This window comes from Anas platyrhynchos, chromosome Z (genome assembly GCF_047663525.1).
Source record: "Anas platyrhynchos isolate ZD024472 breed Pekin duck chromosome Z, IASCAAS_PekinDuck_T2T, whole genome shotgun sequence".
Lineage (NCBI taxonomy): Eukaryota > Metazoa > Chordata > Aves > Anseriformes > Anatidae > Anas > Anas platyrhynchos.
In genome coordinates, this window is record NC_092621.1 from 743,464 (window position 1) to 982,455 (window position 238,992).

The window sequence follows — 238,992 nt, forward strand, 5'->3', positions numbered from 1 at the left end:
ACATTTATGACTATCTGCTGCTCTGTCAGGAATACCAAGAGGTGTTTTAGCTGATACATGCCTTGTGATGGGCCAGTGGATGTGGGCAGTCAGTGGGGTTGGAGATAGCTCTGAGGTGGTCGGGTCCTGCCCCTGCCCCAGCCAGGGCAGCCAGAGCCGCGGCCAGGACGCATCCAGCCGGGGTTTGAACATCTCCTAGGATGGAGGCTCCGCAGCCCAGCACAACCTGCTCCGTGCCTGACCTCCCTCACAACACACGTTTGGGTGCAATTTCTCATATTTTGATCTGTGCCCATTGCTCCTTGTCCTGTCGCTGGCAGGAAGAGCCTGGCTCCCTCTTCTTTTTCTGTGTTCGGACACAGGGAAGCGATGTAATTAACGCCCTGAAAGGCACGGTGACAGCTCATTTGCAGCTGCACTCCATGGCCAGGGAGGGATCTCTTCTTTACAGCGCTTGGTGGTAACGTGTTCATCTGCCACTGCTAATTCAGCTGTTAATGCCTCCCTCTCAAGCTACAGCAAGCACATGTTTTTATTTGGTGCAAAGATTGGCTGTAATTCCTATTAAATTCTGCCTCCCCGGAGCAGTGGGGCGGTCAGGACGCTGGCTCCAAGCGCTGCGGCTCTGCTCGTGCTTCTCCTTGTCCCCTCTTGCTGGGGAGCTGGTGATAAAGGAGCCCCACTTTCTGCAAAAACTGTGAGACTTCGTAAAAAATTCCCAGGAAACTTTGGCATTGGGTGATTTTCTTCTTGCGATGCTGGGTGACAGTGCCCATGGACCACAGATCTGAAAGAAGCATCTGATTTTGGAGATTTTCTGATAATGAAAAACCAAAATCTCTGCAGCAAAACGCTGTCAATAAGTGCTGTGTTGCCAGTAAGGAAACAATATCCAACAGAGGCACATGGCAGGGTTCTTCCTGATGCTAGGGAGGACTGTGGAAGAGGAGAAATGTGTGTGAAGCAGGGACAAGGATTCAAGCAGGCAGAGAAGACAAGAGCTGAGGTATCAGTGGAGCAGAAATGCAGATACGCTACATAAAAGAAAGCAGGAGCATCGATCTGCTTTCATGTCCAACAGGGGAAATACCCATCGGGGTGAGCGTGCACTTAGGAACGGTTCCCCCTTTTTGACTTATTCATACAAATGGGACGTGGTCTTTTTAACTCTACAGGAAAGTTGTGCTTTGAAGAATTGCATCCGCTGAAATGAACCTTTTCAGAGCTGTTTTTCTGTCTCCTTCCCTTCTTTGAAGCCCATGCGTAGGGTCTCCAAGCAGTGAGGGCATCCTGGTCTGACTGACTGCACCCAAAATAGTTTTAAAGTCTCTTTAAAAACAAGTGCTTGCTAGCCTGCTGGTGTGTGAAGCTCTATGAATTTATTATCAGAAGCATTCTCCTTCCTCGGCTGCGTTCAGCTTTCGCTGCTGGTTTGCAGCATCTCCACTTGCACTGAAAATCTGTTCCCCGGGGAAGGAGGTAAAGAGAGAGCCACCTGCGACTCCAATCACGGGGCTGTATTAATAAACGCCTCTCTCCCGGAGTCCCTCGCTCCTAAAACATTTGCAGCAGCCAACAAAGGCAGAAACTCGCTGCAAGCAGGGCTGCAAAGGGGACGGCACCAGGGGACGGCCTGGGGGACACCGAGGTGCCAGCACGTGGCTGGGACAGCAGCGGGACACGTGCCTGAGCCGTGGTGGGCACCTTGCAGGAGCCTGTGCCTGGTGGGGAATTGCACAAACCATGAGCCATGGGCAGTGGCAGCCACCAAGGACACGAGCAAGGAGTGCCATTGAGTGGCCACAAAAAGCACGCAGGCGCTGCGACGGGGAGGGCAAGGGCAGGGACGAGCACCCTGCCATCCAGCTGGCACCAGGCTGGTCCCAGTGGCACCAGTCCGGACCCGGTGGCACCAGGCTGGTCCCGGTGGCACCCGGCTGGGCCCAGCGGCACCCAGGCCATCCCAGCAGCAGGGCAGCTCCGCTTTCCCTGAGTCACTCTCTTGAACGAAGGCCCCGGTTTTTCTGCTGATGCAGCGCCTCGGGTATCTAAATGCTTTGTTGAACGTCTGCCCAAGTGTGCGTAAGTGCTTTCAGGTTAGGTGGCTGCTGAATTGGGTTTCCTTGGACAATTATTTTCAACCTAAGTACCCAAAGCTTGCTTGAGCCCTTTTCTAAGTGCTTAAGTTATTATTTTTTTTTTAAACCTGGCGCTGTATCCTTATACCTGTGGTCAGAACAGTCCCAGATAAACAATTATTTTAATTACATTTGCAAAAAGCACTTGCTGGGCACAAAGGGCACGCATCTCCTGACTTCACTACACACGGCATTTTCTTTTAGCCTCTGACCTCCCAATTCTCCCGGTCCCAAGCACCTGCTCGGTGCAGCAAAGCCCCCAGCCAGGGGCTGGACCATGGTACCATCAGTGAATTCAGCCCAAAGCCTCAGCAGGCAATGATGGCAGAAGGAAGAAATAATCTTGAAGGGCCAAAAGAGAGAAAGCTCCTGCCCCCAGCAAACCGTGCTGGTGGTGCCCGGGCAGGGCGAGGGGCAGCCCCCAGCGTCCCGCAGTGATGTGCTGAGCTGCTCGCTGCTGCCCCATGGACGCTGCCCTCAGCCTGCAGGGACAAACCCGGCATCCCGGCCCCTGGACGTGGCCCTCGGGGACGTGACCGACCGCTGGCGCTGCCCTGACCTCCCCGAGGACAAACATCTCTGCTACAGAAAATCCTAATGAAGGGGCTGGGGCTGGGAAGGGTAACGGGGCGATTAGTGGTGTGCATGCAGCTGAGCTTCCTGCAGATTACTTGTATTTAGGCTTAATCCCCCACATTGAAAAAAAAAAAAATCCCAAATCTCTTCAGTTTTTTATGGAGTGATTATCACAGCCTCCGGAATGATTGTGTAAAAATTAATCTTGGGGGATGAGATTGGTTTTGGAGCTGCGGCGCGGTGCCGGCCAGGCGGCTGAGCTGGTAAACAAGCCTGGGCCACGGAGGGGGCCCTGTGCCCACGTCGGCCCCCTCAGCATCGTGCGGGGCATTGCCAGCTCAGGATCAATGTGGGTGCCAGCAGGACGGGCTGTGGCAGTGTCCCGGTGCCCTCGGTGCCATCGGAGGCTGCCCGGTGCCCGTGTCCCCCGGCAGCCCCCAGCACGGCGGCGCGGCCACCCCAGGGCCCCGGTCCAAGGAGGTGCCTCAGCGCAGCGCCAGGGGTGCACGGCGTCCTGCTGACAGGCGTGATGGATCTGTAACTATTCCGAAGTGCTCCATGAATATTGCATGCGGATCCACTTATTGGAGCCTCCGCTGCAGGGGCACCTCGGCCTGCTCTAATCGTGGCCGTCAGGAAATGCAAGCAGGGGAAGAAGAGTTCGAGATCAGCCCTTCTGCTGCCAGCCCACGAGACCGGAGAGCGGTGCCGGAGGGCACGGGGCTCCCGGCCTGGTTTTCCCCCGTTTTGGATTCCCAGCCCTAAAGCAAGGTGCCTGCAGGTTCGGGAAGCGAACCAGAGGAGCCACCCAGACTGTTTTTTTTGCTTTAATTCACGCAGGGACATTTAGCCAGGAGTTGGAGCCTTTGCCTTGCTTTAATTTTGTGCATTAATCAGCAGGAGAGGGGCACATTTTAGTTTGATGTAGATGGTCACCATCCCTTTCCCATTTACACCCATGTGGCTCCATTGATTTCATTAGGATCCGCCAGGCAGAGATGAGAGCGGAACCCGGGCCCTTAATGAAGACGACTGTTAGCAAAGGCGGAATGATGGAAAATAATTAACCCTGCACGAAAACGCACGATGCTGAAAGGGAGGGATACATAATTTAGGAATCAGGAGGCCGTTGGGCAGTATTGATGGCAGACAGCATGTCTGAGCAGCACCACATGCCCAGAGTCGCCCCGCTCGCCGTGGCCCCGGGCCAGCTCCGCTGCGGGGGCTGCCGAGGCTGCTCCCCCTGCTCCTCCGCTGGGCAGGGCCAGATGTGCTGCCTCTGCTGGCGGAGCCTCGGCCAATTCTGTTAATTAAAGTTCTAATTGTGCTAAGGGAGCTCTGACCTCCGCGGCGGCCCCTTGCCCTCGTTCGCGAGGAGGATTGGATTATTCCTGCCTCTCCTGATTGTCCGTGCCTTCTTTGCTGCTAAAATATTCTCCCTGCTCCCTGATCAAATGACGTAAAAAGGCCAAACACGGGGCTTTCAACACCAATAACAAATACGCCGATTTATTTAAAGAGGCACCAGAAGCAGTCATTCAATGGGCAGTTTGTGGGGAGGGCTATAAGTGAACGCTCCCCCCTGGCAGTGCTTTAAGGCTCGGGTACTGGATTTAGGAGCTCCTTCGGTGCTTCCTTTCCCTCACACAGGCAGTGCTCAGGAACCAGCGACATGCCGTGGGCATTGGGGCTGTTCCCCACGCTGGGGATGGGGACAGCCCCGCTGGTAGCGGGATCATTTCAGGCACACCTCAGCTTCTGAGGCCGGCCCCAGCCCCGAGCAGCCCAGGTCCGTGCCCGGTGGGCGCACCAGGAGAAGATGCCCGTGCCAGAGCACCCCACGAGGTGCCCGCTCCCAGCCAGTGGGTGCCTGGTGCCGGGCCCCTGGAGGCAGGCACACGGGGAGCTGGGCGAGGTGTGAGCCAGCGGCCATCCGCGATAACGAGCAATAACGTCATTACGAAATTGCTTCTAAGAAAACAGTTTGTCTTAGGGCTTTCCTCTGCCAAGTCCTCCCCAGCCCTTCCACACCTTCCTGTTCCCAGCTGGGAGCAGCAGGCCAAACTTCACGCAGATAGAGATGTGCCCCTGCCATTAAAACGTTACCTATTATCAGCCTCGGCTGCTCACAAATTATTTATGGCGTGTGATAGCGCAGCCAAGAGCAAAGGTGACACGAAGGAGCCGGTCAGGGTTTGGTGGCACGGCAAGCCCCGCCAGCAGCAGGACTTTGAGCCGCGGCTGGTGCTGCCACCGGGCACCGTGTGGGGACAGCTCCGGAGCCCTGTCCCATGTCCCCAGACCCACCGCAGCCCCGCCGGTGCCCCCGCACCCCGTCCCCACTGCGGCTCCAGGCGGACGCCACACGCTGCTGTCACGCGGCCTCCCTTTCTTAAATACTAAATCAAGGAATTATTCCTTAAATGACCGTAATTTTATTTTCTGGCCCTAGCTAATGAGCTATTTGTGTAATGAATCATAAATTACTTAGAGCAAGATCTTTCTTTTACTTAGAATGGGTAAAAAATATGCGGCTTCTCCAGCCCGAGCGGCTGCCCGTGCCCACGAGGTAGTGCGTTTTTTCCAGCTGGACCCTCAGATATGCACAAGCCCTAATTTTGCAGATAAACAGCTTCTATTTCATTAAATGAGCTCTGCACAGAATGTTTGTCTTAGTTATTTCCAGAAAATTAATTCATAGAACTTAATCTGTTTAGCATCTGATTAATGGGATTTTTAATCACCCATAATAATGATAATAAAAGGCTTAAAGCAATAACCGAGGAAAAGGTGTGTATTTGTCTTTGCTTCCCCCATTGTCCTGACAGTCATCAGCGCCGTACAATAACTCATGATATTTGGCATTGTTTCTTTCAGACCTATTGATCAGATGAAAAAAACAGATCTCGTTTGAATCTGATTCATTTAACCGTTTTTGTAAAATTACCTATTATCAGGAGAGGCTGCTTGGCAGCAGGCTTTTCAGTCTCCTTGAGTCGAGACACATCTGTACCGCTCGCTCCTGTGACACAAATACCATTAAGTCCATGTCTCCAATAATTAAATGCCTGCTGCATGACACCTAAAATCATATTTGTTGTCAGCCATGGCACGGGGTACAATAGTGATGTATTACAGCATAAATCCAGCGCAGGAGTAACCGTGCTGTGGCAAAGACATTTACCTCCAGAATGTTACTCTGGTGTATATTTGACTTTTATTTTGTTAACCATCTGAAAAATGTATGTCATGCAATATGCCAAAGCAAACAATGCCCATGCTATCCAAGGCAAAAACTGCACAGAGAGGCCGAAACCGGGCGCGCTTTGCGGGGAGCAGGGAGCAGCGGCTCTGGCACACTCCCCCAGCCCTTGCTGCGTCCCGTGGCACGCTGCATGCTCACTGCTGGGGGCTGGACGACTTTGGTGGACGATGCATGCTCCGTGTCTCCCTGCTGACAGGTTTCTGGCTTTGTCCCCCCTCTTTCAGCCTGCTCGTCTGCTCCCTCCCCGGCACTGCCTTCTCCTTGCGCTCAGCCTGGCCTCTGTGCACGGCACCACGCATCGGGGCACCATCGGGGCACTGCAAAGCCCCGCTGCCCTACATGTTTTGCTCGGGCTCTGCTTCAGGCTGTGCCTTGTGCAGCTCCACATGCCCTTCGTGTGCCACAAGGAGAGGCAGGAGTGTCCCTGGGAGGCAGAAACCAGGGCAGGATGGAGAAGGACAGGTGGATCTGGCAGCCCCCTGTCACGGGCACACTGCCATGCATGTGTGGCACCTGCTGCAGTGAGGAACCTGCTCCTTTTGTCCCGCAGCAAGGTGAAACATGCAGGTTTTGCCATGGGGGGGTGAGCCGAAGGTCAGAGCGTGGGGGCAGCCTGCCCGCTGTCCGCGGGAGGATTGATAGCCCCGGCCCTCCGCACGCACACACCGCTGACGGGCAGCGCGGGAGGGCTGCGGGGCGCTGGGAGAGTGGCAGCAGCATCCTCTGCCTCTCGCCGGGCGCCTTCCCTCTCCCGGTCTGAAATTGGAAAGGAATGGATCGATTTTTTACTCTTTTCGGGGTGAGGGGAAATTGCAGAATGAAGATGACTTGAAAGAATTAGATGGATGGGAGTAACTGAAGCTCATCCTCCACGGGGGAGAAAAATGCAGCAAAGATGAGGGTGTTAGCTATCCATCCTTCAGTCAGTGTTTTTATAGGGAGCTCCATCACGGGAGCACCTGGGCGACGGGATGAGTGTGAGCTCTGCTAATGGAGGTGGCTGCACAACTTTAATAATTCAGCACCCGCAGATATTCACATAGGCAAAAACACCGCCACGACCCCGAGAGCGGCTCGGCTGCGCCTTGCGCTGGGGGCTCCCCCAGGACTTGTTGCTGCCAGGGCAGCCCCAGGGCAACGGGGTGGCCACGGGTGGCCTGAGGAGACGTCTCTGTGGCTGCCAGCCCTCCACCAGGGGAGGCAGAGGTCCGGCTGGCATCTCCGAGGCTCAGGAGCTGTGCAGCCACTTGCCAAGCGCATTTTTTCCTCTTGGAGCTCGGGGGGGCCGAGGGGCTGCTGCCCACGCAGGCTGCCGTGCACCCGCAGCCCCCCTCCCTGCAGAGCCCTTATAAATTCACAGCTTAGCAGGTTTCAGGCTGATTGCCTTTTCTCATGTTGTCTCTCTGTAAATGAGGCTTTTCACAGATGACAGATAGAGCTGCTCCTCCGGAGCATAAATCCTCAGCCCGGCCGAAGCACCGCCACCAACTCTTTAACAGCTTCGCCTCGCCGCCAGCCCAAAGTTCAGCCCTGCGGATGACACAGCCGCTGTGATGATAATTCCTCATCAATTAGTCCCCACGCCTTCCCCCTGCAATGTCTGCTGGTAAAGTCTGGCCTGGGCACGACCTTAGCCCCTGGATCAGCATCGCTGCAGAGCTCCCTGCCCTCTCCTCTGGCCAGTCCCTTGCTGAACAAGGCGAGGAGAAAGATGCCTGAAACCCCAGCCCTGAGATGCGTTTCCCTCACCCGTTGGGTTTCCAGGAGAGCTTCTCCTTCCCCCCCACCCTCGCAGGATGTGCCCTGTGCTGGCCTCGCCAACCTCTGCACCCGTGGGCTCCGGGTGCATCCCCAGCACCGCGGTGCTGCCAGCACCCAGACCCCTGCCGGCCCCCAGCAGCCCCAAATTGCCTCCTGCGGGCAGCCCTGACCCCCTGGCAGCTCCGTGCCCCACCACCAGCACCACAACGTGCCCCTCGCTCAGCACCCCATGGCAGGGTGAGCGCCTGGAGCCCTGCTCCCCGCAGCCCGCGCGGGGCACTGAGCTCTGTGTCTCGTCACGTTACCATTTACTGCCATAATTTATCCCTTTCATCTTTTATTTATTGTTTGAGCGTCTTTCCTCGGGAGGATTTCAGGGCAGTTTGAGTCCCAAGGCCTATTTTTGCAGGCTTTCTGAGAGCTTTTCCCATGTTATTGGCCTCATTTATTATCTCCATTTCTCCTCTTGGTGCACGCGGATCCTCCCGGGGTTTTCAAGCCAGCTGCAGGACGAGGAGCCGCCCGCGCAGCACCGAGCTTGTCCTGTGCAGGGCCGGGGCAGCCGGGGCAGGGTGCTATAGGTGTGTGTCCAGCTATAGGTGCGTGTCCAGCCCCACACACAGCGTGGGGAGGTGCTGGTGCTCCCGGGGGCTGCAGGCAGGACCCCACACCCCCCCAGCCCCCCATACACGCGCTGCCTCGGGCTCCGTGTCCCAGCCCGCTGCGTGCCGGCGGCTTTAAGAACCAAATTGCTGTTATTTTTTTCCTGCTGCACAAGACGTCCACAGGCTGATAAGAGCAGCGTATAAAAGCTCGGTAATTGTTTTATAGCGCAAAAGCGAAGCGATTTCACTTTGTCTGTGCAAATCAAGCCACTTGCCCTGGCCGGAGCTGACGAGGAGCAGAGCCAAACCCTGCGGGGTGGGGGGCTATGGGGGCTACGGGGTGCTATGGGGCACTAGGGGGTGCTGGGGGGGTTATGGGGGCAGCAGAGGTCTCGCAGGGGAGCCCCACACTGCTCGTTCATTGGGGCAGGGGCTGGAGCGGGGACAGTCAGACACTTGGCAGCACGAATGGGCAGGGCAGGGAAAGGAATGGGGAACAAATCCAGCGCCAAGGTAAATCGCCACAGTTTAACTAAAATCGATGCCGCTATGCTGATTTACACCCATGTTGGCACGGATGTGTAACCGCAGGGCACCCCGCGGCACCCCCTGCCCATACACACAGAGCCCTGCCCAGCCCTGAGACCCTTCCCGTGACCTTCCCGGGTCATTGTGCTCCCTGTGCTGCCAGGAGCCTGCCTCCTGCAGCATCCTGCCCCAGCGAGGGCCTGAGGAGGAAGACAAACATTTCGGAAATGCTCTCCGTTTTTAGAAGAGATCTGATTATCAGCCTGGTCGAGAGCGCGCTCACATTCCTGCCGAGGCAGGAGGCACGGCCCAATGTTCATTACTCTGCTCCCAGATGAACAGTAAGTCTCTGGAACAGTACTTACAGCCTGTAATAATATTACTGCTCGGTCTGCTACATGGTCCCTCAGTCATTTTTTCAATTAAAAAAGGACCAATGCTCTATTAACCTTTTGCCTGCTACTCCATTCTTCATACAACCGCCGGCCTGCGATTGCGAGCCATGTATTAAGAAAGGCATATATTACTGCAAACCATCGCCAAGTTTGCTGTCATTAGAAAGATGAAGCATCATTTTTTCATTGAAAAATATGAGGCGGTTTATCAAATTCGCAACCTCTGAACCGGCGGCGAAATCTCTCTGTTACCCGTGCGGCACCAGGGGATGCGCACACCCCGGAGCTGCGGCGGCCGGGCAGCGGTGTTTGTGTTCGGGGCTGTGGGCTGATATTGCCAAAAGCCTTGGGCTGGGAATTTGGGCACCTGGAGCAGGCAGCACAACCCAACACGTACCGCAATCTGGGCAGTGCTTGGGCCCCAGGATGGCTGTGGGTCGGAGCAGCTTCCCCAGGCATCCCCCACGGGACACCAGGACCTCGGCACCTCTCTGGGCATGGGGCCCACACTGGCCTCACCAGGGCCACGAAACAGATGGGTTTTCACTGTGCTCCCAGGCTGATTTGTAGCTTTTAGTCCCGTTCTCAAGGCATTGCCTACCGGCTGTAACTACAGCGAGCCGTCAGCCGCTCGTATATAACAGCCCCAGTGCCCGGGGACATCTCATCCCTGCAGCCCCACAACGCGCCCACGGGGCTGAGCCGTGCTGGGTGCCCCTCTCTGGGGACAGCTCTGCCACCCCACGGAGCTGGGCTGGCCGTGCTGATGGCCAGGCCCCATCGCTGCCCTTGCCCGGTTCACGGCCCTCAGACCGCCGGCTGCTGTTTGGCTTAGCGATTTATAAATGTTTTATACACTTACCACGAGTTTGTGCTTGGCTGCTTTATAATTCCCCTGGCATCGGAGGGAAAGTATACAAATTAACTGCAAAACTTTGGAGACTTCTTCCTCTATCGACACAGGGAATGTAAATTTGTGTGAACTCCTGATTTGTGCTTTCCCTTTCTGCTGACACGATGATACCTGGTTTTTCACCCCGTATTTTATCGCCTGCCCTTTTTGTTGCTGTAAATTTGTGCCGGCCTCCTCCACGCCGACTTGCAGCACGAAGCAATAAACATATTTTGCAGAGCGGAGCTTGGCCCTGGGATGCTTTCTCCTTTAATAATGCGCACTTAATTTTTGAATGCACGCCTGCATTAACCCTGTGCCACCGGCCCCACTACTTCACCTGCTGCAGGAACGAGGAGGAAGCTGCTCCTCCTCACCCCGCTGTGCTGCAAGCTGTGTTCGTGGTGCTGGGGCTGGGGTCTCCCTGCCTCCCACCCCCACGTGCCCCCCACAGCCATGCCCCAGCCCCAGCTCCTTTAGCATCTTCTTTCCCTTCCGATCTCTTCAAGCCTTTCCACTGATAAATCCACTGGGTGCCCTTTAGTGCCATCACATATGGCACTGGGATGCTCTGCCCCTCACTGGGCTCCCCACTGTGCGAGCACTGCCCGGAGCTGGCAGGTTTTCTGGGGCTGCAGGGCCCCGCGAGCCCCAGCAGCCCCGGGCAGAGAGCAGAGCACCGCGCCTCGGCACGGAGCCGGCTCTGAAGCGCGGGCACACGAGAGAGACCCGGGCGCCTTGGTTCGATTTTCCGGATCCAGAAATAATGGTGTACAATACATTGTTTGCTAGAAATTACCCGGAGCTCAGCTCTTCTGAGATCGTTGTGCTGCACAGAAAAGAGACCCTGCTGCAATCAATAGGTTCTCCATGGTCTCTGCCTGTCCACTGGCTGTTATTTTACCGGGTTTATTTTGCTTACGGTCCCGGCTGCATCAATATGAGCATTCAAACTGTTCCTGGCTTTAATCGCTCTAGCAGTGATCAGCGTGCTTTTTTTAATTTTCCTTTTTGGAAGACGCAGCGTGGGCTCTCTGGAGAGGAGGTGGGCCCACGTTTCCCCCTGACTCACGCCGGTCTCTGCCCCAGCCCTGCCCTGCCACGGGGCACGCACAGCAGCGGTGGGGACCTGCGGCTGGCACAGGCCGGGATTTGGGCAGTTCCCACGCACACACACCTCCCCAGGATGTGTGAAATGGCTCAGAGTAAACGAGAGTCAAAGCAGTCAATCTTGCGCCCCATACATTGGGAGATAACTCAATATGAATATTGCTATTGAACATTTGCACTGCGAAGCCGCGTCGAAGCCCATGGATTGTTCATTATGAAAGGGCTTTGAGTTTCACTCGTTAATCCCCCGCCCTGCCCAGTGCCGGGTCCGTCTGGAAGGTCTGGGGGGGGACATGGACCCACCACCCTGGGGGCTCGTCCCTAGGCTGTATTTTGGGGCCCCGCTCTCCTGGCGGGTTAAGGCTCTGCCTGGTGCCATCGTTTTTGCAGCAGCAGTTCTCATGTTCTCTAACCAGGGCACCTTTCCTCCTTTCCCTGAGCAGCTCAGCACATTAGGCTCTTTTAGCCTGTTCCCGCACAGTGTATTTTTGGCTTGCGAGTAATTTTTATGGCTATTTTCTGTTCCCTCCCCGTTCCCTCAACACCCTTTTGCGATGTGAGTACCACAACAGGCTGCCTACAAGCGCCACACACTGAGACAGGAGCCGCTCACCTCCTTCTCACCCACAGGTTTTACATTTAGCCAGGGCTTCCATTAGCCCATTTCTCCACGGCAGCTTTTTGGGTATCATGGTCCATTATGTATTCGAGGCTAAACACCTAAAAGCAAGGTGCTTTTCTGAGCTGCCGGGCCCTGGAGAGGCCCCTGCAGCGCCCTGTGCGAGGGCTGTGTGTGAGCGTGTGGGTCCCTGGTGCCTGCCCTCAGGGGGCTGGGTGCCTGGCAGCACCACAGCGAGCTGGGGACGAGCCAAGGGTGCTGGGATGGGGGGGTCACAGGTGCCCGCGGCCACCCCTCCTCGCCCCTTGTGCTCCTCCCTGAGCATCCGCAGGCTCAGGAGAGGATCAATGTGCCCGAAGGAAATGTTATTTACTTTTTCCCCTGCACAGGGAGACGCCGTAGCCAATATCCCCGGCCATAAATTTAATTCAGGTGCTCGTGAGGACTAACAGTGCTCCTGAGAGGAGCGGCTCGCCGGGAGAGCTCGAAGGCTTCTGGCAGCTTGCTCCGAGGGGCAGCGGGTTGCACTGCAGGGTTTGGCATCACAGCACGCTGGAAACCAGCAGCACATGGAGCAGCGCAGCCGACAAGCACAAGGGAGCAAAGCCACTAGTAAAAAGAGCTCACCGTGAGGAGCTGGTGTGGGCATAGGGCTCTCCGCAGCCCCCACTGCCCCCAAGCCCTGTCCCCTGTGCCCCCAAGCCCTGTCCCTGCTGGAGATGCTCGGCTCCCCCAGCCCGGGTGCCTCCCGGCTGGCTTGGGCCCTCTCTGCAGCCCTGTGCCCCATCTCCCCCATCACCTCCCCGCTCTCTGGGGGATTATTGGGATTAGCAGAGCCCTTCGCATTAGCCCTAAACCTCCCTGATCCCTCAACGACTCCCCTAATGAGATTGAGCCCACCTTTTGCAGGCTGGCACTGGACCCCTTGCCTAAATCAGCACGAAGCTGCCGCGGGGCTGGGGCTCGGCAGGGGATGGGGCCAGGGCCCCCCCGTCCCCGCTGCCGCCCCCGGCCGTGCCGCATCCCGCCGGTGTCCCTCCTGCTCCTTCGCCCCGAGATTTATTATTCTACAGTGATTGTGTTGAATTGCATTTGAAATCAATTAGCACAGGTACTCAAAGATGAATGTTCATGCTCTGAAAAAAGGTGATGAAAACATACCATTTAAATAGAAATCAATTTCCCTTTCATGTATTTCTTCCTAGCTGCTGCCCCAAAATTAATAGTTTTTAGATATTTGTGCACGAAGAGGAGCCTTCTCTCTCATAAAGCACTGCCCTCGCCTCCTCCTGCCCACTCTCGCTCCCCGTGTGTGCTCTGCCACGGCAGCTTTTGTACGGCGAGCCCACACGAGGGGCTCTGTGTGAATTGGCAGCAGCAGCCAGGTCAGGAGCGGGTGTGATTGCCTCCTCCCTCCTCGTATTTTAGTGACATCATTAGCCATTTCTCCATGGGAAACTATTTAATTCCAGCAATAATAAACACAGGAACTGCAGCAAACGAACCCCGGGCAGCTCCAGCACTTGCCGTTACCCCGTGGGCTGGATCTTTCCCCGGGCCCTCTCCGCACCACCGAGTCCAGCGGCGCAGAGGTGCCCACGGGGGCGCAGAGCGGGGCCGTGCTGTGCCCCCACCCGGGCTGTGGCAGGCTCCTGGGCACAGCACAGCACCTCTCGTCCTGCTGCCAAACCCTCCATCAGGCAGGGCAGCACCTCACAGCCTCTGGAGCACCGGGCTGAGCAAGCTGCAGGGCACCGGCACGGCGGAGCTGAATTACCCCAGGTGTTCCCCTGTCTGCCCCACGACCCCGTAGGTAGGTTATCCCAAAAAGCAACATTCACCAAAGGCCAAAGAGTGCAAGACAAAAAGAAGACAAAAGGTGTGCGGCACGAAATTTCGCTGCAGGATGTTGGCAGGAGGACTCTCTCCGTGTTCCCTGGGGAGCCCTTCAGGAGGGGTCTGGGTTTTGTGCCACCGGTGCCGCTGCCAGTGCCCAAACGCTCAGCCCTGCCCTTCCCAGGGCCTGCCCTCTGTTCCCACCTCGGCAGGACAAGCATCCTGCTCCACTGCTTGTCCGCGGGAGGACTAGCATTTTAATGCTGTAATCATGTCATTTATTATCTTCTTTGGGCCGCCAAATCTAATCCCCAAATTTAAGCAAGCATCTGTCCTCCTCATTTACCGCAGAGACATCAAATTATTGTTCAGCCCCTGTTACGTCCTGATCCCTTCGCTCCAGTTTTGTACCAGTATTATTATTATTAATCTCCCACCATTTCCCCACCATCTGTTTTACAGCAGGAGCCCGTGCTCGGAGCGGGGCCGGGGCAGGACTGGGAGCACTGGGTCCTGGCTCTGCTCCTGCCGGTGCGGTGCCACCACAGCCCAGTCACAGGGGGCTGCTGCGGGAAGCGGCTGGGAAATCATGAACGTGACCCCCTGGAAAGACATCGCCGTCACTGCCCTCATTTACATCCGCCTCGTGGTTTGGCTACTGCTGCACTGTTTGTAAGAGAAAGCAGGGCTCCAGTTCAGGCCCCTTGTAGCAGCGGTCAGAATCAGAACTGCTGGCCGTGCTCCCTTTGTTTCTTGCCTTCAGGTATTGATCAGCTCCTCCGTTTTTCCCATTCTCTGCTTTCTTCCTGCCGCGGTGTATTTCTGGTCCTGCTCCACGCCAGCAGCTCCCCGAGGAGCCGCTCCTGCTCTGCCTCCTGCCCGCAGCACCCGGAGCGGGGCCGGGCTGCGTGGGGCTGCCCCTGTGTCCCGGGGGCGGCTCGTGCCTTTATCCAGCTACCTGATCAGCCTTGCAGCTCCTTGGCATCTCTCTAACTACGGTTATTCAGATTTGTTAATTACTAGGTGATATATTCTTTTTTTATTATTATTATTTTTAGATATAGATTTTGCGAGAAGTATGGATGTTTGCCCGGGCTGTTCACAAGAACTGTTACTCACTGTTGGTTTTGGATAGGACGGCAAAACCCGAGATATTAAACCTTTCTGTGACACGGCACAGCATAGAAGGGTAATTTGGGGAAATTACCCGGATTATGTTTGTTTACGGGGTTTTCCTTACGCCAGGCTACGGCCACATCCCCAGCCCGCGAGCGGTGGTGATGTTATGAGGCATTAATAACATCCTCACAGGCACTGCGTCCTGCCTGGCAAGCGCTCTCTGTCTTGGTTAGGAGTAAATGGCAAACCCGCGCCCAGGTATCTATTTGTCCTCCACCGGGTGTGCTGTGCGCACTTGATGCATTTGTTTTCCCGTGCCTGTAATCTCCTTTTTGATTTCCTAATTTTTCCTTCTCTCCTCTGTGTTATTTGTTACCATCTCCAGCCGAGCGCAGACGAGTGTACTCAGAAATCAATTCGGTGCTGGAGTTTCAGTCTCAGAAGAGCTATATGGGAAAGGCCTGCCACCTTCCTGGGATGGCCTCTGACAGAGTATAAATCACAGCAGATTTTTTGCCAACATACCATATTTCAAACTCATAATCAGTCCACCATCACCCTCAGGTTTCCTTCGGCAGCGTGCTATCTCCTTCCAGCTGCGCGTGATTTATGTTCCCAGGTACTGACACCGATTGTACATTTCTAATCCTCCCTTGTATAATTTCTCTCTCCCCCATTTCCTTAATTACCCTCTTTCTGACCTTCCTTTTCCTTTCTTGCTCCTCCTCCGAGCTCTCTCTCGGGCTTCCTTGCCCTCCCTTGACTCCTCTCAATTTATGGCACTGCCGTGGGTTGTCCACCAGCCCGCACCCAGCGCCGTGCCCATGAGCCCCAAGCCCAGGAGGTGCCCACAAGGTCCCAGCCCGTGGCACGGGGACCCCGATGCCTGTGGATGGAGCTTGCTAGGCCAGAGCTGGCGACAAAGATCCGCAGCGAAGGACACGGGGAATTACTCATTCAGGGCGTTTAAACCGCCGTGGCATCCCTTCCCCGTGTGTAAATGACTCGCTGACCCCGCTGCGGGATTTGTCATCTCCGCTGTCAATAACTCCCCCCAACACAAGTGATGGAGACATCCCATTTGTTCGGCACGCACAGAACTGGGGCCGCAGAGACCGGCGGTCCCCGGCACAGCGGGGATGTGGCGGAGCAGCGAGAGCTTTCTGTACATCAGCTCGGGGATGGCGGGCCCAGGGCTGAGCGTTTGGTGCATGCTGACGAGTCCTGGAGCGATAACGGGGGCAGGCAGCGCGTGGCTGGCTGACAGCATCCTGCTGTCACGGAGATGTGCAGCCCGCGGAGGGAAATGGGGGTTGTTCAGAAGGAGCAGGCGGGTGTTGAAACAGCAAGCTCTATCTCGGATTTTTTTTTTTTTTTCCTTTTCTGATAAAAGCTTGTCACTGGGTAGTGAGCAGCCTGTGTTATTCCTGATGCCCTGTGCTTGCGCTCTGCTCCCCAGCTGGGCCGAGAGGTCAGGCCACGGCTGGATGCCCCTGCAGAAGCCACCTCCTGGGCCACAGCACCACGAGGGCTGGGACAAGCGAAGAAGCCCAAACCTATTTATTGCAAGAGAAGCACGTAAAAGCCACTTCTGCTGCCTTCTGGAGCTTTGCTGCCATGCCAGCTGGTGTTTGGAGGACTGATGAGAGAGGGAAAATCACAATAGTTAACTTTAAGGAAGTGCTGGAACATCTTCTTCATAATTAATAAATGAAAAATGTTACTGCAGCTAATCAATAAAGTTGTTAGAGGGAATTGATCGGATGGGGAACTCTTTTTTGTGGGTACAATTTTTCACCTATTCAGAACAAAAGACTCCCCGGGGGGCTATCGGGCAGATCGACGCCGAGGAGCCTGACCCAAGTGGGGAAGGAACCGGAGAGGAGATCGGTGGGGTCTGGGACAGGGACAGGGACACCCCGGGGAGCAGCACTGGGGCCCGATGGCACTGGGAGCCACCACCCAGCGGGGGAATGTCCCCAGAAACAACGTGCTGGGACGGTTTTCCCACCAGGAGCCTGTCTGTCCTGCTCCCCGAGGCTGGGTCAGCTTTTCCACAACCAACCAGCCCACCTTGGCAGGAAATGGTCCCTGTTTTGGGGTTTGTAAAGCGATAACGAGCATCAAAATGGATGTGGGACTGACAGCTGACATCCGAGCATTTGCCTTGGAGAAGTAGTTTAAAGACATCTTTATTTATTTATTTATTACATGGTTTGGTTGTTTCTCCTCTTAGCAAAATTGCATTTGGGTCAGGACAAAATTTGGGGCATTTTGGGGTCAGCACAGGCCTCGCTGTGCTCCTGCTGCAGGCGGCACAGGAGCAGCCCAGCCCCAAACCAGGCGGCCGCTTCCCTGCCAGCAGCTGCGGGTCCTGAGCCTGGCGAGCAGGCAAAGACGTGCTGGGGCTCTCCACGGGTACACGGCAGGGTGTGGGTGTGAATGTCTGTGGGGTTTGCCCGGCGCAGGATGAGCCCCGCGAGCATCCCCAGGGCGGCTCCAAGGGGCCGCGCTCGCCTGGAGCCGCCGCGGAGCGCACGGCAGTAACTGAGCTCCAACCTGTGGGGATCAATGAACAATTAATTACTGTCATCAAGTGGTACTCTGCTCGGGGAAGACAGCACACTTATATTTATCAATTACTAATTAGTAGCTCTTGCCTGGCTGACAGTTGTCTGTCAGCCAAGAGGAGAGCTGCCGCGTGCGGCTCGCGCAGGGGTCAGTTTCTTAGCGGTAATTAAGGATGGATAAACTTGTTTGGAAAGGGCTTGAAGCCTGAACTACAGCTGTGATTTAGAAAAAAAAAATCCTAACAATTAAGCCTGGGATCTTTAAAAGAGCCTTTAGATGTCAAAGCTGCTGGCGTTTCACATGGGTTAAGTGCCCAACTCCCACAAGATCACAAAAATCCCAGCCCCAAATTAATTTTTCAGGTGCGCATCGGCTCAGAAGCAAGGTGGCTTTGTTCCTCCCTTCCCCAGGTGAGTTGTTATGCCGAAGGGTCTGGGCAAGGGCAGGAGGGTGGCACCAAAGTTTTGTCAAGCTGTTGTGTTGTTTTTGGGAAGAGGCATAAACGGGGAGAGGTGCTCGAGGAAGGCCGGGTGTGCGGTGCTGGTCGCTGGTCCCCTGGCTCAGACAAGGTTTCTCATCCAAATAATGCCAAGTGCTGCTGTGTGCTGGTTGTTCTGGTAGGGTACTGCAACCTGACAGAGATTTTCTTCCCCTTTTGTGCCTTCATGAATGAGTTACCATTTAACCATCTCTTTCTGTTGGAAAATGAATGCCTTGACCCAGCCCATCCCAAGGAAACGACTCTCTTTAAACCTGCCTTTGCTAAATCCTCCGGCTCCACGTCAAATCGGTTATTGATGGTGGCAACTATTTTATCTGCTGCAGGTATGTTAGCCAAAAGCAGGCAGCGAGCAGGCTCACAGCAGCACCTTATCACCGGCAGCGTTATCACCCCGGACACCAGCGGCGGGGCCCGGGCTCCCCGTGCAGCCACACAGCCGCTTATTGTTTGTGATTCCCTCGATCAAGCAAAACTCCTATAAATCAATCACGGCTCGGCTAATAAATAAATCTTTGATCAATTACTATCTGCGGAATGCGCAGACAAGGGTCAGTATCTCTGATTTACCACTTTCCTTGTGCTGAACTGTAAGATCAAAGATTAATGCCACGAGGGACGCCGGTGATCTGAATGCGATGCATTATTTAAAACTTCAGAGATAATAAAATTTTTTAGGAGATCGGCCCATTAGTTCAGTGTTTGTATTGACATTTCCTCCACTGTATTAGGAGTTTGGGTAATGATTTTATATCCCCCCTGGCTTCCTACTCGTTTTTCTCTGTCCTTTTCTGGTTTTCCATGGGGTGCAGACCCCGCCTGCCCTCGGGGGAGAAAGCTGGGGCTGATCTCTGCCCCATCACTGGGCCGCACGGAGGTGTCCCGGCAGCCTCCGGGGACAGGGCCCGTGGTAAGGATGCTGCTGGAGGCGTGGAAGAGCTCCTGCACCAGGGCTGTGCGCTGCGAAAAGCTGACCACGTGCCTGCCCTGCGCGCCTGTGACCTTCCACCAAAGCGGGTGCAAGAGGGCATCCCCAGCAGGGCCAGCCGTGGGGACCGGACCCGAACTGGGGCTCATCCCTGCCCCACAGCAGCCAGGGGGATGCCACGGGGCTTGGGGCGGCCTCGGCATCGCCAGGCAGAGGGGCAGGAGGGAGCTGGAGGCGCACATCGGCAGCAGTTCTCTCGCCTCCGAACAATGCAGCCCCGGCTCATATATTTTTCATTCCAGTTGAGGGTACAGTGTCAGCTGATGACCTTTGTCACACCCCAGCGCTTTCGGGGATGTAAATTAGGGGCTTTTTTTCCCCATCTGGACAGATAAGATGGACTCTCACTTGTACGTCTTGAAAGTAGATATTTATTGTGAGCCCACTGCTCTTCTCAGCAGGTGGACAAAGATAATACTGTCATTATGTGCTCAGAAAATGCTTTGTAAAATTTGGTAAAGTATGCAGCGGACTCCGAAGCAGATAACATCTGCCTTAAAGGACTGTACTGCTGTAAACAGGGCTTAGAAAAATAGCACCCACTGCTTCTCCACGGGAGTATTGATTTTTGGTGTTGGAAAGGGTCAAATTCAAATTGCTGGCACAAAGAGCGGCTGCATCTCCTCCGCTGCGTGTCTTTTAACAAAGAACAAAGTCGTGCGACGGGAGCCAGGAGAAAGGAGGGCGGCAGCCCAGGGCGGCCGCTCGCCAGCGCGCCTTTCCCACGGGAGCCGCCAGCTGCTGCCCGCCGGGACCGCGGCGGCTGCGGGGACGGCTCCTGGAGGCCAGCGCTGCCGGGGGGCCCTGGAGCCCCCCACCCACAGCCCCGGCCCTGCCGCAGCCCTCGGTGCGAGAGCATCGTGCCGGGAAGCCGAGGGGCAGGGGGTGCTGGCAGGGGGAGCTCCCAAGCACACCGGGGAGATGGAGCCGGTGCCAGAGGAGCAGGGAGATCTTCCTGGGGCGGCCGCTGCCGCATTGCTCCTTGCAGGCAGCTCCAGCGATGACATTTTATTGCCTGACCCCGAGGAGCAAAGGCTTCTTCTTTTCTTTACAGGTCAGGAGCAGGCAGGAAGCGTCTGCCTCCCCGCCGGAGATGCCGGCTGAGCTGCTCGCGGGCTGGGAGGGGGAGGACAGCAGAGCTGTGTGTCGGCCCCTTGTGCCGCAGCTATGGCCCCCGTCCAGAACCAGCCCGGGGTGCCAAGGCGGTGAAGAAATTAATCCTTCATCCCAAATTGCACAGGAGATTCAGTGCTGAGCTCTCCCGTGTCTGCCAAGTGCCTGATATCACGGTACGGCCAGGAGCACCAGCCGGGAGGCACTGTGTGCTGTGGGAGCCTGGTGTGCCAAGGGACGGGGCACAAAGACCCAGCCCCAGCCCCTGCCCCAGCCCAGCCAGCCCAGAGCCCACGCAGGCACCCAGGATAAAATTGCCTTGTCTGCACTCACCGTGCCCTGCCCTAATTAGCCTCCTAATCCCGATGTGTGAACAGCACGACGCGGGTACGTTGGGTGGGTGGCGAGGCGAGAAATGCAAACCACGATGGATGTTCTGTACCAACCAAGCAGAGCTGCTGGCGGCGTTGTTCTCTGCCCGGGGTGTAACCCAGCCTGCGGGCAGCGCATTTTGGGGGCTGTGCCTGTCCCCCTCGGCACGGCGCGGTGACCCCACAGCTGGGGCAGGGCTGGTGGCAGCCTGCAGCGGGCGCTGGGGACGCCGAGCAGCCACCTCCAGCCGAGGAACCCAAACCCATCTCCCCGCTTTGTCAAGCAAAAGGCAGCGAGATGGCCTCAAATCCCCCACGCTGCCGCGGCAGCTGGGCAGAGTGGTGTTAAGCCGTTTAAAAATCTATCTCCGGGCTCATTATTATGCAGAGCAATTTTTCATTCATCGGGAATCTACAGCAGCATTTTAATGTGAGAAGCTCCCTACTCTGTTTCTCTTCCCTGAAGAAAAATAGCTTAATTTCTGCAGTTTGATAGATTTTCCTGATCCTTCAAACAGTAGAAAAAGACTCTTGAAAATCGGTCGTTGAACTATCCACAGGCATTTTATAATGGCCGTAAATAGGTCTATACTGAATAGCTCTCCAGGCATCAACTTGAATGGTGTCCTTGACACTGTTATTATTATCCTCGCTGAAAAAAAGGAAAGAAAAAAGAAAAAGAAAGTCTGGGAGCCTCTCCACACCGCGGTTTGCATGTCTCTGAGTTGCGAGAAGGCTGCAAGAGCGAGGCTCCCCTCGCCGCCCGCGTGCCCCCAGAGATGGGCGAGCTGTGCGGCTTTTCGCTTTGCAGAATTGCCATAAATTTCAGGGAACTTCATGCACACAGAAAATCGATGCACACGAGAAATTTTGCAAACTCTGGAGCAGATGAAGTGCAAGGAGGAGAAGTTTGGGGTGATTTGTTCTCTGGGTTCTCCCCTTTGTCCATTTCCAGTTGTCCCCCTGACTCCCCGTTCAGTTGCCATTGGAGAAAGCATTTTTAAAGCTACTTGTGTTTTTGCACCGCATTGCTTTTCGCGGATAAACAGCTGCTGAACGTCAGCGTTGGGATGGTTGTTCTGCAGGAATAACTATTTTCTAGCATTGCAACACGTCTCCGCATTTGGCAGCTGCAAGACAGCTTCAGTGGTAAAACAAACGTCGGCCCTCGTCCACACCATCTTCAAACTTTTCCCTAAACCCATCCCCTTAACCTTAGCTCTCGGGGGATTAAGTCTCATGTCACGAGAGGCGCTGAGGAAAAGCTGGAGGTTAATCAGCAAGAGCGATTTTCTCAGAATAAATAAGGTGCTTTCATTTCTTTGAAAGCCACTCTGATTTTTCCAGCCCACTCATAAGGCAAAAATAGCGTGCCCTAAAAATGTCACCGTGCTCCTGCAGATTTATCTCCATCGGGACCCAGCACAGCACCGAGCTGCCTGCCTCCCGCAGCCGGGTGCGCTCCCCGGGCCCTGGGGCTCGGCAGGGAACGGGCTGGGGGCACGGGGTTTGGGGTGAGGCTGGGGGTGTCCATGGGGTTCGGTGCTTTTATAAAGCGTGGTTAAGGAAACGCTGAGGCTGCAAAGACATAGCAGCACCTCCTGATGTTTATTGAACAAAAAAGTAGTTCTTGTGATGCTCGGAAGCCAGGGAGCTCGAAGGGCAGCCGGGATGCTGCCTTTTCTCTATAGGAAGGGCGGCGAGGACGGGCCTGGGGTGAATCCCCCTGGTCCAAAACACTGGGCAGCTCGGTGTCAGGCCGGCCACGCATCACATTTATCCCCCAGAGAACAAAGAGCGAGGCAAGTCTCCGGATTAACGTTGTGCATCCAGTTCTGTCCTCTCTCCTGCCGTATTTTAGCCCTGCTGAATGCCAGCTCTGACCACAAGGAAGGGGCTGGACACCCCTGCCCCAGTTCCAGCGGGAGCGGTGGGGCTGCAGGGGATGGGTGCTGTGAGACCAGCGTGTCTCTGGGTCCTCGCATTGCTCCATGCAAACCATTTAGAAACAAAACAAGATAGCAAACACAAATCAATTCAATTGTCCTAGAATATGACAGGTTGACTTGCGACCTGTCTCATCTGGTACATGACAATGTTGTTTGCATCCTATTAGAGCGGATGACTTGTGCACTATTTATACAGAGCAGAGGTTCCTTTTGATGACAGCTTTTGAATCATGGCTCTTTCTTCATCATACAATTCACTCTGAAACCCCTCCACCAATTGACATTGTAACACGAGTGTCACTATACAAAGCAGTTTATCCTTCAACACCAACAATGCCACTGTAATTTTTGTCAGACCCTTTTACACTCCCTCGCCTGCTCTGTGCACGAGCAGCGTTTCACAGCTCCAGACAATTCATTCCCCTCGGGCACCAGCTGCGTGCCGTGGGTGCCTTTTGCTAGCAGGGTCCTGGCTCTCGCAGGCACCTCTGGAGCTCCTCTGGAGTTTCTGGGAGCTCCTCAGAGGACACAAGATTTAACCCAACACAAAGGTGCCCGGAAACGCGTGGCACGGGACTTTGAGGTGAAAGCTGGCATTTCACAAAATGTGACACGCTGAACCCGGGCTGTAGCTGCACCAAATCTGCGGGTGCTGGTGGCAGGGACCAAGTCCTGCCCTTTTTTTTTTTTTTTTTTTTGCTAAATTGCTGACAGAGGAACCAGCCGTTGCCAGCTCTCTACCAAAACTGCTTTGAGACCACCTTGCTGCAAAGCTGAGATAGCAGGCTCATAAATAATTAAGGCTGGCAGGGATTTCTGGATGTCTCTGGCCCAACTGCTCCCAGAGCAGGGCCAGCTGAGACCGGGCACTGCCCCTGGCCATGCAGGGCGACCCTCCTGCCCGCCTGCTGAAGCTCAGACACCAGGCAAGGAGCTGGGGCCTTCCCAAGGAGCCTCCCCATGTGTACACGGGGACTCCAGCCTCCTAGGCTTGGCTGGGGGGGTCCGAGGCTGTGGCACTGATACGCACGGCCTCACCCAGTGCCCGGAGGGGCCAGGTCCTCCCAGGCTGTGCTCTTGCACCTGGCAAATTCCTGCAAAGCTTTGTGTTCCTCCTGCCAGCAAGTGCACGAGCATGGCTGTACAGTTAGCTGCCCTAAATTGAACCGAAACACAGCTGTAGGGCAGATGTACCCAAAGCCATGCACGCTCTACTTCACTAATTTACAGTTCAAGATCAATAGTTTTTAATTTGCCTTGTTTATTTTTTAATTTCAATCTGTGTTTGAAACTTCTGAATTCCCCTTCATCAGACACGGCCAGGTTTGGAAAGGGCAGCTCGCTCCCTCGCCCTTCTGGCTCTCTCTGTGCTGTGTCGCCCCAGACTTCATCGTGAGGCCAGCACACCTGAACGAGGAATTCACAGTCTCTGGTGAGCCACCCCAGGTGATGCCGACCACCAAGCACAGCCCCTGCTGCTTGTGGGTGTACAACTGGCAGCTTGAGGGGTGTAGAAAATAAGCAGGTACTCCATAGTACCACACTTCTTTTTCTTTTTTTTTTTTTTCTTTTTTTTTCCCCTCTAGAAAGTGCAATTTGGGCTTTACTTTTCAGGAATGGATCTGGGGTGGGTGAGATCCAGCCCAGGCCATCTGGGGGCAAAGCGGGCAAATCCCCCCACCCCGGCACCCTCCCTCTGCCAGTCTTGGGGGTTTGCTCCGTCACCCCCAGCACATCCCCCAGCCCCTGCGCAGGGCTGCTCTGATGCTCCCAGCAAATTAAAGCCTGCCTGATAACGCGCCGGCTTGGCACAGCGGCTGCCCTTCCCGTAAGTGGCAGGCGGCTAATCACTCCCCGGCTCGTTAGGGAGTGAAGCTCTCCCTCCTCTCACGTCCCCTCCCCGCGGGCCCTGGCGGCATCTTTTACTGGAAGTTTTTCCCCCCCGACCCCAATGTTTGTGCGTCAACGGATCGTGCTGTAACCGATACCAGCGTGGGATGTTGTGCCCTGAGTGCTCTGCCATGTGCAAACTGCACTGAGCCCGTGCTGGGGGTGCCATGGAGCAGGCAGGGCACTCTGAGCTCTCCTCTCTGTTGATTTGTGTTCTCCCATGCCTGTTGCTGCAGGAGGGCACTTTGTGGAGCTCTGCCTGGTGCTTCCACAAGCACACGGCAGGCTGTGATGGAGCAGCTCCGCTGTGCTCCGCCGGTTCGGGCACCCTCATTATCACCATTTAGCTTCGTTTTGCCTCGCATGCAAGATGTTACTTCCAGTGCAACCTCTCTCTTAAACAGATGTTGAAATGTTGCTGCGGAGTCCTTCTGAAGCCGTGACGGTAATTGTGGTGTGCTCCATTAGTGCTGCGAGCAGATGAGCCAACTCTCCGGTGGCTGTCGTCCCTGCCCCGCGCCCAGCCGTGCCTCCCCCTCTGCACGGTGCTTGCAGGATGGTGCCAAGGCAGGGTGGTGCTGCGGGAGCCCTGGGAGGTCCGGAAAGCAGAGAAAGTGCCCAAGGGACACCCAGTCTGGGCAGAAAAACTGTGCTGAGCCCAAGCCCAGTCTCCTCTGAGCCCAAGGCCGCAGCCCAGAGAGGGGCTGGGGGCTCCTCGGGGAGGTCTCCAGCAGCTGCCAGGCTGTGGGGCTGGGCACCCTGCTCGGGGGGCTGCCCACCCCAACCGCCCCATGGCTCTGTGAAAGCCGGCCTGGCTCGCAGCGACTCCACTGTCCCCCTAGAAGGTGGCTCTGGGGGTCAGGTCCCCTTCTCCGTCACACTGCTGCCGTGCCCCCCGAGGCCCTGCGGAGCAGAGCAGACGGCATTTGGTGTGGGGAGTTTAAACCATGCGGGATTTAGATTAACCCAGAAAGCAAGGTGGACAAATCGAGAGCACTAAATTGGGGCGTTTAGCTGCCAATGCCAGCCTTCAGCCTAGAAACTGCCTAATTCAGACACCTGCCAGGAGCCGGGGGCCCCCTGCTCATGGACCAGCCCGTCCCCAGTGCCCGCTGCCGCTCATCGACCACGGGCGCTGTGGGCAGTGCGCCCGGCGGCCCCTGGCTTGGAAACTCACGCGGGGGGGACCCACGGGTGGGGGGAGCCCAACCCTGCCGGCATGAACACGGCCAGAGCACAGAGAGGTGGCCGGGTTTATGCTGCCCGCCGTGGGCTCGCATTTTGGCAGCCAGTTTTCCTCTGTGGAGGTCCCGGTGCGCTGAGTGAAGCAGGGCTGGTGTGTCTGGGAAAAAGCAAACACGAATTTCCAGTGCCAGATGAGCCAAAGTTAATCTGTTTTTAAAATTTTTTATTTTTCCCTTTTCCCAAATTTGGGCCCAGATTTCACAGCTACCCATTCTTCACACAGCTGGGAACTGGAATTTCAGATGTGTCAGTCACTCGCCTTGCTGGGAAACCTAATATCCCAAAATAAAAATCTATATTTAATACCCTAAGCACATCCAGCAGTTACATAATTCACATCTATTAGCTCAGTACGGTAATGAGTGCTCTGCATTTTTAAACCATCAGTTAATTGTCTGCCTCCTCCCTGGCAGCGCAGATCAGACAGAAAAGGCACAAAATGAATCCCGCAAAACCGCATCTGACAGGTTTAAAAATCTATTTTCCTACAAGGAAATATGGGAAGGGCGGGTGATTAATGAAAGACCACGAAGAAAAGGTTTTATCCAGCAGATTAATTTCAGCGTGTGTTTAAAGCCGTGGCTGCGCTGGTGCCGGCGGGACACAGCCCGCGAGCAGCCACCGCCGCAGAGCTCATGGGCACAGGGGAGGCTGAGCGTTGGCTTTATGTGCGGTGTTTGCCTACCTGGAAAATCGAGGAAGCTTAATTAGCAGATGGTTAACTTTGCTAGAGCCAGCCCCTGCTCTGAATAATGCTGACAGCTCCTTACAAAAAGACAAGCATTTTTACCGTTCGCTTGTGCTTTCCCATGCCGAGACAAATAACAAGAAAGGGAGAATGAATCTGGCATCTACGGAGGGCAATCATTTAAAGCCTCCATGTTCAGGGAGCAATTAATTATCCAAACGTGCAGTTTTGGAGAAGAAGATATTTAATCTCTTTTAATCCCCCGTGACTCAGACCTCTGACCTCGAAATCACGACCTTCGGCACGGCGCGCTGCCTCCCTCAGGACGGAGCCAAACGTGGGACCATTGTTTTGTGAACAATGCTTTCATAAATCTCGGGAGGTGTTGCCCAGGAAAGCTTTCCTGCCGGCTGCCTCACAAGATGGGCTCTTAAAAACATAAAATGGAAGAAAGGCACTCGCAGCACCGTGGATCGGGGCAGGTCCCGGAGACCTGGTGCACGCCGCCGGGGGCCAGGCACAGCGCACGGCCCGGCCGGGGGGGTTTTGCTCAGCCCACACCAAAACCCGACAGCAACACCAGAGTTTGGAAGCTGATCATCTGGTGCCGGATACACCTCGCTTGCGGCGTGCTATCAGCTGCCTTATTGACATCAGGTCTAATTACTTGCATTGTCCCTCACTCCATAATTCAAAGATGACATTACCTTGTGCAAAATAAACCTGGACACACTTGGGGGCGGGGGGGAAGGGGGTTACTGCACATTTCCTAGCATAGCCCTGTGCTTGAATTCTGCTTATTTAGCTAAAAAGCCAGGGCTGGGGTTTGTTTTTTGTTGTGCCAAAACAGTCTGTGAAGAATGACTGCACAAATTCTGGAAAAGAAACCAGCACAAATCTGGAAAGAATAACTCAAATTTTAGGCTAATGTCTTTCAAAACAATGAAGGACTGCATGGTGCTGTTATTTTCCTGCATATTGTTTTTCATGCATCCTCTTGCTGCCAGAGCATCCATCTGAAGTCACAGGAAAAGTGATTTCTTCCCAAATTGCCGAGGGAACCTCGACTGCAAGCCATGCACCGCGGGTTCATGAGGGATTGTGGTATTGAGCGTCTGCAAGAGGTGTGAAAGGCAGGTGACAAAACCTGACTGATTATCCCCTCCCAAACAGAATAATTACTCGTCATTGCAGAGCGAATAAATAAGGTGTCCCTGATAGGTGGTTTGTGGCTCCAAGTTCACACGTCCCATTTATGCTCCTTCCAAATATCCTATATCATTTGTAGGACAGCAGACCATGAGGGAGTTGGTGTTAGCCTCACCTGCAGGCTTATATGTGAAGATGAATTACTGTACATAGTCAAAGTATCTCTTCTGCAGGAAAAACAATGCTGAGATATAAGCGAGGGAAATGAGAACACCGAGCGGTGGTTTCCTTTAATTCATCCATGGCTGGCACAAGGTGCTCTCATTAGCCACGGGGCGGAGTGCTCACGTTAACCACCGCGAGGGCTGTGCAGGCTTTGGTAATTAATATTGGGCTCCAGGAAGGGAAAAATCCCTCTCCCCCAGCCAGCGCCCTACGATACTTTATGAGCAGGTGGATATCTTCAGTAAACTGAAAAGTACAGAAAATTGACACTGAAACAAGTAATCATGGTGGCGTTGTCTGAAGCCCTCTCTGCTTCCAATTTTCCATGGTAAGCGTTCCCCCGAGAATACGTACGCCTGACCCTAAACTTTCCCCATTTTCCAAGTCAATGCACTTGATGGGAACTCATCTTGCTGCTCTCCCTTTGATTACAAACCCTGTAGATCCCCGTAGTGGAACTGTTGCCAATTTAGAGTTGCTTGAATTCATTTCACTTATGGAGCTTTTAAAAGATTGGGTTTGGTTTTCAGCTCCTGGTTTTCTTTGCTTGGTTTTGTCCCTTGCAGCTCTGCAGATGCCCTGCGGTGCCGCTCCTTGGTCTCACGAGCAACACAGATGCACAAATCCCCGGCGTTGCCTTTAAAACAAACTGCTGGGGCGGGGGGGGGGGGGAATTACCGTGTAGGGAACAATACTTAAACATCAGCTTTTTAAGGGTTTTTCTGCTCCCCCCCTTTTCAATTTTTAGCAAGCTAGTAAAAATCAATAGGCTTGAGTTCCCATCTGTAAGCCACCTGACATCCTATGAATGATCAATGGAGCTCACGGAGGGGCTCTCACGGCCACGACAGCTGAAACCAGCACGGCCCGGCCCTCCTCGGGCCTCCTTCACCGCGGCTCCCTTCAGGCCCTGTGCACCTTGGGCACGAGCCCACATGTAGGATAGGAGCCCATATATAGGACAGGACAGGAGCCCACATATAGGACAGGGCCCACATATAGGACAGGGCCCACATATAGGACCGGAGCCCACACTGCTGCCGGGGACAGCACCTCTGACAAAAGCAGCGCCCACCAGCTTGACGCGCTAGCGGCGCGGCTTTATTTCTGGAAGCAATTTAATGGTTTGCTGATAACTTTGATTGCTTTCGTGGCAGGTTAGCTTCTAATCTGGGTTCTGGTCCGCTTCCCTCCCTAAACCAGCTGGTGGCCCGCGGTCGTGACCGCGGCACCTCCCCTGCTCTCCTCCTCCTGAGGAAGGGTGGGGAGAAAATGGGCAAAAGAGGAAGGGAAGCTGGAGAGGAGAGGCAGCAGGGATGCACGTGGAGGGCCCAGCATTTAGAGCAGGTTTCTCTGGCGCTTGCACGATGCTTGGTACGATACCTATTGTAATAGGATCCTACCCCAGCAGAAGGACAGAGATGGCAGACTTCATTAAACCAAGCTACAGGAAGCAGCCCTCACGTCTCATCTCTCCTCTCCGGAGACACAAAGCAGACTGCTTAGGTGGGCACGCTGGGCAGCTCACCTGGAACGTGAGGGAAAGCTGCCTCTTGTCATCACGGCACCCGGCGGCATGTGCCAGGGAAGGGGAATCCCTAACCAAGAGCTCCTCGTGCTGCCAAACGGCCTTCTGAGGAGCTGGCATTTTAAGGACAGATCTTACAGCACTCTGCAAACAGCACAACAGTTTCCATGGCATTAACGACAGCCCTGGTACAGCAGCGGTCCTGTGGTGGCCCCGGCTGCGTGCTGTCCCTGTGCCAGCTGTGCTGCTCCCCCCTTCGCACGCAGCCTTCCCAAACGTCCCCCGCTTTGCCAGAAGCCTGGGAATTAACACCAGGAGTGAAATTGCCCGATTTTTCTGGATTAGCGAGTCAGTAACTATTCCATTAAGGGAGAAGCAATTTAGATATTTATAATTTATCTCTTACCCGCGATATTTCAATGAATACTTCTCTTCTAAATAGGTTTACTTTAATCCAACGGTTCTCCCCTTCTGGCTGCAAAAAGGGATTATGGAAAAAGAAATATTCACAGATAACAAATAGACTGACAAAAGACAAATATTTGCCCCTATCCCCAGGAGATATTTGCAGGCACTGGTGCGGTTCCACCTGCCCGCGGCCGCCTCGCACAGGCTCTGCGTTCATTCACCGGTGCCGGTGGCAGCAAGGTGCAGGAGCGAGCCCCTGCCCTGGGCTGGGGGCAGCGAGTGGGCTCGGTACCGGGCCTGGCAGAGCTAGCAGGAGGGTTAGGAGCTCACTCTCACAAAAAAAACATGATCTGGGTTTAATACCCCAGCTGGGCGAGCGCAGGGGTGCAGCTCTGCACATCGCGGTGCGTGGTGCTGGGCTCGGTTCTGGCCGTGGCGTGCCCGGTGCTGGTGGTGAATATACCACTTAAAGAAATTTCGGCTTTGATCTTTAAATCAGCGGCACGGCCCTCGGGCAGCCACCACGGCGAGGTCGCAGTGGCTCTGAGCGCTGCTGCCCTCTCACATCGCCTGTGCCGTGCAGGGCCCTCCATGTGTCCTGCTCCCCATCCTCCCCGTTCTCCTTCTCTCTGCGCCGTCCAATCCATCAGCTGAACAATAGCTGCGTTTGTTTCTGCAATAAACCTGTAATTGCCTTAAAATGAATTTTAATCCACTGCTGGCTGAGCTGCAAATGAAGTGATCATACGCAGCCCAACATCTTAACCACGGCTCTGTTGAGGGATTTTTGGTGATTCTGCGGAGGTGCTGCGTGCTGCAGAGCGCTGCCTGTTTGCCTCCCCGCTTCTTTGCATTTCATTGCAATTCATTACCGGAGAACCTCTGTCTTGAAATATTACAAAATCAACCTTTAAGATCCTCCTGGAGCAGCAAGATAATTACGGTGGGTCGACATTATCCTTCAAGGCAGAAAGCACCTTCTCCTGAAGCCATCCCCGCCGTCTGGGACTGCCAGGAACGGGCCCTAATGGTGTGCTGCTGCTCTCAGCCCTGGTGGGCTGCTGGAGGAGACTTCACCTTCTGGTGAAACCTAAATGGAGAAAATCTCATCCATCCTGCACTGGGACCTCCCTGGCCTGAAGGGAAGCGAGCAGAAACGCTCCCGTTAACCTCACCCCGATTTCCCCTGCCGTGAAATTGGGCACAGGTCGGTGCGAGGTGCCCACGTGGGGTCTGACGGCAAAGGGGGGGACGCGCTCCCTGCTGTCACTTTAACAAAAAACCAACAGATTTAAACTTGCAAGGTGTGCAGATGTTTAGGATAAAAGCAGCAGTCCTCTTCTGCTGGATCATAAACCAGGAGCAGCCCTACAGGGGTGAATAAATGCCTGTTTAAAATCCGTTACTTCAGTAAATAAAGGTCTGCCCTCCCCACCCACCCCCATTTTAAGCTACCCTTGCAAATTGGTTTCCAATTTACAGAAATCAATTAAAATCACATATTCTAAATGCAACAACCAACAGTGATCTTCCCGTAGATGTCATTCAGCCTTCATTTTAAAAACAAAATCAAGATTCAAAAAGCTGTGCTGCTGCAGCAGAAAGTTTCACCTTTTAATTTTTCATACAAGATTAATTTTTAATTTTCAGACATCAGAGATAGAGGGAAGTTCCCCAGGAGCCCTCCTGTTCAAAGAGCACTCCAGGCAACTATTGCCATCAAGTGTCAATTTATCACACTGAAGGCTCGGACTGCCTGATGCATATTTTTCCCGATATTTTTTAAGACAAAAGTAAGATTCTTGTTAAAGTTGTGGTGTTTGCTGAAGGCCAGGCACAGACGGGACAGACTCACAGGCCTGTGAGCTGAGCCTTGCTGCATTTTGGAGCGCAGTGAGCGGTGATCAGCACCCAGCCCCCCTGCTGCCACCGTGAATTCAGGTATTCAAGCTGCAAGAGATGAAGTTTGTACGAGAGAACTACAACACGTGCAGGCGTGGAAACTCAGCACGCCAGGACTAAGGGAAATGCCTGGATACGAAGGCAACTGTGGGGTTGGTAGCTCCATCTGGACAGGTTTTTGAGACCAAATTCAGCCCGCTCCAAAGCACTGGTGGCCTCCTGGCCGTTTCCATCTCCACACAGAGAGATGCCTTGCTCCCCACGCGGCGCTGAGACCACCAGGCAGATAGATGCCTGCCTGGTGAGCACAGGCACATCCAGAGGTGAGCCTGGAGTGAGCTTCTGCCAACCCTTTCGCACAGTTAACCTGCTTCATGCGAAGAGCACCGCGTCCTTGCCATCCATGGCACATCGTGTTGGGAACGGGGCTCTCCAGCGCCTCAATCTGCTCCACCCCAGCCCCGCTGAGCCCGGCTGTGCCCCACGGCACGGCGCTGTCCTGGCGCCCAGGGCAGCAGAGCCCACGCGCAGCCCTGCCCGTGTGTCTGGGAGGCCGGGATGCGTTTGGGTGAATTTCTGAGTCAGCTGCGAGGAATGCTGATGGGCCGCAAGACGCAGACGCAATGTAAAACAGGAACATTACGCTGTTTGGAAAAAATCCGGGATCGATACATTTGATGTAGTTTGCACTGACCTCAGTGGTCTGCATCTTCAAATAGCTTTGTTTTTACGCATGACTGACACGCTTTGAAGAGGACAGAAGCCAAACGCACACCCTTGCAGTCAATCTGTGCCCTGCAGCTGGCAGGCTGGGCACCCCACACCCTGCTCCCCGCGGGCACCAGCAGGCTCCGGAGAGCGGCCGTGGGGCTGGCAGCAGGGGGAGGCCTCCCCCGTGCCTCGTGTGCCTGAAGGGAGCAAACTTGAAGTGTCCGGTGCAGTTCCGCTGCTTCCTTTTTCTCCTATAAATCTCAAGTGGCTTCTCATTTCCAGTATCTTCCTCCCAATCCCACTAATTAGCGCGCAATCGCTCCCGCCCCAGTTCAAGCAGAATATTGTGTGACAGTTCGGAGGCAATCATGCATACGCAATTAATAATGTAAAAGTACATCGCTCCTTATCTCCATCACCTTCCCCCGTATTGGCTCCTCTCCCCCAGCCTTAATGCATGCTCTTTTAAGCTGGAAAAGAGAGCACCTCCGCATTTGATCTCTTCTGACTCTCCCTCCGCCTCTGCGCCTGTGTGTCCAGAGCTGTCCGTCAGCCCGTCCCCGCTGCCCGCCGGTCCCAGCCCCCTGGAAATGCCACTGACCGTGCCCTCCCACCCTGATCAGCACCCCTTAACCCTCAACACTTCCCCAGGTTGTGTTCATCAGGCCATATTACCCTTGATGGACTTTATCCCTCCAAATCAAAGCTGTGGTTTTACTCCTAGCGCCAGGATAGGGACTTGCGCTCCTGGCCAGTGCGGCCACGGCACCAGGGGGCACCGCTCCTGCCCCGGATCGTCCCTCACTGGGGACAAACCCGCCACCCCGCTCGCTTGCCATGGGGACACCCAAAGCACCATCGGGTGCGCGGTCATGGCCACCTGCACCCGGTCAGAGCCGGAGCAGAGCCTGGGAGCAGCGGCGCAGGAAGGGCCGCAGAGCTGCTGAGCGTTTGGTGTAGCACTCGAGAGCGCAGCCAGATATTAAATTATCAAAAAAATGATGCTGCATAAATGAAAAAAATATTGATCCTTTTGCATCAAAATGCAATCATGCCAAATCAAAAACAATTAATGTCCCCGAATGCAGATATATAGCAGGAAATAGGCACGCACTTTTTATAGGCAAATTGCTTAAGGTACAGTACAGGCTCTGGTATATTTTCATTTCTATTAAATGAGGAGACTGCAGCTCCGAGCTCCCTGGGTTCACTACATTTGAACAGATCTACGCACAAATCAAACAGTTTATATTTTGCGAAGTAAACAGCAAAAACCAGCACATCTAATTTTTGAAATTCTTCTGGCTTTTCTTTTTGACCTTTGGTATTTGTGCGTATCGATGCTCTCTAAAGCGTTGCACAAAAACACCTTGAAGTGTCAAGCTTTAAAAATGAGTCTTCTTTTCTCTTTCTCCTGTGCAGCTTGGATTATCTTGGCCTTGTCAAAATACATTCTCTAGTTAGAGGTTGGAAATATTTCCCTCCTGGCTCCTAGGTATTGATTTTTCACCACTCAGCTCTGCTGTCAGCCAGCGAGGGGAAAGGTGAAAGTTCGCCCAGCGCTGCCTGGCTTTGCCCCCCGCCAGCGCCGTGCCCCTCCGTGCCGGATCCGCGCCGGCATCCCCGACAGAGCTGCTACCGCCTGCATTTCACCTGCAAGAAAACCCCGGGGCCACGGGTATTTTAACACATTCGTGCACTGTGAAAATGGAAGATTCACCCAATTCTTGTTTCTTTTTTTTTCTTTTTTTTTTTTTTTTTTACTTGCTTTGTTCTGAAGGGCTGTTCGGTGATGTCTGACCTCAGACCCGCCCCTGGTGCGCCAGCACACCGTGGCACGCACCCCCGCCAGCCCCAAGCTGCTCAGGCTTCTCGCACAAGTAAAACCAATTGCAATCAAAAAAAAAAAAAAAAAGAAAAAAAAAAAAAGAAGAAGAAAGTGTGTATTGTAAATTCCAACCCAAATGCATATTAAATGCACTTGGCAACCCTGCACTCCTCGCTAGGAAATCTCAGTGTTTAATTTGTGTTAATCAGTTTCTCTGGAGGAATCTGAACCGAATACAAGGAAGTATCACCTTGTGAACACCGATGTTGATGAATTTCTGGAAGACTCCAATTCCTTTGTTTGCTTTAGCTCCGTTGTGTCGGGAATTGAGAACTTTATTCCCGGCACCTTCCTACCTCCACCTTTTGCACTGAGGGCTCTCAGTGCCTCCTGCGTGACTGACGGAATGCCACTTCTGGTCCTCAAATGAAAAATGTATTTCTTGAATGGTGAAAAAACTCCAGATTACTGGCTCATAAAACAGGTGCAGGAAATTATCTGCGTGCCATGAGGCTGATGCCACGACAACAACACTCTTCAATACAACTCAGTTTTATTTCCCAAGCATATTTACACCAGGTTGTTCAATACATACAGCAGATGGGGAGTGGATTCAGAAGTTGCTCGGGAGGCAGCCACTTCCATCATTTCCCATGGATGGTGACTTCCATCATTACAACATTTTCATACAGGTGTCTCATCATGTCATCTTTTGCTTGTAAACTGCCAGCGAAGCCACATACGTCTCCACGTTTACAAGGACAAGTCCAAATACAGCACTAACAAATCAATAGAGCACTAAGAGCTTACACCGCAATGACAATACCGATTCTGCAGCGGTGCTGAGAGATGGGGGCTGCGAAGTTGGGGACTAGGGCTAACGAAGTCACCGAAGCAGGGGGTGTGTTTAGGCAGGTAGTTGTGTTCAGGCTGCAGAGGACCCTCAGGTGCTGTGGGCTGGGTGAGGACCAGAGCGAGCCCGGTGCCCTAAGACGGGTGCTGCGGGCTGAGGATGCTCCTCCACCAGCGGACCGCTCACCGTCAGTGCCCCTGCGGCTTGGTGTGCAGGGCTGGCAGGCACACGGCTGCCTCTGCCTCGCACTTCAGAAAGCCCATTACACCTCTACCCCAAAACAAACACTTTAATGCATAGATCATTCAAGGTGTTTGCTCGCTACACCACAAAGGGAATCACTGCAGGGCTACGGCCCGCTGTTCCCCCCGTGGCCGCAGTTTGTTTCTGAAAGCAAACACACACACAGGTCGTGAGATCTGCCCGAAAATAACGGTGGCGTTGGATCCTGGAACCCCTCTGGGTGTGCTTACAGAGCACCCTAACGCCTCCCTCACACCCCCACACCGAGCGGGACAGCGCTGCAGCCCACAGATGGGAGCCTGGCAGCTCTTTTTCGCTTTAATCACTGAGGTTACAGCTACAGCTTTATAAACACAATGTACATGCACCTTGCATCAGTTCACTTCGAAAAGACCCTGATATTCTACGACAGAGTTCTCTACCAAATTCTACATTCCCGCCAGATACAAAGAGTAAATTATGCGGCAGTTTGTGTTAAACATTCCTAATGGTCTTAATTTTTAAATTTTTAAACAGCAAACAGATATGTAGCTTCTGGACTGTAAACCTCACTTCCATATACAGTGTACTACACAGACCACCTAAAATAAAATTAATAATAAAAAAAAAATCAATGCTTTTTAAATTTAGAAGCCGTTTTAAAAATTAATTTATTCCTTTTGGGGAAGGGAGGATTCTATGAGTACCATTTTTACTTTACCATGTAAAGACAGCCTTCTTAGTTCTGTGAGCTTTTCAGACAAAAATGGCAAAGAAAAAGCTATACAAACATATACATCAATATGTTTAAATAAAATAGTATTTCATAGATTTTTTTCTTTACTGTGAGCATAAACCAGCATACTTTCACACGATTAAATATTTCATAAAATTAGATATGTACGAAGGAAACACAGTCACAGCGAACGTTACATAGGAATATTCCTACCGAGGGAACTGTTCCCATACATCCACTCAAATAACTTACCCATTTTTCACAATTTTTGTGCCGGACTCGCTACCCACCAGTGCCATTTGTGCTGTTTGCCCCGGTGTCTCGGCGAGGCCAGCCCATGCAGCACACAGCCTGCCTTCCCACAGGGCCCAGCACAAACGGGAGCGGCTTTTGGAAGAAAAAGCTTTTTCTCTCTCTCCTTTTTTTTTTAAATAAATACCTTCACTGGTAGCAAAAAAACACCTTTATATATAAATACTCCTCTGTTCAAGTTTGCTATTCTATCTTAAAGAGATTTTGTAATATTTACACGTGGGTTGTTACTCTTTCTTCCAGCTACAGCAAGCGATGATGAGCACAGCAGCACTGCTGGGGCACCCAAACCTCCGTCCCTTCATGGTCCCGACCCCGAGCCCATCAGGCCCTCACCAACAGGCCCTAAGGGGCGTCACCCAGCGATCATTCAGTGGTCACGAGCAGAAAGTCCATGTAAACACAGCCTTTTTGGGAAACACTGAGGGTCCGCCGGCGGGTTTCGGGATGCTGCCGCCTGGGCTCGGCCCCCAGTGAAGGAGCCCGGGGTGGTGCCTGCGGCCGCTGCCCAGGCCTCGGCGTGACCGCGTGTCCTGCTGCTGCTGCTCCGGGAGCTGGGACCTCCCCAAAAGCCATCCATCCTCTCGCTGCTGTGGGGAGAAACCACCCCGTGTCCCTGTCCATGTCCGCCGCGGCCTGGCCGGTCCGTGAGGCGCTGAGGGGCGCTGGGTGTGTGGAGCACAGAGACAAAGGAAGAGGGAGAAGGACAGGGAGGTCGGGGACAGCGCTGTACTTGTGGCTTCCCCTAGACCATGAAGCGGTGCTCCTTGCCGTCGTGAGCCATGAGGATGACGTTGCGGTTGGAGGTCCAGATGAGGCGGGCCAGCCGCAGCGCGTTGTGCGAGCCGGGGGAGGCCGGCTGCACGGGCGGCACCTGGTACGTCTTGATGCAGCGCAGCTGAGGCGCCGAGTTGAGCATGCCGATGCTGCCCAGCAGGGACGTGTTCATCTGCAGAGACAGCCCCGTGGCACCCCCGTGGCACCCCAGCACCAGCGGGGAACCCACCTGGTGCCCACCGCCCTGCCCTGCCCGCCCACACCAGCTGTAATTAGCGCTCGTTAGGCAGGGCCAAGCAACACCGTTGGATGGGAGAGCAGCCGAGAGGCTACCAGCTGGTATAGCCAGCACCATCTTTACAGCTACCCACCCAGCACCCCCCCAAAACAAGAGAAAGGTGACTGTATATGACTAGAAGGAATACCAGTGACAGTCACGAACCTGTTAAAACTTCCCTCCTGTGCACGGGACTCAGTGAAGTTTAGCCATCAGTGACCACTTCATCTCCCTGCTTTGCCCATGTAATTTTTTTTCTTAGCATTCTCCTCGACTGTCTCTTTTTCAAATAGAATGGTGAGATCGGAATCAATAAGCTAGCTAGGAAAATTGCATAGCTTATTCGGTATGGTGAAAAGTATCACTTCTACTTTATTTGTATGGCTGTGTTATTGAAGGATTTTTTTTCAAAATTTAAGGAGAAACATGAAATGTTAATAAGCAAATGTTAAATATGAAGAGTTTTATTCTTTTCTGGAAGAAAAACAAACCATTCAGGAGAGGTTCCCTGCATTGTGCTCTCAGGAAAGCAGGCCAGTTACTGATGCACGCTGCCTAGCTCCGTGTTTTAAAAACGAGATTTGCTGCTCTAGCCCACCAAGACACAGAAACCACTACTCCTTCCAAAGCCCTCCTCTGCAAAGCCTTCCCATCCCTACGCACGGCAATCCGAGGATTTCCACAGAGCGCCTCGCTGTGTCCCCAGGCTGTGCCATGCACAGCCCTGGGACAGGGCAGGCGCGGTGCTGCTGCTGCCACGCTCTGAATTCTGATCAGGACAAAGTACAAGCCATTACTTTTTCCTGGCTCTTCTCAGCAGCAGAATGGTGTCAGAGAGTGTAAATCATGGCATCTCTAGCAGGGAGCATGCAAGCACCACTGACATTTTCACAATTTAAATCATCTTGAGTAATAACCCTTTTAAGATGACTAATGTTACTGATTTTCCTGCATTAATAATAGTGCCAAATAGAACACAGAAGGGAAAAAAATCACTAGTGCACGAGGTCACATTTTAAAACTAAATGTGTAGGTATATTTAACTCTTTATGTAAAAGCCACTTGAACGCGAGCATTTATACACCTGGAAGAATGTGGCAGCTCACAATTTAAAACACGTGCGTGCCTGATTTTTTTTTTTCCTGCCAATTTTACAAGATCTGGTCTGATTGCTTTCCAGATTTTCCCTGAGCACTTCAATTGAATAAATGTAACTGATGGGTGAAGATTCTCGCTGTTCTCATTTACTGTTTCAGAAAGCACACAGTGTAATGAGGGATAATAATTTAATAATTATTATGGCACCTGTAGAACTAATGAATGGCATCAAAACGAGGGAACTACGTTAACGACTCGCTGGTAATTATGGGAATACTGAGTTCTGCTTTATAGTCTGATTACTGCAAAACTACATTATTTTGATAGTCTGCACAAATTGCTTGTTCAGATCCATTTTGAAGTCTAAAGCCATTTGAAGGAAGAAAAAAATGCTACCTAGGGAATGTAGGCAGCAGTTAAGGCCTCTTCTGGGGTAATCTGTCCCACCAAGCTACGTGTTTATTTATCTCCGATTAACAAAAATACTCCTACTGACATGAGATCACACAGACAAGAAGAACTGCTGATGTTAAAAAAAAAAAAAAAGATAAACGGTCTAGATACTTCACAAAATGGTGGTCTGATCCTCAGCATCTCCCATTTCAGCCCCTTTTCGTATTGCCTCTCCCCCAGTTTTCCTGTTTCCAGCCCTATTATGAAATGGAAGGCAGCCCCACAGCACAGTGCAGCTCCCCGACGGCACGGCACGCGGGCTTGAGGCACGGCAGCTGTGGCTGCTGAGCAGCAGCGGGACCCGTGGCCACCTTAATAGCTCTGCATCGTGTTTAATAAAAAACAGAATGGAGAAATGCCGTGAAGGTCTTCATCTACGGGAATTTATGAGATTAGAGAAGAAAAATGCCTACTGATAGGGATGGGACCGAGAATGGGAGCACAAGCACCTGGCCTGGCCTGCTGAGAACTCGTTGGGGCTCTCCTCCACGGCCCTAAATCTCATCGGGTGGATGCTTTAGGAGTGTGAAACCGAACTGTTAGGCTCCCAGGAACAGTCCTTACCTGCCAGAAGGAGAGGTGGCTGTCGGAGTTGGAGTAGGTGGCGAGGTACCGGCCGTCGGGAGCAAACGCCACTGCAGTTATGGGCCCTTTGTGACCGTGGATCGTCTGGCGAGAGGGGAGAGAACAGAAGGCAAGAGCGTTTGTTACTGCGCCACAGCCGGGCTCAACAGGCTTGCAAGTAAAAAAGGCAACAGCAGCTGAACTTCTGGAAAAAGACCACTACAGTCAGGAAGAAGCAAACTGCGTGCCTCTTCCCCCTGTTCCACCGTTGTAGCTTTGGTCTTGAATCTCACGTATGACACGTATGATAGTGAGGACTGAGTGCAGGGCCAGCCAGTACAGGGCTACACACAGGTTCTGCTGGTTTTTTTTTTTTTTTTATCATTGTTTTGTTCTGTTTGTTTATAACTCACAGGAACACATGAAGTTTTCTCGTTGAAAATATCATTTTTTACCGGATTATCACGAAGAAAACACCAGTGACACACGCGCAAACTACTGCTTGGTAAAATATGCAGTGGCTGCTCCTTCTGCACGAAGAGGAAAAAAGACTTTGCAACATTCATCGACAAAAAACTAGACCGTGAAAATAAAAGCAGGGCCCCTGCAGCCAGCTCCTGGACGCTAGAAGTAGCTCCTGGACCTACTGAGTTGGCACGCTGCTCCTAAAGCTAGGCTGATATTAATAACCCGTTAATATATTTATTTACTGCTTATCACGTACAAGTTGAGTGAAGTCAAACGGAATCCCAAACCCATGTCTTTAATGTAATCACCACAGTGTAGGATGAAGATTTGAAAGGGCAATTAATTAGGTGATCCACCCTTCAGACCCATCAAACTGTGCAGCACTTAACAAGCAAGTAATACTTGTCAATAAAAAATGTTTTGGTAATACAAAGGTGGAAAATCAATAGTACTAGCACACTTGTTGCTCTTTTTACTACTGAAAATGTGTTCCAATAAGTACAATCCTTAGGGGAATTAACGTGCTTTGTTATTTAAAGCGAGTGCCTCTCTAATTGATGCTAATCCTTTCAAGCCAAGATTTATTTTTTAGTGCGCTATCTAAATGTGTACTTCGCAACGCTCATCTTCTGTTTCTTAGGCAAGCGAATAAGCATAACAAAACCAAATTATTGCTGCTCATCCAAAATATTCCGCTTGCACCCATCCCTTTGGAGTTCAGGCTTGGCTTAGGACAGCAGTGCTTCGGCAGCACCACTTCTAGGGCAACGACATTACGCAGTTTTCCTGCTCTGATGTAATTATATTTTATAAAAGTATGCAAAAATCTGTGCAATATTGGTTAGAAAACGCTCTCAATTTTGACCGGCAGGCGGGGTGGGACAAAGTGCAGCTGCTTGTAGTTTCCCGCTGCCCAACCAATTGTTTTTTAATGGGAGGACGCTCCTGGGAGACTATTTGACTTCTGCACCTGCCACCGCCGCAGCCCTCCACCACATGATATACTGGAGCTATGACAGCCTCATTCCGAGCCCAACATTCAGCAAACTCCACGCTGGACTGCATTATTCTGTTAAAGGTGACATAAAAAATAAGTACTGTATCACCGCAGCGATTTGATTTTAATAAATACACCGAAATGCATACTTTAAATTGATAAAGTAACTTACACACCGCTGGAGAGACACAGCAATATTCCGCCACATTTATTATTAGATATTTATCTCCCCGGCCTCTGGGGGTACCTTAACTAAAATGAAACAAACACAAAATCACTTAGTGGGAAAGCGGCGTGCCTGCTGCACCCCCCAGAAGCGCTGCCCTCGAACAAACCGAGGCTCTCACGGCCGAACGCCAGCCTCACAGCGATCCGCCAGCTTTAACTGGGAATGGTGTGAAAGCGTTGCTTCCAGTTTTTGAGTGGGAAACAGCCTCTGCACAAGGAGTGCTTGCTTGAAATTAAGGAGATGAGTCTCTAACTGCTGCCCTGCTCGGAGATGAGTTGCTGACAGTGCTGAAAGTTTAGAACTGATATTATCAATAGATAAAGGTAGGTCTGATAGACCAGTCTCTCCTTTTATTTTTAGCATCATGGGACTAACTCTGTATCATGCAAAGAAGAGTTTTGCTTTTTTTATATAATTTAAATTAAAAATTGGAATTTGAATTTGAATGCTAGCAAGGGGTACAAAGACCCGTGGAACACACACGGAGCCCAAGCTGCACAGGGAAATAAATACTGCTCTTGGAAATGAAGATAAAGCTGGCAGAGCTGGGCAGGGAGCGCACACCAATAAATACTTACAAAGCCTGCTGTAAGAGCAAAGGAGCCATCACAGCTCCGCATCTGCTCCTGGTTTCAGACACAGAGGAGACGAACAGCACCTCAGCAAGGCAGCACCGTGCTATGCCCAGGTCGCATTTTTCTTTTCTTTCCCTGGTTATTTTTATTTTTCTCCACCTTGCGACCATCACCACTCTCTCTTTCCATGTATAATCACAACGTGAATTCAGAAGGACTGCGTTGTACACAGCCCACGTTGAGCGGCTGGTTTCCCAAACCCTGCCAGCTTTGGTCTAAGCTCAGCTGGAACAAGAGCGTGCCCGATAAAACCTTTCTTTCATATATTTTTTTTTCAATTGTCCTTCAAAATCCAAGCACACGAGATGTTCCCAGATCGCAGTCTGTGTGTACACACTGAGGACATTTTATAAAAACACAGCTAGCAAAACTAAAGAGCTTCACCTGAACAGCTAGGTGAAATACCATCTCTCTTCCCATCCCACATATAAATTCTTCCATGATGCCCCTTCAAAGGCTTTCACGAACCCAACTCTCCAAGCAGTCTAGTAGAATTATCTCATGTAGCATCAAATTAAATAATTCCAGTATTTCTAATAATTAAATTTCCGTCTTCTTTCAAGTAATAACAGCAATTGCAGTAAAAATTTCAGGACAATACTGAGAAAAAGTATATTTAAATCTTCAAATTAATTTTTCTTCCTGTCCTTCAAGTGGCTTCTCAATAGCATCCAGATAAAGTCAAAGCACATATATTAAAATGTTTAACTTAATAACGTATATAACTTAATTTTTAACCTTCCACTAATAGAATTTTGCATCAACCATTACTATTACTCAGTATGAAAATGTGACTGGCATGATCTGACAGGCAGCATGCAACGAGAGCAGAAAGTGACCTTGAACAGCAGTGTATAAAAATACATTTATCACCGAAATGGCATGCCGGCTGTCAGTCAATATATGCTTCTCATTTGTTAGGAGGTTCTCCTGCTGTGATTCCCTCATTACAATTTGCTTTTACTTCCTGGGCAAATGACAACCAGAAAATGAGGCAGCTTCTTTCTTGACCGAACTTAATCCAGAAAAAATGAGATGACAGCTGCACCCATCCAAGTGTTACAGGATGGTTGAGAAACGGTTCCGAAATGTGCAGCCTGACCATTTCACCGCCTCTGTAGAAGAGCCCAGAGCGAGCCTTGCATCCCCTGAAACTGTGACTGTGATCAGCACGTGCACGGGGCTCCCCCAGATCCATCCAGCCCCCTCCCCAAACACCCAGATAACTGCAAACACCAGGTTTCTGCTCTCACTTCAGGAATGTGCTTCTCAATTCGAGAGTTTCATATGGCACCATCAAAACCCACAGGGCACGCTGTGAAACCAATGCCATGGTGGTTTCACGAGAGGTTGGTGGTAATGCAGTAGCATCTCAGAGCATTTGCATGAGGATGTGTCAGATCCCTCAGCATTGTTATTGAAATTTTTATCTCCATGGCGATTGTTCTTGTAAAAGAGCTTTCAACAGCTCATCGGCTGAACTTTATGCTGTAACTTCCAGGAAAACAATTTTACATAAGAATTCTGATTATGCTCAGAATACCAATGAAAAGGGGAGAAGAAAGTGCTTAATATTTTCTCCAGGTTAACACTATTTTGTGAGATGAAACATTAATTATTTTAAACCCTTACTTCAAAGAGGTATATTATCAATTACAAGCAGTCTGTGTAAAAAAAATACAAAATATAGATAGGAACCTAGAAGAAAAGAGATTATACTGGCCAAATACCAGGCTTCTTGACTTGCACAGCTCACTGCTGTGAAGCCCTGTAAAGTTTTAGATCTCAAACCTCAAATCCCTCAAGGCTGAGGCTCAATAGACGCGAGGAAGTTTGGGCTGACGTCCCAGTGCCAGAGAGCACTTCACACGGAGAAAAAATTCCTATTCGAGCAGCTGTCCCTAGGTTTTCAAGCAGGCACGGTGTTCCCATAAATCCCCCACTCGTTCTAGTCACAGTGCTCCTTGCTACGGCACCGTTGGGCTGAAATATCTTCTGGAGCCCTGCTAACGATGGGACCTGGGGCTCAGCACGCAGTGCCTGTCCTTAAACAGCTCCGTTAGGATGTGCCTCTTCCCTTCCAGCTCCACTCAGCGAAGTTTTACAGAGAACTGCTTAGATATCACATTCATATTTGGAGCGCTGCAATATTTGTAACCTTTGACTTCACAGCCTTCAATGCACTCGCAGAGCACACAAATCCATAGTTCCCAAGTGACCTGAGACTTTTGTTTAAAGTGTTCAGCAACTCAAATGGAGTAGGAAAAGCTAACAAGATCAGCATATCCTGCCAAAACGCTAGGGTCTGGGGACTTAATTATCCTTCCAGAAGTGCCTTCTGCCATGCAGAGTCTGAGGAAAAAAGGAACTCGCACCAGGATTTCTGAAAGCAGCCTTCTGATTCTTGCTGCTCCTCACTCTAATTTTCTGACCGTGTTTCCAGACCTTTATCAGTTCCTGGGCAAATTGCAACCTATTGCGGAGCTCTGGGAAGCTGCTTTCGTTCCACCTTTACCATTCTCATTTTCTTCCAGAGTCAAAAGCGTTAAAATCAAGATTCTCAAAACAAGTGGAAATTTGGAAGGTCATGTCTAGATTGGAGAAAGAGGTCAGTTAAAAAATGTGTTTGCAACATGATATTAAACAGTTCCGTGTATCTACTGTGAGTCATGTTCAAATATGTGCTTGCTGGTCACAGGCAACCCTAAATGGGGAAACCTCAGTTTGACCGTGACCGTTTAATGCATTTTGAGCATTTTTTGCCCTCTTGCTACTAGCTGCAAAGTCCTGGCTGCAGCCTTTGTTAAAACACATGTACTAATACGCTCAAATTGCAATTTTCCTATTTTATCTTTTGAGAACAGTACAAGGGCTATGCTTGTTTTCAAGCATGAATGTTGTGGTCATGCAAAATCAAAACGCAGAAAAGAAAAACAAAACAAAAACACATTAGGCCAGGGTGGACAGATTAAATTTTGCTTACATCCTAGGCTAGGATGAGACCTTCCAACCACGTGTATTGCTTACAAAAGATGCTGCTGATGGGACCGAGCTGTGGCTGACTTCAGCCTTTAGACTTTTAATGTCTGAGTAGGATGGAACAGCTAAATTAGACATAGATTTCGAAACTTTATTTTCTTTACAGATTTCAGGGTACAATTTTTATGCATATTTTCCTTCTGCTGCTGCTGCTAGAGATGCAACTAACTCCGTGTTTTAACAAATCTCTAAACTCAACGTGGGGTTTGTGGCCTCAGAGGATGGTTGGTAAATTTAATATCTTTTTCCAGTCTATTTGACTTTTGTACACTGAATTGTATCACTTCAAAAAGGGAAAAAAAAATCCTTAGTGGAATTGATTACATTGTCGACTCCCCACTTTGGAACCCAACAGCTGAGGCTAAGAGTTAAGCAAAAAGCTAGTGTTGAATCAATTTCTTATTTAATTTTTACTAACTTTGATTATTCGAAAGCTCTCCTGATTTCTGCTCTTGGATTTACAGTCCTCTCTTAACGTCTATCCCTGCCTTTCCTCTCCCAAAAGGATGTTCCTGTATTTGTAAACTCCAGATGTCTCCAAAGGCAGAATATGCAAGCTCCTTTAAATCAGTCTCCAACCCAACCAGAAAAGAGTACAGAAAGACACAAAAATGACTCTTGAAAAATTAGTATTGCTGATCGCCGTGACCTAAAAAGCAAATTCTGTGATTCCTGAGGCCTCATTACTTTGCCTGGCTACAAAGCTACGAAGTTAGAGTGGAGTTACGGCATGAATTTATGGTGCACTTAGCAGGCTGTAATTTGAGGCCTCTCCGTTTGCATTTTTTACTTGTAGCTTAATGAATATATTTATATGTGCAAAGCAGATTTATCTGTGATGCACAGAGGCAACTCGGTGCAGACCAACAATGTCCAAGTGGAGAGTTAATGCAGTGGAGTTGGTGTGCTGTAAATTCCTGCCTCGGATAAACCCTCACCAGCTTCCCATGCAGAAGAGTATCAGCACAGTCTATTCTCATAAAGCACACCCCTAAATTACCACCAGCATAATTAAACACTGTTTTTAAAAGCCATTTGAGAAACTGGAAAAAAAAGGTGTTTATTTTGTTATTGCATCCCTCAGGTAGCTGGATTTGCTGTTAATAGGCTAAGACCATCTCCTGTCATAATGAAAATGAGTAAAATCCCTCAACTCTATTAGGCAGGTTTAGAAAGATCAGCTCAGGGTAAAACTGCTGCAGCCTGTGGGGAAAACGTGTCTGTAACACAGAGGATAGCACGACGGTTTCCTTCCCCTGCAATGCTCCCTGACGCTGGAAATAAAATGTAAGAGGAACAAAAGAGCAGGGCTTGCATTCGAACAAGCCAGCTGTACCAAGGAGGACGTGAAAATGTTAAGTACGTTTAAGTCCCGCTGCAGTTGAAGCATGTCCCCTTAAATTTCTGCCCCACTTGCCAGCAGCGCACTTATTACTACCTGGTATTACATTACTATGGATTTTCCCTTGTGAACCTCGCCACGGCTTTGGTGAGTCAGATTATAAACTAAGCCAAGCGCCGAGCACTCCCAGGCCCCCTCGCACACTGCTCGTGCCCGTGTGTGGGTGTGTTTTCGGAGCCCAGGGACACGGCACTAGGTGCACACGTGCGACCTGCCTATTGCAGCACAATGGGATCTGCCGCGCAGCCTGACGGCTCCCACTCCCTCCCCTTCCTGCCTCCACTGAGAAAAGGGTTTTGGCCTGCAAAATTAAAAGGCTGTGCTCAGTAATTATCTTTTATCTGCAATTTGAGAGTGCGTGTTCCTACTAACAAGTTTTCCGGGCTCCTCTGAACTCGTCAGCGTGGCAGTGGCAGGGAATGCACGCACCCGTTCAGGCTGCAGGCTGGCTCTCCCTCCCCTCCTGCCCATAAAACACCGCAACCCAGAGCGCTGCCTTTTATTTACCCAGCAAACTTAACTAAAGCAAGCCATTAGGCATCAGCAACTATTCATTCCAAATATAATATTAAACAATTTTCTGCCTCCAATAAGAATTAAAAAATTGCAAAGGCATCTAGGTCCCGAAATAAAACAATATTATGCACAATCCAATTACTGCTCTGCCTGTCGAAGCCACGGCTTTAATTCTGCAGCGAGCCAAACGGAGCACCCAGACCAAACAGCATCGATTCGAGCTGATGTTTAGAAACATTTCGCTTTGAAATAAACCCAAGCAGCAGTCAGGCTTCCCTTTAACCTCCCGCTGTAAGAGACACGGCTCTCATGGACACAAGCTCCCGTCTGCATCCCCGCGGAGCCGCCAGGGCTGCGATGTGATGCTGCAGGGACCCCTGCCCAGGGCTCAGCCCCGCGGGGGCACAGCTGCAGTGCTTGCAGAGGGGTCCCTGGCTGGACAGGGAAGGGAAACCTACAGAATGAGATCGTCCAGCGACACGAGCTGCTTGTTTTCGTGGCCAGCCCTTTATGGCTCTGCTGCAGGTCTGCAGCTGGGTTGCACGAAGCAGGGCTCACTTCCACACCAGCCTGCGATGATTAATTACAAGTATCTCTATAAATACAATTGTAAATATTTATAAGGGAAAGCAAGATTTAATCGATGGAAATAGACCAGTTTACAGTTTTCTTGCCCGTGCTGTGTGCTTTTCCCTGCATGCCTTTTCCCAAACCACTCTTCACAGCTCACACAGAGCTGGCCACAAGCACCAGCCGGTGTCCGGACGGTGAACGAAGGTGTCACCGAAACAGAAGGCTTCTTTATGGTAGCAAAGTTTTCAGAAATCACACATCAAGATATACAGCCATCACCACAGCAATGGAGCAGCTGGAAATGTGCTCCCTCTCCATTCCTGTGCTTCCCAACGCCGGAAAGAAGAGCGCACAACGAAAAGCGCTCACCGTCACAGTCCTCTCCACCCAACACTCTAAGACTTAGGTTTTTAAACAAAATACAACCAAACAGCTTGTTGGTATGAATTAACTGGGCGATTTTGGACTGGTCTCTGTGACCCAGCAAGAATTTTCCTGGCAACTTTAAACAGAGATAATTACACTGACCCCAAGTTTCTGGATCCCACCTACAGTCAAGGGCAGAGATGTTCTCAGAAGTCTCATGAGTGACAGCACGAATCCGTCTGAGGCAGGTACCTTACACAAACTAGATGAAATGCCTGCTGCTTACCCGCATAAGGAGGAAAAAAAAACAGCCTCCAAAGTAAGAATGCAGGTGAGTTAATACTTACATGAGTTATCAGGATTGTAATTAATGAATAGTGACTCCAAGTCTGCTTTGGCTCTGAAATAGCGATAGAGACTCCAAGGAGCAAAATATTATTAAGCAACTTTCAGACATTCATATTTTCCCATCATTCCAAAGTCAATAACAATCACGTATTCTAAAATCTAGTTACTTGAAATGTATCTCTACAGTCTGTTACCACTGATTTAGTGTTCAGTTTGGGGGAAAAAAGGAACACAGCATCATTCTTTTCTATAGTAATGCACTTCTAAAGAAAGAAAAAGTTGAGCTGCAGTTGCATGCTGATGATAACTTTGGTTTTAATTGCACCCAACCTGCTGAGACCGCTCTTAGTCTACCAAAAAATACCATGCTTTTTTCTCATATTCTTCATAAATATATTAAAAAAAAAAAAAAGTATGACTCCAGGGTCATGACTTTGCACAGTATGTAAGTCACTTCAGAAACCCTCAAAATTGTCAGTTTGTAAAATCAATGGAAAAAAATGACGTTTGGAATGGGAAGTGTAATTCAGTCAGGACGACAGTGGCATGAGCAGAGTGGCGCGGTATCAATGAGCTGCAATGTGGTACGTTTATCATTAGATAATCACTCCCCCAGAGGATTAGCAGCACACAGATGAACCTTGTGCCACATAACACACTTGGGGTGTCATTATCTCATGATAACCCCACTCCCTGCCATCTCCTATTGCTTAATTAGAGGTTACAAAGGTTATAATAGGACTAAAAGAACTTGGTGAACAGAACTTGCAACGAGTGATACCTTAATCAATTCAAAACCAGAGGCTGAGAATGTGCAGTCAACAAAGGCATCTCTGGAAGGCCATAAGCATGCATTATGTCCTAAATTAGGGAGCTAAAACTCGAGGAGAATGAAGAAATCTAGACGTACACTACGCCTTATTCTCCCTTGACAAATGTCATCTTCTTCATGTAGCATTTTGCCTAATTCAAATGTCACGTATATATATTAAAAAAAAACACTTTATGATATTAATTCACCTGAAATAAATTACCAAGCACATCCCAAGCAGAAGGAACAAGATTTCCAGGCTGTCTCATCAGAAGTAGGCTACATACATGTCCAAAAACCTTCATCCTGACTGCAGAATTACAAATCGGGCTTCTTAGTTGAAGTGTTTTATTTTTGGCTGGAAATTGCCACCCACCCTAAAATGCTGCGTTTTGTGCAGTCCCGCTGTCACCGAGTGCTCTGCCTGCATGGCTTTTGCTGTGTTTTGTAAACAATGGCCACATTTGCAGATGGAGCAGCCACAGATCTGGCGCACTCAGAACTGTTTTCCAATTCACTGTGAAACATCAATTATCTTTATCAAATAACAGTATCTCATCTCAGTCCATTATCAAGATGGAGTCTTATTTTAGCTGGACTGAAGCCCTATCTGTATATCAAGGCTGGCCGCAGTGCCAGAGTGAGTGAAAGGCTGTGAAATAATCAATAATCATCATCAAATTGTGGTCGACAGGTTGTGAGGATGGAAGTTTTTGATGAAACCTCAACCTTTTTTTTTTTGTGCAGCTGATAAAGCTTAACCTTTGCAATACCTGATAACTATGACTCAGTTAAAGGAAGCTCTGCATACACTTAAAAAGCTTTGACTGTTCAAAAAAAACAACCCCTGAAACAGCCTGCTTTCCGTGGATAGCAACTTCACACCATCTTTTTGTTACTGAGCAAGTCAGCAGACAAAGAGCTACAGCGACCGTGTTTCATGGATTGTTATAAACACACCCTTGTGCTCCAACAACCAAGAACCACGCTCGGTCTTAAAGCTGTACAAATAAAAGGTCAGCCTAAAAAGGACAATCTCTGCATAACAATGAACAGAACCGCAGAAACAACAGAATAATTGCCAGCAAATATTTGCCTACTTAAATATAGGTAGCTCCCTATTATCCAGAATAAATCTGGGATGAGATTATACAATTAAAGGAAAAAAACAAAAACAAAAACCACAATATACCTACATTAGCCTAATTACACAATATACCTACATTAGCCTAATTACTTAGCAGCCTTTCTTTTAGAATTGTTATTTTTATTCATCCCTTTTTTATGATATTTTTTTTCCAAAACTGAATTAATGCCAAGAATAAGGCTGTAAACAGTTTTTGTTTGGGATTTTCAGTTTTCAGAACAGCTTGAGTAATCTCCAACCTGAATATAACCTCCCCGTGAAAAATGTAGAGTTGATTTCAGCCATGTATTTCCCCTTTTAGCTATGGGAAATAGCTAAATAGCTATGGGTTCTCTAGAAATAGAAATTTGAGGAAATTTGTCAAAATTCGCATGAGCAAGCAGAATGTGAATTTCAAGCATGACAATTTCAAATTTTCTCGGCCAGAAGAGTGTTTAGATAGGGGATGGAAATAGAAGCCGCACCAGACAAACCCCTTGTAAGCACAAAATTGCTGGTGTGTTTAGAGTCACTACCTTAACACACACACAAACAACTACAAAAAGCAAACAAAAGCCCTTGATCAGCTCTTCTGGTTGCTGAATGCATTTAGGAAAACTGTGGAAGCTTGCTAATGGTCAGACTGAGCGACTAGCGCCAAAGCTGTCTGGCATTTTGATTAGACAGCTGCATAAGTAAATACTTTGAAAGCCTTCACAAAACTTCAACAAATTTTGTGAGAACTGGCAATACCGTTCAGTATTACTTCTGAAAAATTGGTCATAAATCCCCAGGCCACCGCTGCACGTCCCATGGGACATGTCCAGCACCTCAACCCAAACCACCCTGTGATTGTGTGTCTTCATGCTCTGCTCAGGGAGATTTAGCAGTGGGAACGGTTTTTGTCCTCTTGACTTGCACCAGAGGCCCCCGGCCCGTCTGCCTGCACTGCATCGTAGCTCGTCCTCCACTTGGCCCCAGTAGGAAGGCTGTTAGCAAGCTACTACAAGTAGTAGGCTGCTACCAAGTGATAGAAAACCATGGATGCTGCAGAGCAGGGCAAAGCTCGTGTTATTAGCTGTAATATTAACTACAAAGCTTACCTGCTTGATGTAAACCTCCCCAAGGAGAGGCATGTTTCATACGAAATTGATACTGCTGAAATATTTATATAGTATAATCACTGTCAACAACGCAGGTTTATACAAAAGAGGTAGTACTAAGCCAGCTTACTGAAATTCACATTTGATTACAGAAGTCAAAACCCTCATGGGGAGAGATTTCTGAGCAGCATTGCCTCATGCAGGAGGCCAGGCCTGGTGGTGGCAGGGACCCCGCCAGGCTTCGCCCCCTTCCCACCCCAGAAGCCATCCGTCACTCAGCTCCCTCCACTTCCAACCTCGCCTTCCTGAGAGAGACATCGCTGGTGATGAATACACGCTGAAATACTAAATGCAGCTCTGGAGACCGCTGATGCCACGCTGATGGATGTGGTACTAGGCACTATTAAAAAAAAATAAAATACCTGCTCTTACAAGGAAGCTGGGTCTCCCCTAGGTGCCGAGGGTGCTCTGCATCCCCCAGAAGGCAGCTCATCACACTGCAAGACAGAAAAACTTCGGTCCTGCTCCAGATCCTTTACATCCTATCATCTATCTCAGAAAAAAAAAGCATTTTTGAAGGATTTAAAAATATTCTCATCACAAACCCACTAATTCTCCAGCTAGGGAAAACGCTGAATGGATACAACAGTAACAATTGACTACATTTCTTTCTGAAAATATGCCAAAGTTTAGCTGTTTTAAATAATTTAAACTTAAAGCAGAGATCCCAGTGCATTTTAATACTTCATTGTTCAGTAGTTTTATTTATGCAAAATTAAAGACATCCCCTCATAATGGCAATTAGCAGCAATAATCTGAAGTAAAATAATATTATTGTAACAGATGACACTGCTACAAAGTGTTTACCCCCATAATCTCCTCCAAGATACAGCCATTTTAGAGTAAAACGTAATTTAATGAATTTGGAAAAATCTGGTAACTTACTAGCTAAAATGCTGAACTGATTGATATTTCTATTTGTCATAATTAGTTTGGAATTTAACGTCAGCATTTTAAATTTCAAAAGCAATCCTGACATTTTGTATCATCTCACTTTTCATAATAATATATATTTTTAAACCCTCCTGGCATTTTTTTTTTGATTATTCAAACGTATTAAGAGCGGTTTTGATACAGCCTCACGTAACCTGTCTCTGAGATCTGCACTACCAGATGCAGGCACAAACGAGCTGCTTTTTCTGTGCGCAAACGACCGCCTGGCAGGATGGAGCTCAGCCACCACACACAGGTCCCCCTCGAAGCAGAGCACAAAGACAATCCTCAAATCGCCACAACTCTTCGCCCCACATAAAATAAAACGCTCTCTAGAGCGGCAGCTGTTGTTCTAAGGGTAGAGCAGTTGGCTTCCAGAGTTGGGTAGCAATAAGATAGTATGTTTTATTATGAGTGTCATGGAGACGGTGTGAAAAATCAAGAGCCATAGGCAGTAAGCGGCAATGGGTCAATAATGTTCACCGAGACATTGTGTAGATAATCAACAACAAGGCCCTGGGTTCTCTATGCACTGCAAACAGCTGAAGGGCAAATCAATACAGCCATGGGAAGGACACTGCCCGGCCCCACTCCCCACAACGAACTGCTGCTAGGGCAGCGAGGCACCCTAAAAACCAAATTAATGCAAACTTCGTGTTGCCCTAACGTCAGGCGTTGGGAATATACAGTAATGCTCAGAAAATGTTTAATAAATAATTTAATGAGAGAGGGAGAGAGAGAGACCAATCTCTATATTAAATTATAGAAAAAAATAGATACCGAAAAATACGTATTTGGAAAGCTCACAATACAACAAAACGTGCCTGCAATTTTCATTTCAATTCAACGCCTGAGCAATAAACTAAAATCCAAGCCCCTTGAAATGAGTAAGATAGATACTGGAACATAAGAGTTTAATGTAGAACGGTTTAAAAAACTGAAGTATGATAATTAATAATGTATCTTTTAAATTATTAAGCAGAAATCACACGTTAATAGAGGCATCCGTATCTGCAGTAACAATGATGCAAACCAAATGCAGAACACTGAGATGCAGATAACTGGCTTTGAGGCAACATTTTACTGGTAGTATTAATAATTGACACTTTGTTAAATAAGTGATACTAATATTGTAAATTTCTCAGGAAAAAAAAGTATCATATATAAATGTTGATTTATTATTTGTTCAAAAAGGTGATTCTTGACATCCATCATTCTATTAATCATTAGATGTAATTTCTCAGTCGGTATGTACAACCATCTTTCTTGAAAACAAAATAAAAACATGCTGGAAGGAAAAAAAAAACAAACAACAACAAAACAAAACATGAAAAGCTTCTGTTTTCCATTATTACAGCTAAAAAGCCTGCCTTTTTTCTCCAAGGAGATGATAAAATCCCTGCCCTATTTCACCTATAGTGTAAAAAATAAAATAACCACATTTAGCAGGGCACATATTTGGGATAGTAGTTTGTTCTGCTGATGATAATTACTATGAAATTTTCTACCAAGTGTAAACCGTGTTAATTCTGTGACAGTGATACAAAAAAGCCACACTCCTCGGATCTTGCCATCACCCGGATTTAAAAGCAATGTCGATTATTATTTTTAGCGTGGCTGGCTGAAACGAGAAAACAACCTCTTCAGCCTTATTTTCATCACCGTAACTATTTCAGTATGCGCAGCAGTAAGTTATCGGATTATATTTTCATGAATTATTCAGCGCGGACATCAGCAGCAGGCGGGGGTGAGCAGACGCGTGCCGCGGCCCCGCTGGCCGAGGGGCTTCCCGGCACGGCGCCCGCCTCAGCCCCGCGGCCGCCAGAGATCCCCCGGCGAGATCAGGGGACGTGTGGGGAGCGGATCTCAGCGCTGTGCTGGAGTTGGGATGTGTTTATATGCTGTGATGTACCCGATTCATTGCTGTGGAGGTGTCAGCAGTGTCGCCTGGTCCTGCTGCTGCTCTCCCAGAGCTCTCCTAACGCTGCTGGGGATGAGAGGCTGAGGCAGCACCCGAGGACCAGGCCCTGTGTGAGCACCGGGCATGGAGCACTACAACACGACGGCACAGAGATGGGGGAAATGCTGACAATGCTGCTAGCAATGACAACCCCAGCAGTGGGTTTGGTGAGGCCCTCGGCTGCTGAGGAGGAAGCAGACCGCCTGCAGGCCTCCCGGCGTGAGCCAGGCTTGGGGCTGCAACTGAAATCCTCTCATCGACAGCGAGCTGTGACTGCTGAGCGCTCTGCAGCACTCACGGCTGCTGGTGCCTGCTGGAACTGCTGCACAAGGCAATGAGCGGTGGTTTAGGTCGGCTTCGGTGCTACAGGGAGCTCAAAGACTTACTTCTTCCACCAGCAGGTTCCTGAGCCCCGGCTGTTAGGGCCACCCGAGACCTACGCCCTGAGCTGAGAGGTGCTACCTCCAGGACTTGAAAACAAAACGTGGCAAAACGTACTAGGAATAAGTAAAGAAACTAAGAAGAAGGGGAAGCTCCTCTTCACACACCGGCACGTGCCAGAAGCATGAGACATAACGTGGGGTGTTGTTTTGAAAAACATTCACATGGAAGGCTTGTAGAAGCTCTGCATGTGTGTGCTTCCACAAAGGTGGGAAAGAAAGATTTGGGAAGCTAAGCAGTAAGATTGGAATAAAAAATGAATATTTTGCCTAAGAATGATGACGAAAATGTGGAGAATGTTCCAGTGATGGAGTTTTAAAGCCCTCTGCTCTTCTCCCCTTACAGAACAAAGGCTGCCTGCACATACAGGAGAGCAAAACCCAAGGAGAGGAAACGGTTATTTAAGCTAAAGGTCAATGTTGGTACAGAGGCTTAAGTAACCATACCTACACTGGGGTGGGAATAGAAGAACAGATTTCTAACCCTTGATATTTTAACCCGTCGGTATTCTGGAACCAACTTTCACTCGGAGCACTGGGTGCCAGGAAGGCCAGTTTGCTCCAGCCCTTCCTACCTGCTGCAGCCTTCATGTCCCCAGGAGGTCCCACCTGCAATGCCCGCATCTTGTTCTCCCCTTGTGCTTATCTCGGCTCCAAGCTCAATTAACGTACACCTTTAATGATGAGTGCAAGTCAGGGGAAAAGTGAGCTGCTCCCACCTCTTCCTATCCCTGATTAAAAATGGGTTACATGTGAATTGCCATGAGGATAACTAATGCAACTCTCAGATCTGTTTAAAACTTTTACTTTCAAAACGCTAACGTATTTACTAAATACAAAATTGTTTTTACAGCTTCAGAAAAAGAAAATTCAAAGACTTTTTTTGTTTGTTTTAAATAAATAGCAAATATTAAGCCTTTAAAAAAATCCTGTAATTTCTGGTAATTACAGTCTTTCAATAAACATTATAAACAGAAAAAAAAAAATGACCTTAAGAGAGACAGCGGGGTGGACTGACTGACTTCTTGCTCTGCCTTACAGCAGGACCCTGATTCCAAAAGACACTTCCCACGTAACTGCTCTAAGTCATGCTCAATTTAAACATACCTAAGCAATTAAAATATTTTGATAAACACTTTGAAAAGCTTTAACTTTTTGTAAAAACAGAAGATTTTTGAGCTTTTTGCAACATTATCTTCTTCTACACAATCCTAAATTTATCTCCTGTCTTCTGAGCAGCCTGAAATGTGTAACTGGGAGAAATAACTTAAACGATTAGATTTGGAATAAGAAATCTGTATCCAATAGATGGCGTTGCCCCCTAATAATATATGTGGCCCTCAACAGATTTCTCTGATCTTATGAATAATAAAATCTGCAAAGAATCCTGTTCAAATTTTCCTTTCATACCCTCTTCTGCCCTCCACACCTTACATGGAAGCTTACTAAGAAAGTAAGAAAACAAGTACCGTGAATATTCACTCCCACATCAAATTAAGGCAGTGAATTATTCAGACAATTTACTGGCAGAAATCTGGAGTTAGTTCCGGGAACCAAACACAAAAGAACGCCAACTAACACGGAAGTGACACTAAATCAGATAAAAGTGTTGCAACCATCAAGACAATCACCTTCACGAGAGCTGGTGGTCATTACACAGAATCCATTTTAAAAGAACTCTGGTCCTCTGCAAAACTCCTGTAGGCCACCAGATTGTGTAAAACGCTTTACAGAGCCATCTGGAATTCACACTGCCAAGAAAGAGCTTTCCTAATTACTCCACATGCTATCAAACACCTCTGTTCACCTTGGAGCCAGTTCAGTAGATAAAGTATGAATGAGACAAAGTTAAAAATGCAAGGCTGGTAGCACTGGTTAAGTACTGATGCTACATGGAAGAACGGGCTTTGTCACCCATCTCCTGGTGCTCTAAAAACAGAGAGATGTGAGGACGTGGATGCTTGTGCTTTTTTTCCCCCTCCTCTCCAGCAGGATCAGGAACAAGCTGTTAGTTTGAGATGCCAAGACTTCGCAGACTTATCTGGACTTTGCACTCTCAATTTTCGGTGCAATGATGCACACAGAAAGGAATTGTGGTCGGTGTCTCTTAATGGCCAGAAGGAGATGTTCAGCAACTAACTGCTTTGTCATGCTGCTTGGTGAATAGCTGGGAGAAAAAGTAATGCAACATGTATATTTGGAAACGGGAATGCAGAGAGCTGTGTGCAGCAAGGCACAATCTTGGCCAGGTGCTGATGACAGGACTGCAAGGCAGCAAAAATGCTCAGTGACATCTGATATATCAATATAAAGCAGTTCTTGTGGAGTAATTTTGTAGTTAAATTAATAAATCATGATCCAAACAATGATCTAAAACAAGATAGAACAGTCCACTGATACTCTTTGCCTGCATTATATAGCTATTATGAAATAAATTTGGCCAGCTCAGCTTCCACAGACAGCTGTCTAAACAAAAAATACCAAAATGTACAACGTTGTTAGCTACTAGTTTTGGGAAATAATCAAAATTTCAGAACAGAAAATGAACCAGCCATGTGTACCTTTGCTGGCACACAGTGCTGCCAGCAAAGTACTAAGTGACACTGCAGACTTAGCAGAAAGAAATCTATGCTACCTTGTCTATAATGCACATTTTATAAGGACTAAGGATCTAGTCCTTTTAGTCCACGTTTAGAAACAAAAAAACATATTTGCACCCAACAATTACATTTGCATTTAAAAAATCCTCAAACCAACTGAACAAAAACTCTCCCCAAAACACTAAAAACCAGCCAACAACCAAAACCAACTAATAAGGCAGATTCAAAATACAGGTATTTTATCCAAGCTTTACATGACTACTGAAATTCAACGAGGAAAAATAGTGGATCACACAGCACGAGGAATAATAACGGGTCCGAGCAATTAACTTTTCTGAAAATGCTTTGTTACTTCAACATTTGTAATTCCATGCAAATTCAAGCAAAGCGCTCATTTCAATGTTATCCTCACACATATCCTCTCCTAGGTGAGGGGTAGGGGAACACGTATCTTATTTGATATCAGAGAAGTGCAAATACCTCGGATGGCAGCACCGTGCCATTTCAGAGAGGAGTTTTAGGAAGAAATAACCAGTAGATTTTCTTTGGGACTTCTATCGTAGATAAGCATGCTTCTATAAAGCTTAACTTTTCAAATCAGATTTTTCATTTCTTTCAGAGCAAGGGTATCACCTAACTTTAGGCTTTCATTATTAACCCATCTGTGGCACCCATTCAGTTCCAGTGAATGAAGACAGTAGGGCTCTATATACTTTGAGTCCTTCATTAAACTATTGATCCCCTTAGCATTATCCATAATGTTCCAGCAGCTCAGCATGTCAACTGATGCAGAGCTCGCTGCTCTTTCCTTTCAATAACTTCCACACTTTATGGGGAGGAAGTCACAATGATTTATTTACCTGACATTTCCCAGTCCGGATGTCGTAGAGGGCCACTGAACCATGGCGAGCTCCAACTGCTATTCTGTGACTCCGCTCGTAATAGCTGACCATGTAGAACCTGAATTGAACATTATAACAAGTAACAGGTGAGATCTGACCTGCCTGCATGATGTTCAAATTAATTTGCAATGCCATTGGGTAATTAACATTAGTGCTGGAACAGAGATTTGATTTCAAAATCCATCAGCTGCCAGTTTTCATACGTGGCATTTAGCAAACAAACCCAACTGGTGTTTGGCTCATTACTGCAGAATCTGATCGGATTTATTTTTTTATTTTTACTAAACAGCGTTACAGCAATTCTGTTGAGTGTGGGAATAATCTATGCAATAATCACCAGTTCCTGCAACGTCCATGTGCAAGCGCTGTTTACAGCTCCACACCACAATAATGCTGGATGCCGAAGGGTTACGTGAGACAATCTCAACACCCTGAATGACTTCAGAGCATTTTTCTTTGAAAATCAAGTGAGAAAGGTTCAAGGAAGCTAAAGGGAAAAATATGTAAATTAAAAAGAAAAAAAGAAAAAAAAAAAAGGACAAGTCATCAAACTATCTCTAATACAACAATATTCAGGTGAAAGGGAGCTGAGAAGCATGTGAGAGTCCTTAAAGTTTGATGTGAGTGTATGCTATCAATCTGAGCACAAAAAATAGAGAAATTCCTTGGATTTCGCAATCTTGAAACACAAGAGAATCAGAATCCTTAATTCCAGTTGAAACAATTGGGGATACCTATGCCTGTCTCCTCAAAGGAAGAACAGACCCGTGAAAACTGTCACCTGCTTTTCCACTTAAATTTTAATTCTAATTTTTCAGTTAAATTTTACTATAGCAAAAGCTGCCCAAGCTCGCTAGAATCGGTCTGTAAAAATATGCTGCTGCCCACATTTATGGCTTCAGACAGCACATCTTGCAATGATCCATCTCCTTGTTCGCAGGGATTCCCAGAGTGCCATAGCAACTGCTCTTACAGGGCTGCTACACTTGTTCCTGCAGCGCGGGATGGATTCGGGAAGGCAAACAGCACCAAACACGGTGTTAACAAACAAACAAACACAAGGAAATGAAAATCATTCATTTTTGTGCTAGAGAAGGGGCAAGGCGACCTAGCTCAGAGGCACTTCTGCACCCCTGTCTGGCCCCGCAGACGCCCCTGGTCCCAGGCCGGCAGCTTCCAGCTTTGCTCCCGAGCTCCAGGAGCATCCTCCTTGCATCGCCCTGCCTGCACCTCGCTGGCTGGGCTTCGAGGCAGATCAAAGGGAAGGAGCCCGCTGTGAAAGAGCCGGCAGCTCAGCGAGCAACGCCAGCTCGGGAGGGCAAGGCAAAGCCAAAACCCGTGTAGGCAAGGGATGATTTCCTGCACAGTCACAGAGCCTGTGGGCAGGGCAGCAACACACCTTATTTGTTTGTTACTTAAGGGTAACAGCAGCAAGATCTTCTTATTTAATTTAAGAAAAAAAAAAAAAAAGAGTGCTTAGAAAAAAAAAAACAAACGCTGTTGGGAAGCAGCAAGGGAACAGGAAAGGCAAGAGCCAGTCATGAAAAATAGGGGAGAAAAAGGCTAATGCTGTGGGCAAACAGGTACCCACAGGGTCTATAGCATGTCCTATACCGTGAATAGCATGGGAGAGCTTTCCCATTTTTCACCATTTCATGCCAAACTGCAGTCACCGACACAGTTACCGTGGTGCCTCAGGTGAACGGGGAGGGGGCTATTTGTAAGGCTATTTCAACCTTACATAGAAATACACACGTCTTGTCATCGTGAGTAAAACAGAATACAACCAAGTTTCTACATGAGATGTTTTATGTCCCCTTTATCACATTTCTGAGTGGGCGCAGTCGGCTGGTCTCCCCCAGCAGACACCGGCTGTGATGTGGGAGCACGCAGCACTTCTCTCCCTGCTGCATTTAAATGCCCCTTTAGACAGAGAGCTGAGTCAGGATTTCTCTTTGAGAAGAATCCATCAGTCTCCGGAACAACAGAGGATTTGTGGAAAAAAAGGCTTCCAGGAAATAGACATTTTTGAGCTTAATTTGATATAACCCCCCTCCTCCTTAGACTGACGTTCCGTTGTCAGCTCTTTAGCCCCGCTCTTTATCATTTAGTTAGCTCAGTATTGTTGCAAGCACCCCTAGATTTCAACATTTTAATCCTTTGCCTCCCTTTCTAAACCTCTGTATGGTAGAGTTCAATAGAGAATGATATGCCAGCATATATTTAGACTACACTACGGAGTCATTTCTGCAAGCCTAGCTGGTGCCTCCATATCCATCATTGGCATCTTAATGGAAAGCCTGCTCTGAGTGCTGCTCCATTACTGCTCTTCAGAGAAACTTCACTCAGCCAAAAGACAGCTCAATTTAACGTGGGGGGAATCCTGCTGGAACCAAATTAACAGCGCTGCGATCGCTTGTACCAGCTAATCCTCCAAATGAAAGGACGAGCTGGAGCTTGCATCCTTCTCCCCGCATTTTCCAAATGAAACCAATGTGTACAAGGATAAAGACAAGCGTGGTCCCGTCTCCCTGACCTTGTCTCCCTCACCAGCCTCTCCCACTCGTGCCCATGGACAGCCACACTGCAGTGTCACTGCTAACACTGATGGCAGCTACATGGGCCGTGCAGCAGCAGGAGGGCTGGAGAGGAACAAACCTGAAGGTGCTCCTGCGTGGGCATGAGCACCAGCCTGACGTCTGTCCCAAACAGCTCTGCGAGGGCAGAGCTTATTTTGATAAGAAATGAGTTTGCACAGAGGATGCTAAAAGGCAGGACAATCCTCTATAAAAAAAATACCACTTATGGGAAAACCATAACCATATGCAATAAAAAATGCTGCACGGTGACGGATTTACTTCATCACAACCCATCAGGACCGAGTCATGCAATTAGCAGCACGACTGCTCCGTTTGTGCAACAGCAAAAGAAAGAAGATGAAAAAAGGAGAGGAAAGATAATCTGGGGCTTTAACCCACGCAATGCCATGCAGCATTAGGATATTAAAAGAATTAATGGTAGGATTACGTTGAAATGCTTCCACTTGGAGGCTCTCCAGACATCCAACGATTTGCTGAAATCTTATGAAAATCTCCATTGGGCTGAATGATCACATCAGCGGGGTGCTGGATCATTTTTACTGTGGCTATAACTACATGTAACAGGAAATATTACTCGTCATTTAAGAAAATTTTAAGATAACTTATAACTATAAAAGTACAACAGAAACAGGGAGATTTTTTGCGTTAATTCCACTTGCCCTTGCATTTATATGTTAAATTAAGCCTTTTAAAGGATCAGGAAGAAAGAAGACTACCTCTATCAGTATCTTATCTGTCAACAGGATAATAGCTCTTTTCTTGAAACTATTCAATATTTTAATAGCTTATTAAATTAAAATGTAATGGTTGAGAGATGAATGTTTTAATTTATCGGCTGTGCCAGTTTAATAGTGTGACTGGGATATTTATCATAGTCTAAGGATGCTGTAAATGTTCACATGTCTTAAATCCCATTTTACTATTAGGAGTACCAGTTGTGGAGTAAAGCAGGAGCTGCCTACAAGATCGCCTGCCTGTGCTCAGCTCCCTGCCAGGGTCAGTGGGAGCCCCTCGTGCCTGTCGGCACCCTCTGACCACACGGACATGAGACCACAGGGGACCACCACAACCACCCTTCTCCTCTCCTGTGACTTCTGCAGTTATCACTTGTTGTTTTCAGCTTGTTTCAGCTTCTGTTCCTGCTCCCAGACTGCACGTCGTCCAGTGCTGCCAGTGGGAGAGATGCCCAGCACCCGGACCTCCAGGGACCAGGAACCCCCATGGTGCTGGGGCCCCTAGGACAGCAGTGCCTGTGTGGCCAGCATGTGTCTTCAGCACACCTAGAAACCTTCTGCCACCTACCTCAAACTGGCTGCTCCTGGCTTGGTGGCAGCAAACAGACAGCAGCTGGCTGAAAGGTGTTGATGGAAGCCACCACAGCGCCCGCCAGCTGTACAGGGTATCTGGAAACAACCCGCCACCACTAGGCTCCCAGATACTCCTAGACAGATCCTTATTTTCTGCTCTCACCATGTTAGTCACATCCCCCCTGCCCCTTTTATATTTTTCCCTGCAGCCTGTATGATGATGTCAACTAGCTCAATTCAAGCAGGTCCTGCACACGTGAATTTAACTTATTACTCAAGAATGTTATTATCATTTTTGCAACAACTGCAACAACAGCAACAAAGATATTTATACACCCTTTGAAAGAAATCTGTACAATTAACCTGGTCAGATTGTGCAGCTGTTCCAGTGGAGCAGCCAGGATGTAGGAAGGGGCAGCAGGACACAAATTTTCATCTTTCTGGACTTTTAAAATACTTGAACTTTAAAGAGTTGTTAACACTTTTCTGGTCCACATCTGTCAGATGTGAATGTAAAGTAAAAGCCTGTAAAGGCTTACAGGTGACCACTCTTCACATTTGCTGCTTTAAGGGGCAAATACCACACAAAAGACTGTTTCACTCCAAGTAAGAAATTTATCCTTCTGGTGACCTTATAATTTTCTTCACTGTACTCTTGAGGGAAGAGCTTACCTGCAGATGGCTGGGAAGCATTCCTGAAGACCTTTCTTCTTAACCAAAGATCCTTCAAGGCAATACATGATGATGTCCATAACCTCGGAAACAAAAGTTAATGTTATTTGATATTACATATTTCATAATAAACCTTCTGACAGGCAAAAATAAAACATTTCTGGGCCTGACTGCAGCTTTGATATCTAATTTAAAGTATGATTGGGATAAAAGAAACCAGAACTGGCTTGCACGTAATAGTGTTTACCACAGCAATGGTACTGGCAACTCGAACCTTTTGGAGCACCAAAAAACAATTAAAAGAGTAATTTTTGGTAAACGTAAGCTTACCAAATACACAGAATGAAACTCTATCATGCTAGTCCAGGCCAGTAAGTTACCCACTGCTGCATCGAAACCTCAAAGACATAAGGCAGCACAGCCTTACCTCCACCAGAAGGTCCACGATGTCGGTAGGCATCTTCTCAATAAGTATTTCAATGACTCGTAAGATCTCTCCTTTAGCTCGAGCAAGGGTGGTGGTGTGGATATTCTGCTGAGACTGCGTGTTCGCAGCCAGGGCGGTGTGTCTGTGCACCTAGCAAAGAGCAGGGTTTATGCAAACGTGCCTTGCTGTATATTCTCCATCTCTACTTACTGTTATATGCATACTACTTTGAGAGCCCGTACCACACAGAACATTTTGCTTCCCTTTGAGATGTACGGGTTATTTCCCATACCCTGTTATGGGTAGAGCTAAAGGTTGGTTATCCTTGTAATAGTTTATAAACACAGGTCTACCTTTTTAATTCTCAATCTTGTAAAATGTGAGGTCAAGATGAGCAAATGCTTGGGTCCTGATTAGGTAACTTTCACATATTGCTGCATATTTCTTTGGGCATTAAATGTCTGCTTTATAACAGGCCTTTTTTTGGCCAAGTGAAAGCTCCAAGCACCCGGGTTTACTTAAATGGCTCTCAAGGACAGTGCCCACCCTACACTAACCTCACAGCACTGTCCCCACTCCTCACCCCCAGATTGCACGGCTAAATCTCCACCCAGTCTGAATTCGTACTTAATTGGGTGGCGTTTGCATTGCCGAAAGAAAGCGGGATTTTACACATCGCTATCTGAAGTTTGTATAACCAGTTCGTCAGGAGACAACAAATCAAGCCAGGCACGGCTCAACGGCTTGAGTTCAGCACGAAACCGCTCGTTAATTACGGGTGACTGGAAAGAGCAATCCGCGGGGACACAAACATTTCGCCCGCTCGTTTTCCCTTTTGGGGAGGAAGGGCAGGACGCGGGCTTGCTTCTGTTTCGCAGAAGGACTGCTGCGAGGGCTCAGCGCCCAGCTCACCTCCTTGGCGATGGTGGTGATGAAGGCGGGTGGTCTGGCCGTGGCGATGAGCGAGAGAGCGTGTCGCGCCGAGCGGGCAGAGTCGGCCGCCGGGCTCAGGGGCAGCCCCATTGTGATGCTAAATGGGCACCAGACAAAGAGGGGAGAAAGAAAAGGAGCATTAGAAATATAGAGTGAAAAGATTAGAAACAGCTTATAATGTCGGTTCAAGGTCAACGGGAGCACTCAAACAGTTAGAATATAATGGACTCCCAACAATGAGCGGTGATTAGGAGTCAGGGTGTTCTATCATCAAATACAAAATCGAATAATTAACCATGAAGATTGAAAACAGTATGTGCATCTGTCCAAAGTGTTAAAAAGGCCTTGTTAACAAATTATCTGTATGTGCTGAATACATATCACAGAAGCGAGGACAAGGCAAATGAAGAATGTCTCCCAAAGAATTTACGTTTTACTCCTTTACAAAATCTTAAACACGGGGTGAAAAATATCCTGTTTATAGTAATTCTACTTAATTCAGCTAAGCGCTGGTTACAGGAGATTAAAGCGAGAAGCTTCCTGAAGACCTAAAGCCACTGAATCTATTCAGTGTGATTTTATTCAGCGCATGACTCAGTTACAGAAGCATGAAGAGATGACAGACAGCCTCGTACCCTGTACTTCCTCCTTACTATGAAATTATTCTAATGCTCTTTAGCATTTCTAACACTCGGGTTTTTACCGCAAGCCTTCAAATAACACTAAGGGATTAAGTGATTTAAAATTTTCCATACACAGTGTTTTATTTGCTATGAGAAGATAAACGTAAGAAACAATAAAATAACAGTAAGTAACTTGTAACTACATTAAGCAGAAGTAAAACCCAGTATTTGGTAATTATGACAGTGTGTTACCTGACAAAAAAGATACACAGCTAATTCTGGTCTGAAAGCTTAATTTCTTAACATGCTACTCCTTTAACTATCACCATTCCCTATGTCATAGTGGCCTGTGTTTTTTTTAGGCTAATTGTATCCTACCAATCCTTCCTGCACTCACATCCACAGTCCATAAACCACCCCCAAGGTACCTCTTTGGGTTCACAGCTCTATGCCTTTAGAAGACCAAACCACTGCATAAAGGTGTACCTGATCCAGCTGAGAACTGGACTACAAAATTCAACAACACTTGAAGAAACCCTTTTAATGATGGTTAATGATGATGGGAGAAGACCCTGGTGGCAAAGCAGTGTTCACCTGCTGGCTTTGGTGCACCAGGAGAGAACAACTCCCCATCAGAAACCAGCAGCAGTGTGGGAAGAAGAAATGGCAGAAAACAGCTAGAGGGAAGAACACGTTTTTGGAATTGGGCTTTTACAGAAGGGGAAGAAGCACCTGGGAACCAGTGTTGGGTTTAGTCTGACCACGTAGCCCTTCCTACAGAGGTCTACTCCAACAAGTCTGCTGCAGAAAGGAAAGGGAGACAAACCAATTTGCCAGCTCTGAAAGATTTTCAAGTTTTCTGTAACATATATTCTGCTGCTATGACCACACTTTCACCAAGAAGCAGCACTAGGGTTTTGTTTTGCTTCTTAAATAAAGACAAAAGAAATGTTATTTTCTTTTGCTCCCTCCTGGTACCAGTCAGCCACATGAGTACAGCGCAGTTCCCCAGAGGTTTTACTAAATCATGACAAATTATTTTTAAGAACGCACTGAAACTCTCTCTCTGCTATTTCTTTTGCTCGTTTTTCTGTGAAAATGAAGCCTTTTTCTACATGCTGCCGTGCTCAGCCATCAGTGTTCCCTCTTTCTGAAGGCCAGGGATGAAGCTGAGGGGCTCCCACGTTGCACAGGATGACCACCTTGTGAGAACACACCCAAGTGAGCAGTGCCAAAACAAACTGGCATCGCGTTTTAAAGGAATTTCTACACCTCAGCTGTTTGCATTACAAATACATGTTAAGTATTAATAAAACCGAAACTTTTTCTTAAACTATGGCATTTAAGTGCATGTTGACAACACAAGATAGCTTTATTCCATGAAAAAAGGTCTAAAGTCTACAGCATAACGTTATCTGGAAGCGAGACTGAAGGAAATCTGCATTTTCAGAGCCAGGATGGAAAGCACAAAGGTTTTATTTCTGAGCACTCCCCCAAGACCACATGTAAAAACGTGGGTAAGAGAAAGTAAGCGTGGCATGTCATTTCATCAGATGCACTGAAAATGTCACCTCGGGCACTATTTGAAGGGTTTCTCTTCCCCGGGGCTCTTCTACTGATTTTTTTTTTTTTTTTTAAGAGTAGCAGAAGTTTACAAAGTCAAATAAATAGCTCACTGCAAAGTCCACTTATGGTTTAGAAGAGAATTTAGGCAGTGTTGTAACTGAGCAGTTAAGTTACTTATCTTTTTAATCGCTCCTTCCTTTCTTCTTTTTTTGTTTTTCCTTTTAAGATTTTTAAGTGTCCTTAAAAATAATTTTATGGGAGCTTTTTTCCTGGATGCTTACAAGTTAAATGCTTCGCAACAAAGAATTTCAGCATGGTTCAAGTGTTCTCTGCCAAATGAACCATTCTTCTGGAGCAACAACAAGACGAGGTACAGATTACCATTAGAGACCCGAATTCAAAAAAATACAAACCGAAGTTTATTATCATTTCCTTTCCCATGTATATTGTGTAGATATTATTATTCCCATGTATATAGATCAAAACTACAGCTTTTGAAAATGAAAGTCTCTGCACCAATACCATAAAGATGTCCCTACGGCCTTTTTATTTGTAAAAGCGTATTTGAATGTGACTTAAAAAAGTCACACAAGGATTTTCCAGATAGAAGCGATGAAGCAGGAAGCAGGTACCAGAGTCAGCCTTTCAGCCCAGACTCATTATCTTCCTCAAGCAATCACAACTTCAACATCTCGGCCCTTTTTTCTGTGAGGCTTCCCGTTTGTGCCAGCAGCGCTTTTCCTTACAGGGTGCTTGGTAAAGCGTGCGCTTCCCCGCAAAGCAACAGGCTTGTTGTGAATTCATTAGCATGGCTCAGCAGTGGCAGTATGTGGGCAGAGATCAGCCCCCTCCCGGGCCGCCAGCTGCATCCCACGGCCCCTTTCAGGAGGCAGCGGGCACCCCGCACCAAGCCCCAACCAAACGGGGGCAGATGCAAACCCAACGTACGGAGGGCAGGCCGCCCTTCAGGCCCAGACCTATGTCCTTGTGGCCAGGGGTGTCAGGAGGGCCCTGCACCGACACGTGCTGTCCCTGCCGCCCCCCGCCTCCCGCCGCAGCCCTCAGCAGACATTTGAGGGATGATTACAGACAAAATGGTTGCAGCCCGTCCTGTAGCGCACGTGGCCGACACCAGAGACAAGATTCCACCTGCACACAACAGCAGGAGCCCTCCTCTAACACCTCTTTATGCCTCTGACTGTTGGCTGACGTGTAGGAGGCCGAACCCCACTGCTCGCGACCCTACAGGGCCAGGGGAATTACTATTTTTTGTAGTAATTTTCGTGACAGTAATAGTAATAGTAATTATAACCTGTGACAGATTAACCTCAGAAGTAAGAAACGGGGGTCCAAATACTCTGTGTAGTTCTTCATTTGTCTTTTTCATCACCTTTCTTACAGAGATGCTGATTCTTACTAGCAGGCATGTTTTCAAGCATTTTGTTACTCAAATCGTTCACAGAATCATGTAATCTTATTCACAATTGTGCAGCTGAAAGAGTAAATAAATCCGGATAAGTATTTAGATAGAAACTGGTGCTCTTAAAATGTACAAAACCATTTTAGGTTGTTAAGGAATTGAGTGGAATCTCTACAACGTACCTGTCTGAAATAAGTTATTTTAAACCTTCTTTAGATGTGTACTTTACTACTACAGAAATAATGAGGGTGTGTTTAAAAAGCTGATCCTAGAAACCACTGAAAATGAACCAGGTAGGTCAGGAGAGCTGCAGGTAACCTCTAGGAAAAATGGGGAAGGAAAAGGCGTTGATGGTGCTGAACACGAAATCTGGCCATCAGAGCTCTACATTTGTTGACGTGTGCATCGAAGCGATGGCTGAACAAAGGGGAAGGGCCCAAACTTCCTCCCCAGCATGAAGCTGGGAACTCAGCCTCCTCCTCCTCCTCTTCCTCCTCCTCGCTTAACACTTTGCTGTCGCTGCAGCACACGCTAGCTTGCTTCATCACCTTCAGGACCAAGCACCAGCTCTCATTTCTCCTTTTAAAACCCCTATCTCTGCAATTGTTTAGCCTATAATCTAAAGTTGTTCCATTGTACTTGAAAAATTCGGGATGTCCCTACTACAGAGCACACGTTTGCACAGGCGCAATTCACGTGAACGTAAAACTAAAGGTTTCCACTAAACACAATCAAAACTAACAATATTTAGCCCAATTTTCAGTACACGTTTACATATAAACATACGGATCAAGTAAAAGGTAATTTGTTAACTCTGGTAGATGGTGTCACAATCTGTATCACGGTGTAGCTTGTAATTCAAGGAGCAGAAATCGCAGGCAGCACCGCTCCCTACAGTCAGCCACGCCATGAAATCAAAGCCTAATAAATGCTAGAAAAATACTCTTAATCCTCATGCCTGAGCAGCTTCACTCGGCACGGCTGGCTAGCACGCTGCGGCCTTTGGGGACTGGGATGAACTGGGAGAGCGGAGGAGTTATAAATATCAGAGTTTGGGATTTCAGCTCAGATATTTCTTTAATTCAGTCGGGAAAAAAAGAAAACAGCGCTTTTTTTGGTCAATAAACGTGAAGCGTTTTTTTTTTTTTTTTTTTTCCCTTCTTAAAGCACAAGCTTGACATAAAAGCTCTTTCATAAAACGTTCTTAACATCGGGGAGAGAAGCCGGGCAGCTGTGCTCTGTTATTGTGTACACGGTAAATCAGGCACAAAAAGGGGCAGCTCAGCAGGGCACCGCGAGGGTAAGATGCACACTTAACCCCCTGCACACGTTGCTGCTCTGTTTCTTTCCATCTCAGCCTGTCTGCAGTCAGTACTGTATCTGTCAGGAAGGTAACAGGCCCTTTTCAATCTAAATCTTGTTATGGATTAATAAGCAAACACTTTCTCGCTTATTATGCAATTTATCATGATGAAAATTGCATCGGGCTCCTCAAGGCTACATGCTGATACATTCATTTATTCAGTGCTCTGGGTACAGAGAGCCGTACTAATCTTTATGACAGCTAAGGATGTAATAGCGGGATGAAAATTACGTGCTGAAGAACTGTATTCCCTCGGTTTGTGCGAGCCCACATTTAAATACAATGGGGCAAGGTAAAGCGCCTGGGCTGCTCTGTCAGGCTACGAGAAATAATTGAGGTCCAGACAAATAACAACCTCCCCCCAGTTTGTACATATTTCTCCATTAACCCCCCAGCACACAGCGATCGCTCATTCCTTAAAGCCCGAGGAAATTCACACCGCTGTGAAGAATCGCTAATATCGGACCTGCTGCAACACAAACAGAGAGCCAGGAACCTCAGCACGGCCACGCACGATGTCAAGGCACACACGTGGTGTTGAGACAAACCTGGCAGCCCTTCACTGCACACACCCCGTAAAACGCACGTGCCTTCACTAATAACCATTAATAACCTCATTCATAAGACCCAGTCCCTACCACAGCGGTTCTCAGAGCTCAGTTCTCAATACCACGGTTAACGGCAGGGCTTCTACCAGTGCTCGTGCTGTTTGGAGTTATTACTACCAGCAAAAAACGTCTCGACAAAACCAAAATTATCTAAAAACGTGCCTTTCTATTGTTATTTATGAACATCACTGTGAGGTGTTAGGTGTTTCTAATCACAAGGACACACCGGTTTCACCACAGAACAGCATTTGCTGTGATTTACCAAACAATAGGCTCGGAAGAGAAAAATAAATGTTTAGAATATTTTTAGCACCAAAACCAATTTTACTCCAGCAATGCTGTAAAGAAGAATATCTGGATGATAACCGAGTACCTTATGCTGCCCACACAATTACCCGTCCCTGTCGATATTCCCTGACTGCTGGAGGCCTCCTGCAGCTTAAAGCAGACGTTTCCTTCCCCCTGACGTACGATCCTTTCTCCCCCACGCTTCAGGATGGATCCAGCAGCTCGACAGAGAGCAGCAGTGCCACAAAGCAAAGCACCGACCGAAAAAGGAACCTCCACGTTTTGAGAAAGGCAATACGGTAAAATTAATACCTAAATAATCACTTACAATGGCCTCTGCAATTTTAGACAAAAGATTTTTTTTTTTTCCCGAGCAAAAACCTTGCAAATAAAATTTTACAGAGCAGCCATGAAGTCTTCCTACAGGAATGAAATTGCTTCCCCATTAATGAGTGGTTTATTAACTAATGGGTGGTTTACTAATTAACGCTTAAGGAATACCACTAATTAAAACATTATGTAGAAAACACTATATAAAATAAAAATTAAACATAAAATACGTTAAAAAAAAATAAAAGCGAGTATTCACACAACGCTTGGGGTGCCAGACACAAAGATTTGCAATGGGAGCAAACTGGGAAAGCTGTGCTGAAATCAACAGCACCACCACGATTCGCACAAGCTGAAGAGTTGGCTTCGTGTCCTGCAGGGAAACATCCCATCAGGCAAAATTCAGAACTGGAATTTTTAGGCATTGGAGTTATGAAATTAGCACAGTCAAAGAATACAAACTTAAGAAGCAAAAACATTTTAAGTTTCTGTTAGAAAAACCGTCAATGATTTCTTATTCTGTGGGATGAAAATTATTCATTAGATTATTTAAATATTTTTAGTAAGAGTTATTTTCCAAATAGATGCCCGATAGTCTGATACTATAATTTAATTCATACCAACAACCAAATAAATACAGAGTTTGGATCTGCTGAGGGCAATGCTCCACCTAGAGCAGGAGCTACATTTTCTGTGCTGTAGCTGGGGATTAATTCATTCCTGTGCAATAACCGTACTGACAAATGAGAGTTTTGTCTCAACAGCGCTAATGTACACCCACTAATATTTTTCAAGGTTTTACATTAAAAGCAGGAAGCCTGAAACAGCTTTGAAAGCCCATAAAGCATAGCAGCATCATTTTGCATCATGCAAACAGTCTGCCGTGGTTGCTGCTTACTTTCTTTTTACTCTATCTCTACAGACAAATCAGAGCCTTCCCTTTTGCACACCTGCGTGGTTTGCTGTTTTGATAAGAACTAAATAAAAATTTATTCAGATTTATTCTTCTTCAAAGAAGGTGGTCGATTTTACAGCAAACAATAATAAAAATAAAGACTATACTGCAAAACCCGTTACTGTGCAAATGGCTCTGCTGCCATTAATCAGATTAACAGTGCGAGCAAAGACTATTTGTGTGAGAATCTGGTCCCCGGTTTATTGCACTTGGCTCTCGTATCATAAAGTCTGGGGATATTCAACAGAAATGCTACTCACCTCACGTAAAGTCACATACATTAAAAAACAAACACTAACATTCAAGAAGTCCATGATCTTAACAGAAAATGTGTAAGACGCTACCTTTATTATGCAAGTCATCTTAATGACTTCACCTAGGCATTTAGCCATAATTATCCCATGCTGTGATTGATAGGATATGGCACCAGCAAGTGCAGAGCCTCGTCTGTGATAAATGAAGCGAGCAGAAGACCCGAACTGAAAATAACAATAGGGAAAAGAGCTGCACGGTTTGCCCCGACCAGCGACACGCTGCACGCTGCAAGGGGAGGGAGCTGGACGCACACCCCGGCAGGTGGCAAACTGTCTGCGGGGCAGCTCTGAAGTGAAGACGATCTTTCAAATCACGTACTAATTTTAGAACAATTACTACACCATACCATTCATGAGAGACTGAAGTGAGTCCTTTAACTGCGGTAGCTCTGGCATTGTGAGTTTTATTTGCTTGGCCCTGAGACAATGGAAATCTGTTTGCCACCCTACAAGTAAAGGCAATACTTTTCTGTGATTTAACAAACATTAAACAGGGCAGGAAAAATCACAATACTATCCTCAAATTCAGAGAACTGATTCTTATTTCACTCTAATTCATCTGCCTATCAACTTATGTCTAATACATTTTTTTTAAACATTTAGGGAGCAGATCCAGCTGATGAGTCTTACAGACACATTATTCCGGTGCTGCACAGACAGAGCTGAAGTTTTGCAGTTCCAGCTATTTTTAAGTTACTGAACATATGTGCACCTCGAGTTCCATGCACAGGAAACATCATCTGAGCAGCATCACATCTTTAGCCTGTGTTTTACGCTGAAGTGTCAGACGTTACGATGAAATTCACACACCCCTTCCTTTACAGACCCAGCTACAAATACTGAACCGAAAGGATTTATTTCGAGGAGACCACAACATATATGAGACAGCATTCTACATAAATCTTTATTTGGGACACTTGAATAAGTTGTCCTCTGGCCCGAGAGACAGGCTGTGGTCTATTGAGTTCGTGATTTGTTAGCAGTCCTTAAATCTGCAAGTTGCCTTGATGCTATTAACAGCGTGTTAATTAACAGTGTGACCACCCAACCTCCTCTCCCAAAGTGTGCTTTCCAAACCAGTTCATATTCGGATAGGATGGCTCATGAAACCATGGGACAAAAATCCATGTGTTGAGACATGCTGGTGCAAAATACCTTCTGAAAAGGCTACTTTTATGGTTAGAAAAGGGTAAAAATATATTAAAAAAATGGACGAACGTATTTTAGATATGGATGTGCCTTCACTCATTGGTTTTCTCGAAGTTACTGCTGATGTGACTGGAGGGTTCGTGCCCTGTGGCCCAAGGAACGCCTATCAAACACCTACTTGTACTCGAACCGACTCTAGCAGCAGGATCTGCAAGGCGCAAGGGTTTGGGAAGTGCATTAAGGAGGTACCTACTTAGCGAGCTGCTTCTCGGCGTCGGCGCAGAGCTCCAGCAGACCCATGAGCACGGCGGAGACGTCCATGTAGGGCTCCCAGACGGTGAAGCCGCGGCCGATCAGGTCGATGGCAGTCCTGCGGATGGTGCTGTGCGCGGGCAGCTTGGGGCTCGGCGGCTGCAGCAGCAGGAACGTCAGCGCCTTGCCTGCTCAGCACAACGGGAGAGAAGGGGCACAGTGAGAGGGAGCTGGGGAATTGCCTCGGCTCTGCTGCGCTGGGCTGCTCGCCGCGGTTAGCTCCTGCGAGGTGCGGGCAATCTGACGGCTAGACAGCAACAAAACTGAGATTTCTTTTGAATTCAAATCGAAAGCATGATTGAAATGCTTCAATATTATAATATTTGATAATTTATGCTTCATTCTTGCCCCCCGCTGAGCGGCCCGGGCAGCACCAGCTCCCAGGCACGGGCGCTCTGGGAAGCAGAGAGGCGATTTTACAGCAGGGATTTTCCTCCCTGGCCAAACACACTTCCTACGGAAAGCTCCTCAGCGTTAGATACATGGGTGATGCTTTATTTAGGCAGCGGAGTGAAATGAGCCCATCCCTTTTGCTACGATTACACCACATTCCTGGTTTCCACCTTGATTAACTCGCCCTTCCTCCCGCGGTATCTTTTTTTTTTTCTTTTAGAGAGAAATACAGCCGAGAGAAACGACGCCCCAAACTAGGCCAACAAATCCAAATTCTCCTCCAGGTTCTGCCAACTCAGCAAGCGTGCTGTATAATTTCATCCGATAGATTAGTTTTTCATTAAAATAAAAGTAATTGCTTATATATAAATGCACGGGAACAGTACAGCACCGCTCCCAGGTAAAGGTAATTTATCATTATCTCTCCATAATTATTTGTTACCTCTTAATAACATTCATTTAGCTGGCTATTGCAGTAAAGATAACCTATTGATTTTAACAGGTTTTTCTTGAGTTTTCAGAACCGTCTGCCGCGAGTTTCTTCTTTTATTAAATACGCCGCCTGTCATTTTAGGCTTCCAGGGGAGCCAGCGGCAGGCACGCTGCACTCATAAATTCACCCCGAGCCGTGGTGTGTGAGCAACAAACGAACTGGAAGTTTCTTCTTAAGGAGCGTGGCAGGCCACGAAGCTTTAATTTGTGGGAATTTTATGTCTCAAATACAAGAATCTTATTAAAAAGCGTGACTGCTCGGATGTTGCTGCGATGAAATACGCCGGCCTTGCTCGCAGGGATGCTCCCAGCGCCGCTCCTGCTGACACCTACCTGGTGTAAATTGAGCTAAGGAAAAAGATGAACTAAACAAAAGTCATCCTGCTGCCCGTTTCTCAGCCTGGACATCTTTGTTTAAGCTTTGACTCGGCTTAAATGAACGAATTAATATTGACAAAAACATCAACTAAGCTAATGAGTTGTTAGTTAAGGCAATAAACATGTCACATTAGAGTCAGCGCAGTAAAGAGGTAATTAGCCCGGGAAGAGCCCTGCTGATGGGGGCTCCTCGCAGGGCCCCTCTGCTGCCCACCCGAGGCAGGGGACACCACCACTGCCACCACCACTGCCACCACCACTGCCACCAGTGTGGGACCAGCCCCTGCCTGGGGCAGCACGGGGATGTGCTGGGGGGGCACCAGGGAGCGACTGGAGGTCCAAATGGGGACCAGAACCAGACTGGAGCTCCCCCAGCTAGCAGGGGATGATGTTGTGGACCTAATTATTTAATGATTTCAAAATGTAGGCTACAGAAAGATCTGCCCATGCTGCAGATCTCCTCCCACGTGCCCTCACTGGGAGCATCCCTCCCGTAAGGCAGCGCACACGGAGCTACCTCCTCCAGAAAGCAGTGCTGAACTTCGGAGTCTGCCCACTTTTCCTCTTACCAAACACAAAAATAAAGGGTCGAGTCTTACCTGCCTATGCCATTTTTGTTAATGGAAACGTGACCTGACTGCTGAAGCACACCCGGCCGTTCTGAATGCACGCACCCCTTTGAATTTCTAACATGCCTTTCCTTGCTGGATCTCAGGAGCTTTAAACATATTACATCCGTCAGCATTGTTATCCTCATTTTGCAGATAGATTTAAAAAAAATTAAATAATTTGCTCAGGAAAATCAATAGCGCAGGCACGAACAAGACACTGATAACTCTGATTCCCATTCTCATAATCTGCCACAAGATCTAGTTCCAACTAAATAAAAATGATGGACTCCGAAAATATGGCTTAACCTGTTTTGAATCTTCTCTGATTTTACATAAAAAAGAAAAGAAAGTGAAGAATCATGGCTCTAACTAATTCTTCAGTCTTCCCTCTCTTCCCCTCTTGGTGGGCACAGTTTTTCTACAAGAAATTAAGAAATTGTCACCTTTTCTGAATGAGGTTTTCTCCCTGGTTTGACGTACACCTGTGTATAATGCCAGCAGAAAGAAAGAAAACAAATTTGGGTACCTGGGTTAAAAATCCATGTCCCTTGGTCCCTTCCTACTCCCACAGCAGGGAACTTCTATCGCACAGCTCGTGCCATCTTTCAGACGGGTGTAAAGCAGAGAATGTTTTCTGGCCTAAATTAAAATATAGCTAGTTGCACCATTTGAAGATTATTTCTGAAGTTAAAATTATGAAAACTTTTTTTTCTTAAAAAAAAAAAGAAAAAAAAAAGAAAAAAAAAAGGTTTTGATCACATTTAGCATCAAATTTCCTAATTTTTACAGAGCTCATTTCCAGCATCTTTTTTTGCCTTAAATGTAATTCTGATGCATTTCATTTTCTCGACTGAATTTATGCTAGAAGAGACTTTCTTTTTGCTGACGATCTCTTCACATCATTTATGTTCTGTCCTTGCAACAGGTGCAACGGCCCCAGCTTCTACGGCAATTTCAGAACTGCCATGAATATTTGGTCTTGTTTTTTTTTTTTAAATCTCTTTTCACAAGCGTGGTTTACAGCTTATTAAGAAGCTAGGCAGCTCCTGCGCGTGTCAATAATGCGGACCGCATTTTATTCAGAGGAAAAAAAAATAATTTACAATTCCATTTGCATTGCTGCTGTATGCAAGGAGAAAAACAAAGAGACTGGAGGGAAACCATCCCCAACTCGTACGGGTCAGACCGAGCGATGCCACTACAACCCTGCCCGAATTCCCATCTGCAGACGCGCAGCTATGCTGGGCACAGCCCTCATTTTGCACCAGGCTGCCAAAAGGATGCCCACGTAGGAGAGAGAGAATTTAGCAAAGCCAGCCTGGTGCTGCAGCCATTTTGTAGCGGAGATGAGACAAGATACCTGCGAGATTTCTATCTGCAGCTCCCGCTCGCACGAGGACTGCTTTCCTGCGGCTCCCTGCTCACCCCGTGCTGGTTCAGGCGCCCTGCAAGGGCTCAAAATTAATCCTCAATATTCCCGACGAAGCCAAATTTTGCAGTTAAGGCCCAAGCTGCACCCACCTGCCAGGCTGACAGGCAGAGAACAATAGGACATTTACTGTACAGGAAATCAATAGCTCCCAGCTCGCTCAGCCCGAGCCCTTTCAGAGGGAAAGGAAACAATTAACACTCCCGTGGCTCGCTGGCCAGCTCACACTTGTCATACTTTGGGCTTTGCTCTTCCGAGGGCTCAGGTACAGCCCCCTCTATCAGATCTGCTCAGGAGCCCACACGGTTTTGAAAGACAACTACAGAAGGGCAATCCTCACGTCTTGTGCCAGACGATTCGAATCGTTGGTTGAGGCTCATGTTATCTGATAATAGAGCAAAACTTGGAATTAGCAAAAATGGACCTTTAAAATATAATATAATATAATTTAAAATATAATATGCCCAAGCTGGCTTCCTGCCCTCGGTCAGTGAGCAAAAGGAAGCGAAATTTGCCTGGAAATGTATAACCTCTCAGGATTTTGAGAATTAAATGTTTCCTTGCTGAATGCTGTTTCTGCAGCACGTATACACCTTGGTGCTTCATTGGACAGTTAAGATCTTTTTCCCTACAATAAAAGAAAAAATGTGTTTCTTTTTTTTTTGATCCTCAGCCATTTATCTGATCCAAAAGTAAGTATAATTCACTCTGAAGACCTAAAAACATCAGAAATATTATTGAATCGTAATGGGAATATTTCCTCAGCTTTATTTATCTATGTAAATTCTGAACATTTCGAGGTTTAATAGGTCAGAACCACCATTTCTAGGTGTGGTAAATTCACAGCATTTCTATTAATCAGGCTGATATGTGCTGCCTTTCACAGCACGTGAACAGACCGCGAGGAATTCGTGTAAGTGGGGCCACACGAACACTGCCCCGAAGTTGTATTAAAACCCTCCAAGATTTTACATAAATCCTTAGGAAGGAAGACAAAGGCAAAAAGAAGAAAAATGTTTGTAATAGCCGGTTTCCCGGTCCTTTCTGTCTAACTATGGCCTAGTTAAACTGACCTAACAATGCCATTTTTCTTCCTCTCAAAATCTGCAGTGGGGGAATCAAATGTGAAAGCAAGATCAATTCTGTTCCAAGACAGTAAATGAGTTTTAGATCAGACTTGTTTCAATTTATGGAGAGAACCCAACTATGCTGGCTTAAATGCTTTCTTCCTCTAACTACGGAATTATATTTCGGTGCTCTAGAAAGAGCGAACTATCGTTTTAATCCAACATTTGTTTATCATCTAGCAGGAAGGAGGAAGCCACCATGACTTGGCTGATAACCGTGCGTGAAGCTTGTTATTTTCATTCCTGTTGACTGCATAACACCGTTAGAAATAAATGCTATTTATTTTACTCTGAACACACCGGTGGGAGATGCACAATGCCAGGGAAGTAAGTGACATCCATGCCATAGCCTGTACGAGTTGGGGACCCCAACTGCACCTCCTCTGTACCACCGGTGCCCTTTATATCCACACACCCTACCTGCAGTGATGTGGGTGTTGTAAGGTGGGATGCTGACCATGGGACACTGATGGTGGGATGCCCCCAGCCCTGCTGGGCTTGGGATCACTCTGGGACACAGCTCTGTGAGAGGCTGAAACTCCAAATCCTCCTTTTCTTTTAAAGCAAGGATGCTTGGCTTGGCATCTGCAAGCCTAATGAAGGAATAATGTTAATTTGTATGATGAATTAAATTAGTTTCTGAGTTTCCCTTCATCTCACTCATTACAAGGGCAAGCACAGGCTGATTTATTGACTCGTCACAGCTTATTAAGCAACAGTTCATAAAGTTATTTTGAAGTGCTCTTTTTAAGCATTCACACTATTGATTGACAACACGCGGGCACTACTTAATACAGACACTGAGCAGCAAAAGGCTCGTGTGACTCTGGTTTTCCCACCTGATGTACAAAACACACGGATTTTAACTTGGTAAAACCGTGTGGAGATAACGTAACCGAACGTGCACGTTATTGTTTGTTGGTTGGGAAAGCCCACTGCAATATTTCAGTACAAATCTGCTGTGCCAATGACCGTCTGTGAATGTAACCATGATTTCAAAGCAGGTATCAGCCACACGAAACACAGCAAAACCAGAACTGCAAAGCTTTGGGGCTCCCCCCGCGAGCCGGGGGCTGCAGCCAGGGGCTTTCTGCATCCTTTACGCATGCAAAAAAGAAACCTCTGATTAAAAATACCGAATTCGGATCATTCGTCCCTTACAGGATTTGGGTAAAAAGGGAAATTTAATTTTTCAGATTGGATTTTGTTGTTCAAGTCAATAACAAAGAAACACCAACAGATTTAAATGAGGGCAGAATATCTGCCACAAAGATTGACTGTTTTCTGCCATACGGATTGACTATTTTTTCTAAATATTATCTCTAAGGCTAAGGTATAGATTTTTATAAACCACCATTTTTCCATTTTTTTTTTTTTTTCCTTCAGGGACAAAATTTTGCTCGAGCCACTGATCTAATCACAACAACCTGAGGGAAAACAAAAGCAAACCACAGCACACCTTGGATCTGTAATGAATTTCAGAGCGTGTTGATTGAAACACAGATCCAAAAGGATCAGCACAGTGCCACCAACCACGGGACCATGCAGACCCGAGCATCCTCCTGAATAAATGACATAAAAACACAGCCAGCAACGTGGCACGTGCTGGTAGCAATCGCTCACGACGAGCAAAAAAATCAGTGATTTGCTTTAATCACCACGTTGCGGGTTTGCTCTTGTTGTTGTTCGGTTTGTTCTTAAATGAAGTCACTGAGCCACTTTGGTTAATTTGCCCTGAAAGGCGGCTGTTCAGGTGCTCAGCTGATTTATTGCTGCTGCGAGGGACGATCCTGAGCGGCCACTCGTCTGCGCTAATTGCTGCCGCCCGCTCTGCTACAGGCAAAGAGCTGCTGGGGAGCGACGTGGCCTCACCACGGGTCTGCTGGGAGCCACGGCCCCCCCGGGGGCACGAGGGGATGCCCAGCAGGACACTGTGACACCCCGGGGATTTCAGCCCCCTGCCCTGCGACGTGGAGTTACAGAGCTCGTGTAGCAGTTGCCACGTGGTTCTTTGAACTAAACTGAAGGCTTTTACTCTTCTTGTTAGCGATGAAGTCATTTTAGAAGGCGTTTTCCAATCAAATTCTGTCTAATTAAACATAACTAACACCAACCTTCAGGTCCAACACCTGAATGAATCAAGAAGATGAGCTTACAGGGGGAATTACCTGGCAGTCTGAAGGAGCGGTGGCACCACCAGCTAGCCTGCAGACGAAGAAAACTGCTACTTGCTTCCTTGACAGGGCACAAAATCTTTCCCATTTTGTAGTTTTTACGCAGTAAATCTCTAGCTCTTTCCATTCAGGCAGCGTGCGGAGAGTTGAGAGGCACGAGATGAGGAGGGACAGGCTGGCGGGAGAGAACTGCTCCAGGACTGAAGTTCTCACACAGCAAAGGAGAAGTACCCCCAAGATTTGTGGTACGAACATATTAAGTATTTTAAAACTGGGGAGAAGATAATTAAAAAATAAAAAATGGTTTCACGAGCCTGAGCTAGGAACCTAACCGCTGGCTGGCTCCGGATTAAGGAAATTAGTAAAACTGGAGAGACTGCCGTGGATTATAGCACAGAAACCCGAAAATTCGCTCTGGAAGGAAGGCAGCGTGAACACACAGCCTGCAAAAAACAATATAAATAACCCAACGCCGCGAACGTGCTGTCACATATGACACTGACTGAGTTAAAGGGCAAAATGCTTATCATTAATAACTGCATTGACGGCAGATGCTTTGAAAAATACACCGCATTAACCACAGAATCCAGGATTTTCATATTCAGGACAGAGGAGTCATTCAGATTTATCAGCCCATTAACTTTATAAACACAGCATTAGCTGCAGTTTAAGTGCAATGCGGTGCATCTGTAATGAGAAATTCTTTGGGTGGCATTTTATAATTAAATATCTCATGAACTACTTGTAAGGTCAGCAGAGATTAATGCGGGATGTCAGGCAAGGTCACTGGATGGATTTCAGAACTCCGCTCCCTCAAAAAGGCATCGTCACAATTACTGTTTTCCGAAATATAGGGAATCACAACGTCTGCAACTCAGGCTGCAAAAAACGTGCACGCGTTATCCGTGTAAATGAAGCAGTAATTCATTTTGGTAAGTTCTCCTGAAATAGAAATTAGGGTGCTTTTAGGACACATGCCATTTCTCTGATAACTTCAGATGGTCCGCTCGGTTTCGGTACATGATAACGAAACAGACTGAAAGATCTTAATGAAGTCAGCCCACAGCAGAGGAGGGGAATCGTCTGAACCGGTGGTGCCTTAAAGTCAAAATAAGGCAAATCAACGAATAACTGCAAGTCCTAGCGCATACACGTAGCTTTGCTTTTACTTGTTCCAAGAAACATTTAATTCATGAACAACTGCTCAGTTTTATAATTCCTTCTGCACTGCTACATACACGGAGTGATACCCTCAGCCTGGAGTACTTGGCTGTGATGTGAAGGGGGTCTCTGTAGCAAACAACAGAGTGCTTGCCTTTCACCAAACCGTCACAGGCAAAAACGTTCTGATCTTCTTCTGGCTGTCCATCCATTTCAGATATTACTTCATGGCCTGGATCTAAATTCACAGTATTTTAGCGTGTCAAGCTTCACCTGCGTGAAAGACTGAATTTCAGCCTCGCAGTCAGCCAGCCAGTCGTGCAGGGTTTCTGAGATGATGATTAATAGGAGTTCAAAGCTGGAGCTTACAGCGCCGCTAAGCCTAATGTGACCAAACTAGCAAGCAAATAGATAAACAAAAACACTGGGAGAAAAGTTGTGAATAGCTCTGAGCTCAGACCACACGCTTATTGTCTATAATTTCTGTTTTTCACTTGGGCATCAGGTGAGGACTGCACCAGGGCAGGAGGAGGAATGCTCTGCCCTGGGATTATTTCAGAGCTAAGCACACAGCTGACTTTTCTTCAAGCAATACTGACAATGAGCCCGTAGTGCTACAGGGAGATCTCACAGAGATAAGAGAAAGGACTTTTGCCAGGCTCCACATACAACAAAACACACCAGCAGACTCGGGAACCTCGCCAAAATACTTGCAGGAATCCAGGGCACCGAAGCTGCAGCTGCTGCCGTTAGATTTTGCGATGCTAACACGAAATAGCCAACACACAGATGTGTAACCACCTAACAGCATAAGATCATGCTTACCGCTTGTTGCGAGGATAATTACAGTAGCACTGCAGGACCACATTTCACAGGGACCAGAAGGTAACGTTTTATATAGCATTTTCTATTAAATTCATCAGTTTCGGACTAAAACAGACATCTTACTCCCCCCCCCCCCTTTTTTTTTTGGCCTCACCAAGGCTGTTTGCACCCCGGATACTCACACGTATGCCTCGCCAGGGAATAATTCGATCCGCCGCTGGTTAAACCAAATCCCTCGGGAATTTGACTAGAGCTACGTGGCCGAGTCAGGAGTTTGGGAGGCTCAATTTCAGCTCCAAATTCCGCCCCGATCACCCCCAGCAGGACGATGGCAGTCGCTTGCTTCCTGCGCTCTTCGTAAGAGGTCGAGATTTTCTTCATCTGCGGGAGGCCGGACAGGCAACCTGAAATGAAAAGCAGCAACGATGAGGAAAATAAATAGCGGGGCTGCTCTTCACACTCCCAACATCGTGCTTCCCAGAGAAAAGAAAAGAAAAGAGGTTTCCATTTAACTTAAAGCACGCCTTCAGGACTGCTACTTCCCTCCCCAGGCTTTGCAGCCTGTAGAGATGATGCCATTTTACTTCCCAAAACCTACATCGTAGACATCTAAACGCCAGCGTTTGCAATGGCCAGCCTCAAAGCCAGCCACCCTTCAAAAACTGCCAACATCCCACTGAAAAAAGAACAACAAAAACATTTCAGAGAGCTTTACTTGTTCCTCTGGAGAACAAAACGAAACACAACACAGGGAATTCTGTGCCTACCTGCCTTTGTGAGAGGTGGTATTTGGTTTGCTTCTTGTTAACGCTGAATTTCGGAGACTGGCAATCTTTTTTATTTATTTATGGGATGGATTTTTTTAAATACACTTCTTTTTTAAATACACATCCTTTTTGTGTTAGGGTACACCATCATATTCCAATGCCTACTAGATTTTAACTTACCAGTATATGCCAATAAGCTGACCTAGCATTTTTGTCCAGAAAATGTTGCATTTTGTATATTAATGAATGTTTTCATAAACAGTGGAAAAACTTCATAGTATACATCTTAAATAAAACTCTAAATTCTACATTGTTAGGGAAATTAAAAATGCCAGGGCTGTACTAGAGTAACTAGATGAAGTGGCTTTATTATTATTATTTTATTTTTTATGGTATAAAGAAACAAAATCTTGGGAGCAATGCGCTGGATTGCAGTATGTTATTCCTTTCGTCTGACAAGTAGAGTTCCCTTTCAGCTGCTTACTAATTCACGCTATCCCAGAAATGCCTCACCATATATGCTCCGAAAATAATGAAGTCTTAATCCTGCTTACAGCGCTCGGCTGTTCAATCTTTGCTGAGGAGTCAGGAGGCAGCGCCCGGCACTTGGTGGGCTTGTAGCTTAACGAAGGGCGAATTAGCGAGTCTGCCTGTGCAAACCACGTTCACATGGCTGGGTAGGACACGATACAGGACGTACAAAAAGAACTGGCCACGTTTGGGAAGCAGCACGGGAAGGGCATCCCCGCTCAGGCACCGCGGCAGCAAGGTGCCAGCCGAAGGGGAGCTGGGAAGCAACGGAAAGCTTAACAATGGGAGGGAGAGGGGGAAAAAAGGAAAAAAAATAAATCAATAGCAACTGCCTTCAGAGGAAGGAGGATGAAAAGGGGCCGCAGGAGACAAAGCGCGAGGTGGAACAGCTCTAATTGCTCCGCAGCCACCTCTCCGGGCGGCCGCCTGCGGACGCGGTGCCCCCAGCACCTGCACGGGGCGATGCCCGGGTGCCCGCCCTGACGCCTCGCAGCAAGACGGATCGGTGCGAGCTCCTGCTCCCAGATTGTTTCAGAGCGTTTCATTTAGTTCCTGGCCCTGCTTGGATGAGCACAGCTCCGGTTATGGATTTGTGCGGGGCCGCGCTGCGGCGGCGCGGGCAGCGGAGCAGATGCTGGAGCAGGACCGCGGGGTGCTGATCGATAGGCACGGCGCTGACCCCGGCGCTGCCGCCACGGCCACGGCTCCGAGGAGGGGAAGAAGAGAAGAGCGAGCACATGTGCTGCTTCCAGGAGAAAATTAAACCGCGGGGCCACTCCCCTGCCCTCGCCTTGGGTCAAAATGATGCCAAAACGGGCTGCGAAACAGTCCTCGGGTGTTTCGTTGGCATAGGATGCTCCTCACCCTGCTCGCTGCTGCAGGGTAGCATTTGCTACCTCAAAACAACAACAAAAAAACCCTAAAACCAAAGCCAAGCCAACAAACAAAAAAACAACACAGTCCCCTCCCAACAACATCCCTCCCCAAACCCTCCAAAGGAAATTTAAAATAAAAGGGAAATCCCACAAATATTTTTTACTTTTTTTTTCCCTGAACGCCTAGCGGAAGCAAACAATTAATTGCAATGATTTCCTACAAATAAACTGACAGCCATTGGGGAGATTTTCAAATGAAATAATGTCTGTAAAAGTAGTCCCTTCTACACTTTCATTTGTCTCATGAAAATTTGGTATTTTCTCCCCGCGACGTGCCTCCATTTAATCATGCTAAAGGCTGACACGGAGATCCATTTTCCTGACAGGACGGTTGATCACCCTATCACAGGGAGAAAATTAATAACCCCAAATAGCTCTGTGTGGAAAACAGAGGCTACGCTGGCGAGAGGACAAAAACGCTCGACATTTTGGTTGTAAAAACAGCAAAAATAGAGAAACCTATCGTGGGTTTGCTTCTCCGGCTCTCCTCCAGGCGAAATGACCACATCAGACATTTCAAAATGCACCGGGTTTTGAGGCTTAAACCTCCCCAAAACATCTTGCTAAAGGGTTTAAAATCCAGGTAAGGCGTTTCCGAAGTTTGAATTGTTGAAGAGGCGGCGAGCTATCGATTGCTTCGTGGAAAAAGCAGTCCAAGAGTGCAGCCACGAGGGCAGGGGGAATGTAACAGTTCGGAGCACTTTACCCAATAACTCCGAAGATCGCGCTAATTGGCTTTGCACAGTTCCTGGGTAAAATTAATTTTATCCTGGCTCACGATAAAAGGATTAGAAGACAAATTAAGTTCCTCGGGTTTAAGCGCAATGGGGATCAATGGGGCTGAATGGGGGCCGAGGGCGGATCTGGGGGAGCTGGGTGCCAGCGGGTGCTGTGCCGGTCCCACTGTCTGCTCCATAACAGACCTTATAAAAGAGCCTTCAAGAGCTACAAGAATCCATATTTATTAGCAGTATTTTTACATGATTTTTCACGCCAGCTGCGCTGCTTTCTTACAGTACTGCATTTACACAGGGCTCTGCTCGTGACCCAAAAAGGAAACTGCAAACCAAACCCAATCAAAAACCCCAAACCACAAACTGACGGCAACCACCACCAGCACCCAACCCCGGTACCAAACGTGTGAATAGGAAAAGGGATCGGGGTGTAAATGCGACGTGCCAGAGAAGATTGAGCCCCAGAGGCTCAGAGGCCACCCGGGTGAGGGCACCCTTGGGTGTTCCCATGGCCCAGCCTTATTTGAAATAACGGGGTATTGTCACTACCCTAAAAACCGGGAGTGTTTAAACTTTATTTTTCTAATATTTCATGGGGCATCTTCCAACAGACAAGCTTAATAATTAAATATGGGTAAGTCGCATAGCTTTGTATTATTAAAGCCAGGACATTTCTCAGGTTTGCTTTTTGATAACATATTCCCTTTGTGGTGCCAGGAACATGGTTTGATGCAGCTAGCCAGCTGCAGCACCCGGGAAAGGAGGAGAACAGAATGATAAAACCTCTCCTGGTAAATAATAACCTTGATTAGGTAAGCATCGAATTTTTCTTTATTTTTAAGAAGAGACTTGCAGCCACCCAAAAGAAAAAAGGTTTGCAAAATTTGAATTAAAAATGCCTTTTTTTCAAGTCTTTCATTTAAGATCTGATGTAAAATCCCAGGGCTCTGACTCCACCGCCCACCTCTGGCCAGGTATCCTGGGGTCAGAACCCCCTGTAAATCCCTGGGCTTTATCCACATGGCCTGTATGGATAACAAACGTTGAAAATTTGCAATGTTAATTAAAAATGACAGTATTTAGGATAAGCCAGGAATCTGTTAGCCTACAACCCAAACGCTCCCCAGCAGCTGCTGGCAGCAGTAAGGGTTAAGGCGCTGATTTTCTTCTGCATAGGTGGTGCTATTTTAAGCCAATAGTGTGTTTAAATCCACCCCAATGAAATCAATACAGCACTGCTCTACTCAAGGTGAGACCAAATAAACCTGTCGGAAGCTTTGAGAAATAGGCTTTGCAGTACACTTTGAGTGCTAAGTGCCTTTCAGTGCAGAGATCTGTCATTAAATAATCATTAGCCATCATTCATTCTTCCTAAAAAGCTCAACGCCTGGATTTGTTCGCTGTCCGCTAAGCCCCGGCGCAGCGCCGCCTGCTCATTAGCACCTGGGGGTGCTTACAGCGCACCTGAACAACGCTCTCCCTTGTCCAGCACACCTGCAAACAGCAGCGTTGCCAAAAAACCCAACTCTTACACCACTACCCACGGCGGGTAAGCCTACTGCACGCCCAAAGCCTGCCCCACACATTGCACAAATGAGCGTTTAATTTACTCGACCTTATCTTGCACGAAACCAAAAGGAAAGCGTGCAAGATGGTGCAAGATGGTCATTTTTCTATTTACTCATACCCTCTGAATTTACCCAAAATATTTCGTACCTTGGAAAAGCCGAACAGCATCACCCAAGTGCCAGCGTGCTTCGTGCATTCACATTCAGGATAGATGATATTTATTAATTACTTTCATACAGCTATACAGTTTTATTTGGTCTCTCTGCAACTTCTTTTTTTGCTGTAGGAAACATTGACTGGAGTGCCGGTTATCACTTTAAAACAAGGCTATAGGAAATTAAATCAGTTTGTTCCCAGTTTAACAGCAAGTACTGGAGTTGCTGTAGCCAGTCCCTTTCTGCCTGGACTCACAAAACCAAAACCCATTTAATAAACTTACCGTCTGGCAGCAAATAAAACAACTCAAAATTGCATTTTTTGGATATACAGGCATCGAGTTAAGCTATTATCTCCCAGCATTTTGGGAGCTGCATGCTGAAGATGTTTTATTTCCTTTCCAAAAGCGAGGAAACCAATCAGCCCAACTCGTCGGCGTGCACGTGTTTCCAGCAACAAGCTCAAACAATCATTATCTTCAACTAATTTAATTCCACATAGCCTGAAGTATTTAATAACTCGGGAATAAATTTCCCAGAGCAACGCTGGGTTGTTCCATCTCACAGCCGAAGCCCACCCATGTAAGTTATGAAGTATTAATTGGACCCTGACCTCATTACCTCCAGTTTTAAATGCAGATTTGTGCTGCGCTTTCCAGAAATCCGCATCCCTCTGCGCTGCTATCTAAATAAATGAGTGGTAAATAAAAGCAGCTAAATGCCCGCGATACCTTCTCCAGATTTTGATCAGGATGGCTTTAATGTCACTAGTAAGAAGGAAAGTTTTGATGCATTAATTGTGCTTTCAATAAAAGCTGCTGACACCGAGCGAGCCGTGTCCTGTACTCCCCCCTCTGAAGAGCAGAGAATCCATTTTGTCTTTGACTCTTTTCCTCTGCTCTTAGCCGTGCGAGGAGAGGCGTCCTCACCCATTTTGTGCTCCTACAGCTGCAGCACGGCGAAATATTCAGCGAGAAAAAGGACGGCAGAGCACAGAAGAGAATCCTGCTGAACTGCAAGGGACTGCGGGGTGGTGCACAAAGCACTGCCCTTACGCACAACAGCACGTTTTGTACGAGCCCAGCAGTCTGGTGGAAATTACCCCCCCCCACACCCAAAAAAAAAAAAGATTTCAATAAGCTGTTAATGAGAGTCAATTAAGGAAATCCATTCCCGAGTTTCAGATCAGCCTGGCCATAGGGAAAGCTTCAATAAAGCCGATAGAGATCCGGGCTTCACCTTCCGAAGCGCGCTGATGATTTTATTGAAAGGAACATAAAACTATTTTACATTATGGCCATTTTGGAACTGAATGGCAACTTTTCCTGATGCTTTATGAAAAAGATGTTGTTCCCATTGGAAATCAATAGGAAGGCAGAAAAAATTAGATAGCCATGATTTGCCAAGGAATCAATAAGAAATAGAGCAATATCAGAACCCACGTTCTTTATCTTTCACGCACTAAAATTTTACTTTCATGTGAACAGAACTTTCAGAATTTACAGGAGGAAGCACATAAGCGATTATGTTTTCCTGATGCACTTATATCACCTCTGGCAATTACAGGTACTTGGCTTTTAAGATCTTTCTGATTTTGACAGCTCAAAACACGCTCCCAGTGCTTAAGGACATTATTTAATTTGAAACGATTTAATACATCCTGAAGATGTATCGAATGCATACTTGCCGATCACTGTGAACCACAAAAAAAACACATTGTGTTTATTTTTGGAGGCCCCTCCTGTGATGCTTGGCATCAGTCCCCATGGGGGGGCCAATGTTCATCTGGGAGGGCCCCGGTAAGCACGGCAGAGGAACAACGAGGCGTGTTGGGCATCACCACTCCCAAACTAAAACAAGCCTTTTCTCTACAGAAACTATTATAGATACATAAATATTCAGGGAATGGAAGGCTTTTGGCAGCATAAGAGGGTTGGGGCTGGGATAGGGGCTGCAATTCGCCGTGCGTTCTGCCCCCAAGATGACACGGACGGGCTGGGGACGCACTTTTGGGGGCTGTATCGGGGCCGTACACCCCCTGCCCACCTTTGGGTCCGTTGCCATCAGTGCGAGCAGGGAGACATCACTCTCCTCTTCCCATTCCCATGGCAGGACGACCAGCAGCCCCCCAGCAGGCACGAGCCTGCGTGCACGGCCCCGGCTGCTGCCTGGCGGCGCGCGCGAGGGCTGAGCGCACAATGCGCTCTATTTGGCTTTCAGTCAATTAAGCTTTAAGCTGTCAGCAAACAAGACTTTTAAGTTAATTTTGAATCACCACAAATCAAGTTGAAGGTTGGGAAAGGGCACGCTCGCATGCCGGCATGAAAAAAGGCAGTTTAATTGGCTCTGAATAGCTATTATATGCTGCAATTGGCCTATTGAATCTCAGATCATCTATTTATTTATCCAAGTGCACAGACTGGTAAAAGAACGAAAAGTGGGAACTCCACTCTTTTTCTCTCTTGCTTAAGCAGGTGAAATTAAAGCTTTTGCATATACAAAGTACTACTGAAATAGTGATCTCATGGCAAAATTCAGGCTGGTTTACATTACGCTTTATTTTTGAACAATTTCAGATAGCTCCGGTTTGGGGAGCTGTAATGTGAAAACAAGCCAATTCCAATACAACAAGTGATTGTTACGGCATTTAGGCTTTGTTTGTTTTTTTAAAATTTGTCAGGTTTTCCATATGCTACATAGATTTTGAATTACTAGTTTGAACAATTATCTGTCCAGAAGAAGCGCATAAAAATGCTTTAAGAACAGCAACTATAAAAATGTTCCAAAAAACCTGCTATAGGTTTCAGGTCTCCACCTTCATGAAAAATCGTTTTGTTTGGAATAAAAGGAGATCAGACAGCACCAACAGGAACGGGTCTTCTGAACTTAAAAGCTCCTAAAAGTGCTGCCACTCGTGCCACTTGTCTGCTCCCACCCAGGTGAGCAGACAAAGCCGTCCTGGGGCAGGAAGGTGAAGGAGGGGGGATTTGTGGGGACGTGTGGGATCCCACCCCGGCACACCAGGCAGACTTACAGGTGATGCTTGCGGGCCAGCACTGTGCCCAGCGGGTAGGTTGCTGTGCTACTGGATGCCTGTAGCTTCTTCTGTGATAGCTGAGAGAATTATTTTCTCTTTTTTTTTTGTCGTTTTGTTTTAAATTCCACCATTATTACTTAGAGCTGAGACAAACCCTGTTATTTCGAGGAGGAAAATAGGTCAGAGGAGGCGATACAGCATTAAAATCACACCAGCGGCGCACAGAGCAAGTGCATCTTAAAGTGATGACGTGGGGGCCTCTGGAAGGGCAACGAAGCTGTGAAGGGTCTGGAGAACAAGTCTTAGGAGGAGCAGCTGGGGGAGCTGGGGTTGTTCAGTTTGGAGAGAAGAAGGCTCAGTTACCTTAAAGCAGGCTGTAGCGAGGTGGGGATTGGGCTCTTCTCCCAAGCACCAAGTGATAAGACAAAGGGAAATGGCCTTGAGTTGCACCAGGAGAGGTTTAGGTTGGGTATTAGGAGAAATTTCTTTACTGGAAGGGTTGTGAGGTATTGCACAGGCTGCCCAGGGTCCCCATCCCTGGAGGTCTTCATGACCTCTGTCTCATACACAACCTATACTACATTAAAGCAGCAGTATACTCTATTTAACGGTATCTTGGTCACCAAATAAATGACTCCTATAGTAACCAGCACAAGCTTCTTGGACAGTAATGCCCACGGGGAAATTCCTGACTCCTAGGGTCCTTAAGGCTGCACTCCCAGGAGCAGTCCCCCACAGACACGTGGTTCATTTACACGGGTAAACGCTGCTAGGAGCGATGGACACCACACACCTGAACACCAAAACAGCATTTGGTCCATGATTAGAGCAAACTTGCCCCAAGACAGCTAAACCTTGCCAGCACTGTAATGCTCCGCACATGCAACCAGGCTGAAACCTCCCCAGGTGGGTCAAGGGAAGCCTGAGCCTGAGCTGCTCATCGCTGGGTGACCTCTGCCTCCTTAAAACCCCACTTCTACGTCTGTACAGATTATTCTAAGTATTTTTTTCTTTTGACTGTAACAATCTCTCCTAAATCTTTACTTAAATTAACAAAAGCATCAAGTTGAAGGATTTCTACCTACCGCCACTGAGAGAAGACGAGCAGTCAGAAGGACACAATGAAGGTATAAATGTTTGACTAAGACACTGCGAGCTAACTTTCCCCAAGTTAATAACGTTTTCCGAAGTAACGACAGCACAAAGGGAGGCTGCGCAGAGCTGGAAGAAGACATCTGCCACCGGGACAGACAAAAGATTTCAGACGAGCCCCAGATTGATTTTTACAAAGTGCTGATGTATAATGCAGACAGTGATGCTGAATGCTTCCCAATTTCACACACAAAAAATAAAAAAAAAAAGATGCACAAGGACTGATGCTAGTTAGTTACACTCTGTGATGCTTAGCGTAAAGCTGTGCATCAGATAAAGACAGACACCAAGAAGTATTCCCAATTAAATGAAGTTATCTTTCTAAACACCCTGCTGCATGCTTCTTCCAGCAACGAGGAACCCCGAAAGCCTGAACAGAGCAGTTCTCCTGGGCTGGCACTTCGGGAGCAGCCGCAGCACTGCCCCAGCTCTGACATCTGCCATTCCGACAGATGTCCAGCCCGCAGCCCCCTCGCAGGGAACAGATTTCCCACTGGCGTTTACTGGTGACATCTGCTTCAGTGGCAGATGCCCACGTCTTTTCAAAGGCGTGCAGCTCTGCTGAAAAACCCTGCGCTTCTCCGTGAGCTACCTTCCCTACAATTAAATAAAGTGCTCTTTTTAAAAGTATTTTACCTACAGTTTCATGCTTTCTTGTAGACAGCTAATGACAAACCGGAGGGAACTAGATTCTTGATTAACTTTTTCTCCAATTATCCATCAAGCACCTTTCTCAAAGTGCTTCAAAATTCCTGTTAGTACACAAAAAACTCCATTAAAAATTAGCACCCACATGTTAACTAACTCCTATCTGCACATTTTATTTGTAACAGAAAAGATCAAGTGAGAGAGATGTGTGTGTGTTTTCTCTGTTTTCTTAATTAGCATCTGAAAGGGACGAGGTTTGTTTTAGCTGATAAAATCTAATTTTTCTGGTGTTTTACACAATAGTCAGCGCAGGATATGGTGGATGGCTTTCCAGTGAGTTACTAAACACAAATTAAAAGCTTCTTTGATCTCTCTGTGGTGGGCTTTGGAGATGCAAAAACCTATGTGACAGGGTTTGTAGAAGGTGCTCAGGTTTGGCCTAACCTACTTAAAAGCAGCCCAGCAGGAACTTTATCCGGAGCCTGACTCTTTTGGCACCCTCATTGTGCTGAACAGTGGGCCACTGGCTTGTTCGCTGGGGCTGGCAGATGGTTGCATTTGTTGTGCACCTCCACTTCACACCAAATTTGCAGTGGAAGCCTGGCTGCCGAGGGGAGGGAAGCACTGGGCAGCGGCACCTGTCCCTGCTGCTTCCATGTCCAGTCCAAAATGAGGGGAGAGAAGGCAGAGAAACCACCAGAGCAGCCCAGAAACTCAATGCAGCGATAAAAATAACAATAAGAAAAAACAACAACAGCAAAAAAAAAAAAAAAAGCAGGTGAAATATTTTTCTTTCATTACAGTGGTCGCCTTCAAATTAAAAAATTGTCATGCTCTATAGCGAAAAATAATACTTCACCTAGAAATTAAAAATATTTAAAGTAGTTAGATGCCACCAACATCAGAATATCTAGATATTGGGGGTAAAATAAGTGTTACTAGAAATATGGTGGAAATTTCTGCAAACACACTGCATGTACTGCTGCATTTCAACGGCAGTGATGGTGCGTTCAGATAAAAGATAAATCAAAAAAATCACAGTGATTCATTGCTGAATCATTAAGATAATACAGGCAAATATTGTTGCTGATGCGAGAGCCATTTTCATTTCAGAATATGGCTTAATCCAGCAATATTTCTTGCTTCTGAATTCACAAGTTAGCGGATAATTATTGCTAAAAGTACTAATCATTACACAAGAAAATAGATTTAGAAATATTGAAGGAAAAGATTTGAAAGATTAAACTTTCAAGCTGACAAACGTTATCAGTATAAAACCCAGCTTTTATTTGCTATATAACTTTCTGCATGCACACCACCGCAGCTGCTAGAATTATCAGAATATATCAGTATAATATATAAGTACTGATGTGAAAACGAGCCTTTTAAAAAATGATTTTGGGCAAATGAAGGCATTTGGTAAATCCCAATTCGAATTGGAAAAAAATATCCTGTTGACCACTGCACGCCAGTATTACTCTGTGCAGTCAAATCAATAAATATTAGCCTTAAGAGGACCACTACAGAAAGAAGCTGCATCATATTTTAAGATAACTAGGTGAAGCTTAAATTATCTGAATTATAACTTTTTTTTTTTTTAATATTCTTCAAACACTAACAGTTGTATTCAATTGTTGACTAAAATTTCATCTTGGGATATATCTTTTAAAGCTCGATTCCTTTTAACAACAGTATTTTCTCTGTAAAGAAACGGTTACTAGCTCCAGATTCAAGCAACATAGCAGACAGCTTTCTGAAAAGCTCAGAACTTAAAGAGTCTAGAGCGTAGGAAGAAAATGCACATCACTTGGAAGTTCCTCCATTAAAGCACCCTGCTTCCATTCTCTTTCCTGCTACGTTTCTGAAAGAACCACTGATGTATTGGACGTCCTGGGAAGATCTGTGTTCCAGGCTACCTGGAGCCTATTCATTAATTTCTATATTTTCTTTTTTTTTCCCCTCCATATTTTTATTTCCATTTTTTTCAGCCTTTATTCACTGTTGTTTCCTGATGAATCCTGCACCTTCCCCCAGCCACTTAAGGCACCCCCAGCATTCTCCCTCCCCTTTGACTATTTCCTGTTAGCTTTTTACAAATAGCTGGTGTTAATACTCCCTGTTCCAAGCAGTTTGTTCTTCCACCAGCAGGAATCTTGTCTCAGTCACCTTCAACCAGAGGCCTGACCCAAAACTCGATCTGTCATACTAACTGTCTTCTGGTCAATAGAAATAAATAGTTTTCTTTCAGACTTTCACAAAAATCTATAAAAAGCTCAGTCAAAAAAGATAGCTTTTGTGCTCTATAATCTGCAGTGTGCTATGCTAAAATACGTGCTGGAGTCATTCAGATGCTGAGGAGATTGATATTGAGCACACAGATATTTTCCTTATGGCACCGCATAAATAAGCGTGAAAAACCAAATCAAAAGATAACCTGCTTATAATTAAATGCATATTTTTGTGTGGTCTGTCATTTCGCAATATGCCCTGAGGGACCACAACTCGCAACTCTATCTGCCGGATTATAATGAACTCCAACAATGGCAAAAGCTGTATTGGTAGTTCTAGAACTGAACCACTGAATTCTGTGCGTGACAAACTAACAGCTCTTTGGTGCTGAAAACCTCAGTTCGATGAAGCAGACTATGGTGGTAGCACCCTTGCATCAGATTTTTCACCAAGGTAAATTGTTTAAGGGATAACTGAAGAACCAACCTTTGTTCTGCAGGAACAAGCTAAACATGTCAGTCGCAAGCAGACTAAAAACCCCCAAATACACTGAAATACAGAGAACATTTTGCAGTAGCAACATGTTAATAGTACAGTAGCTACAGTTAAGCAGGTATTTAGTTTTTGCCTAGAGCTCTGATTTTTTTCCTTTTGAATAACTTCATTGTATTTCTAATAGCATGTACTCCATTTTCTCATGAAAAGTAAGGAAAAATTGCACAAAGCGTTGCATCCCTTCTGCACGGTATCTAGTATGTCAAAAAATATTCATCGGGGCGGTGCTCACCTGCTGTGATGTCGTCATCAACCAGATCGTGCTCCTCTTCTTGAACTTTGGCCTCTGTTCCCAACGCATCTGGGCTTGCCGTAGCGGTCTGAATGGCTTCTGTGGTTACTCCAGCTGAAAAAATAACAGCAAACAGCCACAAAAGTCAGTGATTGGGGTAGATAACACCCTTCCATTAGGAAAAACCGACCACATTACCTTCTGACTCAAGGTAATGCTATGAAACAGATAAAGCAAAGAGCAACCAGGTTCTGACTTCCCTTAGCGCTCTGTGCGGTTTTCACAAACCTACCCCTTAAAAGCCTTTTCCCCAAGGTAAATCTCTCCTATTTTCTTCTTTTTACGGCATCTTCTAGCACAATTAAAAGTATCAGACACACAGACGCACCGAAATCTTTCGCCAAAAACCCAAGATACACCACAGGGCTGCTTCCACACCACCTGCAGACTACGCTCACCCATCTGAGCCCTTCCACATCATTTTGGCTGCGATGCAGCACTTAATTGCTGCTGGAAACTACGTTACAGACACCAAATTGTGCCGCGTCCCAGCAGCACGTGGTTCAAGCTGGAATTCACCGCTTTGTAGGCTGCCTGGCTGTAATCTTTAATTAGTCCCTTCCAGCCCTTACCACGATTCAATCAAGGCATTATCAAAAGAAGCATTTTGCTAGGGGTGAAGAAGTACAGCCTCACAAATAGTCTGCCCAAAGAGCTTTAGGAAGGCGCAAAGAGCAGCCTGACAAGAAGCCCTGATAAGATTGCTTTCCCCCCTGACACCCTTTCTGTCAGCCTATACTATCAAAAATCTTATTCTATGAAGAGATTGCTGCCCGACTGATTGCGGCGTCAGGTTTGCCAGCTACAGAGGCATTAAGTCCCCATTTAAAAAAGGGCCACAGCCCTTTGTCAGCACCAACCAAACCTCAACAAGAGGTGAAGTCTCAGGAAATGACATTGCCTTTGGGAAGATGAACAGCAATTCCTGTTCTAACTTTTATTCTGACATTACCTCTTTATATAGGGAGAAACCAGTCCCTTTTAGTAACTTCCCAACCGTCCTTCTCGTTATGTCAACACACATAAAAGCAGTGACAACAACTGTAAAGCCAGGCTGGGACGCGCTGCCAATCAATAGCCCAGCACTTCATTAAGCATGCTGGCAGGACTGCGCCGAGATCACATGCAATTACAAATTGCACATCAACCTTACTCAGGACACCTTTAAAAACGGAGTTTAATGCACGCTGCAGCTGCTACAGCTCCTGGGTATCACCTGGCGTGGTCCTTACCAGCTTCAGTAAGAAGCTGGCACGAGGAGCCGGTAATCTCCGCAGGCACGGCAAGCATACAGCTGCTTCCTAAATATCGCTTCCATAGGCTAAAATTCTTTGATTTCCTTCCACACGCAGAGAAGGGTACAGAGTTGCCATGCCTTTTGAAAACTGCAGTGTGACGCCTCCACTGATGAGCTTTCATCTCAGAGGGTGCATTTTCTGGGCTTAAATACTCCAGTCAGTAGGAGCCAAGGGTCCAGCTGTCCCTAAAAGGTAAGTTTGGGCTGGGTCAAAACTCAAAGCCTTTGATTTTTTGAGTTACTACATCGCTTCTTTCATTGCTTTCTGTCCCTGAGTTACTGAAAAGAGGCTGAACTTTACTATTACATGTGCTACATCCTTCCTGCTTGAGTTGGTTCCAAGCTCAGCAAATGAAAAGTTACAAGTCTATTACAATTATATACAATTAAAATAAAATGTTAAGCGCAATCGTTCTGTTTAAGTAAACATTCCCCCCCCAAAAAAAACAAAAAAACAAAAGGGGAGAAAAATAACAGTTACAAAAAGAATTCAGGCAATAAATTATTGCTTCCTTTCAAAGAAAATCTAGTAAGAAGGAACACGTCTTCTTGGACACAAATGCCTTCTACATAGTTCATCAAAAATTACCAAAAATTGTCTTAGAAACAGGTTTTAGAAGTAAAAAGGTCATAAAAATGGAACGTATTAAAAATTAGCCAGTTGACATACTAGGAAACGCTGGAAAATTAGGCAAGATTCACTCATGCTAGAAACTTACACCATTTAGAAATGCCCAACTCTTTCCTGCAGCATCATAAAACCGCTCATTTAATATAGCAAAACGATGCAGTGCAAATCCACTGCGTTTAATTCTTTGTGCTCCGTTAAGTCAAACCCTGCGCGAGCAGAATGACCAACCAGATGTATAAATAGCCAAGTCTTTGGGGCCCAATCAAAGTATCCTTACTCAACGAAAACTCCCACTTAAATCAATGGAAGTTTAATTAAGTTTTACTCAATTAATCTGGCTTTAAATAAAACTTCCTAACAGAGAGATATATCTACCGGAAATATATTAATAAAAACGGACGTAGTATTTGTTCTTATAGACTTCCCATGTTTGTTTTGTTTTCCGGGGATAACGTGGATTATTATTTGGAGCAGTTTAATGCTTTCTAATTTCATGCTACTGTGTTATTTAGGATTTCCCCTTTCCACGAAACACCCATTTGCTACAAGCACCCACCTGGCTGAGCGGGGCTGTAGCAATACGGGAAGCAACCCGAGCGTCTCTACTTAATTTCTAGACGGGATTTATTGAAAACGGATTTCTGCAGTGAGTGCCCGGCGCTGCCCCGCTGACAGCCAGCCTGCCTGCCTCGCATTAATTCCCTTCACACCGCTCCCATCGATCCCGGCCCGCTGCCGGCCCCTCCGCACACAGCGCCTGGCTGCTGCCTCCACCACATCAGCGCAGGCACACAAAGGCCACGGCAAGATAACCTTTTGCTTTCCGTTAAAGACACAGCAACCATTTCCCTATCTGCAGTCCCATCACATAGTTAAAAATCCATCCGTCTCCCCGCCGCCGGAAGATTTCGGGGGCTCCAGCGCACGCAGCCCGCGAAATGGCTGCTTCGGTGCTTGGTGGGCTGAGCTGTTCTCCGTGTGGGAGCCTGGAAAACACCCACGGCTGAACCACCTCACAAGTAGTAATTCTTGGCACTGCCTACGCATCTGTTAATGTTTTTGGGGTCGACGAGCTGATGTGCCAATTTTGGGTGTGAAGGCCCAAATCAAACACAGATCCATCGTTCGCCCTAGGCCGCGCTGTGCAACGGTGCCCAACGTGCCCGACACGCTCTGGATTTACTGTAGGGCTTCCCCTTTCTCTTTTCCATCAGAAACGGGAACTTGGCCTTCAGAAGGAATCCACCTGGTGCTGCTGCTTCCCCTGCAGACCTCGTCTCTCCCTGAGACATCCCAGCTGGCTGCTTAGGAGCAAGGAGGGGACATCACAGCAAATAGGTGCACACTGAGCCAAGCAGCCCCTTTCGGCCAGGATGACGAAAAGTCTTCCTGCAGGACAGCAACAACTTTTTTAATGCACCTACGAAAAGAACACTTCATCGTGACGAAGGCTGGACTATTTTTGTTCTCTTCCAGCAGGAGGCTCTGGGGTGGACTCTGCGGAGCTGAGCTGATGACGTGGCTGGGCAGCCACCACTCCATCCATCACCCACCAAATAGAATAAATAATTTGTTCTCTTGGCCTGTATGTTACAAACCAAAATCTCTTGGAGGCTTAAACTGACAAACCCCATCCTGCACCAGCAGGCACTAACAAAACACCCTGCCCTGGCCCTTTGTGTGCTCCCCCTCAAAAACCTCACCTTATCTGCACAAAACGAGCAGGAAACACACAGGTGGCAGCTACAAACCAGGCCTATTTCCAGTTCTTGGCTTTCCTCGTCTTTCCTTTAAACATGCATTTAGCACATTTCCTTTCTGACACCTTAGCAGCTTCTTGCTCACTCACGATCTCAGTACCCAAATTATTTAATTACAATTTGTAGTATGCTACAGATGGATAAAAATTCTGAATTAACTACTTGCCAAACATGCTAATCATGCCAGGTGTTAGTTAACACTCCTCATTATTAATGTGTGACAGCCCTTGACCCTAAGAAAATATTAGCACCAAAAAGAGAGAATTAAAAAGTAAAACAGGTCCCGGATATAGTCTAAGTGGGTGCACCACAGCCTGCTGCAGTCCCCTGTGTACAACCAGCATCCCCCAGTGACTCCCACAACTCCACCACTCGCAGGTTTCAGCTCTGTGTTTGGTGTCAGCGTGTACACAAACCTGAGGTGTTATTTGACATTCAGCAGGGCATTCGCACTGTTTGCAATATGTTTAACAGGCAGTGGTCAAAGATCAGAAGATACTGATCTCTAATCCAAGACTTCCCCGTTCCTCATCTGATGGCTCACCACTGTCAAACGAATAAATAACTAGATGCAGCAGGAAATAACAGATTTTAAGGCTTGCTTGTTTCAGTGTCCTGTCCCATTCCCCACAAAACCATCTTTCTCTTCTCTAATTTGTATTTGCCCATTTGCACTGACTGTGAGATATCTGAGTACATTTAGACCACCTATGTCATGTTTCAACCCAAGATGGAGCTGGGAAGGGAGAAATATGAATAGAGGACACCATGCACAGTCTTCTGTGTCACCACCTTACTAGTACAAGGCTTATTTTCATGAAAAATAGGCAATTTCTTTTTTTCATAAGAAGACTTAATGAAATTGTATAGTCAGCTACTCCCCCAAATCTTCATTACAGATGCAACTACTGCCTTTAACATGGATACAGAAGCACGACTAAGACCCCCTCCATCCTCTGCCATGCCTCAGCATGTATTTAAATGATTCAAGCACTGCTGCAGAAGGCAACATAGGATGCGGCAGAGTCTTCAAATTAACATATTCTGGTGGAGCTTAAAAGTAAAAAGGCTTTAGAACTACTAAATGCACTTTCCAGCGCTATAATGACTGTAATAGATCTACAGGAACATGTTATTACTCCATCAAGTCTCCTATGTCATTTTAAAGACTATTCATATCAAACAAGCAATTTAGAGGATAAAAAAAAATTGTAGCATTTTAAGAAGAATCAATTACTGTACAGTGTAGAGCTGTTAAACTATTAACTGGTAAACAAACTTATAAAATCTAATGGAAAATGAGACAATCTGACAGATGTAAAGCAAAACAAAGAGAAGTCTTCTTAGAGTAATATACCTGTGAGATGAAAAACTGCAGAATAAAATCACAACAGAGGTACAGAGACCTTAATCATACTCAATCCTAACACTTTCAGCTGATCATCAGGTTGTTAGGGAACATCAGATACAAATTGCATGCATAAATCTATGCAAACTGATTAAAAACACAGTATTAGAAAAAAAACCTTGCGTTTTTATTGTGTAACTACCAAGCAGTGATAGAAAAATGAAGCCTTGAGAACATAAGAAAAAAATTAGAAATGTTAGTAAATATGAAGCCTTAGTTATTGTTTCAGCAAATGTTACCATACATTGTAAAAAAAAATAAAAATAAATCTGAATTAAATAATTTTGATGAAACTGTTTCCTAAGATGCCATATTCAATATGCACCGGGGTACCAGCTCACATTTTTCTGTGTTCATCAAAATGCAAAAGCAGGTATGGGAATAAAAGCTGGCCGAGCACGTACTTTTTCGTTGAAGTAGCTGGCAGTGTGACTGGAACAAAAGTTCGACAATCTGAACCTCTATTGTTCACAAGACTCTCTCTTGCATTAGTTAAAAGATTATTTAAAGATAATCCAGTGCAAATTTGCCTTTCAAGTTCCCAAACACATTTCATCAAAAAGCTGGGAGACACGAGAGTTGGCTTGATCTTGCTGAGTAAGGTCATGTTCCAAACTGTTATTGGATCTGTGCGCTGAATATACAAATGGGGAAAAGATTTCATCTCTGTTTGCTAGTACCACACACTGGAGACATTCAAGAGTCAATTAAGCGCAGATGACTAAGTATCATATCAGCAGCAAGCTTCTATTAGTAATTAGCATTTGTTTCAATTAAAAAGGAACCTGCTATGTCCAAAAAAAAAAAAAAAGCAAAATTAGAATGTAAAAATAAAATGAATATAAGAATTATTGTAAAGCAGTGAGATGTGCTAGGCACAAACATGCTGATAATATTTTATGCTCCTTTATTAAGAGGGGAGTTAGGGAGAAGTGGATGATGAAAGAAACAAAGTGGTATTTCTTGATCTATCATATTTCTGCTGCTTGCCTTTCTATCATAAAACTATGCTTTTCAGAAATCCACTGCAACCATTTTGGCCATTTAAATTATTTTTATCCCCTTCAATTCCTCCCCAGACCTTTTTAAAAAGGTATTCTCTTTTAGCAAGTCCTATATTAGAACTAAGGACACATCTGTATACTTCACTCGCTACCCACAAGAGCAAGTTTTTTAGTTCCTTAATTATTTCATTTCTCCTTTCTGATACCACAATTATTATTCCTCTTCAGGATGTCAGCATCTTTGTGTAGCTCTCGCAGACAATAACACTATTAAATGCCATCTCTGCCCTGCTATTCAGGAGAGGCACAAACTTGGTTCAAGTTACATAGTTTTCAACACTGCTAATATAAAATAAATGAATTCCAATTTGCTACTCATCATCTGTTTTACAGCTTTTCAATATCAGTGCCTTAACAATATTGAACATTTACATTCCAGTCATTCATTCAGCCGTACTCCTCAGCTGATTTCTCTATTTTTTCCCTGCTTTAAAACCTTCTTGTTGGTTCTGATGGATAAGCTTATCCTAATTTAGTAATTAGTAAAATCCCAAGTATGCTGTATGCATACTTGAACTGAATACATACAAAACACTGGAGTTATTTTTAAACCAGTCAGCCCCTAGCTATTAAATGGCTACACAAAAATCAAATGCCTTACCTGTGGCCTGAACATGAGAGGCAGAACAAAGTATTACGCTCCCAGCTGATGTGCATGCAAAATAGGGCTGCACACTCTGCTCACGCTTTCCAATGGAAGTGTTTAAGTAAGGAGGAGGACCAGAAACGGCACAAGGATTGGAATTAGTATGAATTACCAGTTGCTTTCAAGTACCTTAAACAGAAGGTCCTTTTTCGGAACTGTATTCTATGAACAGAGTACAACTGACCTCAGAAAAGGATCAATTAGAAAATAAACCCTAACGTACCGAATGGCACAAATATCTGGCAGCACGGATGGAGGCTCTCTGGCATGTCCATACAACACTTCTTACTCGCTGCCTGGCTGCACGCCTAACTGCGCAACAACATCCCTGTAATAAGGCAACCGCTACATGGCTAAAGGCTGTAATTAACAACAGCTTAGCCTCACCAGCAAATTCTGAACATCACCTGAAAACAGCGTGTTCCATGTAATTTATGCATTCAATTTAGATTTAATAAGATTATTACACATCTCTCAAAAATCAATTGGTATTTAATAGAGATCCTTCCCTGAATAGAAACAACATTCTTCAGCGGAGAAAGAAGCACATCTTCAGGAAAATGAATGCCTACTACTTAAAAGCAAACATTCTCATCCATTAAACTATAATTTTTTTACTGCTTTGTTATGTATGGCAGGTGTGTTTATATCTCTTTGTATCTTTATATTGTGTCATTGTTCTATAAATGCAAGTTCCTAGGCAGATAACTGAAGGGAGTATCTTATGACGCTGACGCATCTTCCAAGAATAGATTCTTAGAGCCTGGACAATCTCTGCTTTATTATCAACAAATAAAATGAAAATAGCAGTTCTGGAGAAAAACACAGCAGTTTAAACAGTGGTCAGTAACGATTGATTTTATTTTGAGAAGGAAGATTATATTGCATATCACAGTATTAATTCAAGACATACGTGCACAGTTACAGTCAGAAGCCTGATGTTTTGGTAAATACGTATTTGCATGTAGTGGCTCAAGGCACACAGAAGACTTATGCGCCCTTGATAATACTAAATTCTGTTAAAACCCTTCTCTGCCCGTCAACCAACTGTTCCAAATAAGGCCAATCATTCAGAAATGCAAGCGATTTTCACAGGTTGCAAGTAAAGTATTTAAGAGAAATTCCCTGTCTCATTCCGCTTACAAGTGCAATGCTTTAATGGACAGCATTTCATCAAAAGGGATCGGCTGATTTTTAAGAGAAACCCAGTTAGGTCCATAATCACACAAAACTACGAATTGTTTCATCTGACAGTTTTAAGATTTTTAATTTGTATTACTTTAATGCATTTGATTTGTTCAGTTAACACCCAATCAACTAATACAAAAAAGAAGCAAGGACATGAAGATGTTAGAAAACAATTGCTATGAAAAACACTCTTTTCTCTTAAAACCACATTAAATAATCGAAGTAGTGATTCAAAAGAATAGGTAATAGCATATATAATCTACACTAAGTCAGAAGGTTAGCGGGAACAGCCAGTTACCAAAAAACCACTATGCAGAGGCCTGCATGAAACTGTTTTTTAAAATTAACAAATTTCATTTTTAAATTCTCTTGCATTTTTACAAATTGCAAGAGAGATGAAAAAGGAACAGCTCTCATTCTTGATATACTTCTGGGACGATTTAAGACATCTTGGCAGAGCATTGCAAGACACATCTCTGTTGCTTCTGCGCACTACACGCACTTTGCAAAACCAGCTTGAGCTTCTAACACCCCAAAGCCCATCAACTTTTAGTTTTAGACTTTTATGAAGTGCTCTATGTTTCGGTACCAAAGGAAGCTCTGTAATCTCATGCTCACCTGATTAACCATCACCATAAATTACTGCCTAATGAATCCTCGATAACTGTTCTACCATCTCTACCTGATGTCTCCTTGCAGCGCCTGGTAATCAATGTTTCTGAACACCCAGCTGGGCTGGAGGCACGTCAGACGCCAAGCAGATGCTGATGGACATTTCCTGCATTAGCTCCTTTCAGCATCCTTCGATACTTTGGGGATACCAAAGGATCCCTTTATAGCCATTTCTATGATTTTATTATAGACTCCTTGAAAAAAAAAAAAAAAAAAAAAAGTCTGTGTTTTACCACCAGTACCTTGTAATTTTTTCAGCCCTTTTCATAGTAGATTTCTTCCCTGAAACCTACCAGCTGCAGCCTAGCCCCTCAGCAGCATGGATTGCCTTTGCAGAGGGCACTCCATTCCCAATGACACGTCCTGAAATGTTCTGTTTACCTGATCAGCACTAGGGATCTTCGAGCAATTTCACGATTGTGAAATTACTTTGAAAATTTCCTAAAACTGTTATATATAGCCCAAATGCATTTTTTTGTAGTAGCGTTCATCAATTTGTTTATGAAATTCCTTTTTTTTTTTTGGCCTTTATCTAGCAACCACTTGTTTTCAGATTAAAGACAGGGTTACTTACGTGATATAACACTGTCAATGTACTGTGGCAAATACGGAGCCCACGCATCAATTGTCTCCTTCCGACCTGCCTGCTCGATTCTTCTCAGTTCTGCTAACAATAAGGCCTGGGCAGCTTCTCTTACCTATAAAACCAACCGGAAAAATCACACAAACTCAAACATCAAATATTTATCAAGATGCTATCAGTATAATTTAGCCAGAACAACAAAAAGCATCGCTTAAAGAAAAAAAAAAAAGCAACTCATATAGAATAGAAAACTGAACTAAGCTTCCAGAAAACCCACATTTTTCCCCACTCCTACTTAAATACAAAAGCAAAATAACCACCAAAATTCTAGTTTTCTAGGAGTAATTTGTGTTCACCCTTCTCTAAACATTTCCAAAAACGTCCACCAGAATTCCAAGGTACACAAGGAATCAGTATTTTTTCTAAATATCACAGGTGGATGTTGGAATATAGTAGAAGATAAAAATCACCTAAAACCAGTTTTCCAAATGGGATACACAGATCTGCTGTGTAGCATGGAAGACTGAACAATGAAACCACAGGTGAATAAATATAAAAAAAAGTTTTCTAAAATTAAAAGTCCAGCTTTTTACACCAAGAAATACAAAATACTGTCATGTACTATTTGTCCCCCATCAAAATCCCATGTGTTCTACCTGAGGATTTCACTGCATTTATAAATACCTGACTTTTTGGTCTAAAGGCTTTTAAACACAAGGAAGTTAAGTGACTTGATCAAAAAACTGTGGGCAAGCAGGGAATAGCAATACACTAACTTGACACCTGAGGCTATCCAGTAACTGGGCTTCAAATTCTAATTAGCTTCAAACTAATTACCTCTTGGGAAACCATCTCAAAGTACACCCTACCTAGCCAAAGAACAGGCACCCAGGTAGCAGAAACCATATTCCCAATTCAGTCACATGGCTGCTGAAGACCTACAGCCCCTAATCCAGCTCCGTTCCTCCTTGCCTTCTTTGAAAGCTGCACAGTCAACAAAATTTTTGCCAGAGCAGCATAGGTGTAGCGTTAAGGCCCGCTAGTCATTTATCAAATAGTTGGGTGACAAACCACTTACTGACTACTGTATACACGCTCCAAAAAATAAGGCAACTCAGCAGTCTCGGGAAAAAAAAATAGTTTTTTGATCCCAACGAGATTCATAATGGAATCCTAGAAATTTTTAATCCAGTAATTTCTTTTTAAAAAAATATGTACAGCATGTGTTTCTACCATATGCCACACAGAAGCTACAAAAATATAGAGACACGATCACTTTTTCAACGTTTTGACAGGTTAGCTGGAAAACTGCCCTCCTGAATCTGCAGCAAACAACTCCAGGATCTTGCGTCAAAAGGAATCGGTAACTTTTTATATCGAGGAGAAATGTGCTTAATAAAAGACAACGCCACATAAGAGTTGTATAAAGCTGTTTGCATAAATAAACAAAAAAAAATAACTAAAGGTTCAAATACTTAATTTTGTTTGCAAGATATGGGTTGTTTCTGCTGCTCTTCCTAGCAAATCCCCCACTCCTTTCTCCCCAGGTGCCCCTGGCGGTGCGTGGAGCTCCTGGTGCTGGGTGACTGAGCCTTTCCAGTGGGTTTTCTGGTGGTTTACTCTCATAAATCTCTGCTCCGTAAACCTCTACTCCCATAAATCTGGCCACCCTGCCCTTTCCAGCAGCAGCAGGATGACGCCCAGTGGCCAGCGGGGTCCTCACAGGTCCCTGCTGTCAGCAGGGCAGGGGCAGCAGCGGGGTGCTGGGGCCTGCCTGGGCCAACCAAGCCCCTCAAAAGTAAGATTTGAGAAGGTGGACTGCTATTTGAGCACTCAAGTTTGGACTTTTAGAATTGAGCACTGACTAGAGGCAGGAAGAGCAGCTATCCCCAGCCCCAAACTAGAGAAATCACCTCCAGGCAGCGGTCCTGCCAGCGGCGGGCCAGCATCTCCAGGAGAGGAGGTCGGAACTTGTCCAGCCCCAGCAGGTCGGGGAGCATCACGCAGTGCATGGCAGCCAGCTGGCTCCAACCTGGGAAAACACGGCAGGACGGCGAGGTGAAGGCAGTAACACCAGGCAGATACCGCGTATAAAATGCAAGAAAGTAAATTCACATCGGCAACTGGCCTGGTACGCGTTAAGTCTTCAGGAGAAGGTGGGAGAAAGAAGGGAAACAAATAAAAAGAACAATTTTGCAGCAGAATGAGAGATTTCTCCCTTCTGCAGCCGGACCCCCAGGCACTGCACGTGCCCCCTGTGCCATGAGGGGATACGAGGAGCTCCTCCGGGACTGACCGTGTGCCCCAGAGAGCTGCTCAGAGCTCCACGCCAGCAGGAGGTTGTGTTTAATTAGGATTGGTTTGAGACAAATGTCCCTCTTTCTCCCCATTCCCTCACAAAAAGACTTCAGAAGAGTAACGCTGCCCAGTCACAGGCTTGGATTGTCAGCTTGCAACCTTCAGAGTATGCCCAACACTGCACACAAAATGCTCTCAGCATGAGCGCTGAGCACAGGACTAATTTAAGTGATCTGTTCAAACAATAATTGCCATTATTTTACACAACGTCCTACATGCAACTTTAATTCAGTTTTATAATCCAGTTACAAAACACTCCGCGCATGAGTTACCACTTGAAAGATTATAGACTTTTCTGGCCCATTTTAAAAGGTGTGCAAATGCAGAAAAGCACGCGTTTGTCTGCCCTCCTCGTCTTCCCATCTAAACCTTACTCGAATGAGCTTACCTCAAGTATACTCCTACTGTAAAGCTGTGACATTACGTAGTTACAAACTGTACGGGGGAGCATATCAAGCTCAAATGACACGGATCATAAAAATGCTTGTGATGTACTTTACACAAAGAAATCTTGTAGCATTCTGCTCTACATTGACTTGATAAACCTGAGAAGTACTTCAGGCAAGCACATAGATCTATATTTTTAATTTGTCAGCAATTGCGAACATAAAAACCTAAATGTTTTAACGAATAAAGCTCTTCCTGACGCTACAAGAAATCATTTCATACTTGAAAGTCCTGCGTGAAAGCGCAAATTTATGGCTTGGCAATAAAAGGCATTAAAACAAAGGCTTATGCAGTGATACAAGGGGTTGGTTTCTGTTTGGTTTCTGATTTCTGATTGTTTGTTTGTTTTTTGTGCCAATCTTTGGGTCAGGAAGGCATTCTTCACTACGTAAATAAACATTTATTAGAAGAAACAAACCAACAAACGCAAACCCCAAGTAGTTTGACTAAATCATTCATGTTTTCATAAACCAAAATGTAAGTGACTTGCAATGATTTTGTTTCTCTTTCCTAAAGGACCGTGACATTTTTTCAGCCTTTTGGTTTGCAACGTGAACTACAAAATGCTGTTGCTCGCTCGTCCCCAAAGCAGACGAGTGCCACGTGCTCGTACCAGAAGGGACCCTTCAAGGCTCCAGACAGGGCTGAACCTTCGCACCAAGCAGCAGCAGCTACGTCCACAAGGGAGATGGGAAATGTCACCCAAACGGAATACAAACCACACGGAGTGCAGCTTCTTTCATTCATACCTCAGCGGGGGGAAAAGGCATTTCTATTTTCCCTACTTAAAAAGGGTCTTAGGCTTTTTCCTCCAAAGGCAACAGCAAAACCAAACAGGATCTGAAATGCAACCTTTGATACAGCGGTTGAGAACTGAAGAGAAAGGAAGCCCGGGACAGACAAACCAGATCCACTCACCCTCTGCCAGCATTAATAGCAAAGAACACAGAAATAACCCCACTGCCTCTGTATCTAGCAAAGAAAAGTATCTACACAGACCAAACTAAAGTCATGTCGTAACAATGATAAAGGACATTAGTTGAAAGCAAAAGACAAATAGATAGAAAAAATGAGGAAAGAATACCTTCATTTACTAAGAAACAGGTATGTAAAGTAGGAGCAGTGTCAGAGCCAGAGTGACCAGCTTCAGTGCTAGAAGAAACAGCAGGAGCAACTTGCAGAGGAAAGAAGAAGAAATAAAGAGAAAAAAATCGGAGAGTGAGGATAGCAGCTTCTGGAAAACAGATTAGTATCACTGAAGAATGACAAACAGAACTGGAGGAAACGGTGATAATACTCAACTTAAAAAAACTCTAGGCTGTACAAGAAGTGCAATGTCAGTGAGAGGAAGACATGCAACCGCAGAGAAACACAGATACACCAACATAAACTTGTGGGTTTTAAAAAGAAAATACCTGTAAGTAAAAAAAAAATAAATCCAAGTTTGTCCTTAGAAAGCTGGGATTTGGTTTGGCATAACGGTTGACTAGGAGTTTAAAACCAGGAGTTTCACTTTTGTTCTTGTTCTTCCCCATCTCTAGATAGATTTGGAATTTGGACTACAGATTAAAAAAGTAATTTCGAAATAGCCCCTTTAAACCTGGGCTGTCCCACCTGTTCTACTAAAATGCCATAGGATGTATCACTGCTGGCTAGTTTGAATGTAGTTCCATTTGAAACGTGTCCATTCAGAGAAGTTTAAACCTGAACAAAAGAAAGGACTAGGAACATAAAGCAGCAGCATATAAACCACGCTGCTAAGACTACAGGGAAGCAAACACAAAAGAGCACAGGTCAAGCATGTCCTCAAAGCCAGAGCCGTGACGTACTTACGTTGTGAGCTGCGTAATTTCTCGGTGCAAACGTAATTTAAAAGCAGTTCTAAACATTAGGCTCCCACTAATGCTCATTACTTAACATTATCACATGAAAAGCTGCGCAGACCTTATGGCATACACATGCCACAACCAGAGGTCAAGGCAGGGATTTACAGGGCACTCTCTGACACTTCCTTCCTATAGAGAAATTACCATATGTCATGCACAAGCATCTGCAAATTAATCCCCCACTTTTATTCCGTTGCAGAACAACAATGGGTTCAGGCTCCTGAACACATTAAGCATTGTCTCCTGAATAGGCTGTTTGCTTTTCATGCAGTGAACTTCTTTTGGCGCTGCGGGACATCTGCATCCAAGCTACTTTGGCCGTCCCTTCCACACGAACGCAGCACGATGGCACGTGTACGGGGACACCGCCACCAGCGCGCGACAAAAGGGACTTCTGTAGCTGCATGAAAGCAGCCAGTCGGTGTAAGAAAAAGCACACCGCTGCTTTTTGTCGTTGCTTTCTTAAAACAAAACTCAAGCCTTTGAAGTTTTCCTTTCTGACCTCTTTTGCCGTTGTCGTCCTCCCCCTGCAAGTGTCAGTAATTCTAACAATCACTGCGATGGAAGCAGCTGGCCCCAGAGCTGCTGATCTCGGGACAAATACAGGTCAAAGAGATGGAGATCAAGCATGTCCCAACACGCATTAATTGTATCTGTACTAATTGATTTTTTAAGAATAAGCACTAGTAATTTATGAGTGGTGAGATGCTGGAAGTAGCACACAGTGGGAGGCAAAGGTAAACTTAGGACCTAAGGGTGCCATTCAAACAAAAACTCAGCTCTCCCCAGGAGCATGCAAGACATGCCACCAAACACAGGAAAAACAAAACAAACCAACAAAAAAACCCACAAAAATAGAATTTTAGGAACAAGAGTATTTTTCTATATTTTTGACGATGCACAGAATTTAATTTTATCAATTGTTTTTCATTCCCTGTTGGGTAACTGATCACCATGATCAGCAAAGCTAGTTCTAAGAAAAATTGCATAGTTTTCACTTGGGGAAGGATAACCCCAGTGTAACTGTACCTTAAAAACAAAAAACAGATCCTCTGTGCGAAATAGTTTGTCTGGCATTGAATTTGCCATACTGACACCATCTTCAGTAAATCCTGACATCTCAAAGACAAATCTTTCAAAGAAAAAGCAAGCAGCTGGGGAAAAAAAGTCCACTTGTTGAAACAGCTCTACTTGACTTTTCATTCTTATTTCTACTTTTTGTTATTGACTGTTGCTTCTCTATTTATGCAGCAAATTTGATAATGAAAAGAAAAGCTTTATGCTCATCACTCCTGAAACTGACTTGCCCTTTCCAAACGCAGATCACCAAAAATGAATTAGCAAAAGAATACACACACGTGTTGCTGATGAGTAAGTTTCCTCCTGGGATACAAATTTTCCTCCTTTTTGGATGTGAATGATGAAAGTCACAGAGTTGATGGATGAAGTTACCTGTTGTGCTTACCAGCTTTCTAGCACAAGAGCACTTCCATGCTTTAAAGATTTAAGTAAGGATGTATGTGAAGGACATTCAAAATATTAAAGATAAATATCCATAAAATATCACAACGAAAGAGCATTTGTATTCTGCAAAATGCAACCATTTCACAAAGTGTAAGTTTCTCCATATTCATGTAGCTTGAAAAGACAAAGTTTTAATAGTTAGCTATAACAGTTAAGGGTTTATTTTTATTTGTTTATTTTTAATTAAGGAAGAAAGTTTCAAATGATTCCAAAAGATATTTTCTTTATAAATTAGTGAAAAATAAAACACATTATGGGAAAAAAAACAACACATTTCTTCTGCCCTACATTCTACTTATATGCACATATTCTGGCCTTACACCCAGAAAACCTCTGAGGAGCGGTGATAAGAGCAGCGATGTACACGTTCCCTCTTTGTTTCATCAGGCAGGAGGCACACACGACCAAGCGCACACTCGGACGTGCCCCCCACCCACCAACCCCCCCCGATGGTGCAGGCTTCGTGCCCCCTGCCCAGCCTGCAGGAGGTGGTGTGGGGAGCTCTGGCTTCCCCAGCTGCCACACCGCTCTTTCAAACGGGCACCTGCTCCTGAGCTGGGCACTAAGACAAAAGTGGCCTCACCGTGATGTTACACACATCTAACTTCATTTTTGGCATCGACTCATTTGCTGCATGGAACAGCAGCTCTGTAATTTAGAGAGCAAGCAGGCAGGAGCTGCCTCCTCCTCCTCCATCCCTCACAGGACAGTTTCTGTGTGCTCCCACCACCTGGAGGAAGCTCCACTCACTGCTCTGCTCCAGTGCAAAATTCAATTCTCATCGGGTGTGAGCCCTCTTTCCATATTGCATGTTCTTCTACGTCTTAAACCTAGCCACTGTACTTATGAAAGAGAAAACGCAGACTACTAAAGGACAACATCATACATCAACCTTCTTCCTCCCATGTAGAAGCTAGCAATGTTGTTAATCACATGAGAGTAAGGTGAGAACTTCAGTGTCAGGAGCTGAAATGACATATCAAATTGTTCCAAAGAAAGTCATTTTTACCTTGCTTAATTTGTCCTTGAGCTGCGTGACTTGCTGCCATCGAAGGAGGTGCCTTCACTTTTGTCATCTCTGGAGTGCCAGGCCGAGGTGGCCTAAACATAACAGGCATGAAGGGGAGAGGAAGGAAGACAAGGGAGGAAAAAAAAAAAAGAGAGGGAGGGGAGGATTATTTGCTAAGACATTGTGACTAAACAAACTTTGAAAGGCAATCCTGTAAAGAATGATGCATCTCATTTACAGGTCCTAGCTTACTCCTTGGGGATGAAAAGTTTGTCTGTATGTTTTGATCTGTTCAGAATTTGACCTACTCTTTAATCTATTTAAAACTAAAACTCAAAGAGGACAAAACTGGCCTCTCATTCCTACTGGCACAAACGTTACTCTAACTCCACATCATATTAAGTTTGTAAGTTACGTAACTCAATTAAAAGCAATAAAGTTACTTTGGCACAAAAAATGCTTTAGTCATGATAAGAAGAAATGCACTCTGATCATCTGGGAACCAAAGGCTGCCATAACACCAAAAGGCTGGCAAAATAAAGCACTGTATCGAGGTAGAGACTCTGAAAGCAAGTTGCTGTGAGTTAAAGGGAGTGCTTTCCGTACCTGGTCGGGCCTTTCTTCATGTGGTCTCCAATGAAAGTTGCATTCGTCATGCTCATCAGCGTGTTTGCCAGCGAGATGACAGAGAGGAGGTGCTGAGTGGTGACTGCACGCGACACTCCGTACGTCCCCTTTCCCAGTCCTTCTGTAATGGACATTTTCCTTCCCAGCTCCACGCCCTCGTAGGATGGCTTACCTACAGACTGGTTGTAACCGGGAAGCATCAGAGACATGTGGCCACCTCTGGACAGGAGGCCAAAGGACACAGAACAGTGCGGCTTAAGCATCCCCAGGCGATCAAGGCAAAGCTCATCTAGGACAGAATTCAAGCCCCAGGCATGAAGACAAGACATAAAAAGCTTTGCTGTATCCATGGTTAGATTGTACTCTAATAAAGTTAATGGTTTAGATTTGCTAGAGCGATATTCCGGGTCACCATCTTCTCTTCTCTGCCTTATCGATTCTTCATCCTCATCCTCGTCGTCGAGGAGATGCTCTTTGATATTCTCTTTGATCGTCTCCTTGACCTGCTGGAAGAGGACGGCTGCTCGTTTGCCAGTCAAAAAGGAGCCTCCTTTGTCAGAACCGCCAGATGCCTTCTGCAAATTCTCCGGAGAAATGAGTGCGCTGTTGGGTCTCGAGGCCTCTTCGGTCAGCAGCTGAATAATCAGGGCCTCCACATCGAAGAAGAGCACGTGTATATCTGGATCTGTTAAATTAGTCTTTATAGCTTGAACCATCAGGGAGTTATGCGAATATTTAGGCAAGTTCCCCTACAAAAATAAAAGAAAATCAGAGGTATTTCAAAATTTTAACTGGATAACCGTCTTTACACTTTTCTTGGATTTAATTCACAAATTGAGGAAGCTCTGTGTGAACACAGTTTGAAAACTCGCAGGGTATAAAACATGAAAATCATTCTAAGATGCTTCACTGACATTCTCATAAGATCGGGAATTTCAGAGCTGTGATCAAGTATTGCAGACCTAATATACGTTAATGCTGTAACACTGACACTCAGAGGATTTGGTATGAATACTGGCACACAAGCCTGGGCACTCAGATATTTGGAAAAACAAGGTGACACCATTCCAAAGAATATCCTGTGCAAGGGACCGCTCTTTTCCAAACAGAATAGGATGCAGGAAGGTTAAAAAAAAAAAAAAAAAAAAGGAAAATGAATAGAGCTCGAAGCAGATCTCTGCTGCTCTCTGCTGGTCAGAAGCCAGACTGCCAGAACATCAGAAGCCTGCATTTATCAAGAGAAAAACAAAAGAAACAAGCAAACAAACACACACAAGCTCGTGTTTGCAAACACAAGCGGTTCTTTCAGCACACATTTTTCATAATATGATTACTTCTTCATCAACCTTTAGCTTCTTGGGTTTGCTTCTGCATGTGTAATTGTTTTCCCTTATTGACTGGGCAAAAACTACCCCTGCTAAAGGATTTAATGCGGTCACAAACAAAACTTAACACCAGTCTCATATCTACAGATTTTAATCCCTAGCATAAATAAAGTTGAGATAATAAAAACCTCGCTATGGCAGTGTTCTGAAAACATTAAACTATTTATTTCTTTATTGTCAGGATATTCTTTCTTCTCTCTCTCAATACCTAAATCATCCTCTCACATGCAATACAAAAAATCTTCCTTCAGAGAAGTACCAACGTACACACCTGAACATAGAAACTGTTTGTTCTTAACAGACATCTTGGTATTAATGTATTAAGCACATACTGACATTGCAAATATATTGATCAATATTAAAAACAAGAAAATACCACATTTTGTTTATCTCAAAGTGGCAGAAACAGGTTTAAAGAAAAAATATTTTAGTTTCTTTTGCAAGCCACGTCTCTATAGGAAATGCAAAAGAAGCATTACAGTTATAAGAGGTGACCAGCTACTTCACATTGCTTGGATACTGCATTAGAAACAGATGAGCTAGAGCAGAACTTACTTTGTCGGATGCCTCAGAAGCTAGCAGGTTAGTGGCAAGAGTCTGCAGTTTTTGATGTGCCACGTTTTTCAGAGCAGCCAGGCTCCGCCGAGTCATGGCCTGCTTCAGGTTGACAGCGGGATGACTGAGGGAGTCCACAGCCGCAGGAACTGCCTCATCACAGGCGTTCAGGATTTCTACTGCTGTTATTCCCATCACACACCTGTCCAGCGCACCTTCAAACATTTTGGAAAACATTAGTTTAGGCAGGAACAATTCAGAATGTGCAGAACATTATAAGTGCAACAACATGCAAAAATAATTTACACCTCAGGATGCAATGGGTAAAGCTTTAACAGCTATTTTTAGAAATCTAATTTCCAAAGGAATGGATTTTTCCTGAGTTTCCTTGAGACTGAAGTCTTAGGGCTCATTCTTACTGTCTTCTAAACAGAGCATTAGCCCCTTTAAAAACAAAAGGAAGGGAAACACAAACCAGACAGACAATAAAACTTATTCTTTACTTTGCAGATGAAGAAACTATTGGAGATTGAAGGTGTTGGATTTCTACACCAAGCTTTCAAGAAAACTGCTGAGGAAGCATGAATGCTAATAAACTAAGAGGACACTACACGTGCGGCTAACATCTTAACTGTTCTCTGAAAAGGTAAGTAGGAAAGATATGGAGGGAGAAAAAGCCAGAGGAAGCTATACTCCTCCAAAAACAAGTGAGTTATTCTAAATCAATGTTTTAGTATTTGATCTACAAATTTGGGGAACATAGGGAGAGCTAGATACCTAAAAAAAATGCGTGAAAAAAAATAACAAGTCTCAGATGCACCTTGCCCAGATTACTTAGTATTATTAAAAATTTTGATCAAACAATGTCTGAACTGAAGCTTACCGGTATCCATTTGCCAGACGTACACAGAGCCATCTGAACATCCCACTACCAGGTAGTCATCAGAAGGCCTCCATTTTATTACTTGAATAGGGAAGAGGTGACGGGATGCCAGCATGATGCATTTTTTCTCCCGCAGGCTCAGAAGACCTACCGAGTGATCACTGGCAACAGAGCAAACGCAGTGCTGGACTCTTGCCTTCAAAATGAAAAAATAAATAGATAAAGATTAATCATAAGGCAGGTAAGGTAGGCAGTTTAAGAATCTCTTCTTCACTGGCCGAAGTATAATGATCAACAAACTATTTTATAAGCAAACACAGGCACATAAATCTATGGCAAAACTTGCTGTTATCACTGGGAACAGATTTTCATTTGCAGAAATTCTCTTGAATCCAACTACCTGCTGGTCATAAAGAGCAAACAGGTAAGAGAACATCCTGCCTTCTGAGCATAACCACGCGATATCGCTACCTCAGAAAAATGTTATGCACTGAACCAATAACGTCACTTCATGGTCATGGCCAGAAATTTCTCAGTCTTTCCAGAAGAAGGAAATTATTTTCTACCAACATGTTTTTCAAATGTTTAAAATCTGAAGGGGAAGTAATTGTGTAGGGTTCAAAAGAGTCATAAAAATAATACTTTACTGGCCAATAAAATATAGACTACTTACTCTCAACCCTGTCACTTTTATTTATATTTGTTTTTATGCTACAGGCCAAAATATTTTAGCTAATACTGATGCATATTTCTTAGTAAAAGAAAAAAGAGACTAGAGGCATTTTGATTTATAATCCAGAATAGGCATGTTCCTGCACATACGCTAATAGAAATATGAAAAAGAGGATAAAAAAAGCAGAACATTAAAGAAAAAGGGAACAAGAAGGGAAGGGAAAAAAAGGAAACAAAAGGCAAGGAAACTGTGTTGAGCAAAAAAGGAGAACCCGTGGTTCTCAAATAAACCTGTGTCATATTACGCATTAAATTATTTCTGTTCATTCAATTTATCAAAAAAAACAAAAACAAAAACAAACAACACATTCAAGACCTATGGGCTTATGGGCCAACTGGTGGGGAACAGCTGCCGTAGGTTTCACGGGAAGTGTAAGACAAGTTATCAGGACACATTAGTTAAAACTTACACTACAGTTTTCTGGTGGAACTAGAAGCTGTGTAATTTCTCCACCATGCACACAGAAGATGTGTTTCATCTCTCCAGAAAATATATCCCACATGATGACTGAGAAATCCACACCACCTGAGATCAAATACCTTTGATCATAACGAGAAGAAACCTGATGAGGATACAGTAAGCATGTAATTTTGTTTCGATGGCCTCTGAGAGTCCGGTGAGGTGGCCAACCTGAGGAATTGGGTAAGGTCGAGGGTACGGGGTGGGGAAGGATGAAAAAGAGAAAAAAAATAATTAGTTTTTGATAGAACAATTAATAAATTAGATCGCACACACTGCAATCCAGCTGTGCTTTTAAAAAGCTTATTAGCATACCTCTCCGAAGCATATGCTCTCCTTGCAAAAGCTGAACTATAGCAGTTTGTGTTGCTGGCACAATAACAATGCTTCCATCCTCCCGACCGCAGACCAAACGCCCATGTGCTGGGATATACACACTGGCTGTAACTTTAAGTGGTTCATTGAAGTTGGGTATTAAGCTTAGTTGGTCTATAATCCCAGCTGGGCGAGGCGTAAGTTTATCAAAAGCTTCCTGCAGGGATATTGAAGTTGTTGTTTGCAGTCCTGTTTAGAAAAAAAAGGAAAAAGAAAAAAGAAAACTATTCATGGACCAAAATAGGAATGCTTTTCTTGGAAGATTTCAAAGTTAAAATACACTGTGCTACAACACCATGTAAAAAATATTGGAGATCGATTCACTGACCTGAGGGAAGCTGCAGCAACACACAGAAACAATACATGGGAGAGAACTGGAAAAGTATATGATTTAAGCAACAAAAGGAAGTTATGTAGGCAGGCAACAATGACCATAGCTGGTGCTTGGAAAAAAAGGCCATTAAAACTTAATACCTGAAAAGTGTTCAGATTAAATTTAAGATTTTGATCACATATTAAAAAGTTGTAACCGCAACTCTTAAAAGAAGCAATGAAAAAAAGAAGTACACCAAAAAAAGCTTCCTGGATTTATAGGAAAAGCAGCAGTGCTTTATCCAGCAACAAAAGCTGTAACAAAATAGAGATGTCCGTAAAAAGACCTAGCAAGAAGACATAACTACGTAATACCTTCTGCACTATCTTGTTGTTCAAGATTTTCAGGCATACTCCAAATAGACAGTCTTCCTGAAGAGTCTCCTTGGATTAGCAGCTTATAGGACAAGTCCCTACGTCTGCAGAAGAATCGAGTGACTGGGGGACATATAAGTAACTGGTAAAAAATAAAAAAATAAATTAGAACAACTTCAGACATACACAAACCATGCACAAATCTGAATATTTACTTTTCCCACATAACCTGCTGTACGTTTTGAAAGTAGAACAAAAGACAGCTATTCTATGCTTTATATTTTTTATAGAAGGAAGAATAAATACATCCATATGAATTAGAAGACACTGTGGTTAATTATGAAAAAGTAACAGTTTTAGGGGAAAAATATGCATATATAACAACCATATATGTTTTATATACATCTCTCTCTATATATATATGCATATTCTAAAACTGTTAACATTTCAACTGTAATGGTAAGCTGGAGATACACTACTTGATAAGGAATGTAGCCATAAGAGAAAAGGAAGTTATAATGTTAACAAATAAACACAGTAGATCAAATCTATACATGTTTAAATGCCCAAATTTGGCAACAGATTAAATGGTTGCGATTAAAAAAGGATCCATACAATAGTCTTACATTAACAGTATTTGTAAATGAGATGATTATTTAAACCTAGTAGTTTACACATGACTAGGTACATCGCACAACAGTCCCAAAATATATTAATTTATAGCAGATACAGATCACAATATAATATAAAAACAGGTACAGTTACATGAGGAGTTTAGCCAGAATTGGCTTTTCTTTACTTTGCAAGAATCTAAGCTTGCAAACTCAAAGTTGTGACTCTTGAAGCCCTTGCTCAGTGACTGCCTAATCATCATGCACATCACGACTTGACTTCTGCTCCAGCACTGATGAATGATAAACTGTTAGCTTACAAGAACTGAAGATTCACTTGACCATACACTAATCTCTGCATTTATTTGAAAACCAACAAGAACCAAAACAAAGAAACAAAATAGCAGGGAAATTACATCTGTTTTTCTTCCAAACGGCTACTTTCTCTAGCAAAAGAGGACATTCTGAAGGTCTACTTAGAAAGAGAAGAAAATGTCATGAAGTATGCATATTTAAACTCTCTCAAGGAGAAATGCTGACCATAAATGAAAACCCCAAAGAAACGTGTTTTTTACCTGTTTATCTGCTCTGTCCAATACGCTGTATAATAAAGGAGGATTTAGATTTTCTACAGCTTTCCCCACATCACTGCGAAATGAATCACTAGCTGGTAGACAGCTGGGTTTAAGGACAAAAAAAAAAAAAAAAGGAATAACATGTATTATATGACTAAAGTGATCACTCTATCAATAGCTAACTAAATAATATGCTAGATTCTTAAGCAAAAAACAGTATCCAAGCCCTTAAACACTGCATTTTCAGAGTTCAGAGTTTCAGAGCTCAAAAGAGTTCAGAGTTTCCGAGTTCAAAACATTTGGCTTCTTGCTCAGGACCAAACCACACCAAACTCAAGTATTCCTCCAACATACTACCAGGTAGATCTGCATACTTCTTTATGCTGTGATGGCACATGAAGGTCAGAAAGGATTTCTTGTCTGACTTATGTGAGAATACTGGAGGCTCTATATGATAAAACTGCATCTCCACCCAGAACAAAGAAATGTTTGCATATCACAAATTAAAAGATGTAAAAAGAAAACCAAATGTCTCATGCTTTAATCTAAAAAATTAAAAATAAATAAATAAAAAAAATAAGGAATCAGAGCATTTAATTGTTGAGTACCTGGGTGGTAATTTATATATGAAACTTTGTCCATCTTCTGTCCACACAATGACTTTATCAGCTGACACAAAATCACCACCGGTCCAGGTCTGTTCATTTTCACTAGGGAGCGAGCATAAAAGGGAATAATCTCCAGCATCAAAAACCTGAAAAGAAACAGAGAAGTCTATCAGCCATCAACCAATTGCAGATTAAAATGCCCAGGCAGCAGCTAATTGCAGTTTCCACACACACATATTAAAAGGATTTAGGACATCTTGATCTGAATGTCTTACTGGCAATTTAATTACACGAGGTGCTACGGTGAGAATAAGCGAGCGTTTGTTCAGCTTTCCTTACCCTCCAGTACTTGGAGCACACCACCAACAACGACCGCTGGGTAAATGAGCAGAAAGAAATGCTTTGACAGTTCTGACAATAAATAGGTTTTGACTCCTCTTCAAATATCGGTGTGGTATCCTGAAAAAAATAAACAGGCAAAGTAATTACATTAAATTATCTCCATTTTATTTGAAAAGCCTGCAGACTGTCACAGATATGAGAGTAACATATCTGTTAAGAAGAGAGCTAAAGAAATGATGGGAAAGTGGCTTGTAGAAACAGCCAAAAATGGCACGACCAGGAGGCTGTAAGTTTTATTTGCAGAGCACGAGTGCACAGCCTCATTGGGTGTGAGTACTGAGCAGCAGGCAGAGAGCTGAACTGCTGAGCACACAAGGCTGTTTCCTTCCTCATGTCAACAAGCTCACGTCCCCAGGTCCCCAGCCACAGACTAGGTTAGAGGTGAAGGTTCAGTCACCGCTGACCACGCTCTCCTGAGATCCTGCCCAGCACCACCAGGCAGCACGGGACCTCATCCCTCCAGCCCTGCACCCTTTGCTGAGCTAGGGCATCAGAGGGGCAACCCCATCGGTGCTGGGCATTGACCAACCTCAGTGCAAATGACAGCGTAACCTTCTTTTGGTTATGTTGAGGGCGGTTTCTGATAGCCTGTCCAGATGAAAATGCACCCAGCACCTGGAACTGGCAGTCTCTACACAGGCAAACGTGTATGGAAATCAGGTAACAAGGAAATACCCAGCTGATTTTTTTTTTCCTTGCTCAAACTGACCTTAGAACATGACAGAAAACGTGATGGAAAAGGAACTATGTGATTTCATAAGGTGCCAGATGGCCAACTTCTAAGGAAAAACCAAGCCCTTGTCACATTTCTTATTCTATTATTCCTCATAAGGAGATCTGCAAGAGCACGCAGCATCCTCTTTTGTCACTTAAGTCTAACAAATTCCCCAGCTGGACAGATTAGCGGTGCTTATTTAGCACCGTCACTCTCGGTGGATTACCTTTCTTCTGGACAGCCAGCTGAAACTAAGCACATTCAGCTCACATTTCATTCTTGCCGGGCTCCCACCACCCCAAACAGACCATGCTCCTGTTTAGCTATGAGTTTCTTACTTTCATGCCCTTCACTGTACTATGCAGAGTCAACAGGTATTTATCAATATCATGTTCCAACTAATGAGGGCTTACCCTGCAAGGTTTTAATATAAAATTTGTCCCTATCAGTTCTGCATACAGCATAGCATCTGGATCGGTTTGGAAAGCTAAAGGTTACTGAAACAATCTTTTGTTGCTAAATTCACTTTGGATCTCAAAAGCCTGTGAGAGGTACAAGATAATTTCAGGAAGGAACAGGACTTTCAAAGAAGAAAAACTAAAACTGAATAGACAAAAATACTTGCACATCATTAACACAAATCATTAAATGGCACAAATAAAAAAATAGATTTGTAGAAATTAATTACTGTATTAATTTTGAAATAAGTTCTGTAAATGCCAAACAAAGAATATCATCTTCATTAGGATTTCTGCTGGTAGTATGTTTTTTTATTTTTATTTTTATTTTTATTTAGAAAAAGATAAAGCCCATGATACTCCAGGTAGCAGGAAGAATGGGAAAAAGGATTAACAGATGTTCTCTCTTCACCAGAGCAGGACGTAATGGAAAAAAATAAATAAATCTGGGAGTTAACAGTTAAGGGTGGTATGTCCTTTAAGATTTTGGGGAAATGTCACTATTTCAGAAGCCTTTGCTCACCTGCATGCGACTCACTTCAGAGGTTATTATCCACACTTTCAGGATGCCAGTCACCGAAACTGCTACAACAGTATCCTCTGGGGAGAAAAAAAATAGGCTGATAAATACAAGAATGTCTTCATGTTGGTACACACTTGCATATCTGAGTACATCTGACACGAGGGGTTGTCTCATCACTGTTTCCAAAAGCAAGATGCTTCTCTTGTAGGAGGAAAGCCCTCTTGCTTACGCCTAGCTGTTTGCCCACGCCAGCCTGTGAAGCTGCTGAAGCTTCATGGGCAATGTATGCTAGCTGTACGCTGCGCAAGCAGCTTGCCTGGGGGTTCCCCAGCAGTGTCTCTGAAAAATGAATCCATTCCATTCATTAACCACGCACACCAACCCCCAATCAACCCCTCCACACACACCAAACCCACGCCTATTGCTAGGCACTTTCTAGAAATTCCTGTTTTTCCCAGGCAATTCTGCTGCAGGACAAAAATCCCCAGGCCAAGAGATAACTTCTTGATTACAAAAACACAAACACGATTCAAATGATTACAAAACACAGAGTGAAATTAAATGCAGTAGCAGGGAACTTAAAACCAGAGTTCGCTTCCCGTTGTTCCAGCAACTTAGATGTTGTGGAGCCAGCAATTCAGCGTTCCCACAGCAGCCCTTTGGGAACAGTTTACAACTGCTGTCAGACTTAATTCAAGGTAAGTCTCTTTCCTTCACAATCTTCTTTCTTAGTGTTCCTCAAACTCTCAGAAATCAACAGCTTCACCAACAGAAGAAGCTGAATGAGGCACATCTCCACAGCTGCCAAAAATTTAAAGCTTGGCACCTGAGCACAAACTACCAGCGAAACAGATGTGTGGACAGGTACTGCTTCAAACCCCGTTAACTAATCCACTGCTGTACATTCTGTCTGCCCACATACCTCTTCTCTAAACTGCCTGGCATTACTTTTAGAAGTTCCTCTCTCTGCAGTCTTCGTTTTTTTTTTATTGTGTACTGTAATCAGCACTTTTCCTAAACACATCTCCTGCAATAATAGCTTTGAAAATGTTATGACAGCACTTCTCGTAAAGCTACTAATCACAAGGAATATTCGCGGTATGTATATATCTTGTCAAAATCACAATTCCCGGCGTGCCAAATGATCTCGATGTATGCCACACATCACATTAGTAATGCAAATGACAGCCTTAGCATCTAGAGTGCTTGCACCTCTTCCTTTAGCCTCGTGCCAGTTTCCAGGCTCTTGCTATCACAGCGTTCTCCAAAACCCTTTTTCAATTCTCAAAGAGAAAACAAGTTATCACTCTAGCGGAATGTGCTTTTATTCCAGAAGAAAAATGCCTCTTCCTGTAGGAATGCTCCTTGTCCTTTGGATTTCAGCACACGCAGACACTGAAGATAACAGAACTGAATTACTTACCAGGTGAGCCTGGAACCTGTTGTAGCTGATTGCACTACCCAGCTGCTCATTTTAGGTTTTACTCGTGAGAAAGCACTAAAATGTATCCCATGGGAGTTTTAGCTCTGGCTAAAACAGGAACAGAAAGGATACCAAAACCACAACGAGTCTCCTCCCTGCACACTTTCAGGGACTAGATATAACTATGTATGCACTGCTTTTTTGAGAAGTTGAAAATAATATTACCTTGCAGGGAGGCAAAGCCATAAGAAAAGCAACAAAAATAGTTACCTTGTGTTCTATTGGATTTAATGATAGTCATGGAGCTGATCCAGTCGGGAGATATCTTTGATACCAAAGAATAAAGAACTTCAAGGCTGGTAGCATCCACAACAAGAATTTCTGGATAATGGCCGTGGCATAACAGTCTCCCTTCGCGCTGAGTCCCGACCATGAACTGATAGAACTAAACGGATATTAACACAACACAGAAGTTATACTCCATGTCAGTTTTTAGTATTAAAAATTGCTACTGGGCTCTGAGCAGAGCTTTTGCTGGCCCCCAGCTGCTGTTATCTGCCTGAAGCAACCCTTGGACTGCTCACCCAGCTCCAGGGGCGGACAGGAGCCTGTAACAGCCCTGCCTGCTGAAGTCATCCTCCCTCTCCCACCTCCCCCAGCAGTACTGCTCTGTTTTACCCTATTCCTCCGTTCTTTCCAGGATCTCTAATTACTTTTTTCCCCCATAAGCTGAATTAAAGCACCTATGTCCAGCTCTAGGGCATTTGATGATACTGCATAACTACTGATCTGTAGTTAGTTATCCCTGCTGCACAACAGAGAGCAGGAGCTCTGAAGCATACCCAGAGTACTAACCTGTATGCCAGTGTGTGTGCAGGCCAGCTTCGTAAACTCTATGCATCTCCCATCATTCACGTCCCACAGACACATCTCCCTAAAACACAACAGACAGATTACGGCCACATCCAAAATACTTCAGTCTTCCAAGGAGTAAAAAATTATTTATGCTGGGAGAATCTGAACCATTTATTATTGACCATGTGAGTTGTATTTAGGTAAAGGAAACGCAAAATCTACTTGAGTTGATTCTAGTTGAACCTACACAGCTTGTTCTTCCCTATAAAAACAAAGGGAAATGAGCAAAATGAAAAAATACATCACGAGCAATCAATATATTAAGTAAATGCGAGCATTTAACTGAGAATTTCTCATTTCTCTCACCACTATTTCAAATAATTAAATACATCTGCTGCATCCCTTAAGGTGTCCAAGCATTAGCTTGCCTTTTCCACATCAGCGAGGAAGAAAAGCATATTACAGAAAAACAGAACTTCATCACATGGCAGTGAACACTGGCGGTTTTTCAGAGGTTCCAGGCTGGCCGGAGCTGGCAGCATCACCTGGTACTCTTCATGAAGTCACGGAACAACCAATTATAAATAGTAGCAGTAGCTATTTTCCTGACTTGTCTTATAAGAAAATATTACAGATACCGCTATGTATGAATTCAGATTTCAGAGGGGTAAGGAACCATTTCCCCTTATTTACAGCATTTTCCCCCAACATTTTGACTTTCAAAATTTTATATTAAAATTTAATCAAAACAGAATCTGTCAGCTGCTGCCTCATCTTTTTTTCCCCCTTTGCATCAGGTGTATCATTAAATGAAACATCATCGAAAATTTCTTTGGTTTTAAAACCAAAACAAAAAGGCTACTTGGTACTGAAATCACTGCAATGCAGAAACTGTAAGTTTTGACACACTCTATTCACAAAGTCCAGGTTAAAAGGTTGCTTAAATACATCGTTCCCTGACTTTGTCAAATAAACTTATTGGGTTTGTTTGGATACAAACTAACCTCTATCTCTCCAACTGCATTTATATAGGCAGAGGCTAAGAAATTTCTTACTCAGCCACAGTTGATCAAATCAACCTTGCCTTCTGGTAACCAGCCTTTAAAAACAAAGCAAATACAAGAACAGACTCCAACACTTCTTTTTCCTTTTCTAGCTGGTTTTGCATACCAGCAGTCTGCCATTCAAACCCTAAGTCCCACACATGAATGAAACAGCAACTCTCAGTAACAGATACATGCCCTGTAAGGATCATCTCTGGAAACACTTTCAGGTCAGGTATTTTGCCTAATTAAAGACAACCAAATTTGAAAATTGAGCTTTTCAAAGCAAATGTTGACAAAGCAAAGCACAAGGGCATACTTCTAAAAAATAAAAAATAAAATAAAAAAAAAATTATACATGCACACCGTATCTCAGTGTTCAAATTTATACTAGTTTAAGAAGGAATAGTGTGTGTGTAGTATTACTCTGTGCTGGTAAGGCTCAAGAAGATGCTAAAATCAGTAGTAATGAGATGCCTTGCACTAAGACATGTGAAAGATGACCCCATCCTATTCAATGCAAGCCCACAGAGGACGACTACTCATTTGGAACTGAATTGCTCACACCCTTCTTAGAAACTCAAAAGCTGTTCTAGACTCCTGCTGACAAGAGTAATTACTTCAGCTGCCTGAACCTAAACTAGGCTCAAATTATGGCAAGAAAAAAAAGTCACTCTGTAAGAGGAACAAAACCATGGGCTGCTTCCTAGACACTGCTTGTTGGCGCCCAGGCCTCGGCTGGCACACGGTCAGCCAGAACACGACTGCAGATACACAAGAGTACAGCGCCTGCATCCTCCCTGCTTGCAGGGATTTGGCTGCCCAGGCTCCCGGCCAGCTTTGATAAGGAGCTGCCTGGCCTTGAGGAGCTCTGGGAACAAGCAGGGAGCTTCCACAGTGCTTGCTGCTCAGCCGCCTGGGGAAAAGCTCTGGAGCAGGTGTGGAAACCACTGCAGACATACAAGCAACAGCATCCAGCTGCAGCAGAACTGCTTGATAAAGAGGTTAGAATGCAAAGAAGTAGGTGGAAGCAACCTGAGCTCTCCCCTACCCTCAGCCTCCATTATTTAACAGCCCCACATGGTAAGAAATACCCTGAAAACTCACCCGCTCTCCGACGCGCTCACTACGTACTGCTTTTCACTGGAAGCAGAGGCCTTCGATAAACATGTAACTGAGGCTGTGTGACCAAACAGCAGAGCTCGGGGATTAATCTAGAATCAGGGAAATAAAACGTGAGGTACCACATAGTTACTGTGAAATAACAAAGGCACTTTACTTAACTTGAATGCACATATGCCGGATTTCTCTTTGATATTATATAAATGTGTTAACATATATACACATTTTATTAGCACACCTGTGGACATCATCTCAAGTTTGCATAGAATGCTGTTATATTATGTGAAAAGACAGTTTCTACCTAGCACTGCAACATCAATTTGTGAAAAAATGCACTTTGCATAAAACTCAGGCCAGCAACAATTTTAGATCACAGACGGACTTTGGCCTGACTCAAAAGAAAAAACGGTGCTGTACTGCAAAAAGTGTTTCTCCCCCCCAGTCAAGCAAATTCACAACCCTCTACATTCATAAATAAGTTTATATACAGTCCGTTCACAGATGAAAGATGAAAAAAAAAAAGTCCTTTGTCCATCCTAGAAATAAATTGTTGCCTTCTCCTGTTGTTTGTTTTTTTTAATACATTAGACATAAAGATATTTTCTGGGGGTAACTCAGATGTTGAGATTGTTAGGTATTCAACCTAACTTCTTCCTGAAGCATGCTGTATTTTTACAAGAAATGATTACTTCTCTAACGTATTCTAAGAGTTTCATACACCTGTATTGGGGCAATTTACCAAATTCTATTCAAAAGAGACACTTGCAGATTTCAACTCCAGAGCAGCCGCTGCCATGATACCATAGTTCTATGTATGACTATCAATCAATCATCAATCAATTAACAATCAATCTTTATCTCTGCTAAAAGCGTTTTTTCCTCATTCCGTTTTCATGGAAACCAGCACCTCTTTTATTCAAAATAACCTTAAAGAGCTCTCTAAATACAGCTCTCTGGTCTCTGAAATCAGTTTCTACAATGTAAAGCAGCTATACTTGAAGGCAACGGTAAGTTTAGAGTAGCTCCAGAAAAGGGGAGATAATTATTTTTTAAAATTACTGCAGGAGCAGCAACGGAATGAGAGTAAAAATGCCTCTTTCTGACCTGAAATATTCACTACTGGGGGCATGATGTGACATCCAGATCTCATCTTATGAAGGGAGGAAGAAAGGAAAAATGAATGGAGTGTAACAAGAGCTGAAGAGCAGAATGGATACTGCCCTGTAATACCAAAGACTAAATCATTTTGGCAACAAAGATACACGCTTAAAGCGCACAGAAAATTAAAAATTATGCAGAGGCTTACCTCTAAATCCAGAGAGAGGTCCCAGAGACATATCTGTCCGTCGTGGCAGCCCGTGACGATCATGGAGACGTCATCCATTAGCAGCAGCGTTGAGATGCAGTGGGTGGGAGCCTTCCGACCCCACAGCACAATGGGCAGCACCAGGCTGTTCCCTGCCATTTTGCTCTCACACCTACCAAGTCAATCAAAATGATTAATTGCACTTAGCAGCAGGTACGCCCTCTCTTCACCTGGCACCCAGTTATCCCTTCCCTCCCTGGGGAAGGTGCTCACCTTCACGTAGGGATAGAAAAACATACCAAAACTTGAAAAACCCAGGGGAATGGGCTGGGGTTACACCTCACTGGTTTGCTTTCTTACAGAAGAAAATACTTGCCAAAGACACTTTTCAACATTTCAGCATTTCCCAACGTACGTGAACAGTTTTGCCCCAAATCATCCTTTTTACTTCCTCATCTGCAAACCCAAGGACCTGTTGTCAAAAATAGGCTCTGCAGCTTCCTCTGGCTCACCGTGCACTTTCCAAACCTGCTCCTCTGTCAAAAGAGCCTGGCATGAATTTAATTTATGAAACTGGTGGGATTAAAGTTACCTTCACTCATCATTGGTACGACCCAGGTATCAGGCGTGCACAAGACCTATTCCAAGAACATGGAGTCCAACATAAACTAATGCTGCATCTCATCTACATAAGTATCACATTGAAATTTCTTCAAGAACACAGTTGTACACTAATTTTGACAAACTCTGCCTGCATTTCAAGTGCAACCAATCCCTGCAGCCAGAGGAGTGGAACCTGGTAATGCCCATGGAAAATTCATCATGTACTTGTACACTGCATCCAATCGCACTACAGGTATTAAAAGCTACTTAAGAGCCATTAATTAATAAATAAATATAAATAGAGACCCCTGATCATGCCCACTCTCTATTATGGCACACTGGAAGCTACCTTGAAATTAGTAGTTGTAAAAGCCGCCCGTAAGCACAGTGTTAATTGTTATGCAATGCCCAATCAATTGTTCCCAGCCTGGGTGCTGACAATATGGAACCGCACAGTAATTCTGAAAGATGCAAAGCATACAGCGACCTTACTGAAAGGTGCACGGCTGCCTAACATCACGCAACAGTCAAAAGGAATAAGTAATACAGAAGTCACCTAACAGATTTTATACTTTCCATGCAGACAAACACGAGAGCAAGCACTGCAAACATTACCAGCAGGACACTTTTTACAGGCTTCCAAACACCCCCATTTCCAAACTTGTAGAGAAGAGAGGAAGAATAATTCTCAGAGCATTTAACACCAACCCCTTGTGGAGAAAGAGCAGAAAGCAAAACTACCTCTTTCCTTCCAGTTTTTTATTATGGTATCGCAAAGCCTTCAACAGAAACTTCATTTTCAGGAAGCACCAGGGGCTCATTTCTACGGCTGCAGAGCTGAGACCAGGCAGACAAGCAGCTCTCTGGCATCACCCAACACCAAACACAGCCCGGCAAAAACCCAGCCTCGCTTACGTCTGTCAACGATCGATGCATCTTTTTTTTTTTTACATCAGTGATGACAACCTACAGCAGCGAATAAGCACCGTGCCCGTTGACAGATGGTCCCAAAGCACGCAGCGAGGTCCCCAGCCATACAAAACCCGAACGATCTCGTGTTATCGTGCATGCCCATAAAAACCTCTGTGAGTTACCTGGCTTCACTTTCAAACTACCTCTGCCAAAGACACAATAAATACAGAGATGTGGGGATATGGGAAAAGACCAATTATTACTTAATTCGGGTTTTTGCCACAATTCATGCTGGGCAACCACCCCCAGTATTCTCCAAACTGGTTGGCATTTCTGCCTGTCCAGCCTTGGCATCTTCTTTTATCCTGCTACGTGACCCCAAAAGACAGGCAGAAAACCCCCCAACCCTCCCTCCATGTGCACGCAAGCTGCTTCTGAAACTTCATTTTACTTGCACCTTCTGCAAGCTTTCCCACAACTTTCAGCCCTGAGAAGCCAGAGCTGTCGCTGAACCTCCGAAGACTCCAGAATTAAGTCATTTACCCCGAGAGAGAGTCCATGATGAGGGTTTTACAGAACAAGCAGCACCCGGACAGAAGTAATTTAGGATAGGAGGCTGTGCAGCTGGTGAGCGACCTGTCACCTGCGCCCAGCCTCGGCACAAATGAACATCTGCTTTTAAATAAACCTACCCGTGCTGACGGTCAAACAAAGCAACGAGAAGGGGTAAGAATTAATCATTCCTTTCCCTATCGATGTTTACCACGTGTTAATGTCATTTTCCTGTATTTTCAGCGCAGTTTGAATTCTGTTCTTATTCAGATTTGTCACCAGCGAGCACAGGGCTGGCTGCCATCCATGACATCAGCACAAACCTTCCAAATGGGTTGCATATTTTCAAGCAAACAGTGATTTTTACGCCTAATATTTAAAATATATATATATAAAAAAAAAGGATGCTGAGGTGGGAAGAAGAAAATCCAGTGCTTTACCCAGTTACAGAAATGTTTCACCGTTGGAACCCAAATATTTACACATTCACACTTTTAAGTAAACAAACAAACCGCTCTGTTATTAAACACAAAGGGTCAGTGACACCTGCTAGTTAAAATCTCGCTTGTTTCAGGTCTGTCAGGAGTGCTGAGGGGCTTTGGGAATTAGTTTGTAGTATTTCTGCTTTCTTAACCTAGCAGCAAGCCAAGAAACCCACAGAGCACTGAGGATGGGAGGCCCCTCAGGAGGTGCCATGCTCCCAAGCCCTGCACAAGATGGGCCAGCAGCTGCCCAGGACGGCGTCCTGTCCCCGCAGTGCACAACCTCTGGTTATCAACCTCTCCTCCCCAAGGAGGCTTTCGTTTCGCTTCGCTGTCTGCCCAGCAGAGCGCACGGGAACTCCTCGGGACTCAGTGTCAGAGGCTGGCTCCAGCCGAGGTAACACCCCCTGCTCTTCCTCACCCACTGCTCTTCCTCACCCCCTGCTCTTCCTCATCCTCCTGGCTGGTCATCTGTGTCATCACGGAGGCCACCACGCTGCTCGGAGCACAATTTCCTCTTTGCGAAGCCATCAGACAAGTCTCAGAGCACTTTTTAAGGGCTAATACTTTTCCAGTAAATGACTCCTTATTTTTTAGTCCAAGAAACGTTGGACCACGCCTGCACGACACAAAGTACCATAAATGATCCATATGGGTCCCTTCCCACTCGGGATATTGATTCTATGATCCTACACGATTTGCCTGCTGAGTTCGTTCAGTCTGGCACCCAACAAGCTGTTATTATTCCAGCTCGCATGGGGCAAGCACCGAGCATTAAACCTGGGGAGCGATGCCTGCGGTTTATCCCCACTCAGCCACGCATGCACACGCGGATAAACACGCAAGGCAGGACAGCGGCCGGCTAATTACACCTTCAGGTGCATTCGCTGTGATCATTGACTGTTCCCACTTCAATATTAGAAAGAAATAATGCAGCTGCCAAGGCAAAGTGAGGCTGCGAGGCGCTGAGGGGGGTGGCGGGGCCGGGGGTGGCGGTGCCGGGGGCAGCCCCGGTGCTGCACGCAGTGCGGCAGGGGCTCGGCTCCCTCCCGCACCCCCCTGTGCCCCCCTGCTGCCCCTCTGGGGCGCACCGCAGGACCCCCAACTACAACATTACCACCGCCAGCCCCCCCCCATAACCCCACACAGCCGAGCCCAGCGGGGCGCACACGGAGCCGCCCCCCCGCGATGCCCGGCCGGGCAGAAGGGCTGGGAAAGGGGGGTTTAAAGCGCCTCACACGGCGGGGCGCTGCCGGGGGGGGCCTCACTCACCTCCCTGCCCTCCTCTCCTCTCCTGTCCCCTGCCCGGCGCCGCGGGGGGAGCGGGCCCGGCCCGGCCCGGCTGTCGCAAAGCGGCGCCTGACGGCAGGGCACGGGGCGGGGGGGGGCGGGCACCGCGCGGCGCCGCCCCTCAGCACGGCCGGGGCACAGGCACCGATAATAAAGAAATAAACGGTTATCTCTGCGGCTGAAATAAGGGAGAGCGCTTATTTTTATCCAGAAGCAGTGAAAAGAGTGGAATCAGCTCGCAAATTGTTTCCCTGTGTGGTGTTTGGGGGCGTGGGGTTGGGATGTTCCACGCCCCCAGGTCCTTATAACCCATGGGTAAAGGCAAAGCAGCTCTGCGTTCTTAGTTAGTAACCAATTTCAGATCAACTGTGGCACAGAAACATTTGAACAAACCCTAATAGTGCATATTTTCATTGGAAAAACAATACTGAGATCCACCAATCTATCTCCATAGAGACACGAAAATCACACCCGCCTGGCAAGCGGGGCCAGGTCCAGAGCAGCGGCCTGCTCACAGCAGGGATTGTTTTCAGTGGCGGTTCCCCAGTTGTCCGGTAATAATAAATTCCTGAGGGCAATGGTGGTCAGAGTCATGCCACACTGTATCACAACATAAGAAAACAAGAAACAATATGTGATTGGTGTGTCCTAGCTATTGTAAAAGGCTCAGGAATGCGCTTTGAGTTACAGATAATACTAAGCTTTCTTAAGGGACTAATGAAAATGCTGAATGTGTTCATTTTATGACTTTAAACGTGACTTTTTTTTCACCAACACACATTAATGAGACAGCTCAGGTGGATCTCAACGTGTGTAGGTAGCTGATGGGGGGTTACAACATGTGTAAGTGCCCAGCGGCAGGATGAGCGCACCAGGCACAACCATGACGCTGTGGAGCAGCAGGTCGCGGTGCCCTCCTGCTCCGCACATGCTGGCGGGTGGGCCCCACAGGTGCTGGCACCCATGGGTGCAGCCCCCGGGGCTGTGCATCCCGGCTAGGGCACCGGGCTCCCTCAGCTCTGCCCCAAACCAAGATGGCCGCCCCCGCTTCGCGCCTGCCCCAAGCTAAAATGGCGGCGGCCCCTCCCGGCAGGGCAGGGCGGGGCGTGCCGCGCGTGCGCGCTGCGCGCGGTGCATGCCGGGCGCGCCGTGACGCTGCAGATCGCGGTCCGGGGCCGCCGCCCGCCATGGGGGGCGTGAAGGCGATCGGCAACGACGCCGAGTTCCAGCCCGAGCTCAGCGCCGCCGGCTCCCGCCTCGCCGTCGTCAAGTTCACCATGCGGGGGTGAGTGCGGGGCGGCCGGGAGGGAGGGGGGCCGCCCGGCTCACCGGCCGCCTGGGGAGCCCGCCCGCTGCGCGCTGCCGGCGCCCCGCGGCCTCCTCCCGGCCCCGCGGCGCCTCACGGCCCGGCCCTCAGCGCCACACGGGGCCCGGTGGGGCTGCCTCAGCGCCCCGGGTGTCTGCAGTCACACCGGCACTGCGGGGCTCTATGCTTCACATATATGTTGATACGCTGCTATGGGAGCCTTCCCCTGCTCTGCTTTTTAATTGCTTCTTCCACAGCTTCACTTGTTGTAAGGACGTTGCTTTGTCAGAGTAGCTGTGTCTGTGCGCTTCGTGTATGTATTATCCTTAACAAATGTGTTATCATTAACAAATATGTGTTTTCAGCCAAGCCCATAGAGCTGCCTTGGTGGTAGCTGGCTGCAGTTACAGTCAATGAAGTTTATCACAGTAACAATCCTGCGATTCCTGCTAAGGGTTTAATTTACTGTTAAATATTTCAAGTCCCATACAGAGACTTCACTGAAGACATTTTTCACAGCTACAGGAATCACTAGTACTAACTTTCACTGTATCAGGAGAAACAGTTAAGTCTTTGCGCCCACAAAAGTCCCTTTACTTCAGAGTATTTTACTCTGCAGCAAAAGGTGCTGGAGCTAAACAGATTAGATGGAAAATACAAAGTTTGTTTTAATTAATAGGTGCAGCTAATCATGTGACACTGAAACTGTCTGAGGAAGTGGGAATTAACACTTCGTGATGTGTTTCTAAATGTCATTCTTAATTGTATCAGCAGGATTGCTCGCCATCTGTCAGCCAGGTAGGAAGGTTATTTTAACATGAACCAAGGATGCAGTAAGAACGTGAATGTGCTAAGTCTGTGTGGGGCAGGTATCTTACAAACAAAGCAAAACAATAATCGTTGAAATTTTTGTTTTTACAGATGTGGCCCTTGTTTAAGGATAGCCCCAGCATTCAATGCGCTGAGTAACAAATATCCCCAGGCAACTTTTTTGGAAGTGGATGTACATCAGTGCCAGGTTGGTATTCAAAAACTTTTTCTTTAGCAAGAGAAAAAGAAGATTAAATAGAGTAAATGAGAAACTTAAAGGAAAGCTGTTCAAATGGTACAGTAAGAGTATCCATTCTTGTGGTTGGTAAATAACAAGTAACTTGTGCACAGAGATGTGAATGAACCATACTTTTATTTCAAAATGTATTCTTGCAAGTGCCACTGTGTTACGTTTCATTCACGTGTTGCACAAATGGTTTAACAGTTTCTGCTGCCTGTGCTACTTAAATAATACAGTTTAAAACAAGAAAACACCAGTATGATTTAAGAAGAGCAAGTCTTTCAGAACAAATTCTGCAATAATTATATTCCTCATTTTATACAGTAATAAACTGGTGATGAGCAGTTGATTGACTTAAGGGTCGTTAACAAAAACTAACAAGGGTGTGTTGAAAGGAAGTTTCTTGGGTTCCTGCAAATGAAAGTGGGAGAGAGATGAATGAAGATGTATCAATGCTTTGCAAATGACACTTAATTATGGAAAGCTTTGGGGAAGCTGCTATGGGTGCATAACATACATACAGGTAGAAATAAATGGAAATCATCTTCTAGAATGGCAACTTCCAGGATGTGCGTGAAAGTGTCTTGAGAAAGGAAAGAAATACAAGTGTAAAGAATTGTGAAGTGTTAAATGAAGCAGGCTTCTGCCTTTGAGAGCAAGCAAATAGTATGACTTTCATGGCATGCCAACAAATCTACTGACAACATGAAATCCATTCAGAGACCACCCAAATGTATGAAGGATTAGGAGGATCTGAAGAACTTAAATGAATTTAAAATGGTTGTTTAAGTTGGAGATGTTTGTAAAATAGCAAATACTGTTTGTGATTTTGGGGGGGCTAATGTATCTTGATCAATGTGTTGTGTGTGTTGTCATCTAGCTGAAAACATCACTTCTGTCTGATATTGGTAATGGTCTGTTAGGTAACACTTTAACTAATTTATGCATTCTAGGGAACAGCTGCTACCAATAATATATCAGCCACACCGACGTTTCTGTTTTTTCGAAACAAAGTGCGAATCGACCAATACCAAGGAGCAGATGCTGTAGGTTTAGAAGAAAAAATTAAGCAGCACCTGGAGAATGATCCTGGAAACAATGAAGATACAGATATTCCAAAAGGATATGTATGCATCTCTTAAGTCTCTAACACTTGCACAACTTGAACCTGTTGAAAATGTGTTCCTTTCTAAACATATTCTTGTCAAACAATGCTACTTTAGGCAAAACTACAGGCTTCCCGTAGCTTTAGAAAGATCACCCGTCTGGGTTTCCTTTTTCAGACAAAATTCAAAAAATTAACTGTACTTAAATATGTGCATGTAACAGAATTGAAAACTGTTTCAAGAAAAATCTCTAAGCATAGCCCTTAGTGATTAAAATAATGAATTTCACGTTTTATGAAGACTTTACTACAGCTGTGTATTCTTTTTTCTTACCCCTTCTCAGACATCACAATCTGTTTTCCCAAAACGCTTTTCCAAGTGTAAAGTCTTCCGTGGAAAAAATACATCGTTAGACACAGCTGTCAAAAACTTTGAAAAATTACTCTAGCTGGTCCTTAAGAAATACTGTTATTCATGTGTTGCTAGGTGGATTTGTTGTTTATGGATTTCCTTTTCTTTTTTCTTCCTTGTGCACCTCCGTTTCTTAACTTCTTACTCATCTTGTTAAAAAACAAACAAAATCCTAAAGCCTGTTGCTGGAGGAACTTTCCTTTTAATGCTTAATGAATACCATTTTGCTTCTGTAGGGGAACTAAGCACAACTGCAGTAATCACTGATCAGCTTTCATGGATAACATAAACTAAGTAAATCACAAGTTAAAAAAGAAAAGTCAACACTTGTAAATATATATTCTTAATCTAGATAGTTTTTTAAACCTGACATCTAAATAACATGAGGAGAAACTTATTTTTCTAATAATTTAAAAATCTGTATTTTTGAATTTATCACTGTGACTTGTACGTGTCTTCTAGAAAAATCAAAATTGCTCAATAACAGACCCACCCCCTTAGAAATACTCGGTGCTCTCAGGAAATTATTTTCACCGTGTTCGCCATGTTTTCCTGTTACCTCAAGCAATTTTGTGTTTCAAATCACAAGCCAATCTGACAGCTGTACTACCAAACACATGTAAATGAGAACTCTAATGTGACAAAACACCTTCCTAGAGCTGTCATCTTAGGTGGTTTTCTCCAAGCAATCCTTGGTGTAGGGTTACTCCTTAAACGAGGTTGTCTATTGTTCTGCCAGGAGTATGAACCCAGTTAGGTGAAATACAATACACCACAGCGCTGAACTGTGACATGTGACTTTGTTATGTGCTGCTTCTGTAGCGTGCACATTGCTTTGCATTAGCAAATCTAATATGCTCAAAATACGCTCAACTTAGCTGTGATGAGTATCTGTAGAAGTCAAAATGATGTCAAATGCAAAGCCAGGTTTCCTTGGAGGGTAACTATTTGAAATTCATAGCTAGCCATATTCTATCAGGCATGTGAGGAGGATGCAAATCCAGCTGAATGTTTCTCATTTAAGAAGCTTCAAGGGCACAGGTCACTTGAATTTCTAGCAGTTCAGCTACTTGTTAACTGTTGTACAGTATTCATTGCACTTCACTTTATATGTGAACACTCACATCTATAATTACTGTGAAATCCTGCGTAGAGGTACTGGAATGTCACAGGACAAAGGTTCAGCTTGTTAGATTGCAGCCCAAGACACACTGAAAATCATTCAAGTAGCAACAGCAAAATGTGAGGTTAGCATGCAGCTCCAAAGTTATATTTGTTTTGAGATGGAGATGGCATCTTCTATTAAAAGTTAATCTTGTTAGGAGATCTTACTTCATGGGGGTAAGACCCTGAGCGCATTCAGGACTGTATGAGCCAAGCAGGAATTTTGTTTGACTTATTAGCAGTAGGCTGGAATGCAGTTTTAGAATATAGTTGACCCAAACTGGACTGCCAGCTGCTCCAGGAATGCATCCTTCTCCTCTTGCACAGCTGCGTGCCTCCTTTCTTACCTCGCATCTACTGAGCATGCAGGATGCAGGCTGGGTCTTCATTTGGATGTTGCAGGCAGGCAGAGGGGGCCTGGAAGGGGAAGGGCAGGCAGGTGCATTATTTGTTTATTTTGTTTGGAATAGCATAGTTAGGAGAAGCGACCAGCAGTGATTTGTATTCTCTCAGCAGCCTGTGCTTGGATTTCGTTTATATCATGAAGCTATATATATATATTTAAAAGTGGCTTACTGTGCTTCAGTTGCACTTGGGTTAGTTTAGCATATGGAGAAGGGAGAACTATTTTGGATGGGAAAGCCATTTCTGTTTTATCTGCTAACTTAATCATAGCTCCAGTCTAATGTCAGTGTATTTGTAGCCAGGTGAAGTTAATCAAAAGCGTGTCTGAAAAATTCTCCCTGTGCCCAATAGCTTATTCTCAATATGGTAAACTTGTGTGCTGGGAGTGGTACTTTGAGTGGGAAAACACTGAATTCTGAATGGGATACATCTGAGTGCTACAGCATTTTTAATTTTATCTTTTTTGTTTAAAAAAAAAAAAAAAGCCCTGAGGTTTTCTGCGTTCTGTTTCTTAATGTGTTGAATGGGGAATTTCATTCATTCCAGTGTCTGCTAATCTCAGATAAGTTCACGGCAGATTTAATGCGCTCAGTAATGCTTTTCTTTTTCCTTTCAGATGGATTTAATGCCATTTATCAATAAAGCCGGCTGTGAATGTCTTAATGAAAGCGATGAGCATGGATTTGATAATTGTTTACGTAAAGACTCTACCTACTTGGAATCAGACTGCGATGAGCAGGTACAGTAAATATTTTTCTTAAGTGAGATGCTTTCAGTGATGTCTGGTCTGCAAGCATTTTTTAAAGATCTTGATTGCTTGATATCACTATAGTGGTATAAGGAAGAGTGGGATACTGTAGGTGGATGGAAGCAAAATTGGTATACAGAGGTTATTGTAGCATTTAGTTTTCTATCCATTTGTGGGGGAAACTCCAAGCAGACTGACATTTACTGATGACTAGTGGCAGACTAGTGCATGTGTGGAATATAGAGAATGTAAGTACTCGATTTTAAGTTACAAGCTCAGACTTCTAGTTAATCGTTGTGCTATGTTTGTTTAGAAGGATGAAGAAAACAGTATTTAACAGCAACTTTCTCCTCCACAGCTGCTTATTACTGTAGCTTTTAGTCAACCGGTCAAACTTTATTCTATGAAACTTCAGGGGCCAGATAATGGTGAGTGAAATGTCTGTTTAATCGTATCCTTAGAATTTAAGCTTTACTCATGTTTAGCTTAAATTTCAAAAAATGATGCTTGTCCCTAGAACCTCTTGCCTCCTGTGACTCCCATAGCAGCTTCAGTAAATTTGGTGTAAATAAATAACAGATTGATCTCACAGTAATATTATGCTGTTGTTGTGCATTGGTATGACACAAATATAAATATTTACTGTATTTTGACATGCTATAAGGAGAACCTACATTCTATTCAAGAATTAAACGTAAGAGCTAGTGAACTGCATATTTTAATTTTTATGCTAATTGATTTATGTTATACAATTACAGAAAATACTCAGGTATGACATCACCCAAACCCAATTATTTTTAGACATTTCATTGGATTTCTCGTATGGAATTCTGTCACTGAAATGTAGGCAAGTAGTGCAACTTGAGCTGTACCTAGATGCTGTGATAAGCAAGGGCTTCTTTAGTAGCATTTTGAGAACATATATAAGGAACTGAATCCCAATTCCATATCTTAACACAGGACAAGGTCCAAAGTATATAAAAATCTTTATCAACCTTCCTCGATCTATGGATTTTGAAGAGGCAGAGAGAAGTGAACCAACTCAAGCCCTGGAGCTAACACCAGATGATATTAAAGAAGATGGCATTATCCAGCTTCGCTATGTTAAATTTCAGAATGTTAACAGTGTAACTGTAAGTAAAGCTTCTGCTCTGAGCTCTGTGCAGCCTGAAAACTTAGAGTTCTCAAGCACTGTGACATTTGTTGATTTGACCGCAGGTGTTCTTAGTTGCTCTTCACTGATTGCATACTGTAGGTTAATGCTCAAAGGATTTCTGAAATTTAAGGTCAGGCGAGGCCGTATGCACGCGATGTCTCTGACCTTGTATGTGTGATGAGGTTCGTTTTCATCTGTTCATGAGATTGAAAAAAGGGAAGATTTTGATATTAGAAAGAAAAACCTTCTAGTGGGAGGTGTCCCTGCCCATGGCAGGGGAGTTAGAATGGAAGGGACGAATATCACCTAATTCCATGAGCTAGTGCGCTGCTTAACACAACTTGTCTTTTACTAACACACCTTCTTGAAAGGCATCTTGTCTTCGTTTGGGGAGTTTAGAAGGTAAGAAATCCAGTTTATCGGTAGCCTGATTGCAAAAATGACAGACTTGTAAGTATCAAGTGAAGTGCTCGATACTTAAAACCCAATACCCGGTCCTCTTAAGTGTTCTTAAATGCTGTAATCAAATCACCTTTGTCTTTTAATGAGCTCTCTAACCCTCTTGCTGTAAGAGACTTTCCACAAATTCCATGTAAGGTTTTTGTGACTCTTAAATGCAGGTGCAGTTCTTCCTCTCCCATTTTATATATGGGTTTTAGTTCAATATCCACCATGACAAAGCTGATGCTGGAATTGCATTCTTCTTGACATTATTACCCTGGGTCTGCATTAGCCCCATTTCCTGCAATATTGCATTGAACTGCTCATCTAATGTAACCCCTGAATTCTGTTCCAAGGAAATGCTTTTCACGGTCTGAGTTCTGTGTTTGCAAGTTATGGTCTCATAGTTGATTGAATATTTCAGTGCATTTCAGTTGCTGAGTGTGGTCTCAGATTGGAAGAGGAAGCAAGAAATATCCAAGCTCCATGGGTTTTTAAACAAACTGCTGGGAAAATAATAGCATTCTATATAATCATCTTTTGAAATAAGAGGACAGAGTCTTTTCTAGAGGGTAACAGAGCCTTTATAATTGCAGAAGGTGTTCACTGGGGTGGTTCAAAAATCTTGGGAGGCTAACGTTTTATGTATTAATTCAGGGATGGGCTGTTTACCTTAGCTCTTGTCTTCTGGGATTTTTTTTTTTAGTTGTTTGTCCAGTCCAATCATGGTGATGAAGAGACAACAAGAATTACGTACTTCACATTTATTGGAACTCCAGTCCAAGCAACAAATATGAATGACTTCAAGCGAGTGAGTCTTCTTTCTTAAAAGCACTTACGAATGTTCTAAATGATCTCAAAAATAGGTTGACTGAACAAATGCACTTGGTTGTTGTTATAATTCCATGACTTAAGGTAGATTTGGCATCCCAAACAAAACATGTAGATTTATCTTACAGGTAATGATCTTTGGTTCTACCTATAAATTCTTGTTCATCAGCTTTGTAAAAGCAAACAACAACCAAAAAAAACCACCACAACACAAATACGGGTAAGAATGTATACACCAACTATTTAAAACACAAGGGACTTTCAAATTACGTGTGCTATAGGCAGTGTTTCTTAACAGCTGTGAGTTTTATGCCTTGATTTAGAAACTTGCATTCTGATGGTGTTCAGGAAGTAGAGAAGCAAGCCTGTATATGAAATGGAGCCTCCTTGTGACTGATTGGACTTCTGCTTTGGTGAAGGACTTTTTAGATTTTATCCAGTGGGCAATGTTATATAAAATTCAGATCCAAAAAAGATTTTGGTCACAAAGTGGCCATTACATTAAACATACCTGCTCGTTTTAAAACTAAAGGAAGAAGTGAACAACTTGTTAACGGTGTGACTTTAGACCCACAATGCTGAGCAATAAGGCATTCTCAATTGTTTTGATTTTTTTTTGAGAATGTGAAATGGGTTTGAAAGTATTGAAACCTTAAACCTACTTATGTTTTTTCTTCAAAATTTAATATCTTTTTAAAGTAAATTAGTAAACTGCTTTAAAACTTAGCTTGTTTAGGAAGACATTTGCTGTTGTAACCCTGCCTACAAACTTCTGTCTAGGTGACCGATAACACTGAAAGCACCACGGAATTTATTATACAATCTGCCTATAACTCCAGAAGGCTAAAAATGCTAATGGTTGTCATACTTCACATACTTTGAGTTTTTATGTTAAAAATGATCTTAACTTTTACATTTAAAACTTAATAACTTAGCAAATAATAAAGTTAATCAGTTAACAGGTTTTGCTGTCTTTCACTGAAATGTGAAGTCACTGAAAAAGTTGCTCTAATATACTAAAATTAACTGGATACCTAATTGAGATGTTTCTAATGGAGCACTTCTGGTTCATCCAATACTAGAAATAGGTTGCTTTATTTAAAATCTGTTTACATGGTTGAGGATTTTTTGTACATTTTTTTTTTTTCCAACTACTTACGATAATAGGGCATTACCCTGCAATGAATTGTCATTACTGTTTAACATAACATGAGTTATCTGTGTTACTTCTCTGTATTTTGGGGAAGAGGATAGGATAGCACTCTTAACACTGATATTTTCAGTATCTGATAATAGTCTCAGTTTCATTTCTCTGTAAACTCTGTAAATTAGTTTTGCTTTCTAAAGTACCGAGAGTGTGTTTTCAAACAAATGCACTCTTTAAACCTGACCATCTGAATGTTCAGATAGTGATTTGATTTTTTTGGTAACTGATGATACATAGAGGATACAAGCTGCTCTGAGAGAGGTTTTGTCTTGATACAAGATTCTTTTTTGAAAGTGAGACCAATTAATCCCTGGAACAACTGTTCCAGGGGTGTGGTGGAAACCCCCTTACTGGAGGTTTTGAAGATGCAATTGGACAAGGTGCTGGATAACCTCATCTAAGCACGCTTTTCCCGTGAAGGCTTGAAGCTGGTGATCTCACGAGGTCCCTTCCAGCCTGGGCTGGTTTATGGCTCTAAGTACACGCCCAACCCCATAAAGAAGTTTAAAGTAGTGTGGGTCTCATCTGTGCACTGTACGTAGAGGGGATTTGTCAGTCTCTCTCTGCTCTAGGTGCAGCGTAGGTGCTTGGAAGCTGCTATATAGCCTGGCAAATACCATGTTAGTTAAAATTTTGGTTTCACTGAAGTTCACCGGTGAATGTTTGCACTCTCAGGGAGTGTGATTTGTGACTTATGTTTAACTGGAAGGGGAGGGGAGCACAAACCCACAAGAGGTAAACCTACCTCACACCTTACAGGTGTGGTACTGATCACTGGTAACATCAGGACGTTAAGGAACTGATCAGAACTACCATGAGTAGAAGAGCTTGCTTTGTTAGCTCGTGAGGTAGCTAATCCTCTCAGTCCTATTTTGCTTCCTGAACATGTAGTTTTAATATTAGGCTGTTAAAATATTTTATCATGCTAAATGGGATGTGTAGTCTGTCAGAGTTACAGAGCTCTTAGGAATTCTAACTTTTGTTTCCTCTCTTCCACTGATCCTGTCAGCTATGAAACCTTAATATAGTGTTGGGCATTAATTATATTCAGGCATGTAGATTAACTGGGAAACCTTATTTTTCTTTTCATCTCCTTCAGTAGTTACCCACCCTACTCCTCACTGCTCTCAACTATCTGACTTCCTTCTCTCAGTCTGCCTGTTCTGTTGATATTTCTCTTCTAGTCATGATAGAAGTAGTATTGCAGCATGATTAATGAGATGGGGGAATGCTTTTTTCCCGATATTTCTGAGAAGCGTTTGTAAGAATCAGTAAAATGTTATCTGAAGGGCTGCAATTAAAAAGCAGGCATGAGTGTGATTCCAGTTAGGGGTTTTATGATTCGTCACGTTGCTGCTCAGATGATTGTAGATGTGTTCAATTTCAAAATCTAAAACAAAACACTGGTTTCAATGACTTCTGCAGAGGATCAGGCAGATGTATTTTGATACCCAGTTGCAGTGGGATGTGGATGAATGCTCAGCTGTAGCAGCTCGTTGCTCAGCACACAGGTATTAAGATGCATAGCTGAAGCAGCCCTGTCCTTCAGACAGCCAAGGAAAACTTGTGTTTGCTTGCGGTGCTCTGCTAACACCAGCAGGGCTGCAGGAAAAATCACCTCTTCTTGATCAGCAAGACAGTTTGTGTTTAATATAAATGAAGTATTGTTTCCAGAACTTACTCTGCCAAATGCAAACCTGCAGCTCACCTACTCTGAGAAGCAGTGCCGAGGAGTACGAAGCAGGTGAAGTTAAGCAGGCCCTTCGGTAGGGATCTCAGCCTTAAGTTAGTTTTGACATACGTGTAGTTAGCATTTGGTGAATAAAGTTGGAATATAAAAAAGGTATTTCCAACTTGCTGTGGTATATTGTGTGTATCCTGCTCCTTTTAACCTCTGGGGAGGAGGGAAGTCTGGCGTGACAGGAAAGGGGAACATAAGGGGGGAAAAATGTAGATCTTAACTGGGTTAAGCACAGAGAAGAGAGAGGAGAGAGCTGAGATTCTTTGCTCTGCTTAAATTAAGGGCGCCCAAACAGCAAAAGATTTGTGGTAAATATCCCCTTCCCATGCACATTTAACATTGAGAAGTAGTTTTTGAAAAGCATGCCTTAAAGGTATGCCTTTGTTAAAAGAACTGTCCTTAACACTAGAATTACTGCTGCTCTTGGCCACATGTGGTCTGATTTAAGGCTTCATTTAAGCTATGCAAGCTACTGTGGTAGAGACTTGATTTGAGATTTCATTTGAGATGTAGTAGCTTACACGTCAAGTTTGCTTCCAAACTTGCTTCTCAGTCAAGCTAATTCACGGGATAGACAGCTAAAGTGTTGGGTAAAGGTGCAGGTGCTGTGCTTTTGTGATTGATAGCTTAGTCTTAGGTAGATTCCTGTGAATCAGGTGGTGAACTTGTAAACTCTTTTTTTAAGATGGTGCAACTTAATGTCAATATAGTTCTTGTTCACTTCTGGTACTAAGAAATAAAAGATTGCTGCTCAGTTTTGAGGCCGGGGGATGTGGACAGGTGGTGGGATTTTTTTTGGCCCCCTCCTGAACCAAGGCGTTCTGGAACTACTTATTTGCTCTCTCTGTTGCTGCTGTTTTCCTTGTAACATTTTGTTTGTTTGTTTTTCAGCTTAACTTCCCATTTCTAAAGAACTAAAAAATGCAGAAGAAATTAAAAAGTAATAATAAGATTGATGTGGTGTGGCACTACTCCCTTCCTTGCTCCCTCTGCTCATCTAGCATCTCTTTCACCCTTTCCACAATCTCAGCACTGATGCAAGAGCCATCTCTGCGCCTTCTGCAATCAGGAACAGCCTTCTCTACCTTCTGACGCATCAACTCATCTTTTTCTTTTTTTTCCTCCATCCAAATCTTATTTTAAGCACTTCTCTTTCAGTCTTTCAAAATTTCTGTTCTTTTTATCCCAAACTTGACATTTTTAAAGCATAACATGTAATACTTTTAATTTTTTTTTTCTGTAACTCATTTTTCAGCCTGTATTGCATTTTGTAAAAGCTGTTTGAAATGTAGTTTGTGAAATGCTGTAGCAAGACTTGGCTTTTTAATCTTAGTACAATCTAGTGTTCTTTGGTGTGACCCTTCAGTAAGTAGCATGCAAGCCAGTGGGGGCTGCCAAGTACCCGTTACTGTCCCCCACTTGGCTCTAGGGAACCTCCTGAAGGCAGACACAGGAGCTGGTGAGTGTTTGTACAAAGGTGGCCTCGTCAGGGTACTCCAACAGCAACACATCAGTTGTCTGACCTCTTCTTTATGAACTGAAAACAAAACCATGCACACAAAAATGCCCACTGCTGCTCCACAAGGCTCAGTGATAGTTTCCCATTGTACCATTTGTAATGGGCCACACAGGATTTCTTTTTTTTTTTTTTATTGCTGTCAGGCTGTGGTTAGGAAAATGGTATCAGCAAAGCCTGCTTCAAAACGTTCTCTTATTACATGGGAATCTCAGGCTGCAAGCAGTATCTTAAAGTGCACTAGATGGCCACTCCTTCTGTCAACGGAAGGAAAATGGATCCGTTACAGATAAAAGAATAACGATGATTGCTTAAGTTCCTATGTCCATTTTCTTCTTGGGAAGGTAGAGTGGGGTGGTCAGAAAATGGGTTTCTTTGAGGTGTGATGACAAAATCTCCATATCAGCATGATTAATTTTCACAGATAATACACATGGGCGAGTTGTCAATTTCAACTTCAGACTGGTACAGCAATATTTTTTGTTGGAGTTACACACTTGCTAACATCTAATCTTTAATCTTTCAACTGCATTTTTTCTTTTTCTCTTTTTTTTCTTCTTTGCTTAATCTGTGTCTAAACACAGTTTGTCTTGGAAACACAAAGAATAAATACTGCTTCTTGACTAGTTTAACTTTTTTTTTAACTTGATTAATTGGATCTTAATGTTAGTGACTGGTTTTCTGATTTTTTTTTCTTTCCTTTTTTTTCTTCATGTTGTCAAGTGGAATTTTCCTTAATCATTAAGTTGAATTTACAGCTTGGTGATACGTTCCTGGTCAAAGGTTCCTTGGAGATGAAAGGGGCCTTTAAAAGGGCTTTTTGTAGATCTCAGCTACCTTGTAATGGTTACAACTCAGCTCACCAAAAGAATAGTTCACCTCCCCCAGAATCTTCCTCCAAGAAGTAGAGGGGCAGGATCAGAGAAAATTTCCGTGAGTCCATGAGAATTCTCCAGTTCAGAGCTGTGGGTATATTGGTTTTGGTTTGCCATGGGTCATGTCCCACAACTCTGTATTTCTCTATTGAATCCCATGTGGTATACTGTCACCTGATTGCAGAGGTAATTAATCATTAACATATTTGCTATATGAGTCAGAGTACAGAAAAGGTTTTAACTCCTTGGTTTTCAGTGTTAGTAATTGGAAATTCTATATTCCATTAATGGAGATCCTCAAAATGCTCATCCTGACAAAGCTATGTCAGTTCTGTAAGTGCTGCTTTGGTTAGATGGCAACGAGTTGGGAATTGTTGCTTTGCCCACGGTCTCTTGCAGTTGTTAAGCCCAAACTTTTTAAGATTTATTATCTTTTAATTTTGTTTGACTTATAAATGGGTGTTTTCTAGGATCTGCGAGAGCACTGGAACTAATTTGAATCTTTTCAGAAAAGTGCCCAGAATCACATTGTTTTCTGCTCTCTGGATCTTGCATTCAGTTACCTTAATGAAGGGGACTGAAAACCCTTCTGTTATGAACTGTGCGACCTGTAAGCTTGCATGGCAGTATGTAGAGTGCTGGTCTTGCACTTGCTGTTGGCTGCCAAAGTCTGGTGGCAGCGGTAATCTTTTCTGAAATGAGAAGTACTGAGATGACTCTGATTCCTGGTGGAGTTTGCAGAATTGGAGAGTAGAAGTTGCCCTGGTAAGGAATAATGTTTTGACAAAGACAGACTGAAAATCAGATGACATCCAGATTTCTCCTCAGGTTTGAACTGCATTATAAGGTAAATGTTCTCAGTGAAGTGCGTACCAAGGGAAATGAACAAACTTATCATGGGAGCACCCAGTGGTTCTCTTTTTGCTGTATTATTTTATAAAGCATATTAAGGTTGAATGCTTGGTATATAACATTGTTAAACGTGGTCTGTTATGGTGCAGTTACTGTCTTCTAACTCTCCTCAAGTGAGACCGGTGTTTTGCTATTTATTAATACTAAAGATAAGTTTCTTGTGTCTTGTGTCCCTCTTAGTTCTTTAGAGGGTTTCATAGCTTCTGCAAGTGCTACAACGCATGCTTAAATGCACTAATTTAGTTGAAAATGTTGCATTTATTTTGATGCTAATTAAAAAAAAAAAAAAATGGGGACATGTCTTTGGTTAAATGTTCATTGTTTCTTTCTGTTGTTTTCTCTTATCAGGTAGTTGGCAAAAAAGGAGAGAGCCACTAGGATGCGAGACACTGGAAAGCCTTATTGCAATCAAACGAGATCTTCACTTTTATCTACTACTCCTGGATAATTGCTTGACCATAGCCAGAGACTGTCAATCTGTTTCATTTAATGCCATTACCAATAAATCATTGCTTTTGTTGAGATGGAGTTTCACTAGTGTGTTTCTGTTGTAATCCTCATACATGTATTTGTAAATAAAATTCATTACTTTTGCCAAGTTTAATTTTGTCATTCTGGTAACTGTGGCTCTTCTTTGTTCCATTTTAAACCTAAAAACTGGACTGGCTTATCTTTAGAAACAGAAGACATAATGTATCTTACACTTGTTTAGAGAGTTCAAAATGTTAAATATAAGTAAAATATAGATGGCTTGTTCATGGCTATCTAAAAAGAAAAATCCAAAGCTATCTGTTACAAGACTGAAGGGACTTTGGATCCCTGTTTGCACCAAATGCAGGTATTTCTCAGACAGGAATAACTTCACCCATTTTGAAAACTTCCATTTCCCTCCCGCCTCAAACAAGCATAGGATCAAAACTCGCAGATTTGTCACAAATGGCATGCTGGTACAAGCTGTTTGGCACAGAATTCTCGAGTGTTTTGAAATTGTTGTTTTGTTTTATTTTTTAATATTAGAAAATACCGACCTTGTTTCACAGGCAGACTCTCACAAGCTGTGCAGTTACAGGGATAAATACGCTTGTGCACCCCACCTGAACATGAATTCCTTATTGCTTTTATTGGGCATTTTTCCCGTCTCTGGGTCTTGATAAGGAAATGTTTATTGCAAATATCAATTTTGCATCTTAATTGGAATTCCTGTACCACTTTAGTACATTTTCTTGGAAGCAGGCCTTAAGTAATTTTAATAAATCGGGCATTGATCAGCACCGTATACATATAATACTGTATAAATTCCCAGTCAAACATGCTAAGTGTTTTAATTGGCATAATTAATTTCTTTGTAAAGTTAAATTTGTTACATTTCTAATTACCATAAATCCCACTAAAGCTTAAATCCTGTCCTAATTGGCATTCCTTCCTTGAACACAGTAGGGTGGTTCTTTTCTGGCTTGGGAGATTTATATGTTAATACCAAGTTAACTTTCTGTTAGCATAGATATTTTCTCCAAACAGAAAATTGGGATTGTATAGAAAAACATTCCTCGTGAGGCACTTTTTAAATCTGTATCACTGCATAGTCCAGGATCCTCAGCTACCTGCGTTATATTTAACAGCATGTGACGATGACTTGGTTTCTTTCATACTTCCATAATGTTCTGCTTTAGTGGAGGATGTAAGGCATGTAACACACTGTACATAGAGTATAAAATCATTTAAAAATATAATTGAGGGCAATATGAGTAACCGTTCCTGTTTATAGTTTTGTACACTAATTACCTTTTGGGTTATTGTTTAAGTGCCTCATCTTAAGTATTGCTTACCTCATAATATTTATACCTGAGAGATTTGATAACCTAGTGATTCTCAGCTTTGTAAGAGATTAGCCCAATTTCTATTGTTTATGCGACTCTTCTGTGATTTTGTTGGTTGCATGGTGCATTCCTTCCACAATGATACCATGTAAATAGATGAAATAAATGTTCAGAGGTAACTGTTCAGTGTTTCACTTACTGGAAGAGGGGGTAGGATGCTGCAAAAGGAGCTTGAATCAGAAGCAAGGGACCCCATAGTGCTTGCTCTTCAGATCATGCAAAGGTGGTACTAATAAATAGGAATCTGTAGCTAACCTGAGGGAGGGATCGCCACTGTTCCCTGTCTTTAGGTTAAGTTGGCTCCCTCTGCTGCTGCTTCCTGTACTTTAAGACTGTTCCTTTGGGGTGGGGAGGTGAAATAAGCTGCTGTATTGCTCCAAATCTTACTGATGTAGGTGGTGTGTGCACAAACCTTCATCGCTTTGATGGGTGAGCGATCTGTGGTGTAGCTTTGCAGCACGCCGGTCTCCTTGGCCCCCTACAGCCAGCCCAGCCCTTGGTCGATGCTTCTAGCAAAGCCTGATCTGGTGAACTTTCACTGCAATACTGACTTGTGGTAAAGATTTGTGGGTGAGTGTGTATTTTACAGCAGAAGTCCTAGCGCAGCTGTTAAAATGCTTTAGGTGGGACCTTCCCCTGCTTCCTCCAGGGCTGGGAAGCTGGTCCCGGGCAGCTCGTTCAGCTGTAGCTGTGCTGAGCACCAAAAGACCCTACAGGTAAGGACCAACAGGTAAGGTCCCACAGGTCAACTGGCTGAGGGCTTCCTGAGGGGGGTTTGTGGCTGGGATACGGGGCTGGGGCTCCTCAGCGGGGCTTGGAGCATCGCTGGGAGGCTGTGGGGGCTGAATTGCCAGCAGATACTGTACGCTGGGAGCCTTTGATGTAGGCTTGTCTTGTCTTATCCTTTATTATACTTGTGTGTTGAGATTAATGAGCACGCATTACCAGAAAGCTGCCGGACTTGATCTGAAGGCTGCTAGAGAGAGCAAGCACAGCACTAGGGAAGCTGTTTATGCCCACGTTTATAGGCCTCAATGTTTCTACTTCTGATAAGAGTTCAAGTTATTAAAAGACTAACCTCTCGATATCATTTGGCTTCTAAATTAACGGGGAAAGCATAAAAAGTAATAATGGTGAGAAGCTAAAGCCTTTCAGAAGTGCTTGTGGTCAAGGAGGTACATCGCTAATCTGCCTGATCCCCGCGCAACGTCGCGCTGAGGGAAGCCTTGCTTCTCTCCTCTCATGTCCACGTTTAGTTGAAGGCTCTCGTAACGTTCTCTAGGCAATAGGAGACACGACTTTGTGTCCCCTCGATGTGGTGCGGAGGAATGTGAGGGTATTGCTGGGATTAATAAAGAAATAAAACTGCGGAGGCTCCTGTCTGCTGTTTCAGGCCTGCTTTCTGCACGCCCCCCCTGCTCCGTGGGTGCTGGCTCTGGTTTGGGCTGCCTGAAGGAGGATCCTGCTGGAGCGCCCTGACACCAGGCAGCCCAGAGGCCTCCCCGCTTTGTCCTTGTTTACTTTTTTGTGCAGATTTTTTATCTGGATGCTTTTATCAGCGATGACCTCAGGCTTAGCTCTGACCCCACTGGTCAGCGCTGCCAGGGCCAGCTTTACAGCCCCTGCTGGGGAGCTGCTCTGAGCCTGCGCAGGTGGCGGGCCTGCTTCAGCTGCTCTTTTACTGATTTATTTATTTAATAAAACGGAGCCAACTTGCTTTTGCTATATTCCTGTCTCACTTGCTTCTGATATTGCCTTAATTTTCCTTTTTTTTTTTCTTTCTTCTTTTATTTTCCTTTTTTTCCTTTTCCTTTTTTTCTCTTTCTTTTTTTTTCTTTTCCTCTTTTTCTTTTTTTCTCCTTTTTTCCTTTTCCTTTTTTTCTCTTTTTTCCTTTTTTTTTTCTTTTCCTTTTTATCTTTTTTTCCCCCCTTTTTTCCTTTATTCCTTTTCCTTTTTTCCTTTTCCTTTTTTCCTTATCCCTTTTTTTTTCTTTTTTTCCCCCTTTTTCCCTTTTTTCTTTTTTTTCCCCTTTTTTTCCTGTTCCTTTTTTTTTCTTGTTCCTTTTTATCCTGTTCCTTTTTTTCCTTATTCCTTTTCCTTTTTTTTTCCTTTTCCTTTTTTCCTTTTCTTTTTTTCCCCTTTTATTTCCTTTTCCTTTTTTCCTTTTTCTTTTCCCTTTTCCTTTTTTTCCCTTTTCTTTTTTTTTTTCCCCTTTTTTCCTTTCCTTCCCTTTTTTTTTCCCCCTTTCTTTTTTTTCCCCTGCTCGACCCCCCCCTTCCCCCTGCCCGCAGCCTCCTCGCTCCCCACCCCCTGTCTCCCTCGTGTCTCGGCGTGGCCGCCCCCTCCTGCCCGGCCTCGGCCTCTCCTGGCCGCTGCGAGCAGCTCGGGCCCTTCCCTTCCCTTCCTTTCCTTTCCCTTCCCTTCCTTTCCTTTCCCTTCCCTTCCCTTCGTGCCCAGCAGGGGCCGCCCGCTGCCCGGCCATGTGGCGCGGGGCCGCCGCTCGGTGGCTGTGCCCGGCCGCCTGTTGCTGCGGGCCCGGGGCCGTGAGGGGCGAGGGGGGGGTGGGAGCCCCTCTGCCCTGTGCTGGGCCCGCAGGGAAGGGCTCCTGCTCCCCCCTGATGGAGAAGGGCTGCAGCAGCCTCCCCTCTGTGCAGGCAACCCCGTCACGTTTGTCCTGTAACACAACAGAGGAAAAATATAAAATATATGTGTACATCAATCGCAAATCAAGCGAGGGTGAGCACCAGAAAACGATGTGCAGATGAGCAACTTCAGGTGAAATCTTAACCAGCGACTCCCCCAGCATTGGCAGGGGAACTGGGATAGCTGCATGGAAATCAAGAAAGCCCCAACCCCTCCTGCTCCTCCTTTGGTGTCCCAAGAAGCAAAAATTGCCCTGATAGAGAGGGGCAGAGACGGGCAGGTGGGTGCTTGAAGGGGACAGCGTGTCCCTTGCCTAGCTCCAGATGAAGATTCTCTTTGCACTTATAATTAAAAGCAAGGTACAGTAAACAGCAACAAGTAATTTATGCAAGCTGATCAACTACAATAAAAAAAAAAAGTTGGTTCAATTAATTAAGGTACCTTAAAGGATGCAATCTGACTCGTGTGCATCCCAAAACTTTGCAAGTGTGAAATCTGCCGTGCAATTTGACTCTTCTTGTGTTACATTTCACACTCGTTTCTGTCTTTTCCCCACCTCCTGTGGCTGGAGCCCAAACCCACCGCACAGAACTTGCCCACACAGTGCTGGTTGTGATGGGAAGCAAACCTCTGAAACCAGTGTGTGCTGCTTTGCTGCTGACTGCAAAGCCCGGTGCTGATAACCTGTGTGCTGGTGTTTACACAGAGGTTTTTCTGTATTTAATTGTATTTAATTTTCTGTAGAGGTGTTTGTCGGTATTTAATTTGTTAGAAACCTAAGTTTTAAGCCAACTGAAGCTATCCCAATTAATCCTTCCTGGGGTGTCTGCTTGTACTGTTTAAGAAACTTGCCCCCAAAGTTTAGAAGGTGCCCCCCTGCTCAGTGTTTGAAGCCTTCTGCTTGAACAGGAATTCAGATGAAAGTCAGGAGCCATTGCTTCTCTTATCGACCAGATACACTTCTTCTCAGCGACAATAAGGTTATTCAATAAGGCCTGATCATTGTTTAATTAGGGCTTGATTAACTGAAGGGTATTACCTGCTGTGGGTGTGTGCACGGCTGTGTTTTTGCAGAGGCAAGCACACACACAAGTAGCTCCACAAAAAAAACCTCAATCAAGAAATAGCACTATTTAAGATTAAATTTGTAAAACTCGGTCTAGACAATAGACAATTATAGAAGATGCATATTATAGGAGTTTTAAAATGTCAGACACAGTCCTACACTGGATACTAATGGTACTGAGGAATCTGCAGCTGTTTGTATTGGATGTGAGCAGAACCAGTCCTTGGAGAGTGGGAAATGGCAGGAACTGCCTCTAACTATTGTAATCTACAAGATTATCCCATTAATCATATTTGTCTCCGGGAGTACCTAAGTTCTAACTCTAAGTGTTGTTTTTCCCTTGGTGTATCACATGCAGAAAAGCTCCTAATTGAAACCAATGCAGAGACAGAATCAAACTGCTCGTAAATGTATGCTGAGATCAGGCTGCTAATGGGAGCGGAATGGATGGCGTACACCAGGCACCGAGCTGATGGCATCAACAACCTTCCACACCTGGGCGGTGTTATTTTTCATTTCGAATATTGCCGATGCTCTCAGCGTACAGAAGGAGCTGACATTGCTGTTCTGACAGAAAAAGGACCGAGTTTTAGGATGGGGGAATTGCAGAGACGCTTTCCGTGCTGGTGTAAAAGCGGTGGGAGGTGCAGGCTGGCCGAGGTGCCTCTACTGAAGCCTTGGGAAACGCCGCCTCGCGAAGCCAGCGCGGGTGTCCAGCACTTTGTGCAGACTGGCCTTTCATATTATGACACTACACACCAATTTTGCCACCAGGCCCTGGCTGGATCCCGTCCCAGCAGCTTGCTGCACCACGTTCTTGCTGTTACCACGAGCTGTTATCCAGCTCTGATGCCCTGGCAGGGGCTTGCAGACACGGTGCATTCAGCGGGGTTGTGGTGGCACCTCCATGGTGTGTTCTGAGCTGCAGCCAGCCAAAAAAGCCTCAAACTCAGCACACCCAGATTTTTACTGCTGCTTTCCATTCCCAAGCCCAAGTTCCCAAGTTCTGCCACAAGTCAGTTTGCTTTTCCTCACAATTAGCAGACTGAAAATTACTTTGGTGCATGTGCACTAGTTTGCTAAGAGCAGAGTATTGCGCAGTGCTGATGCAGCAGATAAAACACAACCCTGACTGGCAAACGCTCCTCGGCACAGAGCTCTGCTGAAACCACGACCTGCAGCTGCTAGGGCCATGCAGGTATGGTTTTGGTAGGGTCAGGGCCTCTGATCATGACCAGGAGCTGAAGCGAGAGCTGACAGCAGTCGTGGTGCAGTTTCAATAATGCGCTCACATAGGTGTGAGAGTAATGTGCGTGTACACATCTAAATAAATAGATAGCTCTGAGTGTACACATTTATATATATAAAATACTATGGCCAAGTCACAGAAAAAAAATAAGATTATAAATAAAACCAAATGCATCCAATGCACTGCCTGCACTGGTAATTGCTATCAGACACTGATAAGCAGAGTTAGTGTTATCTTTGAACGCTGGTGGTTCAGCTCCGTTTCATCTTCAGATGCACAATGAAGTATATAAAACAGTCGGGGAAGAAAACACAAATGTTTTGAAACCGAAGTTATTCTTCCCAGCTGGTTTCCCTTCGCAGTGAAAGGGAGAGGGCTGCGTGCCTCCTCCCTGCAGCGCCGTTCCCCCAGAGGTGAGGGTGCTGCCGCAGGCACAGCTGAGGTGGATTTATGTCTCGCCGTGTGAATGTGTCTTTTCTGATTATTTTTTTTTTTTCTCTCTTTCCTCTGTGTTTCCTTCCTCCGTGGTTCCTGAGGTGTCGTGTAAGCTTGGTGGTAAAGAAACTCGCTGGAGGGCACCGAGTGGCACCAAGCGGGCCTGTAAAGGCGGCAGCCCGGCTCTCACAGCACAGTGCTGGTGCGGGGGCACTGCAGAGGGCAAACAAGCACGAAAGGCTTAATTTCGCATTCTGCACTGAAGCAAACCTAACCAAACAAAAACTTATTTTCCCTCCTGCTGGAAGGCTCTCCAGTTTTCCATGGGTGTAGCAGAAAGCCCTGCCGGTGCCTGCTCGGCAGCCCCTGGAGGGATCCCATGGGGTATAGAGACAGGACTGTGGGGAACCCTTGGACACCCCATGAACTGCCCGACAGTGTTGCTCAGGCTGTGCTGGTGGCTTGGCAGGGGCCCGGTGGGCTCTGGGCTCCCGGCACAGCCCGGCTGGGGCTCCCCGGCAGCGGGCAGGCCGGGCCCAGCAGCAGGGCCGGCCGTGGTGCCCCGCTCTTGGCAGCGGCAGTGCGGATTCCCTCAGTGGAGGAGAGAGTCATGGTCTTGGCTTGCTCTGCTAAGTGTTACCATATTTCTTCCAACTTCCATTTCCTCTGGGCTGGGTTTCAGCTCAGCATTTTTCTTCCAGATGCTCGTATCTCACAGACATTTCGTTCCTTGCGACGGAGCTGGCTGAGCCAGATGAGGAGATGAGCGCGTTCAGACACCCCCGCCAGCGGGGTGGCGGCGGGGACCCGCTGCGGCCCCTGAGGGAGAGGAGGAGCAGGGCACGGCGGCACTCGCACCTCTCTGGACAGTGGAAATCGCTGTCCATTCCCCGCAGGCTGTTAACTGGAAGTGACCATCCCCTTCAGCTGTGTCTTTGCTGGAAATAAGTCACACACGTGGTGTTGGACAGCACGGGTCAGGCCCACGCAGCTCCGAGGACTGCTGGCGGGACTCAGGACTGAACAAAGCTGCCTCACCCCATGGCACGAGCACCATGGCATACAACATGAAGTGTGTTAGGACACCAGAACAACGTTATAAAACACTAATGCCAAGCCCTGGGCTCTGTTTCACGTGTTTCTGTGGCAGGGTGGGTGGGAGATGGGTGGGAGCCGTGTCAGGCCTCGGCTCGGGTCTGGGCACCTCAGTGAGATGCTCAGGTCAGCTCTGATGGATGCTGGTGAGCCCACGCAGCCGGTTTACATGAACTTCCTGACTCAGAAGGCCGGGGTCAGGCTCCTTCCTCTCTTCGCCCTGAAATCTGTGCTGTTCCCTGTGTTTAAAATGCTCGAAAGCACGTGCAAAGCTGAGAGAGCTCAAACTGATTCCAAGCCTTGGTCACACAAATGGCTAATGTTTGCTATTCTGGACGTTAATTTCATAAAATTAATCTAACACATCTTGAGGGAAATTAGTGCATGCAGATGCTATCATTTATCACAATTATTTTAAAAGCCCTAATCTAGCACTTCATCAAACTCGTCACATCCACGTGCGTGCCGGGCGCTGCGATCCAGCCTGGGTGCCCGCCCAGGCGCCGCCTGCTGCCGGGGCACCCGGAGCGGCCACGGGGCAGGGGGGACACGGGGCAGGGGGGACACGGGGCAGGGTGGGAGCAGAGCAGGGTGGAAATGGGGAGCAGGGGCTCGTTTTGCAAGGCAGGAGACCCATGGCGTGAGCCCATGGTGGTCCAAAATGCCTCTGTTATTCTTACAGCACAGGCTCGATCCGAGCTGTTCAGTGCCATCAGAAACCCTGTCCTTGCCTTCCAGGGCTATCTTGGTTGAGTTCAGCTACTTGTGGCCCAGAACAAAGCTGCCCCTGCCCCCTGGCCTGCGACACAGCTGAAGAAGTGTAACCAGGCAGCGCAAACATGGGACATGGGACAAGAGCGGTGACAATCACCCGGCACATAAGCGACTCCTCCGTTTGGTGCCGTAAATATGTCAGGGTACAGCAATTCTTCGTTACTTTGGAATGAACTAGAGACGTGACTTCAAATGTCATGCTTCAGATAGTCAATCAGCGCTTCCAATATCATTCGTAAACAATCAATTACCATACGATATAATTTAATATAATTCTGCTTCCAGAATAGGAGGCAGAACAAAAAAGCTATGTTCAGGAATTCAATCAAATAGCTTGATTTTTCCAAAGCTCCGAGCACCTGAGAGTTCCCGGTGACTCCTCGTGTTAACAGAGATTTTCCTCTAGATGAAGAACTCATGATAACGAGCCGTGAGGCTGAATGGTTAAAACAATTATCCCCTAGAAATTCCCAGAGCTTTCTTCAACAAGTGAGAACAGCTAAAGCTGACAGAAAAGAAATCATTTGAACATTTTTTTTAATTGGAAAATATTCTTTTGTTGAAACCGAAATGGTTTATAGGAACATTGCAGTTTTCACAAAATTTCCAGTTGAAGAATTTCAAAAGGATTCACAAACGATGCAAAATTCACTTTACAATTGCTTTTGGGGTTGCGTTTTATTGGTAGTGTTTGAGATAATGCATAGTTGTCAAAGTGTTTCATCTCCATAAGGTCAGTTTGCTATTTTCAAACTGAAATACTGAATTTTCAAATTGAAATCAGAGTTTCCATGGCATAAATGTTCTTAGCATTTGGATTTTTCTGATTGGGCACAAAGCAAAGTTTTGCAGTGGAGGAATTCCTCTCCAGAAAAAAATTTGAATTTTGTGGATGCTCTTAATTATTATGCGGTCATGTTGTTGCCTGCCCTTACCTATATGTTGTGTCTTGGGTTGGTGCTTTGAAGACAGGCACAGGATGGACTGTGGTTATGTGGTCACCAAACCCCACTCAGCAAGCACTCCTGGAAAAAAAATAATAAATAAAATTGCCTTTTTGTTTTGTTGTTTATTAAAAAATTAAAATAAAAATTAAAAATCAATTATTTAGCATGTTTGGTTGACCTGGAATGGCGAAATCAGCCCCCAGGAAGATCAAAGAGGCTTTTGACAACCTGAGGAACTCTACTTGGCAGCAGAGACTGACGTTACGACTTCAGGATTTTCCAAGGAAGAATTTAAGCATGGGCTTAACTTGGAGCACGTCAGCAGCCCCCCGATCCTGGAGGCTGCACACTTGATTCAGGGCTTCCCTGTGCCGGTGAATTAGCAGATCTGTTCCCGCTACGGCTGCTGGCTCTGGATCACCTCGCAGTGCTCGTTTTGGATTTCCAGTTTTCAGTCCCCGTTGGCCTAGCTCTGCCAACATGTTATTTGCATTACTGACATGTTGCTGGTGGAAATGAGCGCTTTCTTTTGAGATCAGAGCTAACGTATAGAGTCTAGAAGCAATAGTGTAAAAATGAGACCAAACTGTGTGCTTCCAAGTTGTGTAATTAATGAAGGAGATGCTAACATTCCTCAAAAGCGCGTGCTTTTGCCTAAGTGATATGCTTTGTGAGAATAATTCATTTGTATTTCATTATTATCTAATTGGTGAAGAAATGTTCTGAAGAAGTCATATCTTCAGCGTAAGTTTCGAAACCTCTTTCTTTAAGATAAATTTCCTGCTTGGACTCACAGCATTTGACATTTTGTGTGCTAACACCAACAGGAGAAGCCTTAGCAAAAGTCGCCGCTTGGAGTTTTCGCCTTTAAGGCTATCTCCTAATTGCGCCTTTAACTAATCAACACTCCAGAACTTCCAGATGCAACAGATACGGGCTTTGTGAGTGATTTCCCCGCGTACATCTTCATTTTGCAGCAGCAGCTGTAACTCATGGGATTCCACGTGGAGTAGCGGGGCTAATGATGAGCAAATGTGGTTTTAAAGTTGTGCCGGATGCAAACTCTGGGGCGAAAGCAGGCGGCGGCTGGAGTCAGCGTGCACAGGGCAGAGATGCAGCGCCCAGCCCAGGCCCCTCTCCCCCCAAAGCAGCACCGACGAGGGCAGCTCTCAGCAGTGGATTTTCACTCGTCAACCCCCAGATTATCAAAACAAATGACCTGGGGCCAGCTGAGCTGTGCTGGGTTGTGCCTGATGAGTATCTGCACGCTGTAAAATCAGTCTGCTGCTTGGCTGCAGTTTGCTTGCAAGCAGGAATTTTTTGGGAGCCACTTCTACAGCCCCCAAATTCCCTCAGTTTTCCACTCACAGCAGGTATCCCCATGGCATGTTCTGCAAATGCTCAGAGTTTGAAATTGTGCTTGGTCTGTGTTAAGGCTCCTGTCATACGAAGCCCTGACCTATATTGCAAATTATGAAGGCTTTTGTCTCCTAAATAGCCGTCCGCCAGAGACGTTTCATTCCGAGTGAGCAGGAGTCATGTTGGTTTAACTCCAGCAAAGCAGTCATGTGTAACTAATACTGTATTATTAGCACGAGGTGAAATTTTCAACTTTCAGCATCTTGACAAAAAATTAGACAATAACAATTGCTCAGTGACTTTTCCTAACCTTTGTAACATGTATTTTACTCACCAAGAGCACTGCCTCTCCACTCCATGCTCCCAGGCAATGAAACAGAGAGATAATAAGTATGCCAGTCACTGGGAAAATGCTTTTTTTTTTTTTTTTCCTGAAGTGAACTTTCATAAAATATTAATTTATACATTCTCGTTTTTTAACTTCTGCTGTTTTTTTTTTTTTTTTCAAGGTTTATATCATCAGAAGTCCAAAGCTCTGTGTGGTGACACAGGTATCAAGTAAGCCCAGCCATGGGATGTGCAGAGCTGATGTTTATGGAAGTCAAACTTCTCTGGCTGTTTTTTGAGCCAGAAAAGGTCAAAAATGAGTGCAGCACAGTCCTGTCATGACCTAGGGCTGAGAAGTGGTGCATGACCTGGCAAAAAAGGCAGCCTAGAGACTAAAAAGTGGTCTGCAAGGGAGGGAAAACAAATAAGGGTGTTCTTTAAAAGGGGTAGTTTACAACTAAAAACCAGAAAGGAATTTTTCCTAAAACAAAGGCTATTACAATTATGGCTATTATTGCATTGCTTTGCTTACACAAGGCCTGTGTGGAAGTTTAGTCGAGTAGCTAACTTAGTGTGAAAACAGCAAGTAACTGCTTTTAAAATTAATGCCTGAGAATTGTATTAATTTTATTAATTTTTTCCATTAGTTTTTGCTCTGTCTGCCCTTCCCCAACCATCTCTCCTAGTTGCTGGGTGCCCCTTGGTTATTCCACAGTCTGCCGGGATGTGCGGGTGCGACGGGGGCTGAAGGGGCTGAGAAGACCACGGCCACCCCTGTGCAACTGTGGGACACCAAAACTCCTTGGGACACCAAAACTCCTCGGGACACCAAAACTCCTCGTGTCCTGCCCTGCTCGCAGTGCTGTGAGGTGCCCTGCGTGCTGTGACCTGGGCAGGTCTCTCCACCAGCGCTCCCTCGCCAACCCTTCCCTCATGATGTGCTTAAACGCTTTTTGGTGAAATCGATTTCAAAGGGATACTTGAAAGAGGAAAGCACATAACCCCGTGAGGTGAGGAAAGCTGAGCGGATGAATGAGGAGGGACCGGAGAGGGGAAAAATAATTATGTGGGCACATGTGCGGAATATTTTCCAAAGTGCTTGAACGTGGGGAATTTTTTCCTGAAGGGAATGGTGCTAAATCAAAGAAAAATGGGGATTCATAACTGTGGGGTACAATTGTGGACTATTCTGAGGGCTAGCAAGATCTATTTGGAGATCTAAAATAGGTATTTTATCAGTGGTTTCTCTGAAGAGTTAGACCTTGCTTGCACCTGTAAATAATCTGTGCTATCACCCCCGTGGAACACACTTCATTCACGCTTTTATTTTATGTGCATTTGTCTGGGCAACCCCAGTTAGTGCGCTGTGCTGAACTACAGCCGTCACTCCAGCAATAAGTTACTTACAGCCTAAAATAACAAGCAGTGCCTTGGGAAGCTCCCAGTGAAGGCTCAGCACGAATTTCCACAGTGTGTTGTGGCACGGATCGGTCTGGGTTGGGTGCAGGGGCTGGGAATCCTTCATGGCCTGGACGTGAGGGGTCAGCGATGTCATGGAGAGAGGTAAATGGCAAGAGGTTCCCTCACTGCATCAGTCACAATGCTTTATTTTATTTATTTTATTTTATTTTATTTTATTTTATTTTATTTTATTTTATTTTATTTTATTTTATTTATTTCATTTCATTCTTTAAATACAGAGCTGCTGTTTTTTAAGTTCATCTTTCGTACGTGTGCACGTGCACACATTTTGGATCAGCTGCATGCACTTCACACAGACACCCAGGTTGCTTAAAAATTTATTTGATCTCTCTAAGAATTCTCATTTTGCTTCCTCTGACAAGTCCTCCTGGCTCTGGTTTTCGGCTGTGGAAGAAGCCAGCCCCAGCTCTGGAGAGCCTGGAGAGTGAGACATCTCCAGCGTACTCCAGCACGGGAAGCAATCGAGATGTCATTTTCAGGCCATGCATCATTCCTTGAAAGTAAGCGTGCATATTTTACAGAAGAATTGCATAATTACTTTCTACCTCTGCGCGGGGCCAGTTCTTTTGCATCATACCAGCAGCTTTTAATAGACATCTTAAAGACTCAGTTATCTTTGGCAGTATCCTGGCAGCTTGGCACACGGCGCTCGCTGTAACAATGACACCAGCTCCCTTCTCCCCCCCTAAAGCACCACATTCCCAGGAACGCAGGAAAATCTGCCCGGAGCCTGCATTTCCCTCCCTGCTTTGCCTTGCACACCCACTGCAGAAGCTGCTACAGTGAACACGGGGGCACTGCCTGGTGTCTGGGGACCCCAACGTCCCCTCTGCAGTCTCCCCACTTGGCATCAGGCCATCGGTGATGCTGGTTACAACCACGGCAGCAGCTGCCCCTGCCCCTGAACTCCCCAAATGCTCTGAATTCCCTCAGAAAGCCTTCAAGGCCCCAGATTTTCCAAACCTCTTGCACCTGGAGTCAGCTCTGCAGCACACGGCGGTGGGTGGCAGCCTGGGGGCCCTGGGTGCTGTGCAGGAGGTCGCTGTCCCCCAAAACACCTCCGTGCTGCGCCCAGCGAGCTCAGATCCCACACGAAGGCTTTTTTACAAACCCACCAAGCCCCAGGCACCAAGTCCTTGGGCTTTGCTCTCATTCCCAGGTTGGCGTTGTGTAGGAAGCTTCTGGTTCAGCTCTCCGTGATTAGGTGAGCGCCAAAGCAAAGCCCGTGTGCACGTGCAGCTTCAAAACCTAGGCTGCAGCAGCACAGCAGGCACATTGCTGTTATTATTATTATTATTTTTGTGGAGGTGGGGGGGATCGTCAATAGCTTTTAATAATTACATTTAATAAACGAGTGAAAATAGCCTCTGAATAACTTAACATTCAGGAAACAAAGCTTGAGGTGCCGTGCGTTTCCAAATATCTGTTTATTGCATCCTAATGTTGATGGAAAAGGGAGAAAAATGTTGACAGCATTTTCGTCAAATTCTACCCATTTATGACCGTATGAAATTAAAGCTTTTATACACATATAAAGGAGCTCCAAAGGGAACCAATATGGTTTTCCTGCTGAAGTCTGCTTAAAGCATTTAAGAAATATGATTACATAGCTCAATATTTCATATAAAACAATATGCTCAACCATTTTAATTTTCCTGTACAGAATTGTTTTTATGTGAATTCATATTGCATTATTTTCTGATTGCGACTAAATTAGAAGTATATGGATATAAATGATTTACATTACATTTATTGTACACAATCTAGGTAAATATTATGAACTAATTCATCAGGCATATCTCAGCTTTCATAGAAATGATCTTTGGGGCATTTTGCATCTTACATAAACTCTTCCAGTTGAGGGATTATTTGACTATATTTGAAACTATTACAGCATTAATTTAATTGCGTTTCTGCATAAGAGTTAGCATTACTTTCTGATAAGAAACAGAGAGCAAAGAGGTATGGTAGCTTTTGTCTTGAGCGTTTATTTCTTTTAGGTTGATTTAGAAGAGCTGTGTAGCGAGCCCTTGGCTAATTTTATGCTTCCCAGCATCACCGTGCCACTGCCCCGTGGTGCAGAAGGATAAATAAGAGCACCCACATGACATTTCCTCTCTCTTTACACTCTACACCTCAATTCTTCATTTTTCATCATTTTTTAATGTGCCTAACCCTCTCCTCATATCCTCCTGGTAGTTCTTTTTCACGTCCTTCGAGGATGGCACCAGCTCAAATCCTAACGCTTCCCTCAACCACCGACACGTGAACGGGTTCGTCCTGCTGGGAACCAAGGAGTTTGGGGACAGGACGAGCAGGACCCTACAGTGCTGCAGGAAGAGAGGAGTGGGACAGGTGTTTCCATGCGTTCCCCCATTCCTTTGCCATCGCTGGCATTAAAAAAGCAAAAGGCAGCAAAAGGAAAGGAAAATGAAGCAAACTGTGCAGAGGGGGCCGAGGGAGCAAAGCCAGATTCTGGCTGCAAGCTCCTGGGGCTGGGGGCACAGCTCCTGCACTGTGGCGCTTCCCGGCTGTGCCGTGCCGTGCCATGCCGTGCCATGCCGTGCCATGCTGTGCCGTGCCGTGCCATGCTGTGCCGTGCCGTGCCGTGCAGCAGGGTGTAACAGATCCTGCAGGCCAGCTGCCCGGAGCGGCTGGGGAGCCGGGCGCAGGGCTGTCAGTTCCATCATGAGGAAATTGGTCTTTTGGTGTAATTTTCCTCCAGTAATTAGTCTCTCTGTGATTTTTTAGACTTTGTGTCATGTTGTGAATGCAACATGTTCGACAGCATACCTGCCGGGGAAAATATCTTCTGTGATGGGTAAGAAAACATCATTTCTCATGAAAGACATCAGAAAAATTGAAGGCAAAACTTGCAGACGGTTGGGGGCAAGATGACTTTCAACGACAAGAAGGGCTCTCTCTGAGCTGGTGGCCACACCACAAACTGCTCTCCCCTGCCTTCTCCGGGGCTATTTGGGGTTCCCGTTTGGTGGCAGCACCACTTGGGCACGCAGATGGGAGGCTGGGGGGAACGGAGATGCTGTGGGGGCAGCCCTGACACCGCACACTGCACCTGGGGCTGCACCGCCCGGGGAACGAGGCAGCCAAAAAACAAGGATGGCAGCAAAGTGCTACCCAAACGAAGGCCTTGCTTCTGTAGAGGATTGTGTCTCATGGACTGGGTTAGTGTGAGTGGAACCCTGAAGCTGTTAAATTGAAGCATTGGGCCTTCCTAATGTAAGGGAGGCAGGTATGGAGTAGGGTTTCTGTGCTGTGTCCAGAGAAATGCCAGCAGCATCACGCCAGGGATGCTCAGCGCTGCTGGGACAGGGCTGGGGCAGCTCCGGATGAAGCTGATGCCAAATGGGTTCAGCGAGGGGAAAAGCCCCAGAGCACAGGCTCTCCTCTCCTGTTTCAGGGCATCCCGTGCTATCTGCTGTGGGGTCTGCTCCGGGACGGGCCGTGGGGGGATCTGGCCTCACGGCAGGGCTTGGGACTCATCTCAGAGCCCATCCATCACGCCCAAATTGCTCGGCGGCCTCCAGGACAGCGTGAGCAGCACGGAGCAGCTGTTCCTCCCCGCCGCAGCCGCGGTGATGGACTGCCAAGGGCAGAGCCGCCTCCTCCTGCCGCCTCGCTGCCTGCCAGCCCAGGGGAGGGCTGGTGGGAGTCAAATTTTGGGGCAGCCACGGGCTGCTGGGGAGGGAGCGGCTCGCCGAGGCTCGCGTGGACTGAAATAAGGTGAAAAGCTGCTTTTCTGAAAGCGATGGATAATTCAGGGCAGTCTCTCTTGATTGAGTGGAAGTTAAAATACCATATGTGTTAGGGCTTGCAGGATACTCTGTTATTTTTAACAGCCGCACACTTGTAGGAATTGCAGCTAAATATGTTTTCCAACAGGAATAAAAGTACAGGCTTAGGTATTTTATGAATGGCAGCTGTGTTAGGAGCGACTCCATCAAAATGCGTGCGCTGAACGGGTCTAATCCAGGCGGGGATTTCGCTGGCGCTGCGCGGTGCCCGGAGCGCCGTGACGGCCCCCCCAGCCCAGCGGGAGCGCGGGGCACCCTGCAAGCCACGGGGCGCTGCCGAAATCGTGGGCACCTGGCCTCCCTCTGCTGTGGGGTGCTTGGGAGAGCGTCCTCACCCTCTCCTGTCTTTATGTTACACCTTGCCTGAGATAATCGGGGGGACGATTTCTGTCTTGGGTGCCCGGGCACGCCGTAGCCTGGTGGGGGGACAGGTGGGCAGCTTGGTGACACTGGGACCCCAAGGGACCACCTGTGCCGAGGTGCCACAAGTCGTCTCGGGGCCGCGTGCTGTCAAGCCGAGTCCTAAAAGTTATTTTTTTTTTTCCCATCAGAACTTCAAGCTGATCAAAGAAACAAACACTTTTAATGAAACATATGCAAGATACTTAGAAGGAGAAGATTCACAATGCATCTGCTGTGGGACCAGAAGGCTTATCAAAAGTGTGAAGTAGGAGGAGAAAAATTACTAGTGTATGATGCCAGAGAAGATTACAGAAATATTAAGCAGAAGGAATGCAAACACGTAGAGCTGGCGACGGCTGGCGCGGCGCCCCGAGCACCACCAGCCCCCGGGGCCCACGGCCCGGCCTCGGCCCACGGCTGCTCGTCGTGGGGAGCTCGGGGGGCCCGTGAGGTCGGGAAGGGAGAGGGGAACCCCACAAGGGCACTGGGGCACACGGCCTTGTCCCAGTTCACCCACCGCAGGCCGGGTTTTGGGTGGCGGCCCCGTGCCCATCCCTGGGAGCCAGGGGATGCTGCCATGGCCATTTCTTTGCATCCCCCTTTACGGAACAAAAACTTCAATGTAATATCCGTTTCCTCGCGTCGCGTTTTATTGAAAGCATAAATATTGTGAAAAACCGTCGTTTCTGGTGCTAATGTATTGGGTTTCTTATCAGCTGGAGCATCGCGTAATTATTTCTGTTCCACATTCAGGAGCGCGTAGACATCTGGCTTATCTCCTTCAGCCACTGGCCAAATTCGGCTCTCCCTTAACCCGTGCAACCTGAGTGGATTCAGCAGGATCCGGGGCTCCCACGTATCACTAAATGAATGCTTTCCTCTTCCAAGGCTGCCGTCGTGCCCCTCTCGCCCTGCATTGGTTTCCTCTCCCCATCAGCCCCACTGCAGCTGGACGGAGCCCAATATCCAGCCCCCGGGTGCTGTCAGCGCTGCCCCACCTCTCCCAGCACCCACCCAGGACCGCGCAGGCTTCCCCCTGCCCACGAGGCGGGCGCTGCCGTCTGTCCCCGGGCGCTGCGGGTCCGTTTTGCCCGAGGTTTCCTGCCGCAGCAGACCCCGGCAGATGCCGAGGTGCCGGGAGGGAGGCTTAATGTATGCTCCTGACCTTTCCGAGAGCCCTCCGAGCGCTGCAGCTGCCAGCACGTCTCCCCGGGCTGGAGGAGGAGGGGGCACAGGGGCAGCCCCCGAAATGAGCGGCTCCTTGGGCCACCTCCTGGCACCTCTGGCAGACTGAGCATTTTTACAAACGCACCGTTTTTATGGTTTGTTAATAGCTCTCGAGGTGAAATGGGGAGCCCGAAGTGTCCCGCACCTCCCAGCAACCTGTTGCCTGCTGGAGAACCAGCCCCATAGAAGCCAGATTTCTCCATGGCTCCAAAAATTTGCAAAAGCAAGCCAGAAACGAAAATAAACTGAAGAATGCAAATAAAATTCTTTCCAAAACACCCATGCTGACGTGTTTTTTTTTTTTTCTACCACTGTCTTTAAAAAAGCATCTGGCAAGCCTTTCTTCAGATTTATTTTAGCTGAACGCAAACAAACAACAAAACTCTAACAAGCATGGGAGCGTGTTCATTAACGGCTCTGGCTACAGCTTTTGAAGATAAGGTGAGGAAAAACTTTTGCAATTTTATTTGCAGAAATACACACGATCACCATGAAAGGCTATTAATCCTACCTGGCTGAGGCTTTGAGGCTTTCCTCATCCTGGTCGATGGCCTCCAAAGAGCAGGAGCTCGCGCTTATTGTTTGACTATTTGTCAATGAATGACACTTAAGTGGCCATCAGAAATATTCAAGGTTCCTTTTTCTTTTTTTTTAAACATGTTTTCTGTGTGCGACGAACGTCTAAATTAGAGCGGGGCTCTTTGTGCTCACATCCTCAAACCGTTTCATTTGCATGCGCTGGGTGACCGGGTTTTATGGCTGGGAAGTTGGCCTTCGGAAATGGAATTCAAAAATTCATCAACTTGAAAAGAGCTGTTGGGCATAGAAATCAGCTGATCATTTCTCAGCAGGGCGTCTGACATCGCCAATCTGAGCTACTCAAATGGCCTGGCAGCCCCACAGAAAAAATAAAATAAAATAAAACCCCCACAAATAGGGAAAAACCCTTCTCTGGTGTGACTCCAAGCCAGCAAGAGGAGGGATGCTGGTGCTTGGCGAAACACGGGCAGGGGGAAATGCTGCAAGTTCCCGGATCCCGTCGCCTTGGAACATGGCTGCAATAATAGAATACAGCTGTAAAGATATAATTTAGGGAGCATTACAGTTATGCTTTTCAAAGGTCAGCATAGCACCGTCTAAATTGGCTTCACGGGGTTTTCTACAAGGCGAGATAAGAGCAAATAACCTGTAGGCACGATCCCTAATGAAATCTGTTCCCGCATGTAAATTTGTGCTCCGTCCTGCCTCTCGCACACACTGCACAGAGCACGGCAGCCCTTGGAGCACCTGCAAGCCCCAATTCCATCCACCCTGGCCTTGGGACCAGCAGGGCAAAGCGCTGGCACCCACCTACCCCAGCCTGGGTGCCCAGCCGAGGGGCTCAGCCCCAGCCTGCACCCCGAGCTGGACAGAAATAATGAGAGAAACGTGTTTGCGACAGGATAAATGAGAGTCATTAGGAGAGATCGGGCTGATCCGATCGGAGCCACCAGGACTGAATTTCCCAGATTCGCTTAATATTCGTCGTGCATAATTTCCAAGCAGTCGTTGCATCTTTGCAGAAATTTCGCTGCACACCTGCACGTCGCGATGGTTGTTTCGGGCCTCGGTCACGTGCTGCCTTCCCCAAACCATTGATAATCACGTCAGGTTACTCAGGAGCAGCCAATATTTTTGTGCAAAGCTCAGATAGTAGCAGGTAATGAGTATTCCCATCTCAGCAGATTTCTAATGCAAACTCATACAGAGAAATATTACACATTAGCCTCCTTTAGAGGAAGCTCATTAAAATAGGAGTGTTTGCACTCCCACTGCTGTATGAAGATGTTGCATTTTTCAGATTTGATTCCTAAACCAATTAGTTTTCCGTGCTATAAATGCCTTTCTTTATACACGACGCATTATAAGGGAGGGCTGTCATTTCTTTAATGGGAATCATTATTTGAGCTGCAATGTTTGGTCTGGTGAGTCAAGTTTGTTTCTGTTGTGCAGAGCAGAAATGTGGCTGCCGCTTGCGGCCGGGGTTTCTGGGTGCCTCCCCAACTCCAGGCAGGGTGCAGCGACACCTGCCTGAAAACGAGACAAAGCAGCTGGCCCAGCACACCCTTTGCAAAACGATCTGGGTATCGATGTTAAAAACCAGAGCATGTGCAGCATCAAAAGAGCCCAAAGGTTGCAGCCCAGACCTCCACATGAGCCACCTGCGGCAGCAAGCAGCCGGCTGTGCTGCGGGAGCACTGCGGCCACGGTGAAGAAGTCGGGAGGGGAAGGAAGGATCGAGCCACAATTTATAAATCCGAACTGCAGCCCTGCAGAGAGCTGGTCCAACAATGTGCAAAAGGCGGGGGGCTCGGTGGGAGGCTGGAAGGAGCCGGTGGCCAAGCCCCCAGCTGAGCTGTAGAGGGCTCCGATCGACGCTTTTTTGGTGTGTCTGGAACTGGCTGGAATTTCGTGCTGCTGAGAAACATCCTCCGCAGTCAGAAATGTGTCACTGAGCACTGTCTGCATGATCTGAACGAGTGCGTGGGTTTTCTGCTTGCTGATGCTAAAAAGCTGGTGGAAGCTGGTGCCACCAGTGGAGAGAAGGGGGCTGCAAGGTCCCACCGCTAGGAAAATCTGACCTTGAGGGGCTTGGGGTAAATAACCCTCTTTTCCTGCATATTTCAACCCTGTCTGTAAAGTATTGAGCTAGCAAAACCCCTTGTTCCTTGTTAGACGTATGCCCTGCAAGAAGCTTGAGATGTTTAGAAGACGCACAGAAGGAATCTGTTAAATTACATTTGCATTAAATTAACTTGGGTGGTCCACGCGTTATCGAACATCTAAAGGACCGGGGAAAATGTATAGCTTAAGAAATCTATTATCACGCCCACTCCAGCGGTGACCCGTGTAGCTGATGTCAATCTGGTTTCTCTTAGGGAGACTCGTTCGTTCTCGCTCCGAGTGAAACTATCCAGCCTCCCCGAGTGGCCGCGATGGGTGGCTCTGGGTGCTGGGCAACATCTGCGGGGTGCTCACCGAGCGCCCTCAGCCACGGACGGCAGTGGAAAATTCCCTTAATTTCTGCAGCGAAACAGAGCCACTGCCACATGACTGCTCATTAGCCACAAACAATAATTCTCTTTGTATTTGTCCACGTTTAGCGCAGCTTTATAAAAAGTCAGCGCCTGATAGACTAAATCATCGAAATGAAGACAGTGAGCCAAATTTAGCTTTCATTTACTGCCCTCAGGAGAGATGACCAGAATGTCATTAATAAAGTAAACAGCAGTAGGTGGCTTACGAGTGAAAGACATTAATTCCTGAAAGCAGGACACACATGGCAGCATGTACATTGGCCAATAGTTTAAAAATGATTACATCTGAGTTGTTTATACAAACGTGGCTAGATTTTGTTTTCATCTGAACTGATCAGACTGTCCTGAAAACCAATCTCAGTTCTGATTTCTATCCGGTCTAATGGCTCCCTGACCTATATCTGCCGCTTACAGCACGCACGGGCAATACCAGCAGGAAAATGGTATTGCCTCCGTGCGCAGGGCCCGGGCAGAGCACAACACCAAGTTTCCATGGTGTACTGGCAGTGATGGAGCGCAGCCTCAGGTGGGCACGGTGACAGTGTCAGGGCTGTGTGCCCCACCAGGAGGTGGCAGCGCCCCAGGGAGCAGCAAATCCTTGCTTTTGCCCCTCAGGTTTTGCCCTCTGGCTGCTGCCTGCCTCCTGTGCCCTCCTGTACCACAGTGCCACTCAGTGGCCCTGATACATTTGTGGGTAAATGTACAGACAAATATTTTGCTCTTCTTCTCTGCCTCTCATGGGAAGAGGCAGCAGTCACACCGAGGGTCAAGTCCCAGAAAACAGGGCAGGGCTTTGACCCAGGCATTCAGCTGGGTGTGCACTGCTACGTTGTTGGGCAAAACCACTCGTTTGTTGCCAGCCATGAATGATAGAGAGGTTTCGCTCCATGCTTTGACAAATGCCTGGCAGGAACGCTTCCAGCAGCCCCGTCAATCCTTCTGGCACCTGTTAGCATGCGGGAAGCGGCTGCAGGTAATTCCGTCATCTATCTGCAGTCCTAAAAAAAAATCACAAAAGTAATTCCAATTATTCACTTAAGTGGATATTTGATAATAAGTGTAATAAACTGGAAACGAGGTATAAATAAAATATAGGTTTTTAAAGTGCTGTAATATGATGGTAAAGAGCTCATAGGTTCTGGTAATTAAATGGTCTGTGTGTAAACAAACAACCGTGCTGATAGCTCGGCCGTCCGCGGCAGCTACCGAGTAGGAGCTTTCTTGAGTAAGCCAGGAGGAGAGATACTGCTCGCATTATTATCTCTCTTATTTATTAACAATTCCCAAACACACAATAAACTCACACAACGCATTAGTTTGCAATCAATAGCACTCTTTGGGCGTAAGGGTTTATGTCTTCCTTTCTTGCCATCTGAGATAGGAAGCCAAAACGAGTATGACGGCGAGCTCCCCGCGCTCAGTTAGGAAAGTCATTTTTCATTTCAGGAGAAGTCCTCTCCAATAATGGAAATGCTGAAGGTTATTACAATAATAAATGAGTTGGCAGTGTGATTTATATAAGAAACTAATGTACTTTCTTATGGAGCACTGTTTAATTCCTTGTAAATCTTGCTCTTGCCGGACAAGCTCTGACTCCAGAGCGTCTCTGCCGAAAGGCTGCAGAAGCGGGGGTTCATGTGGTTCATTTCTTGTTGTCCAAACAGCTGTTCCTGATAGTCCTCCCTGCAGGTATCTGTTTGGGGATTAGTAATGCTTCACATGGTCGTACATCACAAGAAGTGGATGTGTAATTACATTAAACATGCTTCATCTCCTTGGATTCACGTATCCCAAATCACTGATATTGGCTCAACTCAATGAATTTTCTTCACAGACCATTCTACTTTTTTAGCATAATGTACTCTGTGCTGGTGAGAGGCCCAGCATCAGAGAACAGCTTTCAGCCCGGTTTCCAGCAGGACCCTTCCTCCTGCATGGGCAAGACTGCCCGTTCCTTGTACACCCATGCTGTGGATGGCATCCCCCTGTGTTTGGGATGCCGACTGCCCCCACTGGGGGATACCAAATGTGTCAGGGTGAAGCCTTCTGAGTGAGATTCGGGCTGGATTTGTTCTGGGTTAGAGGCAGACACCTCCCTGATGCCCGCAATACCAAATACGCAAGGGAAGTAGAGAAGGAGCCAGTGGTGTGTGTTAGAAAAAAGGCTCCAAAGCTCATCGGGGAGGTGTTGCCCCACTCCATCCCCTGCCAGGGAAACACCGAGGTTTCTCTGTGTGGGGTTTGCTGTGTCTGGGGGCTCTGGAGGAGCGCAGCTGCTGTCGGGGAACCCCAGGCCGTGAGCACCCTCCTGAGGCTCTGCCAGGCTGGGTGCTGAGGTGCGTGCGGCCTGCACGCGCGGCCTGCTGCTGGCTCAGGGAATGCGCTTCCCTTCCTCCATTTCCCAGCACTGCCAGCTTAAAAAGAAAACCGATTCTGAGCGTTGAAGCTTCCCAGGAAAGTCCCGTGAAGGACTGGCAGGCTCCCACCCAGCATTTCCCTCCGCTGCCCTGCTTTCTGCCGCAGCGCCCGCTGAACGCACGCAGCTGCGGCGCTGCTCGGAGGAGCGGGGAGTCACACTTAGATGCCCAATGCATTTTTCATTTTCCTTGGGGGTCTAATCAGAAAAATCTATGATTGAAATAGATGAAGACAGTCACTCCACTCTTTATTGCAAGGGAAAAAAAAAAAAAAAAGAGTAAAATGAAAAATTAAAAGGGAAAGATGACAGGCATGAAAACTTTAAATGAGAACCTCATGCCTCTGGAGTGATTCACATCTCTGTGTGTTTTGGTCCCCCTGTAGCTACACAGCAAAATCCATAAAGATTTAGTGTACTTCCAAGCACGGCCCCCCTTCACACTCATCTTTCATGACTGAGTCTCCTTGATTAAATCATGTTTATTTTAGTTTATCTCAGTCTTAGGAAGCCGCAGATTTGCCTACATCAGAGTCCTGACAAAATGAAAAAAAAAAAAAAGTCCCAGACCTGGGAAGTCACACCGAGATCATGGAGTTTTTCCCCAGGAAAGTCACTGGATGCCCAGCACCTACACGGTGGCCCATGGCAGCTCCAGCACAGATTCCGCTTTAATTTCACCCCTCACTGTCCTCATCCTCCTCCGCTGGATGCCTCCTGCGTGCCGTGGAGGTGCCTGGTGACGTGGGCATGCAGGCGAAGGGCTCTGATAGGGACAGATATGTCCCAGGCCCTCGCAGCGGGGTCTTTGCTCGTCCCAGCCCTAATGTACATGACTTGAGGCATTTAAAGGCCTCGGATCCTGCCTTCAGTGGAAGGTTCTGGACTTTTCTCCTCCAGGAGAAGTGAACTTCCTTAATCTCGCTCAGGACCTCGTTATCCTCTTATCCAAGTCTCATGGCAGTGAACAAGGAGTGTCACCAATATCCCCACTGACATCCCGCTGGCCCTTAGTGCAGGGGCTCGCTGCCCAGGAGAGCTGGGCATCCCCTCACAAGGCCGTGGCTTGGCTGTGAATATCCTGGCTGTTACCTGCCCTGTGAATCCAGGTGCTGTGGCAGATTGACCCCTGCCAGCGGGTCGATATGTGGGTGGGCTGCAGCCCCTCCTGATGACTCAGGAGCTGCTTTGTCGGAGCCTATTTGAGGCCACACTCCTCCACAGCTCACTCTTTGCAATCCCAATTCCCCTTGCAGCTCGGAATATTTCTGAGCAGTTTTCAAACACCAGGACAATTTAGCAATTAGTCCCGATTTCAGAAAATGCTGAAAATCAGCGCTGGGCGAGTGCGCCATACAGAAACTTGCCCCACTTCTTTTCATCTTAGTCCTTAAAAACTAGCAAGCATTCAGTCTAAAATTCCCACTCTTCTTAAGAACCATCTTGTGAACACAAAGACGCTTATTGCACTGATCTCCAACCATTAATCATCGTGAGTGGCAGTTGCAAGCAGATCTGGGGAATTTGTGTGGCTTCGCATTCAGCTGGGTAAGTGCCGGGGTGGGAAGACAGCAGTGTCAGCGTGGCTGTGACTCAAACGGGAGGCCGGGAAGAAAAGGACTGGAAATTTTGAAACTGAAAATTAGCACACTCGAGCTAGAGAGAAATTGCACATTTTTAACTGCTCCATCCTTAGTATTTAGATAATGAAGTTTTTCTTCTCTAGTCTTTTAGTGAAGATCACTTCCCAGAGCTCAAAGAGAAGTTGTATTGCATTGCTGGGCAGCAGCACTCTGTGCCTGTAATGTAGGAGTGCTTCCTCACTCTCACCTTTAGGTATGCGATCTTATTAATTTTTCCAGTGATCCAGCAATTACTGAGGATAATGGACAAGGTGGATGAGGTGGATGTCTTTTTTTTTTTTTTTTCCTTTTTTTTTTCTTTTTCTTTTTCTTTTTTTTTTCTTTTCTTTCCTTTTTTTTTTTTTTTTTTTTTTTTTTTTTGAGGAAGAACAGAGAAAGGTGGGGAAGAAAGGAGAGCTGTAATAAGACATACTTTCATGTAGTTGTATTTAAAGAATCACAGAATACTTTCCTTCCATCTTCCATCTTCTGCAAAGCCGCGGAGCATTTCAAAAGCATCCGCACATTCAAACTGCCAGGAATATTGTGGTTCATACCTCTCCTCCATTGATCTCTAATTCTACCATTATCCAATGAAAAATACCAATAGCAATAAAACAGAGAACTAGATGTGCCACAGACAATCTTCAAACGGATGGCTTGGCGAGTGAGAGGAGGAAATGAAGCACTTAAATCTCTCATCAGATGTTCTGAAAATTATTTCAGCTGCTAAAAATGCTAAACAAATTTTTATTTCAAAGGATATGTTCCAAAATCTTCCCCTTTGATAATTGCTTTTTTTTTTTTTTTTTTTTTTTTAACCATCTGTCATATATTTCATTCCAGTCCCGGAGGGCCAAAGCTCCCTCCCCTGCGTGCCTGGGGGGCGAGCGGCCGCCTCCCGCCCTGCCCCAGGTGAGGCTGCGGGGCCAGCTCCGGCTCCCGGGAGGGTGGGCACTGTCGCTGCTGGTTAGGGTTTCTCACTCTACATTTTTGTCATTTTAAACCTTTTTTTTTAATTTTTTTTTCTTCTCAATTTTTTATTTTTATCTTTAGAGTTATCTAGGTTTATATTTAAACTTTGCCCCCCAACCTTTCAAAATCCTTGGAGGCTGCACCCTGTGCCCTTAAGCCGTTTTCACTTACTGATAATCTCAATCAGAAAGCTGTTTTTTTTTCTTCTTTTTTTTTTTTTTTCTTTTTTTTTTTTTTTCTTCTTTCTTTTCTTGGAAGTTCCTTCAGTCACAAAACGGCTAAAAAAAGCACTAGAACTGGCCTGCCTCGCTGCTTTGGCAAGACGTAACTGGCTTTTTCCTGCGTTTCTTTTTTGCTTCTCTTTGTCTGTCGAAAGACAACCTCTCCCAACGCCCATGCAGAGATGTGGTCTCGATGTCTATATCTGCTCAAAGTGAACAGCGAAGAGGCAGAGTCCTTGATAGAGCACCCAGCAGCCAGCCCAGTGCCCCCCAGTCTCCTCCAGTATTCCCAGTCCCCCCATGCCCGCAAGGAGCGCTTGCCCAGGCAGGTCATGCCGGGAGGTTTCAGGCTTGCAAAATGCTTTTGGTTTGGTGATGTTGGGAAAATATTTGCTTCCAAACTGATGTGTGGTGTAGAACAGGAGGGCTTGGTGCCCTCCATCCCACCACCCCCAGCCTTTTGGCTGTGGGGTGGCCACTTCTGCTTCTGCAAAGCCAAAGAGAGAGGCACTGCCCTCATGGACCCCCTCCACACACACCCACGCAGGTTGATATCCTCCCCAAAACCAGGAACCCCACACCCTAATCCAGCTGCAGAGTAGAACAATCCCCTTCCCTCCCACACGGGCCCTCTCTCCTGTTTGGAGGGGAAAGGCAGGGTCCCTGTGCGTGGTCTCTGTGGCTGCACAGCCCCCGTGGCACGGCGCGGGCGCAGGGTCTGGCTGCGGAGCCGCGGTGCATGCTAATGCCTTGCTGGCTCCCTGGTGCCAGCAGTTGCAGCTCATCTGTTGGCAGTCGGCAGTGTGCTGCGAAAATGTATCTATTGGATTTTTTTTTTTTAAAAAAAAAAGGCTATAGGGTGACCAGATGTTCTGGGCACCAAACCAAAATGGTTCGAGGGAGGGGGAGTACGATGCCTCTCCTCAAATCGCATTAAGTCCCGGGGTTGTCTGCTCTCTGCGCAAAGAGCTCGGTCCTTCAGGGTACGCCGAGTAGCCTGGAGGCTGCAGAAGGCATCTTCCTCAAAGATGGGCTGTTTATGCATCTCCATCTCCATTTGACCCGTGGCAATAAGCTGTACCTGCATTAAGTCTGCTCTCGCGCTGGGCATCCTAGCATCTGGCATTGAAATTACCATTTTGGAGCCTGCAACGCTGCCTTGTCCGGTTTCCCTCCTACCCCTGATGAAAATGCCCTCGGCAGGCAGGAGCATCTCTCAGTCACCGGTTCTTCTTGCCTGCCTAGCTCCTGGGCATTTTGCCACACTTAACAAGAGCCGGGGCCAAGCTGGGCCTCACACAGGGCTCACCCCACCCGCTGGTGGCCCAGGTTTGTCCCCAGTGTGTTAGGGGTCTTCTGGGGAGTGCAGAGTGGGGGGTCCTGGAAAGCAACCGAAATACAGCAGTGAACGGGCTGTGTTTTCAAAGTCAGATCCCGGGGTGTCACAGAGAGAGGGAGAAGGACTGGTCCCCAGAAACATTGCTGGAGATACGGGGAAAAAAAGTTTCCTTACATCCCTCTTCATTCAGATGCTGCAGGAAGGGCAGGGTAGGGACAGCAGAACAAATCCTCACAAGTTTCTCCAAGACCTCACCAGTCCCGCTTTTACCCTTTGCATCTCCCTCCTTCCTTCTCTCCCCTCTCCAAATCATCTGGATTTTTGCATCGTGGCCCCTTCTATTCCCATTTCCACCCATTCTCCACAAACCATATGTATGCGCTGGTTTGCAAGAAGGGGGCCTTGCACGAGCCCCGGAATAGCAGCAAGCCCAAGAGCAGAAGAAAAATCAGCCTGAAAATGAATAGTTCCCCCTTAAGATAAATGCAAATCAGAGAGCCTGAAGAATAGTGGGAAATAAAGTGAAGTGAAGTCCTGGAAACTATTACCTCCTGCTGGTAGTTTAGGACTGTACAAGAGCCAAGTCCACAGACATCAAAGTATTTACAAATTCAAATAAAGTCAAGTCTCATGGTGCTGTAGGAAATGGGATGGGCTGATGGGGACCCAGTGTGGGTTCCTTCATAAAAGGGAGAAATTAATCTGGGAAGGGATTTTATCATACAAAATCGCTGCACCCAGCCAACGCTGAACGTGAATGGTGGTTACAACCAGGGCCCTTGGAGCCAGCGTCAGCACTGCAGTATCTGCACTTTGCTTGCTCTCTGGTTCACGTGGGTGGCTGAGGAGCTGTGGCAGCGCTCGGTCCCTTGGGGCATCCCCTCGGACGCTGGCACAGGGCTGGCAGCATCCCTACTCTTGGTAACCTTTGGTCAGAGGAGGATCCGCCCGTGTTTCTCATTTCTGGACATCGCGGTCCAAAAGGCAGAAGGACAGCTCATGCCCAAAGGTTCTCAAAAAGCAGGTCACCCATGCCCTGAAATTTGAGACCCAAATTCCCGACTGCTGCACTGCACAAAGACATAAACTGTAGGGATAAAGGAGGGAGGGCTGCTGGTTGCCTAAATAACGTCTCTCACTAGAAACAAGCATTTGTTTTCTAAAACTCACGTTTATGGGAGATGTACCCCCCACCACATAAATACGTGAATATTTATACACAAGAACATTTATACAACTGTTAGAAACACCCGCCAGCTCTTACAGCCCAAGTCCCAGCCAAAATCCCCGTCCCCTTCCCTTACACCAAACCGAAAGGGGAAAATCTGTTTGCAGTGATGAGCATCCCCATCAGCTCTACAGGAAGACCAGAGAAAAGATTACAAACCTCGACAGTGCTAGTTGCAGGGACATTATCCATAAAGCATGTAATCCTATCCAAACCTTCCGACAACGGTTTCACAGTACGCCAGAATTTTTTTAGGATATTTTCTATTTTCATCCCGTGATCCCATGTAATACATAGTCTTGGCATTTCTTATCACTTCCAACCATGCATTTCTCAATTTTTTTTATGTTTGTTCCAAATTTCAGTGCTGTGCATCCTTTTTGCCTTAGACCAAAAGCATATCACACATTCTCATCATTTTAATTAAACTAGGGCCAATCCAGGGCAAATGTTTGATTTTGACTCAAAAGGTGCATGCAAATCACAAATTCCATTTGATTCGAAATGGAAAAGGCTCCCTGCTACATCCTGACTGTAGACGGAATTAAGCGGTCTGCCAAATTCACGACCGCACATCTCTTTAAAAGGGGCCTGTGTTTTTGAAATTAAAAAATGAATTCCCACATTAAATGCGAGTTGTGCATGCATTGTTTTTAAGACCCACAGCAAACAGCACTGCGCAGGACTCAGATCTTTTCACTGGAGGCAAGCGCCGTTTAAATTTATCAACTCTCAACAAGCAAAAGACTTCAGCCTGGATACAGACTGAAATTTGCATTAAATGTCTGCTGAAACAAAATTTCCTAGCCTGTGAATGTTCTTAAAATGACTTCCTCTGGTAATGGCTTTCCATTAAAACCCCTTCCAAGTGCAGCTGCTGAAATGGCACCCATGGAAGGTATCAATGTGCACCTTGAGCTGCTGAAGCATGGTCCTAGTGGGTGTGAAATGGGTTTTGTCCCACTAAAATTTGCTATTTATATCTGGACGAACCTGGGACCACTGAAAACGTACGTGCAAAATACCAAAGCTCTGTCTCAGAAGCAGCCTGGGAGAGGGAGCGTCGGGCTGGCAGCCCTGACCCCTTCCTGCTCTGCCGGTGAGCGCTGCAGGTGGAGCCCCAAGCGCCAGAACTGAACCCGGCACAGCACAGCCCTGCCCTCCCTGGTGAGGGGACTCGCTCCAAGGTCAGTCTGGGATGTAATCTTATTGTAAAGCCTACCATAGAGCTGCAAAATACTTCAGCTCAGTGTTTTTCCAGGAAGGATTCTCCACCAGGTATCGCTGGCTGGGCTGCAGCTCTGCCAGCTCTCTGACCACGGGACCAAGGGCTCAGAGTGTGTCCTTAGAAGAGATGCTCAGAAGGCACTGGCTCTACCATGTGCCGGAGCATCCCTTCTCAGCCTGGGAACGCAGATCGTGCTCTGAGAGAGGTCGTCTTTATCATCAAGTCGTTCCTTCTTCCTGTTTCCCATTACTGACAGGGCATGAATTTGAATCACTTCTCTCAGTATTTTTTTATTTTTTTATGGAAAGTTCCTCAATGTATCTATTTTCTTCACGATTACCAGCTCAGCTAGACAAAAGTCTTGTCATGGGAGCAGGCTGTGTCCTCTCCGGCTTGGAGCTTGTCCAGAAGACAAGAACAAATTGGCTCGGTTGGCTTGAGAAACCCGCGGCAGCCGCGCGTTGACATGCTATTTCTCATGCTCGCAGGGCAGACCGCTGGCTTCCGAGTTTGGAGAGTAGCTGCCGAGCCCGTGATGCTCTGATGTGCTAGGACTTTGTGCTTGTGAGCTCACGTTCGAGCCGCTCAGGTGGCTGCATTCGTATTGTGCTGGCTGACAGGTTGCCTCCCCGCCCTGCTGCCGTTTCTGCAGAGCCATAAAGCCTGCTTGCACACCTTGGCTCTGATCATCCCTGCTTTCCTAATTATCGCCCTGTCTCCCTTCCTTTCCTCAGAGCCCTTTTTGTTTGGCGTTCCTCTTCCTTGCTGCTATTCACGTTGGACAAATCACATTTTCGGTCTCGGTCTCGTTAAAACAAACGAGCCCGGCCCCGGAGGTTGCTGTGCACGGCCTCGCTCCTCCTCGTGGCCTCTCCTCACCTGCCCATCTGCCGTCCCCCCGGTGCCCGGAGTCCCTCCAGCTGTAGGTGCACGCTTTATATCCCACAGAGCATTTTTGATGGTCTCTCTCACACTCCAGGGAGGATTTTTTGCCACGCCGTGGGTCGCCCCCCCAGGCTGAGGGCAGCACACCGTGCGCAGGTGTTGGCGCACCGCTCTGCAGGATGCGACGCGCACCCCGGGGATTTCTCTCCGGCAAAAAGCAAAGAAGAAACATTTGTCATTTTGAGCAGTTCTCATTTCATTTCCTCCCTCACTGGCTGCTCTATTATGCGACATCTTATCGCTAGATGCTGAGGAGTCTCAGTTGCCCGAGCAGGCAGCGCTGCCGCTGTCACACGCGCTGCCTACTGGCAGGGATAATGCTCCTGGAGCATCTTAGCGTGTAGGTCGGACAGCTTCACACCAAAGGCTCTGCAGGAGCTGCCTGCATTGCACTTCATGCCTGCTTGTCACACAAGGCCACAGCTCGTCCGTGCCAGGCTGCAGCAGGGGGCGGAGGTGCTGCCCACCGCACAGCACCCTCATTCCTCCTGGGGCAGGGAACTGCTGCCCATTTTTATGGCCCGGGAAGAGGAGCGATGTGGCATTCAGTAATTGCAGGTGAATGGCAAAGGAGCACAGCAACCACGCTGGGGAGATGTGTGCGTATTGCAAGCAAGGTCTTGGTACCTGCAGGGAGCCGTCTGCTTTTCCTGGTCCAGGTTGAAACCTTGGGGGAGCAATTCACTGCAGAGAGGGGAAGTTTCAATCTCTGCCGTCACAGCAGCTCGCTCAGAGCCGTTTACAAACCCACGAGACCTCTTACAACACCCTGCAGCTGCTCTCTGCTGGTGGAGCATATTGAAAACGTGCTCCCCCTTGGAGACTGAATCACCCAGGATGAGCAGTGCTCGGACCGGGCTCTAACACCCAGGAGCACCACTCCCAAACCCTGTGTGCTCCCCACTGTGACACCTGCAGGATTAGTGTGGCATCCCCTGCATTGGGCCAGGTCCTCCGAAGTGTTATGGCACTGGAGCACAACTGTTATGGCTGGAACAAAGCATTTTTTTCAAATTTCTTCTGCCTGAATGGCTCTTTTCGGACTGTGGGTTCACCAGAGTGGGGGTGCTGGGATGTGCCTGTAGGCACCCAGCACCATGGGGACACGGGATGGGCTCGGGGGCAGTGCTGGGCAGGCAGGCAGGGCTGGGAGCTGGGTGCTGGGTGCTTTCCTCAGAACCTAAATGTTTTCCTCAGAACCTAAATGTTTTTGCAGACAAACTGTATTTGAGTTATCTATTGATAGTGTATTTGCACATAAAAAAAAAATCTACAGGGCTGTAATTTGGATGTAATGTTCCCCAAAAGCCATTCAGGCAAAATTTCTTTTTAACTGTGGCTAATTACGTACACTCGGTTGCTCAATACCAAAAATAAGAGCATCCAATGTAATGTTTATTATTTCTCTCACAAAGGGGAAAATCATAAATTCTTTCTAATGGGATCTTTAATAATAAAAAAGAACATAATCATTACTATCAAAAGATGTATGGCTTCCATGGGGTTTACTTACCAACATTTTGTCTGATTACATCTCTGTTACACTCACAGCATTAATTATTGGAGACTAATTAGGCAAAATCACAATGTAAACCCTAATGAAAACTGATCTTACAAAGCCCTAACTCTCCTTGCTGCATCCTTGTAGCTAGGTAAACTCCTGGCTGGCAGCAAACAGCAGACCTTGCTTGTTCACTGATTTGTCACCCTGAGCCTCCGCCGGGCGCCTGGGGATTAACGCTTCCCAGCGCCGAGCAGCTTGGCGCTGCCGCCTGCACAATTTGCTCCGTTCAAATTAAGCAGGACTCTCAGCGGTGCGAGTCCTCCAGTTTGGTGACTTCTCCGAAACGCTTCGGTTTCCTTTGCCCCGTCCTGGCCTCCCCGGCTCGTGCTGGCTGCTGCGCGAGGCCCCGGTGAGCCCCCCGCATGGCAGGTAGCCCGCCTGCAACGTGACCTCCTTCCCAGCCGGGCTGGAAGTGCTTACAGCATCTTTACTCCAGCAGCTGATGTGCTTGCTCAGCTAAACAAGGTCACACAGTTCTCCCTCCCCAAGGGGCAAGCGTCCTGGGATACAACCTTTCGCAGGCTCTCCGGAATACGGCGCGTTTCTGCTCGCTTGCACAGTTTTTTAGAAGTACAGAGGCTTGAAGGAGAGATTAGCCACCTTCAGCTCAATATGCTCCGCTGACTCCCTTGCTCCGTGGCGGGGATAAAAATAAAGGGAGGGAGGGGAGAGAAAATAGGTATTTGTGTTGTTTCTTTTTTTGGATAATAGATCCATTCCAACCAATTTGCAATCTCTCTCCTTTTAGCTTGGTGGTGATACGAAGCCGCATCCCCAAGGCTCTCCAGGACCCTTGCAAACAGTTTGCAGAGATCACTGCAGACAACGCAGGAACACAGACGAGCACTGAACAGAGAAGTTTTTTTATCTGCAGCAATTTCTCTCCTTGCTTGAGCCAAACAGAAGGGACGATGCCAGTTTGAGCACCACCTTTTCCCATCCATGCACTGGTGACTGCAGCAACAAGCCCTAGGAGAAGCTGCTGGTGGCACATGCTGGGGTGGCAGCTCTCCAGGAGAGGAATTGCAGGACAGAGAGCACAGGGAGGCCTTGTGTCTGGCAATGTGCTGCAGAATATGGTGCCTGCCCAGTAAAACTCTCCCTTCGGAGAGCTGGAGGTGCTCCCTAGCGGTCTGCTGGCCGGGAGAGACACGAGCTGCTACGCCCTGCCCTGTGCGCGATGGGCAGCGCGAGGAGCTCACCACCTGCCTCTGCAGCAGCCTCGAACACGGCTGAGGAGCTGCTCCACGTCCTCCTTTACACATCTCTTCCTAGACTAAACAAGCCCATCTCTTCTGATCTCTCCTCCACGGTCCCTCAGCCGGTCCTGAGCTTCCCAGGAAGGCAGCGCCCAGCCCGGGGACAGCTCTCCTGCCGCGGCCTCCCACCAGCGCGGGGGATGACTTCATGTGTCTTACACATGACACTCCTGTTTATACGTCCTGGTACGATGTTTGCTTTCTTTGCAACAGGATGACATTGTGTACTCAGCCCAGACACAACCCAGATTGCTTTCCTTGGAAAGAGTCCCTTGTATAATGTTTTGCTAAATAAAAATAATCATTACTTGAAGCTGTGTCCTTTCTAGTTTCCCAGCGAGGCACATCTGAAGTTTTCATTTCTTTTTTTCTTTTTTTTTTTTTCTTTTCTTTCTTTTTTCGGTGCTTTACATTTTTACCCATCATTCACAATAATTAATATTGCGCAGAGATGATCTCGGCACCATGCACTTCAGATTCCTCACTATCAGAGCGATGCCCTCTTTTTCATATTTATTTCACTGGGCTCTTTGTATCAATTTCACATCATCCAGCCAAAAATAAATGTGGAAACTGGGATTTCTGTGCCTAACTTAGGCTGTTACAGCTGCCAAGCAGATGTGGCTGCATTTGAGTTTTCCTGTTTGTAAAATGGGTGCAGCTAAAGCTGTCTGTAGTGTAATCAGCAGCACAAACGACAGCCTGTGCTGTAAAGGATGTAGCGTCTAGGACTTTTCATGCACTGTTCCTTGGTGCAAAGACTCGTTTGCAGGTGAAGGCCAAAACCACTGAAACTAACTTTAAAGGAAATAAGTGAAAAGAGTGTAAAGAACAAAATGCCTGTTACATTTGCTGGAGATTCTCCTTGTATATTGATTATTTTTTCAATTTATCCAGGAAGTAACATTTGTTATCATCTGAATATTCCTTATTATTTGGGTCATGCTAATGAATTTTAAAAGCTTTCTAAATTTCCAAGTTTTAGAGGGAAGGTAATTATTCTCTATCAAAAGAAGTCCTTGTCCCACACAATAATGCAATTTCAGCACTAATAATTCTTTCCAATCTTTTTTTTTTTTTTAAGTTCTTTTTAATCAGTATACTAAAGTCTGCTTGGGAATGGACTTTTGACCAGTCCTAAGGAAGTGAGTCCAAAAAAGCTGCACCTACAAAACAGCACCTGGGAAGAACAGCTACAAATTTGCACTTTTAGGGTAAGAAACCCTCTAAGGTACTGTGGGGTTTGTTCCCAAACCCAGAAGAAACAAATTCCTGACATACCTTTGGTGACAGCCAATATTTAAGCACATCAGAGCGCAGTCACCAAGGTGCCTGCTTAATCCTTCAGGTCCCTGGGATAGGGCACATTTCACCTGCTTTTCGATATCTACAAATGTGGTTGGCATCTAAGCTTGATTTCTAATCAGGGGAGAAGTACTTTTATCTGCCGTGGTTTGATGTCTGCTTTGGGATGCGATCAGCTGGGATGCTGTAGGCCGCTAAATCCCATCCCTGAAGCCTGCCGGCAGCTCAGGTTTAACCGGAAAAGTTCTGAAAGTTCATACAGGGGTTTTCATCTGAGTGTGCAAAAAAAATTGTCATCCTGTCAGAGTCAAATATTCTTATTTTCTGCCTAAACCAACCTGGGATCCTTAAAATATATATTCCAGTCCTGGTGCCCATAGGGGGAGGTCCACGCACTGGACCTGGCACCCAGGGATGTCTTCACACCCAGTGACCCGCATGGCAAGAAGTGTAATCCTTTGGGCTCAGCTGCCTTTTCTGCTTGCTGCAGTTCATGCAGAACGTGATGTGGCTCTGGCGAGATGTCCTGCACCACCCAGCTACAGGTGCTTGGGGATGGGAATTATTTCAGCCCTTTTGTCAAAGCGCTGCCCGCAGCCTGTTCTCCTGAAGAGTCAGCGCCTGGAAATCCTCGGCACAGGATGGAAAAAACACCAGCAGCCACAGTCCTAATAACAACAGCCATTTATCACGGGTGGTAGGGACTGGGGCAACTGATAATTACTGTACAGCTTTATTGGTAGTTAATTAAAAATAGATCCAAAGATGTCATGTAACCATTACTTTTGTTTGTAACCACGATTTAACTCTATTGGACTCTCTGCACCTCCGGCCACACAGCCAAACAATTTATTCTTCTGTAGTACTGCTCTGTCCCTGTAGGCCAATTAGGCAGAGATACCACCTTATGAAAGCAACACATGATGAAGCCACATGTCTTTGCTGCAATCAAGGCAAGTCATCACTTCTGCTGTTTATTTCTGATCTTCCCCACGGATTTCCTGGGAGGGTTTTGCCCTGAGAATTATATTTTGAACCTTCTAATTTATGCAGAGAAGATGATTCTGTGAAAGATAATATTGTGCAATTATCTACAGTTATTACTATAATAGTGAAATGGTGATCTTAATAATTATACTACTAAAGCTAGCATTTCATTAGAGGAGGGCAACGCTGGCTGTAACGATGCACTTTGATACACTCTTTCTGTGATTTGTTAATTGCGCTCTCAGAATCAAGTACTGATTCAGTGACCATAAACTCTGCTTCCTATAACATCATTAGATCATAAACTCCGCAATAGCAGAAAGTTTTAATTACAGAGCACATCCTCTTTACAATAAATATTTCTCAGTATCGCTTGCGGTGTGTGAGCACTGGGAGTCAAACGGGACTGCCACGAGGGTCTGCAGGACCCGACCAGGGCAGGTATTTAAGGTCAGTGAGGAGCAGCCCCTTTCTCCCCGTTGAGTGCTGCAGCGCTGATGTGTCAAAGCCTCCAGCCCCAGCTGTCCCACACAGTCCCAGGTGGAGGCAGGAGGCAGGACGGGGCTTTTGGCACCCATGGGTGCTTCCAGAGTGGCTCTGCTGCCCTAGCCAGCCTTGGGACAGCCCCAAGCACCTGCACAAGAGCATCCCTGAGGATGGGACAAAGCCATCAATATTTTAATCTGATGAACTTCCCCTTATATTTTAGCATAACATGGATATAGAGTTGTATTTTAGTATAAGATGCATACAGAGTGGTTTGGAGATGCGCTCTCCGGCATTCCAATTTTGAAAGTGGGAATTTGCAAGGAAAAAAAAAAAAAAAAGCTGAAAATCCTGAAAGTCTCCAGGGAACCCAGGGCTTCCAGGGGAGTTTCTGTGGCAGGCTGCTGGGAATGAGCACTGGCAGCACCGGCACAGAGGTCCCCAGGGACCCACCACGGCCGAGCAGCCGGGCACCGCCGCACCCCGAGCAGCTCCAGGGCCTCGTCCCAGCGCTTCGCAGCATTTGTCATTTTGCACGGTGCACCTGCTGTCCTGTGTCAGTGCTCCCAAGGTTTCCTTCTTGTCTGTTCTCCTTGTGGAATTAATTAAATGAAAAGAAGGAAAGAAACAGGCATTCTCTGCCTGCTGGTGTGAGTTCCCTCTCTCTTCTCAGCACTGAAAAGGCCACTTACAGGGGTGTGTTTTTACAGTGCTTTAAAAAAAATAATATTTGGGAGCGGTAATTAAGTTGAGAATGGGATAAACAGAAGACCAGCAGAAGTTTTACTCAAGCTGTCCATTCACTACAGCTCCTTTTTCCCCCTTGGTGAGTTACATCATCATCTCCGCTGCATTTTTCATCATTACCTAAGAAGATTAACGGCTTTTGGATGCCAGCATGATTTTAAAAGTCCAGTCTCTCCTTAGTGTGCATTCATATTGTGTAATTCCCTATTAAGTTTCACTCCAGCTTCCAGGGGAGAGGAGAGCTCTGGTAGGAGCACAAGCACGCGTGAGATCTGCCGCCAGATAGCATTGTCAGATGTGTGGCAGAACTCCTGTTGAACCTGGTGGGATTTGCGTGTCAGCAATTGCTGAAATAATCTGGCCCCCAAAGCTGTTAAGATCGTACATAGTCAGCATGCCTCAAATAGTCAGGAAGAAAGACAAATTACTGAGGGTGGGAGAAAAAACAGTGCCTTTGGTGGTGTGGCCCTGATGTTTTATACAACAGCTCTGCTCTTGTCCCCTCATCCCTGCACAGGTATCTCTAAGGTCACTGAAGTGCTAAAAACACCCTTTTGTTTTGAGAAGTTTTGTATTATCATGGCACAAAATTCCCATAAATCCAGACAAGATGAAAGTCTGACTGCTCGATAGCCACGTGCTGAATGCAGCAGGGGGACAGGAGCTGCCGTGTCCCTGCTGCACACCTTCTGGGTTCCCTCTGGTGGTTTAACTCTGTAGGTATGGAGATGTAAAGCACAGTGATCTACCCAGGACATCATTTTGATACCTGGTGAATCAAGCTGTGGTGCTGGTCTTCATTTTCTGTGTTTTTCTGAGCTTGAGCTGAGCTCTAGGAACACCCAAAACCCACTGTGGCTGTTGCACTATGCAGGCTGCTGGTCTGATGCAGACAGGGGCCCTGGCCAGCCTGCGGGAGCAGTTCTCCTCCACAGCCCTTCCCTTTTCTTTTTTCGCTGCCCTCCTGGGGCTGAAATACCCCTCTTTGACAATCTGGCTTCTTAATACATAGAGAGGCACTGGCAGGCCGAGTGATCAGGATGAAGAAGGCCAGACAAAGGCTGTGAGGCTGAAATAGGTGGACCAACAGAGGATTTTTACAGAATCACCACCTGCTGTCTGGTCATACCCGGACCATAAACAATAAACTGCTTTGCCCGGGTGCGAGCTGGAATATTGCACTGCAGTGTGTTTGAGCCTGCCAGAGCTCAGGAACAGCTTCTGCGTGACGATGAGGAGAGGGCCTTCAGAGGACAGCAGCGTCTAAAAGCATCCCAACAAAGGGACTCAGCCTTACCCTGCAATATTTGTTAAGCCTTTCTGGTTCCTGACTAAGTGCTGTATGTGTGTAATGGATATATTACACATATAATATGCAGACGTGTATTTCATAGTGGTGGGAGGGGGGCTGCTGTGGCTAAGGTGATTATTTCAGCAGTGATCCTCCAACGCCTGGCTGATCTGTGTGTTCTGAGATGAATGGTGATGTTACTGCTTTCCTCTTACGATCTTCGAGGCTTTTGCTTTTGCTAACAAAATGTAGACTGATCAGCAAGGAATTATTTGAGTAATTTTCCTAAGACCATCCTGTTCCTTCCATGGCCAGATATAAATGAGGATTTATATATACCATCAGCAGTGTCTAATCCGCCTTCTCTAACCTGTCTGGCAACTTCCATCAGAGCGTGCTGTGAAAGGGAAGGAGTGTGTGGAGTCAGCAGTAACTGTGAATGTGCAACATGTAAAAATAAATCAATAAAAAGGAAAGGAGAGAGGTCCAGAGCTTGACGAGGCAGCTCCAGGGAATGGTTCCCAGATGCCCCTTCCCTTTCAGAGGAGGCAGCGGTGCTGGGGTCAGGCCGTGATGGGGGCAGGCCATCTTGTGGGCAGGCCTCATGGGGGGCAGGCCATCTTGTGGCAGGCCGTGTTGTGGGTAGGCCATGATGTGTGCAGGCCATGAGGGGGACAGGCTGCAGGCCATGCCATGCCTGGAGCCCCATGGCCACCCTCCTGCAGCCTCCAGCTGCCTGCCATGAGGGTGCTGGGGCCATGCTGTGGGTGCAGCTGTGGGCAGGCACTGCTGCAAAGGGCGATGTGGCCAGAGGATAAGCAGCAGGAAAGCTGCAGGAAAGCTGCAGGAAAGCAGGGGAAACCTTCAGGGAGCAGCCCCGGGTGCCGCGGGCACCGCCGGCTCCTCTGCGGATGCCGATGGCTGCTTTGGGCCCCTCGGCGCTGTGCTAGGTATATTGCTGTTGCACACACAGGCAGATTGTCCACCAGATGGTACAGCCTACTCTTTGAGAAATATTTGAAAGGGCAACAAAATACAGCAGAAGCCATTTGACAGTCCACATGGTTAGTGCAAAATTAGCCAAAATGACTCCACTGGAAGCACAGCCAGTGCTGAGCAAACCTGGAGGTGCGGCTGAGTGAAGGCACCCAAACCTTCAGCAATTTCAGTGCGCGTGTGCTCCTCTCATCCCTGATCCTCTTTCCTACCTAGAGTTCCTCTGTTGCTGTGCCTTGGGCATCTGGGATGCCCTTAAATCAAAGCAACAGTGGGCTCACTCCTGAGTCACGCTGACCACACCTGAATTAAAATTACTGAGTAACATTAAGTGCCCTGGACTTTTGCTCTGGTCTTTACCAGGCTTGGCTGAGCTGGGAGAGAAGCAAAGTGGTGACTGAGCAGCTGATGGTCTTGGGTATTGGGAACCGGGGCCGGGGACGCAATGGGGTGCCAGCAGCCCCGAGCCCTGCCTGCCTGCTTGCCATGCACCTGAAGAGTGTCAGCGTGGACAGCATTCAGCAAGGACAAAATGCTTCCAGCTTCATCTGAAGCTCTTCACCAAGCCTAGGGGCTCCTCCATCGCTGCTGGGGCACATCCCACGTGCACAGGAGTGCAGGGACAGCAGGCGAGGATGTGTCCCATGTTTCCACATCTGACATTGGTCCTGTGATGGACTCGTAAAGAGCAAAGAGGAACTACTGAGTGTCCTAATTGGATCCCTGCAAGAGTTACTGCATTTCCACTGATTTAGGCAATTAAAGGCACAGTCTCTGCTGCTCAAAAGCTGACATCTTCAGGTGGCTCGTAACAGAAATTAATACCGCTGCTAACGGTGCCACCTAGTCATGCTGTAAAGTAAATTAATTACTGCAACAGAACTAATAATAACAGTTCGGGCAGAATAGGAGCAATATTATGGTTTACCATCAGAGACTGTGCTGAGACTTTTGCCTCTCTGCTGCCCATGAGTGCAACCTGGCAATTGCTGACTGTAACATTTCTATTGTATAGTTTATGCTAAATATGCATATCTTAATTGCATTAGTCAAAATAATTAGCTAATATATTTTTGCATAATGACGAGGTAAGCAAATATCACCATAGCTCAGTGCTTCTTGCATGAGTAAATTTGGAAAATTAATAGACTCCCAATTTCCTAATTATCTGTCTTTTATTCCAAACTCAAACAATGAAATGCTATTGCACACTCCTGGGCATCTTGTAATTTAGTTTGCACCTTGAAAATTTTAAAGCACCTGTTTCTCTTTATTTATTTTTCTTCCCTCCCCCCCTTTGAGAAGGAAACGTGAAGAATCCTTCCTCCCCTCCCTGCGTGAGGGAATGGGGCTGCTGTTCTCAAAGGGGAGGGAGCTCACAAGCTTCCTTGTTTCCAGACAGAACTGGGAGAAGGAACTGGAAAAAAAAAAAAAAAAAAAAAAAAAAAAAGCATCGCATATGTAAAAATATATATATTGAACTGAAAAGTATTATAAGTTAATTCTGGAGATGGGGATAGATAGTAAATCTATTAGAAATTTAATGCCTCTGGAAGTAGATTGTTTCAGAAGTGCTAGTCTGAAGCGTTCCTAAATCACCAGCAAATCCCCCCAAATCCTGAGACTGTTCCAGACAAGGGGCATTTTGTCAATAACAATTTTGGGTGTCTCTAATTCACTGATGTTGATGTGCCTCCAGCTGGTGCAGGTCCCAGCCTGTCTCCACAAACCGCTTCTCTTCTTCTTTCCCTAGGCAGGAGGAAGGTGCCGAGGCGGGGACGCGATGACGCTTGCCTTCACCCGTCCCTCCCTGGCTGATCCCTCGGCTGAGATATCGGTGTCGCGGTTTGCAGCTCTGCAGAAAGCCCGAGCTGCTTTCCCATGAAGTACTGCCGAGTCGCAGAGTGCCATCCTGGGGCTCAGCACCGCCGCTCCAGCTGCAGCAGCTCCGAAACGGCGCGAACTCCTGTATTAACATGCAAACGACGGCATTATGGAACGGGTCTGGATGTAAAGCTTGTAAATTAATAAACACAGATCATTAAAAAAAAACCCTGCTGGAACGGCTAAGCATTCCCTCTCTTTAACCTGTAGACAGCATGTAAGTGGAGAACTGGGAGCATCTCTAAGTACAAATAAAGAGCACACATCTGCAGACCTGATTTTCCTGGAACTTTTTCATCATCTGGTCTGGAAGCCGACGGCTGCAGACACACAGAGGCATGCTCCGTGCCCAGCAGGGGCCTGCAGGAGCCGCACGAAGTCAAAAGGCAGGTTATTCCTCACTCCCAAGGAAGAAAGAGATTTTTTTCCCCCTGTTTTTTTTAGCAACAGATTTTTTTTTTTAGCTAAACCACTTGATCTTGGCCAAGGTGCCTTGCATGAGCTGTGCACCTTGCTGCCCTGCCTCTGCAGCTCCCCCTCCATGCTGCCTGCACCCTCAGACCCATGGGTGCGTTCTCTGAACACCCACCCTGCTTGGGGAAACCCGTGGGTGGCTTTTTCTTGGACTCTAGAGGCTGGCAGTTCAGCTGGAAATGGAAATAGGCAGGCTGCTGAGCTCGAGGTGCTTCCCCGGCCAGGCTCAGGAGATGGCAAAGCCCATGTGTGGGCATCATTGGTGCGGACAGAAAGCTGAGGGACAAGGTGCCAAAATGCCTGTGGATGTCCCCAGATGGGCTCAGCCTGACACAGAAGCACCCAGTGAGGGTGCTGAGGGCAGCAGAGCCTGTCTGGGGGGTGCACGGCCAGCACCAGGCAGCAGCACAGGGCACGGGGCTGTGGGTTTCACTCTCAAATCACATCTGGGAAGCTGGAAAAGATCTGTAAATATCCATGAGCAGGATCATACTTGTATGCCATTGCTCTTGCTGCCTTAGAGAGCACTTCAATCAAATCACTACAAGCCTTGTTGCCCACCTCTTCCTACACTGTAGTTGTAAGGATACTCCGAGAATAATAATAATATTGTGAAACCTCCTCGGAAAACAAAAGCCCTTCACCTAGCAGCAGGAAGGATGCTGAGCCACTTCTTGGCTTCACACGGACACCCGGCCCTTCCCAGGAGGGCTGAAGCAGGCTTTGGGGCAGCTCGTACAACCTGAGCACAGCCCCAGGGAGGTGAAGGAGCTGTGCCGTGCCTCTGCTCCTCTTTGGGCTCTCCAGGCTCTCCACGGGTGCACGAGGAGCCTCGTGCCCTCCTTCTCGCCTTGTGCAAATGCTGGCAGCTCCCCGCGCACACACCGCGGCAGCGAGCGCGGCGGCTTTAACCTGTGTTTGGCGTATCACTGTCAGTAACTGTCTCGTGAAACTTCTGCAATATAAATGAACCAGCTGGTATTAGAAGAAGTGTGAAGATCTTTTTTTTTTTCTTTTTTTTTTTTTTTCCCCCGCCGGGAGGGGGAAGGGATGGGGAGTGGGTGTGCTGCAAGGTTTGTGCTGCGAGATTGGGCGGCTGCCGGTGTGCTTTTAGTAGGAGCCGGGCTGTGATCATAATTTCTTTGCTCTGCCAGGTTTCGTGAGGAACAAGCCCGAGGAGCAGCTCTGCGAGAGCACCGATGCCTTTACGCAGGGGCTGAATGCAGCACCCTGAGCCCAGGGCCCAGCCACCCTCCTGGCACCGCCACGAGCATCCCGCACGTTTTTCCCCCAGCGGGGCCGTCCCTGATTTAGAGCCAGCTGCTGGGTTTTTCTCAGGGTTGAAAATTGTACTGTCAGCAATATCGCAGAAGTGATTTCTTTATCAAAGGTCATTACCAATTATTTTGTAAAGAACTGACGCTTCGGTAATTACCTGATTTTATCTCTTTTTTTTTTTTATGTAGGTCATTTATATTTCATTATTGTCATGTTATGGCCTATCTGCTTGCAGAGAGGCATATATTAAAACCAGCAACTTCGCCTTAGTGTCAGAATTATTGCCCTATATTTCATTTGCCATTTTATCTACTGTTCTGGAGAAGATCATAGCTTGTTAGTTAAAGTGTTATATAAACTAACACGGAGACACACACATATGCACAATCCCCTCCTAGCCGTTCCGCTCTCCCTTTCCACCCTATAGAGAGCGCAGGGGAGGATTTCCTACCCATTTATTTTTAATCCCAGTGGGCGATCGCCGTGAGAGGACCCCGACTACACCTGCGAGGGGATGCTGCCCTAGCGTGTCTGCCCTGCCCTCTGAGAGCAAGGGGAAGGTGATCTCTGGGGGTGCCTCGGGGGGGGACACACGGAGGCTGGGCAGGAGCAAGAGCCCTGCACAGGTGCCCGGGATGCTGGGCAGGACACAGAGCAGCAGAGGACATAGCAGCATCCAGAGGAAGATGTCCTGGTGTCACTGTTGTAACCGAGAAACTCTCCACCTATACACAGGATACCAAGTTTCTGTCGGTGTGTCTGCGTCTGTGCAGGCACAAGATGGTATAAGCATTGTTATTTTTTGATAAAATGTCCCAGCGGGTGCGCAGACGAGTGAGGAAATAGCTCCGTACACAGATGAATTTATAGTCCCAGCTGGGAACCATCAGCTATGAACAACACCAACAAACCCAAAAAAAAACCACCACCAAAACCCCAAATCTAGAGGAAGACGGCAATATTTAGAGCAATCTGTTCCTTCCCCAGCCTTTGGGTTATTATTAACCACCGCTACTCTTTATTTCTCGTGGTGTCTTGCTGCTCAGCGCTCCCCTGAAGCAATTCCTGGGGCTGGCAGCGCCCGCAGAGCCCGTGTCTGGCGGCAGGAGGAAAACCAGGAGGGGTCTGGGACATCTCCCCTCACCCTCAGCCCAGGAGGAACGTGACCCATGGGGACCCGTGACCATTGGGTGGCTTTGCCAGCTTGAGCAGATGCCGATTGTGTTGGTGGGGGGCTGATTTTGGGGCTGTTCCCCTCCTTCCCTCCCGTGGAAGCTGGGCAGGAGCGGGGTGAAATGGAGAGGGAGCAGGGCAAGGAGTCACAGCCCCGGTGCTGGGGCAGCCCCGCCAGGAGGAGCCAAGGATGTTGTGTTGTAGGGCTTCAGGATGGTTATTGCAGAACTCCATTTAACGTATGAAATCCATCCTTGTTAAATCCTGGAGGGCTTCGAGATGACTCTGCTGTTTCTCATCAGGTTTTACAGCCTATCGTGACTGTCTCCTCCACACGTGCAGCAGGCAGCGAGAACGGGGAAGCGATTCTGCAAACTCATAGTCTGTTCAGTTGATAATCTTCATTCTTGTGCTTTCTTTAGACCAGAATATAACACAAATGCAGGCTTTTCATGGGCTAAAAAGCAGAACTCCCCCCCCATCCCACCATCTCCTTCACCTTTTTGCAGCACCCTGCGGGTGGGTGCCAGCAGGGAGCGGGCGGCTGTCGGTGCTCATCCGAGGCACCAGTTCAGGGTGCTGCTGGGCATTGTGCTGTAAGAACAGGGCTTCGATGCCACCCAGCAGCTTGGGAGGGTGGTGGCAGCGAGGGGACAACAAGAGAGACAGGCTCTGAGCCGTGGTGGAGCAGCTCCTGACTGCAGCCCATGGCAAATCAAAGCAAAATGCTGCTGGTAAGCTCAGGCTGTAACGGGGCTGTCATGTTATCATTTATGTCTCCCCATCGCCGTACGAGTATTTTAATAATCTACATAGCATTTAATTAGAATTCAGTTACCTGCCATAAGTAATTTCGGTGCCCTTTAATGTAACAAACCTCTGGTGTGAAATACCTGAGCAATCAGCCCCGGCAGGTGGTTGGTGTTATTCTGCCAACCCCGAGCACTGCCATGGGGGGAGCCTGAGCTACACAGCGGGGTGGGGGCTTGGGGGTCCCATCCCAGGCTTATGGGGCCACACGGAGCTGGAAGGGTTTGTGGGGCTCTCGGCATCACCATGCTCCAGCTGCGGTGCCTGGCCTGCAGGCTGCGGGGCAGCGATGTCCCCGAGCTAACGAGGAGAAATCACGATTTATTTCCTTAAGCACAGGAGCACCCCGAGGAGGAGCACGCCCGGGACCAGCGCTCGGTGCATAGAGCCATCAAGGAGCTGTCAGAGAGCGATGTTCCTGCCTGACCTCACCCTTCCTCCGTCTGGAAGCGAGGCAGGAACACTTAGGAGAGCTGGAAAATGTATGTAATCGCTGCCTCTTGCCAGCTGTGTGAATAAAACCAGATGTGACAGATACGCTGAGAACAACTGCATGTCAGCTCACCCCGGGGCTGGGGAAAGCCGCCCCTGGTTGACGGCGGAGGGGAAGGGCCGGCTCCAACACTGCTTCCTGACCCGCTTAGAAAAATAGCCAGGGAGGGCTTGCAGGGGGCTATAAATCAGCAGCCCCGAGCGCAGCACGTGGGACGCTCCGTTAAAAAAATAACACGGGGAAATAAACGGTGACCTGACATCTGCCAAAAGGAGTTACGGCAGCACGGCTGCAGATGATAGATGCTGCGGGTGCGAACAGAAGATGTGAGACACGAGAGCGTCTCCGGGAAAGGTGGCAACAGCTCCCGAGTCAGGCGAGACGGAGGAGAGACCTGGGGAAGGCAGGAGGGGGGTGCAGAAGCCGGGGCTGGCTGTCAGCGGGGTCGGGAGCGTTCCTGGGCTTGCAGATGAATTTCGGCTCTGTTAGCCAACCTTCACAGCTTGGTCCTGTGCCATGCCCACCTAGCGGTGAGGTTTGAAGGGCCAGAAGGAAAAGTTTGCTCCTATATGTACTAAAAGAGCTGATGGCAGCTTTAGATGTAACAAGATTTACATAAATCACACCTAAAACGAGAAGACACAGGGAGATAGCCACCCATGCCTACCTAAGTTTAAGCTGGGCTGCAATTAAATCATCTGGCAAACTTTTTAAATTAAATCGTAATTTCCTTACAAATGGAGCCCTTGTTAGATAACTTCATGGAGGAATTTACGCAGTTTAATTAAAGAAGCAGCTCTGCCTTGTCCTCCAAGTGCTTCGAAATAAAGCAAATAGTTTTAAAATATTACACTCAATTATACTTATAAATCTTGCACAGGTAATGAACATATTCTTTAGATTGCAGAAAGAGCCGGACACTTATCTTACTCTTTAAGATAAAATACCACATCCATATAATGCATTGCTAAGCTTTCCTTTTACCATACAAGTTGCCCAGAATCCCATTTTCTATTAAATAATAATCATTGTAATTAATAGACTAGTTATTTTATCTCCCTAATCTGGTTCCAGTAATTTATCAAAGGTATGTAAATGAACACACACACGCAAAAAAAAAAATAAATTAAAGAAAAGAAAGCGGTTCATTATTATTTTCTAAAGGGTACATGTCTCTTGCTGAAGCATGTAAAATGTAATTCTCTTGAACTTAATAAGATACTTGACTTCGTGTAATGCTCAGAAAGGAAACCCATTCAATACTTTACTTTTTTATGTCACACTCAATTTGTTTTCCTTGCAATCCCCTTGCAGTTCAGGCTTGCTAATGGGCTGCTTCTCCGCACGCACTGCTTGTGACCACGTCTGATGCCCCGATGCAGGGACGTGGTTATGGCCCCGCTGTGACCGGGGCTCTGGACACCGCTGCCCCTCGCCCTCTGGGCAGCACACACGGGGCCCTACAGCGACTGCATGCGTCTCATTTCCGAGCCATTAATTCAAAAAAAAAAAAAAAGAAAAAAAAAAAGGCAAACATTCAAAGGGTATTATGTCGCTGCTGACAGAGGCGGTGTGGGCACCCAGATGAAAGGGATCTGATTAATGATAGCACCTGAGATAAGTGGCACTTTAACCAACTTTAACTGTTGATGTATGATGACATAATGTCCCCTCCAATTAATGACAAGGATATAAAACACCTGTATTTAGCAGAGCAGATGTTGCTTTTATGCTTAAATGCACAGAGAAATTGACTTCCAAAGGACCAACGCTAACTTCTCAATTATTTGTTTCTCTATTTGTTGCACTGCGTTATGATCGGGAATGAAATGTGGCCCTGCTAGCGAGGACGTGAGGATCCGTGCTGTTCCCCAGCAGCATTTACAGGTCATCTCAGCCCGGCTGCTGGAACGGCGCTGTCGGTGCAGTTAGGTCTCACCCATGGCATCTCTGCCAGGGGGTCTCAAAGTGACTTCAGAACTGCACTGGAGTTTTGAGGTATTGCAGCCCCATCCGAACCAGACACAACAGCATCGTGCAGGCTTTCTGGAGTATCTTCTTCATATTTCTTTGTCCACAAAGGCAGAACCAGCTCTGAATCCAGCTGACGTCTCCACTTCAGATTTTTGCTTTGACCCTAAGGGAGCCAACTTAGTCAATCATATGCTCACGTCTTTCTTACGCAATTCAGTTGCTGTTTTTGTTTGTTTGTTTGTTTGTTTTCCCAGAAAAACCCAAAACAAAACACACTCATTAAAAAAATTTCCACCACGGGCAAACAAGGACAAGGGCCAATTTCTCCGTGGGATGATGAAAGGCTCCTACCTTCCCCCCTTTGGCTTCGCAAAGATTTTTGAAGTGTTTTCCTCACTTTCACCACACAAACCAAGAGAAGGTGTTGCATTTCTCCATTGCTTTTCATCTGAGGGAAGATTCCACAAATACCAGTTATCAGCATGCCACCCCGGCCCCGGGTGACAAGACCTGGGTGGGAGCAGACACAGCCTGGGTGGGGGTGTGGGGCTGCGGGGAGGGGAATACAGAAATTCTCATTCCCCTCCGCCTCCTGCACTAATGAGGAGCTCACACTTCCCAGGACTGCCTTCTCCGTGTCTCCTGAGGTTTAAAATACAGTAGCTGCATATGGGCTCTGTGGAGGGTTTATTTATAGAGCGGCAGCGTTTCCAGCTCTTCCAAGATTGCTGCAAGCCTTCCAGCATTAGGCACTGCTCTTAAAGTCCCTGCTTCTGCACCCCTGGCATCTCACGGGGCTCGAAGATTTCAGCAGGTGGACGAGAAGTGCCTAAGCCTCAGGGGAATTGAAAAATACTGCGAAACATTTCCTTGAAGTAAAAAGCCTGTGAACAGCCCTTCCTTCCTTCCCTCCTCCACAGATGAGAGGTGGGGAACCGTCGACCAAAGAAGCAGCTCCTGGCTTTTCTATCAGCCCTGAGCTTCGTGGGGCTGTGATTTTTATGCCTGTAATTAGCAATGCCAGGTTCTCATTTTATTTTATTTTATTTTATTTTATTTTATTTTATTTTATTTTATTTTATTTTATTTTATTTTATTTTATTTTATTTTATTTTATTTTATTTTATTTTATTTTATTTTATTTTATTTTATTTTATTTTATCTTATCTTATCTTATCTTATCTTATCTATCCTATCCTATCCTATCCTATCCTATCCTATCCTATCCTATCCTATCCTATCCTATCCTATCCTATCCTATCCTATCCTATTCTATTCTATTCTATTCTATTCTATTCTATTCTATTCTATTCTATTCTATTCTATTCTATTCTATTCTATTCTATTCTACTCTATTCTATTCTATTCTATTCTATTCATTTTATTTATTTGTAGCTGCTAGCACCTTGAACATGTCTGTATGTGTCAGGAGCCCTTGGCACACTAAAAAAAAAAACAAAGAGATGTTGTCCCAGGACAGCAGCAGAGCATCAGTGCACTTGATGACACATCTCATTAGCAGGCCACTTCACTACTCACTTCACTCCTCAAGTTGCCCTTCTTCCCTGACTGTGAAATGGGAGGAAAAGAATCAAAACCACTCCTGCAAGAGGAAGAGGGAGGTCGTTCAGCAGTGCCTCATCCTGGTGCCAACAGAAAGCCACCCTGTTGTCCAAGATCTGGGGCTGTGCTGGCCACAAACATTAAACCTATATTGTGGAAAAACTGACTACAGCACTTAACAGGGCTGTCGTGACCTGTATGGGATTCCTATAACTGATCCCAGTTTTACAGCTGCCTGTTTTACCACTGAGGGCAGAATCTTTGTATCTGAAGTCAGCCGTGGCAGCAGGATCTTGGGCTGTAGGGCTGAGGGTAGGAACCATCTCCTCTTGCGTGTGGCAGTTGGTTTGAAGATAATGACAGAAAATCAATGTTTTATTGGCTTGCTGTATATAGGAACAGCTGGCTTTACTTCTGCATCTCAAATATCAGGATTATTTGGGATATTTTGCTTGCATGTGACCTTTTTGCTTTTATCTGACTCATTTTTTTTTTAAGTATCAGGTCAGGGGCTGGTGAAAAACTTGACGTTAAAGAAAAGGAGGTGATGTGGTGCTCAGGACCACGTCCAGCAACAATACAGGGAAAAGGAGATTCTTCTTGTTTTTTAAAGGCAGTGTGCTTGAACACAGCACTTACACACCCGAGACATTTCTGTAAATGTTTATTGGCCAAATAAAGTCTTTAGAAGAGCTTGCATTTCCTTGGGAAACTTTGAGTGCTCTGTGCTGTCTGCCCCCAGTTTTTCCACACCAGTGAATCGCTCCCCCTGATATCCTGGATTTCGCTGGCACTCCTTTGCCCCGTTAGTCTTATTCTGTATTTAGAAATTAACTAGTGAAAGTAAAGTTCCTCTCCCCAGCATCTCTCCCCAGCAGGTGACAGGTAATTCATTATTCACCTCGCTTTTCCCACCTTCCTGCCAGGCTGGACTGGGTCCGGTGCAACCCTGCAGGAGCTACCCTGGGGGGCAGACACCTCCTCCTTGCTGTCACAAGGCATCTCGTCGTGGCTCTGAGAAGAAGGCATGAAAGGAAAGCAACATTCAAGCTCATGAAGAAGGAACGCAGAATCCCGTCCAATTATCACAGCTTTCCTAAAGATTCTCAAATATTGCTTCCATAAGTCAGTCTGAGACAGAGCACCGCATTCATTTTGCCCTCCTGAGATTAGCGAAGAAGTTCAAGTTTCTGTTCGAGATAAATAAGATTTCCTTAAAGCAGTTTAACAGCTGCAACAAAAAAAAAAAAAAAAAAAGAAAAAAAAAAAAAAAAAGGAAAGAAAAAGTGAAGACATCCATTTTCTGCAATCAGTCGTACAGTGGCAGGTGCAAGTCAAGGGGCATGGCCTTTAGCAGGACCCAAGGGTTGGCCAGAGCACTGCCAATTAATCATCCAGTAAAATGCACTTGACAGCTTGGAGAAGCCTCCAATTCTTTTTCTCATGATTGCATTGCTAATTTGGTCTTTAAACTTACTACGAACAGGCACGACTTAAAGAAAAGCTGTCATGTTTTCTAAAATAATTTTTATTTTTTTAAGGGGAAGCTTCTCTAAGTTGGTTCAGTCAGTCGGTGCTTGCAAACTGCTAATGTAGCTCAGCGAGAAAGCATTTGAAAAAGTATTTCGCCAGTGATGGGTATTCTCCATGGTGTTATTCTATATGAGCTAACAAACGTTTTCTTTTACGCATGATGTCAGCCCCTCTTTTATTTCATCCACCTGTTTCATCCTAGGCTAGGCTGGCGAGAGCTGGTGCCTGAAGGCACAGTCTTGGTGCCAAAGCCCCTGCAGAAAGGGCACATCGGCATGCCCTGCTGTCTCAGGGAGGTGCAAGAATGGGGCTGAACGTGGAAACCACTCTGCCCCAAAAGCCTCTTTTTTCTTTTTTTCCACAGGCTGAACGTTGTGGCAGTCCCAAAGGCTCAGTAACCGTGCCCCAGTGTTGCTCTCCCAGCGCAGAATGACTTGGGCATCGCTCTTCACCTTGCTGCCATCCCCACCATGCTCTGACCCCTACAGGGCCCCATCCATTCCTGCACTGGACAAAGTTAACATTCACTGCAGGTCAAGGAGGGGGCCATCCGGAGCATTTACACATCCAACAGAGTGACTTAGCTTCTGAAGAGATCAGTGACAAGAGTCTCAGAGCCAGGAGGCGAGCTCCAACGCATCTGACAGCTACAGGGTGAATGGATGCAGCAGTGCAGCTTGTGCCCCTTTAAAAGTCATAAATAATAAAAAGGCGATAGCCATTTCTGTGTTAGAGTTGTCATCATCATACTCGAAGTGAAGAGGGTGATGGAGAATATACAGCTTAGGAGGAAGATTAGTTTTGGAGTTATCGTGGGGTGCTGCAGGGTGGCACCCACTGCTCCTGGCTACTGAGGCTCAGCTCACACCCCAGCAAGTGCTCGTCCCTCTGTGTGTGAGTGCTGGAGGCGTAAAGGAGGCAGAAAGCTGTCCCCAGCCTCCTCTGCACCATCTGCCCTGTGGCTGGGTGCACTGGTGCACATTGCCTCTCAGAAATGTGGTGTGTGTCCGTGTCTGTGTGTGCACGTGTGTAAATGTGCGTGTGGTTGTGTTGGTGCCCATGTGCATGCAGCACTCCACACCCAAACCATTCCATCATATTGTGGGAAAAACACATAAAGAAAAGACATGACCTTGTGCTTCACAGCATTGAGAGAACAGCGCAAGAGTAGCTTTTTAGTGTGTTTTCCTATTTTCTCAAAATAGTCAACTCGTTCGTTTGATGCCAACATCTCATAGACCTGAACAGCTCACTGGGGGATTTGGGCATGAGTTGGCACGTGTTACTTCCAGTTTATGTAAGGTCTTACTGCAGTTTCTATTTTTAACCACGTTAATAAAAAGGATTGTTCATCATTATACCAGCTTAGCAGACACAAATCACATGCCTAGGCAAATCTTAAGGGGAAGTAAGGTGATTCATTCCATTAATCCTCTGCTGCACAAAGTCACAGTAAATCCTGGTTCTAATAAGTGGGTTGAAGGCTAAGACCTTAGGGTTCCTCTGTCTAGCTTTGGCTCTACATGCTTTGGGGATGTCAGATTTTCATTTCTAATACACATTCTTTTTTTTCTCTATAATGAAAGAAATACAAAAAAGAGAGCAGAAACAGGGCCCTCTATCAACACAGAAGACTGATGTTAAATCAGCAACGGACAAAAATTAATAATGTGCGGTCTAAATAAGCATTGAGAAGTTTGAAAGCTTTTTTTTTTTTTTTTTTTTTTTTTTTTTATTATAAAAATAAACATGAAAAATGTTTTGTCCTAGAAACTGAGCCAGCAGTGTATTATCTCAGCAGGCTGCAGCTGGACAGCAAATGACACGAGACTGTAGTTTGGTTCCTCTGCTTCAAGTGCAACGCTGTAGAGCCAAGTACATGCAGAAGCTGTGCTGGCAGTGTGAGGAGAGGAAATGCAAGTGTACGTGAAGTTAGCGGGGTTACTCGGGTGCAAAGCGGTGAATCAGACGCTTTCCTGTAAACAGCCAGGCAGTGCCATTTGCACAAACACAACTACTGTCAAAGGCAGGGAAATTTTTTGATCTGAATGAATTCAGAAATATATGTTCTCCTTCCCATTGGCACCCACTCTGTCTTGATGTATTTATGGTCTCTCTTTCCTAAAAAACATATGCTCTTCAATGAAAAAGGCAGATGTAGTGGATTGCAAGGAAAATAAAAGTTCTTGAAATATGCTGAGGATGTCAAAGCCAGGAGGAGCTGTTAATATTTACTTTGGCGTCAATTCGCATCAGTGCTTAGGTAACTTGAGTGTTGTCTCAAAGAGAATGCTGGAGTACATGCTAATGTACATAACGTACATGTTAATGATGCCCAAGTTGTCCATTCACCTTCGCAGTGAAGCTGTCATCTCTCATCAGGACCTACCTCCACTTGGAGGGCTGAGTAGTGACGGCTGTGTCACCCAGATAAGTCCCTAACACCAAAATTAAAACTTCTTCCAGTGGATGCTGCTGCAGCAAGGCCTGAGCTCGTGTCCCAGCTCAGCCCCTCGCTGCCAACATGGGTGTGCAATGGCCAGCTCAGCACGGGGCCCATACCTGCTCTGGACATGCCTAGAGCAGAGTGAAGATGTGGTGGAAAAGTGATGATGATGAAGGTGTTATGTGGACTAGCGAGCACGTGGCCATTGCAGGCCATCCCCATGCACGGCACCTGCGTGGTCAAGGGGCTTTCTGCAGCGATTCTGCCACTCTTCTCTGAAACCAGCAGCAGGAAAGAATAAAACCAAGAGACGTAATTTATCTTAAGGGTCTCTTATAAATCCCCCCACTCATTCCTTCAATCAAAATTAAAAAATAAATAAAAAAAAAATCACCAAGACTTAACCCACTCAACTGCCTGCCTGTTACTGTAGCATTAAGCATCTTATATTCAGAATTAATCCAATAAAGCACAGAAATTCGCAGTTAAGTATGACACCCTGTCTTTAAATCAGACTGCTGCAATAATGAAGAGGTGCAATTAGGTAAGCGGAGGCCTGAAGGCCCCTTTGGAGCTGTGCACCAGGCTCTGCCCAGCCTGCCACCAGGATCCCAGCTCCTCGTGTCCCCTGGCTGCTGGGCCCCAGCCCAGCAATGATTTGCTCTGGTTTTGAGTCAGGATTAGATTAGGATTACAGTTCTCATTCTCTTTAGGGTAATACAGAGATTTGGTAAAATTAGGAGTTTGAAAGGCTGCTTGTAGCAGTCTGCACCAGGCGTATGGCTGAGGCTGTCCTCATCTCTGGGATATCCAAGTCCCTGTGAGGAGCTGGAAGATGTCACCAGGCCCTTTTGCCGTAGCAATACACGGTTTTGAATGTGAAGAAATAACAAACAGCAATCCTTGTGTGGAAATAACGAAAAGGCAGCAAGCAGGCGTGGTGGGGAGCGTGGCCGCATTCCTGCTCGGGGAACACAGCTGGATGGCACCAGAGCCATGCATCTTTATTAGCAGCATCTGGAAATGGAGCGGGAAGGGCTCGGTAATTACTGCGCAGAACCCGTCCCCGGGACAGGTGTGTTGTTCCAGGGTGTTTCCACGGCTTGTTCGAGGCTTCCCGAGATTGATGGAAATCGTTACACTTTTGTGTAGTCAGCAGCCCGCTGCTGATGCCACATGATCCGGTTTGTATGTTCTTCAGGGGGAATGCAGAGCAGAAATTGTGGAAAAACAAGGGTACTGCTTCGTAAACCTATCGCTTCCATTAATGCGGGGTGGTGGCGGCAGATTTTATATTTTATAACAACCTTTAAGACTTTCTATATAAGGAGATGAAGGAAAGTTAACCAGAATTAATAAAAGGTGTGAATTTGTAACGAGTTAGTTAAATTAAAGCCTTGTAGAAACATGTGCATTTGGAATTACAGTGCCCTTAATCTGATGTAGCTTGGTTTTCTGCAAAGTGGGGTGAGTTAGACTGAATTAAGGCAATTTTAACTCTAAGTAGGGTGTGGTCAGATACTAATCTAGCAAGAGCTGTGGTTTGAGACATTGCCACTTACTAAGAACACATTCCCACACAGTTTTAATTCCTAACCCCTTACTCAGACATTGCCAAGCTGTGGCATTGCAGCTGCTTTTGACCACGTGTCCTTACTCCTAAAAGCGAGGCATTAATACAATTTACTAATTAATATTAATATGCCTTGATTAATTGGCAGAGCCGAAAGGCAGAGGATGGAACAAGGGGTCATGAGTGGCTGGGGGGCAGGCAGGGGGCCCTGGCATGCAGGTGGGACCGCAGGGTCAGGCAGCCCAGGGGATTTCTTTTGCGGGCTAATTGATGTGTCTCTGGTTTGAAATCAAGCTAGCAAGGAACAGGCAAATTTCTTCACTTCAAAAGTTCAGATTTATACCTTAAAAGTTGTCTGACAGAGCAGTGAGCGCCGTGGGGTGGGTATGGAAATCAGAAGGGAACAGGGGAGAGTGAAGGGGAGCACGTGCGAGCACTGGCGTCAAGAAATGTGAATGATTTGGAGGGCCAAATCCGTCTGGTTGGGACCGACCTCCTGGGTCCCAGCAGAGCTCCAGTCGAGGAGGAGTAACGCAGGCTTCACAGGGCAGAACAACGCAAAATTGGGGATCTATTCCAGAGCTGGATTTACAGCTTTTACTCTGCTTCCTTGGAACAAAGGGTTCCGTGACAATTCTGTGCTGGTGTTCTCACTTCCAGAAGGGTGCCAGTGATTTTAATAGTTTTTTTTTTTTTTTTTTTTTTTTAAAGTAAGTTACATACAAACATATTCAGCTCCGGCCACGCATATTACCAAATGCTAACAATTAATAGCAATTACTGTTATTTATTTATTTATTTATTTATTTATTAAATTGAGTAATTTCTAGGTAACACTGACACTATTGACCGATTTCAGACAAACTTCCAAGCCTGGGGATGGCGGGGTGCCTGCCCGCACGGCGTGCTTCGGGCTCCTAATGAAAACATATTGCTGTAGTCAGCCAGTTACTGCCGTGTGAGCAGACGGAAGGCTAATAAGGACATTATGGGGGAAAACATATATGAGTCGGGAAGGCGCATTCTTTTCCCAACATATAAGCATCCCAGAATGATGAAGATGTCTGCCATTCCCCGATAACTACGGGCTGTGCATCAAGCGCAGTGCTGCGGACAGTAATACCATCCCCATGACTAATGCCACAGGAATATCTAATAGAATCAGGTCCCAAAATACCCCTTTTTTACCTGCGTTTTTTGTACCTCGTATTTCCATCCTGTCATCCCAACATTCATTTTTCCTAATATAATTTAAAAACTTCCTGATGTGATTATATTATTCATTGTATCCTGTTAGTGAAAACAAAATTACTCACATGAACCTATTAGGACATGACAGAAAACTGCTGACATGATGGAAAGTTTCGGGGGTTCTTCTGCTCGGATCCACCCAGCCATTCTTCTCCATTACGGCCAGTGCTCCTGTCATGGAGCTGGGGGTGAGGATCCTGCGGGGATTTTGGCACGTCCAGGGTGGGACAGCGGGGCAGAGAGGTGGGATCAAGACTGGGGTGGCCCCGCCGGGGCCAGCAAAGTCCTGGTGGGAGCACCAGGCCTGCTGTGCTTGAGTTGATTCAAATGATTTGAGTTGATTGAAATGAGCCTAAATTGAAATATTAACCAGGCGATGCTTGCAGTGGGAAGGTAAATGTTGTGGTGCCCGTTGGACAGACAGATTAAAGGTGACAAAGAAGGTGAGCACAGCAACACAGCAACACAACAACTTCTGGAAATAGCTGATTTGCCTGAAAATCACCTGTGCTGGCTGAGAAATGCAAGAGAAAAAGGCATATGCTGGAACTACTTGTGACCCCTTCACTGCCAGCAATAACAGTGCAAACCTTTCTCCTTCTTATTCCTCCCCTCTGTTTTTTTTTTTAGGATTTCAAAGGCTGAAATCCATATTTTATTCCACAGCTAAAAGGAAATGCACTCCTGATTACAATATTACCAAAAGGAGCATTATAGTTAGGGAAAATAGCAACCATTGTGCTTTCCTTGAAAGTTGCTTTAAAAGATTTAATTTATATTTTTGATGAGGAGTGAAATTTTTTTACTTAAAAAAAAAATAAAAATTAATCAGCTGTCAGTGCTGGAAATTTTAATTCGCTATTCACTAATGTTTAATAATGCCATTATATAATAATACATTAAGAAGCAAAATAAGACTACCTACTTCATTTTGCTTTGGTCTGCCTTGAGGACTGGCACTTGAATCCCACAGATGAAAGGCTAATACTTTTATCCCTTAAACTACTCAGTCAGCCCCTGAAACTAAAGGACTTAAAGAAGAATAATTGGCTCTTTACAGAAGAAGAACAGAACAATGTGCTCTCTGCCTCTCAAGTTCTGTTTTGCATCTGTCTCCATATTCAGTTCTTTGTACAAATAAATTAAATAATGCTACCTAAAGAAGTAGATCTCAAAAAATGTTCTCTATTTAACACTTTGTTCAAAATTAATTTCCAGATGGCCATTCTCCTACGTCTGGCCGACGAGGTAGAGGAGGTCTTGGCCCGTGTGAACCTCGGCGGAGGATGGGGGGAGCACTGTCACTTCGTCTTTGTATGTTTTAATTGTAAAGGCATCGCAAGCTGATGTCCACAAAGAACAATGTGAGGACAGGGGAGCGTTTGCTTTGAATAGTCTAAATTTGCAGCGCTCAGAGAGAGGAAGGAAGCAGGAGAAAATAGAGGCAGAATTGTATGGCCAGTCTTCATTTGTGTCCTGAGATCCATAAAGGATCGGGAGAGGACACTTGTGCTCTCCGTTTTGTCTCGGCAAGGGCAGTCTCGGGCTCCTGAGCGCTGGCTGTAACAGCACACACTCGCCAAACCTTGATCAAGGCTCAATGCCAAGAGGATTTCATCTGGTTGAAGCAAGAATTCAATGTTCACTTGAGCTGAAAACATCCCCGCGCTGTGGCCGGCACAAGGTTATGAACACTTGTGTCCTACTTAAACCTTATTTTGAGACTGTAAATGTGACATAAGTGCTCTGCAGGATGAATAACAATCTCCAGCACAAAGGTGAGATTCAGCCCAGGTTTTAGGTATGTCGTAGCTATTTTTTTTTCCAGCTTCTTGTTTAAGTTGCTGCGTGCTCTCATTGTGCATTTGCTCTTTTTGCAAGCTAACTTTCCTCCCCTTGAAGCTGCTCCCATCGCTTCTGTGTCCACAGGCACTGCAGCTCCCTCCTTATTCACCTGATGCACCTGCCAAGCACCATTGGCTTTGCCAATGAAGCTTGCAAGTTCCTTTTTTTTTTTGCTCAGCTATTTGCAAATCCATCATGTAGATCTTGCATGCTTGGTTTGTAACTTGGCCATCAGAGCTTGTAAAATCTTTCAGCCAACAAATACGCACACATGTGCGGTAACCTTGATTTAGGATTTTAATCTTAGGGATGTTTATGTAAGCAAAGACACATTGCACTTTGGTTGCCAGTGAACTTTAAACATATGTGAAAGTATAAGGGCATGTGTAACTCCAAGTGTGTGAGTAGGCTGCTGAAACTAATCACATTATGGAGCTCCCAACTGAACTCCACGATAGCAGCACCCAGTGGATTATATCTATCTTCACAAGTCATAACTGATTAAGGGTCAGATGGGGAGACAAGCTGATGTTCTTGCAGCTCGTCCTTAACTGCAGAAAAGGATACAAGGCTGAGAAGTCCTCACTGCTCGGGCTCAGATGGCCAGGGAGGAAAAAGCGAATCTCTGCTCGGCACTCACAGTTCGGCGTCTTAATTAGGAGGGAGGATTGCTTCTTTTAACACACAGCTGAAAAAACGCCGCGTTTCTTTCTTAACAGGACACTCTCCTGGGAAATTGTTGCCTCAGGATCAAACGCCATCCCTGCCTTAAAAGACAAAAATACAACCCAAACTCCCAGGAAAAAAAATGGTAAAAATATCGGTGTGATGTCTGTGCAGCTCAGCTTTGCCCAGGCACTTGACCAAAGCCTAAGGAGCTCAGGTAGGTAACAGGAGCTCCGGAGCTGCATGGTGCAGCCAATACACGGTTCTTTATAAAAACTAATAGACACTTCTTGTGGCATGCTGGCTGTGTCGGCTGTAGCTGCATGGCAGAGCCCTGTGTGTGCCTACAGCTTCACGCAGGCTTGTAAGGAGAGCCTCAGCCTCCTCTGCTAAGCTATCCCAATTTGCACAGATTGATTAATTAACTGGGTTGAGCACGGAGTCATCTCCAGCACTTCAGACTTACAGATTTGGGAAAACATCAGCTCATGGGGGGGGTCCAACAAATATTGCTGCATTTCATGCAGCGTGGAGCAGGAGAGCCTGAAGTGCAGCAAATGTCACAGGGGCTCCCCTGTGGAGCAGGAGCAGGCACTGCCTGGGGGTTTCCACCCCAGGGCAGAAGGGATCCGAGCCTGCTGCAGTGCACACTCCTGGGACCCGTTTGTGGCTTTCCAGGGTCACACATGCTTTGGTACACATTTGCTCAATGGGGCTGGCTAAGGGGCAGAACATCTGCTTGGGGAATCCCATCAAGGTGCAGGCATGAGCCAAAACCACCAAGGCTTTGGTAGCTCTCCAGCAGAAGAAATTTAATTGTGACACCATCACCAGGAAGGCTCAGGCAGTTTTCTACCACGCCTTTTGGGATTTCTTTATGGTGCAGGGTCTCCGTTATCTTTAAGCCCGGGTGCACAGGCAGAAGGAAGCACGGCACTTCTCCGAGAGGCATGTGTCTTTAAATTCAGCCCGCAACAAATGCAGGATTTCTTTTTGATATTCAAAAAGAAGTAGAAAGTCAGCTCCCAAACCCAGATTTCTAGAGGTCTAAATCTGAATTCCCTCTGCTCAAATGCTTCTGTAATACTACTTGATTTCTCCAAAGCAATCTGACGGCATGTGAAAGTTATTCTTATTTTTACCCTTCTTACCCATATGAAAAAGGAAACACAGTCCATTTGCTGTAAGCCCCTAAGCATCTGCTGATTTGTCAGTTTTATTTAGTTAAAATGGATTCACTTTTGCTGCAGAGAGGACCATTTAGACAAGCTAGCCGGAGAAAATTAGTTCTACTTTACCAACATTAACTACCCTGATTGTACATTAATTTAGATCTGCTTTGTGACATGTGATATGTCCTGGCAGAAATATTTGGGGAATTAGGTACTTTGACATTTTACGATCAGTACAGAAGGGGTGAAAGCACTGTTTGTTGGTGAAAATATTTCTGCCCCTTGTGTGTGTAGGTGCTGGGGTATCCTGTGTGTGAGCTGATGTTTAAGGTTGTTTCAGTGTTCTTATTTTCAGCCCCGATGAAAAGTTCAGCCCGGTAAGGCATGAGGTGACCCCGCAGCCCCTGAGAGATGCAGAAGACACCATCACAACCCACCCTGCCCTTGCAAATCTCTCCCAGGCAGGCAGGGCTGCTAGGAATGTGCCAGGTCTCTAATCCAGGAATATTTCCCATGGAAGTGCCTTGGTGAAAGGCTTGAATTGGGGCACAGCTGCTGCCAGGGAGGAGGCGTGAAGGTGTGTGCTCAGGCAGACCCAGCCCGTCGCGCTCCTCCCTCGTGGGATTTTAAATCTATTGATGAATGCATTCCCATCCTTCCTCACCCCCCTGCCCAGCTCTCCTGCGCTCTTTCCGCAGCCTGAGAGCCGTGTCTCGGGGTGCTCAGGAACCACTTGTTCTGGACCGTGTAGCATCACAAGAGCCAGGCTGCCAGCTGGGCTCCCCTCCCCGTGGGATCTGGAAAACACAGCAGAGCCGAGAGCAATACAGCTCGGGACAGCAAAGTCACTGCTGCTCGGCTCCAGCCTGCTTGCGGGAGCTGCTGGTGAAATTTGGGTAGTTCTGTGTTGGGTGCTCACATGGGGACCAGGGTCAAAAGATGCTTGTTGGAATACCTACGGAGTGCCGAAGGTATGGCTCGTGGGACGGGGAGACACTCCGTGCAGCCCTAGTGCAGTGTAACATAGGTTTGCAGTGATTAAAGCTATGTTAATATTACTCATTAACCTCATTTTTTCAAAAATGCATCTATTCTTATGTCAAAAGTATAGGTGTGCCCGTACTGGCTTCTGCCAAACTCCTCACATGGGAGAAGTCAGAGAGCATTGACCTCTCCGAGCCTCACACAACGTGTGATCCGCTGCTTTTCTCCTATAAAGGAATTAAAAGGTTAACGTCTGCCAGCCAGCATTTCCCCTGACCACACTTTTCACAGCTCCTTTTTGCAGCGAGGACGAACACCACACGCCTGGCTCAGAGAAAGCCAGCACGGACTGGTAATAACGCAGGGACGTGGCAGCCCTGCTCTCAAGACCAGCTCCCGCAGATCTTTCTCCCCTTTTTCAAGCCTTTTCTCCAAACTCACGTGACCGTGAACAAAGGGCTTCAAGGGTCTGGTGAGCCGTAAGTTATTTGCAAGCAATATAAAAGTAGTGATAAACCTTTAGAAACAGCTGTAGAGCGTTTACCACATAAAACAAATAGATATAAACCGGGTAGAGATTTTTTTTCTTCTTCCCATGTATGCTTTTTAAAGCAGAAAAAGCCTGCCTAGGTAGCTGGCCTTTAAGCCTTCAATTAATTGAACAAAGATTTTAAAATTGTTCAATTGGTTTCATTAGGAAGTGTATAATAGAATAATAAAGTAAAACAAATGATATAAAGCAGACCCACTAATTAGCTCTACATGATTGATACAGCTTTGGACTAGGCATTTGATCTCAAACAAAATGCAGTTCCTTGTTAAGAGGATTTTTAATTGATGTGCAGAGAGGTATTAGATGATGTTGGAAAATAATTACTCAAAAGCTATTCATGCATTTGGCTGAACATAACAAATGAAGTTTGGGCTCTGGATCTGGCGGAGTGGACACATGCTAATTAATAACGAGAGGAACAAGCATCTTCCAGTAGTTTTTAACCCAGTGTTTACTAGGAGATTGCTTAGCAATTATGCACCATAATGAGGTTGTCATCTAAACAAAATCAACATTACTCAGATGTCATTGGAGATTGCTGAATGTTGCAGCCCATATATATCTGTTCAATTCTTTTTGCAGATGGCAATATGTTATTAATCACCAAGAGCTGCTGCTAGCTATCCAGCTGCCACGAGCACCCCGGTACGAGAGGCCGGCCACGCTCCTCTCCTCGTCTCAGGCTGCAAAACAAAACGGCATCAGAGCGGCAGAAATTGGCAAATTTGTTCTGAAAACCCCCAGCTTGGGTGCCTGTTCAGCAAGGAAGCAAGAGGAACCTACACACTCCTCAGTTTTAAAGATATGGGAGGTTGGGCGTTGCTGAGACGCAAACTAAAAGGGAATTGGTCTCTCTTTGGACACTTATCCAAGCGACTGTAGAAGGTGGCTCCTTCTTTCCAAGGCACACAGCTTCCAGTTCACATCCCCAACAAGGCACCACGCGTGTCGGTGCCCTGGTACCTCCACGGGCTGGCTCAGGTGTTCAGCATGCATTCACCCAGCTTCTGTCGTGCCCAGGAGTGAGATTTCTTGTTGTTTTTCAATTGCTTCCAGGTTCCTACGTTTGCACACACAACCGTGTGCATGTATGCATTTAGGTGCATCGTGCGCATGTGTGTGTGTGCACAAATAAAGCAGCCTTGTCAGGAAAATACAGAACCCCGAATGCGACCGTGCAGTCACATTTTGGGTTTCTGCAGGCTGGCTGTGCTGGGAAACATAAGCTCGGCTATAAGCAGGAGCCTGTTGTTCGCAGGACTGATTATTTAAGACAACTGTTGTTCCTGTGCGGAATCCTGTATGCGCTGTGCAAATTACATTACTAATTTACTAGCTGGCCAAATGTTACTCTTTTGTAATGTGCCACATTCCCCGTAGCTCCAGACAAGCGCTCCGCAGCATCCCTCTCTGGCAGAGAACTTCTCAGTTGATTTTGAGAGCGGTGCCAGAAGTCTCACTTTTCTCCTTCAAATAAATTACTCTGACACTTCGCAGCCATGGCTTTATATTTTTACTTAAATGTGTGTTTTGTGGGTGAGAGCGCGGCGTGGTTTGAACAGTTGTCAGAAGTTTTATTTTTGGAAAAAAAGACAGATAGTATTTTGTGAGATAATTAAGAGTTTGTGAAGTTTCCTCAAGAAATGAAAAAGGCCCAGGCCATCATCTTCTGCTCCTATGTGCGTGTTACACTCGGTTCCTCATTTGCCACCTCCTCCTCCACTAGTTTATGAATCTGTTAATTAATGGTGTTTATTCTCCTCTCAGCCTGGCCTGAGAAATGGTTTTATGATTATATTATTAGGAAGTGATGATAACGTATGTGAGAAAAGGTATTTTTTTTGTACGTAGGCTTACCAATCGCTATGGAAACAAGCAAATATTTGCAGACCTCGGATACTGATTAATACCTACTGGTGATTCTGGCTTTTTAAAGTTACTGTCTGGATGCGAAGAATTTCTTGAGAGTATTTCTCCATGACAATTTATTTACATGTGTAGCAGCCTCATCAGAAATGACTCTGGTAATTTCAGGCTCCATCACATTGTAGCACTTTCTGAAACAGCCATTTTATCAGCCTGTGACTGAAACACAAGCACAAGGATTTTCTTTTTTTTTTTTTTTTTTAATTATTTTTTTCTTCTTTAAAAAAAAAAAAAAAGGTTCGTATTTTGCTGAAAACAGTTTTATTACCCAAATATTTCTCCCTGAAGGGAGGGGTGCAGATCCATGCTCTGACTAACAGTGTGTCGTTATGGCAGGATTGACAAGGCTGGGCTGCCAGGAGGGCTGTTTAAGACGATAATCTCCAGCAGAGCAGCACCAGAGCACTTTGCCAGCAGTGAGAGCCAGGCCCCTCTCCTCCCCCGGGGAGAAGAAGCAGAGCAAGGACCCCGATGCCTCGGCCCAAACCTTGAGTAGGGAGGGAGGAAGATATGAGAGGGGAAGACCGGGTTTATCTTGACCTATGAAACTTTGTAGAAGTGTTACAGAACTGCCTAGAGGAAGAAACTTTCTTCTGAGCTGTTGGACATCTCTACTAGAAGAATATCCTGATGAAACATCCTGAGGAACTGTGGTTCTGCAAGTCATAAAACCATCACGGGATTCTCCCAGCTAGAAAGTATAAAAATAAAACATCCTGGTTAGGAAATTCTTTACTCATTTCAGTCTTTCTAGAGAATCTTAAATTCTTACTTCTTTCCCTCTGCACACTTTTTCAAAAGAAAATAAACATATTTGTTATTGGATTTGAATGACTTTGATTTCCGTGATGCTATTGTAAATGGGATTTGAGCTCTTAAATTATTTAAATATTAAAAATACTTTGGTAGATAGACTAAATGCAGTATCAAGTGTCCCTCTTACTGAACTATGATCTTGGCCAATAAATTACAAATCTACTTTAAATTCTTGCTCGTCATAGCTCCAGAGTGACTCCCATTTTCATGAAATCTTCTTTGGTTCTGCAGAAATTTATGGTTGGCAAAAAAAAATGGGGCAGCACTGCAAACTTGGCCCTGCTGCATGCGTGCCAAAGGGAGGGAGCATCACGGGGACCACTGCAGGCAGTGCCACCACGAGCCCAGCTGCTAGCAGATGTCCACTGGTTCAAGGGTGGCACCCTCTCTCCTTTTGGTCCCCACATGGTGCTGAGCCACAGGACACATCCTGCAGCCCTCCAAGAGGAGAGCTGAGCTCCGTGCGTTGCTCGATGGCACCAGGCTGCCGTGCAGCTGCATCCAGGGGTGGACCACAGATGTCGGCTGTGGGTCCGTGCTGGCTGGCTTCCCCCACAGCTGGACATCAGCATTACTCAGGAGCTTCTGTGCACAAACAGCCTCATTATACATTTTGGTACGAAAGCTGCCTTCGATTTTCTTGCAGCTCAACCATGGCTCACGAGCCAGACGTTGGCCACCCATGAGCTGTTTCTCCAAGGCAGGTGGGGCCGGGAGATGCGCAGGCTGCAGCAGGGGGCAGCGAGGCAGAAGGAAATGCGAAAGGTAGAAAGTGAAGGCATGGTGATCTGCAGGGCCTTGGGGCATCGCTCTGAACATCTGCAGGCACCTCGGGCAAAATTCTGTCCCTGCTGAAGTAAATGGAAAATCTGCCGCTGACCTCGAAACGGCCAGAATTTCGTCCGGGTGTTGCCAGGCGGCGTCACGGTGTGCCTGATGGCTTTGTCCCACCACGGGCACCCTGCTGGGGCCTCCCCACCCTCAGCAGCTCACAGGGGTTAGCAGGGCTGCGAGCATGGATGGGAAGGGAGCAGAAACACCAGAAAAAATGGCCAGAGGTCTGCGGTTTTCCCTGCTCCATTGTTTCACAGGGATTTTTTTTTTTTCTTCTCCAGGGAAAACTATTTTTAATCCAGTTGGGTTTCACAAGTGAATGCTTTAATAGCTGTGCCCAAGGTCCTTAGTCAGTCTTAATCTGTGTTACAAAATCAGCAAACGTGGCAGTTTACCAGGGCTCTGGCTGAGGGAGGCTCACAGCCGAAATCACAAGCCCAGTGCCTCAGCTCTGCCTGGGACAGGCCGCGGGGGGCTGGCAGCCCCCAAAATGCTGCCGTCCTGTCACCGGGGGTGGCAGCCCAGCAGCTCTGGTGTTGTTCTGGAAGGTTTGATATATGGAGAACCTATATGCCAGGGCATGGTTCTGAGCTCTTTTATGTCCTGGCTCCTTTCACTTCACAGAGGTTTGTGAACTGCTTGTGTAGGCACTGAGGTGGTGGCCTGAGCGCAATTCCCTGAGAAGGCCTTGTTCTCCCCTCACTCGATGAATATTTTCATTTTGCTGTGAAATATGCAATGCTTTGCCTCTTCGTCTCTTCCCGTGGATCTTAAACTTTTTCCTAAGCAATAACTTTGGTCCTGAAGCAGCCCTGTGAAGGGGCAGATCCCTGCCCCTCCGTACAGAGCAGAAAACCGCAACGGAGGAATATTAAGGCCTGAACTGTGTTGTTGATAGGGCTCTCGAGCCCCAGCCCCACGGCTTAATGGCAAGACTATCTTTTTCCAGTCAGTAGCTTCATCAATCATCATTTAAGTCAGCCTGGTGGTTGGCTTTCTAAGGCCATCCCCGATGATTTATTCCTCCCCTTCTCCCTGCAGAAGCTCACGGCTTCTCAGAGACTTCTCAGAGACTGCTCTTTGCCCGTCGTTCCCTCGGGCCCAGGCGAGGAGCAGCCATGGGACTCAGTCCCACTGGCTTCCCTTTCCCCTCTGCTTTATCTGGTGTCAGCCCAGCCCCTTGCTCGTCAACATGTGCGTCTCATGTATCATCTGCTACAGCCAGTCTCATAATTCATCCTTATTCTCCAGTTTTCTGTCTCCTTTCTTGTCCTTTCTTCTTAGGATTGCTTTTTATGTGGTAATTCTATTTATTTCCACACTCTGGGTTTTCTTCTGCTGATTACTCCTCTGTTAAAAATCACCGGTGTTAATTTTTCCCACATTAGTGCTTTTAAAATATGACATCTCTGTGCATGCCCTTGTAAGAAGCAATACAAAGCTTAAGTCAAAACATTAATGGTAGGATTTTCTCTGCATTGATCTCATTCTGCTCCCTCTAAGATCGATGAGACAGAGCTAGGCTAATGCTGAGCAATTCTGAGAAAAAAAGTGCCTCTGACTGTGGGAGTAATACCACAAGGGTTCTCGGTGTGTTATTAACAGTCCCAGCCCCTGAAGACAGCTGATGATAAAAGCATAGCGGATTTTAATAACAGCAGGGTAGAGCTTCTAAATATGACCTCCAGAGACCCTGGAAAGGAAAGAAAATTGAAATAATGCAATACAGTCATACCTGGAATCCTTTTAAGTGAGAGGGTACCGTACTTACAGTTTTGGCAACACCAAAATCCCAGCCAAAGTCCCTGACTGTTCTGGGTGTGCACGTTTCCACCTGCACTTCTGGGTGCAGATCAACTGCAAAGAGCTGCCTGGGGTGGTTTTTCCAGTAGCATCGGGTCCTCTTCCCTTCTGCCTCCAGCAGCAGACCCACAGCATCCTGAAGCAGAGACGGGTTCTTTAAGCAGGAGGTACCCGACGTGGAGCTTTCATTTTTGGTGACTTCTCGTGGAAAGTAACATACATCCGTAGCAGGGAGGAACCTGGAGGTTCAGCCAAGGGACGCTCAATTGCTGTGGCAGCCGGCGTCCTGGAAAACCCACCTCATCCTGAACCCCACGCCCGGGCTCCCAGCTGAGGGCAGAGCAAGCCCTTATGAGGAACCAAGTCTTTGCCTGAATTAATTCACCATTAGGTCTTCGCGATCATTATTTTGAGTGCCAAGTGCATCGCTACAAGAGGATCGGTTTTACCTCCTGCTTTCCCGCTTGCCTCTGCAGCATGCATCTGCGTACATGCATCACAATATTGATAATAGCATCAGCTTGGTATTTTACTTAGCAATGGTCTGCTTCCCTTAATGAAGCAGTCCCCAGCTTCTTCATTTCCTCTTCTTAGTAACCAGATTATTGACTTGTAATTTGTCACAATGATATAGCTTGGTTCCTAAATGGGAAATGTTTAAATCAAGCAGCAATTAATGCATTGTAAAGCACTTCAGGTAATTGTGTAATAAGCAGCACATTACCTAGAGTAGTAACACGTTTTACAGCTAAACCAGCAGGAAAAATAATGGTTTTTGCCAGGTTATTTTAGGGTGTGAAACATGCTGTTGTGGAAAGACAGTGTGAATCCATATTATGCAGAAATCAATGGATACCCATCTTTTCAGGCTACAGTAGGAGCTGTGTGACAAGGGCACAACATTTTTCCTAATCAAGCAGGTTATGTGAAAGCTAAGAGTCAAGCTGAGCTTGCTATATCCAGCTGTACTTTGTTTGCTACTTAATGGAGCAGGTCATAGTTATAACACCCCAAAGAAATCAGCTCGTCTCAGCCTGAGGAGCACAGAGAAAGTGTTGGAACTCCAGCGGCTCCGCATTAAATCACTTCTATAGGTCATCTGCAGAGAGGGGACTCAGGGAAATAATAAACCAGTGTCGTTCTTCTGCTGGTGTTTAAGACTTGTCCCCGCGGGAGGGAGTGTCTGGCTTTAGGTTGGGGAAAGCAATATGGCTAAAGAAACAGTTATTTATGTATTATACAGTTCCTGGCAAACCATCAGACACCAGGTTTGCAGCTCCCTCTGCTCTGGATCCAAGGAAGAAGGGTTTGTAAAATAGGTTGGTGTGGACAACAACCCCCAGGGCAACAACCCCCGGGCTGGGCTGCAGCTTGGTGACTGCTCTTCCCTCCCGTCTCCTCGTGCTCTTCCCACCCGTCTAAATATGGGATTTTGAATTGGATTTTGAAGAAATATCTGCAGTACATCATACCCGGCCTCCCCAAAGAATGTCTCCAGTCCTGGGCCTTTAAGAGGGAAGAATAACACGTACATCATGCTCGCTCCTTTTCATGGCACTCCCAGGGAGCTGCTGACCAAGAAAGTGCTAACCATCGTGTTTTCACCTTTAACTTTGAAACATGCTGATCACATTTTCTCCTTCAGCCTTTTTCTCTCAGCTGCTCTTGTACATAGTTTATTCAATTCATGGCAGTGTACACCAAAAATCAATAAAAAGCATTTATTATAAAGTACCAGAGATTAAAATAACTGACTTAGCTATGCTATTAAAACATGGGCAGCTCAAAGCAAGGATGTACACTTCACACAAAATATGATTTATGTTTTGCAGAGGAGGAAAAATCCAGTAAGCAGAAAAGGAAGTTTTTCTGTCTTGCCAATGAATCACTGTCCTGCTTTTAAAAAAAGTTAATAAACATGAAATGATTATTTAATAAAACTAATCTAGCATTTTATTGTAAATATAGCTCTTGTAAATAATGACTGTCTGCCCTGGGCAGCAATGATGCTTCCAAAACTTTAACCAGGTCAGCAAAGTGGCTGCCTCAGTTTCCAAGACTTATAAAATATTTCCTTTTAGCAGCCAATTTTAGGTGTACACACTTTCCAGGTATGAAATGTTTACAGGTATGCACCTATACTTTATGAAACAAAGCCCAGTTTTCAAGCAAAGGTACGCAGAGCTCCCCAGGCTCATCCATCTGTAGTCGTGCACATCCAGGTAGCGAAGGTCTCATCCTGAAGGACGTTCCCAGGGCCAGCAGAGGCTGGGGGGAGCCCGCAGCTCCCGGGAGCCCCCCTGGCACAGCACGCAGCCCCGCAGCCTCCCCTGCTGCAGCAATGCCTTATGCCACGCTAACGAGCCAGCGAGGACGCCGCCCTGGAGCCCCGCATCCCCCGTTGGCAGCAGACGAGCAGATAGTCAAATTACAGAACTGCACAGCACAGATGTCTGCTGGGCATGCTGCTGGATGGAAACGCGCCGTCGTCAAAAGCTGAAGTCCCAGCAAAAGCAGCAAGACGTCTCAGCTGTGCCGACGGAGAATTTCACAGGCAGGTTTGAAGTTTACTCAGCTTAGCAAAAGGAAGAGGAGGGAAAGCGACTGCAGTTTGTTGCAACAGGCAAACTGAAATTCATTTAATTTGTTACTTGCCGTTTTGTCCTATAAACTCAACTACTTATTAACACTGTAAATATGCCTTTTTACTGGCTCCCTGACAGCTCACATGCTTTCTGTGCTGTCTCCTTAAACATTTATGAGCGTTCATGAATATGCAAATCCACCATCTAATGTCTGCAAAATGGTTGCAAGTACAAATGCTGTGTTAATATTTCATACAATGATGGGAGCAAATCAACAATCATAAATTTTGAACAAATATGTTGCTTCATTAATAACTAATGAAGCAGGGCACGGAGCTCTAGATTTGGCATTTAATAGTAAAAGTGGTGTTTAAAAAGAGCTTATCAGGCACCACGCTCGTTTGCAAAAGGGTTAGCAGCCTCTGCAGCTTACAGGGAGGTGCCAGGATGATAAATACTGGAGATGCACTCACAGAAACAGAGTTATGGATATTTCTCCAAGAACTACATCTCTTCCCCGAGTCTTTGCTGGTTTTGGAAGACCAAGGAAATTGTCAGACTGCACAGCACTCACCTCAAAGCCTCAGCGGTCTGCACGCCTTTGTGAAATAGGATTTGTAGCCTGGGGATTTGCTTAAAGAAGCCCCCCTGAGTCATCAGTAAACCTTGGCCACCAGTGGAGGTCTGTGCACCGACCCGGGATGCCACCACCCACACCCCTCCTCTGAGACACCCAGCTCGGTGTCCTGATGTCCGTGGGCATCCCAGAGCCTGGCAGCATTAATTTAATCGGATTACGGGCCGCAGAGAAGGGGAGGGAATCATTAAGAACGCCTCCCAAGTTACCCTGTGCCTGAGCGTTTTCTTCCAGCATAATTTGCTTTCCGCAGAGTTACTTTGATTGTGATTTAATTAAGGTCTGTGTTTAGCGTTTCCCCACGCAGAACCTGCTCTATTCCTCTGACTAGGTGGAGGGGAAACAGTGGGAAAATAATGGTTTTGTGTTTTCTGTCACAAAAGGTGGATCTGGTGCTTCTCCCAGGTGCTCACCGAAGTTCCTCCTAGCGTAACCCAGTCGGCACAGGTTGACACCAGCTTCAGAGCTACCGAGCGAGCAGGGGAGCATTCCTGTGACCAGCCTGTTTCTTTATCCTCTCCCTTTGCCGTTGAATTTCTCTGAAATCTGGGCAAGACGGGGCTCAGATGCATTCCTGCACGCCGCTGCCCCCCAACAGCCACCTCGTTTCTTGTTTCCAGCTCCTTCCCCAAAGGCTTGTGTAAACCCTCTGACAGCAGGGCGGGCCGTGGCAGTAAATGTCACGGGAAATGGATGGGGGTCAGGCAGAGCGCTGCTTTGGAGCCTGCTGATTTGGTTTAGGCTGACCAAAAGCTCAGCCAGCCCCGTCCTTTATCCCGGGGAGGGGAGGGCCGCCGAGCCCAGCAGCAAGAACTTGTTAAAAGTCTCCAGATCCTGTCAAAATGCCTCCGTTTTATGGCTTTCGGTTGAAGGTTGAAGTTTTTGATGAGGTGCATGAGCAGTGACCTCATAAATTGCTCTATAAAGTGTAAACATGATTTCTAAAAATTCTTTTTGAAACACAACTTTAATAATAAGCCAAACTTGTTAGAACTGCCTTAAATATTTATGTGCATGGCATGCTCTCTGCACAGCTTGTAATTATAGAATATTATTTCTCTTTTTGTACATTTTTAGGCTGTACTGCCACTAGCATTTGACACTTTAATTTAAGCATAGTTAAAAAAAAAAAAAAAGAAAAAAAAAAAAAGGATAATTTCTTTTTTCCACCTTAGTATAAAGATAAACCAGCGAAATCATTCCTGCATTTGCTGGTACAATTTCAATTTTTAGCTATGTTGATAATTTACTTTTGATGCTAATTAATTACAAGTAATCATAAAAACAAATTAAAAGCACTATACTTGCAGCAGGTTTTTTTATGCTTATGAAATAATGCATCTTTATGCATCTGTTTACTTGCTATGTAAAAAAATGTAATCTATATTCATAGGAAAACAACTTTAGCACTCAACGGTGGTGCTGTGAGCCATTACCACTAACACGTTTTTAGCTATCTTTGCTTTTTCTAGAAAGAGGGCAGTCCGGTGCAAAACCCCAAAGTCCACCAGTTGGGAAATTTGAGGATAAAAGCCTGTGATTTAGGGATAAGACAGAGAGAGAGGCTTGAGCATGTGGATTTCAAAGGAAGGGCATTTTATTTGTAGATAAATATCCATCAGAAATGGATGTCATCCGTGTCCCCATGGCACGCGGCTCCTGGTCTTCTCATGCATTTTTCCACATGCGTTAAGCAGTTTGTGGGAGAAGACAGAGACTTGCAGATAACCCGCGAGTTTTGGGTCGAGCCAGCGGTGCAGCTGGTCATGATGACCCTCTGGGATCTCGTGGGGAGGAAGGATCGGGGCCAGCTCCGAAAACTTCCTCCCGCCCTTGCCAAGTCTCAGAGCTGAGTCACCAACAACTCATTATCAAGACTCTGTGTATTGACCTAACTCCTGGAAGAGGGCCTTGAATTCCTTGGCAACTTCCAATACTAAGAAACAGAAGCTTTTCTGGGATTAGATGTGAAAATGAATAAAACAATGCTGTGCAGTCATCTTTGCGGGACTGAACTCAATGCTAGATTCAATATTTTCGTTATGCCTCACCATTATTATTATTTTTTTCTTTCGGTTTTCAGCTCTGTGCAAAATTCGGCGTTCAAAGATTTTTTTTCATTGTATGCTAATTATTAGCACCACTTATGCCAGAGAGGTTTAACTATGTAATAGATATAGATCTAACTAAATACCATAGGTGTTAAAGCTCGAACAACACATTTTTGTTAATCAAATGATACTGAATTAACATACTGTACAATAATTGCCTTGTTAAATTTAAATTAAAACCTTATTTGAGACACATAATCTGGAGTGTGACTCACTGTTCTAACCACATTTAGATTGTTGTCAGTACAATTAGGATTTTGAATTTACAAGTCGCTACTTTTTTTTTTTTTTTTTAATTTAATCAATCACTATAGCAACTGCAAAATTAAATAGGAGACGCTCCCCCTTCCAAGTCCACTTTGCTGTACTTGCTCCTCTCGCTGGTGGAAAAGCAAACTTTAAAAGTTTCTGAAGCCCAGCTGTCTCAGCAGTTTGCCCAAGGCTCCTGAGCACATCCCATAGGGAAGGCAGGTCCTGCCACCCTCACCCGATGTCCCCAGCACCCGACAACCTCAGAATCCCCCCCTGGTAATTAGGGGATGTTCCTCTGTCTGTTCATGTTTAGTTTCATGTTGCTGGGGTGAGGGTGAGGTTTCTGCAGCCTGTAATTCTCCGCGTCCCAGTTCAGGTGCGATGGCTGAGAGCTGCTCGCAGGAGCACCGGAGGGGGCGAAATGGCTCCTTTTGGGTACGAACATCGGAGAAAGGGTAAAATTAACGAGGAAAGTCATTTTCCAGAAACAGTTTTCTCAAGCAAACAACGACAACAACAAATATTCAGCAAAAACAACAAACCTGCATCTATGTGTTGTAATTCCCAGCTAGGGAAAATAGGGGAAACAGCTCTGACTTTCAGAGGGAGCTGCAAAGTCCATGGGACTGCATATTTAGATACCTCCAAGCCCCTTAATACCCCCAAGCCCCTAGCCTATAGATAACGCTTCCAAAAATGCCTACAACTGTTTCTCCCATCCATTTCCCCTGTTGTGTTCGTCCTTACACCATAGGTACGCTCTTCCTTTGGACTGGAGTCTGAACCCCTCGCCTGCTGGTGCGCCTGACCTTTTTCCTCGACTTTTCGCCTGGCTGTCTGTCCCGCTCTGCTTTGCAGCTCGTATTGGAAAAGCTGTGAGAACGTCCCTCAAAGAGAGGAAAATTCCCCTCCGCTCCGCCGCTTGAGGCCTGGGAAGGCTCCCACACCGGCACTTGCTCTTTGCTCGATTGCGTTATGTATTTACTCAGTTTGTCCAAGTGTGGAACACGCCAAGGGGAAAAAAAAAAAAAAAAAAAAAAAAAAAAAAAAAAGCAAGTGAATTTTTCTTACGGAATAGAAAGCATTTGGGCTGCCTTTGAACCTTAACCAAACATTCACGGCGGTTTATACAGCGCGCAGCTCAGCTGAACAAAGTTACACAGTGCAGAACCACACCGAGCTCGGTGTTTTACCGAGGTGCGCTTGGAGAAAGCGTTCTCCAGGCTGTGGAAAGCATGGGGATGGCTTCAGCCATGCTTAGCCCTGCTCCTGCTTCCTGACACACCGCAGCCCGCGAGGCCGGGGCCATTTCACCGGCACCTGGCACCGTTAATAGCCCCATTCATGGGGCTCGTTACTCGTACCCTTGCAGGTTTAGGCACTGACCTCAGATTTACAGGTGTAACTTAACGAGGCACACGTTGCGGCCAGATGTCCTGCAAACAGATACCACGTATATATCTTTGGAGGCGAATAATCCTGAAATACTCATTAGGAGGCGTGCTCGGGAGATCTGCCTTGTTATTAGAGCACCAGTCTTGCACGTCGGCCGGAACAGATGGAAAAAAAAAAAAAAAAACAACAAAAAAAAAAACGGGAAAATGTATTTAACATTCCTGCTAGTTTCTTAAAAATAATTATCTGATTAAAAGTGCCAAATGCGATTTTCATTTTTCCTTATTCATCGTACTGGTAAAAGTGTAGTGAAATTGGCAGTGATGCAACACCACAGAGTTATGACAGGAATCATAAAAGGAGCAGGCCAGCGAGTGAATTTTAACTCGAGAATACGGGATTTAAGCACCGTCCAACCTCATTAATTTACAACTGGGGCTTTGTGCAGCAATCATAACATATAAATTATACATTAGGCCCTTTTCAATCACAAGGAATGTGTTGAAGGTACTCTGCACGGAGCAGCTCGAGCAGCAAGCTGTGGTGCCCAAGTGGAAATGGCCCACGAGGGCTTCGCCTGCTGCCCACGGGCTGGGGGCTCACCGGGGGCTCACCAGCCCCAGGAAGGGTGGCCAAGAAACCAGGAGCCTGCCTTGGGCAGGTTGGTTGGTGGCGGCCTCTTTTCCTACCAGGGAAGTGGTGGTGGTGCCCATTGGTGTGTCAGAAGATAAGGAAGCACAAACTTTAAGAGAAACTCCTGGGAAACCTGGTTTGCATTTGTGCACAATCTCACCAAACATTGGGTGAATCCTGTCCGAGCCTGTGCCTGTCTGCAGCAGGGGCTTGGGGCCCTGCTGTGGGGTGAAGGAGTGTTCCCAAATACAGCAGGACGATGCTGGTGAGGGCGTGGGACGGACACCCGACAGCCGGGGAGATCCCTCCTGCGCTCCCGGGGGCTGTGCAAGAAGAGAGAGAAGCCCCAGCTGAACATTTCAGCTCTCGCATGGAGGTGAGAGACGTGGCTGCATGAGATTTTAACTTCGTTTTGGCAGAAAACTGCCAAGTTGTGATTCAGGACCGGGTGTTAGGCAGACTGCCTTTTGTCTTTGACTTCTACTTACGCTTAACCCAAGGAAGATCATTGTCTTTCTCAATAAACACCTGTTTGGAGTTTTTTTAAATGTCTGGTTCCCAAGAGTTGTGTTATAATAAGGCACGGGTTTAATTGCATTGAAAGGAGAAAATAAAAAAAAAGGTATGATTTCTAAAAGGACAGAATACTTATGATATTTATGGACCCATTTAACACACTGCTTTGGTTTAAAGAGGTGGGGATTTACATGTGTTAAGTGCTCCTACAAATCTCCTTTACCCTTTCTTGGAAAAGGGCAACACAATAATAATTGTTAAATTTATGTGTTAAGACGTCTGTACTGTAGAGCTCTGCACATCCTAGGTAAGCACGATAGACTGGCTGCTTCCTCTTCGTATCCTCTGTCTGCTTACCCGAGCCCCCGAGGATCCCGATGCCTGGCAGAGGGGTGCTTGGTGTGCGCTCTGGTGCACAGCTCGCTCCCTGCTCTACCTGGTGAGGGGCTCTGGCGAAGCACAAAGTGCAATTACACAGCCCACAGGTAGCGTGGTGATTCCGTAAGTGGATGAAATCCTAAACATTGACACAGGGAATGGGTTGGATCCGTGCTCGTGGCAGCCCTGAGGAGCCGTTTCCAGGAGGAAGACCTCTGCGCCCATCAGCCAGACCCCCCCAAAGTGCCACCAAGCTCCGTGGGGACCAGCCGGGAGCGTGCCCTCATCCAGCCCACCCCAGGGTGCCGGGTTTAGGGTCCCACTGGTGTGCTCACAGCTCACAGGCACACCCCGGAGCCGTTCGGTGCCAGCACTGCCCACGGGCGTGCGAGCCCTGCCGCTGCCCGGCGAGGTCCCGGCGGCAGAAGCGTAACGCCGTGCGGAGACACAGCCATCGCCGGAGCACAGCCTCCCCTACCCGCGATAGAAATAGGCTCCACGAAATGTCAGCGATGTTAAATATGGTGCTAATTGCTGTTTGTTTATTCTTCTCCTTAAAAACCTTCAAACCAACTGAAATGAACCCTCAATGAACTTTTATCACTGATAACACAATCTCTTAATTTAGATGCCTGTAGATGAGCAGGCTGGGAAAAGGCACTCGTGTTTATCTTACCCCGTGCTCAGTACACAGCCCTGGAGAAAGTGTGTTTCTAAAGGCACTGATAGTCAGACAGCCTCCTCTGGGAGAACGGTGTGTTCCCAAATGAGGCTTGTTATGCTGATATTTATCACAGTTTGATTTTTAGAACTCCTGAATATGTTTGCTTTCCGTATTTTTCCATACTCTGATGACTTCACTGCTATTTAGAGCGATGTTTCCCCGCTGAATGCGCGCTCGGGTGCGAATATCATATGCGCTTACCTGCAAATCTCACCGCCAGCCTCAAATTGGCACAGTCCCCGCAGCACGGGGGTGTGAGACCTGAGCCACCTGTGCTGCCCAGCCGCAGCCGGGATGCGATGGGGTGGCCCTGATGCTGAGCACCCTATGCCCCATGGCATTATTCAGCAGCGGATCTGTTTGGAGGCACGGCACCGCCAGCACCGTAGCATCAGCGTGGGGCCTGGTGCTGTGATAGCCTTCAGAGAACACACGAGGATGCCTCTCTAAGCTGGTGCTGATGAAGTTTAGCCTGAAAACTAGAAGAAAAAAAAAAAATCTTAACCTTTCCACTAGCAGTGTCTCTGCAAAAGCCGTTTGAAGACACCAGGGAAAGCCTAAGATGGCTGGATAAGCATGATGAAGGGCTCTGTGTTGGCATAATTACTGGGGACTGGGCTTGACAGGTCTGGGAGCTTCTTCTAGTTCCATTCACTTTGTTTCTCGAATCTTTTTGCGGCGTTTTCTGTTCCTGATTCCTGCACTGAAGGCTGACCCTATCTTCTCGACAGCCCTCAGCCCTTGCAGCTGCAGAGGGCTTCGTCCTGCTCTCTGGCAGCCTGGCCATGGTGTGTGCAGAGCGTGTGAACATTCAGGACGGCTGCTGGGCACAGGGGATGGCACGAGGGACGTGCATCTGCCCTCGCCTGGCGCTGGTGCCCACCTCTTGCCATCACTGATATGTTGTGCTCTGTGGCCCCTGCTAAGCACCGGGTAACTCCGGCTTCAGCAACTGCAGGCAATTCCAGCTGTTAACCATTGGATCTGCTCGCAGAGCTCCAGAGAAACTCCCAAAGTACAAATCCGCATGATTCACTGGCCGCTGGTGCCAAAGGATTTTGTTTTACCATGTACGCACAAAGCATCAGTGTATCACACACTAGTGATGTTCAGCATCTCGTGTTGTGCACACAATCTTTGGCAGCTCTTGGCCCCGAGGAAGGCACTAAGCAAAGCCACGGCTCAGCAGAGCGCTTCCACGTGTGCTGAGCTCCGGGCGCGCACCTAAATCCTCACCTCGCAGGAAGGAAAGTCACCTTTTGCTTAACGTAGATCTGGAAAAAATGCTCTTTTTGGGCCAGAGTTTGCTTCCTGAAGGAAAGCTCCGCCAGCAGAATCGGGGTGGTGCTGTTGGGGCTGGTGCTGGCAGCCCTGCATGCTTTAGGGCCGTGTCCTCCTGCCCTGCTTGGCCCCTTCAGAGACCCCGATTCCGTCAGAGGGACAGGGCCGGGCAGTGCTTTCCTGGCTCGCCCCTGTCCCAGATGTGCCCCCGCGCTTCCTCCCACCTGTGCTTTCTTGGTGGCCCCTCTAACTGACCGTGTCCCCTGCCCTGCAGCTGTGCATCACCTGTGTCAGCCCTAGCGGGGCTCGTTTCCAGCACTTCAAAAGCTCCCCCGCATCACAGCCGCCACTCCCTTCTCTCTTGGTGCACAAAAATTCAAAGAGGTTCGTGGATGCGAAGCCGTGTAATTAGTGGAGCCAAGACTCAAAGGTACGATCGCTGGAGGGAGGTTGAATTTACCCACAGGAAAACTATTTTGTGGCTAGGGAGTGGTGAGACCTACGAGCACCAGGGGATGCAGGCACCAAACGCACGGGCAAGGACTGCACAATGAAGGCCACGCACTGCGAGCTACCCACTCCCATTCCCCCTCTCTCCTCTTTTCGCTTTGCCTGTTTATCTGCAATCTGTCTATTTAAATTCCTTCTAAACAAGATGGGAATATCTTTGTGCCTGTTTGTAAGAATATTCCGCATCCATCTGTTATTTACATCATTCATTTTCCTGAGGTGTCTCCAACAAATCCTGGCTGGATGCTCTGTATGTGTTATTAATAAAACAGCTGTAAAAATATTAACTGTACGGCCTAATTGTCAGCCCTGATTAAGAGCCAGATTTATCCCCGAACGGATGCTGAGACAGGGAACGTGGCTGTTCTCCAGATCTGACCCTTGCAGCTTGCTCCACAGTTTGCTCTTTGAACACTTCAATTGCAGAGCTGAGAAGAAAGCCTTCACCCTCAACCTCATTACATTTCTCTTTGTTTCTGCGTGCACAGCCCTGCCGGAGCCACCGGCGCTCATTTTATTCTTTTAATTTGCCACTTACACCCTGTTGTAATGAAGTATTACCAGCAGCGTTTCACCTCCGCGCCGTTTCATTTGGGGCGCAGCCGCAGCGCTCCAGCAGCGCGTCCCTTCACCAAGCTGCCAGCATGAAGACAAGTGGCAGCTCCGTGTTTTTGGAGCCGCAAAGCTGCGTTTTTGGTGGCTTCACCCTGGAGGTTCAGATCTCTGTGGGCAGGCAGCAGCCTCTCCACAGGGAGGACGAGGAGGTGCTGCGGGAGAGGCACCTTGGGGTGCTCTTTGCGGGGAGCCTCACCTTTGGGGAGCAACGCCGGCATGCCACCTGCTGCCGGGACCAACACTGTTTGTTTTTTTTTTTTCTTCCAACAATTTTGGAGAGTCAGAGGGAGCCTCCCCTGGCCTCTTCTGGGGGGAAGGAGCTGCTGCTGGAGCTCTGCGCAGGGCCCCAGGGCGCAGCGCTGCGAGGCACCGCTCGCACCAGGCCTGGGGCAGCAACGCTCAGCTCCGGGGCTGGATCCTGCCCGGCAATCTGCACGTGGAAATGCCTCTGCTTGGACCTGCTGGGCTTTGAGTCACGGTTTTCGCAAACACCCAGTTTACAAACGCCGTTCTGTAAATGTTTAGTAAAAGCAGAAGGGCTCTGCTGAAGTTTCCAGGCAGAAAAACAGCACAGCCTCGCTTCTGAAAACATTCCCGGGGCCCTGCTATTTATCGCAGAGGGCTAAAAGAACACAAAAATAATGAGGAATTGCTCTCCACCCAGTACTGCCCGGCTGGCACAAGGGAAGTGCAAGCAAACCGAGCTGGGTTTGTAAACCTCACTCGTGGCCTTTCAGAAAGGCACCCCAAAAGCAGCAGCACATTTGGCCGTCAGCACCGGGTAACACAGGTACTGTGCTAATTTGCAGAATTTAGCTTAAAAGTGCCCCGTGGAGCTGTAATGTTTAGCTGCTGGGCTGGTTTAAGGGAGCAGGAGGCTGGCTGGGGGGCTTGCCCACCCACCCACCTGCACTCTGGCTGCCAGTGTTACATTTTGGGGACAGTTCTCCTAAAACAAGGACATTAGAGCAAAAAGTCAGGATTTAGCCCAGAATAACTCTGTTGATTAATTTTTTTAGGCCAAGTGCTATTTCAGCAGGTGTCTTTAATTTTCCTTCTGTGGCCAAATCTCGGCCCGTTTTCACCGACTCCTCCGCCACTCGGGGCGGTGGCACTGTGACCTCTGCTAAGAGTTGAGTAGCTCCAGTGTCACCCCATTCTGCAGAGACATGAGGAGATGGAGGAAAAATGTGCGCGCCGTGCCAATCTGAATGCAATACCTTGTGCTGCTGTTTGCTAAGCTCTTTCACAACAGCCGAGTTATGCAAACCCAGTAGAAAGTTATTAGGAAGCCCAAAGAGCCTGAAGACAGCTCTGGTTCCTCAGCAGGAAAGGAGCCGTTCCCATTGCGAAGCTGATTTCAGGTCAGAAATATTTTCTAAAGCCATGAGCTCCCCAGGGTTTATTTAAGAAAACAATCCTTTTTTTTTTTTTTCTTTTTTTTTTTCTTTCTTTTTTTTTTTTTTTTCTGAGAGGTTCACAGAGCTTCAAGATGCTCCTTTTTGTTTGAGAGCAGGAACTTCTCTCAAGAGCAGTCTGAGAGACAACTGGAATTTGGCTCAGCGCAGCATCACGGCGCGGAGGAGCCGGCCCTGCGCTTTACCCAGAGCCGTGCTCTCGCAGGAGCTGGAGCCTGAAGATGAGTGTTTGTGGCATTTTTGATGTTACCATGGGGATTGCTATAGTAACAATTCTCCTACCCCTTCATTTATTAATTTACTTTGTTATAAAACTAAAGGTAAACCAAATATCCAAAGCAACAATAGCCTTAAAGAGATTTCACCCTGCGCGCAATCCGTGTTTAATGCTCAGCGCGAGGGCCTTGAGCTTGTGTTTAAAGGACAACATTTGCAGATAATTTAATACAGTCAAAGGAATGAGATTCCACAAGGTTTCCTTTGAGACTGGAAAACAACAGCTGATCTATGTCATAACACATTACAGCGCCCGGCGGTTTAGCAATCCTGCGGCAGCGCTCCCCCAGGCAGGAGGGAGCTCCAGCCTGCCCCTTGCTGCCCGCGGGGAGCAGCCGGGCTGGGAGACGAAAATCCAGAAATCTTTCTGGGCATCTCCTGCACGCCAGGAGGTTGAGGGAGATCGGAGATGCTGCGGAGTGGCAGCACAGCATCCCGCACAGGAATGGTGTCCCCAAGCTTGTGGCCCTCCTCGCCCCTTCCCAGGGCTGCTGCTGAGGGTTTGGGGTGGCCACGGCGAATCCCCACGGGTTGTGGGGTGCCTGGGGGCTGCAGCCCCACCAGCAGGCTGGGGGGGTCCCGGGGGGGTCAGCCCCAAGGCGGGGACCCACTGTGCCGGGGGGCTGGGGAAGGAAACGGGCAGCGGCGCTGCGCCGTGGGGGAACCGCAGGCGGAGACACAAAGGAGAGCCAGAAAGTATTAAATATTTTTAAATGCCTGTTTTATTTTACAAGGTGCAAATATTACACTTTGCAGTTACGTAGTAAATACCAGATTACCAGGTAATTACGCTCCAACATTACCAAGTACTGTACCTGCAAAAATAATTGCCATATTAAGGGCAGTTATTCGGTCCCTCGATAACCCTAGAGTTTAACAGTTAGAAACAAATCTATCATTTCTTCTCTTCACATAAAAGCTACCGACCGTTCGGGTATTGCATATGATCAATCGAGGTTTTTAATGGAAGTGCTGCTGATCTAACCTAATAACCAGAGTATCACAAAAGGCAGTAAGCAGCTGAAGCCAACACGTGAAGCAAAGTCTATATAGCAAGAGTGGGAGCCGTTCCAGGGCCCCAAAGGGTCTTCAAATCACTTTATTTTTATGGGGTAAACGTAACCACGTCAAAAACCAAACTTGACATTTTAAAGTGGTTTAAAACTCACTGTAAAACCTTACTCCAGGCATGAGCTTTCTTTACAAGGTCTCAGCCCTGCAGCTATTGTTGTGTCTGTGTAGTTTGGCTTTCCTGGGTTTCTTTTCCATGACTGGGTTGCTGTGTTCTTTTTTTTCCATTTTTTTTTTTTTTTAAATAAGGGTTTTATTGATGTTATTTTCTTTAAAAAAATAAAATATTTTCCTCTTTTCATTCTATACTACGTAGCAGGTCTGGCTGAAGGGTACCTTGGCCGTACTGTGCAGCCACTTCCTTAGTGCACAAAGCTGCATTTTCATCAGAATAGGCCAAATTAAGGGCTGGAGCTGTAAATATAAACTCTGGGATTTATAAGGCAGTGTCGGGTAGTTTGGTGGCCGCCTTCCATTGCTTTTCAGATGTCTCCATCCCATAGGTACGCTTGCAAATTCTCCCTTCAGCAGCTCTAGAAAGCTGTATTCCCCCCTGAGAGCTCCAGAGAGGGATGCAGACAGGGTCAGGCAGGGGCCATTCAGGTTTTGGGGCTGGGTTTAAGGGGATAAAAGGTTTCTGGGCAGCAGTGAGTTCTGCTCATCCACCCTGGCACAAGGATAGCTGCTGCAGGGGCGAGGATGGGGGTGAGGAAGGGGTCACCTGGCAGCAGGAGCCCAGCACTGGAGAGCTCTGGCCTTGCCTTGCACGTGCTGGGGTGCCACTGAGCACAAATATTCTCACAGAAATGCGAAAAGGAGAAAGGCCAAGCTCTCCCATTTGGTGTGTGTGATGCAGCTCGTTAACTCACGCGGTGTCCCTGCTCTAAAACCACACAGAGCCCAGGGGCGATGCTCGGCGTGGTGATGTGCTTGTGGCCACCGTGCCCAAAACCTTGGAGCTTTCAGCAGGCAGCCCACATAGGGCTGGTCCCAACCAGCATCTCCTGACGTACGGGAAACCCGTTCCAGGGGCTGGGAGCAGCACGCGGGCCGCCGCGGGGATATGGTGATGCACAGAGCGAGCACAAGGAAATCTGTCTCTTTGTGAGGGAGAAAATGTCATTCCCTACTTAGCACTGCTTTGCATATTCTTTTGTAAACACAAAACTGGTGCTGGCAGCAAAAAATGGCTTTGCTGGGGAAGTTGCAGGGTCACGGCACAGGTGGAGCGGCGCGGCGCTGACAACCAAGGTCGGCCGTGCTCAGCGCCAGGGAGCTGCTCCCACCAGGCCCTGCCTCGTGCAGGTGTCACCGAGTGTCCGGGCAGCGTGGCCGCCAGGGCTGGTGCAAAAGGGGTGCTTCATGTGGGCACAGATCCTAAATCCCCAAGGGCCACAGCCTGCGGGGACTCCCTGGGGTGCCCTGGGCGGGTACAGGTGCTTGGGGACTCTGCTCTCAGCTCTCCTCCTTCCCCGTGCTCTGGGACGAGCTGATGCCAAGGCCCAGGGACAAGCAGCCCCAGCAGCAGTGCTGTGTCGTAAGAAGAGGCTGTGCTGCAAAGGGAAAGGTAAAAAATGCCCCACAAGGCTGAAGGAGAGGACGGGGGAGGCGGCTCCGCGCCGTCCGCGCCCCTGCGAAGCGCTGCGTCAGGGAGCAGAAGTGGCTAACAAATCCCCATATGGCACGCGGCTCACGCTGCCGGCCCCAAATCCAGTTCGGATGAGTAAGAGGCATTGTACTTCGCTGGTATTTTTAATATTTGAAACTTCGCCTCTATTGGAGGCACGGCATTGCTCAGCTTGTGAAGCACACAGAAAATAGCAGCTAGTGGCACAGTCCCCGCTTCAGAGGAATCCAGGGAAACGTCACAAGGAGAAGCACGTTCCAGAAAGGATTTTTTATTTTTTTTTTGGTTAGTTTTCAGTGGCTCTAATATTGATGAAAATGTTGTAAATCTGAGGTAGAAAATTCTGTTAGTGTCTCGTTTGCAAGAGCCTTAACTGTGAAGAAAGAATTGGATGACAGTGAAGGGAAATGAAGGGGTTGTGTGCCAAACAGGGGAAATCCGGGAGCGCTGCCGGCCATACCCCATATGGACACAGGCCCTGGGGGCTCCTGCCACTGGGTTCCCACCCTGGCTCCGACCTCAAGCAGGTTTTCTTCCGAGGTTGGAGGGCAAAGACCTGGAGCTCACGGGCATTTTGAGCGTGCTGCTGTGCAGAAAGGACTTAGGCACTGCATCCCCTTTTCACTGACCTCCAGAGTCAAGCCCAGACTGAGTGCCATGGGTTTTGGGAAGCCCCCCATGAAGCTGGGACTGGCCACAGCCGTGGTTAAATAGGACTGGGGAATATGGATCATACGGTGCCTCGGGAAACTTTGCTCCCCATCTAGAAAATTGGTTTACAGCTCTGTGAGATGCGAAGACATTCTCTGCCCTACTTAGAAGTGGGGCAGATTTCCCAAAATGTTTTGGTATTAAAAGATGCGTCGAAGATCTTACCAGGTCCTTCAAAAGCCGCTAAGCACTGCAACCTGTGACAGTGAGAAGCCTACTTTGGGAAGATGTATCAGGTGCCTGTCTCAAAAGTTTAATTTTAAAGGAGTGATCCCCATGTGTTGAAGTGCCAAGCAGATCAGCACCCAAACCCGGATCCTCGGAGGGATTTTTGGCACTTCTGAAGCCAGTAGCGTTGGGCACAGCCCAGACCCTGCACCCAGAGCCAGAAGCCAGGTCTCCGGAGGGGAACCCAGAGTACCCATGGCTTTGGGAACTGGTAGCATGGCCAAAGGAAGGGGAAGAAGAGGCCAAGGAGGATGGGTGGGGAGGCGCCGAGGCGTGCGCCTCCTGAGCACCTTCCCTGCCCAAGGCTTCCTGAGAACTTCTGAAGAACTCCATTAGCTCTCTCTATTTGAAGGTGACATTTATTTTCAATTCTCCCCACAATACGACGAGGAAATTACATGAACTTTAAATCAAACTTTAGTGCAACAGGGTAACTAAGCCTCGTGGCTGGCTGCACCCAACTGGCGTCAGAACAATCGCGCCAGCGCTGCAATTTTATCACCTTCACAAACGTTTGTTTTCCATTTGCATGTGACAATAGAATTAATAAACTATTTCGCCAATTTAAGTTTAATGAAAAGTGTATCTCCCCACTCAGCTCCTGACCCCACTTATCTCGTTTATAGAGTTTGCAGTGTTCATAATGGTGAAGCCAGGCATTTTCTTTCCATCGTTTCAAACACCTCCGTTTCCAATTTTCGTGGTAACAGTAAGGGCGCTTGACAGCAACGGGTCATTGATCTGGTTTGTCTCTTACCTGCCCCGGAGCCGCTGGGCAATTGTTAAATGCAGAAGCCACAAAAGCAGATAACAAAATAGACCATTAGTGCATAAGCTTTGGCCACAATGGTTTCAATAATAATTAATATGCAGGATGGCTAGTCGTGTCACACACCATTTCAGACTCGAATTGCATCTGTCAGTCCAAATTCTGACTCTGTGCGCGGCATCCAGCACCGAATCTAGTTAGACAGCTAACTGAATTAAAACAAAAATCTACAGATGCATGATAAATGCACAGGATGCTATGTCACACATGAATGACTTCTGTGCAGGCCAAATGACAGATGTATTTCCTCGACTCCAGGCCAGACTCCAGCACAAACCACTCTTCATTTATCAATAATTGGGCCTTAATTTCATTTGGCAGTGCTAGAGCAGCATGCTCAGCTTCCTCTCCAATAGACTAACACTAATTAGACTTTTTTTTGGGCATCAATCTTTTTATTTTATCCTCTAATAATCAACCATAAGCATAGCTATATCTTGCCTTTTTCGAGGGACATGGTGCGCTTTACTCATAACTCATTATTAGCAATAATGGAATGGGAATGGGAACCGTTCTATTATTTATGTCGGGGAGAGAGAGAGGCACAGAGGCAGGAGTGGGGGATCGTATTCTGCCTATTCACATCGAATCAATGTCTCGATTCGTTTGCCACCTCTTTTGAATAATAAATGTCATGTTCTATTAGTCCTTATGTACCAAAAAGGAGATTTTAGTTAAATAGAGACTATTTATCAGGGAGATTTGGGGTAGAGTTGAATACAGGCACAGCAATTCTGACGTAAATTTGGCATGCAATATCCAGGCACTGGTACCAGTAAGGCTCAGTCCTGAGGACTGCTGAGCACTTCTGAGAGGTGCTGGGCATCTCATCTCCACTTAAAAGTAAAATAAAATCAGTTCCATGGTAATTACAGGCACCAGACTGGACTGGGTTCCTTGATTTCCTGGTTTGCTAATGGCAGACAGTAAGATCCCAAACAAATCTGCCTTACTTGATATTTTTTTTCCTCCAACCCATCAGATATGTGCACCTTAATGATTCTGTGATTCCTACATGCGCACACGTTTATAGGGAAATGAAAGAATATGTAGGTGAGAGCATGCATGCATATGCATCGAGGCAGGGATGGGATAATCTTACAGCTTATTTACTCTGCACATTATGCCATCAAAGGATTTATCCCTGCAGAGCTGGGCTTTGCAGCTAAATTCCCTGCAGTTTCAAATGCAGTGATTGAACTGACCTTGGTTTACGTAAGTTTCGATCTTATCACCCATCCTCCCCATAAGCTCCGAGACAAGCATGATATTCCCAAAGCCTTTTTCCGCCTTCAAGTGACAAACTGAAAAGGCTGTTCCCATTTGCAGAGAAGACCTTCGCTTTAGGTAAGTGTTAAGCCCTATTGATTTGCTCCAGGGATCGGTGCTGTTCAGTGCCACTCGCGCTCCCGTCAGTGTTTTCGCACACAGCCCTGTGTTTATTGGCACAGACTAAATCAGCGATGTGGTCCTCGGGGCTGATTGCTATGCCCAGATGATCTGTTGGAGTTTGCTGCATGATCCAATCTATGGCATAATTGAAGAGGATGAGGAACAAAATTCATCCTTGTTTCACCCCAGTAACTACGCCAAATTCAACAGAGAGCTCTCCATATGGTCCAACACAAGTTAGGTAATGTGTATATTATGCCATAATAAATGAAGTCTCATAGGTCTTAGTGGCTAGTTATTATCAGAGATCTTTCAGAGCAATTCATTGTGATTGGAACAGAATGCAGCAACTGGAAAAATGATAAATAGTGCTGCTGTACGGTTATGATAGTGATGGAAAAATCTGGGCTCGCAGTCTTTTGCTAAATAACAATGTGCCCACATGTGTTCGCTCTCCACTTTTGGAAAAACCTAACTGCTCTGAATTCAAATTTATTTATTTCCAGGATGAATGCAGATGTATTTCAAGGGCCTCTTCCTAAATAAGCTGTGTAACTCCTGGGAGACATCTTTTCCCAGAGGGTACGAAATCTGGGAGTGCTCATTAGCTCTAGTGGCTGTTCCAGCAAGTGAGCAAAGGCAAAACATGCCTGGGAGTCAGACTCTCCTCTTCCCTTTTAGTTGGTGTCACCCAAATAAAAGCAGTGTTTAGACTTCTTAAGGTGTCAAGCAGTCCTAATATATATATTTTTTTTCTTTTTTCTTTTTTTTTTTTCTTTTTTTTTTCTTTTTTCTGGTAGGGAACATGCTTAGATTCATATCCTCCTCCTACTTCTTTGTTGTTGTTCTTGTTATAATTAAACTCTTTGTGTAATAAATTCACTGAAAAAAAGTTCAGATGGAGAAGTCATACCATGGGATAATATCCCATGGGGGTAGCAGAAGTGCCATCAAGGATGCATTTAAATACAAAATACTAGTAAAAAATTGTTTCTCTCTCCAGCTCCATTTCCACGACCTCAATGCACTAAGTAGCCATATATTATATTGTAATTCTGATAAATTATAGCGTTTCTCGTCGCTGCTACTCTCTACAGCAAAGGAGTTTATTGTCCGTGTGATACCTGCCTTGCTGACTTATTTATTTCGCTTGATGGGAACACTGAGGAGGCTCCTTCCCCTGGTCCAGGCGCTCCTGGCTGTTAACTTCCACCCACGGTCTCTGCGAGCAGGGAGGATCCAGCACTGCCCCAAATCTGCCAGTAGCCTAGCAGCCCAAATGTTTGGCACAACCACTAAATTAAGGCCACGTAACCCCAAAAGAATATCTTTTCCTTTCTCGTTATTTTATTACATGTGATTTTGAAAATACCGATTTCCTTCCCAACCTCACCATTGCTTTCTAAACCCCAGAGCATCAAACACCATCTATGTATATATTCATTTTCACCATAAAAGCAAGAAGACCAAATCTTCAAAAAAAGCCCGCTCCAGCTCGATAGATTGATTGCCAGATTCAGCTCCTGATTATCTGCAAGTGTGCAACTGCTTTCTCTGTCCATTGACTCAAGCTGCAAGCCTGCCACTTAAAAAAGATTTGTTAATGAGGTTTCAGTGCCACTGGGCCCTTAACATTTCTTTTCGCCTATAAACTAATTTTATTGTTTTACTGTAGTGAGGAAAATTGCTGCATTTGTCTCGGAATGAAAAATATGACCCTATGAAAGATAAATAGCTGATTAATAAAAGAAGGTTTTTAAAAATAGATTATTTTGGAATAACAACGCAGTCGATAAGCTCAGGAGCATTAGGGAACTTTTTTAATTTCCTCCACGCTTCTCCAAGCTCAACTCTCACCCCCAAACACCGGGAGAGGGCTGGAGCAGCCGAGGTGCTCTGCTGGCATCTCTACCCACAGGCTGGGATTGTGAGCGCCTGCTTGGTCTTGGGGAGCTCTGTGCCTGAAGGAACGGCTGCAGAGAGCGGGGTGGTGGTGGCCCAGCAGCAGGGACCCGCACCCAGCTCTGCCCCACACCACGGTGCCAGGAGGGACCGAAGGAGCACCCCCAGGGTGCCCGCCGCACCTCCCCTCCCGCTGCCCCCACTTATCGATACCTTCCTCCTCCCCAGACTTTTCTGGTCTGTTACCATGGCAATCCCTTGCCTCAATGGGGTCCTTGTGAACTTGTTTACCATCCCAATTATAACATTTTCGAATCCCGGCTGATTATGACAGCTCTGTGTCGCCCATCTGTGCCTGATCTGATCAGCACTTCCACAACAACCCATTGGCAGGTCACCACCGCCCGCCAGAAATGCAGCACGCTCCCATGGATGCTGCTAGGACGAGGAGGGTTGGCCCCTCAAAACCCAGCCACACGTCAAGAGGGCATTCGCCGTGCCAGCACACCCAAATCTCCTTAGGGGGAAGTAAAATGTATAAAGGAACTTCTCTGCTGGCTTTGGGATCGCAGCCCTTCTGTGCATGAGCCGCCGTGGCCCTACAGAGAGCAAGGTGCTGTGCGGGGACACCCGGGCTGTGTCCAGCCAGAAGGGCTGAATATGAGAAAAAAAATGAGAAAATTATGAGAAAAATCCATCCGAGAATAAATATGAAAAAAAATATATGAACATATAGATGAGAATATGAGAAAATATGAGCAAGAAGATGAGGAAAAAATGGGTGAGATGATTCCATCAAGAAGAAACAAACCCACACGCCTTCTCCTTCGCCTCTTTTTGTGACTACTGTTCAAAAACCAGCATGGTTTCACATGCTTTGTAAATAAACCGCTTTTTCTAGTTAAAATGCAATTTGTCCAAGGCATCAGACACGGTACAGCCCAGGTAAGGTTCAGGGGACACCCATCGCTATTTCCAGTTGACAAAAACCTCTCCTTCTTCAGATCCTGCATAGTCTCAGCTATATTTTGTGTGGAAAAGCTGTTAATTGGACAAAGAGGAAGGGTACAAGAAACCAGAGGCTTTGACATAGCTGCCAGAGAAGAGATTTGAACGGGTCTCTTCATCCTGCAGGCAGAAAGCTACCGAGATCCGTGGCAGAAGTCACAGCCAAATACTTTCAGGCTAGAGATAAGCAGGTTTGGGTACAAATTTTCAACAGGGATGAAAATGTAGCCATTGGAAGCAGCTAGCAAGAAACATAATGGAAAGTCTGTCCCTGCCCGTCTTAAAATCAAGACAGATATCCTTGTGAAAGGGCTGCTCAAGCTCGGCAGCAGGACTGTGCTGGATGCAGCTATTCTGGGGTTTAGATTAAATTAAGTGATGATAATGGTTCCTTGTCTCCGAATCTGTAAAAGAAAAGTACACTTAAAAAAAAAATATGTTCTGGTGTCACTTGTGCCAACTTGTGACTCAACTGCAACATGCGCATATTTCTCACAGTTCAGGATTTTTCCAAATAACTCGGTGTTCTCAATAGGTTCATTATGAACCTCTGAAAGAGCATTGTTAGCATCAGCCCGGGACCGAGCCTCCTCCCGCTCCGTTTCCGTCCCCTCTCCAAATCCCCTCCGTCGCCGGGCGTGCTGCTTCCACTGGGTTTTCCCAACGAAGATAAAGCAAATCTGTCTGTCAGCATGTGCCTGATGAAGTATTTTCTTGCTGTGCTTAAAAAAAAAAAATAATAAAAAGCTCTTTGGCTGGTAACCGGGAAAGTGCAATGTTGCAGATGTCCAAAAGAAGTTCCTGAGCCACCACGTAAAAACAACATCGCTCGGGAAAGGAACAAAACAAAACACAGCAGGAATTCGTGTTGTTCCCTCGGCGGAAGCATTACAGCGCTCCGCAGATACCACGCTCACTGGCTGAACACTTCCTTGGCGCTCGGGGATGCCTGTCTCAGAAGACACGGCTTTCCTGTGGACCGACAGGGCTCTTCCTCTGCAGTTTCATCTTGACGCGGCGGAGCAGCACCCCTGGCCCTTCCCCAGCACAGCTCGGAGCGCTCAGCACGGCCTCTGCTCGCCTGGCCCTGAGCAGGAGCTGGGAAACGCTGTGTTGCAGCTCCTCACAGCACTTAGGATTCAAGTGAATTCTTGTTTCAAAATGGATAGCAAAAAAAAATATCTTTTTTTCTTTCTCTAACCATTATTAAAAGGCAGTTTCCAGGCCACACCTAGCTCCCTGCGCAGGAGCAGCCTCCAGGTGGTGGACATCAGTGTCCTACAGAGCATTTTCTGCCAGACTGGAGTTTGCTTTCCCCAGAGAGCTGGCAGGGACAGGGCAGGGTCCCAGCCCGCGGGGCTGTGGCTGCGGACACCCTGTGCCACCCAGCCCGGCCAGTGGCATTGTCCCCTCCTGCCCCACACCCGGAGCACAGCATCAATTTGTTCTCTCGGTACAGCCATCACCGGAGATTATAGGCTTGAACAGGCTTCCAAAGCACCATTGCTGTGTGTTTTTTTTTTTCTCAGGTCATTTTCATCCCATTTCTGTTTCTCTGCTCCCAGTTCTCAATTCTGGAACTGGGAGTGCTTTGCTATGAGCAGCAGCAAAAGCCACCGATAACTGAGCGAGCGGGCAGCACTGGCACGGGGACAGCCGAGCAGCAGCCTCAGAGCTGTGCATCGCCCCCTCCTCCTGCCCCTGGCCGGGCTGCCCGTCCTCATGCAGGGATGAAGAGCTCCATCCTCATCCTCCTCTGCATCTGCCTTCCCCACGTGGCTGCCCAGCTTGCGGCCATGTGGCCATGGGGACCTGCTTCTCCTCGGGCCATTCGCAGCACCGGGAAAGTGCTGGGGTTTGGGGTGGTTGGCTTTTTCTCTCTCAGAGCCATTTCCCGGTTTTGTTTGCCGTTAAAGCCTAACTTAATTTCAGATGTGCCTGTGGCAGCCCATTTCAGTTAAACGCCGCCTTGCCTGCCAGAATACTTCTGCCGTACTTTGTTTTTTTGTTTTTTTTTTTTTTTTAATCCCACTAAGCTGAGAACATCTTTTGCTTGGTTTGGAGAGGCACAGCTGAAAAAAAAAAAAAAGAGGAAAAAAATAAAAAAAAAAAGAGCACAGAAGGGCTGGTTTTAAAAATGGATGTGTCTGTGTGCTGGGAGCGAGCTCCCTTCTCTCACCCGTGCAGGGCAGAGAAGGGCAGCGGCGGAGGCTTCTGCCCTGCCACTTCGCAAGGCCTGCCAAAAATCAAGCCGTAGGAAGGAGAAATGGTGTCTCCCTTTCCACAGCACATGCTGCCTTCCTTGCCAAAGCGAAGGGACAGAAGAGCAAGCTGGTTTCCTGGCCAAGGGAGAGGGGACGTGGCCATGGGGTGAGCACAGCCTCCGGGTGTGGTGGCTTTCTGGGGAGGCTGGGTGCCACCGCTTTTGTTGTAAGGCCCGGTGGTTTCGCCTGCTTTATTATTTTTTTATATTTTAATAAATATTTATGATGCTATTATTAGGTTGCGAGCTGCTGCATTATGCTGCTAAGAGAAGTTCCTGGCAAAAATTAAAAAAAAATAATAAAATAATAAAAAAATCTAAATTCCTCCCAGCCCCAAGCTCAGAAAAATGGAAGAAGCCCTGGGCTCAGTTTCCCTGTGCCTGTGCCCATTCCCATCTGAGTGGGAAGGGAAGGGGGACATGAGTGAGCATGGCATGGGCGGGTGGCACCGCGGTGGCTTCGTGGGGCCAGGGCTGCGGCGAGCACCAGCCCTGGGTGGGATTGAGCTCTGCTCCTTGCCCAGATGATTCATTTTCCTTGCTGGATCTTTGCTTTCGATCCAATTTCCAGGGCATTCGAAAAAACAAACCAGAATCAGGGAGGTTACCTAAGTGGATTACCGCCTTTGTTATTTAAAACAGAAAACTTCTATTAATGCATGGCAAGGCAACCGCCTCTGCTCCTTCCAGGGGACGCAGCCGTGTCCTCGCGCTCAACCCCGAGCCCGGCCGTGCTCTCCCCTTCTCCCCCTGGCTGGGTGGTGGCCATGTCCCCGTGCCACGGCCCCTTCCAGCTCCTGTACAGCCCAGGCTGCTCCCTCAGCCCCTGCCCAGAGGAAGAGGAGGAGGAGAAGGAAGAAGAGGAAGAGGAGAAGGAGGAGGAGGAAGAAGAGGAGGAGGAGGAGGAGGAAGGGTGCTGCTGGGTTGCAGAGGCGCTCTCCGCGCCCGGCTCTGCACCGGGTGTCATGCTGCACATTTGGCTCCGGGCCCAGGGCTGGATTTAGTCATACGGTGTTAATTTGAAATTCTTCAAAATACCGCGAGGGAAGCGGGGAGGGCAGCTGGAGGACTCTGTTAGCGGCGGCGAGACAGATCCAGCTTTGTGGCACAGTGGGGACAAAGGCAGGGAGGATCAGCTGCTGTCTGCAGCGCTGCTTTTTGTCAGGACGGGCAGGGGGCAGGCGCTGGCCTCGCCTCACACCCCGGAGAGATGCCCTCAGGTATTGGGGCAGGGGGCTTGCTGCCCGGCCCCACAGCCACCCCTAGTCCCACAGAAAGGTCCCACTGCTGCCAAACCCACGGCTTCAGCCAGCAGCGGGGGCTCGGGCCAGCCCCACGGCCACCCCAAGGGATGGGGCCGCGTGCCCCCGGCCCGGGACAGCTCCTCGGGGCCAGCGCTGAGCCCGGGGGTTGCATGAGGCGGCCGTCAGGAAATAGCAGCGCCGCCGAGTGACTCACACAGCCAGGGGCTGCGAATTTGCTCCTCCAGGAAAACGTTTGGGGAATTTTCTGGAAACGGATCGTTTGCTTTCAGTGACTGCACGGACAAATATTCGCAGGCCTTTCCCCCCGGTGAAGGCCCGATCTGCTAACCGCCGTCGGGATGTGCCAGCAAAGGTCGCAGGGCAGAACACGAACGTGCGCTTGGGTTTTATTCGATTTCCTACAGCAGGTGGCTCGGGTTGTAGCCGTGTGCTGGGCAGAGCTGCAAAGGTACCTCTACCACGCTCGCCTTTCTGCAGGGGCCGTGCTTTTAGCTTTGCTCCAACAGATCCCCAGCACCCCGGCACCGCAGCCCCCCAGAGCCACCCAGCTCTGTGACACCGGCCCCTCCTCGGCTGCTGGGCCCAGGCTAAGAGCCAGCCTCTTCTTTTGGTGAATAATTAGCTTTTTTCTGCACAGAAACTTTCCACTGTGGGAGCTACTTCGCCTAGGAAGGCCATTTTTTAACTGGAGATGACCAAAAGGCAAATAATAAGAAGAACAGGCTCACTGTGAGCCTTGAGATGATTTGTAATAACCCTCGGCTCCCTGGAAATGCAGATTGGGTGTTTACTGGAGATAACACATGACTAAGATTGGGACTTTTTAACCTCACTTTCAAAGCACACCCACCCAAACGAGCGCTACTCAGGTCTTCACAGAGTCATCTAGGTTGGAAAGCACCTTCGAGGTCATCGAGTCCAACCACAAGACCACGGTGCCCCTTACAAAGCATCCTGCAGGCAAAAGCATCAAGGGTCACACCTCGGCTTTGCCGTGAATGCTATGACATGAACTCCTCCACGAGAGGCTCCCAAGTGTTTTAATTTTGAGTTTGGTTCTTTGTAATCTGGTCGCTGGCAAAGCTGGTGGCGGCGTGTGCCACCGCGCTGCTCTGGGGCAGGGACACGTCTGTCCCCACCGCAGGTCTCTCTCTCCCTTTCTCCCACCCACTTAATTTATGCTAATTATCAAATGCGGAATGTTTGGCTCCAAAATATCAGTGCTTCCAGTTCCTAGGTTTCTCGGCAGAGGGTGAATAAAAGCGATTTGCTTAAATGGGGGCTTAATATTCAAGTTTCTGTATCAGTCACCTATTTTTGACGGTTTATTATGATCAGAGGTACAACTCCATTGAGCGATCATTGCCTGCGGAAATTTTAAAAAGAATGGGGAAAATTGTATACGGTTATAGAATTTTTGATATGCGTGTTAGTTTTAATCTGAGCAACATTATCATAATTTAACAGAGGAGATGTGAAACATTCAGATACAATAGCTGATGTAATTAAATGTAGAAGGGAGCTGCAGAGAAATGACAGGTTTCCATTTTCAGTACAAACACTCTTCCAAAAATTATGGGTGCTCAGCAACAAATATGACACCTATCTAAATTCAGGAAGTACAAAATGTTC

General features: G+C 46.5%; 2 protein-coding genes and 1 long non-coding RNA gene across 7 annotated transcripts; 1 reads left to right on the forward strand and 2 right to left on the reverse strand.

The window, feature by feature from the left end:
• Positions 1-35,638: 35,638 nt before the first annotated feature.
• On the reverse strand, positions 35,639-129,562 carry WDR7 (WD repeat domain 7). 2 transcript variants are annotated; one of them, XM_027447009.3, is made up of 28 exons: positions 129,410-129,562; positions 125,589-125,760; positions 124,268-124,374; positions 122,118-122,196; positions 121,533-121,707; positions 119,840-119,916; positions 118,081-118,200; positions 117,742-117,887; positions 117,134-117,236; positions 115,948-116,089; positions 115,201-115,449; positions 114,836-115,056; positions 113,694-113,889; positions 112,811-113,025; positions 110,850-111,619; positions 110,244-110,335; positions 106,909-106,998; positions 104,933-105,051; positions 103,011-103,134; positions 93,711-93,824; positions 81,349-81,570; positions 72,518-72,704; positions 63,628-63,745; positions 62,716-62,865; positions 62,289-62,371; positions 57,668-57,767; positions 39,202-39,306; positions 36,638-36,981 (listed from the first exon to the last, which is right to left on the reverse strand). In XM_027447009.3, the coding sequence occupies exons 2-28, from the start codon at positions 125,745-125,747 to the stop codon at positions 36,778-36,780; spliced, it is 4,467 nt and encodes a 1,488-aa protein (XP_027302810.3). In that variant the 5' UTR covers positions 125,748-125,760; positions 129,410-129,562; the 3' UTR covers positions 36,638-36,777. The 2 variants fall into 2 exon arrangements, with proteins under 2 accessions (XP_071887742.1, XP_027302810.3); XM_072031641.1 differs by lacking the exon at positions 106,909-106,998 and having other exon boundaries at positions 35,639-36,981; positions 129,410-129,538.
• Positions 129,563-130,549: 987 nt separating this feature from the next.
• TXNL1 (thioredoxin like 1) lies at positions 130,550-144,901 on the forward strand. 3 transcript variants are annotated; one of them, XM_072031642.1, is made up of 8 exons: positions 130,550-130,712; positions 131,655-131,751; positions 132,738-132,911; positions 135,487-135,609; positions 135,977-136,046; positions 136,579-136,751; positions 137,922-138,026; positions 142,935-143,137. In XM_072031642.1, the coding sequence occupies exons 1-8, from the start codon at positions 130,615-130,617 to the stop codon at positions 143,019-143,021; spliced, it is 927 nt and encodes a 308-aa protein (XP_071887743.1). In that variant the 5' UTR covers positions 130,550-130,614; the 3' UTR covers positions 143,022-143,137. The 3 variants fall into 3 exon arrangements, with proteins under 3 accessions (XP_071887743.1, XP_027302815.1, XP_027302814.1); XM_027447014.3 differs by lacking the exon at positions 142,935-143,137 and adding an exon at positions 141,886-142,141 and having other exon boundaries at positions 130,551-130,712; XM_027447013.3 differs by lacking the exon at positions 142,935-143,137 and adding an exon at positions 144,646-144,901 and having other exon boundaries at positions 130,552-130,712.
• Positions 144,902-217,343: 72,442 nt separating this feature from the next.
• LOC110353784 (uncharacterized) lies at positions 217,344-218,284 on the reverse strand. Of its 2 annotated transcripts, none has more exons than XR_003493148.3 (2): positions 218,128-218,284; positions 217,344-217,746 (listed from the first exon to the last, which is right to left on the reverse strand). It is a non-coding gene; the product is annotated as an uncharacterized lncRNA (long non-coding RNA). The 2 variants fall into 2 exon arrangements; XR_002404755.4 differs by having other exon boundaries at positions 218,066-218,284.
• Positions 218,285-238,992: the final 20,708 nt, after the last annotated feature.

Excerpts from the sequence above, each read along its gene's own strand:
- WDR7 (XM_027447009.3), bottom strand. The coding sequence starts at position 125,747 with ATGGCAGGGAACAGCCTGGTGCTGCCCATTGTGCTGTGGGGTCGGAAG. Across the intron at positions 115,057-115,200 it reads AGAGCATATGCTTCGGAGAG|GTTGGCCACCTCACCGGACT; the intron begins GTATGCTAATAA and ends CCAATTCCTCAG. Across the intron at positions 103,135-104,932 it reads GGCAGGACCGCTGCCTGGAG|GTAAGAGAAGCTGCCCAGGC; the intron begins GTGATTTCTCTA and ends TTGGTTTTATAG.
- TXNL1 (XM_072031642.1), top strand. The coding sequence starts at position 130,615 with ATGGGGGGCGTGAAGGCGATCGGCAACGACGCCGAGTTCCAGCCCGAG. Across the intron at positions 135,610-135,976 it reads AATCAGACTGCGATGAGCAG|CTGCTTATTACTGTAGCTTT; the intron begins GTACAGTAAATA and ends TCTCCTCCACAG. Across the intron at positions 136,047-136,578 it reads ACTTCAGGGGCCAGATAATG|GACAAGGTCCAAAGTATATA; the intron begins GTGAGTGAAATG and ends ATCTTAACACAG.